The sequence below is a fragment of the Ixodes scapularis genome, unplaced genomic scaffold, assembly GCF_016920785.2.
Source record: "Ixodes scapularis isolate PalLabHiFi unplaced genomic scaffold, ASM1692078v2 PGA_scaffold9__187_contigs__length_104089568, whole genome shotgun sequence".
NCBI classification, from domain to species: domain Eukaryota; kingdom Metazoa; phylum Arthropoda; class Arachnida; order Ixodida; family Ixodidae; genus Ixodes; species Ixodes scapularis.
In genome coordinates, this window is record NW_024609884.1 from 19,529,932 (window position 1) to 19,784,938 (window position 255,007).

Consider the following 255,007-nt stretch of genomic DNA (forward strand, 5'->3'; position numbering starts at 1 on the left):
CGCCGCTGATGCTTAGCAAGTTTCTCAGTGAAACCATCTGTTTATTTTCACTAATAAAAAAAAAAAAATCATTCGTATTTTTTTTCTTAATTATTTTGCTAATTGTATGTCTTCGCAGTGCTTTACGTCTGCCAAGGCTGGTTGGTAGTTTGTTCCCGGAAAAAGTTTCTTTTTATCCCGAGCCGGCATTTTCTTAAGGATTTTTTAATGCTTTCTCAGATACGTACACGTTGTATACGCTGACTTCCATATAAGTGAGGTAAAAGAAAGTGCCTCTTTACGGTATGGCTGAAAACATCGTTTTGTTTTCGTCACGCCAGTGGAAGGTGCTCGCTCTTTATGCATAACTGCCACTCTTTCATGTTGTATCTTACCTTTTTTTTTTTTTTTGTTTCCGAGGTAAAACTTTTTTTCTTTTTTTAATTTTTTTTTTTTTTTTAATGCGGGATACGTAAACCACGTTACTGCCAAAAGCTGAGAAAGCAGGATTAAAGGGTTCTGAAAATGCGGGAACTCGAGTTTTAAAGATGTGAGTTCCCGCGTCAATGCTTTTCGCTGGCGAGACGAGTGGACGGGAGTCAGAGGGCGTTTTGTTATACTTGTTTGAGGCTGGTACCCTTTAGGGTCCTACCATCCCTTGTGAACGCATTAAAAAAAATATTAAAAAAATATTGTTACAAAGTTGTAGTGAATGGTCGAGAAAGACTCCTGGGCACAAACTCACAGAAACAACAAAAAAAAAAAGTGCGACGACCATAACAAAATTACCCGCAAGCATGCATGTTATTTGAGTTTAGTGTTGCAGAAATACAGTGCTCCAACAAAATCAGTGTTCTATTGTTTTACATAGAAATAAATATAGTTCATCCAAAAATGTCTAAAATGATAGAACTGTTTGACATCTGCCGCTGGTGATTTTCGCTTGATTTTCTTATGGAATCCCGAAAAAAAAATTATCATACATTATTTTATCTTTTATATAAATAAACAGTGTTACTTCATGACAATTTGTGTGACATCCTTTGTAACTGCAAGGGCCGAAGCCCGAACCTCGTCTAGCTCATGTTATGCATGTAAACTAGTCAATGACAGTCAGTGATATATGTAGCGATTTTAACAGCAGGCATGCTCCATCTGGAGCAAGTAAGAAGAATATATCAATCTCCATACTTCACCGAACCGTCTCATCGCATAAATATACACAAGCATATTTGATATTTCAATTGTAAGTGGAAGGCAGACAGGGCTCTTCAGGTATTATAAAATTATTACCACATCGTTAAAGACTCTTTTTGACAGCTCTTTTCAAGTAGTTATAATTGAAGGTCAAGGGCACATTGGGGGTTATAATTCTTGTATTCATGACGGTTGCGTGATCGTGATAGGAAAACCGGGTGTACCATTTTAATTCGAACAGATTTATTACAAAACATTCGTAAAAAATGCACTAATACGGTTTGTGCAGGTGAGTTATACAACCAGGGGGGACATTATGTGGGTGGCTAATCTTTGCGATAAGTCGGCTAATTAATTAAAATTCGTTAATTAACGTTTTAATTATTGAAAATAGACATATTGTTCCAACTAGAAACTGACTGAGCGCCATCAAAAACCACTTAATCAACTCTTTTTAGAACGACCTGAAGCTCGTGGGAAACTCGGGGGCGCACCAAAGTTACCCCTCGTGCAGCAGGCGCAAAGCTAGCAGTGGTGGAACGCGGATGATGAGATTATCATCGTGTTCCGCCACTGCTAGCTTTGCGCCTGCAGCACGAGTAATAACTCTGGTGCGCCCCCGAGTTTCCCACGAGCTTCAAGTCGTTCTAAAAAGAGTTGATTTTGGGGTTTTCGATGACGCTCAGTAAGTTTCTAATTAGAACAATGTGTCTATTTTCACTAATTAAAAAGTTAATTAACGAATTTTAATTAATGAGCCGACTTATAGCAAAGAGTATCCACCCACATAATGTCCGCCTGGCCGTATAACCCACCTGCACAAACCGCACTAGTGTAGCTTTCACGGTCTTTTTAAGCAAATGTGTAAGAATAAAAACACACACACACACACATATATAAATATATATATATAGATATAGATATATATATATAAAGCGGGCATGGTGGCGGGAGGTCGAAGGCGTGGGTATATAACTGAGAAGAAAAAACCCTTGGTGAAAACAGCAACGTACGATTTATTCTTCTTATATATATATATATATATATATATATATATATATATATATATATATATATATATATATATATATATATATATATATATATATATATATATATATATATATATATATATATATATATATATATATATATGTGTGTGTGTATATAATCTGTCCTTCTTTCTTTTTTAAGGTGTTGCCAGACCGCTCTGAGGCAAGAACGAAGCATGAAGATCTTGGCACTCGCCTGTTGGTATACCCTGTTGAGCGTCGTTATTTCATTTCCGACAACTTCAGAACCTCCAGCAAGCGTCACACAACCACACCCAGCAGTGCAACTTCAAGAAAGCCAGAAAGATTCTAGCACTTCCGGAGTAGTGGACGAGGTGAAAGAATTGCAAGAACATCAGTTAGTGCCGAGTACAAGGCCACCAGACGTTTCGACAGTTCGGCACGCGAGCAAGCTTCCCGTCGACGGGGTTAGCACAGCATCGCCGAATACACAAACCGGAGACGAAGCTTCTGTTAGTCATGTTAAAACATCCGTTAAACTGGTAGACTCTGATGGCACGCCTCCGTCACCAAGTGATAAAATTAAATTTGTTACAGATGTACCCTCATCCCCAGAAGTACCTTCATCCACAGAAGTGCCCTTTTCTACAGAGGTGTCCCCTTCTACAGAGGTACTCCCCTCTACAGAGGTACCCCCCTCTACAGAGGTACCACCTTCTACAAAGGCACCCCCTTCTACAGATGTACCCACTTCTACAAAGGCACCTCCCTTTACTGATGTACCCCATTCTACAAAGGCACCCCTCACTACAGAGGTACCAACGTCTATGTTTTCACCAACGGATGAAAGGCACGAAATAACGGAATTCCCTAAACCTTATGTTAAGAAAAATCAAACAAAACACACTTCGAAAAATGAAACGAAACCCGAGAGACCTGACGTAGCTCTAAGCGGAATCGTGGATGATGTAAAAGATTTTGGCGCCGTGAATGACGCAGTGGAAATAGTTAAGGACGTCACAACCCTCCTGTCCGAAAAAGAAAAAAATGATCAGAAACGCCATCCTTCCTTGACAGACGTCGAGCAGAAGGAAGTTTCCAAAACGAAACCTTGGGAGCCAAGCTCGCATGATGAAAATAAAAATGATAGTGAGAAAGCGGCGACGACCCCAAGTGTTCCAAGAGAAGAGCACAAATTAGAGAGTGTCCCTCACGCTGTCTCCGTGAACGAAACGAAACCGACAGTAAATGAAAATGTCAAAACTCAGAGGTCCATAATGACCGCAAGGTCTCAAACGAAGAATAGTCGGGGTACTACAGCTACGATGCACGCTGAATCCTTAAAACTTGACGGTAAATTACCGAAACTTCATAAAATTGATAAGAGAGAGGAGACGTCAAATGTTCAAGGGAAAGAGAAAACTGACCCAGTAGCCGTGATGAAGCCAGACGTCGCTAAACCACAGGTCGCAGGACCAGAGGTTGCACAGCCAGAGGCCACAGAACCAGAGGTCGCAGGACCAAAAGTCTCAGAGCCAGAGGAAGCAAAGCCAGAGGTCACCCAGACAGAAAACACGAAGGAAACTGTTCCAGAGGTGCTCAAGCCAGAGGTCACACAGACAGAAAACGCCATTATACTCAAGCCAGATGCCTCCAAAGATGAGCTAGTTCGGCCAAATGATGTCACAACAGAGGAAGCCAAGCCAGAAGTCCCTAAACCACAGTTTGCAAAACCAGAGGTCTCAGGACTAAAGTCCGCTAAACCTGAAGCTTCGAAAGAGGAAACGGTCGAATCAAGCTCTGAAACAGCTCAATCAGGAGTGCTGCATCCAGAAACACTTCAAACAGAAGCACCTCGGGCGGAATTCGTACCTCTAAAAACTCTTGAAGAGGATGTTGCTAAACCAGAAACTGATCAGCAAAGTGAGGTTCAAAGCGAACTACTTCCGCCTGCAGCAGGACAGCAGCAGGCCGTCCCAAAAATCACCGCAACACTAATCCCAGCAACCAACGTTGCTGTCCCCGCGAAAACTAAGGATTCTGCTTCAGAGAGCACTCAAAATGTGGTCGCAGGAAGCGCCCCCCAAGCGGTAGCTAATCAAACCTTATCGGCGGCAAGCACTGACGGGGTAACAGGAATGAAGAATGAGACTACATCCGGAGGCAGCAGTGGTTTCGACCCTTTTTCAGCCATAAGGGCCATCGCGAGGCCCGTTATCAACGCGGTCACAACCGTGAGAGATACAATTAGACCAGTGTTCGGCGCGGCCCTATCTCCTATCGTAGGGCCAAGTAGCCCCGGAAAGGGTGATGGTGAAGGAGCACAAAAATCACCGAACGCCACACAACCACCATTTCAGGGTACTGAAACTCCTAGTGACGTCCCCAGTAAGCAGCCAAACGGAAAGGGCGCGGAGAGTCCAGAAGAGACCACAATTCTGCCAGACAAGCAAAACGAGAGCCTGGCTACTACGACAAGCCCTCTGGTTCCTGATAAAGTTGCTGCGGAACCCAAAATTGATGAGAGCAATCCTTCGAGTTCTGAAACTGTTATTCCAACTGGGTATGTTTCCAAAAATGCATCACAGTCACAAAGCGGACTGCCTGGGCTACCATTTGACCCTACCACGACAATTAAAAGGCTCACCCAACCCGCGATTAGCGTTGCCACCGCTGTAAGAGATAGGGTGAAACCTGTCTTTGACGCCGCCATTGCTCCTGTTGTGGATGTTATTTCCCCTGGGAAAGAATCAGGAGTGGGTAATCAGACACTCGAAGTCCAACAACAACCAAAAGAAAACAAAGAAGGTGCGCCAAGCTTTACGGAAGCTCCCAAAGAACCAGTACATTCTACTGAAGCTAACGCAAGCTCAACCAAACCCTCCAAAGAACAAGAACAATCCGCAGAAATGTCCAAGCTACCAAAAAGCACCCATGAAGATACGTCGAACTCCACCGAAACTCCTAAAGAACAAGGGAAACGCTTGTACTCCAAGTAAGCAACACCACACGTTAATGTGTTACCTCATTAGCAGTGTCAAATCCCCAAAATATTGAAAAAAAGAGAACTGTCAAATTCGAATAATTTAGCATTGTTTTTAGACCATGTACCTACCATTTTACAAATTTTGCATTTACAGTTATAAGCTGTTTACGACGTTCGTTGGCAATGACACAGCGGCACTGGCTGCTGTTTCAGCTCTTCAGGAGATTCCAGAGGTAAGTAGGCAAAAATAAAGAAGCTTCAATCGGAACGAGTGTTCAACTGATGCAGGTGGATTTCTGGAACATACCGACGCTGAATCGCAACGTCACGTTTCTGGTTCCCCCTGGCCTTGTTGATAAAGTCACCGAAGACCTCACGAAGGCTGGCCTTAAACTTTACGTGCTGACGAACGACATTCAAAGGTATTAAATCATCTGCCAGAGTAATCATATTAGAACTGCTTAGAACATACACCGTAACTAATCAATTGCGTATTATTCAGTTTTCATTAAAAAAAATTATCGCAATGAAGTGTTTACTGTGCGCAGGACATCGTTGAATTTTAAACGTTCGTTAAAGGGGATCTAAAACGGGCCTGTATTTGAGAAAAAAAAAAACGCTTAAATCGTCTTTATTCGACCTCCAGGTCCAGGATCACGAATATCAAAATTATATTTCGGATTGGTGCGCCAAGTTACCACAACAGCACATTAAATATAGCGCTGAGGCCCCTCCTTCCGGGCGCGTTCGGCAGGAGGAGAATTACACAGAGATCTTAACATTTCCACGCATTCCGCAAGCCTTACCTGAGCAGTCAAAAATGCTGCAATCGCGATGCAGTTGAAACCAGTGGGTAAAAACTAAAAAATAACGCCAAGCAATTTTTTTTTTTACGTCTAATGGTATGTTTTGGGCCAAGTGCTTGTGATATTCAAAATCATCGGACAAAAACACACTAGAATTCGTAGCTAGCTAGGATTTTTTTTTTATAAGCTGAAATGTTTAACTTGCACAGTCCACGTAGCGCTTTTCGCGATAAAACCAAATAACCTATGCCAATCTCTCACAATTTTTTTTGGCGTAAATAATGTTGAAGGCGTATTACTGACGGAAAAAAAATGTCCATCATTTCTCCCGCCAGTTGGTTGGACAGGGAGAGGGATGAAAACAGACCAGGCGTCTTCTTTGATCAACGGGACATCAGCAACTTCGCATACGACAAGTATCATCGTGTCGAAGAGGTATCCTTATAATACTGGATACTTATAAGTTCATAAGCTGACGTAAACTTGTTATGTAGCGAAATAAAAGAAAGAATAAGGAATCGGGAATCGAATGGTGGCCAGGTGGACTACCTTTGATCAGAATCTTCCACCGCTTGTAGACTGCCAATCCTTTCTTTTATTACTGCTCACAAATACCCTTTTAGTGGCAGTCTTTTTTCTTTCTTTTTTGATAAAAGTTCTTCGTATTGCTTTTGATCAGATCACGGGCTACCTGGACTTGCTGGCTCAAAAGTACAGCAACATCGCCACTGTGCGAAGCATCGGAATGACCCAAGAAGGAAGACCAATCAAGGGAATTATCGTAAGAATTAACACACTTTTTATGGGAAAAAATAGGTGCTGAAAACAATGTTTTGGCATGCGTATACGAAAATATGGCAAATTCCATAGACCGCAGGTTTAAGAGTTGTTGCTTTTGCGCAAGTTAAAACTTCTGAAAATCGTAGTAACATTGCGAAGATGAAATACATATGTTTAGCTTCAGTATATAAGTATGTACGAAGAAAAGAAGAACGCCTGCTCTAAAGAAACCATCTTTGTCACGCAGTATCCTTGAACTCCACCTAGATCAGTAGGCTGGAAACGCTTGGCCGTGCAGACGCTCCTCCTAAAGTGCGAATTGCAGTGCGCTCCTTTTAGAAGAGCGAACTCTAATACGAGCCAACTTACATTAGGCACACGGTAGGAGAAAAGCCCGACGGGGGATATGTAAGTTTAAAATTAATACCCCGAATTCCCCAACGAAAACGCAGTGACATCGCATAACTTTCGCGTTCTCATTGGTCCATCTAACCTGTTGCTTTGGCTTCATTTTGAGATTGGGTAAAATTGAGTATATCTACAGGGTTCTCCATTTTCTGTAAAGTCAAAGTTCACTCAATATTGCACTCTGACGGTGTTTAATGAAACTCACGTTATCCAGCCAGTTTCTGCTCGAAAACAAGACCACATAGACGACTCTGGATTATTTGTAAAATATATTGAGGTGAAAAAAAGGAGCCGCGGTATAAATACGCCAAAGGATTTTGACAGGAAACGTATCAGTGCAGTCAAGAGAACCAGCCGAATCATTTCAGGTGAGAAAATATAATTTTTTGGATGTGTAAGTTGCCTTTGTAAGCAATTAGGGCGCTGTCTTGTCCTTGTAACTAAAGATATAACCCGACAATGTATTAGTCCTGAAATTGACAGGAAACAAAAAACAAAAACAAAAAAACATGGAAAGGGTCACAAGCCAAACAATGTCCTACACTCTTGCCGCGCGTTCTTGCTGTTTTGCACCGTGTTTGTTACAAACGGGCACTGTGCCTCCTCAAACGCTGTCTCCTGCCCGTGCCAAACTTGAGAACCAATAATTTAATTGCTCGGCCCACAAACACTGCATTGTATCATCGTAGTCAGTTCTTGCCCTCTGGCCCGGCGAGTTAACTCTGGGCAATGCCTGCTTGTAACATGCGCGCTCTTCCTTCCCCAGCTAAGCACGGGCGGTAACCGGCCGGTCATTTGGCTGGACGGGGGCATCCACGCCCGCGAATGGATATCGCCGGCCTCGCTGGTCTATCTCCTCGGAAAGATGACGTCCGGATACGGCTCGGACAGTACCATCACGGGACTCATGCAGGCCTTCGACTTTTACGTCTTTCCCGTGGTGAACCCGGACGGATATGCTTACACATTCCACGCTGTGAGTCAATGTCCTGATGCGCCCCAACGGTAGTTGATATGATGCCGGAGTTTAGTTACGTCATTTGACAATTGAGACAGGCGCGTGTGTATTGCACGCAGGTGTATGGAAGTTAAACAAGAAGTGTACGTTTGCATCCGAGCAAACGGATGTTCATTAGAAAACTTGTATATAAGAAAAACATCCAATGAAAAAAAAAATAACAGGCAAGGATCAATATACTATACAATGATAAAACGTAGAAATAGCAATGATGTGCTCTATTAATGCCATAAAAACATTATTTTCCTCGCGTTAAGACAATACTCTCGGCCTCGTTTCTTAAATATAAAACTTTGAGTTAGTACAGCATAGCGAAGACCTGGATTTTCGTAATTTTGAAGGTTCGCCAGCTCGCCTGTCTTTAATATTGTAGTTGTGTCTACTTTAGGCTGACTTGCAACGGGAAGTTAGCAGTGTTGAAACTCGATAAATGTATATGGGTGATGTAAATGGCTGTTGACTGGGTCTATTCAAGAAAAACAATTTGGAATATAACACGCAAAAAGGGTGTCATTCGTAATATACGATGTATCGCCTCAGGAATAGTTTCTCGATCAATTGCCCCGCGTTTACTCCAAATTAGTTTGAGTAAACAAGCCGTATGCTTTACTTCCAGGATCGTCTCTGGAGGAAAAACAGGTCGGGGGGAAAGCAAGGCTGCAGAGGCGTGGATCCTAACCGAAACTTCGCCGCTTCGTTTGGAGGCAAGGCACTCCAAATTAAGCAGCGCTCGTGTTGTCCTGTTCTTTCTGTCCTATGTTCCGCGCTGTTCCATTTAGTTACTCCAAATTAGCCTCCTCTCACAAAAGGAGATGTTTGCGTTACACATGTATTTTTATCACACCACTAGAGCCTATAGCCTCGTGCCCCTAAAATCAACTTCATCTTTACAATGACGCACTCAATTAAAATTTCATTTAATCAGCTATGAAACTAACAAGGCGTGACAATTCAAAATGCACCACAGCGATGTGCTAATTACGGCTGGAGAGGTGTAGCGTGTCCAAGACGTTTATTAATCATACACGTAACTCGGAGTCTCAACAAAGATATTCCGCCGATTGTCCTCTAAAAGGAGAGGATTCGTCCTAGTCTATTGCGGAAGCTCAGGAGCGCTGCGATACTTTTCCATGTCAAACCAACCACGTAAAACATAGGCCCCCCTAGAGGGGAAATTTTCAACTCTCTACATTTAGATACCGTTTTTATTTTTTATTTGTTTTGTTTTGTTTTGCTTTTATTTTGAGTGACCCACCAACAGCTTTGTGGTGCACTTATCAATGAGTCAATTAGTAATAACATTTTAAACAGGATAAAATCGAAATGTTAGGACAAAACAATAGTCTCAACACACTTTAGAAATTTAGGCTCTTCATCAAAAATATCAAGACTAACATTCCCACAAATCTGTTCTAAATGGTGATAGGTCACTTGTAGGCGTGCATGGGTGCAACATGGTAGAAATCGGTCGGATAAAACAAAGTCTCAAGTCCACTAGACCTTCGAGGAACGTGCAAGTAGATGTGACTGAGTAACTCTGGTGAATCAATTATACCATTTACAATCTTATACAAATATGTCAGTCCACGAACTGTTCTCCTGCCGTGCAACGAGACTAACTTCACAAGTTCACAAATTCTCTCATAACTATAGAATTAATTCGGTTGAAAATAACGATCAAACAATACACGAACAAATCTACGCTAAACACTTTCAATTACACTACACTGCTAACTATATTCAATTAGCAGTGTGGTGTAAGCAATCCTAGAAGCACCAAACAGATACTGGTGCGTAATATACGTAGTATGCTCAATTTGAAGGAATGAACAACCAGCGCTCTATTTAAGCCCGAAGAACGAAAGAAAAATTAAGAGATCCTTGCGAAAACCGATAAGGCTATTTGGTGCTTCGCTGTTCTTATGCAGGTCCAGGTACAAGCTCCCATCCATGCTCGGACATCTACCGCGGGTCAGCGGCGTTCTCGGAGACAGAAAGCCGAGCCATACGCGACGCGCTTGTAGGTCTGGGCTCCAGGACCAAGGCCTACGTCACGGTTCACTCCTACAGCCAGCTCATCATGGTTCCCTATGGCCACGGCCGCGGCACTTACACAAAGGACTACGCTGACCAGGTTTGCTAATCATGCACCTTTGAACGAGCGCGATCTTCACACACGACGTATTGTACACGCAGATTGCGGCTGCACGTGCCATCTCGCGGGCCATACAAGTCAAGTCTGGAGTCTACTACCAAGTCGGCACAATCTCAAGTCTCCTAGGTGAGGCCTGCGGCGCCAAAGTGGACGAGATGAACACGAGATGATTACGTGCACTCCACTTTTTTTATCTTTTAGGGTCGGCGGCCGGATCATCAACTGACTGGGTCTACGACTCGGCTAACATCAAGTACTCCTTGGCTGTGGAACTGCGGGACAAGGGACGCTTCGGGTTCCTGCTGCCAAATTTCCTCATCGTGCCTACATCTGACGAATTCACCGAGGGCGTCAAAGCCCTTGGCAAATTCATCGCTAGAAGAGAGTTGAACAAAACAATCCAGTGAATGTGTCGCATATACTTCGTCGCAGCCTCGTCCATACTAAGAAGCCTGCGTGTTGCTGTGAAAAACTATCCAGGTGGCGGGCTGGTGTAAGGAATGGGGAAGACGGCGATATTACTTTGCGGAAGGTGTAACCTTCGCGCAGATCTCAGTCCTTCTTGAGCTTCTGTCTTGGAACTTGAGAAATTCCATTATGTGCGTTTTTCATCTTGCTCTTGGTATCTAGGTAATTTCACTGACCTAACAACCCACTAGACAAGAAAATTAAGCACGCTTATAGTTAATAAAAAGCTCTCCAAAACGGATCTTTAAACCAGATCCGTCTTTTTTTTTTTTTTGCGATTACGCCGGTTTTTCTGACAGAGGGGGCTCTCATATAATCCAAGTCATTCAGCTCTTTCGTTTGTAACTATCACCAATCTGCATTGTCTCTGTGACCACGTCTTGGAAGTAAACTTTTCATCCATTTACTTATTTTGACCTGCAAAGTATCTGTACGTGTTCAAAGGGGGAAGGTATAGGATCGAAGCAAAAGTTATTACTGCACGGTGTACTCATCGTGATACTTCAAAGTTCACATTCCATCAGAGTTTTCTTATTAGTAACAGACGATCCTTTTATTATAAGATAAAAGCAAATAGTTCAACCAAAACCTTCAAAACAATTAGGGGGTGGCACACCAAAATCGTGTCCTTGAATAAACTTTTGCGCAATGAGGCATACATCACAAAAGTCCCGGAGGACGAATACATTGAAATGAATAGTAGCCTCCTCATGTGAATATGAGAGCACACTTGTTGGGTCAAAAAACTATGTCGGCATGGTATAAAAAAAATGGCATAGATAAATTGGCAGTGGTATTTTATGCTAGGCAACAAATAACACGGGTGGTTATGGTCTTGGATGGGGCGGCGTTTCTATCGTGAATAAAAATGTTTCTTGCTCCGCTGAACAGCAGCAAGATTTGTTAAGCTTATCTGTTGTATGAATCATTTTATACGTTTATAAAAAAAGACACACGAATGCATGGAATGAATTTAAAGATGACAAACCGAAAAAACGCACGGAAATCGGAACCTAAAATAGTAGTTCCACAACATAAAAAAAAAAGCCGCGCGGGAATTTTTGCATTACGTAAACAGCGAATATGTCTTTTTAACGAAACCATATTTGCAGTCTACGCGCAGACTGCAAATTACGAATTATATCGTTTTTCAGAAGCGTGAGGCAATTTTCGCATGTTCCGATTTCTGTCCGATTCTCCGGTGGCTTCTCGCATATGCGTTTCAGCCTTAAGTCAGTCAGCTTATCTGGATATGATTACAGATAGCAACCGCAATCTTGGACAACGTGAGCTGAAATCTGAGAACAGCGGATCGCAGGTCCCATAATCCACGGGACGTAACGGTAAAAAGCGAAATTGGGCACGAGTGTTTTGCATGTATGACTGTATACAGCTCATCAATATGATACAGGCGGTCGGGGCTCCTGAACGAAGTTCGACTATTTCAGCTCACATTTCCCCGGAGTGTGCAAGGACATAAACAACTCTGCGAGCCCCCCCCCCCCCCCCCGAAACAAGACTTTCCATTCCAAAATTTTAACATCGGCCTCACGTCCACGCCGCCAGCGTAAACAGGGCAGTGTCGACCGCGTGGTATGGACTCACACGATGACAGCCCAAGACCTAAATCTATCAGATTCGGAGTCCTCAATGTTTGGCGTACGTCATTCGGAAGAACTATGCAAATGATACAATTATGCCCGTAGTTGTCATCGGTGAACAACTGGGCGACATATGCTAGCTGCAGTGCAAAATTTCAATTACACCCGCGCAGTAATAAACCTCTCGCGAAAATTAGTGCGACCCACATTCAGAAAACTAAAGAAACCCCGGTTCGGACACCGTAACGTGTTATTAGAGAGTTTTAGTAGACCGTGTTTTGAGGCCACGCTATTTGTAGCGGGAGCTCGCGCTGCCACCTCGATGCAGGCTCTGAAGCTTGCGCCCGTATAGCGGTGGCGGGCCTTTGAAAACGATCTACTAAAACTCCCTAATACATGCCACTGCTCAACCTTGTCACTGGCTACGGTGTCTCGTGCCCTCCATTGGTAAACTGAACTAGGCTAATATGTCGGAAACCTAGTAAATCGAACCAGGAGCATTGAACGTATACCATTCCTGCAACCCCTTCCCTCCAAAAAAAAAAAATCAACCGAAAGACGACACCCACTTACGGACGCTATCAACAAACGGAAACAAGGCTAGAAAAACAATGAGGCGCATTGGGGGAAAGAAACCGAAAAACGAAAGAAAAGCATCAGGTTGGGCGTTCTGGGTGACATGAACGGCCTCAAAGTTGACAAACCGCTTCGGGAGCGTCGTGTCAGAGGCGGGTGTGCAGCGGTGCTCACGGGCAGGCGACCGGGTCAAAAACCTGTCCCCAGTTCACGTGCCTCATCTTTTTGCCCGTGCGTATTCATGAGGGCGTGCCTTCCGGGGGACTTCCCCCGTCTCACTGCTGGCGACCCGCGAGTCAGCCTCGGTCGACCGTTGAGTGCCACTGCTGCGCCACTGCCCGCACCACCTACCCACGGACGCGTCTTTGCAGGAGAACAAAAAGGTACGGCTTACATTTCAGCCTTCGGGGTATCTTGTGTACACTCGCCTAACAGTGTCCGGCTGTGCTCTGTATCCTAGAGAGACTCGTGATCGAACCTCACTTGTTATTGGAGCTGCAATGCTAACGGACAATTCTGTCTTTAGATTTGGTTTTGAGAAAATGCGAGTTTTTGTAGATCGTACGGCATACGCTAGTAATGGAGTTACTCAGATATACTTAGTACCGGTAAAATATATTTTAACTTTCTTTTTTTTTTTTTCTTTTTTTTTTTTTGGGGGGGGGGGGGGGAGGGGGATTTTGTTTTGCTTAAAACTTACACTTTATTTTGACATATGACCCGAAAATTACACAGACGCTTAATATGATTGAAATACCTTGATTATGACATGTTTTTACCAACTTGACACGGAGCTCAACAAATCATAAATTTTTAGTTCTAGCAGTGATGTGATAAACCCTGATGCAAATTATACGTTCATAATTGTTTTGATATAGTTCGATATGCCGTGACCAAATGTCGTAATATATTATTATTGCCACTTCTCAACCCATATTCCTATGTCGTGCAGGTCTTCGATTATAAACAGAAATGCGTGCACCAGTGCGTCTGGATTTCATCATCTTGCTTGCTGTGTTCCTGCCCTGCAAGTGTGAAAACAGAGTCAGCTTCGCAGGGTATGACGATGATATTAAAAACCTCACAGTATAGTTTAAGCCACTAACAGGTATATTCTGCATGTAACATTCATTCTCGCCCACTGGGCAATTAGAGTATCCCCTTACATCTTTATAAAGTCTATGCTATATTATTGATCACTTACGTGCAATATTATAACTCAGGTTCAATCAATTTAGCAATAAACTAAGCTTATAAGTGGTAAATGAGCAAACGAGTCTGACACTATTTCGTACGGTTTTCTTGTGCGTAAATAAAGTGATCGGAGGTTTATGATAGCTTTTTTTTTTTTTTTTTTCATCGTCTTAAATACTTTTTCATTCTTCCAAATGCCATATAAAACGAAGTCATCGGCTGGTCAGAGCATTTGTGGATTCAATGACGTCTGTGCAGCTGCTGCGACAGCTGCAGACAAACAACACCCAGGCAAGTGGAAAACTGTACCTTTCAATCAGGGAAAAAAAAAAAACTCTAGACACTTAGAAACAGTTATATATGTGTATGCTTCTTACGGTCCCAGTTGCGTTATAGTCGGATGTGCGACGTTTACTTGTCATGAGCACCCACTCGATCTCAATTTCGAATCGATAGTGTGTGCATCGACTCGCTATTTCATAATAAAAAGGAAAAAAAAACACGACATGTTGACGATGAGTAATGCCGAGTTACATTGTGCAAAGGAGGCACTATATATTAAATAAACTGTGTGCGTATATTGAATAAGCCCGGCGAAAATTTGAAACTATTCTCAAAATTTCGTGGCACCATATTGCGCTCTCAAATGGAACACATTCGGGAAAGGTGACAATCAGATTTTAATTACCGAAGATTGTTATAAAGTTCTCACAAAAAAAAAACTGTCCACACAGAGGCGGCTAAGGCCTTCAAAACTTTTCACGATGAGGTATAACACCTTGCTGCCGGGCTCAGTGGTACTGTGAAACATAAACAAACGTCACATAGGTAAACTGCCTTGTTTTCACTCATATTTCGTTTCAATCCCTCGTGGAAGTTGGACTTCTGGGAAGAGCCTGTGTCTCCTCATCAAAACGTCACCATCCGACTTCCGCCAGAAGAAGCGATTCCGTTCCAGAAGCAATTAGAATCTAGTGGAATCCAGTACGTGATTCTCACCGAGAATTTACAAGAGTGAGTTCTCAATCACACAAATGATATCACTCACAAGTTGCGTCCGTAATCATTGACAATAACGTTCTTTGCATTTCTTTTTTTTTTTTTTTTCGTGCGCACGAAGATGGATTGACCGAGAGAGAAGCGAAAACCACGATGATGACGATCTGGGACCTCGAGACTCCGGAAGCTTCAGGATAGACATGTACCATACTCTGGATGAAGTAGGGGCTAAACCTTTGCATTCCTTCTATCCATTCCGCAGATAACCTTTTCTTTATATTTATCTTGATCTCCATCAATGTAAATATAAAATGTTAAATGTGCTTAACGCTTAAAATTTACGTTCACTGAAATACTGTATTTGTGTTTAGATCTATGGTTATCTGGATGCTGCAGCGCAGAAATACCCCAACCTTACGAGCCGGATTACCATTGGCAAAACGGAGGATGGACTCGCTATTCGGGGACTCAAAGTGAGCCTTGTGTATTTATTTTCTGTAACGATTTCGTCTCGTGACTACAGCAGCTCTATCGAAGTATTCCACAAGTCAGGTCAACAATTATGTCTTGGAGCGTAAGAAAACACTCACGATTATAATCACGGAAGATTCTTATACCCACATACAGGTGCAACGTTCCAATGCATTCTAGAAAGTTATCTGAAGGAAAATGTCAATTTATTCGAAGGTCTTTTACAGACGCATATTCTGCCTGTGGACACCTCATATCATGTATTTCTAGGCTTCAAGTGTTACCGTATTACTCAAATATTTAAGTGTGAGATATTAAAAATGGATATGACCATCCTTGTACGTAGAAATTTCTCAGTTGACATAAAATTCGTAATAACGTTGGTTAAACAGCAAGAGGCTTGCGGTTGTGAAACATTCCGCCCGTTAATCGCGCTGCTCTGACGCAGATTAGTTCCGGAGGCAATTCGACCCGACCGGCCATATGGATCGACGGCGGCACGCACGCCAGGGAGTGGATTTCCACCGCCTCGACGCTCTTTCTCATTGACCGTTTCCTAAACAGCTACAACGACAGCAGCCAAGTCACGAAACTCATCGACACCTTTGATTGGTACATGTTCCCCGTGATCAACGCGGACGGCTACAAATACACCTGGACTACGGTAATTCAATAGTATATGATAACGACAGCTTTGTGCCATTTTAGAAGAAATGTTTAAAATGTGAAAGTTTGCCCTCTCCCAAGTGTCCCTCATTTGTGTAATGAGCTCCTCGCCGTTTAAGAAGAAACAGTGCGGATGTGGCGCCATACCGTGGCGACGTTGCGAACTTTGGTTAGTCCAAACTAGTCCAAGGTCAGCGCATGTACCAGGGCACTAATGTTAACGCATTAAAAAAAATGAATTGCGAGTTCACATGAACCAAAGGTTATATATAGTACCTATCGTCACTCACATTTTAGGAAACGCAGGGTTAATATTTTCAGACATCTTGCTTTCAGATTCATTCGTTAACGTTTTTATCAGCTATATGTCGCAATCCCGTTGGCCAAGGAGCAATAATAAAATGTTCGGAATCGCCGCACCCTTGGTTTTTTTAAGCTGTCTCTGACTATACGGCGAGCAAGTGTTTCAAAATGCATCTTTGGCGCTTCGGAACGCAAGCAGGAGCATGTGAACGTTCTGTAAATTGGACCGCCATTCCACCTATAGAAGGTATTCACTGGACGGCATATTTGAGTGCACCGTCCGCTGGACATGCTCAGGAGGAGCTCACACACATATGTCCCTAATACCGGCAATCTTGATGGTGTGTAAAACACGTTGCAAAAGGGCTGTGTAAGCTCGCCTCCAGTAGGCGCTGAGCAGCTACGCACTCAGATATGGCCGCCAGTAAATACACCCTAGTGTATTATTGTATTCTTTTATGCAGCACCGGCTATGGCGCAAGAACAGGATACGAAACGTAGGAAGCCTTTGTCGTGGAGTCGACCCCAACAGAAATTTCGACGTACACTTTGGCTGTGAGTGCTGGTCATTTACAGTGTCATGCTCATATGGCCTCTTACTCACTCAATAATAAAACAACCTTTGATATTTTCCTAGTATACGTCGGAGCATACTGAAAAAAAGTACCTGAAATGTTGGCAGTTGTCAAGCTCAGTCCCCTGCTCTAACAACTTAGATTAAACCGATGTTAACTTAAGTTGTCTTGTTAATATAAAAACAAACAAAAAAACCTCCAGCCTTTCCACTCAGGTGAAGAAGGAAGACCAGCGAAGCTTTATTTATGGTGGGAATGAAGTAATGGCCGGCCGCAAGTTGGCAAGCCAGAGTGGAAAGCTAGAAAGGTTGCCGCCATCTATGAGCGACGGTAGCTGTCCAGAGTTTTGTGTCATCATTTGTTTGCTGGCGGACACGATCCTGGGGAAACGAGCCCTTAATAGCTCCGCTGTAAAACTCGCCTGCAGTTTAAATTGCGTACATGCTGCGAGCAATAAATATGAGAGAAGCACGTCTTATTTTTTCGCGTTCTACACATGGTCAGAAGTTTCTGTTAAGGTGTTTTATTCATACTATTTTCACCCATACATGTGTTTTTGTCCTTGTAGTGTCCGGATCCAGCGCCAACCCGTGCGCCGAAAACTACGCCGGAATATTTCCGTTCTCCGAGGCCGAGAGTCGAGCGATCCGAGACGGCATCAACAACGTGAAAGACCGGCTCAGGATCTACATCAACCTGCACTCGTTCAGCCAACTGGTCATGATTCCGTACGGCTACTCCAAGGGCTACACGTCGGACTACAAGGACCAGGTATTATAACACTCGACTTCTCACGTCAAAAATAGGAGCGAGGCAAGATGTGCTCCCACCTTGGTTTCAGTACGAGGCGCTGGAAAAGCTCGTGACCTCCATTCGAAAGAAAAACAGCGCCTATTACCGCCACGGGACGGCGGGACAGGCCCTCTGTGAGTATAAAATCGCAGACTGTTGCGCTTTTCTGAGCTCAAAAATATCTCTCGAAGATTGAGGGACACTATTTGTGCAAGCGAACTGCCCATGAATTCACTGAAAAGTGAGAATAACGACTACTGCAATTGCAATTAAAAAAAAAAATCTTCGAAGAAGAACGTCAGTTATTTTTGGCATTTACACGCTGCTGTCGTGTGTGCAATTGCCTGACAGATCTATCTAATTTCTTCCGTATAATAGGCATACTAGAATGGTTTACTATTGTTTTATGTGACGACATCTTTGTATCGCATATCTGTCATGTTTTCTTGTCAGTTCATGCTCCGATCTTTATTACAGTCACGCGCCTAGCTTTCAGCTTTCCGAACGAGAGAACGAAAAAAAAAAATAGTCGGTTTTTATTTTCGAAGTTTCAGATAAAAAAGCTACGTGTCTGGCTCTCTACCTTGAATGTAATAGTTATCTTGTCCCCATTAAGGCGGTATTCAGCTAGCAAAATACGAACTCAATATCGTTCCATGGTTCCTTTAGCAGCGTGTTCGTGAATATTCAACATACTTAGCTCAGAGGAAATGTTTCTCTTTGAGATGTGACCTCAGGAGCGGCGCTGGACTGGGTCTACGACAAGGCCAAGGTCAAACACAGCTTCGTCATCGAGCTGCGTGACCGCGGCCTCTTTGGCTTCATTCTCCCGAGAGAATTCATCAATCCGACCGGCGAAGAGTTGTTCAGCGGCGTCAAGGCAGTCGCCTTTCACGTCATGAAAAAGGACCTGTAGCCCGTGCCGGTGGAGGTGTGCCCAAATTATATTGTACTCTACTCCGGAACCATCTGTGCTGATGGACTGCGCTCGGGCTGAATTTTCAATAAAAACCAACAAAAACAAGTGTCTTATTTAAAGAAAAAAAAACAAAAAAGCGAGGCGCTGTAAAAAGGGAGAAAGAGAGACTTATGCATCATTGTTAAAAAGCCGAATTGACTTTATAAAGCAGAAATTTTTATTAATGTTTTCTTGGCAGAGATTAGGAGATTCATAAAAAGAATGTTGTGAGGACTGAAGTTGAGACATGTTAAATGTCTAAAGCTGTGAGTATGGCGCACAAAAGGGACGAACACGGAAGAAAGAAGAACAAAGCGCGAGGACAAATTTCGTCCGGTTAATATTTTCACAAACGTTCACGAGCATTCTTGGTATAGATGTATTTTATATGTACAGTGCGCCTCAAACTTAACGCCGCCACGAGGTGGTTCGGTTTCTTCACTTTTTGAGCTATTCCTGAACAGCAGTCAAAATGGCTGTTGAAGATTTGCGTCCCCGATGAAAACTTAACCAGGGAAAGGTATTCCAGCAGCTGCAGCGATCATTTCATGTTTGGATAGCATGCAATAAAATTGAATGGATCAATATTTGCGAAACCAAGTGGCGGCGTTAAGTTTGAGGGGCACTTTATATGTGTTTGGGGATTTGGGAAAGGGGGGGGGGGGTAATTACACATGACAGTGGTTTAACGTCATGCACTCGCCATAGGGCATTTCAACTATGTTTTCCGCTTGAAGGCAGTTAAAGAATCAGCCAACCAGGTTCCATCGCATGCCGGGTGGAACGCGCAGAGTCGGGATAGCGAGCTGATTGGCCTCTCGCTCAAATGACGTGTAACGGCGCATCATACTCCTTGCTCACGGGCATTTCAAATCGCATTTCTCGAAATTACATTCGATGCGACTTGCGAATCAGATCTTGATTCTGTTTTCGGGTACAGGGGTCACACGAGCATCACTCAAAGGCCAAAAGCCAAGGGCATGCATCAAAAGCATGCAAATTAAAGAATCGGGGAACTACTGGTGAAAATATCTAACCGTCGCGCTACCAGAGGCTAGGTCGAGAACTAAAACCATTGGGTCAACGTCAACATGAATTATTCGTTTGTGTTTACGACGCAGCGCTCGGTTGGCGTAGCCAAAACGCTGCTTCAGGCTGTCAGCGTTCGTCGGGTTCTCGTGTTCAGTCAGTGAAGTACCAGTTGAACACAAGTCCCAACCGAACGCTTAATCTGCGCCCGGCAATCGATCGAGGAAGATGGCGCAAAAGAATTTTAATCCACAGGCCTCGGGTCGGGTAAGCACCTAGCTCTGCGGAAAAGAAACTGGACAAAGCGCCCCCTACAATTCGATCTCCTCGCCAGGTGCGTCTCTTTCGGAAGCCCGTCCCGCGCTTGTTGTCCTTCGTCGTGATTTGGCTGCGCCAGCACGCTCGAAGCTCATGGGGCGCTCAAGTATTATCGAAGGTAAGAAGCTTGTGCTGGAAGAGCGGCACAAGTGAAAGACCTCCCTCCCGTTCTCGTCCAGAAACAGGCTTCTGGCCGGTGCCATTTTCAACTTTCGTGCGTATACGGCACGTATACGCACGAACGTATACGTGCGTATACGTGCGTATACGGCACGTATACGCACGGCACGTATACGCAATCTGAATTGTGAATTTGTAAACATTTTGGAACGGTGTCAAGCGCATGCCAAGTGGTACGCGCAAAGTTCTAATCGCGATCGAATACGGTGCTTGGCTTAATGAAATTTGGCTAAATTTCATTAAATATCCCCGCGTGGCAAGGGTCTTGTGTGCGAAATATGAAATTACCGACGCCGTTCAAAGGCTGACAAACGTTCCACGACATCCTTTACCCTTTCTCTCCCTCTCTCTTTCTCTTTCTTTCTTTATGCTTAACAGAAATTATCTCATATAGGAAAGGAGAATGGGGATTGTAAAACTAATGTGAATTGCGGGCGTTATAGCTAGGGTTCGGAGTTTTCGGTTTAAACCGATAGAAACCGATAAAAGTACGCCGAATCCATTTTCAAAAATTCGGTTTTAATCGAAAAAGGTCAGTTTGTAGGTTCGCCATTTTCGACTTAAACCAATAAAAACCGATAAAAGTACGTCGAATTCATTTTCTAAAATTCAGTTTTAACCGGAAAAGGTCACTTTGACCTTCCAGTCGTACCGCAGAGCCGTGGCGAAAAAGTGGAACGACAGTGCCGACCGAAACGTGTCCGAATGTATGGGATACACGGATGCCATCACGACGTTATGGTTTAATGTGCGCATCATCGATCGGAACTTGAAGTCCGAAATTCCCCATGACTTTGCCATGTACGAGCCTGTTTTCAAACTCGTTCTAAGGAAGACTGGATGCAAGCTCTGCATGTTGTGCTGTGCTTCAAAACGTCGCACCGTGTCTCTTTTGGCGGTCACAACTGGTTGATTGGCCGATTTTCGCTCAGGCAGCGCTTCATCTCCTCAGCCCGCCAGTGTCCAGTGTAAGCGTTAAGAGGTCATTCTCGAAGCTCACGGTCATATTAACAAAAAAGAAAAAGTGCGGATCAACGAAGAAAACCTGGGAAAGTACATGTGTGTGTACTATAATAAGATCACGTAATCCCGATGTACAGAAAGTAAAGATGTGTTTTGGGCATAGGGTCCATATCTGACTTGTTTGTACTTCCGTCTTTTTTTGTTGTTTCTTTTAGAGTTGCACACATTTGCCAAATAAAGTATCGATTTCTTTTTCAATTTATCTGTGCAGTTATTCTTTGAGTGATCACAAATATCAAAGCTACAAGGACCGTCTGATCCGGTGTCCGTTAGTGTTTATTTTAATTCACCGAAAGAAGCCGATACACTTTTTTGGGCATAAATATACACCGAAAAAAAACGAAAATTTAATTTTAAAATAAACACCGAAAAAAGTACGCCGAATTTTGAAATAATAGAAACCGAAAACGCGGAACCCTAGTTATAGCCATGTCGAGTGATTTATGTATACGCCCAAAACGAAGCACCATAAGAGAAGCTCAATATGACCGGCTTAGGGTAGTGGTAATTCCTTTCGCATTCACCAGATCTCGTGACGTCATGGTATGCAAAGTAGAGTCTTTATTAATAAGTTTATTTTTTTTTTTTTTTTTTACTATCCAGAGTTCCTGCAGCTAAACAAAAAAGCGTCTTGCGCTCAAGTTTTTCCCCTGTGGGAACTTCAATTGAACTGAATAGAGCGGTTGATTTGTCTTAATTACGCCCTCCCCAACAAATGCTCTGCCATTCAACTGGACGGTAACGACTCTGAGAGCGGTTAGACGGCGGGACTGCAGGGCTGCTAAGGGCTGCAGTGCAGAGAAGCAGCACCCGGAAGGAAAGAGTTCTTCCCTTTTGAAGCGCAGTTAAAAACTTCGAAACGCATTTTTGTGTCGGCGCGTTTAAGCTTGAGGAGGGATGTAGGTAAAGACAGAATCTGCATAATACATATTTTAATAAATCCATTTTATACAGTATAGATCTTAAGTGCATTTTAGTGCATTTCATATATTTGTTATCGTCATTCATTTTTAAATTCCATTCCCATCGAATGTCGGATTTTTTTTAAGCGCTCTATCGCACGTTCTCTATGGTCGTTTTACATATCCACCCACTCGAGTACTCGACGGCCTGCAGCATCTGGCGTCACGTTTCAAGGTTGACAACCGAGCTTTGAGTTAGCGGTCGCGGCAAAGACAGCAGGTCTACATCACGCGAGCTCGAGCGAGACTCTTTAACGAAAAGCGCCAGAAGAAACAAAATTACAACATAAAAAAGCGCGGAGTCTGACTCATAGCTGTACGTCAACGCTCTTGTCCATGAGGTCTCATTTTTCTCCAGAGAGGAAGGCCCTACTTCTGGTTGCCGGCATGATCTCCAGTTTCATGTTATGAAACTTAGTAAGACTGCGTACAAGTCGTTTTGCGTCTAGTTGCTACACCATAGATAGCGTTGTCGTCTATATGGCTATAAAATATGTATATATAAAAAAAAAGGTTCCGTGGAAAGATATGCTACGATAATGTTATATGGAGTACACGGAAGTTTGACGTCTCGGTTTTCAAGGAAACGAAGCGTGCCAACTGTTGTCGACAATGTGACTCCCTACTGTTTGTCGTGGACATTAGTCATATGTAAAAAGAGAGAACGCAACTACTTCAAATTTTAAGTAATCAATAGATTGTTACGCATAGTCGTAGAGTGTCAATAAAGTTTAGTAGCTGCGTTTGAGACGTTTTGTGTTTGTCCCCTTCTTCGTCCGTCGTCTCCAGTATTTTTTTCTTTTTTTCAAAATTATGTAAAAACTTTTACACACTTCTGGGGCGCTCTTCAACGCCGCCTGTTTACTGCTTGTGAAGCCACCCACATGGGCGACATTTTAACACGAAAGCCTGTGACTGCTGACACTTTGTGAATGAATTCCTTGCAATCGAAGGATGTACAACCTTGACTGCTTTTCGATTGAAAACTTTGACGCTATTTTGAAGTACTACTCTACGACAAGCGTATCCATGCAAGGACCGGATTCAAAGCTGCTAGCTCGCACTCTCACTGTGGTTTTCACTCCAAACATGGGTTAACAACTATAAACTTAATTGATCGAGTTCAGTCACTCTTATCAAGTGCAGACTATTTCAATGCTTACCAAGCGGCGCCGCAGCAATTCATGATGCAATCGCCGAACTTGGAACGCGTGATTTTGTCGATTTGGTGAGCACTACATTCGTCACACAAACGAACAGTGAAAATGGCTCTCGCCAGAAATCAATTCGTTGAATGGTGAATGCATACTTAAACCCCAAACATGGACATATTTCACAGGTTAAGCCCAATGACTCCCATGATAATAAAAAAAAAAGTCTGGTACATACAGCATCAAATATTGAGCCAGGACTGAGTACAAAACTTCGCATAGCATGCCATGTAACTATCGGCATAAGAAATGCTGAAAGCGGAAGGTACTAGAAAAGCACCCTAAAAATTGGAATACTTACGAGGAAAAAAATGTTATTTTGTGTTTGATACCCATACAATTAAAATCGCTTAGAACAAAACGCAATATTTATTCTATATATACTTTTTTTTTTAGTAAGAAAACCAATACGCAATTTTAAACTCTTGATTTGGGGGAAAAAAACACACAAAGCTCGGAAACGCCTACATATGCCTCAAATGCGTTAAGTCAGGGCAAATAACTGCAGGGATTAGGTATATTTGTTTTCCTTACTTGTTCCAAATCAGGCAGAACAGGGAAGATGGTGTATTGGGGCTTTGACAGAACGAGAAATCTCAAAGTGCGGCTGGAAATATTGCATGTTTGATCCAAACAGGCGTCAAATAAAGACTCAACCTAAACCTATCATTGACCACAACAGATCAGGGTCCACGAGAAAAGTAAAATCTTACCTTGGTCCATTTTGTCGGTGACGTGAAATGATGTTTGCGAGACAATAACAAAAAAAAAATAATTCGGCAGTAGTCTAATTGAATAACCCGCATATTTATAACAGATCAAACGGGTAGTGGACCGAGCAGTGCTTTTCCCCTGATCGTGCTGCCTGGGTGATCCGACCTTGTCCCACTTGAGACCCTTACCATTCCCGGTCCGCTCTCTCGCGATCGTCAAGAGGGCATTTCAGACAGGGTTCACTCACGCACGCTTGCCTTTGCAGCCCTCCCTTTCTGTTTGCTTTTCTTTGCAGCCAGGCATATTTAACGCCCTGTCAAAAAGCTTCAAATGGCAACGCTGGAGCGCTGCCCAACGCGGCTCGTGGAGATGCTGAGAGACTACGGGTTGGAAAGGGAATGAGAACGATGACAAGTCAAAAAGTTCCCTTTCTTTATGCGCGTTGCTCGGCGACGCGAGCACGCGTCTTTGTCTGGAGTCCCTCTGCAAAGCCGAGCTCTCCCTCTATCTCTCTCTTTCTCTCTTCGGGAACCCTTCAAGACCAGCTTCCAGACGACAAGACGAGCGGTGGTGGTGTGAGATCTCGCATCTTGACCTGGTCGGATTAACCGCACCGTGACGTTCCGTAAGTGTTCCCGCGATAAGCACCCCCGTTTTTGTTACTGCGCGAGGCATTACTCGGCAAAATGAGAGTTGGTGACATTTTATGAGTTCAGCGAGGACTGCAGTACTTGGACTTTGGAGAGTCCAGGACACAGAGAAACGAGACGTAAGATGTTTACGCCCCCTCAGGTACGAAGATACGTGCCGAGTTCGGACCTAGACAGTTTAGGTTGGAATCCGGTTTAGGATCAAAGATTCAAACGTGCCAGGAGTGTTTGCGAGAAAATGTCGTTTAGAGAAATGGGGTCCAGGTGTGTGTTCAATGGAAGGTCTCAGGTGATCTTTCGTTGTCACCAAAGAGACACCCGGGTCTTCTTCGGATGTCGATCCTTGCGATGCTTGTCGCGCGATGTCTCCCACAGTTGCAAGTCGGCACATCCCACCGTATAAGGCTGGCATATGTCGACTTTGACAACGGGAACGATGCGCGAATCTGTAACACATTGTAAGTGTGTTGTTTGTAATCATGCATAGTTCAGCCTGCCTCTCTCGTCGCAACAATGAACACTTTGCGGAGGTAACACTAGCCACACTGTCAAGGACCAATCCCGTCGTTAAAGTGAGACTCGAGACAATTTTATACTTGTTCATTTACTTATTTCTCGATTGCAAGGAGGCTCAAAAAACCAAAACAGGACTTCGATATTTATTTTTTTTTTACACTATCGGTTATTTTTGATGCGTAAAAATGCGTGACTTAACAAATAAAGCAGGCGACAATACCCATCTTGCTCAGCTAAAGCCCGTGACAAAAACCAGGTTAAGGGTGCAAAAGTTTGATTTTCTGCTGCTATCATCGTCGAATGTAGAAGTGCCTTATGATTGCCATAGATAACGCCTAACTAGAAAAAGAAGGTTATTTTTAATGTTTTAAAAGAAACCTCGCTTTTGCACTTAACATTTCAGCAGAATTTTCAACCAACTGAAAATGCTTTACGAACTTATCACCGTAACATATCCGCACGATGCCGTTCCAAGAAACAGCTTCTGGAAGCTGTCATTCTATGCGGAGCGTAAGTTCGTCTGCTTCTTTTGCAGTAGTTGCAGTGACGTCAGAACGACGCCGACTTCTGATTGGCTTTGATTGAGAGGATAGTGGGTAGACCTCAAAGCAAGCTGACTTGAGGTCTACCCACTCTTCTTCAATCAGAGCCAATCGGAGCTCGGCGTCGTTCTGACGTCACTGCAACTACTGCAAAAGGAGCAGACGAATTTACACTCCGCATAAGTCAGTGACAGGGTGAGAAGGGCAGGGAGGTTTTTCACTTGTGTCGCCTCCGGCGCGAGCTTCCTGTCTTCGGTAAGAGTTCGGCTTTTAGTGGCCTTTGAGCTTGCATGCGCAGCCAGATCCTGATGAAAGCCAAGAAGCGCGTGCTGGAGGCTGACCATCCGAAAAGGACGCCCCGTCGTTCTCATTCTCTCAAAAGACCTCTTGCCGAATTACCCAAGACCAAAAAGAATGCTGGGAACGTGGGTATGCACGCGTTGCGCATGCTAGCGCCTTCGGTTCCAAACGTTCAAAAGCAAAAATAGAAAACAAATGGCACTTCGCACGCGCGTTCCACGGACACATTATTTTGATTATTTATTTCGAATTTTTTTTTTTATAGGGAAGGCGATTGCGTGCAGGCGGCGTGTACCTATACGTACCCAACATTCTCTTTGATGCTTGGCCGTAATTTAGCAAAATGTCTATTACTACGCGTGTTAACGTTTGGCGCGCGCTTCCCACACTTCCAAAGTGTTAAGCACGCGCAACCGGACTTCTTTATCGCACGCTTAAGCGTTTTCTTTTTTTCCTGTTTTTTTTTTTTTTTTTTTGTAAAAAGTTGATTGTTTTATGTACACGAAAACGCACGGGCTACTTTTTTTTTTAGAAGTTTTTGAGAAATTATCAACCCTTTAATTTTGTTTTACACATATGTACTTTACCAGAACCTTTGTCTTTATATCTGAACAAATCTTAATTTGTCACACTCCCCTGATCTGAACGGTCAGTAGATGAGAATGTGAAATTCCAGATTTTTTTGCTTAACCGCATATAGAGAGAAAGTAAACTTTTTTTTTCAACCCCTGCTGTAAACTAATTTTGGTTTTTATCGACTAGTCATCTATTCATTCACGTCATTGGGTAATTGCACTTATTGTTGATAGACACGAACATGTGTATTGATATCACGCTTTACTTCCAATACCAAATGAACTGAACACTGGCATCCGTGGACTTCGTTTCAATCATACCCGTAACAAAGAACAAGAGTGTTATCCTTAATCTTATATTGTAATTTATAACTATAAACACCTTCAAGTTCAGTCAACAACAGTACACTTCGAAATAGATAGTTAAAATGGTACCACAATACTGGCAAGATGCTGACCCTAAAGATTGGTCTCGGTCACAAAGAGGGAAAAACAGTAACACTATTTTCCACTTCCAGTTTTTCAAAAACATTCGTTCATCGTATTTGATCTTTCTTTATGTTATCTAATCTGAGAGGACTGGGCAAACAACGTATTCGTCACTTCGCTTTGTAAGACATCTTAAGATAGGCGGAGCTTATCCTAACGTCGTCATAAAATACGAGCCGGAAATGGGCCAGGGCTGGCGCGGATATGTGGCCAGCGCAAGTTTGTTGGCACAGACACACAAACAAGGCTAACGAAAAAAAAAGTTTGTACACACTGCTACTATAAAAAGTTCGACTAGGTAAACGTGAACTGAAATCCATACACGTCCGAGAGAAGTCACATCGCTTTCTCGAATCATCACCGTATCACTGTGTGGATCGGAATTCACCATTCTGGTGCTCGCGAGCTGTTCCGGGCCAGCGGACTTACTCCGACGCCCTAATTCACATTCCAAACTCGTCCCTTCCAGACGTGGGCGCTCTCGGTGGCCGTGCCCACCAGAAATGACGACACAGCGCGCGGTATTTGGCAGACCGAACGAGGTTTAGGAAGGGACCCCAACAACCGAAGGCAAGCCACCAGAGGAAAACTAATCGTGTCGCCAGGCACCCGACGTCGTCGACGAAAAATGACCCGACGACCGCGTACGGCAGAAAGCCAAAGTAGAACGTGCATACTATCACCAGGACCAGAAGCATCGAGTCAAGGTCCTCGTCCAGCTTCTCGCTGCTATGCTTGGAGCAGGTGGCTTGAATGAACCGTGGCGTCTCCACAGAAGCGGGTCCAGGAGACGTCGAACACGTTTCTCGGGCAGATCGGACGTGAAACAACAAACGGGTAAACGCCAACGACACGCAGACGACAGGCAGAACGACCGAGGCAAACCCGTGCACCACCGTAACAGACTGAGGTCCGCCGACCTCGCAGTAGTTCGTGAACTTGTTCAATTGAAAGCTACCCCAGCACTCGATGATAGCTGGCAACACGAGCGCCCACGAGAGCACCCAAGAGACCACACAGAACACGGGATCTGTCCACTTTCGTCTGCTGCTGTCAGGGTACAACACGACGATGCACTGGTCGGTCACCAGAAATATGAAGCTGATGGCTGTGGAAAGTACAGCGACTGTGTAAGTCGATCCCATAAGAGTACACTCCATGCGGCTAATGGACATCCCCATTAGTTGAACCGACGACGCTGCCAGCATTGAAACAGAGAGTACCAGCGCTGCTGCGGAGATGTTGGCCAGGAGTTTAGAACCATGCTTGAAGGTGTTCGGTGAGCAGAAGAAAGCCGTCGCCATCGCAGCGTTGGTCGGCGCGCCACTCGCCGTCACGCCCACGACGGCGACACTAAACGCGAAGTCAAACCATCGTCCGTAGTATGGTTCACAAGTCTCGAGTTCCGACGAGTTCACTGGCCCTGCTGTTGCATTCATGGCGTTTGTCTCAAGCCGTCTTACCTCTCGAGAACCTTTGGCATTTGTGGGATACGGGACACCACGCTTGGAAACAGCGATGCGGGAGTACAACGTCGGGATGCGGCGAACACATGTCGAAGCACACTCGACGACACGTTCGAACACCGAAGATACTCTTCCTGTTTACAGCCAGTCGCAGTGGATGGACACGTCGAAGGCGCGTAGGAGACACGTAGAAGATAGGTAAAAGACACTTAACTTGCAGTGGGCTAGCCGATCTGTTCAAAGCCAACGCGGGGAAACGAGGAACTCGTCGGTGGGAGAGGCATGAACACGCGTTCTTCCGGTAACACTCCTTGACTCAGAATGAAGAGGATATTGTGTCACTGGCTGCAATGAAACTGAGAGAATCCCGCGACAAACGCGAGTGCGGGCGAGAGCTAAACCGCGCCGGGTTTTCTTCTGTGTGTGCGTGTATTTTTCGTATGTGTGTGTGTACGTGTGTCTTCTACGCGTATACACGCTCCGTCCTCCTAATCTTATTTGCGCTCCACGCGCGAAGGCTCTGAGTCAGACACGCGATGCGCTCGTCGTTGTTGTAGAGATGCGATGTGGCGTGCGTGGGGGTCATCGCTCATGCGTCGTTATCGGCGTAGGATTGCTAAAGGCTCCGAGATATAGTGCGGCCTTTACAACCCTGACCACAAAGCGCCCTAACGGCAAACGGGTCAATTTTATGTTGGTGTAATTAGGAAAGATATTACGCTGTAAGCTTCCGCCTCACTACTCGCAGTGCCAGCTCAAAGCGGTAACTTGACCAGATTTTTTGTTCGTTTATTTATTTCTATATTTGCAGCGTTTTCCTCTCTTTTATCACAATTTTGTTAAAAACACGTGCGACCGGCGTACTTTCGTCAACTGGTGCATATTAAAATCCCCAGTGCGGCAGCTCCGCTGTACTGAAGAAATTGAAGTCCCCTTGGCTTACTCGATAAAGCATCGAAGACGGACTGGAGCATCGAAATAATGCTCCGCAAACATCCCGGCAGAATTAGTTTCAACTCGTTCGGTAGGCTTCTTTGCAATTCATTATTGCTCGGTGTGTGCGTTCTACATGTGTCCGGGTCTTCTGCAGCGCAAGTGCCTTACTGGAGATAAATTTAATCTAGAGATTCTCAATACGTGATGCCAGAGCACCATTTATGGTGATCACGCTATATTTCAAGTTTTGAGAATGACAACGTCTTGTCACGGAAATGACGGTGCTGCGGTAGTCGAATGCGGGATGTCCAATGCAGTGAGGTAACTCTGTGCCTCGCCACTGACTTAAGTGGTGATGTGTAATATACACGAATGTTGAGAGTGTTGTTTAAATATTAGAAAATGCCCCTTACCACCGTTTACAAAAAGTTACCAGTTCATGCGTATGATGAAGCAGCTTGTCACTTCGGCAAACGAGAGAAACCGGTGACAAATGCAGCAATATCTAGAATGTCGGCTGCCAGAAGCAATTTTATGGAACAGTGTACGTGGAGTATTGAAATTCCAAGCATAGCTGTGTTCATTGCACTTGAGCGCGAGCTGACGTCGAAGTTTCAGCACATTCTTTTTACACCATCCACATCGCGGAGATCTCCACAGACACCACTAACCCGCAGCTTGATGGCAATTGGTCACATAAAAAAAAAGCATATTACGAGTAACCTTTTCTGGATGCTACTCGTGCAGCCAGTGCTGGGTAAAGTATAGCTAAAAGGTATACTTGAAGTAAAGTACAAAGTAAATCAGAGGTTATGTACTTTCAGTAAAATAGGAAGTACAGGCACTTTTTAACATCATCTCTTATGATGCCCTTTCATTCTGTTATACAGTGTTACTTTTCATTATTTTTTTACCTTTTTTTTTTCTTCTCTGGTATGTAGTCTGACCCAGGAGTAATCGAGGGTGCATCAGTTATTTTCGAAAATGGCGACGAATAGTGGATAGGAGAGAGCATGGCGTCAGACCCGTAGCTTCCGAAAATAATCCTCTTACAGAGGAGTGCCCTCTCCGAATGATTTTAATCTCCTCGCTTGCGCTGACCGAACGAGAAGTAGCGAGTTCAAAATGCTGCGGGAAAAGCCGCCCCCAGCACAAACGGAGAGATGTGTCGTCTGCTCGCGTTTCTGCTGAGAGTAGAATATCCGTTCCAATATTTTGTCAGAGTTGACAAAGCATCATTTTGTGATACAAATTTAACGAGACCAAATTTAGGGAATGTATTTTAAAGTCAGGAGTTGTACTTTCCTCGGAAAGTAGCAGAAAAAAAAAATCTGGGTAAAGTACAAACCTACTTGAAGTAATACTTTAAGTACAATGTAGTTAAAGTACTTCTCAACACTGCATACAGCGTAGTCACGAACAACAAACTTTGTCATCTGCGTTGTTTTCCCCGGATACGGATATTTTACCAAACCAATGTTTGTGATGACAACCTATCAGTTGTGAGAGACAAACGGAAAAACTAGACAATCGCTTGTTCGTCTCAACCGTGTCGCGGTCTGTAAGTACTACGTTCGTTCACCGCATCCGAGGTGCTATTCCAAACAAAGAACTCGCGCTTGCAGCCTTCGCCAGGGTTGCACTTTGCACAGGTTCTGTCGGTATGGTCAACGCCACTTAGAAAATGTCCCGCTATAGGTGACCGAACGCTGCTAGATATAAAATAAAATTTAAAACAAGTGTTTACGCGTCCAGATTACCGTGGTCATTCTGAGAGAATACTTCCGGAACCTTTGGCCAATACAAAGTTGATACCTTATCTTACTCATGCATGGTATACAACCTTATGTAGATCACAGCGAAACATGCGCTCACGCCCTGTGGGAGCCAATGTCATTTTCGCGAGACCGCCACTGTTCAACTAGCTTTTCATCTATAAATTATCTCTCAATCATTTCTATTTTACCGCGCACACTTCCACGGCGGACACATGGGACGCCAATCGTTGCAGCCCATGGAAAGAACCCGGTGAATCTTGATACCTAGAGGATTTGTTGTTCCAAAAAAGATATCCTCGTTGGGTTAAGGCATGCGCGAATACAGACGCCGTTTCAAACACAGCATTGAGTCAGGCCTTGTCATTGGCACTGTTACACGAATCGCACTGAAGGGAGTTCCGCTTGATCGGAGCCCCAGCATCAACGCGGGAAGCTTTGCTCGGGGTCTAATCTATGAGTAGAATCTGGAAGTGAAGCGCCGCAGGAAGACGCAAATCCGGACGTGCGAAAACATCCGCCACGTGGATAGAAAAGAAACCAAAAAGACTCAGCATTGCTCAGCGTTCGCACGAGTTACGTCAGCGGTTAAACGTCAGTTTAAAATACGAAACGCGACACTTTCAAGGGCCCCGTCCGATGTAATGGAAAGCAAGAGAGGGACGGTTAGCCAAGCGCGCAGATTGGGGCCTATTAACTCAACTGCCTCAATAACTCAGACGGCGCGTGCATTCGCAGCCGCCGACCAGAACGAATTTCATTGAACTGCCCTCAGACCTCGGAGTCGGGCCGGTCGACTCTCGTTGAAAGGAAGCAAAGTGCTTGAAGTTCACGGCCCAATCTCGAGGATGGACGCTTGACAAAGTCAATCATTTCTCTCGATAAAGAGAGAGAAATAGAAAGAGAGAGAGAGAGGGATAGAGAGAGAAAGAAGGAAAGCACGTTCGTAGACTTGACTGTGCAAGTAATTAAAGTTGTTTTTGTTGTTGGAAACGTTTTTATTGGACTGAACGGGTACGACTAAGCCGGCAGCGGGCCTTGCTAGGAAGGGGTAAAGGAGCGGGAGGCAGGGGGAAAAAAGCGCGCCACAAACATGTGCAATTGCCGGGCAATTTCTCTGTTTACAAAGCGTCTGGTAAAACAATAAGCTTTTATTATTCTGCGCCGTTTTGCCCTGCCTTATGTCAGAATCCGCTGGTGCATTTGAAGCGATCGAAGCGCTCTACCCTCGCACTTTTAGTGCAATCGATATGAACTCTCGCATGCACACGCAGCAAAATAAGAAACAAAAGAGGATCCAAAGCAGTTTCAAATCTCTATGTAACGTATTTGCGCGAGTGGTGTTTGTTTTATTTTTAGCTTTCAATTCCCTCAGTGGTGAACTTCATTGTACGAAATTTGTTTTTGAGAAAACAAAAATTTTCTAAATTAATTTCTAATTGATTCGTTTTAATTTAGACTTTTGTGGAAACAGTTTTTGTTTATCCTAGAGTTGTGCACCGATTCGACACCCTGTTATAAAGTTTAGAAAAATGTGAGCGTACCGCTTTATACATCAATGCGCAGTCAGGTAGTACACTATTTGGCATAAACTATAGTAATATAATCTAGTTCGTCATTAAATAAGTAAATCACTTACATCAAGGCGTATGATAGGTGAAGAAATAAAATGTAACTAGCGGAATTCTCATTTTATACTAGATTTTGAGACAACTTTTACCTTTTCATTTAGAAATTTTGTGACATGAGTGAAATGATTCGAGTGGTTGTTTACGATATTTAGGAAATGGTCGCAATATGCAAAGTATCTGTGTACCGCTTGCGATCTAATTCTGCCAGGGTACCACCGCACAAATTCAAAGTAACAGTCTTTCCAAGATATAAGGTACCTATATTACTCGAAGCATCAGCCACATTATTACACACCTATATAACGCGCACAGCCAAACCCTTCAATGCTAGAGTAAGTCTGGCGCGTGGTAAGTGCGTACTAGCCTCTGACAATTCTCAGTGCGCAATATTCAAGGACTTCAACGGAGGGCCGTATTGCTTGGCGGAAAGACAGACCTTTAAAATAAAGTAAACCCGGTAAATCTGTTGTGTGTTCAAGCAGCGAGGCTTTACCGCTGTCGTCGTTGCCAAGATTTCAGCGTCAAACTACGTACCGCGATAGACTATACCGCGAGACACCCTAACCCGTACCAGCAGTAACGAAGGATTGTGCATTCTTTGGCAGGCGCTGACTATAGAACTTCAGAGCAGACCTCCCATCTCGCTAGGTACAACAAAGACAGCGATGCTCGAGACGGCACTTGAAGCATAACCACGAGCAAACACCTCGTACAGCAAACGCCGGCGACCAGACTGCGAAACGGCCGACGCCTGTGTAGCTCTCGAGACAATCGCGCGGTGGTAAGTGAAATTTGGCGCCAGTAGTCGTAGAGGCGCACGCGCGTACTGCGTCGTGAGTATACACCGTCCTGAAAATCACCGGGGGTCCTTTGCATCCCCAGGGACTGACTGACGGGCGTCCACCTGCCATGTGCAACCTCCTCTTGAAGTCAACGTGTCTCGGCTTGTCTTTGCTGGCCGTGCTGTGTCTGGCCGGAAGGGTACCTGTCTTGCAAAGTAAGTCTCATAGTTTCATCAAAATACGAGGGTGGTCGAAGCTGGTAGGAAGAACCTTGAAAAGAACCTCCTGCAAGCGTTAGAGCAGCAGCCGATGTTTCGGTAGGAGCCTTAGCTAAGGCTGAAAACTAAGGCTCTTAACAAAACGTTAGCAGTACTCTCACGTTTGCAGGAGGTTTCTTATTCGCATTGAAGGCTCGTTCACAGAGTTGTGTTTGCGTTTGCTTGCGTCGAGCTGTTGCTATGCAACCCTTACGACGAGCCAATGGGGAGGCGCTGTGCTGCACGACCTCCCCACCCCGAGAAAACATTCCTGGCTACGCCACTGCTCGTGCGGTAAACAATTATACTGCCTCGCGTGTTCGGTATTAAATATACGCCAGATGTTAAGTTACAGGCAATGAAGCATGAATCTTTGTCATTTATTATTCCATTCCTAAACCTTCCATATCACGTAGCGTTCTGCGTTTTCGGAGCTTATTTTCGATTCAAGCAAATTCGGACGGTGTTTTTCGGAGCTTTCGTTCATCGTTCACAAAGCTCCGAGTTTTTTTGGGTGTTTAGTGTCCATTGGCCTATATACGCAGAGAACAGAAGTCAGCAAATGTTTTAATGCAGACTTTTCATAGACAACACAGTAAGAGCTAACCTCCCACGACATAAATTAATCTGTCGGAAATAAGCTTACGCAGCGGCAATGAGGAGGGCGCCTTTACCATTAGTCGTGCTAACTTGCACGCAACTAAACACCGAAAACAATTATCCACTCAAATTGCGAAACGGAAACGGAAGCTACGTAAACACGGACCCGTTCCGCCCTTATCGAATTCGCTCGCGCTATTCTTAACATTCATTAGCAATATAGTGATTAACACGATCGTTTCTAGCATATGACAATTTTTCGCTGATGACCCAGTCACGAGTTGCTGAAGTAAGCTCCGAAAAACAGTTTGTAAATCTCGCTTCCAGGGCCCAAGGTGTACGGAGACAAGTTGTCCAAGCGGAGTTTAGACCCCTACTACCGCCCCGTGCGCAAGAGAATCACCCTCTACCACAACTTCTTCCGAACACGTGTGGATCCGCCGGCCAGCGACATGCTCGAAATGGTAGGAAGACCGCGCTGGGTATTTCACGCTTCCGCCTACTTTTATGTGCGCGCGCGCGAATTGTATCTAAAAAATATTTGCGGTGAGAAGTTTGCGAGCGGCGCTGCTGTTTTCCTTCCGGCAGACACACTGTAAAGCCCCTTCATGTTTTAAAAGTAGCGCAAGGTGCGTGGATGCACGGGGCACGCGCAACGTGCAGCCCTTGGAAAGATCATGGTGGCACAGCGCAACGCGCAGCACTGAGCAAAATTTCAGACGCCATGTTCTTCTCAGAAGTGGAGCGGCACGTGTCTCGAGCATTTCCACAACAATGAATAGCGCCACTTTTCCCAGGATAGAGGGGCTTCACCTCACTGTGGGCTGTGCACGTGCTACCCACGCGGTTATGTTTTAATTGTCATGGTGCACAGAAGCTTGGCGTTGCACGTGCTTGCACCAGCAGAGGAAACTGAAGTATCCTTACTCTGGGTTGGGAAAAAAATTTTACCAGGCGGCGATATCCAAACTTCTCGCCGCGAATAGTATCTATAGGAGGTATTCACTGGACGCCATATCTGTGGGCGATGTTCAGAGCGCATGCTCTGAACATCGCCCAAGACCGGCAACCTTGATGGTACTAAATGCACGCTCCAAAAGGACTGCGGAAGCTCGCCGTCAGCACGCGCTCAGCAGCAGCGCACACGGATATGGCCGCCACTCAATACTCCCTATAGACCTTTTCAAAGGAGGACTTCTGGCAGGTGCCATTTTCCGATTCACGTGCGGGCGCAAATATTACCACAAGGGGAAAAAGTCGGTACTTTGTTTTTCTGGTGGTGACTGGTAAAATTTCTGAAATAACCTTGTTTAAATAGAATTCGGGCAACGGCCACAGAACTGGCACCGTATACTAGTTCCGAGATCAACGGCAAAAACGCAGAATAATTGTTGTAAAAAAATAAAAAAAATATACGGAGTTACTTTAGATTGTATAAAAACCAAACCAAACCAACCAAACTTAGAACCGAACATCAAGCGACGGCAAAGCACTACGCAAGGTCAATAGTGTACTACAAGACTAACTTCAAAATAACGTGTTTCTGCTTTAATTAATAAATGCATCGGCTATGAATAAATAATTTGCTTGAATCAATGCAAATGAAAATTGTAGTCGCGTAATCAACTTCAACTAAAACACTAATGTTTGAACAAGAAAAAAAACTACCCACAGTCATTTGTTTTTTGACCTCAAACGACCTTCGTTACTGTTGGTTTTCAGACGTGGCACAAGGGAGCTGCGGCGGACGCTCAACGCTGGGCACAGGCATGCCAGCTACTCATTCATGATAACGCCACGGGCCGCTGGGTTGAAGGTAACGAAAACAGAGATACTCCCGGTCGAACGAACGTTCACACAAGCCATTTAGATTTGTACGTGACTAACTTAGGAACCAACGCAAAGTGCAACTAACCAGCAAACGTATGCTGAAACTGTGTATAGGGCCATGTGCTGTTTCTTCACGCATCGCCAATGCTTACATAATATTCCTTATTCCCCTGGGGAGAAACACTATTGGAAATCCGCCAACATGTTGCTCCCACCAACAGCGGGCAAAACCAACAAATATAGATTTAAAAAAAGAAAAACTTAAGAATTGCTATTTAATTGCTACACTGCTGCGAATTCCAGCTTGAACCTGGCGGGTGGGTATGCTCGCTTGCCAGAGCGACGAGATCGTGCAGCCGGGCTGTAGTGTTTCTAAACGTTGCAGTTGTCTATAAAATAAACTTAGTGAACGACGAGGACCACGCATAGATATCCGGTAAAAATGTGCGACTCTGCGCTTAGATCACCGAGCATGCATGTACGCAGTTCTGCTTGGGCTTCTATGGGCAGGATACATCAGTGGGCCGAGATCAAGCTCGCCGTTCCGTCGGTAGAACGCAACGATTGACCTTCCGCGCCTGCTCTACCCTGCAAAAAAAAAAAAATTACGCTCCGGCATAGCGCAAAGAAACGCAGGCGAGGTGGCAAATTTGTTTATCAAATTCACGTAGACGAGAACAAAAATATAATAAAAACAGTCACACGAGGTCACCACACCTACCTTATAGCTAGTTTCCCCATTTCCAGACGAGAAAAAGAAGCAACTTTATCAGTCGATGCAAACGCGCTGTCGCAAATATGTGCAACTTCCTCAGGAAAAGTATTTGTGCGTGTGTGCGGACGTGCTTGAAATAACGGCACTGATATAAAAATACGTCCTTCCAAGCAACAAAACGTTCGGAAGTTGATCTGCGATGCGTCGCAGCTCTTCGCAGTATTCCCTATTACTCATAATAAAGTAGCAGTTTCATGTTTAACCGCATTTAGTCGCTACATTTGCTCACAAAAAGAATTTTATTATAAAAGAGAAGTAGGACTAGTGTAATAAACTATGTAATCCAAACAAAGTATCCCAAGAGAGTGGTCACATATGCAAGGGGCAATCCATAACTATTGATGGGACATTCCCCGTTTCCAGTCAGCGGAGGTCTAGACGGTTCTTCGGCAGCCAAGTAACCGTTTGTGTCGCCGGCGAGCACTCGTAGTCCGGCGACCCAGTAGCGTAGTTCAATGTGCGGTTAACTGTACCCCTAACTTTGGTAACGTTTCTATCCACATTTCGTGGTGCAGTCTTCATTTTTCAATTCTTGATACGTCAATTTTTAATCTTACACCTGTTCATCTGAACCAGGTCACCAGGATGGCTCATGGGTAACTTAGCTCCGATCTCTTTCTCGTTCTATCAGATTACGGATCTTGTGGGCAGAACATCTTCGTGTCAAATGTAAAGGTACCCTGGTTTTTTGCCATCAAAATATGGTTCCTTGAACACCACAACTTCTCGTTTGGAGACAACAGCAACAACATTCCCTCCATGGTCGGCCACTACACGCAGGTACGTTCTACACACACCCAAGGAGATAAACCTACGGCTGTCGATGTTACCCTCGTTGATAACTTATTGCAAAGAGGTTAAGTGTATGGGCGTGCGTATATTTGTTCGGATCCGTGAGTGTCTGTTCTTGCGTATTTGCACTCATGTGTGTCTATATCGTAACTCGAATCTCGGGTGGGATGATGGAAAAATAAACTTATAGCAGATCACCCAATCTTCTCAATCATTCATATTGGATGACAAAATACAATATAAATATTGCAAATAAAATAAGTACAAGTGACGAAGTAATTTATATTCAGCGGTACCCTCGTAAGTCCTTCAGTTAGAAATTTTGACATTGAAATTTCTGTGTTCTGCAAACATCGGAGCTATACCACGCAACATACATACTTTCACAGCATGGCGTTCACTATATTGTGAATATTCTCAAACGAACGCACAAACGCTCCAATTGACGGAATGGCGGTAAGCCAATCAAATGAGTTTGATTATGACATAATTATAACAGAACACACAGAAATATCGAAGTTTACTACAGCTGCGCTATCATATTTCTAAGAGGCTGGTAAACCTCACTAGAGACGTCTCTGGCGCAGATGGTCTGGTACAGTTCCCACAAGGTCGGCTGCGGTTTCCATTACTGCGGCCGGAATGTAGCCAAGAAGCCCTACTACAACTACGTTTGCAACTACTGTCCCATGTACGGTGCACTATGTTTAGACGTCTTTCGTAGCTACTGTTTTGTAAGTTTCAGTTCTTAAAAAAAAACGTTTATTGTTGACTCTTTTTTTTCTGCTTGGTTTTAGAGGGAATTATCCCGAGCGGTTCGCCAAACCGTATTCTCGAGGCAAGCCTTGCAGCAAATGCCCCGGTCATTGCCGCTCGAAGAAGCTGTGCAGTTGAGTATCGTTCGCTGTTTTAGTTTTTAAGCATGATCTTTGAAGACACTCGTTTGTACTTGAAATATTTACTAGGCAGTTGAAAGGGATTTGGTGAAGTTCAACTAGAGGTGGTTCCTCAAAACATAGCTCAGATATAGATCAGAAAGTGTGGTTGTTGTTGTTGTTTTAATTAATTAAAACGAGCGTAATTTAAGAAGGCAGGCGCAACGCGTAAAGCTTGCCAAGCGAATATTTTGTATTTCCACTAGAATCCAAAGCAAAGCCGTTGAGGTTAATCCCAAACAAGAAATAATGTAAAAAGAGCGTAGTCTCTAAAGTCGCGGAACATGTGCACATAGCTAACGAATGAATATAACAAAAAAATCGATTGCAGGGAAGAGGCCGTATATATTTTCACTTCCGACCAACTGTTGCGAGTATTCCGACAAATTGCCGATACATTCTTGCGAGTACATAATATTAACCGGATCAACTTAAACACAAATGGCTTCCAGTCTCTGTGTTCTGCGTAGTGAACCACACTTGCAAAAACGTCCGTCGTATCTCTCATTCTCGTGCGCGTCGACTTTGCAGCCAACTCCTGCGATCACGCCGACTTCTGGGTGAACTGCCGCGAGATCGCCAGACACTGGCGAAGCTGGCTGTGCGGGAACTCGACTCAGGAGCAGTACAAAGCGTGCCGAGCCACATGCACCTGCCAGAAACAAATTCGATGATCTCCAACCATCAACTGGCTCTCTTCTACGGAGTCAGAACGACTGCGGATCAACGTGCAACACAACGCGCTGTTGCCAGTCCTTAGAAAATGAGCGTTATCTCCACGTTCGCGATGAACTGTGCGTCTTCGAATAGTTGCCAAAACATCGAATAATAATTATTAAAGAAAAAAAAAACATATATACATACGTGTGAATATTGTTTGCAATTTCACAAAAAAACAGGCAAGCTTAGGGGTTACTTTTTATTTCCATTTTCATGAAGTGGTCATCCGTTACAGCAGTGGCCTCAAACTCATCTGAGTGTGGGACCAGATAGCCCACACAGGAAAGGTCGAAGGGGTCAACGTAAGACGGGTGGGTGGTTCAAGATTTTAAAGAGAAGAGACCTCGTGCTCCATTTTTTTTTTTTTTTTTGTAAACTCACAATGTCGCCAGTGACATCTCTAAATTTTATTTGACAAGAATAAAAATGATACCGCTCCGCCAAAGTACTGGCATTTTTAATTGAACAAGAGTGCAAGTACACTGTCGTTCCCGTTATTCAATTCACGCAGGAATTAACCAAGCTCAACATGTCTCTAGAAAAAGTATCAGTTAATTTAACAGCTCTTGCTTTTCTGACATTCTGTATTACAACACCCTGAACAAATACGTGTCTTTTAATGGTGATATTTGTTTGAATGCGAGAATCCCGAGCTCGTAGCTTTATCTTCGGCTGTTGCTCCTGCGCCGATCGAGAATTTGAGCAGCCGAGATGTATTCTTCAGCGAACAGCACGCGCTCTCATCTTAGCAGCGGAATTGTTGTACTATACAAACAGCTGGGAAGCAAAAAATAAAGCGAAACAAAGGGCAAATGAACAAAGGTAAGTATGAACCATGGAAATAAACGTTAAAATTTCAGAGATACTTTTCGAGCGAAAATGTATCGGCGAGATGAGATCACGATGGGGCATGCCACTTCTAGTGCTGGAGACATGGGAACCGGGACTCGTAGCCGGTTGCCTGCGGGCTGCGTCTCAGCGAGTCGCGGGCCGCATGCGGCCCGCGGGTCGCGTGTTTGAAGACCCCTGCGTTATAGCCACCTTCCCAGTCATGTCACACAATCATGTGACACATGTCCCATGTGTAATGTGACACCTGTGTCACATGACACACACAATCAGCACTCCTGAAAATGGCGTATCCACACTATAGTATGTTGCAGGTTAAGAAGGTAGGGCGACGGTAAGGAAGGTTCTCCCTCGAAAGGAAGCGGACGCAACACTGGCGAGGTGAGTGGGTTTCCCCTCCCCCCGCCATCGTTGCGTTCATTTTCTCCTCTCCCATCCTCCTCTCCCTCGCCCTACCTTCTTGAGTTGTCATCGACTATATACTTACAGAGATCTTAAGAAACGCGAATCCCGTGCATCTCATTATCGTTTCCCAGCCAATCGCATTGCGGCATGAGGCTATGAGAACACCAAAAAAGCCAATCAAGAAGTCTGGTCGTTATAAGCTCCGCCCTGCTTTACTTAAGCTGTCGGTCACTATAGTGTGGTACATTACGTTGCTTATTCGTTGCTTTCTACGGTCCATGGTGTGCGCCGACTCTCTTAATTTATTGTGGTGTTTAAAAAAAAAAAAAAAAAAACACACAATCATTTGAATTTGGAGCTCGAGAAGACACTTCGTGGAGAGTTGATTCGCGGCTCACCAGATGGTGCCACGAACTCGGACTTGGAATGCGGTAGGGCAACAGCTGTTCCGTACGTTGCTCCCTTGAGCCAAGCATAGAGTTATAATAACGTACGCTAGAGGTTTAACTGGCGCTAGTGTGCTGCCGCAAATTGAAGCAGACAGCAACCAGTCGGAAATTAACTTCCGGCAATGCATTTCTATGGTAAAAAGCGAGTGCATTTTCTTTCTGCACTTGATTATAAGAGCATCACGAATAAAACTTCTGTCAAGAACAGTGGCCCTGAAGATACCGTCAAACGTTGAATGCGACCATTCAACCCCAACAGGAGAAACTTGTCGACCTAGAAGCTCGTAGTCGGAAAAACAACTTTGTAATCTTTGGTATCCCTGAGAACCAAGACGAAAAAAACGAAGACTTAAAATTGAAAGTAGTCGCAGATGTTTTCCAAAACCGCCTGGGAGCTACAGTAAAGTCGATCGTACGAGTGCACAGAATTGGACGGAAGCAACCCAACAAAATTCGGCCAGTAATCATGAACTTTGTAGACTCAATGAAAAATAGAAATATTTCGCAACTGCAAAAAATAGAAGGGATCAAGAATATCTATCGCAGACGACTTTTCAGGGACGATTATAACGAAACGAAGATGCTTTGGGAAAGTGCGAGAGCAGAGGGGGATGATGGCGCGCTGGTAAAGCTCGTGGCTGATAAGATTAAGATAAACGATGATCTTTACTCGTTGCATGACGAAGATAACTGTCGAGTCAAACCTAATAGGAAGAGATCCGATAATAATGAAGGGTGACTCGCTGAAGAAAAAAAACAAAAACCGAGGTGTTACGTGTGATAAATCTAAACGCGCCCAGTCTAGCTAACAAAGTTATTGAACTAGAGCAGGTACTAATGCTTTATAACCCTCATGTTGTCGTAGTAACAGATACATGGTTACACTCAGAAATAAGTGACGGAGACTTACTACCGCCAGGGCATAAGATGATAAGAAACGATATGAAAAGCAGAGGAGGCGACGTAGCATTGATTCTTAAAATAATATCGACTATGTAGTAATAAAAGACATTCAGAAAGTTGAATGTATATGGTGTAAAATGAACTTTTATAATGCACACTACGTCGTCTGTGCATTTTATAGGCCTCCCGATGCTCTTAATTCAGTATTGGAAGCACTACACGATTACCTTAGTACCAAAGTTAGACTCGAAACCAGACTAATTATTTCTGGAAATTTTAACTTGCCTGGAATTAATTGGGATGAGCTTGATGCAGGACATGTAGATGTAATTAATTGAGAACTTATTCTCGATATTGCATTTAACAATTGTCTGCCGCAAGTTGTTACGGGTTTCACTCGTGAAGTTGCAAACAGCTGCTCGTTGTTAGATTTAATATTTTTAAGTAGTCATTTACTCGAGTATAAAGTGCCTGTTCACGGGGGTATCTGTGATCATAAATTAGTATTTTCATGTTCTAAAACTGCTAAAATATGTAAAGAAACGAAGTGTTTTATTCAAGTGCCTAATTTTTCTAAATCGAACGATACCTCGATCTATCATTTTCTCGGTTTTCAACTTTCGATGGTACAAGTGACGTGGATTTTTTATGGGCTGAATTTAAACGCATTGTTACCTATTGCTTAGAATTTTTTTTACTCAAACGGAAACAATTAATAAAAAAATCTAATTTTTAGGTAACTCGAGAGATCGTACAACCCAAGCGTAAAATAAAAACGTAAACGTCGTAAAAGAAACGAAAACGAAGAAGTGTTTTTAGAACTTTCATGTCTTCTAAAGCAAAAGCTGAGTTCAGCGAAGGGACTTTATTTCTCTGAAACTCTGCAGAATTTTATGAACAATTCACCCGACAAATTTTGGCGTCACTTAAAACCTCGGAAAGAACGATTAGAGTATATCATTGAAAGCAATGATATTGTGACCGATAATAAAGTTTTCGCCGATAGATTTAATAACTTTTTCCATGCTGTGTTTGTTAATATAGACAGTGCTATAGAGGACTTGAGCTTCAATGCGACAAGTAGTACTATGGGTGATATAATGATCACCGAAGGGGGAGTGTTTTCATTTCTATCAAACTCAGACGTAAAGAAGTAAACAGGGCCAGAGAAAATACTAAACGAGTTTTTAAAAATATATGCAGAATGGGTTTCAAAAAATCTTACCATCATTTTTCAAACATCACTAAAATGACACCACGTACACCCCGATTCGCACAGTGCCAAAGTCGTACCAATTCTTAAAAAAGGAAGTAAGCATAATATTGAAAACTACCACCCCGTATCTTAAACGTGCATAGTATGCAAATTATTTGAGAATATTATTTCTAAATCATTATGCAAGTATTTCGAATCCTCCAATATTTTTCATTCTAACCAGCATGGGTTTCGCCAGCAGCTATTGAAGGTCACGCAACTTATAGAAACATTTTCCACCACTTCTAATGAGCAAGGACAGATTGATGCGGCACGCCTTGGGCTTTCTAATGCGTTTGATAGAGTACCACACAATGAACTACTTCATAAACTTCCTTTGCATGGTGTAAATCATAGCGTGAAATTGTGAATCAGGGCGTATTTACCTAATCGGGTGCAGTATGTAGAGGTTAAAGGTGCCTGTTCAATAGTATCCAAAGTGCCCTAGGCGTCCCCCAGGGGTCAGTACTCGGACCAATATTATTTTTAATTCATATTAATGATATCGCGGCGGAAATAAACCAAGCGGTTACTATGCGGCTATTTGCGGATGATTGTCTGATTCAAAAATCAGGGAGGAAGACGACCAGCGCAGATTAAGTGCATCCGTTAGGTCTATTCAAGATTGGTGATCAAAATGGTAGATAAAAATTAACACACAAAAAACAGCGTTTGCGCGAATAACTAACAAAACTAATAATGTTATTTCCTTTACTTACGAGCTTGGAGGGAGTCCCCTGGTTGAAATCGATAGTTTTAAATACTTGTTGGGTGTGACAATCTCGAAAGAATTAAGTTGGAGTAAGCACATAAATGAAATATGTCAGAAAGCATGTAAAAAAGCATTTGTTTTTAAGACGAAATTTGAACTGTGCTCCATTTCAAGTGAAGTTAATGGCCTGCACAACGTATATTAGGCCAACCTTGGAGTACGCTGCATCCGGTATGGGGATTCCTATATAAAAAAAATCAAATTGGTGAACTCGAAAAAGTTCAGAGGAAAGCGGTGCAGTTTGTTCTATCCAAATACAAGCGACTTGATTCTGACACAGATATGGTCACAGGCACGTCGTCAGGGGGGGGGGTGGGGGGGGGGGGGGGCATGGGGCCCGCCCCCCCCCCCCCCCCCCCCCCCCCCGAAATCGTCCATTTTGCTGAGACCTCCTCTTCCCCTCCCCCTCATACAGCATTTTGTCATGGGCGGCCCCTCCCCCCCCCCGAAACACAATCCTGGCTACGTGCCTGTATGGACAACTACCTAAATTTCCCCTTATTTGTTGTATGTGGAAAAATTGCTCGACTGAAGTTTTTCTTTGTTTTCTCATCAACTGAATAATATTGATCCAGATTCTAGACTAAGACCTCGCGCATTGAGAGAACTGAGATACGCACTAATCAGTTTGAAGTGCCCAAATGTAATATTGACGCTTAAAAGCTTTCTTTTTTCCGCTAGAACTGTAAAAGGTTAGAATAATCTTCCACACAATATTTTATCATCGGACTGTTCAGATGAAATTGAGAGCGCCCTTCTTAACATGTGTAAGATGGACTGAAAAATAGTAGGTCTAATGTTTTTGCTGAGTAGTGGATGTTGACTGCTGAGAATTAATTTTGTTCGGTGCTAGATAATATACTGAATGGTTTTTTCTGCTATTTCAGCCCCTTTATTATAAGTAGACGACGCTGAATATCTACTGTATTGTAGACCTGATGTATAGTTCCACATGTCCTTCGTTCGTTTGGCACGTATATTCCCCATGCTAAAAAGACTGTTCACTTGGGGTGAACAGTATGCACAAATAAAACAAATAAAATATTACCAATATATAAGCAGCACCGAAATGCTGGCGAACCTTGAACACGCTCTACATTCCTTTCGATTGTTATTTTGCTTAGAATCGTCTCTCGTTTTTACATACCTGCCGTGGAACAGAGATCTGTGCTTGAAATATAGCGAAGTTTTACACCGTTCAGTGGTAAAGAAAAAATGCTCTAGCTAAAGCAATTACACTTTTACAATGTTAATTAAGGTATACATACTATTCGGTACGACCTAAATAACGAAAGTTATATACGTTATTTTCCGTCGAAGAGACAAAATGCACGCGCGTTTTCCCATAGGAATGCACAAGAGCACGGCATAAGTAGACTGGTTGCTGTCTGCTTCAATTTGCCTCCCGGAAGTCGCATAGACACTAGCGCCAGTTCAACCTCTAGCGTACATTCTAATAACTCTATGGAGCCAAGGCCTTGCCCAGCGCAAGTTCGTCTGCTTTTTTTGCGGGGGTTGTGGCGTCAGAACGCCGAGTTTGATTGGCTCCGATTGGAAGAATAGTGGGTAGACCTCAAGGCAGCTAGCGTTGAGGTCTACCCACTATCCTTCAATCAGAGCCAATGAGAGCTCGGCGTCGTTCTGACGTCACCACTACTCCCGCAAAAGAAGCAGACGAACTTGCTCTCCGCATACCTTGGCTTTGCTTAACGAATTCATCTTCTCTTTTTCTGTAGTTGTTTTTTTTTCTATCGGAGAATTTTAGTTAAGTTATCTTAGGAGACATTAATTATAATAATTATGATTAATTTTTAAATTGTTTAGTCCTCGACAAAATGAGAGCGGGATGGATGTCGGTTCAGCGAGCACGCGCAGCCCAACCACGACTATGAAAGGCATCGAGTGCGTTCTGGATGGAACACGGGCGTCTGAAAGAGACGCCCCGATGTTGTCACCCTGTCGGTGTCCATACCTGTGGCCAAGAGCGCTCGAACAAAGGATAAATTAAAAACAAAAGCTAAGCCTATAAAAAAAAAACGATAATTGGAGAGAAAATAAAAAAAAAAAAAAAAGAAACGACTAGTATACACTGCGTGGCATCCTGTCTGGTTCTTGCCGTAACCGTTTCGAGGTGTGTCCGCCCGTAAGCACCGTAAAACGGTCGCCGCTAACACTAAATTTTAACTTCTCGTTTTATTTCTTTTTTTCTTTTTGTAGATTGGTAACGGAACGGTTATTTCACACTCGGCAACGCGTAAGGGATTTTGCTAAGTTACGCACACTGCAATTCTGCGAGTGACGTGTACGTCGTTGTCCATTTCTTGGTCGCACGGTATGTGCTCCACAAATAGCTATACCCGCGTACACTTCGACCGTAAAGTAATATAATATACACCATTCACACGGCATGTTTTGCAGTGGCAGCGCACTAGGGAAGCGCATGGGCAGCTCCCAAAAATCGCATTGTCTATAAAAGGTAAACGATAAAAAATAAAACTAACCTTCTAATCCCATTTAAAACTGGTAGATGCATCGACTCTTTCTGTTAGTAAAAGTTCTCGCGGTGAACGAGCGAAGTCTGTTTGTGGGCTCTCTCTCAGATTGCCGCTTCTCTACAGCGCAACTGAGTCACACACACACACACACACACACACACACACACACACACACACACACACACACACACACACACACACACACACACACACACACACACACACACACACACACACACACACACACACACACACACACACACACACACACACACACACACACACACACACACACACACACACACACACACACACACACACACACACACACACACACACACACACACACACACACACACACACACACACACACACACACACACACACACACACACACACACACACACACACACACACACACACACACACACACACACACACACACACACACACACACACACACACACACACACACACACACACACACACACACACACACACACACACACACACACACACACACACACACACACACACACACACACACACACACACACACACACACACACACACACACACACACACACACACACACACACACACACACACACACACACACACACACACACACACACACACACACACACACACACACACACACACACACACACACACACACACACACACACACACACACACACACACACACACACACACACACACACACACACACACACACACACACACACACACACACACACACACACACACACACACACACACACACACACACACACACACACACACACACACACACACACACACACACACACACACACACACACACACACACACACACACACACACACACACACACACACACACACACACACACACACACACACACACACACACACACACACACACACACACACACACACACACACACACACACACACACACACACACACACACACACACACACACACACACACACACACACACACACACACACACACACACACACACACACACACACACACACACACACACACACACACACACACACACACACACACACACACACACACACACACACACACACACACACACACACACACACACACACACACACACACACACACACACACACACACACACACACACACACACACACACACACACACACACACACACACACACACACACACACACACACACACACACACACACACACACACACACACACACACACACACACACACACACACACACACACACACACACACACACACACACACACACACACACACACACACACACACACACACACACACACACACACACACACACACACACACACACACACACACACACACACACACACACACACACACACACACACACACACACACACACACACACACACACACACACACACACACACACACACACACACACACACACACACACACACACACACACACACACACACACACACACACACACACACACACACACACACACACACACACACACACACACACACACACACACACACACACACACACACACACACACACACACACACACACACACACACACACACACACACACACACACACACATTGTTTTAACTATCGGTAATTTAAAAGTTAATTCGTGGTTCTTACATGACTTTCTTTACAATCTTTCAAAAGCATGACGTCATAGCTAAAAATCGGGGGAGCCCACAATTTGCTTAAAAAGTGCTGAGTATAAACGCGCGATTTTTGTTTTCTTCTGAGGCTGGTTATAAACAGGGGCGGTGCCAGAAGCCATTATCCTCCTCGGTTTTATCTGGCTCCTCAGCGGACAAACGTGCATGCTCCAGTTGGCATTGCCACCGCTAAGGAGCGCCAACATGCGAGACGCGTTATAGGACGTGCTGGCGAATACCTCGACTTTGCGCGATTCTTTGCCAGCTTAGTCTTACCCACGCACTCGCTGTTGACCAGATTCTCGGTTTAAACCGGCCGAAATAAGCGAAACAACCAGCACATTAAAAAGTGCAATAGAGCTAGTGGCGGCAACCGCAAGAAACAACTAAAAACTACATGCTCCAAACAAACAAAAGAAACTTCCCAATTCCAGTTGCCGAAAGCGTCAAATACCAGCGAATGCTTCCTGCTCATCGAACTATGGAGAGAAAAAAAAATTATATCGAGTTCATTGAGCTTACAAAGAAGGCCACGCGTGCTCCGCCCGAAGGCCGTTGAAATACAACGATTATAGTCTCAACAAAAATAAAGATGATTTTTTTTTTCTTCTTCTTCGTCTTTTTAACGTGACATTCCTAGTTCTTTTCGGCCACTCGAAACACTGACCGAGACAGCAGAACAAACTTAGCAAAAAGCAGCGATCAAAACAAAAAGCGAGAAGCAGGAAAAAAGAAAAGATCATGATGCATTAGCCGAGCAAAACGTAGACCCGTTTCGGGCCCGTCCGCATCGCTTTCGAAATCGAATCAGATCATCCCGCCGGCGGCGCGGTGCGTGCTCCGACCATTCTCCATTATGAGCACCATTTACGTCCACGTTTTTCTTTTCTTTTGTGCGTGTGTGGTTGTTGTTGTTCGAGAGTTGCCGATGCTCGAGGCAGCTCGGCGGAGCATGTAGCAGTGCGTGTACCGTACACGCGGATTGCGCCTGGCCTAGCAGCTGTAGAGTATAGGGACTGACCCGAATACGTGTACCCGTCGGCGCACAGCCGTGTGGCCGTGTCATGACGGAGCTCACGCTCGCGACGCGCCGCGATACACGGTAGCGTCTTGCCGCGCTCTCCGAGTCCGTCGCCGAGAGCTGAAAGGCCCTGAAATGGTCGCAAAAAACACAACGCGTTGCCCGCATTGCGTAACACCCGGAGCATGAAAACGACGCGGTGGAAACAAAAGCGGGTCGTCCTGTGTACAAGAGTCAGTCTGCTCGTCCACGCTGTTGCTCCGTCGGTCGCGCAATAAATAGAGGAAGAGGCAGCTGGATGTCAGAAACACCGTTCTTCGCGTTTTGTCAGGTGGTTAAAAGAAATAGAAAGAAAAAAATAAAAAAGGGCGGGAGAGGGGGGGAGGGGGGGGGGCCGAAAACAATTGCAGCTTACGGCGGAGAGCTCCGTTTTACGAACGGTAGCGGGCTCCGAAAGAAAATGGCAAAAATAAAGCTACTGATCAAGCACGCCACAGAACACGCGATTTCCGGTTCAGGTTTTTGTCCTGCGAGGGAATTAGCGATCAACGGCCTTCCACGCCGGTGGGCACGAACCTGCGTCTGCAAGTCCAAAAGAATGCCGCGTAGAAGCCCAAAGAATGCTGCGCGGAAGCATTCGAGTGTGCTCTCGCGAGCTTCCATCAGAAAGCACAGAAGAAACAGTACTGCTATATCGTCCTTTAAGCGAAAATTAGGGACCCTAACCAAAACTTTAGTAAACAGTAACCCGAAGTTTCGAGACCAGTTCGGTCCCTTGTTCACGAGTGAGTGACGGAAAGAACACGCGTCGCTTAGATGCACACGCGGATGGATGGGGCTTTGCTGACGTCACGCAGTCCCGAGGCGTCAGCTGCTGGGCAGGGAGTCCGAAGAACGATTCACTTTCCCCTTTGTGACTACAACCAAACAGATTCACAGCAGCGGCGTAGCGTCGGGAAACACAATTAATAGGGGCTGCAGCCTTTTGAGCTATATGAACATCATATCATGTCCCACAACTTTGAGTCGCGTGGTAGTAAATATATATATATATATATATATATATATATATATATATATGTGTGTGTGTGTGTGTGTGTGTGTGTGTGTGTGTGTGTGTGTGTGTGTGTGTGTGTGAGGCAGAGTAGTATGAGAATAATGGACCGGGAAAATGTAATAAGTCTGAGATCCATACTTGCGGAGTTGCTATGCTAGAAGTTTTAAGTTTATTGTATGTATTACGACAGTTTCGCCGAGAGGCTCGGCTTCGTCAGGAGATGGCATATCTCCTGACGAAGCCGAGCCTCTCGGCGAAACTGTCGTAAAGCATACAATAAACTCCTAGCATAGCAACTCCGCAAGTACGGGTCTCTGACTTATATATATATATATATATATGTGTGTGTGTGTGTGTGTGTGTGTGTGTGTGTGTGTGTGTGTGTGTGTGTGTGTGTGTGTGTGTGTGTGTGTGTGTGTGTGTGTGTGTGTGTGTGTGTGCGTGTGTGTGTGTGTGTGTGACCCTATTTATTATATCGCATAAATAGAGCGGTTTTATGTAGTTATGTGCGACGTACATAAAAGCGCTAACTGCAAGGACCGCCATTTTCTTTTTTTCGAATGTGTATCTTTCGTTTTAAATAAAACCGATCCCGGTTTTATTTAGAAAGATATTCAAGGTAACTTGCGCGCAATAAAAGCTGTGAAATAAAGACATCAGACATAGGTATTTAGGACCATGTGAGGAAAAAAAACGTATCAGCTGTATATTCGGCAACGAAGTATACCTATGACGTACAAGTGTAATAAAAAAAAAAAAAAAGAAACCGCAAAACTTTGCCGCGCCGTTACTTTGCTGATTACTTCCGTCTTTTCTCCTTTTCTGCAGGGTCAAGCTCTTGCACCAAACCACAATGAGAAGCAAACTAAACTTCAACGACACGCGAATCCCCCTCAAAAAGCGGCGTCGCGACGGCATCGTATAACGCCGCACTTATATCGAGCGGCCCCAGTTTTCAATTTGAGAAGCCTAGATATAATTCGACACGTGAACGCGTCGTAAACAATAACCTCGCCACGCTGTACCCCCCCCCCGAACCGATGTCATTGGCGAGACAATGGGCGCGGTGTATACCTTCGGACGCTTATCACGTCCCGGTCTCTTTCTCCGGGCGATCAGCCCACACGAGCCCGGGAAAGTGCCTTACTGGCATCACCGGCTAAAGCGAGCGGCGCAGTATGCAGGGCACGATCCCGGGAACCGCTCCTCTGTTGCTTGATCAAACGTTCCACCAAACATACTTCCATGTGGCGTGCCTCGATCGGGACCTTGAAGGTAGACGAACCGGAAAGCAACGAACTCAAATTTGGGCTCCGTAAAGTCCCAGTCGCACGACTCGTATATGCAACACACGAGAGACACGTACGTTGTTCGCTGCAGAAACGATGACAGAATCGTCTGCGATACACGCGCCTCACGCACGGTCGGCGCAGGTTCGCTTCATACATGTGTGCAGACTGTGTTTGTCTGGCCAATGTGACCGTCATACAAGGAAGACCTCAGACAGTGTGTCAGGCTGCCTTTTGTCTGATGTATTAGTCGTGTACTTGAGGCTCTGTGCCGATATAGATATAAACCGAAAGCCACACAGACACACAGAAATCAGAAAAACGCGAGGACCGCTGTATGAATTTCTTGTACACGCAGACAACCGGCATTGTCCCACTAGCACCTTTGGTCATTTGCGTTCTTTGAATAGCTTCACAGGGTCGCTGTCAGAAAGAAAGGAAAGTTAAAACTCCCGTGTGGGCTTGCGTGACCATGCTGGGCAGTGGGCACATTCTGCGGACTGTAATCAGTTCGAGCGAGTCGCGGCAAACCTGATTTTTTTCTTTTTTTTTTTCTCAACAAACGAGAAAGTTTGTTCTTTGTTGGGACTTCCATATATAGTGTCCACGGCTCTAGAAACACAGGCTATGCGAGAATAAGCGGCGCTCTTTCACTGCCATCCGAAAAATATTTCCATTGATAATGAATTCGAATATGTTTCATGTACAACCAAAACACTATACTTTCCTCCTTGGCAGAGCATATGCAGTGCACCCCTTCAGAAAAAAAACCATTGCGGACAATGCCCAGACATTGCCGAGTAAAGGATACCGCTATGTAGATGCAAAGCCACAGCTTACGCGCACGGCCGATCTCAATCTCGCAACTTTCCGAAAATAAATGCTTCGGCCGCTTGGAACTCCTCGAAGGAAGCTAAGGCGGCAGGCAGTCGGCAAAGCCGATTTCGTCGAGTGGACTGCCTCCTTGCGAACGTACGCCGCCAGGTCGGGTTTTTGGGATCCACAGCAACGCTGGGCTGCATGCACGCGGAGACCTGAAATCTCCAGCAATCGATGGTGTGCGCTCCACTCTTCTTTGAGCGCGAGCTCTTTGATCCGTAGACCACAAAAGCAGTCCAGCGAGATTGGAGCGGAGATTCAATGACATAACGACTCTGTGTCTTCGTGTGTTTATGTGTATTTGCGTGTGTTTCTGCGTGTATGTGTGTGTGTGTGTCTACGACGGTGGTCCATCCCAGTCAAGCGACCGTGGCTGTCCACCGCAAGGCTCTGACGAGCACCGGCGCTCGAAACGGTCCTGGATCATCCCGCTGGCGTCGCAGACTGAGCCGGTCTGGACAGTGACCGTTGGCGTCAAAAGGCGGCCGCTTGCAGTGTGTCTCGAGTCAACGACTAAGCGGAACCAACGGACGACGCGAGTCAGCCGGCGTGGGCGATGAATGGCACGGGCTCACTCACGCGGGTCGATGAACTTTCTCGAATGCCCGGGACGCGGGGTTTGTGGCCGGCGCACGGCCAAGGTGGACGCCGCTGTAAAGCGGAACAGAGCAGTCACGCTCTCCGGAACGGCGACGTATCCGGCCCAAGAGGGGAAAGACGGCCATCCGAAGCGCCGGTCTCAGCGGTCATTCTTTTGAGTGCCTCGGGAGAGGTTCTTCGTATAGCATATCATTCACGCTCTTCACCGAAACGCCCAAGGCCGGGTCGAATCTTGAGACTAATATCACTATGAACCATCGTTCGTGCATGGAACTCTGAACGACCTAAGAAACGGGAAGCTACGCCCAATCCAGGGGACAGCCACGGGGCAAGGTAGACATAGGTAGACACGGTTGCTTGTGAATCAGGAGAGCCGTTGTGCCAAGGAGCAAAACCCGAGCAAAGCCTGCCTCTGCCCAGCTTAATTTCTCGACACTCCGTAGTCGCAACGAGGGGGCCAACAGAACTCGTTCACATCGTCTCTGCTCCCTCATGCAAACCAGAGCGCGGTGATCCTGCGCGCGCGCGCAGAGACAGCCTTTCTCCGCAGCCCCGTTCGTTTCAACGGGGACGACAGCGAGCGTGCCGAGCCACGGGAGACTCCGGCCCGCCAGACAATGCAAGGAAAATCGCTTCCTCGGCGACATACTTCCTCGGCGAGAGGCAAATGAGACAATAGACGACCAATGAGACAATCAACGGCGTAGCTGAGAGAGAGCGCGAAAACCGTGACGAGTGGAACGAGCACGGAGTGAGCAGCGCGCAGCTGTCCCACAGCGTCGCCTCTTGGGCCTCAATGATAACCGCAATTAAAAGTAGGCAGATAGAGAAAAGAGGACTGAAAGGTCTGGCGGCCCGCGACCAGCTTCCTGTCGGCACGACCGGGCAGGCGTCTGGAGAGCCTGCCTGAATCAAGGTGCTGCAGTGACGGACGAAGGCTGCCTACCGCTCGTTCCGCGCGCAGGGAGGACGGCGATAAATGAACCCCGCTAAATGCGGGCGAAAGCCCCCGGCTGGGAACAATGGACGGCGACGAGTCTGCCACGGAGCGCGGAGGAGCGCGCGAGGCGCTACAGGCAGCCCCGTATGCGCGGATAATTGGAGCAGAGTCGGGAAGCCGACGAGTTTCGTCTGGAGGCCCCCTTCCAAGTATATACGGGCATGGACGTCTTTTGTATATACAAGCAGCGTGCACTATCACATCCGATCTGGGCCGGTTACCGGGCAGTGTGTCCTTACGCGAGGGAATAAATTTGCTCACCGGAGGTTCGAAGACGCTGTGGAGCCATCGATCATAAGACGCGGGATGTTAAAAGGCCTCGCTCAATGCCGATGAATGAGGGTGTAACGGAGACCTGAATAGAAGAATAACTTTCGAGGTCGAAATATGAACTGTATCGTCACGCTGCAACTGATCTCATCGGCTATACGAACGAATCACAATACGAAGGCGCACCTTCCGCAATGGTGGTTGTTATCGCGGACCTGCAGTTTGGAGGCTGTATAGTGGTTTAAAAACGGGCGTATGAAAACATATACTGGCTCGCGGTGAACGGTTTTGACTAGAGAGTTCTATGAAATCCAGATTCCAGGTTTCGCTAACAGACTCAGCTGGGATGTCAGCTGCCATTCGAGGCTTTTCAGAGGATTCCTTTTCTCGAAAATGCTGTCTTCCTGCCTCTGCCGTTTCCTTGTATCCTTGTTCGCATTTACACACCGGAGCAAATCTAACTTTAGATTGAGGGTGAAATGAAAACAGAAAGAACGACATTAGAGTGTCAATGTATCCCATCCCCTAAGGTATATCACTCAACCTTGCTCAGGTATATACGTTCACGTATCTCGGCCATTCACCACTTGGTTCGAATGAGTTGGATGTTTGCTCTGAGCAACGAATTTTATTGCAACGCTGAATGCCGAAAAAAGAAAAGGGGGCCACGAGGGATATCTTGTACTGCGCGGAGAACGCCATGGCTCGCAAGAATGAGATTGCGACCTCCGAATCTAAGGGCAGCTTTGATGCGCGCCACGCTGGGAACAAATGACCCGCATCCCGTGGAAATTAGATAGCTGGACCTATATATAGCACCGACTGACCCGGCCGTATCAAGGGCTGAGAGTAAGCGAGCACCACTCCTAATTGGAGCATTTATGTTGCTTCTCGCCCATATATACGGGCTGAAAGAATTGCGCCTCGTATACAAATACGAGAGAACGGTACACTCTCAACGGGAGACGCCTTAGAAAATGTCACGAGTTACGAAGGACGAGCCGTACTGTCTAACATAGGCTCTACACAAATTATATGAGCACGTGGAACGTGATGCTGCCACTTAGTGTCCCACTACAAACTTCATTCTTCGGTAGAAGTGTTTTTTTTTTTTGTATGTGTGTGTGTGTGTGTGTTTTTTTTTCTTTTTTGTCATTTACTGAGTTTTTTTGCTTTGTTTTTTCGCATATTGTCGTGATAGACTTTCCGAGTGCTCTGCGACAAAGTAGATGCCCGAGCATTAGCCTATGTTTAGAGTGACCTTTATTAGATAGTTTTAGAATAGGGGCCCCAATAATTTGGGCCCGCCCGCGAGCAGCTTGGGGCGTCGCAGTGTTCATGCGCAGTGCGATGTCCCAGGTTGGTCGAGGGACCCAAAGCGTCAGGGCCCGCTGTTCTAAAACCTTCTATCATCGCTCCCTTTACCGTATTCTTCCCTCTCCCACACACAAAAAATACACACCAGTGTATATAGAGGAAATCGAACGAAATGAAACAAAACAGCTTCACTCGATTTTTCCACGCTACACTTTCAAGTGATCCTGTAATCATGACGCCGCATGATTCTTCGCCTGCAACTTAAGCGATTAGTCCAAGTAAAAAAGGTTGCTCGATAAAAAAAAGAACAAAAAAAAAACACAACAATATTATGTTTAAAAAAACAATTAGCGGGTCCTCTCTGACAAAACGAATTTCATGTTTCAAACAGGAAACAAATTTGAGGGGAAAAGACCCTCTTGTTTCGAGCAAAAATCTCTGACAACTGCACGAAACAGCCGGCGAAATAAAAACGTTCCCTTCCGCTGCGCCCGTCGAATATGATTCCATATGAGCACAATTTCGATACTCCCGTTCTCCTCTGTTCTCAAAGGGCCAGGTTATCGAATCCACGCATCTGAATGTTTGCACAAACAAATTAATGCCTAGCGTGTGCGACCCTACACGACGGAAAGGTTCAGGAAGTGCAACAGCGCACTTTTACGGGCCAGACGCGCTCCGCTTGTTCGGAAGCCATGCCCAATGAGCAGTGGAAATGTTCGACCCGCAGATGGCATCCCCCCAGCGTCACGAACGCGCAACGGGACTTGAGCGCCAGAGTCGAACGAGAGTCGGCGAAGGCGCGCCGCGAAAGCCAGGCCCTCCGCCGCTTCTCACGCCGAGAAAGGAAAACCACCCCGACCCAAACACGGTACGCACACACGCAACAGGCACGCCTGGGCGAGAAGGGCCACGGCGCACAGGTGAAGCCGCGGCACCCCGCCCTTTTGATAGAACGCTCCGCTTTTCTTGCCGCTGTTTGCACGGTCCCGGGACCGATGGCAGAGGAGGAGGGTGAAAGCAGGAAAGCGCCCCATTGGCTGGCGAGGAGGCCTCCGCGGCAATGGCGACGGCGAGGGGAGAGAACGGTCTTTGTGCGGTGGAAGAGATCGTCCACCTTGAAGGAGGTCTCCCTCCGAGCAGCGGCAGATGGTGTTCCTGGGAGAGTTCCGCCCGACCACTCCGTCGACGCCAGGTGTTTCCGCGCACCTCCTCGCGACTCCGCTTCGCCGCCGACGCCAGAGGAAGCGACCGGAAGTGCAGCTAGCGTGACCGCGGTTGGAACCTCTCGTCATGGCCCGGCCCGAGCGTGAGCGGGATGCCTCGTCCGGCCTCGGCGCCCAAGCCGACCACGACCCGAGTCGTGACGGTGCACCACGTGCCTAGAGGGACGTCCAAGGGCCGCTCGGCGCTCCGGGGCACTCCGCCCCGCCGAACTCGAACGTCCGGCCGTCGCGTCAACCCGATCGGAGAACCAGGAGCACCATGACTGTGTCTTCGGAATCAAACGAGTCCGAGACCGGGTCCGACACCGGGTTCGAGACCGGCTCCGACCCCCCTTCGGTGAGCAACAGGGACACGCCTCGCACTTCACCTTCCCCCGACGTTGCCAAGGAGGATGTTCCTCTGACGGGTCAAGTCCTCGACCTGCGACATCGAAACCTCGAGAGCCTCGTGGTCCGAGGCGCCTTCTCGGAGACCCTGGAACGTCTCAATGTGGCCGACTGCGGCCTACAGAAACTTCCCGAGGGTCTCTGGGACGCCAGAGGTCTCGTCGTCCTCAATGCAGCCTCCAACTACCTTCAGCGACTGCCGGTGGAGGTCGAGCAGCTGCACAGGTAGGAAGACCGCGGGGCTACCCCATCATTAATTGCGATTCTTCATCAAGACGAGTGAGCGTACAGGTCGCGTTCGCGCCACTCCTGTTCGGCGGTCTTGTTCGCTTTTTGGTGCTAGTGCAGGCTCTGGCGAAACCCGATGCTCTTTGGGCCAAACGTTGCGAATCAATCTCGATGTCCGCGTACCCCTCTTGCATTTATGCTTCCCACTGAGAGTGTACACAGGTGCGGCTGGCGCACCTCTGTATCGCTCTCGGCTGTGAAGAGCCCTTCGTTAAACGTTAGGCAGCGCGGACGCGTTTTCCTCTTATAGGGTGGAGTTGCTGTAAAACAACGAGGTACACAAAGAAGTTGTCCGGGCTTTTCTTCCTCGTGACCCAGACGAGAGGGAATTATTGGGGTTTAATTGAAGCAGCATAAACATAGCTCGTGGCTTTCGGCAGCTCCTGGTAAGGGAGTCCGAAATACCTCGAGCAGTATGCGTATGAACAGGAACTCTTGTGATGAACAATAGAAAGAAAGAGAAATAGGAAACTTGACGACGAGAAACTTCTGCTTCTAACGATCATGTCGATTCAACGGTTCCAGTGTAATGTTTTTTGTTTTTTTTTATCGCAGCAGCCTGTCAGAATTTCTATGTGACAAGCTGTAAAGGGGCAGTGGTATGGATATCAAGGATGGCATCACGAGGAAGGACAAATAACCTAATATCTAGTTTTATTGTATGCATCACACTCTGAAATCGATAGTCTAATATTTTGCATCCCTGACTGGCTGGGACGAAAGATGGGACCAATTTCGCACCTTGTGTCTTGATAGTTCAGTTTCGTGTTCGTATTCTCTCTTTGTCAATTACGGTCTTAGTTTTAAAATGTCACAACCTCACCTGCGGGCTCGCCTGTGTGTTCGCCACTGCCTCGAGACGCATACAATTCGTATTGTTTTCGTTTGCCTGCTTGGTTATTGACTCCTTCACCACTAGAATATAATTCGAACTAGAAAAACATCCCCTCAAAATTCAGGATGAATTTCTCGAAGCAATTGCACTGTCGCTGAGAATGAAAGAGCAGCGCAAAAAATGATATGCAAATTTGCTAAAAGCGCCATGGCCCCATATAACGACATTCTAAGACTGGCTTTCAAACGGCGCTGCTAAGAAACTGGAAAGTGGGACAATTTTTTCAAATGCAATAGAAGATTGGAGTAGGCTCACGATCCTGCTGTATTCATTTACTTACAATGGCAACATTTTTAAATTGTAACAATTTCAGTGCGAGTTTTTACGCTTCACTCCAGCCGACAATAAAAATAAATCGTGGCGCATTCGCCTCGTAAGAACTATGTGTTTAAAGTTTTAAACGTCACATCACTTCCTGGATACGGGCAATCACAGGCCACAAATTCTCAGGGTTATCTTTCTAAACTACCGCATTACAAAGTGCAGTTAATCATACTTGGTTGAAGTCGCTTGCCCTAAACTCGAAGCAACGTAATCGACCAAGCCGCAACAGCAATCTAAATCTCAGCCGCGGCAGTTAATTAGTGCTTTCTCTGGCTACGTGAGTGTGTGTGTGTGCGTGGGCTGCAACCACCTGTGAAATGATTAGTTTCAAGGATGCCTCACTTTGAACCTAATCGTTTCAATGGTAGTTTGCCTAGGCGCACTTAAAAATAAAACAGAAACCTCTGACAATATCTTTTTTCTAACGAGCTATCAAGCAGAAAGTTTCATTGTCACAGAAATCATGCTTCTAATTAATACCCAAAAAAAATAGTTCACAATTAACTTGGGCGAAAAACACGCAATCGTGTATTAATCAAGCGACATTTTGTTTTGTTACTTTCTTCCACACTTCAGATCAACGTTAGTCGACAAACAAAATTAGACAAATTTCGGTGCCGGTAGTTTTTTTAGTTAACCCGACACACAGACAAAAAAAAGAGAAGTAGAAAAAAAAAAAAACTTAGCGAGCCTCACGTAGGCCGGTGAGAGGTCAGCGAAGAACCACTATAGCATACATGGCCAATTCCGAGCAGCAGGTATTCTAGTACAAACATACAACAAAAAACAAGGACACCGTGCGAGTTGAAGCCAAAGAAATTTAAATGTACAACGTCCTTGATGATTGCTATTCGGAAATGAAACAACGCGGAAACGAATTCAATTTGATGAATCTACACGTCCCGTATAAGTTGAAACTTATAGGATGTTGACGTTGTCCCCACTTCTATTGCCAATTAATCTAGACCCACCCCTACCGAAAAACCCAGTATACTTTTTCTCTATCTAGGTGATGAAACTGGAAATCTAACTGGAATTGTTTTTGTAAACCTGAAATTCCAATTGTAGACAAAAGAATAATTTCTGAAATTCTGAAATCCAGATAGAATCCAGATAGATTTCCAGTTCCATAATCCAGACAGCGAAAAGTTATACCGGGTTTTTCGGTATAGGGACTATAGAACAGCAAATATGCCAAATATGCTTTGCTTCCGCACGCAACCTAACGAATACAATGAGCACATTTCTCACCAACTTCGGCGCAGACGGCGACGATCGAATAGAGAGCATGAGAACATTTCTTTGTTGCACTTCCGTGCAAGAACTGACGCGCAAATGAATGACTCGCAAATATCTTACTGTTTTATTCGTAAGTCTAGATACCGTTTGTTTTATTTATAAGTCTAGATACGGTTAGCTTCTCTGTAGTTGAGCGAAGTAAAAAATCCTGTTTGGTTGTACCTCATCCAAGTCATTGGCAATCAGTTCATCGAATGATGTTTCATCGACTGATCGTTTCATCGACACGCAATGTTTCATCGACAGATCGTTTAATCGACAAATCGTCTCGTCGACAGCTCAGATTAGCATTTTTTTCTGTAATAAGCTGCATGAGATTGTCGCCGCGAAGTGGCGTGTACGGGTCGATCAGGTGGGCTAATTATTTTTGTTTTTGTTTTTTTGTAATGAGCCGTCGCAGACTGTCGCCGCGAAGCGGCGTGAACGCAGGCGGGGGGGAAGGGCCATGGGACACTGGACATTATGAAACGTCATGCCCACTGTCCCAGCGCAAACTTCATTCTTACGTCGTATATATTTTTTTCTTCGGCCTCGTCATTCACCGAGTCTTCTCCCTAGATTGGATTGATTGGCTGTGCTCGGCGGAAAAGCAGACGCCTGAGAACTTCTTTAGAGTGTAAAATTATCTATAAAGTGCGCTAGATCGACCGCAGCCATGTCAGCATTCATGCGTTTCTTACGTGCACTTGCGTTGGCAGAAGTGTCAAGTTAGGGAAAGCGTCCGTAGGGCTCTCATCTTTAGAGAACGACAAAGCAATTAGCATTAGTGAATACCTCGTCGTTTGGTTGTCTGTCCTCTAGTGTATGCACGTAGCCTTGACTTCATTCAGGTGCATGCAAGCTGGAGGTTCCCTGTCGAACATTAATATGCTCTTGGAGCACACCCAAAAGGATAGCGTTTATGAAAAGAATAAATCCCCAGGAATCAATCGGCAAGCTTGCGATACCGCTCTACGGAGCTCGAATGGCAGAAGAAGACAAGAAGCAGGTGGTGGTAGAGAAACGGCGAAAAGTCATGTTTCCAAATTCAATGCTCATCTAACCGGGTATTCACAGGCTAAAAAAAAATATTGGTAGTATTCGAGCCGGTAGGTGAGCACGACGATGTTGCGGTATGCTATCCCAGGACGTAGAAGATTGCTACTGGGGGAAAAGAAAATGCCAACAAAATTAGTCAAATGATGTGACGATCGTACCAATAATGTGATTACTGCGCTAAACTGCGCCACAATTCTTAGCCGGCTACATCCTACCTTTCACCAAAATGTAAGGAATTTGCGCCAACATTGCGCCAACCGGTAATTTCTATTCACGGAAACTAATAGCGCAGGCATCGCTACATTGGCAGATTGTTACAGTAGACTTGTGCGAAAACTCTCGATTATCACCTCGAGTAGAGTGCTATTCCATTTTTTTTTTTCGTATCTAACCGTGACGGTCCTCGGACCTCTTGCTCGTCATTGTTCGAGGTCTCTACGCGCGGGTTAGTTGGCTCCGTTGAGTGTGCTTCTCACCGTCCACCAGTGTACTGCGGAGAAGCGACACCCCCAGAGTTTTTATTGTGAGTATACGCATCTCTCTTCGCTGGAGGAAAAGGACCTCTACACAGCGTTGGGCATTTATTAAAATAAGCGTACCTAGGCGAAATTTTATGTCGCACCCTACCTTGCAGTAACCTGGCAAAAAAAAAAAAAAAAAAAAAAAAAAACGAGCCTAGTATGTATAATATTCAATATATGATATTATATGATGTATGATATTTTATATATGACATATAATATCGTATATATAATACATATTAAAACCGCGATTAGCATATATGATAAATTTTCCCAAACAAAATGGCGATATCCTGATGAGTTGCGTTCGTAGTTGTTCGTGATTTGCATTCGAATTCTAGATTTAATTAATGATATTTGGGTATAGAGAGGTTATTTACGAATAACATTTATTAGGTGCGGCTGGGCAGCGCCAGAGGTTTAATTTTTGTGTCCTTATCACCTTTATGTTGGCCTCTGACTGTTTGAGAGTAGTCAATAAAATGTAGGATAAACCTAATTAAATAGTGTTTATTAAATAAATGGAAGCTTGGAAATAACCTCAACAAATTCAGCTGATCTTTTTTTTTCTCTGAGAAGACACATTTATAGCTTACGCGCTAAGTTTGCACAATCATAAGATAACATCAAGACAATGCGTTTCTCCCTCGCTGACAACCCCAAAACAGAAGTGCCGTTAAAAATGCTACATTGGTCTGAATTTATCGATGTCGTACTCACCGTTTCAGTCTTGAATTTAGTCTTCGCATTCGCAGACTTCTTGAGAGGGTAGGTCTCACGTATTGACTACTCCAATGTGCGAGTAAGTAATTAAAAAAAAAATGTAACGTCAAGACAGCACTATACCCCGTTCCACTTTAAGTCCGACCACAGCCGACGATCCGATGTGCAAAAACGGTTCCTTAAAACTCTCTAATCAAGCAGCACCGAAAGTGCATCGTCAAGGCACTGTCACGGCGCTGCTTTACGTGCGAGTTCATGCAAATGCATACACACACACACACACGCAAAGCCCGAGCACCGAATGGATGGGCCGAAAGGCCTCTTGAAATCCTCTACAAACCGAATCACCCCTCGAGGGCGAAGTGTCGGCGGCCTGTTTCGAGAATGGATCGAGTCACGCTAGCCGCCAAAGTATAGATATCGTGTGCACGGCGAAAGAAGAAAACCGTGAAACCAACACCCACGTGAAAGAGAAGGAACCGTGGCTTTTTGTGGGATTTCCAAACAGCGACTCCCCAGGGAACCGGTCCGCTAGCGACAGCACGCGGTCCATCCGAGGTTGCCGTTATTAAAACGTGCAGCAATGAGTTTCGAACGAGATAGCATCGGTTGACGTCGAGCCATGAAACCCACTCGATAATTAATACGCACCATTTGATTCGCGCGAGGCTCTTAATATCTGGGACCACCGCTTTTGTGGGCTTTATATCCTGTTCCCGGACTAACGGCCTTTCTCTCGATGGGGCTGGCACAAAAATAGAATGATAAAACGACGTCGGCACCTCACTATATGTCGGTAAGCCGACTAAACGGGGCGGGTTTAAGGATCCCTGTCCCAACAAATGCGCTGCGATATTTTTGTTTATTGCATGATTGTCTTACTACAGTATGTGTGACTCAAGTGTGTTTGTACAAAAACCACAAAATAAAAAAAAATAAGAATTAGTAGTAGTGTTAGAAGAGGAGGAGTAGGCAATGGGAACCACCACACCAATGGACGGGACCGATTTTAAGATATTGATCTCTGTGTTGCATGGTCTTTTTGTTGTTCTAATTGTTTAATTCTAGGAAGTATGATTAGCCAGGAATGAACTAAAGTTTCTTGCGTTCTTGATGTTTCCTAAAAGACTGCCTAAAAATCTGTATTTTCGTGTTTTTTTTTTTTTTGTTTTTTTTTTTTTTTCGCAACACAAAAGTATATATCGTTTCGGATGGTCTTTGTTCCGTCCGGGGGCAGGCAGCATCACTTAGGAGGAACCTTACGGTGCGCTGTCAAGTAGAGTGCAGAGCGCTCGCTCGCACTTATTACTTCAGTCGCCGGACTGGAAACGAACGTCGAGGGTCCAGCCGAAGAGGCCCTCCCCATTTGCTCCTTCCGGGGAACACTTCCATCCGTGAAGACTCGGTGACGCACAATGCCGGCCGAGGAACAGTCACCGACGGACACGAACTCTTCCGACTTCATGAAAGCCGCTAAACGCGCGCCACTCGCGGGTACGCACGGAGTGGAATTCAAAAGACGACGGACGCTCAGGGAAAAAACAAAACAAAAAAAGGAACAACGAAGAAACAAACTTATGTGGTGGGAAGGGGAGGCTGTCCTGTTCCGTCGGGGGAAAAATAACCTTCAAGTTGCCCTCAGCAGACCCCAGCGGGTATCTGCGCACCGCGCAGTATATGTACACACACGCGTACACAACACACGTCCATAGGAGCATCGGAGAGCCGCACATCTCGGCGTACAGACGCACGGCGGCCGTGGTCACGGGGTTCAGCGGAGAGCACGGTTTTCTCAGCGTCGACGACTGCGTTACAAATGCCTTTTTTTTTTCTTATTTTTATTTCTTCCTCTACCTCCGCGCTTTTCTCGAGATGGAAAAGTCACGAAAATCCACGAGTTTCATTTTTTTTTTTTTTTTAAGGTAGGGGAGACGAGAAAAAAAAATCGTACGCCGCTCAGTTCATGGAGGTCTTGCGGCGTAAATAATCGCGCTTGTGCCCTTTCGGCGCTGCCGTGGCAAATGACAGCGCGATTTTTTTTTTCTTTTTTTTTTTGCCAGGCTTTTCCGCCGGAGTTCACATTTTCCGTCAATGCCCGGTTGTTCTGGCTGGCCCTCCCCCTCCTTCCATGGGGGAAAGATGTTCACGAGCCAACCAAAGCGGTAGATTTGAAAAAAAAAAAAAAATGAAAGGTGACTTTTTAAAGATGTTAACGAAACAAAATATTAAATAAGAATTTACGACACCGCACGGCTGAAATGGTTATACCGGCTATACCCTAGCCCGTCCGCTTTTTGAGCAGTTCTATTTAGTGCTGTTTCCCTACCGACTCGCCTTCATTTCGCCATAGCAGTGAGCAAAGCAGGAAGAAAAAAAAAAAACGCACACTGAACATTAAAGCAAACGGCCGGTCGGTGGCATCCGTCCCGCTTGTTGTTCTCTCTGTTTTGTTCCATCGACGAAACCGCAGGTGAACACCTCTCTGACAAGCGGTTTGTGCGGGAGCCTGATTGCCACGGCTACTGCGGCAAAACAGCGACTGCTAGCAGCGGCAACCTTGGCATGTACTTTGGTGCGATAAATAACGCGCTCTCTTAGTCTACCTCGTTGCGTCGAATTGCCGTCTTTTTGGCGCGCCCCCAGCAATCATGCGCACGAAAGAACGCGCCCTTCCACACGAGTCCCGCTGTGTGTTTGCCTTCGCTTTTCTTTTCTTTTTTCTCGCGCTCTTTTATATATATATTTACGTTTATAAAAATGCTTTCGAAGGTACAGTAAGCTAGGCTCTTAGCCCAAACTATATACATTGACTCTATTTTTGAGTGCGTATGGTGTTTTAATCAATCGTTCGCGGGGCTTCTATACTTTAGTGGCCGGAAATCGCTATTTGACTATGTGCCCCTGCTTCGCAACTTTGTCATACGTAGTTAATGTATGATATGACAACTGCACTCTAAAAAAAGCTCGTGCGTCTACTTTCTAAACATATGTTTAGACCAAAAAACGTAGTCTGAGTTGTGACATTAAGCAGTGCGAGCGTGACGTTTTGCATTGTTTAGCATCTTAGACTGCGTTTTTTGGTCTAAATATATGTTTCGGCATCGTCATTCGCTGAGCTGCCTCCCTAAGTTGCAGTAATTGGCTCTTTTTTTTAGAGTGGACGACGTCCGCACGTTGTGTGTGTGTGTGTGTGTGTGTGTGTGTGTGTGTGTGTGTGTGTGTGTGTGTGTGTGTGTGTGTGTGTGTGTGTGTGTGTGTGTGTGTGTGTGTGTGTGTGTGTGTGTGTGTTTTGTTTTCTTTTTTGTGAAAATTTAATTTATGTTAGAGGTATATCCATAATGGTCGTCCGCAGGCCTACCGGTTGACACGAGTGGAAGAGGTTAAAGTCATTTTATTAAGGATATTTTCAAGGACAAGTCGCAACTAGCGACGAGGCAAACCGCGATGTTTGCCTTGGGCCTGCGCTTCGCAGTATCAGTGAACCAGAAGCGAAGGTCACCGACACACCATCGGCTGAAATGACCTCCCCGGTGAATCACAATGACAGCGAATGATATTAGTTCAAACCTTTCTCGCGCCGTTGAATCGTTGTAGAGCATGTAACACACATCCCATTCATTCTTTGAGTTGGAGCAGTAAGTCATAGATTATGATGCCAAATTGTTCACTCCATCATATAAACAATTGAGCTCTCTTGAAAGCCTATAAGTCGGTTGCTCTCGGGAAGGGGGCGTGAGCGCGTCCGCAAGACGCGACCATGTAATGCTGGCTGCACCATCCACGCGATACAACCATAAAATCGGCGCTGTAACGTCCGGTTATGCGCGAGCCACGTTCGAATACACGCGTCTGTCAGCATCTGCCTATGTCCTTGGTTCACGCGGAAAAACAAAGCACCTAAAAAATGTATGCAGCTCGCGGTTTTAGCGTCCCATCAAACATTCTTTTCAGCTTTATTATTTGTAATGTTTTTCTTATTTTTCTTTTTTTTTCTTTTTATTTATAGTCTCTGTGAGCAAGATGTTTCACTTTACGTGATAGAGAAGTCGAAGGTACATGCAAAAGCATGTTCCCCTGAACGATGCTCGCACCAACCTTGCACTGTACGAGCGCGCGTGCTTGGCAGGGACATTGAAAAATACGAGCTCGCCACTGTAGCCTCTGCTAAGCTGGCACTTATAATAAAACTAAATATAAAAATAAAAAAAAAACCTGTAGCGGGGAAGCGTACTGACGCACGTTCGAAAGGCGAACCACAAATATTCCACTTTGCTCGTCTGGAGCGCTGCTCAAAACTTGAGAGCTACGGGCCTATCCTCGACGAATGTGTTGAGCCGGCATCATCAGAGGCCATGGTTGGGCCCTGTCTTACGTGGAAAGGCTATCGAAGGTCCAAGCGCTGGAAAAGCCCCGCGAATTCATTGTTCGCCCGAGCACTCGAGCTGAAGGAACTTTCTAATAACACGCGGTCGCCGCATTTAAAAGTTAAAGCCTCGTATAAACACAGAAAAAAAAAAAAAATAACTGCGATTGCTTATCCAACAACTCTGGTAGCGTGAAAAGAACGTAATAGAAACACTCGTTTACCCCTAAGAGCTGAAAGTGCGGTGGGGGGGGGGGGGGGGGGGGGGGGAGGGGGGGCGGGGGGGAGGGGGCATGATTATTTGACGAAGATGAACGCGTGTGACTGGTCTAATGAGCAGCTTCCAACACACTATCAGCTCACGGGGTGAACAGAGTAGGTATAACGTGCGCATAGCTGCAAAAAAGCGCAGCTATGGAGGCCAGTGGCAAAGGACAATGCCGTGTGCACGGTACCCAAACCAATGCGGAAAGTACCAAGCACACGTTTTCCCCAAATTTGGAGATAACCTTGAAAAACTGGGGGATGGGCGCTTGTAAGGCCGCGGTCCCACCGCTCAAACGTCGTACGAAAGACAGTCTGCAGACACTCTGTCTGAGGTCTTCCTTGTGTGACGGTCACATTGGCCAGACAAACACTGTCTGCGGACATGTATGAAGCGAACGTGCTTCTAAGATGCGTCGTGTCTGCGGCGAACAACGCGTCTCTCGCCCGATGTGCACGAGCAGCGCGACGGCGGCTTTAGGTCAAAGAGCAAAGAGGGGGCACATGATAAGGTAGGCTTTAACGCTTTGCACCGGGGCGTACGGAGAAGCGGTCTGACGAGGAGGAGGCGCACCTTGATTAGCCACGTGTTTTTTTACATTCGTGCGCGAACGAGGCAAAAGCTACAAGCACAAGCATGTTTGCCCCGACGAGCGATGCTTGTGGTGCACGAGCTGATGTGCTCGTCGGCAATGACGCCGAAAGCTTTGCTGAAAACCCGGCGCTCGCTCTTGTAGCTTCTGCTAGAAGTTTGGAGTGGGCGCTCGATATATGTCCTTTTCCTCGGTCATTTCAGACGTAGCGGGTCGGTGCTCACTTTGACACGCGGGCGCATGCTCTCTATTTTACGGCAATGAAAGCTGATGGCCAAGCAGCGTGAAGATCGCTCATCCTACTTCGTGAATGATTGACCTCTCGATATGTTTCCTTCTTGCGGCTCCCTAGGAATAAAAAATAAATAAATAAATAAAGATGTCAGTTTCAGTATGGTTTATAGCTGACAAAATTAGGATTACTCCAAGGGCAGAGATCTAGCCAAGCACTACTGTCTCACATGAATTATTCACATGCCCCTCATCTTCATAGGAAGTTTTATATACACGCATGTTTGACAACGTAGACAAATGAATTCTTTATAAAATATTTGGCATTGCCCTCAGAGTGCCTTAACCATCTTTTTAACTGCCTTTCACGTTTGTTTGTTTTTGTTGTTGTTGTTGCGGCTGTTGTTGCTTTTGTTTGTTGTCTTCCTCTCAGCCACGATCGGCATCTGCGTCCCCATCGCCGTATTTCTTATCCCGCTCGTCGCGTTCGTTCGTCAAGCTGAATCTCAAAGGACCCTCTCGGAAATAACGCCCACTTGGGAAAGTACGGGAAAGTGCACCCGTACGTTTTCTCACTTGCGCTTGTCTTTCTAGCTATTTCTAACAGCCTATACGACCGTGCGGCTTATCGACCCAAAAGATCGGTCCCTGTCAGACATTTCTTTCGCGGATGCAGATTATACATACAAAAACGGAAGCACACAGACGCGTGCCGACACAAAAATTCATCCCGAAACGAAAGGAGACGCAACCCGTTAGACAGTATCCGGCAGCGCGGATCAAACGTTTGCCAGGCGTGCGCACCGCCTCGCCTGACTCATCCTGCTCTGCCCATCTCAGAGGTGAAGGTCCCAAAGCTCGGTGTACGCCGGGCGCGCAACGCTCCGCTTGGCAGCTGCCCGCAACCCTCAATCTCACACCTCCCGCCCACACCGACGACGGCGCGCTCTGCCAGCGCCGACGCGCTAAAGACGGGGTCGCGTCTTCAAGACCGCTCCGACGCCCTATAATAAGCCACTCCGTCGCGCGCCGGCGCCAAAGTGCCTCAGACATCGGCAGAAAATAACGGACTGCGGTTGACATTCGTCCCGGGCGTCTGAGAGGTCAGACAGCGTCGCATGTGTCCGTTAAATGCGCTCTAACCTTAAATTAAACTCGCGCCGTTTATCTAAAGTGCAAACCGTGAAACTAAAGAGGGAGCTGTCTTTCTACCGTGGGGGCCATGTGACGCATGCGGCGAAAAGTATTCGTAGCTCTATAGTGCGGCAACATGGAGGATATAGTCGGAGTATTGCGTGGCACACGCTGTGATGCAACTATTTCGATACGTGGAGGAGCGGCGAACCGATCTCTAGTTTTGTTTCATGGGGTCGCCTGAAGTCTCGGTTTGGCTAAAACCTTAATTCGACTCAAGTTGTTGTATGCCTAAAGTGCTTCGGCCAGACTGCCGTGTGTCGCGTTTTGTTCGTGCCGTGTACTCGTGCTCAAAAACTCTGAGAACGTTAAATAAGCACACTCTCACCCACATTTTTTTTTTCTTTTTTTTAACGCCCCAGTCGCGTCAGCGATGCGTGACGCATGACCGACAAATATACACCGCCTCACAAATGCCTACAGTGCAGACAAAGGCACAGGCGCAAGATGCTTTGTTTGTACCGGAAGTGCATAGAAAGCATTTTTAACAGCCACGCGATGGCGTATATAGGCAAGTATACAGCGATGCGATGGAGTATAAGTATACACATCACCGGTGGCGACTCTGAAAAGAAATGTGTGGGTTGTATGTGGGAGGCCGTCAGGACCAAAGTGGTTTCTGATGCCAAAGCCACGGCCCCAGCACCCTCGTGCTCATTCTTTCTAAACCACTTTCTCCGACAATTGTTTTTTATAAGTAATACAGAGGTGGGATTTGAGCAGAGTAGGTTACAGTTGGGATAGTAATATAACACCGACACAATAAAAAAAGATGCAAACAAATTGTAGAATGGAAAAAAAAAAAGAAATATCGAACAAACACTTGTACTGAAATAGGAATGGTCATGCAAGAAAGGATGCGAATAATGACAACGATGGCTGTAAAACTAATTATTAGTTAAGGTTATTCCAGATCACTTACTGTTCTCAGGAGAAAAAAAAAAGGATACTTGAAACAGTTAATACGCCAGCGAAAATGAGTTATTGTTAGTTGCCTCTGTTTGGTGGCATATCCTGGAGGGAAATCAGTTATTTCAGAGATGTATACTTTAAAACGTCCAACAGGAATTTTAGTAAAGAATAGCGATTTTTTTTTTAACGACGTAAGTTAACTGGTTAAAAGTTCAGTTACAGAAGTACGTCCAAATTTATTGCAAATAAAGCGAGCGATCCTCTTTGTTCACCATCAAGTTAATTAACGTTTATCATAGAAAAATGGTTCAAATAATAGCAGCGTAATTTGACATTGACTGGACAATAGCTTTATATGCAAGAAGACGCCCGGAGGTGGTATTAACACCCTTCTGAGAAAGAAGAGCTTTCGAGAAGCATTAGATTTTACGCAATCAATGTGTTTTGTCCAGGTAAGGTTGTGAAACATCAACAGTTAAGGCTACTCGTATTGTGTTACTTAAGAGAGAAAGATAGTAATTGTGGAGTAAACCAATTTTAATTAATCTTGTTTTGTTTTGTAAGTAATTACCATAAAAACCGTTTTTTACGTAGCTAATTGACATTTCTAATTTCTCAACCCAAGCCGTAACTTTTTTTAAAAAGCACTGTTCAACAATAGTCGACCCGAAGCACTACCTCTTTATGAGTACATTATACAATTCTTGGTTTTCCTTTGATCTCGGATTATATATCATTAATAAACAACAGGCAAAGGAAAAGTCTCAATACAGAACCCCGTGGAACGCCAGAGTCAACGGACAGTCTGGCAGGACAATGTTCGCCAGAAACAACAGTGTTGACGGTTTGAAAGGTACAATGAAATTGCACAAAATGTGTGTTTTTACTAACCCAAAAATATGAATAGGAATATATATCAAATATAAAATATGAATATATAAAAAATATGATTTTTATGATAAATTTACCCGAAAGACTTCGTAAAGTCCACAAAACTATCAGTCTGTTTCCTATTTTCTATTGATGAGGAAAAATCGTGCGCAATTTTAATCAATTGATACAGTGCTTTATATGTTTTATTAAATGATAACTCGCTTTTACGTCATTGTGATCGGAAAAACACTGCTGATTTTTCTTCTCTCTCTCTCTCTCTCTCTCTCTCTCTCTCTCTCTCTCTCTCTCTCTCTCTCTCTCTATATATATATATATATATATATATATATATATATATATATATATATATATATATATATATATATATATATATATATATATATATATATATATATATATTAAAGAAAAGCTCTAGTTGAAAGTTCGTAATACCCTCGCTTCCTACCTCCTCGAATTAACAGAAATAATTGTATAAATTTTCTCGACCGAGTTGTTGCCTGTCGTAGTCCGCGCCATCGCTCCGCTCTCGGGAGCGAGGTCCCCCGTATGCTTAGCGATATCCTGACGAATTAAAGAGGAAGATAAGGCGCGCTGTCGGAGGCACCGTTGCCGCGGGGATTTCGTGGAGAAAAACGCAGCCACGAGCGGATGTCCGCGGGCAGAATAAAACGGCGTGTTATTGCAGCGATTGCTCGGTCCATACACTCGGAACCTTCGACCACCGCGTTGTGAACTCGATTCTCGAACGCTGTATTATTCGTGCGCGGCGAGCGTTTCTTTTTTATTATTTATTTTCCTTTTTTGCACGTTTCCTTTCTACGTAGGAAGACAAAACGAAATACGCGAGTACGGTGACGCAACATCTAAGATGGTAGAGAGAAGAGACACCTCGCTGCATTTTATTTCCGGTCTGGGCACGAATTTGAAACGCTGCGTCCCGTTTCCTGCGTGTCCCCTCCGGGCTTACGCAGGCCGTCTCGCAATTCGCTTATCATAACCAACTTCACTTCAAATGCGAGAGTAGCAGAAGTTACAAGAGCGAGCTTCCACGCGCGCTCGTGTCGTGCAGACATGGTTGAGGGCAACATGCTCGTAGAGGAGAAGATGAGACCTGAGCGAGGAGCAGGCGAAGCTTCGCTTTGATCGGAGGAAAACAGTGTGTAGACTGTAGAGCATATGGCAGCCATCCTTCGCGCCTACCCACTATCATTCCAATAGACCATTTTCTATATTACCCAAGCATCAAGGAGAATGCAGGGATTGGTGTTCCACGCGCCACACGCGCACGCCTTCCCCGTATAAAAGATTCGAAGTAAATAACCGAAATAAAGCGTTCACGAACGCACGTGCAAGATACAATTTGTTTTGGGTATTTTCTTTAGAAAGGTTACTACTGCCTGCACCAATCCCTGCATTCTCTTTGATGCTTGGGTAAAATAGCAATAAGTCTAACAACTCTACCGTGTCTAAGGTCCGTTACACACCTGCTGCCAGGCCCCTCGCGCTTACGGTATACCTACGCGAGGCGCCGACGCCAAGAACCAGACAACGCTCAAGTGTGGAGGCGAGGATCGCATGGCGTCAAAATCAGAGTATCCCCGCGGCAGGCGCTTCTGTGCGGTCAAGAAGACGGTTCTTATTTTCGCGGTGCTGGGGGCCAGGCTGACCCAGTTCAGCTGGGCCGATCGGACTCCACAGCGTACGTGCTCGCAGAGGGGCCGACGAGCGACGTCGGGCGGGAGAGAACCGGTCACGCCGCCTGGCCGCGTCCGGTCCATGAGGTGGGGGGACGCGAGGCTCGGCGGCGCGGGCGGGGGAGCGAGCCCCAAGCGCGTCGCGTTTTTTTGTGCTTGTCGGAGGGCCGTAACGGTCGGCACTGCAGACCCCCGCCGCCCCTCCACCTTCGGCGGTGGCGGCGCGCGGGTGTGCAAACATCCGCGCCCGACCTTATCAGTCGCCGAGCTGGCCGGATAGTTCCTTTCCTGCCGCCGCCAGTCAGGGCCCATTAGCGGGGAGCGGAAGGGCTGTCCAGTGTCGGACGCCCCGCACGAGCGCGTGCCCCGTGACGTCGCCGGTTCGGACCCTCGAAAGAGGACAGAATGCATGGATGGCTTCTTGTTCGATTACCTGCCGGAGAGTTTTCGGTAGACAATGGTCGTAATTAGGATGCCCCGATGCTCTTGTCCCCGTCTGCCTTTCGGCCTGGAGACGTCCATTGTAGTACTATGCCTCCGACACCGCTGCCAGAGCGTGACAAAACGAGAATTTGAGGGGAAAAAAAGAAAACAATTAGGGGACAAAAATGGCGGCAAAAACACTGGTCACCGTTCGGAGCCCGTGCTAACGGATGCCAGTGCGCGTTGTGGGGACTAAAAACAGAGGGGCACTAGAGGGGATTTCGTAGAGGTGCGATATTATCCCATTTTTGACCACGAATGGAATTGGAATAGCTTCCAATACGAATATTTGAAATTTAAATTGAATTCAGCATGATTACTTTAAGAAGCTACGAGTAGAACTATTTCCTACAAAGTGTACATACGATGAGAGCAAATTTAGTATATGAGAAGCCCTTCACATACTTGGCTGAAGAAGAAGTCCCTGATAAGGTGAAGTGGGTAAAATATAAAGTAACATGGCAAGCAAAGCGACGACTAATTTATTTGTTCGGGTATAGATTGAGGTGTTCTTGGAAATGACTTTTGAAATCTACGGTCAAAATTTAATTACAACCGATGAAGGTTGACGTACAATAGTGAGGAAACTTTCCAGGACCATCGACCCATGAGACAACCGGACCATCGACACGTCTGCCGTTTCTCCTAGAACGCCGGTACAAAGCAGTGAAACATGACGCGCGAGCGCTCATGCAAAGCTGTGATGCTTGACACCAAAGCGTCGTTGCTAAGCGGTGATTTTCGCAACTTTTGAATCTTCGACAACGTCGAACACTTCGAACGGTAAAAGTGTGCTGCGAATCGAATCGAATGCCAAGAGCAAGTCGTTCGCTTCCTTTGGAGGGGTTCGGTAACTCCTGCTGGAGAGCAGACGACTTGCTCTCCGCGTACTCAGGACTACCGACACCATCTAGAATAATGAAGGCCTCCTAACGTCCCACTGTCCCATCCCAGTCGGATGGCGTCAAGTCAGCAATTGGACCCGAGCCCGATGCCAAGCGTCCTTCGACGCGTTGATTGGACGCGAGGCACAGCCGAGCGCTGACGCAGCACTCGTATCCAATCCGCGTCTTCGCTCGATCCCACTCCGATGACGTAAAGATTCTATGCAGAGGCTTTGCTTATTTTAAGTGATGTCGACGCTACTTGCGAAAAAAAAAAAAGTTTCTGAGAAGAGTATAAAGTGTGCCATATCGCCATCACGCGCAATCCTTATTTATAAAGTGCAAGGTAATGTCGAATAAACAAATATAGGATTTTCGCCTCAGCAAGCAATACAAACCAGAAACGAGAAATAAGGCTCGTCTTTTACGACCATTTAGCTAAAGTAAGAACGCACTTTACAACATATAACACGCAAAATAATGAGCCTCGAAAAGAGACACCTGCAGAATTCCCGACGGCCAAGAAATGCTACAAAAAAAAAAAAAAACACCAAGATTATTGAAAGATTTGGCTTTTTCAGCACGCCTCGAATTTTTCTATGAGGATCAAAAGTTATTCGTCGACGCGTCGACGTCATAGTTTCTTTAGTTTCTTTAGTTTTAGTCTTCTCTATTTAGCTTCTTTTATGTCTCATAGGATATAGTTTTGTAAGTCATCGTGTGCTTTAACTTGTGTATTTTTGTTATAATACCGTGACTATCTTTGCTTTGTTTGTTTGTATGTATGTGTGTGTGTGTTTGTGTGTGCTTGCGTGCGTGTGTTTGATAGAGAGAGAGAGAGAGTCATTCATGCAAAACTGCCAGTGTGGGGGAGCCTTCGGCTTTGTCAGGCTGTCGATGTGACAGCTTTTTTTGCACGTGCATCATGTAGTACTTATTGCTAATAAACGCTATTCTTTTCTTAAGGGGGGTCTTTCATGGGGTGCAAACTCAATGTACGCGCCGTAGGCGTTCTTTCTTTGCATCGTTTATCACCCTGGCGAAAAATGCTGAGTCACTGAACTGTGGACGCATGCGCAGCGTCTGATATTAACCAATCATAACCAGAAAAGGCCCAATGACTTGCGCTTTACACGCTGCTTGATTGGTCACATTAGCTCGTAGCGTGGGCTGAGTGTGTTTTTTTCTTGTTTTTTTTTTTTTCATATTAAAAAGCTAGGATTGGACCATAGAGTTATTGACCCCGTAAGTGATGACGTCACAACATGGCGTCTGGGTCCAAACAAACCGTTGCTAGGGGCGTTGCTGTGGACTAATGCATGGAGACTCCACCTAAGGCTAGACTTTTGCTTACAAGTAAGTAAATAATTTTTTGTAAGCAACCTAACTTCTTGATATCTAATTACGAAGATGTTCGTGTCGTCTCAGTGTCGTATTGTAACGATGAAAGCCATTTCAGAAGTATTACACTCAGTTTTGCTTTGGTAGCAGACGACACGATAGGTTCGCTGGCCTCTGTTGCAGCGGGCGTCTTCATTGAATTGCGTCGGTAAACGAGCGACAAAAACAAGTGCATCGCCATGGCCGTAGAGGCATCCGCAATGTACGTTTTTTCTGTGAAGAACCCAGCTTAGTTCAGAGGGATGAAAATGCCGTAAAATCAAACCACGCCATGCAGATCAGTTACGACGACGAGCTGAAGTGCATTACCGGCGTAGTGCAGGCCGGCATGAGAAACAAATCGTACGCCGTCGAGGTAAGTAGTTTGTTATTATTATAATTGAGGTTGTCAGGTTATTAAAGAATTGCATGTCTATCGCCATTTCGCGCTATCTTTTTTTCCTTGGTGTACATCAAATAGTCTGGATGTGCTCTTTTGGTGAAGATCTCTATCGAACCCGCGATGCGAGTACAATCTGTAATAAAGTCACCTTATGTTTTTGTTTTTTTATTCAGTTCTTTTGCGATTTGGGGTCTTGCGGGACTCTGAAGGAACAGCAAGAATTTTTCTCCACGCGATGGCTACAACCAGGTACGAAGCACCCTCCCATAGCCGAGTCCGCGAACAAAGTTTGGGATCTAGACCGAACGCCTGAAGTGCTTTTCTCACGGGTGCAATGCGATATTTTAGCAGCCGATCAACTCGATCGACTCCAGGACTTTCGACAAACCACATTTTTGCATCGCACCCCACTATGAATTCTTATAAGCGTCTGAAACTCATCATATTTCAAACAGATGCAATATCAGAATATCGTCTTTCTTCAGCCGATTCAGACGCCGGCGCCGGCTTGGCCGGCGGGCGTGTGGCAGACGGCATACTTCTTGCATTCGTCGTCTGCTGCAGGCATCTTGAGGACCGGAAGTTGCAGTCGTAAATATTTCAGAAACAAGCGATTACCGGCACACTTCTGTCGAAACATATATGACATTCAAGCTTTCTATATCTGTGATTTTTAGAAGTTTAAATCCTACTCCCGATTTTTGAACGGTGGGGTTTTCGTAGTGAAACCTAGCCACATGTATTTGTCCATAATAACGACCCTAGCAACGGTTTGTTTGGACCCATGACGTCACACTTAGAGTCAATTATAATAAACGCTAGAGGCTCAGCTGGCGCTAGTGTCTACGGGACTTCCGGTTGCAAATTGAAGCAGACAGCATGCAGTCTACTTTTCCAGTCTTCCTGTGTATTCCTATGGGAAAACACGCGTGAATTTTGTCTCGTCGCCGGAAAATAGCATGAATAACGCTTGTTATTTCGGTTGTACCGGATATTATGCACCTTTATTACTATTGTGAAAGTGTAATTGCTTTAGTTACAGCATTTTTCTTTTACCACTGAACGATGTTAAACTTCGCTATATTTCAGGCCCAAACCTCTGTTCCATGGCAGGTATGTAGAAACGACCGACGATTCAAAGCAAAATAACGATCGAAAGGAATGTAGAGTGTGTTAAAAGTCCGACAGCATTCTGTTGGTGCTTATATATTGCTAATATGCCTGTCCTCTTACTATATGAAAATGACCCCGTCGTGCATCTTTACGAGTTGCTAAAAAAACGTTCGAAACGTAAAGAATAAAGTGCGTGGGCTACGAAAGGTGTGTTTTCTTATTATTTCCTATATCGAGCAGTTTTTATCGCGCACCTGTTCTCTGGCTTCCCCCTGTTTGCAAAGATTTGGAGCGTGCGGGTGATGATTTGAGCACAGACCAAGAATCTTCGCACATATTCATGAGCAGAAAGAATAAAGCAGTACTTATTTATTGCAAATCGAACTATATTACGTGACTTTCAATTAATTTATCCTCTGCAAGCACAATGAGTTACTTATCCAGTGTTACTGCGTAGTTCTTGCCGTCTCTTTTGGTTTTCCACATGTCCTTCGATCGTTTGGCACGTATATCCTTCATGTTGGAAAGTGCCGACGCCGTGTTCGCGCTAACAGTGTCCGACAATGCACATAAATACATGTACCGAACAGTTTTAGCACCGTTTTTCATGCACAATGCACATAAATACATGTACCGAACAGTTTTAGCACCGTTTTTCATGCCACGATTTTAAAATAAAAACGCCATAACTGACCAATTATTTTATCTGCATGACTGGGAAATGTTCTAATGTGCCTAGTAGGTACGAAGTGTTCGTGATATTTGCTCTTATAATCGAGCGCAGAGAGGAAATGCACTCGCTTTTTTCCATAGAAATACATTACCGGAAGTCAATTTCGGACTGCTTGCTGTCTGCTTCAATTTGCAACAGCACACTAGCGCCAGTTGAACCTCTAGCGTACATTATAATAACTCTATGGATTGGACACCTAATTGATGAATGCTTTAATCGCGATTAACGTTTTCAACCGGTTAATCGGTTAAATTTTGACTAATAAAAGGTAAACATTCAACGTTTTTACCACGCACACGTGGACGAGTAGACTTATATGAAGGCTAACATTACTTGAGATATTGACATAAAGTAAACTACAGAGGCGAAATTTGTAACTCCAAACAAGTGGAGAATGGAGAAGGTTATACGTGGCTCGGCCACTACGACGCCGTGCAAGCGTCTGTTTAACGCAGTAGAAGGCATGCGGACAGTGAAGGGAGTTCGCTATTGCCGGAGAATATCAACGATCATATTTGCTTCTGCGGCTGAACTAATAACATGTGAGTGTTGGTGTCGTTTGGCGATTCTCAACTACACTTCAAGGTTGATTTAAAATTCGAAATTGTACATTGCGACGTTCATCACAAATTTAGCAAAAGCAAAAAAAAAAAAAAGTTTTTTTAAATTAATATGCATGGCATTAAACAAAACAGATTAATCGAATAATTAATCGATTAAATGGTGGCGATGGATAGGGTTGAAATTTTTAATCGACGCCCAGCCCTAAAAAACGCAATCAAAAGTTACCACACGCCCCTTATTCTTATGTACATCTCAGAAAAGGTGAGCAACGGGATGTTTGCCAGCGCCTTTAAAGGAGCAATGCAACAATTTTTGTACTTTGCGCAAATACCACTAACAACGAATCCCTGACGTTAATGACCTATCAAACACGCCTGCGTTTTTCACCACGCGCAGTGAAAGTCGAAGAAAAAAATAAAGAAAAACGAGCAGCGTTCACTCCCTCAACTGTAGCGAGAACAAGCGGCCACGTGATCTGGAGCCGATTATATGCCGCCAATGCTGATCAGAGCCACGCGATGGTGTTGGCAAAGCACATGACACGCGCTGAGTTTCAGACATTATTAGGGGTGAACCTCCTTAGGGTCTAGCCTTGTCCGTCCATCCGTCCGTCCGGCGTCCGTGCTCACATAAAAAGAAAAAAATGTTTGCGCAGTCGACAGGATTCCAACCTGTACGGGGTGACCCCAATGGATTTCTAATCCATCGCCTTAACCACTCGGTCACGACTGCAGGACGAGTAGGGGGCTCTAAGATGGGGTAGTAGTAACTCAAGAGCTGGGATTTCTGTCATGGATGAAACGTTGCATGTAGCCACTCAACGTCTATACAGGAGAGGGCGCTGCGGTCAAAGGCGTATATAATCGCGTTAAACTTTGCATGCATTGGCTCAACGTTTATAGACGAGAGTGCGCCGCGGTCAAATGCTCAACTGCGTATATAACCACGATCCATACCACACATACTCTTTCTGACATGGACCGTTGACTTAAGCGGTGGAGATGCGTTCCCACGGCTTGTAGCGGATCCAAACTGATCCGCTAGAAAAACCACTGGCTCTGCATTTCACGACCATAGGCAGTAATAATGAAGTCGAAACGCAACCCGGAACTCAACACTACCTATGAGCAATAAAAAAAAAAAAAATCAGCACCATCAGCACTACCTATGAACAATAAAATCAGTATTATCAGCACCACCAGAGCTTCGCCTCAATCAACATCATTCACCACGTGGAGATACGGTCATTTTTTATGGTTCGGCTATTGCCGTCATTGCAGCGAGTGGACAGGGGCAACTACCCGAATGCTTGTCAGGCTATTGATTATCACGAGCCCAAATCGGGTGCTCACGCAATGCTCGGGTCCAATCTACGATTCGCATTCAAATATCGTCACCTGGGGAATACTGCGATCCCCCATCTACGTCATCAAGTTTTGCGAAGGAGAGATTGAAAGAAAACGCTCGCTTTTGTTCTTGAAATTACACCGCAACAATGCAGTTTCCTGGTCAGTGCACGTTGCACATGCGATTATACTTGGGTCCCACTACCGCCACTAAACTCGTGTGGGGTGAAAAACATTCCAAGCGAATATCGTTGCACGGCCCCCTTAACATGTAAAAAAAAGAAAAAGAAAAAAAAAAGGCCACGCGTGCTCATAAACAGAACAGCAGAGCATGTCGGTTAAACATTTTTCTTGGTTTCTTGAACGCAAAGGGGCAACAACGGCAAAAAAGAAAACACGTCTGTGTCTGTCGTGTTTTCTGTTTGTCCCTTGTTGCCTCTTTGCGTAAAATAAAAAAAAAACATGCTTGTCATTTTTCATTTCCTAAGGATACCCCCTGATTGAGGTCGCGCCGTAAAAAGACAGTATCAAAATCCACTTTAGTATGAAAGTCCCTCATCATTTATTAACTTTTTCATCATATATTGAAAACTTCCGAGTCATCTGAAGATAGACAACTCGAGTGACTATCCAAATCAGAACCGTACTCGAATGTCTTATTCGGCAAAATTGGAAGTCTGAAATTTTGCACTCGCCTAACAAGTAAATAAAATTCGACATGGCCAATGTTTAAACGCAGAAAGATCGTTTTTTTCTTTTGAGACTCCAAAAATAGCGACGTTTAGGATATCGGCGCTCTATTTCGCGGGTTTCTTGGGAGCACCGCCATTATGGTGCTTAGAGCAAAGCGGGCGCAATAGACCGTTTCAAAAGTCCGCGCCAACGCCTGTCCGCCATTGCTTGATCACGTGCTCTGGGCGTCTATTGGACACGAGGGAGACGTCAGCGTTCGGCGAGGACTCGGATCCAATCACGCACTTCGTGTCCAAGCTATGGCGGCCGCCAATGTTGCCTCATTAAAAAGGGTCTATTGGCGATCCTATAAGACTCGAAAATGCGACTTACTGGGCTGGAGATACGGTGCCAGGAAGCTCAGGAAATGGGGAGTTTTAGGAAAACGTTTTTGTACATCCGATAAGGCACGATGGGCCCTCCGGTGCGAACTGCGCATGCGCTAACGCAGAAGACACGCGCATGCGCAGTTCGTACCGGAGGGCCCATCGTGCCTTATCGGATATGCAAAAACGGTTCCCTAATACTCTCGAATATCGTTTTCCCCAGTCGCAGTCTGTTTTAATAGTCCTAAAGGAGGGAAAAACCATTTGCTGCGATTTCTCACAAAGATTCGGATAGCTGGCAACAATGATTGTGTGCACCAAGATGGCTCGAGTGTCGCAACTCTAAGAGCAGCTTATGCTCAAAACTGCTCCAAGCCAATTTTCTTTTTTTTTTTTTTTTCCTTTTGTTGAGTGGTTCTGTCTTGTGTCTCATTCGAACGCGTTCTCGTGCGAAAGACACGCCAAAGGAAACGACGCGCTCGAGCAAGTGTAGCTTTTGGCAACGCCTCTAGGAAACTCCTTGACGACGTAGCACAAAAAAAAAAAAAAAGGGGGGGGGGGGGGGGCGGCAACTTAGCCAGTGCGTTTTTTTATGTTTAAAACATTTAACTAAGAAACTTCACATGGTAATGGTGCAAAACGTAACGCACTTTCGCGAGAATCAGGCTGGTTTCCTCCCTATCGTTCTCTCGACTATCAAGTCATCGCAAAATAACAACAACAAAAAAGTGGCCATAAGTGCCAAAAAACAACACGCGTATAAGAGTGTGAGTTGCCGGATACTCGAGTCTAGAAATACCCGACGTGACTAACGTAACAGCTTTCCCTCCGCCTACTCTTCTCGGTTCAGTTATTTCCTAGCAGGAAACTAATCCAAACTTTGTCGAGATAAAAGAGACCACCGAAAAAAATAAGAAAAAAAGTTTCAATGAACGCCGGACTCGCTTCAGGTGCCCATTTGAAGTTTATAAATATCCAAACACAATGCACCGAGACAACAACAAAGAGAAGCGACCGCAACTATAAAAAAATCCAAAGACTCCAGCGACGTAAACCTCCGGACCCGCGGCACTGCCCCAACAAAAGCAGCACGATTCGGCGATCGAGCCTTTTGCGTCCAGAGTTTACGACGTCTTAAATGGCAGAATCGCCGTCCGACTGCTTTCTAGGCCGCACGTTTTGGAGACAAGAGACGGGACCTTGAAGAAAGTAAACGGCAGAAGTATATACACCGCGGCGCAAATATCAGGCCGGGGAAGGGAGCGAACGGGAGCGCACACGCGGCCGGCTCACGATGCACCGATCTCTTATCTATTGTGGCGGCAGCTCTTGCGGCCACGTTCTCTGATGCCCGGCCTCATCCTGCACTCCAGCCAGAGGACCCCGCCACAATGGCCCCACCGCCGCCGCTGCAGAAAATAGGGGGGATGTCGGCCCGTCCACGCTCTACATTCGCGCGCCGTCCGCAACATTACGGTATAGCTCCTCCGAGCCCGAAACGAAGCGTATCGTGATATAATCCCAACAGCCGGGAGTCCGTGTATATCCTACGTAACAACAGAAAGGGAGCTCGCTCAACCGGGCATGTGGTACGGGCGCTTTCGTTTCGGAGAACACAAAGCGTGTCACAGTCTTGATACGCGTGAAGAGCGTACCTCTGAGGCGATTTGTCGTATAGCCTCCGCAGAGACCCTGTCGCGTGTCTGGCGGCACTCGAGAGGGGGTGCTGACCCTTTGACAGACCACGGACGGTGTCACGTCTGGCGGCGTTCCCCGCGTATATACACCTGCTGCATGCGTACGCAACGTATTTCGTTACCGTCTCGCGTAGCTGCCGACCCCCGGGACGGGTCACGTTGTAAACCGTGCCAAGACTCTTGCGACACCTGTACGAGAGGCAATCAACGCGCGGGGCGAGAACCCCCCCCCCCCCCCCCCCCCCCAAGTAAAAACGAGGCTAGCTAAATGCCGCCTAAACAAAGGGGTCGAAAGAGCAGCGCCTAATAGGAAGGTAAAGAAGGCAAGTGGAAGAAAACCGTTCCCGGGAAGCAGGGAATTGTTCTGCGAAAGAGAGTCGGCGTTGCGCAAATCGCGAAGCGCGCTCGCGGGTCGTTGCCTTTCCGCTACCTGGACAACGCGTCCCTTTGGCGGGTCCACGCGGGACCACCGACCGGGTCAGTCTGGCACCGTGGCCGACCCGCGCATCGAGGTCAACGGCGAAATTGCGTTGGGAACCTCGACGACAGGCGACAACGCGAGTGCCGACTCGACAGCCACCGCGTGCTTTTCGCTGCTGGTGCGTCACTGAGCAGTCTTCGGAGTACCGACAACAAAACCTTGATTGGCTAAACCCGAAGAGCGATAACACGAACACGTGACGGTGCACGACGCGTAACACCTCCAGTCATTTGCCTTTCCGTGACATCGTTAAATAAAGAAAAAAAATTAAGAGAGTGCAGTTGTTTCCAGCGGGAACGTTAAGCAACTATCACGGAGGTAACGACAGTACTTTGGGCGATTTATGGCGAGAGCCACCAGAACGCGTAGTGGGTCATCTGTAGCCACTCCAGTGGTTCGTATGTCGCGGTGGCGTCACTATACGACAACACGCCCGTGGACGCCCCAGTTTAAACTAGAGATCAGATATCGACGTTAACGCTAAAGAACCCATGCCCCAGAGACCTTTTCAAAGATCTTTATCTGCAATCAGACCACCAAATTTGATTGCGATCGCGAGGACGGCTCCTCATGACAATGCGACGGTAGACGCGCTTCAGGTGGACTCGCACGTTAACGTTGTGGTGGCTTCCTCAGTGAGGATGCTCGGCATTGTGTTAAGAATTACGCGAGAGTTTAAAATAGTGTCATCTGCGCTTGTGGCGTTTAATTGCTTTGTCCACTCAAACTTGGGTTTGCTTCTATACTGCCTAGAAGTCACTTAACTCTTCAAAAGCTAAGGGTATTGAAAGAGCCCAGAGACGTTTTATTTGTTTAATATATGACCGATACCTCGGAAAGAAATATTATGACAACAACTGGCTGCTGAGTAAAATAGATATGGACCCACTTTCCGAAAGAAGAGATATTCATTATTTGTTATTTTTCACAAACTTCTAAACGGCCAAGTGTCATGCTCCAATTTATTTTCCACCGTAACCTTCATTTTGCCTTCTTGCTGTTCGAGGTCAATATGGAACTGCTTCCTGTTGGTGGGCGCTCCCAGCTTTCGCTTGTCACCCGGATGGAAGTTTTGGTATAATGGTATTTCTTCACCTTCAATTAACATGTTCATGTCTTTAAGCTATTAAAACCAAAAAAAAAAAACCAAAAAAAACTTAGCAATGTCAGAATTGTACTATTTTTTTTATTTTGTATTTTGAGTGTATGTTAGTGCGTTTGATGTGTGTACGTATGCTTCTTCGTCTGTGTTGTGATGCACCACCGGGAAGGCATGTTGGTCATGGTGGGTGTTATTAAATGAACATAAACATAAAAGTGTATCCCCTGGTAACGATGCCCAGCTATCCGGCAAAGGCCATTTTCACCTGTCGCGTGAAGTCTGCGTAATGCTCCAAATATAACTGGCGTTCTTTCTCTCTTAAACACCTTTCCGTTCAAACTCCAACTGACTCTGCGATTACGTAGGCCGTGTCAGAGTCTTCGCTTCCTACATTCTTCCCACTCCCCCGCTGTAGTCAGCCGACCGTTAAAATTTTCATGGTTCAAATGACCTCGTGAAGAGACGAGCGCTCCGCCAATTTTAATTGCGGCAATTATCGGCGCGATTGTGACCGGAAGCTCGCTGAAGCGCCGAAGCAAAAATGCCAGCGGTGTGACCCGCGACACGGCCTCGTTCGCAATGCTAAGCATTTGCTTTTCGAGTTCCGACAGTTTGACCGCGCACTAGCCAGGGTCACGCTCGTCGCCTATCGCCAGCGGAATCTGTAACTCGAGGCCTTGGAGCCTGCCAAGTGCAGTCCTTGCGACATCCGCGTACCGCCGAGGCGCGTAAATGCATGGCCATGCCGACCTTTCGAGACCCCGATGAGCTGTTTGCATCATTACACTTTGGTCTTTTCTTTGACGAGAACTGGAGAGGCGGGGATATATGTGGGCGTGGTAGTGGACAAACCCGATCTAAATCTACGCTGGTGACATAAGATGTGACGTCACTGTTTGTGTTTGCTGCGCGAAAGAATGGCACACTGTTGTTGGTTCTATACAAGCGCGAGCTAGCCCGCGCTTCTGGCTTGGAGACATGCATTTCTACCGCGAGCGTTCGTTCTGCGAAAGAACGCTTCAAAGTAGCGACATCGAGCCCCCGTGCTTGTGGCATTGCCTGCAGCCTCACAGAGCATTGGCGACGTGCGCGATCCAAAGCGTCGCTGTGGTCGGCCTTCCACCATTGGCCGAATGCTGACTATGACGTCAGCAAATGTTTGCTGATCGACAGAAATAAGAGGAATGTAAGATATTCTATTTTGACGGTGTTGGCAGTGTTGGTTTCAGAGCGCAATGTTCTCAAGCTTCCACCATGCTAATTATAAACACCGTCAACCTTATTGTTCGTAAGGTAATGACGTCACGAGAGGAAACCATAGGAGGGCGCCACCAAAACATCTCGCCGCAAATAGTTCTGTCCAGAGAAAAATTGATAACGGGAGGGGTGTGGACCTCCACTACGGGGCAAGCCGCCCGGTTATAGGATAGGGAAACCGAGAATGGTTAAAAAAATAGCGTGGAAATTGACGGGGATGGAGGGGGTCGATATATGGTTATGGTAAAAAGTATCTCTTTGTCAGTGCACCCTCGGTTTCCGTGAAAATAGTAACTGAAAAAAAACTGTGAAATCTAAGGGCGTGCACGCAATTTCGACTACTAAAGTGACTCTTTCCACTATCTATATCAGAGTCACGTGAATGTCCAAACACCTTAGTGAGCTCATTTGGAGCTACGGCATATATAACTTTACAGTAAGACATGTGCATTTATGTAAAGTACAGATTATATTGATGCAAGGAAGCAGATAAATACAAAAACTGTCGGACCCCTTGTGGATCGGCAAAGATGATGGAGGACCCCGTTCGTGGTGAGGGGAAGGGACAGGTATAGGGTAATTATGATAATAATTTAATAAATGGATATAACTAAGGGCTAGTGAGAAGTAGACTTCTCTCATTGACATACACACGAGAAAACTCACTCGAAAATTGAAACGTTTCTTCTCAATCCGAAAAAAAATATTTTTTTTATTGCCGGGCTTGACTGATGAGACAGGGCTTCCCGGACCACTAGAATGCCTTCGCGGACCCAAAAGGGTCCCCCATTTGGGAACCACTGCTCTAATGCATGAAATGCTGTGAAACACCCTGGGACCAACATCACCTAGAGTTATCTAGGAGGCTCTGCTAGGAGGGGAAAGGGGTGGGGAGAGAGACCGGAGGAGAGGGGTGGGGTGAGGGAATCGGTGTGTCAGGTGACGTATATTTTCCCACGAAATTTAGCGGGGAAACTGAATGGTTGTATAGGCCACATGACGTCAGGTCACGTGACGTCAGGTCACGTGACGTCGTTTTCCCCGCTAAATTTTGCAGGGAAACAGTATTGGTGTCTAGGTCACAAGACGTTAATTTCCCCCACTAAATTTAGCAGGTAACTGAATTGGCATATAGGTCACGTGACGTCCATTTCCCGCTAAATTCAGCGGGAGATTGTCTCAGGTAGTTTACTTCATTTGTGTCCAGTATTTCGACTCTCGACTGTAAGGCCACTTTTGAAAAGAGTCCTTTTCCGAGCGCCAAGGGTTCCGCCACCAAAGTTGGCCCTCTAACCCAGGTTGCGAGACCTTCACCTAGACTTCAACGAGCTGCAAGACCTGCCCCAAGAGCTGTCCTCGATGCGCCACCTGAGGTCCCTGAGCGTCAGCGGGAACCGCTTCACGCGTCTCCCCGACGTGCTGTCTCGGCTCACGGGACTCGAGTCTCTCCGCCTCGCCGGCAACGCCATCACCGAAACCCCACAGCTGGCCCTGCCGAACCTGCGACGGCTCGACCTACGCGGAAACCACATCAGAGGCCTCGCGGATTTCTCCAGGCTCCAGGTACACGCCCGGGTAGACACGAATGACCCGGAACGCCCGACATGGGGAAAGGTCCCCCCTTCGTGATTCCGTTCACGACATGCGCTCATCGAATCTGCCGGCAAACAAACACGCACCGACGCGAAAGACAACAATCGTAAGCGCGGTAGACGGTTCGGGTCGTCGAATAGAGCCGGCAAGGAACCGGCTTGCAATCGAGCCGCACAATCGGTTCCCAGGAAGCGAGCGCGGCAAGAAACAATAAACCCAATCGAGTCGAAAGTTAGCCACGCTGTTTCCGCTTGAACCTTTGATGTATACCTTCGGTTTCGACAACCTTTTTCTTTTTTATTAGTATTTTTCTTTCTTCGTTCTTTTACGATGGTAACTTCCGTAGTTTTCCATCGGGAGGGTATTGCTTTACGCGAGACCGCGCTCCGGGTCACGTCAACGAGCGTTTTATGGTCGGGAGCCCTACGACGATGCTCGCACGAACCCTTCATATTTTTCTCTGGCCAGAATTTGCACTCCCTGGACGTCAGCTGGAACCAGATCGAGAGTCTGGTGCTGCCGACCACCGACCGCCTCCGCCAACTGGACTGCTCGCGGAACCAGCTCCAAGACCTCTGTCTTCCCGGGAGTCGCCTTCACACGCTTTGTTCTAGTCACAACCGTAAGGCTTCGTGATGATCCTCTTTCCAAGTTTGTGTGCGGCGCAATCGAAGGCTCGGCGCAAGAGCGTAGCTCTGCGGGTTGCTTTCTTCGCACGAGCGCTTACGCAAGGCGTGCGCTTTATAAGGACGCGTGCTCGCGCTCATACCTCGTGCATAGCTGTACAAATCTATACATGACTTGCACGTAACGTTAGCGTACCATATGCTCGAGGTAATTTCAAATATCTATATATATAAAGTAAATCTCACGTGACGTCAATTTTCCCGCTTAATTTAGCGCGGAAACTTCATTGGTGTATGGTTCACATGACGTCATGTTACGTGACACTAATTTCGCTGCCAAATTTAGTGAGGGAACTGAATCGGTGTACAGGTCACGTGACATCGATTTCTCCACAACATTTACGGGGAAATTGAATGGCTGTATAGGTCACGTGACCTATACAATCAATAGCAGCACGATCGTCGAAACGCCATTAGTGCGTATACCAATAGATGCCGAATTTTCTGAGACAGAAGCGCAGTCTCCCACCACCGAGAGGACATGCAACGTCCAAGTATTGCTCAGTAAAGAGTTCCCTAAAACACCAGTCAACGTTTCCGAATGTCATTTGTACCGCCGACTAAAACGCTTTCCTTGAGTAATAAAAGAAAAAAAAGAGCTTGAAAATAAGTTTTGAGCGATCCATATCGACCTAGGGTCTGTAATTTGTCGAATTAGGTTACTGTGGGAAAGTCTGCACACAACTAGGCGTAACCAGGCTATGCATACTCTTTTAGACCTCAAATGTGCTACATAAACCTTTCGTCGTTGTTTTCAGGTCTTCGCAGTATTGAGAACGTGGCGTCTGCAAGTACCCTCAAGTACATCGATCTGTCCAAGTAAGGACTCAATTACAAATCGTTTCATTGTTAAGTGGACCGGCTGTAGCCCAGCGAGAGCAAGATTCATCTTCTCTCCTCGTCTTCCTTCCCTCTGTCTCCTTAGTAATTTACACGACACATACAGAAGTTGTTTGTTCGCTTTCTCTGTTCCTGTAGCTTAGCATTATTCCCTGATCAGCGTAGCCGGAGTATTGCTTGTTAAATGTCCAAAGCTTTCCGTACACTCATTCATCAGCCCACTCGGAGAGCTCCCTCCCCCGCTCAAACAATGCCACACGTTCCGTGCTTGCAGTAACTGGCTCGTCCAAGTCCCAGAATGGATACTCCAGGCGAGCAGCACGCACCATTTGGACCTGGGCCACAATCAGCTGACGTCGCTTCCGGCGGGGTACGACCGTGCATCGTACTTTGCTCATTGTGCGGGACTTGGCTCCGAAGTGCGGCGTAATTGGAGATGCATGGATGCTCGAAGGTCTGCGTGACCGGACGGCCAATGAACAATTACTGCGCGAGCGGCCACTGGCCGCATAACTGGGGCACGCATAAAATTTCCAAGCGGAACTATCGAAAGGCTAGAGTCGATCGGTTCAGCCTTGAGCACGCTGATTGAGCTCATCCGCACCCGGACTAACAATTCGTCGTCAACGAGCGGCGCGTTAGTGCGCACGAGACTGCAATTAAACGGCGCTGATTTTATGGGCGTTCGAGGAGGCTGGATCGTATACTGTATGGCCGCTTCGCGGACATGCAGACTATAGTCAATCAATAGGGGGGATCTGGATAGCTGGTTCGTAGCGGGCCCCTCGTAACGCAGCGGTGCCTCTTAAAGGTGATTCACACACTTGAGGCCGACTCCGACACAACGTGTTTCTACGCGTCTGGCGAGTGCCATGCGACAGGCAACGCAGCAGCAGGAATGGCGGTTGTAAGCGGCTTAAAAGCTGGTTGTGTCGGTCGCAACGCACTCGAACGCAGGTGAATGAACCATTCTTTATTCTGATATAGTTAGGCAAATCTGTCCGCGAATTCAGTGATCGTTAAAGGTTACAGGCGTTCGCGAACAACCGCAATTCGCCCTGAGAACGATTGACGAATTGGGAATGGGAGGTCCCTGAGTCGGAAATCTGCAAGGTGCCGTTGGTCGGTGCCCGCCATTTTCGCGAAGCGACGCAGTGGTTCCTTTCCCAAAACCAGCCTGAGGTCGTATAATCGTCTAAAACCAGCACTGCGATTGCCACCATACAAGCTTTGGAGTTTATCCGACTTGCACAAAATGCCATTGCCTTTAAACAATTGTCTATCGATGTACTTTCGGCAGTCGTCTGTGGTATAAAACGACACCGACCTATGTTCCGCCTTCTTCCAACAGTCTGTTCAGCGCCGCACTGCTACAACTGGACACGCTGCGCCTGAACCACAACTGCATCTCCAGTCTCCCGGAAACCAGCAGCCAAAGCCACGTCCGCCACCTGGACTTGCAGCACAACTCTCTAATCAGCTTTCCCGCCGACCTGCTCCGCAATGCGTACAGGTACACCTCGACGTTCGTTCGCATCACCAGCAAAATTAACTCGACAATCTTCCTTTCTCTAAGCACTATACTTCTCACGGTTGCTAGTAAAGTTAACAAGGATACCACAACCTTTAAGCCGCGGGCACACTGCTCATATACATCGTACAAACGACAGCCTGCAGACGCTGTACGATGTCTTCCTTGTGTTACGGTCACATTGCTCATACAAACATGTTGGGTTCGTACAAACGTGTACGAACCCAACATGCTTCGAATATGCTCGAGGCGCGCCCGCAGATAAGTCTGACATCATATCTGCAGCAACCTCCATGTTGTTTTGTTTTTGTTTTGTGTGATGTATACCAGCAGTGTAACTCTGGCTTTAGGTCGTGATCATCACTCTGAAAACAATGGTGAATTATATGCTGCCCGCCAAAGTGATGGAGGCACACTCGGGAGGTTCCAAACGTCAGGCTGCCTTCTGGCTCTCTCGTAAACGACGGTGGTGGGCCGCGAGCCATAGAGTGACGGATCACGCAGGCTGGAGTGGTTGAACGCGTCGTACAACCAGCTAGCGTCGCTACCCCAGCCCGACCAGGCGGCCAGCCTGCCCCTCCGTTGGTTGCTGCTCAGCAGGACGGGACTCACCGACGATCTCCTCTGGCCCCTGGTGCTGGCCTGTCCGCAGCTCAAAGTCCTACAGCTGGCCTACAACGAGCTGCAGACTATCCCTTCCGGGTGAGCGAAGGGGCAGGCCGCGTTCGACGATCATCAGGGCCCGGCCTCTCGTCGTCAAACGATCCATCGTTCCAGTCAGCGCACGTTAATCAAAGCGCGCACTGCGTGTCCATGCGTTACATCCCGGTTTTCCCATATGTTGCATGTCCTAAATCAAAACACTCCCAACAAAAAAAAAAAAAAAAGAGGCAACGAAAATATTTATGAACCTCGCATGTCGAAGCATCTTTCTCGGATCGTGATGAGTAGTAGTTCGCGTGAACGCGATCGTCGCATCGGACTCGGGAGTGACTCTTCGGTAGTTTATCGCGTCTCCTCCTGCAACGGACTGTCTGGCACAGCGTGAAACCGACGTTATCATCGGCATCATTGCAATCAAAGGGTAACGCCGAGGCGAGCAGAACCGTTTCACAGGAAATCTACATATCCGGGGTCGACTGATCTACGCGGTTCGAGTATATACGAGCACTTGTTTACGCATGAACCGTTTAGCACGTTCCGGCGGTAAGCTATAAAAGAAACGAGCAGTCAGGCGTATAAAAACAAAAACAAACGACGGTTACCGCACACGCAGAAGACCTCAAGAGCGATAACGCCGCCATGGTTCACTGCAGGATATCGCAGCTGATCCACCTACGAGATATCATCCTGACGGGAAATCGGTTGCACGGCCTCCCGGACTCGCTGGCGCTCCTTCCCGGACTGGAGGCGCTCCTGCTCAACTGCAACCACCTGGACGAGCTCCCCAACTTTGAAAACAACCACACACTCAAGGCAGGTCACCCATGCGTGACGACCTAGCATTCGAACGATGTCACTTCACCCGGGACGTTGCACTAACAATTCCCCGAGAGCTACAGGCCTTCGGATATCGGAATCAAAGCCACCGGATTGCAGGACAGATAAAACTCCGTAAAGGAAAATCGTAATTGCGGGTTATAAAACCGCTCAATAAAAAAAAAAAAAAAAAGGTAATCTCGAGAGAGCGAATTTATCGAATTTATCGACTACCTCAAAACCCCGAGCAAGCGTCCACTCAAAATGTGTAGATAATCGCGTAAAACGGGAAGGGGGGGGGGGGGGGGGGGGGGGCGCTCCTTAGGTCAACGATATGCAAAGATATGTACTGCGTGTATTTTCCGAATCTTACAAAATCGAGGGGTGGCGCTCAATGTGAAATGGACGAACGCTCGGTGTTTTACGTAACTCGTTCTACAGACCATCCCAATAATTGCCTTCTGCGTGCTACCGTCTTTTTCTACCGGGATGTGGAACGCGTTCTGGGCACCTGCGCAGTAGTCCTGTGGAACACCGCGCACGTGCTCAGAGCCCAGTGACTAAGCATTTTTTGACCGGGTGCGTCAAAAAAGTTGTACACATGGGTCGAAGCAATATACGAACATATCCGAACGATATCCGAACAAAGCGCAAAGGTCGTCGAAGCCGGTAGAGAGCGGCACAGTGTTTACAAACAAGCCAGCGTTCGCCCATAACCACAACAGGTGTGGGTTTTTATAGTCTCTCGGCGAAACGTCGGTTGCCTCTCTGAGGCTTCCAGGACTCTTTTTCGAGCGACTCGATATCCCCCTCACCGTTGAATGATGTTGAGACAGAATGAGGTCAGTCTCGTCGCCGAAGAGGAGCAATTTAGCCGGTGCAGTGCGACTCTTGACCCGATGTATCGAACGTGCATCATACAATCGCTGTCAAACAAGAACGCGGTGCCGAGACAACTCCCCTTATCAAAGTGAAATCGGTGCTATACATTATTCATTTTTATTTGGAGACAGCCGTTTGAAACGAGAGCTGCTCATGTCCGCAATGGATGAACGTTGAGATCGCTGGAAGACGTTCGGGCGGTAGACGAGTGAAACGTATATGCCTTCGATCGCATATTTTTTTGCTAATTTATGGTCATGAAACGAAAAGTACATCTTCCTTTAGGTTCTGGACGTATCGTGTAACCTCCTGAGCAAGGTGACCCTTTCTTCGCTGGTGTCACAAAGTCTACAACAGCTGGACATTTCGTGCAACCAAGCACTCTTCGTTGACACTCAGGAATTCCACATCCTCTGGTGAGTAAAACATTAAAACAACTGGGCTTCTTTTTCTTTAGTTATGCGCGAAAGTAATTTTGCGAGAACACGACCTTTGTGTCAAGTATATTATATTAATATATAATATACTCATTATGATGAGCTGCTTTTCCCCTTCTGGGGCACATTTGTGAACCCAATCAGTGAAAAGGGTGGTCAATATTTATCCTAGACATAAAACAAGTAGTATCCATTTTTTTTTTTTTCGGAGAATATTTGAGTGTCGGAATATGCGTCATCATATCTACTGCATCCGCCCTTGATGAGGACAATACATTCGCAACGGCGATGCTAAATAAGCAACGCCGTTGCGAATGTTCGTTCGGTTCAACGTGAAAAGCTTGCTCGTATGCCACTCACGACGTTGACGCGCACGGAGAACCTGTGATCGCATCTCGGTTATGCGGACGTCCCACAACTGTGGGAAGCCACGACCGTTTACAAGTACGAGAATGATGCAATTACAATACGCCTTGACGGTTTTCGTTTCCTATTCGCGTTCGCGCGAGACAGCGACGCCATAACAGCGCCCTAAGGTATATATATACCATGCAGTTGAGCGCGCGCCGCTCAGTCAACCTGTGACAAGTTTTCCCAGGACGAGCGAACGGTGCGACTCGTTTCCGTCCTTGGCGCTCCGTACACGACTTCCCGCTCATGATCGCGCTCACGGGGCGTCGGAACGCGGAACGCAGAAATATGCCGTAATCAACGGCAATCTTCCAGAAAAATGAACAGGTCTCGAGATGCAACGAGATAAAATAACAAAAGAAGCGAAAACTTTTTTTTTTTTTTTCCGCGCGACGCCTTTTTTTTGGCGCGCTAACGATCCCGACACATCGTGATGCTTGCTGGTGTGCAGAGTTTCCCGAGCCCCAGTGCAACAGCGTACAGCCGCGCCATTCACTTTCTGGTTGACAACTAGGGCGAAGAGGTAGCGGTCCGTTACGGTACGGGGAATATCACAGAAGAAGGAAACAGAAACCCGGAACTGCCATTTATCGCTATCCTCGTGCGCTCGACTGCAGCCAGTGCGCGCGGTTGAGCTGCAGTGTCAGACGGGCCGATACGTGATCCGCGCCAGATTTTGCAACAGTTTCTATTTCGGTCTTTCGCGCCCCGAGGAAGTCGAGACGTTGCAGAAATGTTGTTCTCCCCCGGGAACGAGTCCGAAACTGCTGGCCTTCGGTGCAAAGCTACTTCACTAACCGATCTCCACGCGCGGGAGCAGCCTTAATCCGAAATAAACGATGCACGAAAATTAAACGAAACATCGTTTTTTTTTTCTTTTCACGGGGACATAGACCTTACGAAAATGTCGTGGCCTAGCATGTCCCACAAGATTTTGGTTCCCCGTGGAGATATTGCACGAAACTGTCTTATTAAAATTATATGACGGAGCGACATTGAGGGAGAAGAGGAGACGAGAGAGTCGTGTCGACGTCAGAGCGCCAAGTTCTGACGTCGCCGCACGTTCTCATCTCCTACTCTCCTTCAGCTTGTCTCCGTATGCCTCCATTATGGATGGCGCGTGTATATGTCAAACGGTTTGGATGGTCTGGAATCAGACCCACCGGAGGACAGTTAGGCTAGAATCGGTGTTGAATTCAGTCGGACCAATTAGGGTGAGGCCACCCGGACACTGTGAGATAAATCGGTTGACGTATGCGGTTCAAAATGCTAAAATTATGTAACCAAAATGGGCTTCGCCTATAACCCCCCCCCCCCCCCCCCCCCTTTTCCAAAAAAGAATCGGTGTTGAATTCAGGACGCACCAATTAGGGTGAGGCCACCCGGACACTGTGATGAATCGGTTGACGTATGCGGTTCAAAATGCTAAAATTATGTAACCGAAATGGGCTTCGCCTATAGCACCCCCCCCCCCTTTCTCTCAAAAAAAAATTGCGTTAGTAAAGTTAGATCGTGACGCAATCGCGTATCATACCCACGTGTTCCCCTGGTTTTTTGCTTCCAGCTCCAGGAGAAACGTATCGGTAGTGGACACCAAGTTTTCCGGACGACTGGCGCCGCCTTTCAAGCCCAACGCGAGCAACCAGAACTGCCTCGATAGCCCTTTCTGGACGACGGGCTTCTCCGAGAGCCTCAAGGGACCCGCCAGGTACGGCCGCGGCGAAAGAAATCTCCCGAGAGTTCCGTTGCAGGCTTCGATAGCGCCAACCTCCGCATTAGAGCCACTATAATAAGTTACGCTTCAGAGTAACGAAGACTTCAGCCATCTTGCTGCTCAGAATTACGGTTGCCAGTTATCCGAAGCTCCATCTGAAATCGAAAGAAAAGCTTTTCCGTCCTCCAGAAATGTTGAAACCGTCCGTGACAGAGCGAAACGATGTCGCCTGAGCGTCCCCACGCCGTTCAAAAGCGCTCATAAAATCGGATTTTCGAATTGCAACGATTGCCAATGGCGGCCTCTCTGCACGAAGCACCAAAATGGCGGCGCCCGCACAAAAATAGCGGCGTCCACAAAACATGGTCCCCGATTTGCTTGAAATTTTGCTAAACTCGCCAAACAACATCGCCAAAATAGTATCCCAAATATTAGGTCAAAATAATCTTTTTTTCACGAAGTTATTGAATTTACAATTTTGGTCCTCACCGTGTTTTTCAAACTGAAAGTCTCTACTGGCAACAACGAAAAAGTGACGTCAGTGGAAGTGCAGGGGTTCACTCTTTGGACTGTAGAATTTGCTCCGAACTGATCCGAAGCAGTTTCATGGTGTCAAATGAATGCTCTGCAAGCTCGCTCCAGTCCCCGCGCTCCAGCACGGAACAAATGATTGGCATATTCTATTTTTTAGGCTGCTCGCTCGACTGGCAAGCTTGCCTTCCACTGACGTCACGGCACTGAAAAGTGCGGGTATATTTGAATGTTGGTTATTGCATCATTTTCATTTGCCGATTTCGCAATAACTATTATAAATTTCGCAATACGAAATAGCATACCGGAAAGGGTAAAGGCCGGGGAGTCAGAAAATATAGTTAGTTGAGGTAGCTCAAAAAACGCCGGAGTACCCCTTTAAGCGTAGCTCATTCAACAGAGTTTAAGTATAGATCGTTTCGATACCTCCGATACACCCAATATCGCTACGGTGCATGCGCAAAGGCGGCGACGGAGTATCGGGTATCGTTATCGAAGTTGTCAGAACGATCAACTAAAACTCTCTAGCGGCTCTACTCCGTACAAGACGTCAAAACATATGGGCGCCTAATGTTTGACCTCGGGTATCTTCGTGCCCTCAGACTCTACATCAACCAGTGCACGCAGCCAAGCGGCCAGACCGAGGTGCTCGCAGCCATCGTGGAAAGCCCTCAGCGACAGCTGCTCTCGACGGCCAAGACCGCCGTGGCCCAGCTCGTGCGCCAAGAGCGGCGCTCCGCCGAGTCGTCGTCGGTCTTCTTGCAGAACGTCCTGCTCTCCACCTACAGGTGCGTGACTGCGGATGCTTACGGGGAATCACCCTTCGTCCCGGACGAGTTTCAGACGTAGGAGTTAATCGTACGCCAGAAGAAAGAAAATGGGACTGCGTGAAGTCGAAATGAGTTCGCCAGCACGAACAAGGAGAAAGAGAACAGGTAATGAAGAACGAAAGGAAATCACCCAAATCAAGCCGACTACGGAGCAAATTTCCGGGTGTCTATGCGAGTGCAGTATAGCGGTGGATGCAACTTGGTATTCGTGGCCGTCGGAAAAATACAATGTCTCGTCGCTGTTGAATTCGGAGATGTCACGAGGTGGGCACCTATAGCTCGGACATTCGACAGGACCACCTAGCCTGAGAACGTCATTACAATAAAGGCAGTTAGATTTTTTTTTTCGGTAATGAGTAATAAAGTGTTTACGAGTCCAGCTATTTTGTAAGCGGACTGTATTTTTCGAGAAATTACTTCGTTATCTTTATTTTCAGTTTGCAAAGTGATAAGCGTTTCCAGCGCGAACTGCGACAATTATTTATATACGCAGCATCAGTCTCAACTACTTCGTGCCCCTTAATTCACCAAAGTTGGTTGTTTCCTCGGTATCTAGTGCCACTTCATGACTGTGGGGTAGTAGCAGCAAAGCAACTTCAAAGTAGTAATTATTTTAATTACTAATGTTACGAAATTATTTCAAGTTTGCGGTAATGCCTAAAGTAGTCAGTGTATGTCCATCTCCTCAGGGACCCTCTACAAAATCATTCCTTAGCAATTACGGTCCTTCGATAGTGCTAGTCGCAACACTTCTACTACACTCTAAAAAGAGAATAAAAAAATAATTTACTTTGTTTTTCTGCAGAACACAGAGAAAGCCCATTAGGGCGAACAATACAAGGATCCCAGCGAATGACGAAGCTCAGAATACAATTACATCTGAAAAATAAAACCTACACAGGGAGAATGAACATGACTGTTCAGTGTCCACACTCTCACTGTCCCTGTGCACATTGATTTTTCTTTTCTTCAGATCTAAATGTGTTCTCTGCTTTTATATTCACTGGGATCCTTGTATTATTTGCCGTGATTGGCTGCCTCCGTGATCTACAGAAAAGTGAGTTCAAGCTGGCGTTCATAGCGGAGAGTGCCCCATCGCACGACTCTGCGCAGGGCCTTGGGCAGCAGGGCCTGCTGTCATCAGCTGAACATCCTTCTCTGCCACCTGGCACCGGCCGACGCCAACATCAACGAAGACGGCCCTGCGTACGTCATGACCGTGGCCCAGTGCGGGGGAGCCACCTGCCTGCTTGCACACGGCGACAAACAGACGACGAACCTTTTCGAAACGAGCACGCAAACTACTACAAAGTGCATTGCCGAGGACTGGGACATGGCCGTTCAGGTAAGAACAAATGTTTAACGGATAGTTTAAACTGGTAAATAGACTTATGTTTTGTTTTGTTTTTTATTTTATTTTTTTTTTTTTTGGGGGGGGGGGGGTGGGGGGGGGGGCAGTGAAGACTCAAACCGAGCACCAAATAAAGTTACCAAGGTCCAATAAAGTTTCTCCCAGATAACTTTTTCAACGCTTGGATGCACTTAAAAAACACAGACGACGTCGGTTACTTTGCTTGCTGTATTCCATCTATTCATTCTATAAATAGGAGAAAGAAATCGTGATTAGTGAGAATTCACGTTGCTTTCCCTGGCATCGGTTCCGCAGGAAGGCTTCCAGACCAACATCAGCTCTTCTTGGCCGACGACCCACCGAGGGCCCCCTCCGTGCGACCTGCCTTCGCCTACCATCCGACACGTGACGCTTCGGCCAGATGACCGCCTCATCGTGCTGTCCACGTCCGCCCTGAGCGACGCCCTCGCCCCTGACGCCATCCTCGCCGAAGCCCTGGCGGGGCCCAACCCGATGGCCGCCGCCAAGCGGCTCAACCAGGCGGTGACGTCGCTCGTCAGCGACGTGGGTACCTGCGTCATCACCATCGGGCTGCAGCCGACGTCGCCCGCCGCGGGTGGCAGTCAGGGCAAGAGCGTCCATTTCCGCATCACCACCGACATCGACGACGAGCAGGCTGACGAGGCGGAAGCCTACAAGGCCTGGGAGTACATGCTCGCCCAGAACCACAAGATGCTTTTCAACCGGGAGCTCGAGACTCTGCACCGGACGTTGGTCAAAGGGAAGACGAGGCACACTGCGGGGCACGTCGCCGACCCCACAGCGCTGGCCGCCTCGGGAACAGCGAGGCTGGGCTCCAAGAAGAAGCGCTACTGCTACGGCCAGGCAGGAGAAGTGATGCCGACCAATATGTTGTAGTGGGCACGTGCCGCGTCCGCTGGAACCGTGCCGCGTGGACGCCAGAGTCCGGTGTGTCCTCGCTCCGCGACGCTGCGAAACTAACTTGTGGACGTTGTCATTTCAGTGCCACTTACCGTTCCGAATGGGAATAGTGTCGACTACGTACTGCATCTTGTGAGTGTGCCGACAAATACAGCCCTCGAAGGACACCGTTAACTCCGCAGCAAGGACGACGACAGCAATTGTTAACCGTTTCGGTACTGAGCATATCGAGAACATCCGGCACGCAACGCCACTCGTTGTTCCATCACGAGAATCCTCTTCGGCTGGAGCTCTAAAACGCGGGCTTCCTTTACGGGGTGATTGAAAAGTACTACAACCAATACAATTTGTGCATGGTTATACATGGTGAATCTACACGCTCGCTGCTCTTTCTGCGGTTGAATACGCCGATGGTTCTATATGGAGGTAGTTACGGCTTTCACGTGCATCTGTTTTAGTTGTCTGTAGGTAACTGGCCGAGATATATTCACCCATACATGGCTTGCACTGACGTTACATCGGCGGCCATTGTGGTGGTCTTGCTGCTGAGCGCGTGCCATTCTTCAGCATAGACTTCGTACCATCGAATTTTTCTCGGCAAAAACAAGTCTGAATGACCACAAGCAGATTGCGATGACGTCACCTGCAAGCCTCGTATTGGGTTCGCCGTATTAGCAGATTCTACTCGCACCATTCGACGGCGCGCCGAAACATGTTACAGCGTCACACGCTAGAGTTCTATAGCAGATCGTTCCGACACCCCCGATGACGATACCCGATACGATGCATGCGCAAAGGCGGCAGCGGAGTACCGGCCGGGTATCGTTATCGGAGTCATCGGAGCGATTTACTATAACTTTAGTATCTTCAGCAGCGAAGTCATCGTGATCTGTATTGCAGAGAAGTACGAAAATGGGCTCGGTAAAAGTCGTCCTCATTTTATCGCATGCTCGTTTGATGGTTCACTTGCCAGGTACATTAGGCGTGGATATCGATATATTTCTATTACAATCTTCGTGTGACTTTCTGATTTACCGCTGTTTTAATTCGCAAACTCTGTATGTCAAGTGTAGACTGAGCATCGAATTACCGTCAAGTGACGCAGAATACAAGTATGTTTAGGTGCTAATATTGCGTCAGTTCATTGGTAAGTCTGTCACCGGACTTGATGCGACGAAGCTTAAAGGGGCACTATAAGGTGGATTTTGGGATTTCCAAACCCAAAAATTACAATCCCGCTGGGCCGTTTTCGCCTTTAAAAACGCGACCAAACACCGCGACATGCCTCTAAAATATCCCAAAAAAAGGGGCGCGTCGCGTTGTTTAGCCACGCGTGATTGTAATACTGGGTTTTATCGGTTGCCTATGGTACGTAGATTGAGGTCGCGCCATAAAAAGATGTTCTCAAAATCCCCCTTAGCGTCCCTTTAACTATAAATGCATGCACAACGAAAGGTAAAGTACGAGGTGTCATCAGAAAGTTCCGGGACTTATTTTGTGGCGTAAAAAGAGAGGACAGCACAGTGATGCGCGCTCAGCAGTCGAAGGAAGGAACCTTCGTGTCTCGTTATACCCAAGGGCGCCGCTCTGCGAACATTTGGAGCTGCGTTTCACGAGTTTTCGTGACCACGTGCATGGGCAAAATGGCAATTTTACTATAGGCTACAAACCAGAGCGAGAGCGAACATCAATTCTGCGTCAAACTCGACAAACCTAAAGCAGAGACCTTCGATATGATTCAGCAGGCTTGTGTAAAAAAGCAGCGAATTTCGCGAAGTTTTTTAAGTGGCACTCGCGCTTCAGGAACGGCAGAACATCGCTGGAAGACGAAGAGCGGTAGGGCGACTTTATCCGACCTCTCCTTGACTTCGGTGACGTTCTGCCATTCTTGAGGCGCGAGTGCCACTCAAAAACACCTCGCACACCTCACCTTTTTTTCTTTTTTTACATAAGTTTTCTAAATTATTTTAGAGGTCTCTATTCTATGTTTGCTAAGCTTGACGTAAAATTGATGTTCGTTCTCGCCTTGGTTTGCAGTGTATGGAAAGATCGCCATCATGCACGTGCATGTGGTCAAACAAACTACGGTAGTGTAGCGCAGCTCCAAATGTTCACAGAGCGACGCCCTTTGGTATAATGAGACACGAAGGTTCTTTACTTTGACTGCTGCGCGCGCATCGGTGTACTGCCCTCACTTTCTACGCTACAAAATCAGTCCCGGAACTTTTTGATCACCCCTCGTATACATATATAATAGAAAGATGAACGCTAAAAAAGTGGTCGTTGCTGCTGCTTCCGTACACCTGCGCCAACTGATCGCTTTGATCGTGTAGAGACTGTGTTCGCGGCGTTTTGGACAGTTGCCGCTTTTCTTACGTAACAAGAGTGCGCTGTCCGGCGCATTTTTGTTGAGACACTGTTGAACATCGAAACCAAAATTTTAACGGACAAAAACTGACGGAGAGACAGCAGTGAGTGTTCCACTGATGTTCGCATCAACGCGCTGAAATTCCTCGTGAGCGTGACATGCCTCGCATTCCAATGCACATGGCAGCAAGTTTTTGTGAAACATTATGGTTGTGAATAAAACAAAAAATGCAACAATGTTTGCTGTGGAACAAGCCGTTTACTCGATAACCAAATTTTATTTTTCAGTTCTTGGAAACTTTCATTTTCACTCCCGCAGCAGCACCGCAAGTGCGCACGCTCACCTTTGAAAGAAAGACGTGCGCAGAGCGTGACACAGTTCTCTCACAGCTGGCAAGCTGCGCGGCACCAACTGAGGTGGTCAACTTGAGTATTCGACATATGAAAAAGCGTCGACGCCGTGCCCACGACTGCGTCGTGCAGTGCACCAGTATTCCAAACATCGGCATCCAGACACTCCCAGAGAAAATAAGGTTCCCAAAAATGATTGTTTGACCGTCGTCCGACGCCATTACCTCCGTCTAAACACGGAACAAGGGCGAAAATAAATCGTTCGCGCTCCAGACCACGCTGGCGACGCGGCCGTCCGAGTTAATGGACCAGAGCCGCCGGCAATTACCCAGTTGCCCTTCAAGGCCACAACAGTTAGAGAAAACCCCACGCTCCTCGTGGTCGCTTTGCGATACAAAAACGCAACCCTCTGCCAGAGTCATCAAGCCGACTTCTCCTCCCGGCGTGTCCTCCCAAGCAAAACAGCTGGGGCAACGTCCAAGATGTCTATCTGCGTCCGCGCTCAAATTAACCCTCGCCTTCTTACCCTCAATCGGGCGCTATGTTTTGTCTCCCGAAGGTGCACGCCTCCGGGCCACAGCCACCAGTGAGCTTGCTTCCAGCTCCGGTTGCGTTTGGGCCCGCCGGTTCCTCCGGTGTCAGGTTCCAAGGAGCGATTGCTGCGGGGTTTCAGCGCGGACTAATCTTAACAGTACGCACCAGCAGGGGATTCCCCAGGCCGTTGCGTAGATACGGGAAGTAAGAGTGCAAGCGGCGGTCTGGAAGCACCACACGTAAACGGACCCCGCCTCACGTCACTTCCCCGAACATTAACGCGGTGCTCCGAGTAAACGCAGACTCCATCTCGCACATCCCGTCGTAGACGGAAACACGCAACTTCCTGCTGCTAACAGGGTCACAACTCGGACCCTTATAAAGTGGCGCGGAGAACCCGGAGTCAGCGAGTCGCCTTCGATCCGAGTATTCGTGAAGTCAGCTTCCTCCAATCACGAGTACGCCCCCGACGCACTTGGGACTTTCATCTCGCCGCAGCAGAATGACGAAGAGTGTTCTTTGTGTCTTCCTGGCATTCACCTGCTTCGTGGCCATGTAAGTAATTTTTTTATATATTTATTGTTGTGGAAGCGATGCTTTATACGGCAGAAACGATCAACAAAGATGAATATCGTGTTAGATTTCTTATCCAAACACTGAATTCATTCAAGGTCGATCCTCAATCTGGGGGACAAGAAAAAAAAATAATAATTGTCCAGCGTCCTCGGTCCTCTCCGATAAGCCATTCCCAAGATTGCTTATTACCTTTGTCGGTAGCGGTAGAGCTCTGTCGGGCAACCTCAGTAAAACTAAAGTCTTTGCGGTAATTCCGGACAAGGTCAGCTGCCCGAAAGAACGCACGATGTTTAGAGAACCACCCCTTTCTTTTACCGCATAAAGAAACCCCACCTATAACGGAAGCCGTCGTTACAAAAAAAACATAAAATACCTCAGTTTTCATAACGCGCCGTCAACTCGGGTAAAGATTAGGAAAGAAAAAAAGGAACAGCCATGATTGAGTTGGACCTTCGGGCACGTCTGCAAGAATAGCTACAAACGTGCGCTACAACGAACTTCGCGAATAAAGAAAAGAACCGCCATCAATCTTTTGTAACTAGGCCACAGCCACGACTGTTTTTATTCGAAAGCCCGCCGTCCCTCACACTTAAATCCTAGCCGCTCCCCCTTACCCACCGATGGCCCTCCGTGATATGACAGACTGCGCCGTTTCAAAGCGTCGCCGACACAACGACGACGATGGGAGCAAACGCACAAAGAATGTCAAATTCAACAAGAGACAAAGCAAGAAGGTTCACGGTCCCTTCAACTCGTCCGAACCGTCCGAATGCCCCCTCCCGGGCGAACGAGGACGCTCGGTTCCGGCCACGCCAGTGTCACGCTCCCTCGAGCTCGGAGAAAGCGGCGCGCCGAGGCGTCCAGCGCTGGCCGAGGCTTCGCCGCGTTGCTTTCCTCGGTTTGCCTCAAAGGCACGCGACGTCCGGTCTGGGTGTGCGGTCTCTCACGGCGTGCTAATCGCAGGACCAAGTCGATGCCCGCCTGCCCGGAGTGCGGGGACGTGGAGTGCCCGCTGGAAGACGACTGCCCGCACGGCGTCGTCAGCGACATGTGCGGCTGTTGCGAGATCTGTGCCAGCGTAAGTATAATTGCGGCAACGGTTGATACTCGGTGCGTAGCTTGGCAAAGAACGAATGCTGCGGCACCCTCGAGACAACCAGAGCGCTGGAGCGAAGCACCTGGCAGCTCTCCGCAGGAGTGCACTCCGACGATACGCTGTCACGTGCCTCAGTCCGACGATCTGATTGGCTTGCTGGGGGGACGTAGTTTTTCGTCGTCTGTCAAGTCAGTGACAGATTCGCCCCGAGAGACCGCATGACTGACTCTTCCACTTTCCTACCTTTACATCGCTTACAAGTCCAAGACATGCTGAAACGTCCCCACCTTCTACCATCCCCTCTTTCAGCGCTCACAGAGAAAGGAAAGAATTGTAATTAGGGATGCCGGACCGAATAAGCGGATGACGGCATCGATAGGGAGTTTTAGTAGATCCGATGACTCAGATACTCTCGCCTTTGTGCATGCGTTGTATCGTTCATTTCATTTCATTTATTCAGTACCCGCGGCGCCTTTCAGCATTATAGCGGGAGAAAGGGGGGGGGGGGGGGGGGGGGGGATATACACGAAAAAGAAAACAAATTAACAGGTAATAATCTTCAGAAACATTTTTAAACCTTGCGAGATCAAAAGTATTCCGACACACCTCGCGACATCCAAAGCATCCTTCAGATTTCGCGTCACTCTACGCATTCCATCACCACTTCGAGACATTGAAAACAAATAAACGATACACGAAATTCTATACTTCTGAGTACACCAAGGTCTGCAGCACCTATATATAAAAATAATTACAATCTACGTCGTTAACTTCTGCCTGGGATTTATCGTTTATGCAATCGTATCAATCAAATGAGCCTACCGTTTCTAAAGCAGTATAAAATACATCGTTTAATAAAACTAAGGTTTGTTAAACGTAATTTGTTCCACTGGCACGCTATTTTTTTTTTTTTTTTTTAGGAAAAAAAAAACTCTTAAATGTCGCAGTTTTGCACCTATATTCACGCATTTTATAAATATAACCCACACGCGCGGATAGGTAATATGGGGGAAACAGGTAGGTTTCATGTGAGATGCCAGTCTGGGAGTGAAATATAGTGGAAAAACTTCAAACGAAGCCTTACTCTGCGACCATCCCAGTATATACTCCATTTCAACATTTGTCTTGAGGGCGTTGCACTAAGCTTTCTTTTAAAGATTTTCCTAAAACATACCTAGCCGCTAGGTTTGGAACCTTTTCTAATTTATTATTATCTAGACTAGTTGCTGGGTCCCAACACAGTGCAGGCATATTCCAATACAGGTATGACGTTTGTTTTATATGATAATTCCAACATAACCTGTGGAAAGTTGCGAGTGTTTCGGCGCAAGAAACCAAAGATTTGGAAGCTAGCTCAACGAGGATATGAGGTCGCAACCAAATACTTGTAAATTAATCTAAAACCGTTTTTAAACAAGTGTTGGTGATCGTGATATCGTAACAAGAACTGGCGGTTATCTGTTTTCTAGAAAAAGTCATGCGCACGGTTTTATCTAAGTTCAACTTCATCCGCCATTTTTCGCACCGTGTATTTATAATCTCAAAATTCCTTTGAATAACGAAATTGTCACTATAACATGCTACTTCTCTATATAATATGCAATCGTCTGCGAACATTCTGATGCATGAAATGACGGACTCAATATCATTTACACAAATTAAAAATCACAAAAGTCCTAAAACCGAGCCCTGTGGGACTCTTGACGTTACTTGTGCAATTCTTGATTTACTTCACTTTACTACAGCATATTGGCATCTTTCGTGCAAATATTCGGAAAAAACGACAACAACAACAACAACAACACAGAAGTACAAACAAGCCAGATATATGCCCCAAAAAACATGGAACTTCACCTTCTGTACATCAGGATTACGTGATCTTATTATTGTACACACACATGTGCTTTCCCAGGTTCTCCTCGTTGATCTGCACTTTCTTTCCTGTTAATATGATCCTGAGCTTCGAGAATGCCCTCTCAACGCTAACACTAGACAATGGCAGGCTGAGAAGATGAAGCGCTGCCTGAGCCAAAAATCTGCCAATCAACCAATTGTGACCGCCAAAAGAGAGACGGTGCGACGTTTTGAAGCTCAACACAACATGCAGAGCTTGCATCAAGTCAGTCTTCCTTGCAACGAGTTTGAAAACACACTCGTACATGGCGAAGTCATGGGGCATTTCGGATGTCATGCACGTCCCGATCGATGATGCGCACATTAAACTAAAACGTCGTGATGGCACCCGTGTGTCCCATACATTCGGACACGTTTCGATAGACACTGTCGTTCCACTTTTTCGCCATGGCTCTGCGGTACGACTGGAAGGTCAAAGCGACCTTTTCCGGTTAAAACTGAATTTTAGAAAATGTATTCGACGTACTTTTATAGGTTTTTATCGGTTTAAATTGAAAATGCCGAACCTAAAAACTGACCTTTTTCGGTTAAAACCGAATTTCTGAAAATGAATTCGGCGAACTTTTATCGGTTTAAACCGAAAACTCGGAACCCTAATCATAACACAATCAATTATGAGAAGTCATAGGTCTCACTCCTCAGTGTGGTGCCATCGGACCACTTTGCCACACGGTGCATCCTTCTTTCCTATGCTCTGGAACACGTGGAGGAGTATCTCACGGGTCGAGCTCTTAGATTTGACCGGTAGCACGCCGCCATTTTCCATCGGTACATGTGTTTTTGTTCTTCGTGATTATTGCTGTTGAAAATGTCTTTATTGGATGACTATGTTACTATCTGGTATTTGACGTCAAGTCATCTTCGGAAGATGACGTCAAGTATGGCATCAACGCCAATGTCCATGCCGTAATGACAATCTTTAGAGTCCTCGATGCTCTCGGCATCGAGTAGTCGAAAGACTGGCACAATGATATCCTCTCACCAAGGACACCGAGGAATCCACTGTTGTCCTGTACATGACGAGTGAATATGGGACCTGGTCAGACGATTTGAATGGGGTAGTTCGACAAAGCGTCGCTCCAGTCTCGGGAATCCTCTATCGCACGTGCTCCGTTGACGCTGGTGCCATCATCACCTTATTGTCTCGCTCGAAGACATCCCCGGGAGGAAGTGGCGTTGCGCAACTCATCCTGCTACCAATCATTGTGCCTCGGATAATTGGGCGAACCGGCCTTCCTTTCTCGATAGTTTAGCGTCAGCGATAAGGTATACACACGGCGATAAAGCGGCGGCAGGCACATCGTCGATCTTTGATCGATGGGGCGTACGTAGTATGTGCGCCCCATTGCGTTCCAGGCACAGCTGGGTTGACAGGTCACGGCTTGAGTTAGCATAATCTGTTTACGGGTGCTTTACCAATACGATATCGGCAAAACCGGGTCCGGAAGGGGATTGAGCAATTTCCGCTCGCTTCGTGCCAGTGCCGACTTCCGGACGCAACTAGAATATATGCTCCCGCTAGCGGAGCCATTTAGTTACTCTCGCAGCCAAACAAATCGCCCCTCCGAAGTTTCGATCTATCAGTACTTACAGTTCTTGGTGTTAATTAGAAAGCATGGCACAAATCTGACAAAGGAAAAGGTGCCAAGAAAACCCGGCATGAGACAACCCTTCAGCAAAGAAAGAAACACTTTAAACTTGTTTACATAAGACGCCGACGCCAGGGATCACGATTTCCTTGTATTTCCGTTTCCTTCCTGTTTGATATTCCAGTTCAACAAGTCTGAATGCAGCGTAACTTGACAAACGAGGAAAGCTATGGCTGCAGCGAGTCAATCAGTCAGAGCGAGGCGGAGAGCTGTACCGTGCTTTTACGTGCGTGTTCTGCTGCGCCCGGTCGGGATGAGTCGGGATGGGTTTGAGCTGTCGGGACCAGATAGCTTGAACGCAATCGTGCCAGATATAAAAATGTGCACTTCGGAACGCCGTTAATTATCTAGAGAATTTCGAACACACGAAAAATAGTGGGAAGGGTACTGCAAGCTATAATGTAGAAAACTGTGACGCACCTGACGCGCCGCTACGCCAGACATTGTTTGTCATGCATGTAATACAGGGTGCGGCAATACGACCTGGTCCAGTGGCGCTCAGGCCGAGGCGGCACAGAAGCCTTGTGATGGTGTTTCTCATGTATACTGCCAAATACAGAAGTGATGTATGTTCTGTGTATGGCAATACCAGCCTTATCATCACGCATTAAAATACAACTTTTTTTTTTTCTTACGGCATTGTTTAAAACTAGGAGTTGACCTTATCATAGCGAGCAAGACTTCCGACCCCGGCCTCTAAACTCGTCAAACACGAAGTTCGGGCCGAAGAGAGCGAACCGATTGCACTATCACGACGATCACTTCGCGCTTTTGTCGTCGACGTCCAATCGGCGCGCTCCGCGAACTTTTGGCTTCAACTTTGTGTTTGACGGGTTTAGGGCCCCCTAGGGTGCCTTCATGCGCGCTTTGCTTAGGGTGGAGACATTCGGCCATATTGTCCCACACTTTTATTATTCTTTTTTGTTCAGTAGCGCGTGAAAGAGCGTGTCCCTGCACGCGTTTCTGGCGCTGACTGTGCTATGGCGACATTTTGTTTTCGTCGATTTCTTTGTATTTTACCCGTGAGCGCGTGCTGTCGGCATCGGGTACTACAAAGGGTGGCATCACCCTAAACAGAAGGACATTGAGGCACCCTAGGGCCCCCCATCAAAGTTGAAGAGATGCCCCCCCGCGTCAGCCGCTTCTCCGAGCACACCAGTGCAAAGCGGTGAAGCTTGACGCGTGCGGCGCTGCGTGCATTTAATCCCCTTTCATACGCGTTTCATTTTGGCCACCAGGCCGAGGCAGTTTTCACTGCATATATGGCTAGCCGGTAGCTCCTTGCTTGTCTCCTTCACGTCTTATCGCGCCGGGAGCGAAGCCACCCAGCGGAAAAGGCCCGAACACATACTAAAGGCGCAAGTCGCCGGGCAATCACCGAGCTTGATTTGTTTAGAAGGTGCGCTTTGTGCTGTTTCTATGAATATCCCGTTTCCATTTTTTTTTTTTAATTTTTATTTTCATATTTTCGTCAGCGCGACCTACATTCGTAGTCAACCTGTATTGAACTAATTACGGTAGCTGTACGGTCTACATTCGTAGTAGATCTGTATTCAACTACATACGGTAGTCATAATCGCTATCACCCCTCCTCCTCCTCCTCCTCCTCCCCCCCCCCCCTCTCTCTCCGGTCGATAGTCTTCCATCACTACCGCCGCTCCATAAGGGGTCCCGAAACATCGCCGGTTGGGAACCACTGCCTCGGGCAATGAAACGGCGTTGCCGGTCTTCTGCAATCCTTCCGTTTCACTTCCAAGGCCTAGCTGGACACAGACGCGTGCGCATTGACAAAAAGCGTAAACTCGTGGCACGTTCTCTGCGCGCGATAGGATGAGCCGCCGATCGAGCACGCACAGAAAGCCGACTAACGCCGTGACGTCAAGCTTTCGGCACTGGTTGACTGGACCCTCGGCGCGTAACGTTGGCAGTTCTGACTTCAATATAAAATACAAGCCATCACATGAACCTTTTGCGTCTTCAATTCTGCTACAAGATCACTGTACAGCACGCATTCAGACTGGTTGAACTGCAAAAGTGGGCACCCTCTCTGTCTTTAGATGGGCCGTTCACGAGGCTGTTAAAGGCCAGCTGTTATGGTCTAATCTGTTGTCCCTTTTAGGCACGGCATCTATACCGCTACAGTGCACCTTTTCTTACAGGGCCCAGGAGAGGAATGCGGCGGCTACTGGAACCATGGTGGAATCTGCACGGAAGGACTCACCTGTCGTCCCAACTCCATGTTTTCCCAACTGCCCGGCCAGTGTGTATTTCCTACGGACTTGAGCTGATGTTCTAGTCTGTACCTTAATGGCGATCAGTCACCACCGCAAGAAAAACCGGCACCAATTTTATCAAGAAAGGAAAACGTCACATTTCTCTCAGTTACAGCGAGATCAGTTGGCCTACTCATGCAGAAGCCACGTTTGAACCAAGAGTTCTTCAGCAGTCATATTCGTTAGTCTGTTATGTGTAGAATGTATGTCCTACTACATTTTTAACTTATTACGCACACTCTCATCTCAACTGTTCATTATAATTTAACACTTATTTATATGTACATAGTATATGCTGAATATTATGCCTTTCACATTAGATTGAGACACCGTGCCTGATATGTGCAACGTGTGCTATCGCGTGAAGACTGTCTCGATCATGTGAAACCAGCAAGAAAAAATAAAATAATTATGTGCACCATTTGGAACCTATTGCGGTTACATTCATTCAACTGCATGGAACAATACTCATGTTTGCTTTCTTTCCGGGTACTACAAACAATTAAAAACACATGGTCAATACTTCTATAGCATATTTATTAGACTAAAAATAAAATATCAGTTGCAATATATTACACTCTCTAAAATATTTATATATACACACACAAAAGAGAGCACCCGATTTTCAATAGAACTTCCCCATCCTCAGTAGCGAATGCTTTGACAAAAGTAATATGCATACCGTAAAATACCGCGGAAGCACCCACTTAGTTCAAGCGTCCAATCTTTTCCCAAACTTGGGAATCCTGCAGACTATACGTTAAAGGGGCACTGACACACCAAAAATCTATCTTTTTTTTCTATTGTCTAAAACGTAGACAAATATATATATATATATATCGCAAAAAAAATATTTTCCATGCGCGCGCGCGCCTCTTTATTTTCGGCATTTTCCTTGCTTTTGATTGGTGACGTCAAAACTCATGAAATTTAGAAGCTTTGTAGGCGACATTTCTAAAACATTTAATAACGGCAATCGTAAAAGATGTTTTTCTTAACGGAATTGCAAATGCACTACGGCCCTTCTTTTTGAAATAACAAAAATCGGAGTCCGTTGTGATGTCGCCTTCTGGATTTTTATCCTCCCTCGGAAAACATGGCGGCGCTCGTCGCAAGTAGCAGATAGAGTTTCTGTATAGGCTCCCTACGGGACCGTAGGTAGCTATACAGGAACTCTAGTAGCAGAGGGTGATTGGTGAGTCGGGGAATCGGACGAAGTGGCCTTTTATAGGTGCCCGACGACCTCTCAGACTTCGAAAAGGAAATCGTCAAACGGTCAAAACAGTTGGGTTTGGTGTCTGCGTATCGTAGTTTCGGTTGTTCTTCCGCCGGGGCACCGTCGTCTGCTCGAAGCGATAGGCGGCACGGCACTCACGCTGGAAACCGGTTTCCCGGTACGGTAGTTCCCGCGACGCCGGCGCCCTTCTCTCCTCGCTTCGGGTCGCGGAGACACGTTTCGGAGCGGAGGCGCGAAAGAAACTCGACTCTCAAGAGCCCTCAAAATTTGACGTCACTCCACTGGCGCGGATCGCGCGGGAACTTCGAATTCAGCATTTGGAAATTGTTTTACTTCACAAATACTGAATTCCGAAGTTTCGAATTTTGAGGATTATGTCCAGGCATCGCTTTCGATCGTTTCAAACAATAAAAAAAATAAAAAAAGATTTTGATGTGTCAATTTACCGGACAAGTGCCCATGTCTAGATTAACCCAGTTTTCAGTGAAAGTGGGGTGGGCACTCCCCGGTAGTAGTACAAATGGGAGACCTTTGCCCATCAAATTAAGTAGGAGGCTTGTTCAAATAGAAAGCAAACTTTCTAAAAATAAAAATAACTCCTATGTTCCTCAACTAACCACACTTGTCTCTTTCAAAGTAGTAGTTCCCACTTGTACTTATGAAACTGCTCCCAATCCTTCTTCCAGTTCAAAAGGAATATACTCTGGAAATCGTCCTTTGCAATGTTCCACAGGTTTTGCAACATTTTTTTTTCTTCTTGTATCTCTTATCGCCTGGAATCAACAACCTGTCAGCATTAACATAAACTCTGGAAGCAGGAAGTCAGCAGGAGTCAACTCCAGGGAGCAAGGTGCTGTGGAACTGAAAGTTTATTTGCAACTGCATGCAATATCTTACAACACACTATATTTGCTGCGCTCAGAAATGGCAGACCCTACACAGACACCTCCACACTTCTGCCTTCAGAAAATCTGCCTTCAATAATATGGCGTGATTTAGCAACTTGGCGATTAATGCTGAATGCCGCCGCTAAACATCGCCATCATCGTCTGTCTGCTGCATCATCTACTTGCAGCCTACATAAATTCTTTGGTTTCTTTTTGAACAGGCCTCATACTAGTATATCGCATAGTGTCACTTCTAGTAGTGAGCAATACATGTGGCAAACATATTAACTTGTTTAGGGCAAGGGATTAAGCGCTACCTGTCAAAAAGCAGTTTGCAAACATCAAAGCACAGTAAACTCAAAAACATAAATCTAGACAAGGAAAAAACAGGGCAAGATAAAGGTAACCTTAAACCAATTTCTTTGTTCCCAGGAATGGTTGTTATACTCATGGTCAATAGCCACAGACATATATTCCTCTCTGGATTAAACCTTCACTAAGCTCATACATTCCAACAGCAGAAAGTCACTGGTCTAAGATATTCAGAACCCACTCCGGCTCTATTTATAGTAAACGGGGCTCCAAAGAGAAGACTGGACATTGACAATACTGTAAACAACCGAAATTTTGCGAGGACTTGTGTTTCACATATTTTTACGACTAGAAAAATACTGAAAATTTAATTTCTTGAATGTACCAGTCCGTGCTAACGGGTACATAGCACATCATTCCAAATCCCAATATTTTGTGGCCGCAAAATATTCCCAAAACCCACTCCACAAGATCTGTGAAATACCGAGCCTGTGAAAATCAAGTCGTTTACAACATACTAAAGGCAATCGATTGAATGTGAAATGGCTGGCAATCATTAGGCATGCACAGAATAAAAAAAAATAAAAAAAAATTAGTCAAGACTTTACCTTTATCATTTTTTTGTAAACATTCTAAAAAAAAAGAAAAAAAAAAACATACCCTTCTGAATTAAGAAAAAAAAATATATAATTGTTTTACACATAAAATATTACTTTCTATAACTGCATTTCAACTGCAAATTATTTTGATTTTGATGCACACATTGCAATAAAAGTTTAATTACAAGAAAACTCAAACAAATTACAGAGCAATGGCCCCAAAGTGTGTCGCATGACATGACCCACGAGAAAACAATTGAACTTAACGTTCTACTATAACATTTACTATGTCATATATCATATAAATCTGTGACATATTTGATTCACATTCAAAGTTTTAGATGTCCCTGACTGAGATTCATTAGCACCACTAGCAACTTCCAACTTGATCATCCAGAGCTACAAATACTTATGAGAAACATACACCACAACCACCAGGACCCTCAGATACTATGCAGCATCACTAAGAATTTAAAAAAAAAAAAAAAATGCTTAAGTTGATATTAGTTATGTGTTAAGAGTTGGCTACATTGTTAAGAAAGGAGTCCAATAGCAGGATAAAAATATAGACAAGAGGGCTTAGGGGCCACTATTTTAAAGTAGAACATATGTGCTTGCAAAGGCAAAGCACATACTTTAAAGGGATACTACAACGAAATTTCGGCGCTCATTTTTTGGTCTATATGTGTTCAAAAGAGCAGTATCACATGGAACATACCAATATCTTCTTAAAAAAGTCTCGAAAAAGAATTTTAAAACGAATTAAACGATTAGCAAAGAGCACCTGGTGGATGTTGCTAACGCCTCGTTTGTAATGCTCGTCTAGGAACCTTGACAGCTAGTGACGGAGGTTGTCTCGTCTCCGGCCACGACGAGAGAAGGGGGAAAGGAGGAACTCCCCTCTTCCCGAGAATCCCTTTTGTGTGTCGCAGAAGTCGCTACTGTCCCCCTAGAAGATTAACCTGTCACTCAAAATTCGTACAAAAGCAGCCGCTTCGGTGGCTGGAACGACTAGGCCATCCTCTCGACGTCAGCCTCGCCGTAGCTTTGCTCGTCTTGAGACGACCTACGTCATGATTGCGTTGGATGTCACGTGCTCTAAGCTGGGCCTTCTCTGAGCGCTTGCCAGAGTGGGCCGTTTATAAAGAAAAATACAGCCACCAGGATCAAAATACAAACGTGCGATTGTCATTTACGGATATTGTGGATCATATTCAACCTATTTTTGAACACGTCGGGAATATTTCAAATTTCGTTGAAGTATCCCTTTAATACTATATAAACATGCCCTCATAATTTCTATAAACCCAGAACCCAGTAAATATACTCATCTTTGGGAGTTTGTTTTGTAAATGGCATCTAGATTTTGCACAACCTTAAAGCTATGCCTTTGATTTCCAACCAAACCAAACCAAGGCTACATAAGTTATAGCTTGCTGAGGACATTGTCTACAAATTTTGGCAGATCAGGAAAACCACCTTCAAAAGCATGCTGGAGCACCTCTTCTATGTGGGTGACAAGATGGAATGTCAGGTCATCCTGTGTAGTAGGACAAAAAAATCAACATGTAATACCAATGTTGGAGGTTACACTCATTCAAAACACACCCACCCACCTAATTTTTTTCTTATCCCTACGCTAAGACAGTTTTCATATCCATGGAAATTAGTTCATAGCCTACTATATTCCTTCTCACTAAAACCGTGCAGTACATTCAAAGCTACAGGGGAGAGAGCATCCCAGCCTTTCTCTCCTGTTCCTCCTTTCCCTCCTCTTGAACAGGTTGGGATATGCTCTCTTCCCTGTAGCTTTGGCTGTACTGCACGGTTTTAGTGAGACGGAGTATACACTGAAACCCGTTTAGAACGAACCTACAAATAGCGAATTATTGTCAATATCGAACTTACGAAAAATTGATATAAAAATACATGTAAAAAGTACTTTCCATAACGAACAACATATTGGCTATATCTAACGTTTTTCTCCCGGGAAGGCTTCCAAAAACGCGCAAGCAATCGTCTTCTAGCCCTGTCCCTCCCTCCCCCCCCACACACACACAAAAGAAAGAAATAGGAAAGAAATAAAATTAAAAAAAGCTCAAGCCGTGAACAAAATTGACAAAGAGAAGCAATTCAGAAGGGGAAAAAGCTAAAAAAACACTCTGCACGCAGGCACAGAAAACAAAAAAAAAAATCTTCATCCCAAAGCAATTGCCCTCGAGGAGAAGTGATTCAAAAGGGAAGATAAGCTAAAAGAACAAACTCTGCACGAATGCAAAAAAAAAAACAAAAAAACAAGAACCTTTCTAGCGCAATTGCTACAAGGTGGAAGCGAAGAGATGAGAAAGAAAGAGAAGCTCTCACCTTACAACAAACACATCGTGGAAGTTCGTTGTAAATGGTTTTTGCTATATCGAACTACTTACTATATCGAACTGATAGTAGCGTTTCCTGCTGTTCGTTATAAACGGGTTTGACTGTAGTACTCAGCCTCTGACATCAGTATCACATGGTAGACTAAATAACTAACATACCAGCTTGGGACAGAGATCGTATAAATGGTACCAAATACCTCAAAGACCACAAAAGCAAACAAGCCCTGATTTAACCTTTTAGATTTTAAAACATGTCAGTTTTCATACAAAAAAAATATATATATAACACAGCTAGTAACTGATTTTCTCAATGAAACCCACAGAAAGATCAAAGTATGAGTCCTGAAAAACTAATTTTGATGTTTCATCAGTGCAAGTAAACAGCCTAGGTCAGGGGTCTCAAACTCATTTGAGTGTGGGGGCAGATAGCACCCCCCCCCTCCAACCCTGAAATGTTGAGGGCCAACATAGGGAGGGAGAGGGAGGAAGTTAATATATTTAGGACAAAAAAAAACAAAAACAAAACAGTGATGGTGTTCCATGTTCAAAAGCAGCCAAGTTTTTCAGCTACACCCAGAGATTTCCCCCCCCCCCCCCCCCCCCCAAAAAAAAAAAGGAATCTTGCACTGTTTGCTTTACATAAAATCATTGTATTGCCATAGAAGTTCCTTGCTTTGATTTGTTCATGGAACTACTTTGGGTTTGTACCTAGTGTGATTACAAGATTTAAAATACCACTATCCCGCCAACACACTGGAATGTTTCAAAAGAACTAGAAACCAAACACACAATCGTTGCTCTGTCGCTCAATTCACTCGGGAATTATCCGAGTTCAATATGGCTCGAAAAAAAATATTTTCATGCGGTAGTTTTTGCTTTCCTGACGTTTTACGGCAGAATTCTAAGGAAATGCTCGTGTCTTAAAGGTATGCAAGACGAAGCAATCCTCTATCTAAAAGAAAGCAGGTTGGTAGTGTCAAATATGTTAAAACGTCATAAGACCAGAGCTACGTTTCCAGTGGAAATGAATGGATGACAAGAGGTCGTTATTTATGCCGCATGCTGCGCTCGAGGCAGGAACGGGAGCTCGCTGCCACAGAATACCTGCGGGTTACGTCCCAGAGAGTCGCAGGCCACGTGTTTGAGATCCCTGTCTTAAGTAATCAGCCCCATGATATACTTTTGAAGTGGGAACTCAAAAGTGGAAAAGTACTTTTTAAATGCTTTACTGCAGCCTACCACAGATGACTGCCACCAAATGGACCTTTTTCGAGCAACGAGCGCCACAAGGCGGTTTGTCCGCGAACTACAAATGAAGGGCAGCCCAACAGGACTCCGCTCGTCAAAACGCGTCGACATTGTTCCTTTTTATGCCCCATGATACCGATACCCAGAAAAAGAATCGTCAAAAAAGACGAACTACGCGGAAAGATGAGCACTGACAATGTTGGTCGTGCGGGATGGTGCCCTGCGAAAATAGAGACAAATGGAAGCAAGGCCGGGGGAGAGGGTGTGCGCATGCGCAGAAGCTTACTGGAAAAAGGTCCGTTGGCATGCAAGCCAACAGCTTAGTGGCATGCTAGCCAGCAGGTTAAACAGTTGCCACCCAAGTTTTCCAAAAACTCCCGTGGTTGCAGATGTCAAGCAACACCTTCCTGTCTAGCAGCTTCAATAAACCCTTCTCAAAAACCCCTGAAGCTCATTCAAGGTGCACAAACAATGTACATTCAGCATCATTCTGTCAATCCAGCATTTTCAATGCAACACATTATACAGTCTTGCTATGGGATGATCATGAAGCGAGCTGCAAGATGTGCATTATAACAATTTTTCAGATCACCTGGGTCTTCCATAACATCAGAGTTTTAGAAACTAAGTCTTCTGTGGAATGAATCCTGTCAGACCACAAGATTCACTATTCAAGTTTCTGTCAATCTGAACAGGACATTTTTTAAACTGATCCCATATCAATATTCTTTACATAAAATGAGAAGGAAATTCCATTTGACCCTTTATAAATTACTTCTGAATGCAAATGGAAGTGAGCAGAGCCATTCAGTTCTCTTCAGAAAAAAAGCATTGTTGAAAAACAGATTTATCTCAAGATCTGATTATTTTGGGAGACCTTGCAGATTCTAGATAATTCCTAAATTTTTGAAGATGCAAAAAGATTCAATTGTTTTGAACTCTTTGTGGGACAAAACATAATTTCAGCAGTAGCATACTCAGAAGCAAGAAATATTTTACAAATTGGAAAGAAACTTTAAAGTCATGACTGGCAAATTTGTTTGATTGGATCACAGATATCCAGAGCCAGAACATGGCAGGATGCTAACTAATATGGTCTACTCTATCAAGTCAACACTGAAATTCTATAATCAAGTCAACATTGAAATTCTATAATCAAGTCAACATTGAAATTCTATAATCAAGTCAACATTGAAATCCTATGTTGCACCATTCACAAACACATACACAACCCACCTTGACAGATTGTGGAACTTCCTGCAAATCTTTCTTATTCCTCTTAGGCAGGATTACTTTGCACATGCCAGCACGGTGAGCAGCCAGCACCTTGTCTTTGATGCCCCCCACCTACAGCAAGATTGTTCAAACAAAACAGACATACTGTAATCGAAAGGACTCTGGCCCACTTGCAGTTGTAAACGACAGTCCACACTGCATACTTATGCAAAATTATAAAACATTTTGTATAACTATGCAATGTAATGGAATAAAAGAAGTTTTGCATAAAAGGACATCACTATCATGGACCTATAACAGTGACAGTCAAAGTGATCAACGAAAACCTTCCAAGTAATGCAAGTTTGAACAAAGATTTTATAAAGGCAATGTTTTGATGACAAAAAAACAGGATGCTTTCATCATTCTTTGACTTAAATAGTAGAGCAACAAGAAAATCAGTGAGCTCGACTACATTATTTACAGATTATGTCACATGATTCGTTAGGCCAGACACTGCAATAGAGCAATCATAAAATGTACTACAGTCATGTCTCGTTAATATGGACCCCGTTAATCGGGACACCCCGCAATATGGACGAAATTTTCGGCGACCGGTCTCCCGCCATGCAATTCTGTCCCGTTAATACAGAAACCCGCAGTCCGGACTATGGACGGCTATTTTGGGGACGAAACGGGAAAATACAGGCATTTTTGTCTCGTTAATATGGACACGTCTCCACGAAAAAAAATATTAGTGACCCCAGTGTGTACTACTCGGAATTCACCATTGCCTTTTTGTTCCCCGTCTGGTTACTTTGAAGGCGAGTCCACATACCCGACAGAAGAAAAGGTTAGTGAATCGTAGAGGTCACAGTTTGTACCCGGAATTCACTATTGTCCTCCGCCCTTGAGATAAGACCTGCGCGCCTGAAGGTGGTCGTTTTTTTTTTTTGTTTCTTGTCTTTCAAGCTTAAACGTATGCCATCTCCTTCCGGGTTGGCATACGTGATGAATCACATTCGCTGTGCATAAGAGGCAAGAGGCAAGGCTGGACGCTTCTCCGGTCACTTCGGAGGTGGAGACGATGACAGGTGTTAAGCGTAAACGGACAGAGCTTTCTGCTCAGCTGAAAAAGGAGATATGCAAATTCAAAATTGAAACGCCTTCAGCGTCTGTTCAGTACGTGAAAGAGTGGAGTGGAAAAAACCTTGGCGTTGATCTCGGAAAATCGACAGTCCACGCAATTCTAAAAGAATCAAAGATATTGGATGAGCGTTCCCACAGCCAGCTCCAGTTCTTGCCGGCAGCGACCCCCAAAGTTTGAGAAGGCCGTCAACATCTGGTTTGCGGAAATGCGCTCCAGAGGGGCCGCCGTCAGCGACGAGATGCTGCAAGAAAAGGCGAAGGAGTTCGGCACAACGATGGGTAAGTGAGTTCTGAGCGTATCTTTTTAAGCACTGAGTTTGAAAATGTTTTCTCAAAATGTTACGCATTCCTCCCCAAAAATGTTGTTTCTTCTAATGATTTTTCTAGTTGCTCTTCTCTCTTCAGTGGTTTTATTTTAATGTCTGCAATCTTCACGTCTTTATGCAGACATTCATGACCTGAACTACTCAAGGGGTTGGCTCAGCAGGTTTAAGAGAAGGCATGGAATTTCAAGCCACCGTATTCATGGAGAGAGTGGAAGCGTGGATACAGCCGCCGTTGCCAGTGCTCGGAAACAGCTTGCAGAATTTGTTGTTCAGTATTCTCCAGATGATATTTACAACTTCGACGAGACTGGCTTTTTTTACAAGTTGGGCCCATCTTTGACTCTGGCATCCGAACCTGTGGCTGGAAACAAGCGAAGCAAAGAGAGAATCACGGTGAGATTCTTGTGCAACGCGAGCGGCACCCACAAGTGGAAGCCCATTGTCGTGGCAAAAGCGGAGCGACCACAATGTTTTGGAAAGACATTTGACCCGAACATGCATTGCTCTTACAATTGCAACAAGAAAGCATGGATGACAGGAAAGATATTTGAAATCTTCTTGGCAAAATTCGACCGCTTCTTGAAGGCTGAGAAGAGGAGGGCTGTTTTGTTGGTTGATAACGAATCATGCCATTCTGTTCGTGCGGACTATGAAAACCTTACCTTGAAGTTCTTTCCGCCCAACATGACTGCCAAAATACAGCCCTTGGACGCAGGAATTATTCGCGCGGTTAAGGCACACTACAGAGGTGAACTTGTGCGGCACTACATCGCTTGCGCGGAAGACAACGAACCGCAAACTGCTGACTTGAGGTGGTGCCTTCAAAAGCTGAAGAGGGCGTGGGACGCGGTGAGGCCTCAAACCATTGTGAACTGCTGGCGTCACGCAGGTATTCTTGTTAACAGCTCTGCTATGGAGGTGGAGGATCCGATGGATGAACTTCGGCTCGCGGCCCTTCGTGAAGCTCTTCGACAACTCGGGAAGAAAAACCCAGATGGAGAGGCATCGGCATTCTTGGATATAGACGAAGAGACTAACAGCTGGGAGCCTATGAGCGACGAGCAGATCATGGAGCTTGTCGGTGAATCCGCTCAACAGGGCCATCAACTTGTCGAAAACTTTGCGCCGACAGAAACAGACGATGAAGAAGAGAGACGAACCGTTACTCGATGTGAAGCTCGCCGTTGCTTGGAGACAGCGATCGCCTACCTTGAGCAGGAGGGGGACGGAGAACGTGCACTTCAAGTGGCCGAAGTGTTGCGCTTTTTGGACACTAAAGTGGGATCGAAAGCGTCAGTGCAAACTCATATCTCCTCGTTCTTTGGCGAAATAAACAATGCTTTTTTTTTAACAATTATTACCTAATTGTAAACATTTTCGACGGACATCCGTCTGGTTAGGAATGATTAATAAATCTTCAACTTAGAAACTCTAACCAAGCTTTATTAAAAAGCAAAAATCCCGACGTTTCGGAACCAACACGGTCCCTTGATCACGGGTGACTGTTTTTGTCCCGCGGAACGGCCTGCCCACGAACCCGAACACCCCCGGGTGTTTTCCGGATTATCCCTCTTAAGGGGGGACATGGCCTCGGAATTCAAAATTTTCAGAAAAAAATGTTTTTTTCAAAAATAATATATTTGTGCTTATTAACTTCCAAAGAATGGTTTCAGAAACTTTCATTTATAAACATGCAGGATTTATCTCACAATGAATTATTTTCGACATGTCGGCAGCCCTCCGAGTCAGCAGGGAGCAAGTTTTTTGCATATTTATTTAGCACTGCTTTATACTCGTTTAACATAGCCAGAACATCTCACCCTCATTGGAAGCGCCATTTACTCTGGATTTAGCCCGTAGAAGCCTTTCAAGTTTAAAAGTATCAATGGCCAGGAGAACACCTTATATCCAAACAGAAAAAAATTGTGAAAATTTGGTATGAGCAATCTTATTAGTTGAGACCTGAGACGGGATTTACGATTGGTCCTGCCCGGTGATGTGATATTGTGCCATCTTCAGTAACACCCTTTCACAGTAACTTCCACTCTAGATCATATTTCTGCTCTGCTGCTCTTCCTTAGTATTATTTGCCTCTTAGTTCTTGTCATTTTATCTGTCAAGAAATGTCTGCTACGAAAGTTAGCTTGCCTACAAACGACGCAAATTGGTAGCTATAGCCAGGGGAACAATAAAGTGTCAAAGAGGAGGGTTCTAACAATGCGCCAAGTGAATTTTGCTACCTCAGACCCACAGAAAAGAAAGAAAACTAAAGTTGAAACTTCAAATGCATTTTTCTCAGTTTCACTTTTTGGCAGGAAATGTGGTATGAGGAAATGTATCATTCGACATTTTGAAAGTGTAAAGATTTCATTCAGTGTTGTCCTTGACTGAAATTTCCTGAGGATCAAGTTAAGGTACTCATAATCTGAAAAAGCTAAATTGTTCAAGAAAAAAACTGAATATTTTAAAACTCAGAAATTTGTTAAAATTGTTTGCTCTTTTTGAGCGTTATTGTTTTTCTCTAGAATTGCATTTTCTACAATTAATTTTTACCTTAACTTGCACTATGGGTATTGTACTTCACATTAAACCAAACATTTTGTGGATTGCAATTATTATTTTTCTTAAATACATTTCCTAATAAAGTAACTTTTTTCTGGAGTTTGTTAAGCATAGTATGTTGTAGAGTTGGCCGATAAGACTGAAACTTTAGATGTCATCAATCTTAATGGGGTTCATTTCACCCTGAAAGTTTGAATAAATTTGAGACATTGGTTCAAAAGTTGACCCTCCCAGGCCATGTACCCCCTTAACCCCGAAACGTAGCTGCTGGGAAGGGTCCCCGTCGACCGGTTTATGTTGCCACGTGTGCATTGAATGTGCCACGACTCCAACAGGAGGCGCCTCCGCCAGTTTTTCTCCGTTCCGAGGATGGAGCTGTTGTCAAGGTCGATGGAGTGGTTCGTCTTCTCGACGTGTTCGGCCAGCGCGCTTCCCTCCACATTTTTCTTCGCGATGTCGTAGCGGTGGCGCCGCAGGCGCTCTGGATAGTTTTTCGTTTCCCCAACGTACGACGCGGGGCAGTCACCGCAGGGAATTTTATAAACCAGTCCCTGTGCCCTCTCCCTCGGGGGGCGATCCTTTGGCAGGGGGAGAAGGCCGCCGATGGTCGAGACTGGCTTGTGTGATACCGCTATGCCGTACTGTCGCAGTACTCGGGCGAGAACCTCGCTTGTGCCCTTGATGTAGGGTACACACACGCGGGTGGAGGGAGGGGGAGGGGGGCGTGTGTGTACCCTACATCAAGGGCACAAGCGAGGTTCTCGCCCGAGTACTGCGACAGTACGGCATAGCGGTATCACACAAGCCAGTCTCGACCATCGGCGGCCTTCTCCCCCTGCCAAAGGATCGCCCCCCGAGGGAGAGGGCACAGGGACTGGTTTATAAAATTCCCTGCGGTGACTGCCCCGCGTCGTACGTTGGGGAAACGAAAAACTATCCAGAGCGCCTGCGGCGCCACCGCTACGACATCGCGAAGAAAAATGTGGAGGGAAGCGCGCTGGCCGAACACGTCGAGAAGACGAACCACTCCATCGACCTTGACAACAGCTCCATCCTCGGAACGGAGAAAAACTGGCGGAGGCGCCTCCTGTTGGAGTCGTGGCACATTCAATGCACACGTGGCAACATAAACCGGTCGACGGGGACCCTTCCCAGCAGCTACGTTTCGGGGTTAAGAGGGATAATCCGGAAAACACCCGGGGGTGTTCGGGTTCGTGGGCAGGCCGTTCCGCGGGACAAAAACAGTCACCCGTGATCAAGGGACCGAGTTGGTTCCGAAACGTCGGGATTTTTGCTTTTTAATAAAGCTTGGTTAGAGTTTCTAAGTTGAAGATTTATTATTACCTAATGTTTGTGTTTTTGACCTTGATTCGTTATTATGGACGATTCGCATTATGGACGATTTTTCTGGGGAACGGAGGCGTCCATATTAACGAGACACGACTGTAGTCCCAAAAGTAGGTGCTGTTGTAAACTACGCTACATTTTAATGCTGTTGAAGTTTGTAACTGTAGGGTAAGACTCTTTGTTGAAACGATTTCATGAACTCAGGATCAATCTGCTTTTAATATGGTACCTTTAGTGTTAAGATGCTATCTAGTTCCACAACTGCTCCACTTGATAACTCAAACATGCCATCATAGCTTAAAGGTACTCAATGCATTAAATTAGGGGTTACAAAATGTTTGGTCTTGATCAGCTCCTGGCCCTCAGAATAGCCGAGAAACCTCCTCTTTCCCATCTTGGCACTCTTGAAATCAAACATTCATTAGGTAACCAACTTTGTTAAAGATATACATACTAGAACATGCATTAGAAAGAAGGGTATGAGCATTTAGGACATATATAAAGGACCAACACACATCTCAGCTATGCTTGAACGCAAAAATCAGTCTGCTACGAGATTAAATGAACAGAGAAATTCGGGTGTTAAAAGAAAACCTGGGCATGAACCGGGGAACCTCGGGGTCCCAAGGAAACTAGCTGGTGAGTCCATGCATTAAAGGGAAGATGGGGCACTTCTACATTTGAGAAAAAACGCTTGAATTGCGTTCATTTTGCCTTTAGAATAACAGATATCAAAATTATATTTCAATGCGACGCGCCAGAGAGCCACAAGAGCAATTTCAAAATAGGGCTGAAGCCCCGCCCCCCTAGCCTTGGGCAGCCAAAAGAGCCGTCGATGACGTCACGGACAGCGACTGTCTTTCGCGTTTTTCTCGCGTTTAACAATACTTACGCAGCAAATGGTTTGGGTATTCGGGTTCACGGGGTAAAAATACACTAGAATTCACTTCTAACTCATTTTTTCCAAGAAGCTCCGTAGCTTCCCTTTAAATGATGAACAAAGGAAGAAAAAGGCTTCATGGAAGTATCATGGTCATTCCAAGTTGAACAGTCCCTCAAATCAGCACGGCACACATTGCAAACATAGATTACTTCAGCTAGACAAGTAAGAAAACATACCGGAAGCACGAGGCCCTGAAGCGTGATCTCTCCCGTCATGGCAACGTCTGGAAGCACCGTGCGTCCCGTGAAGAGAGACACCAGCACCGTAACAATGGTGACACCTGCAGAAGGTCCATCCTTGCAGACGGCTCCAGCTGGAAAGTGCACATGCACATCTGTGCCCTCCATGAGGTCAGCCCCCCGCTGGACTGGGATGCTGAACTGTGAAACCAGGAACCGAAACCAAACTTTATCTCTACGCAATGTGCCCTCCCACAGGGTCACACGCTGACAAACTGTAAAGGCAACATTTCCTGCAAAGAGCCACAGCATCGCTCACTTTGTCAGCATGGATGCGCAGCCAGTTGAGGGCCAGTTTGGCAGACTCCTTCATGACGTCCCCCAGCTGCCCCGTAAGCACCAACTGGCCATCACCTTCCATCCGCGATGCCTCAACAAACATTATTTCTCCACCGGCCACTGTCCAGGCCAGCCCCACTGCCACGCCCGGCTGAAGGAGCCGAGAGTCCATCTCCAGGTCATACAACGGGGGCTGGAATGAAGAGCATGGCTTTTTGCTTGAAAGCACATTTTCAACATTAACCGAGAGCTGACCCAAACTTTAAATGGCATATTTAAACATTAAGCGTAAAATTGAGGCATGCTCCTAAGGCAAGCACTAAGCTAAAAAAAAAACCCAAAAAAACTAGGTAGGCCTGGACAAAGAAACAAAACGCTATATTTGAGAGCATTTGGAAAAGAGAAAACATAAGCCATGTATGCAGTCACCCTTGAAAACACCATTTAATAAAACCTTTTAACACTAGCAACTAACGCTGAAATAGCTGAAGCTTTGTTGAACTATCAGAATGAAAAACTTACACCCAAGATATCCTCCACAGCCACTTCGTCAATGACGATGGGAAGAGATGGAGGGTGGGGTGCCACCGTGACGCTAGTCGAAACGTTTAAGACTGGCTCCTGACTTGCTTCCTCTGCAAGGTCAGACAGATTCTCCTTCTCCACAATCTTCACGGCCACTGCCCGACATAGCGCGCCAATCTTCCGCTCCAATGTGCGAACTCCAGCCTCCCGTGTGTACTTCACCACTAGAAAGAGAGGTTATGTGACCAACTATTATCCCACTTGTCCAGATTCAGCTTTCGCTCAAGAGGCAAAAGTAACCAGCTGCCTAGTGCAAGTCACCATTCATTTGTTAAAAGACAACTCAGGTGAAAAATCTAACCAAATTAAATGACGATGCCACTGACACAAAATATGACCACAGCCAAAATATTACATCAAATGAATGTCTAAATAAATAAATAAATAAATAAAAATAAAATAAATAAAGTGAAGCCACATACTCAGCTAAAACCGATATAAAAGATGCAACCAGCTGCTCTTTAGCAGGCAGTCAGTGCGTTAGCTGTTAGTCAAGCAACACTGGGCTATGACGTAATGTTGGTGCTTTGGTTCTTCTCCCATGCCTTTCCTTCGTAATGTAAAGTAGTAACTAGGGCTGCTTCTCGCGTTTTCCTATTTTTTTGTTTTGTCTTAGCAGTTTTCGTGAGCCTCCAGTGTATTTTTTTTTTTTTTTTTGTCTGATAGTGCTTCTGTGCGTAAACTATAGAAACAAGCTGTGCTGTTCTGAATTGTGCTACCGCACGAGCGAGCCAAATGCTAGCGTCATGAACGGCCCCAGAAAGTGGCATCTCCTGAGCAAAGAGTGAATGCTCTAGACCATGCAACATACAAAAGCAACTGTTGCAGGTTCTTTGCGTTTACATTAAGCTAGCAATATAGCTATCTGCTCCACCATGCAAACTCTTGTGCATAGTACACAAGTGCAGAAGCACCCACCTGCAAGCAAACGTACAGCGCAAGAAACTCGCGCCGATCAATCATATGATGCTACGGTATTAACTTCCTTCTTTTATGTATACTATCGACTTTCATTCCTGCAAGCAAGGTACATGAATGTAGCGATGCAGTGGTGCTGCACGTTTTGCACTGGCACCCAGTAACCGGCACCATCTTCAATTATGCAGAGTACAAAATTTGTTTTTTAGCTACTAGCTTTATGAATATGCACCGATCTTTCCTACATACACTGTATAAAATATGATGCAAAGGACTAAAAGATAAGCTGCTTACCTTACTTATTGAAATTGATAGCTTGGCTAGGTTAGCTGCGAGTCATACTGCATGTGGCAGAACCAACGTGACGTCGTCACCTTACAGCTGACGATCAGTGTTGCCATCCCTGTCTAGCAGATAGTTTTTGGTTTTGCCATTGACACCCGAAACCAAACTTTGAGCCATGACATTTAAAAAACTACACACAATATAGAAAAAAATTTGAGGCGTTTGCTAAACCAGCTATACCACTTCCAATGAAGACATACACAAACTGTTCAAGCACTTTTCTTGCGCAGAACTGCATTCTAACGGACGCTAAGTCAGATTTCTTGTTGACTAAAGAGCACCTTCAAAGGGAAGCGGAGAGCAGTAGAGTTAGCTGCCTCCCAAACACTTGCGTCACCAACTAACTTTGTATATTCACACACACTGCATGTCAACACGTTATGAGTTACCCCATACGACGCTCCCAGTCATTAGTTTGTGCCAGTGGCATAGACGGAGGGACTGTAAACTTAGGGGTGTGGCTAAACCCCGCCCCTTAGTTTCATAATTTTTAGAAATAATGACGTTTAAAACATTATACACCGTAAAGAATGCCATATCTTCATATACAGGCTCAACAATTAACAAATGTTTTTGAAGAGTCTTTTTTTTTTTTTTTTAGAGCTATCTTAGAAATGCAACCTCGTGACCTTGAATAAACTAGCCCATGAACACGAGTTAATTACTGAGGATAATTTGTTCACCTGATTCATATTTTGTGAAATATACAATTAAAAGCAAGATGTCATCTTGTTTCATGTAAAGAGCTCCATTACAAGACTTTTAGTTTGATTGGTACTGCTCTTTATGGCTCTCTGAATTTCAGCCCTTGACATATTACGAACCTTGGTTGTTTATGAAAGCCTAAAGAGTGACAGTGATGACGGTGACAGTCGTTTGTCATCATACAAATCTAGCTCAAAGTGCTGAATTTATTAAAACGTCGCTCACCCAGTTTGCTAATAGCATCGTCAGTTACTTGCATCATGTCATTAGTAATTCCGTGCTCCTTCAGTTGCCTTGGAAGAAGGTGATTCCTCGCAATGTGGTTCTTTTCCTCATGGGTGTAACCAGCCACTGCTATAACCTAGACATAAAACAAAGGTCAGCTCTATAAATACTTTTGAGGAGCCCCATGCTACTGCATCACTGCCACAGCACAGTGTTCTTAAAAGACCCACATATTGCTTAAATCCAGTATTAAAAAAAGAAAAACAAAACAAAACTGGGGGTTTTAAGTGCTATAGTTATTAAACAATCACACAACCACATGTGTACAATCGTTTTTACCATATTTGAGCATTGTTTCAATACTAATCCTTGTTTTATTGACACATGAATGTTATCAGGAAAAAAAAAAAGTCTCATTGGGGTCAATGTTTTGTACTCAGACATGTCTTCGTAGAGCATTGTACCAGTTAAAAAGTGGGGCTTTATGTGAGGCTTTTCCAGTGTACAATATTCCCATATTTGTTGTGACTCAACCCTTCATATTGCTTAGACTTGCTTCATTGATAAGTCTGTCAAAATTCAAAATACTATAAACCATCTAAATGCAACAAGAATGGGGAAAAGCGAAATTACCTCCATCCTGTCCAGCAAAGCAGCTGGGATGGTAGCTAAAGTATTTGCCGTAGCAATGAACAAAACATTAGAAAGATCATAAGGAATGTTCAAGTAGCTGGATTCATCATTTAAGGAAGACAGTAGGTAAATGAGACACTGGCGATTTTCAAATACAATAAATACAGAATGATGCTCAAGAAGGATACTGGTCAATGAAGGCACAGTTTTGCTCTGGATCCAACACCTCGAGTAAAGCTGCCGCAGGGTCTCCATGAATACCGGGGGTCTGTGAAATAAATAAAATGGGAACAGTTATTGCAAAATAAAGAGTAACATTTTAGAGGAACATCCAATTCGTCAGGCTGCTTGACTTTGCCAATCAAAAGAAATTTCTAAAAACAGCAATGAGATAAAAGGGTCTCACCATTTTGTCAATCTCGTCCAGCAGAAAAACAGGGTTCTTGACGCCCACAGTCCGCAATCCCTGGATGATTCGGCCTGGCATGGAACCGATGTAGGTCCTCCGGTGGCCCCTGACATCGGCCTGATCGCTGACGCCGCCGAGCGATATCCTGTCCAGAACGGTCACAGATCAGTGCAACATGTCGTAGCCAGACGCTCAAGCTAGAAACCGCCAGGAGACAAATTTGATGCTATCCAAGCGTGCTATTTAATCTGGTCAAACGCCAACTTGAAAATGAAGCACCTGCCTGTAAAACTCTCGGCCGAGAGAACGTGCGATGGAGCGTCCTACACTGGTTTTTCCAACGCCAGGTGGACCCACAAAGCAGAGTATGGGTCCTTTGAGTGAACTCTTGAGCTTTCGGACTGCAAGATACTCCAGTACCCGCTTCTTCAACTTTTCCATGCCATAGTGATCAGCATCCAGGTCCGACCTGGATGGCAATGTTATCCAAACAATGAAGGCAGCATAAATACCAAGAGACTCGCAACCAATGTTGTGTATTTTCTAGTCGTGTGCAAATAGTAGATTTTGAGCTTGAAGCAAATTCAGCACAAATAGTGGTTTTGGCCGAATACTTTCAAATTGAATAGTGTAAACCCCTTCATTTTTGAGGGCCCTGTTTTTCGCGAATCGGTCACAGAGGACATAATCGCAGCCACTAAATATAGCGAATTCCAGACGCCGAAAATGAAGCTCTTAAGAACTGAAATTTTTGCGTGCCCTTATATTTCTCGAATTATTCAATTCATTAAATTCGCGAAAATTAAGGGCTCACGAACATTAAGGGTTTTTGCAGTAGTTTCTCCAACCCTTTCGCTACCCTTGCAGCATGCTTCAATGAAAACCCAGCTGAACAGAAGGCGGCTGCTCCGAAGCTTACACTTGTCCATTTTTAACTTGATTTGAATCTAACTAGTATATTTATGAACTGTGGTCTCAGAAAGTCCAATGCCGACATTGTGATGGCAAAGAAACGACGGATTTGACGTAAAATTAAACCTACAAAGACGCCCAACCTACAAAGACGCCTAATCGAAGGTATTTTTCAATCTTGCTATATGCAAATATCCTTTCTTCAATCTCAAATATGAAAAAAAAGAGAATCTTAAATGATTAATGTAGATTGTCAGGGTATCTGTGCCTAATACATAATCTTGCATAATAGCCACACTTTAATTGTGAACATTTTACTGCAATGCAGGTATCAACATGGGCTTGGCACGAACGTCAAGATGTGGGTGTATAATTTGTTTGTTTTTATTATGCAGTTACTGCTTGGACTTTAGGCTCCATCAGGACCCCGGGGCACGATCTACATCTTTCCGGAACCGGGTGCAACTCATAGTCCTTCTCCACCGATCATCGCCTCCGACTGGACAAGATCACCCACTGTGCCTCTTACAAAAGACAGCGCCATCGACAGAAACTTCACTGGACTTGGCACAAACGTCAAGATCCGGGTGTTTGATGCGTTGTCTTTATTAATGCGAAAGCATTATTGGTCCCAAGGAGCGAGGCAACGTCATCAGCCGCGCCAAATGGCAGATAAATTCCCCTCTCCCAATGGAGCGAAATGAAGCCGCGATCTGAGGAATCCCAGCTTTGAAGCCGCGCAAAAAAGCCGAGCCAAACGGCAAATAAATTCAACTCTCCAAGTGAAGCCGAAATCTCATGGATAGGGCTTCCATTGGCTGGTGCACGTCATAGTTACAAGGAACGAAGCTCCCATTGGCCGAGGCGCGTCAGTTTCAAGGAGAGCCACCCCAGGGTGCTACGTGCCCGCACCAGATAAAGCCACGCCAGAGCGCGCCGGGAAAAGGAAGCGTGTGGCTGGCCGAGGCCATCATTGATCCCAACACTACTATTACTAGGAGTGGGCCATCGTTTAGTGGTTAAAAAAATATTGCAAATCAAGCCAAAAATAAGGGAAGGCTATCCTTCAAGGGTTGGGCATCTCTTGGGATTTTACAGTACTCATTTGTTGGAAATCACAACTCGTACACTGCAAGAGTAATTCGTCACCTCGCCTACATCTCGGAATATCCGACAGATCTGTGTCGTGTCACCGGAAAAGTCAACATGCCAGCCGACACACTTTCTCGTATTGACGCTGTCTCCGAATCTGCTGTAGTAAATTTTTCGGAATTTGGCGTTAGCTTAAGGAAGACTCCCAATTGCAAAATTTTTGGGTTTCTTCCACTTCTCTACAGCTGCAACCAGTCACACTGCCATATGCCAACTGCGAGGTCATCTTAACATGTCAACTGACACACCTCGACCATACATACCTCAACGCAACGCCTTGTTTCGTCCCGATACATCCGGCCCCGAATCAACTTTGACAGCCCACTGTAGTCCAAAATATGCGGCAAAAAAGCCAACGTGGCAAAGTTCTTTGACATAGGAAGACGCCGCTGCAGGCATTTCGACCACCAGATGCCAGATTCAATCATGTACATATAGACATTGTGGGCCCGTTACAACATCTAACGGATTTCGCTATATCCTGACATGCGTGGAGATTCACCTGATGGCCAGAAGCTATTTCATGCACAGACATTACAGCGCATGCCTTCATCTCCACATGGATTGCACAGTACGGTTGCCCCTCCATCGTTACAACTGACCGTGGTCGACAGTTTCAGGGTGCATTTTTCACCGCCTCCACCAAGACCTTAGGCGTACGCCACATACACACAACAACGTACCATCCTTCGGCAAAAGGAATGGTGAAGCGGCTACATCGCCAACTAAAGGCAGCAATGATGACAACAGAAGATTGCGCCCATTGGATTCGTCATCTTCCTCTTGTGCTTTTCGGAATTCGTGCTACCTTTAAGGCTGACATCACCTGCACCTCAGCCGAGCTTGCCTACGATATGACACTTCAGTTACCGGGAGAATTTCTCATCTCAGTACCATCTCCATCTACTGACATCCCGACGTACCTACAGGACTTGAGGAATTCCTTTGCCTCCCTACGACTAACTCCCGACGAGAAAACAGACTGCACTGCAGATCTCCATCAGCGATGATCTTCGAACGTGTACTCACATATTTGTGAGGAGAGACAACGTATGATCTCCCCTCACGCCACCCTATGACGGGCCATTTGAAGTTCTTTCACAAACAGAAAAGACCTGCGCGGTCAACATCAACGGATGCCACAATGTCATCACAGTGGACAGAGTGAAGCCAACCTACTTGACTTCTTTGATAGATATCGTGGACTTTTCCATCCCGCCACTACGAAAAACAACCAAAGTCACCAGCTCTCTTCAACCACAGCCACAACTCCCCACAAGACCGTTACATGGAGCCAAACTACAGAATTGTTTCCATGCAACTAGGGGGGGATACTGTAGAGCCACAGCTGAACAATGGGAGCGCACCAAAACAGACCATGATAAACAACATTTTTGAGGGATAAACTTATTCATATATTTCACAAATGTTTCATGTGTCCACTAGAATGAATGAGAAAGGTGGATCTATACTCGACCTAGTACAGTAAGCTCGCTTATGATCAGCAGGCCTATGTAGAAGAAATCATCAAATATCTGCTTTGCATGTGTAGCCATTAATATGGCAAATCATAATTTCATCTTGCATCATATTTAGACAAATTTCTGATAATTCAAAGTTGTGATAATTCAAACAAAGTTTATGGCTTCCCGGAGTTTCAATTACTGAGAGTCTACTTAAATACAGTGTATTTGTTGATGAAGGAACCTCGTATCATAAGTTAGTCTTTCCGTCTCGCTCAGTACCTTGTAATAAAAATAACATGAGGTTAACAAAGTTATCTCTAAGGATTATTTGAATAGTGAGGATGAGCCAGTGATAGATTATCTCGAGAGGTCACTCGATGAATTCGGGAAACACATGCATATCAACAAGTTGTGGAACAGTTTCAAAACAATAGCATACTGCGAGGACAACTTTATACCAATGTGGACTAAAAACATAAGGCTAAATCCGTAGATAACTCGAGAAATTATTCATACCAAACGTAAACTAAAACATAAACGGTCGATAACAAATTCAGCGTTGAAGTAATGCAGCTAGCGGAACAGAAGTAGTTAAAAGAAGCAAGAGAAAAGTATTTTTCTGAAACACTTCCCAGTCTTATGAAAAAAGAACCACAAAAGTTCTGGCATTATTTGTTGCCAGAAACAGAGAATAATACTGATTACTTTCGGAGATGTTACATCTACACATGAGGTTGATATGGCAAATGCATTTAATGCATATATTCAGTAAAATTTCAATGTGGAAAAAGATATGGTACTCTCTCATGAAATAACTTCAAACTTTGAATCAAATATGCCACAACTTAGCGAGAGTGAACAAGGTATTCTGCCCCTACTATTTAAAATCAATACTAAAAAAGCACCAGGGACAGATAAAATAAGTACCATAGTTTCCGGACTATAGTCCGCACCTGGTGCTTAGTCGACACGAAAATATTCTCTTACGCGGCACATTTTAACAAATAACCGATGTATTAGCTCACGAAGAAGCTTATAATATACATAAATCATCATTAACATACTGTTTCATTTCACAAAGTCCGTCTCATCTCGTCATAATCAATGATATTAAAAAACAAAATCCCTGTATAGTCCACACAGCCTAAAATTTCAGCTTTTAAACATGTATAGTCCACGGACTATATAGCCCAGAAAATATAATAACTCCTTTCTGGAAAAATATGCATAATGGATCGCAAAATATTTAACCATCATAGACAGCATATCTCTTCTGCACTGTTAAGTGCCAACAGACTGGCTTCGTGCCAGTCATTCCAATACCTAAAACTGGAACCAAGTCACAGTTGAACAACTATCGACCTATATTGCTTCCCTCGACGTGCTGTGAACTATTGGAACACACAATAAGTGAACACACCAGGACTTCCAAAGAAGAAAATAACCTATTTTTTTTCTAATCAACATGAATTTAGAGTTGGTGTTTCTACGATTTCACAACTAAGTGAGATAGCACACGATTTTGTGGCTGTGATTAATAACAGGCCAAACGGATGGTATTTTTTTCGATTTCTCAAAGGCATTCGATATGGTGCCTCACAGTAAGCTTATCCATAAACTTTACGCTGTCGGTGTTAATCACAAACTTGCATCCTGGATAAGGGCCTATCTGAGTGCGCGCATGCAGTTTGTAGAAATCGGTAGACAGTGTTCAAGCTCACTCGACGTATATTCTGGTGTACCACAAGGTTCAGTGCTCGGGCCCTTGTTGCTTCTCATCCATGTAAATGACATGGGCATAAATGTTCAACCATCAGTAAGGTCAGACTCTTTGAGGACGACTGCACTTTGTATTGCAATAAGACCAAGCAGAACGACCAAGAACTTTTGAATTCGTCATGAAATGCTGTATGTAACAAAATGGTGCTTAGAATGGGGAATCAATGTTAACCACTAGAAATCGGTAGCAATGACAATAACCCACAAAATAGAAGTTATTGATTTTCGGCACAAGATTTATTCCACTCCCTTAATAAAAACAGACCAAGTGAAATACCTAGGAATTCAAATAACACATGACTAAAGTGGGACGCACATCCTAATTACATATGAAATACTGCCCATTAAAAATTCGGCTTCGTGAGGAGACAGTAAAAAAAAAAAAAAATAGGACGCAAGTTAACCACGTACAAGTCATTAATTCGGCCTACATTAGAATACGTGAGCCTTGTTTGGGATCCTCACCAACGAATATACCTATCATATGAAATCAATAAAATTAAAAATTGGGGCTTATGATTGATCTCAAAATAGAGGCGCATGGAGAGCGTGACCAATTTGCTTGAACAATCAGAATTGCAAAGTCTTGGTGTTAGACGAAAGATTTCACGCTTAAAGTTCAAGCATCAACTTTATCATGGTCACCATTAAACTCTGATTATTATTTGAGAAAAAAAACAGTATAGTCGCTCTAATAGAACTAACCATACTAAGATTAAGATGATCAGACTGCGTATAAGCCATAATGACACATTCAAATATTTGTTCTTTGTTCATAGCATTGAAGATTAGAATTTATTTCCAGAATTATTCAAAATTTCTGAAGCTTGGTCATTTGTGGATGGCTTCACTAAGTACTTCCGGGAAGTTAATTAACCACGTTGTCATTGATTTGCCATGTGGGATATTCCAAAATCATTCACCTTTTGTGTCTAGTGCCTTTGCTGAATACAGTGAAAAACTGCCAGTCTTCAATTGTGAATTATGTCATTGCTGTATTTTTTTCCCTTAACACAGGCTGGATTTTTACATACATGCCATAATAACGTATTGCGTACTCCGTCATTATCTACTGATGTATTGTATCAGATATTCTTTTATACTGTGTTTTTATATTGTTGTTTCATGCTTTTATACAAACTATTGTTGCCTGTAACCTGCCAGGGCCTTAGAAAGGTTTGCAGCATTTCAAATAAATAACAACATTCACAAACTTTCCATCTATTTTTAAATACACTAAGCTCAGATGTGCACCATCCTGGTTTAAAAGTGTGCTTTTCATCTATGCACACGACTGCAATATTTGCACTTTTTGAAATGTCGACTGCAACGGGTTAGCCCTGTTGAGGGCACTTTTACACCAACACAGTGTTTACAAACAAGCCCGCTTTGCCCACAGCAGGTGCGGGCACTGTGCGTGTGCAAAAACCAAATTCGGGAGGAGTGAAGCTTTTGCGCATGCTCAGTACCGATAGCGGGACCACCGCAGTGGCATGACGTCAGTGAGTAGAGTTGGTCTATTACCGAACACCGACGCACCGCAGAAAAGCAAGCAACCCGCAGAACTCGCTTCCACGGGTTGCTTCTTCGCAGTGCACCCGTGCTCGGTAAGGCAATGGGGTCAACCCGCCGTGATCAACACTTAGAAAAATATGAATATTCCAGTTATCTCGAACGATTATCAAATAACATATTATTATAAACTACCATTTGAAATTTTAATATTCGCACAGCACTAGCATTTTCACAGAGGCACAAATAAATTTCACGCAGCATCAGATGCACGTTGTGTACCAAGACCAAAAATCAAACTCACCGAGATTTATTGAGGTCAACCACCTCAGGGGAGTACTGTGACCAAGGCAGATCAATCAGCAATTCCAAATAGTTTCTGGTCATGGCATGTTCCGGCATATGAGGAGGCATTTTTTTCAATCTCTGGCAATGCATGCAGGAAGAGTGTAAGAAAACTGGTTTACGGCAAAAGAAAGCATGGAATCTAATGTGCCAGGCCAATCAGCAAATACTTTAAACTACCGCATGAGTCAAAGGGATCATTGGCTGTTTAAACCTTTAAGCGCTGTGGACGAGCGCAAGTCGTCCACGGCATTCATTCCGCTAACGCCGAAAACAAGTGTAACTCGTCGGCTCACTCAAATGCGTGCATGGAACACAAGAGACATGGCACTCTCTTCCACTCTGTTTTCGCTTTGCGATCAGTTCTCCCGCTAGCCAGAAGGAAGATAAAAAAAACAAATTTTTTCCAATTCCAGCTTTTATTTGCAAATTTCTTTGTTCCTTCAGCAACATGGGTGTTAAACATGGCACCCTTTTTCAGAAGTGACTGTCATCATTCGTCTCGGAAGCGCGTTTCTTTGCCGAGTGTGGATTTTTCGATTTCAGATGGCGATAATTTCGCTCTAGACAATAGTGGTAAAAGTGATAACTCTACGGAGGAGTATAAAAACTCGGAGGATTCAAATGTCAGCGACCATGGTCTTTGCTTCGGCCTGGCTCTGGACAAAGGTGGACACGATAAATCCTCCACTGGCACCTTTTCGTTTTCTCTTTATAGCCACACCCGGTGTCAACATTTATCTCGATAATGATGAACCTTTCGACGTGGTAGACTACTGGAAACTTCTTTCAATTGCTGATGTGATGAATCAGATCGTCTCGAATTTCTGCATACCATTATGATGCAAATTTAGATAAATTTTGAATCTAACTTGTAAATATTGTAGCCCTGTGCCATATATATGTCTAGAAAAAAAAGAAACCTTGCTATAAAAGTGTGCACAAAAAAATAATTGCATTTCGGTGAACTTTTTTTGCATAAATTGGCTTCTTAAGGTACCACGCTATGATTTAACACAGTGGTGGAAAGTGGTGGACCACGTGTTTCAAAATTTCACTGAACGAACTTACCCGAGTAAAAAGTTAAAAATCCAGAACTTGCGTCGAGCACTTACCTAGACCTATGACCTTTTGGAGCCAGAAACAAGGCACTCTTTTTTTTGTGCCAATTGTCAATGCATGATTCTTTCATTCTTATCAATTAAACCTCAAAAATGAACTCAAAGAGGAAAAAACAAAACAAAACAGATGTAAGGTACGTTGTTGGGCTAGTTGGTTCATCTTAGTAAAACATAAAATAGTGCAACAGAAAACAAGGACAAGAAGTATACAGGCGCCTGTCCTGTATACTTCTTGTCCTTGTTTTCTGTTGCGCTATTTTGTTTTACTAAAACAAAACAAATGTGTTGTCTCTTGATGTGTTGCTGCCCAAACGGATGCCTTTTGTTAGCATACAGGCGCCGTAGGCAGGGATTTTTAGGCTCTTGACTTTTAACTTCTTACTCAGATAAGTTTGTTCAGCAAAATCTTGATACACAAGGTCCACCACCTCCAAGCACCTCCATGGTAAATCCTAGTGCGATACATTGAGAAACCAATTTATAGGGTCCCTTTCAAGTAGCTAACGATCCTCTTGACTCCCACGTAATGCTAGAACTCGTCAATACTCAACGCAAGGTATTTGAGTACCCCAAGCAAGTGCAATTACAGTCGAGAAAAATAAAGAATACACAAGTACAAATGAATTAGTTACCTGCAGTTCTTTAGTGGCAACCTTTCGTGCGTGATCTGGCATTTCTGCAGCCCTTGTAAAAGAAAACAAAAAAACAAATAAAAGATTGAGAGACATTATATTTCGCAAATGAAAATATGTTCACAAAAAAACACCTTTTGATATGCAAACCATTTTTGCAGAGCTGATTTATCACCAGACATACCCATCATCCCTGCTCTTGAACAAGCTTTTACCTACATCCTGTCAATTCAAGCCTTTCGGCACAAGTTCTTTAAGTCGCCAATACAGCTCTAAGCGCTGCCAGGTCACATGATGGACAAGGCAAGTACCGTAGATGGGTTCGCTTAAAATAGGGTCAGCGAAGACGTCAAGCCAAAACCAAAATAAATGCAGGAGCACGGACACTCCTCTAAGTTTGATGCATTCTCTTGTACCCAGATGTTTCCAAGCATGTAAAATCTAAGGTCTTGATTCTTTGGAACTAGTTTCTTCCTCTAAGATATTTGCTATAGATATTTGCTATAGCAACTCACTTTATAATGTAATGGCTAAAACAAAGGAGAGAGATACATTCACTGTGGGGGTTTTGACATGCTTTCCCGTAAGGTAACCCCATGCCATTTGTGGTTAATTGCTATTGACCCAGAGCAATCTAAATTTAACATTTGTTTAAAACCATGCTTGATGGGCTCGAACTTGAAAATACAGCCCCCCCCCCCCCCCCCCCCCCCCTCAATTTCATCAAACCATTGTGATATACCACTTGCTGAATGAAGAACATTGTGAGAATACAATTCATATCTTCTACATGGTTTAACAATGCACACTCTTACGTACCGAGTGGCAAAAAAACTTGGCATGCCAGAGTAAGCCCTAAGCAATCAGAGCCTATACCTGTTTTCACATCAAGAACCGTCGTAAAAAAAGTCCGGCTCCAGGCGGAGCATTACTAATTTCCCTCTTTAGCTTGATAATTAAGATATATGTAGGTGAATTTTAGATTACATGTATGCTATCTTACCAAGACGTAAGCGTTTCAAACGCCAAAAGCATCGCTTGTTCCTCCGATAACCAAATCTCGTAAGAACTACTTCGCGCCGCGTATGCACAATGCGCAAAACTTGCTTTTTTCTTGAAGTGAAAACGGGTATACAAAGTCACTCCAAACTCTACAATTCAATTTACAAAGAAAATGCACAAACTTAATTTTCTTCTCCAACGATCCGACCTCATCGCCTTCCTCAAAATCGTCGTCATCAATGTCCAGCTGCTGCCTTGGACGGTGTGATGAAGCCAGTTTTTCCACCTGGAAAGACCGTGATGTGCTACCATCCTTCTTTGCATGTTGCAGGAGTTGAAGACCCTTTGGATGGAACAAGGAAAGGCATTTTGCTTTCATGCTGCACTGCTGATGACTGAGGGGTGGTAGCACCAACAATACACCAGGGGTCTTTCTGTTCCAAGTTACTCAGTGCCCAGGCAATAGCAGTACACGAAGTTAGAAACCTCCACATGCGATAAATCTGCACCAAATAGTACTCCTAAATGTTAGTAGAAGTCATTATTGAAGAATGATTGCTGAATGTAGGAACGCTTCAGATTTAAAAAAATATGCTCTGCTGGGTGTTTTCAGATAAGTTCGGCCGACCATGCCCGATGACCATTTTTAAATATTACGAAAAAAATATATTTTTGTAGACTCAAAGCCCATCAGAACAAAACCGAAACTTGTTTTGCGAAAAAAATTTTTGTCTTTGCGGAAAAAAATTAGAAACCCACACTCAGTGCGAAGTGCTTCCCGCGAAGTGCACGAAGTTGGCATTTCGGGCACCTCTCCCAAAAAATGTGTCATGGCTACAGGTTCAGAAATATTTACTCACAAACTATGTATAAAGAGGATGGACTCAAAATATTTATCATTAAGTATCGACATTGCTAATTTCTAGAAACAAATCGCAAACTTGGCACATTCCGCAAAAATACTTACATTTTATTAATTTTTTTTCTCCGCATCTATTAATACCAAAGCTTTCAAACTTTGCCAGCGTGTTATCCCGTATCTTGTCAATATTGGTGCTAAATATGGTTGCCCTCGTCAGCGAAATAAATTTATGATAAACGCTTAAATTGGGTCATTTAAATTTTGAAACTCAATTTTAAAAAAAAGGCCATCTTCAATTTTTTTTAAACTCTCCCACATTAAGGCCAATCATAGGTACTAACAGAATCTGCAAAAACATGTTGCATTATTTTTGTGTATTTAAAGTTATAAAGCTAGAAATTTGACCAAATTGAGGCTGCCGCAGCACCGTGAACGGGTAACCCATAGATGACGAATTCATTAATTTTACAAAGTGTAAAAATGCTCGTGTGGTAGAAAAAAGAATTTGACGGCACAAAGGCGGAGAGTGGTTTTCAAGTGAGAATTCTTCATGCGTTTTTGTATAAGAGTCGCAGAAAATGCGCGCGGTCCGGAGCGATCGAGAGGCACTGTCATGTCGCATGCTTCGCAGGGCCTGTTTTCAATAGCCGGCGTGTAGGGTCTATGTGTACACCACGTATACGAAGGTGGCTCAGATGTTTATCTCAGCTTTTTGCCTGGCGGTAACATGATATGGCATGGTGAAAACCGGTGCTTCTTTACAGCATTGGAGCTGCCACCGTGGTGGACTGCCGTGGTGGACCACCGCGAAGAGAAGACAAACACTGGAGAAAAGCATACCGGATATTTGAAAGTGATAGCAGTGATATGGACCCCAAAGATAGCGTTCACTTTCACTTGCCTTTCTCGTGGACCATCCGGCGGACGCTTTGTGAGCATCGTCCGTGAGTATTGCACACGCATAGTGTTCCCCGCGTTTTGATGGCTGAATCGTACAGCTTAAAGCGAGTGTTCTCCACCGACTATCTCAACAGGCACAAGAAAAAAATAGAATATCAAAAGAAACTTTTGCAATGTGAAGGATTTGGACATTGCTTTATTAAGGGGGGACACTGGCTAGAGGTCAAACTTTTGAACTACTCAAGTGATCGGAATGAAATATTTAGGGGAGATTTAGCTTCAGATGTAGGTGTACTGTGAAAACTTTCAGCTCTCTAGGACAAATGTACATACCTGCATAAGATGATCTGTCACTTTTCATTAAGAAATCTATGATATGCAAATGAAGCTATTAAGCATCACTTTGACTGCTTTAATATAAAGTGGGGGATATGGGACTTTGGGCTATCTAGTTTTAATAACTTAAATGTAAATATTTCAGGAAGAGTTATTACCTCAAACTATGAGATGCATATCTGTCCTCTGTCAATTTTTGAAAACCTAATTTTTTGTCACTGAGGACTTCAACTTAAAACAAAATAAAGTAGATAGCCCGATTCCTGAGTAAATTTCAGTTCAGAAACATCTTGATTGTGGTATCGGAATACTTTCACCTTCGAACAAAAGATTCCTTCGTATGAAATTTGCAGCAAAAAGTGGAACTGAGAAAAATGCATTCGAACATTGAACTCCTTTACTTTGTTACTGCCTCACAATGTGTTGAAAACATTTTATATCAACGTAACTATTTGGCATATGGTTATCAAATTTGGTGTAAGGGTGTATAATTAGTTTCTAAAACTGAAAACCTCAAAATTAAAAAATGAATTTTTTCGAAAAAATTTAAAATTTAGGCCCATGTCCCCCCTTAAAAAAGCATATGCCAGAAGCAGCTCACACCATCCGAGATGCCGACGTGTTGTGTCAGAACTGCTTCAACCGCTTCGAGAAACTCGCCAAAGAATCTCCCAAAGCATCTGAGCCTGACGAAATTTTTCCTCCTCAGGAAGCAGCCGTCGAGGATCTCAACAAATTCATTCAGTCAACAAAAATATGACCTTTGAAAACATGGACCGAGTTGAAATCGTATTGTTGGAAGCCTTACGTAAAGCGGAAGAAGAGGGAGATCGAGAGCGTTCTCGTTAAGAAAATTTCCTCAAGCCTTACTGCAGCATATGGGGCCATGGATGAGCCTGGAGCCTGGGTACAAAGCTGCAAGATCTGTCCGGAGTTAATCAGCAACCTGAGATACGCGTTCAATTCTTCTGATTCGTACCAAGAATGATGCCGTCTCCTGACCTTGCTCCCAAAGAATCTCTCCAAGCAACAGATCCAAAAGATGATTCCTTCAGCAACTCGCCACTTGATTCATAAAGCAAGGAAGAACCAAGAGACACTCGGAGTGCGGTCAATGCCTGACCCCTACACAAGAATTAGGCTGAGCCAAGAGGACGTTCAGGCGGCACTGAATTACTACATTAAAGATGAACTCAACTGCTCCCAACAAAGCCCGAGCAAGAAGACAACAAGGACGTTATTAGCATCATTTCAAAGGGATAAAAAGAAAATGTGTCAAAACGTTTTATGACAAGGTTTATTCGTGAAACTATCCGGTTGTTTAAGACGGCTCACCCTGACACGGCCCTTGGGCTCACCAAGTTCTACTCATTGAGGCCAAGGTGGGTGCAGTATACATCTTGGCACGAAGTTTGCGTGTGTATGTATTGCTCTCACATGAAACTAAGTGTTTGTGCCTTAGATAAAGCCACTGGAATAATAAGAAGTGCTGAAGATATTCGTGAACTGACGATATGTGACATTCCATCTACAAAGTGTTTTCTCGACCAGTGCAGCTCATGCCCAACAGCTGAAACTCTTACTGCGCCTGGGCTGGGAGTTCCAGATGATGATGAAGTGTTGTACGCAGCCTGGGAGAAAGGAGAGCTGATAAGAAAAGAAGTGAGTCCTGTTACGTTTGTGGAGCCCCTTCGAGAGTGCTTGAGAAAATGGGTGCAGCATGAATACATTCGACGCGAGCAGGGCAAAACGATAAGTCAAGCAAAACAATTCCTAGAGAAAAATAATGTCCTGCTCCACTTTGATTTCGCTGAAAACTGGACAGTTCTACTGCCTGAAGAAGTTCAGTCCTATCACTGGCAAAAGACGCAAATTTCGATCTTCACATGCGTGCTGACAACTAGAGACGGAACGCGTAGCTGCGCCCTCATCAGTGATAACACCAGCCACGATTCCACCCATGCATGCTACGCCGCTGTAAAATTCACGAGTGGCTTGAGGACGTTGCTCCGCTGTACGCGCATGTGACATACGTCAGTGACGGTGCGGCAAGTCATTTTAAGAAACGGTATCAACTTCATGAGCTCACGAAAACCAAGTACCTGTCGGTCAAATGGCTATTTTCAGCTACTGGACATGGCAAGAACGCCTGCGATGGGATTGGAGGCCTTGTCAAACACCATGCAACTCTTTTAAATCTCCGAGGGCCTGCCACATCAGCTATTAAGTGTGCGTCAGATATGGTGGACCTCCTCAAGACGAAATTACCGAATGCTGCACTAATTCACCTGCCAAGGCCTGACGTGCAGGTGCTAAGGAAAATGAAAATGAGAGACTGGGATTTCGTCCGGCCCGTGCTTGGAATTCAATCCTCGCACTTCTGGCAGTGCAGACCCGTCGACCCACAGGGGCATGAATTGCTGGTATCAAGAACGGAAGCGTCAACAAAGAAGCCACTTCAGAAATAAGACTCGCTTCCACCAGCAACTGTGAGCAGTGTCGTGCAAAGCGGCTACAACAAACATCATAAAAATCTGATGACAAAGAATTATCAAAACAAATTTACACCCTGGGTACCCTTCAGCATCTTTTTCTTCGCGTTTTAAGGCCTGCGGGTACCTTTGGAGGGAAGAAACCTGATCCTCGGGCCCGGTCGGCGCGCCCTGCTGTTTACACCAACGCGCGCGGGAGAGCCAGGCGGGGTAGGGAGAGCCAGGTGGAGCGTGCTAGGATGCCTCGATGTCTGAGATAAACATGTGTTAAGCGGAGCCGCTTGGGTCATTTCCTTTATGTGGCATACACAGAAACCTTATATGCCGGCTTTTGAAAATAGGCCCTGCTAAACATGCGACATAAGAGAGCCTCTTGATCACCCCGGACAGCACGGATTTTCTGCAACTCTTATACATAAATGCACTAAGAATTTTCACTTTAAAACCACCGTCCGCCTGTGTGCCGTCGATTTGTTTCTTTTTGACCACCCTCGAGCATTATTACACTTTGTAAAATTAATGAAATCGTCATCTATGGGTATCTACATATCCCATTCAAGGTGCTGCGGTAGCCTCAATTTGGTCATATTTCTAGCTTTATAACTTCAAATACACAAAAATAATGCAACATGTTTTTGCAGATTCTGTTAGTACCTATCATTAGCCTTAATGTGGGAGAGTTAAAAAAAAATTAAGATGGCCTTTTCCTTTAAATTGAGTTTCAAAATAACTCGTAATTATTAAAATGACCCCATCTGAGCATTTCTCATAAATTTATTTTGCTGTTCAGGACAACTATATTATGCGCCAATATTAACAAGATACAGGATAACACGCTGGCAAAGTTTGAAAGTTCTGGTGTTTATAGATGCGGAGAAAAAAATTAATAAAATGTAAACATTTTTGCGGAATGTGCCATGTTTACGATTTTTTCTAGAAATTAGCAACGTCGATACTTAATGATAAACATTTTGAGTCAATCCTCCTTATACACAGTTTGTCAGTAAATATTTCTGAACCTGTAGCCATGACCCATTTTTCGGGAGAGGTGCCCAAAATGCCGACTTCGCGCAATTCGCGGGAAGCGCTTTGCTCTGATAGTGTGCTTTTAATTTTGTTCCTCGAAGACAAACATTTTTTTCGCAAAACAAGTTTCGGTTTTGTTTTGATAAGCATTGAGTCTACAAAATATATTTTTTTTGTAAAATTTAAATATGGTCACCGGACATGGTCGGCCGAACTTATCTGAAAATACCCTGCTAAGCAATTTAATAAAATATAAGCAAAATCCCATATGCTACTGCACTCAGATGTGAAAGCCTCAAAATTTTGTACTTTTCCTAGAAGTGTTCCCCATAAAGTGGTTTACATTAATTACCTCGGAATTATTGCAAACAGCAGAGGATGCCGTTGGAGGAGAAGTTAAAGCATCAAGTGCCCTAGCTCAAATCTCGGATCTCAACAACTCAAAGTCACAACACCATCCTACTTCCTTCCCATATACCTGAGAAATATAGAACTCTTGTTACAAACAAGTATAATGACTGCATGCAGAAGTTTTCTTTATTCTATGCTGCACCGATGAACTTTTACAGGAAGTTTCTGATGTCTATGCTCAACAAACGGAGTGAACCGCTAAATAATGAGGTGGAAATAGTGTGTGAACCAATGGAAATGAACAAACTCAACCCTATTAAGTTAACTGCAGCTAGATGCAATGCACTAAAAAATACCTATTTTAATTTTTACAAAGTGCACCTGATAACTATGAATGCCGATTTAAACCAAAAAGCAATGTTTGCTGCAGTGTGTAACAATTTTACACAAGCACACATAGGCATCAAATATATATACTTTTTTTATATATATATAATCCCATGTAACACATTTACATGCCCTGGAAATGCTCATTTGAAATGGCATTCATGACTTCTGTTGTGAATTTTCATTACCTACCACAAAAAAATAGGTTCTCTCAAATCAAGGCTTTGGCTTACCCCAATACAAAATGTTGACAACCCCCAACAAAATGGTCACTGTATGCTTTTCTTGTTTTCAAAACAACTTTAATACTTGGAAGAGTGGACACAGTTAATAATTATTAACCTATACAGCAATCTTCCTTACTTTTGGAAAAAAAAAAAGTAAAACAAGCATCGGAGGCAGGATATGTTAGTTTTTGTAACTCAGGCAAATAAATGATTATCTAAGCACTAAAAAAGAATGAGACAATGTGAATCCCCTCATAAAAATGTTGTGAACCACAGCTTGCAGAGGGTTCGGACACATACCTCAATCTGCCTGATCAGCAAAGGTAGTGTCTTCTTGAAGCGATCACCCAAATCAACAGCGTCGAGCACCTGAAGTCGTTCAGCGTGTGAAGCCCTAACTATTGCTGCACAGACGTCTGGCAAACTCTGGACTGGAAGTGAAACTAGGAGCCGCTGCAAATGAAAGGTCAAAGTTAGTAATCAAACTTGCTCAACTTGTCATATGAGCAGGGACCTAGCAGATGAAACGCTTAATTACCTTCAGCCTCACGATGGAGGGCACAGACAAGTCCAGCATATCAATCAACTTTGTGGCTTGTTCTCGAAATTGGTCCATGAGCTCACTTAATTCTGTGTTGGGGTCATCAATGTCGATAGCTATGTTAAAAGGAAAATATTAATTAGTGCCCACCCTCACGAGGTCACTTGCCAAAACATGCGTCCATTTTGTTATCATTAGTATTCAAGCTAAATGCGAGGGTTCATTGTTTAGAAGTTTGCTCAGAGCAGTTTACCCGAATGAGCCCTTGACTTTGGTAAATTTAGCAAAATGTGTATCACTAGAAAAATTCACTGCACAAAAGACCAATACTAGCATACAAACAGTGATAAAATAAAATAACAGACAACTTCACAAGGGTTGTCTAACCAAAGTTCAACTAGTGAACGCTTAGAGTTAGGATATGAGGTAAAAAAATGAACTCAAATAAGCAAGACATGACCGTAAGCTTGCAATCTACTCGAACAAACAGGAGATATGTATACTCCGCGACAAATTTTCTTGGCAATGCAGTGGAAGGTATGTCCCGTTTCCCCTCTCCTATTTTGAGTGCACGCAAGCTCTCCTCTCCCCGGAAATGGGGGAGGAGGAGAGCCCACGCACCTTCAAAATGGGAGAGGGGACGCGGGACGTACCTTCCACTGCATTGCCAAGAAAAGTTGTCGTGGAGTATAGAGGCCGAGTGAATATTAAAAATTGATTCGACACTTAAACCTGGTTGGTGTCATAAGCATGGAGGCTTATCCTGAAATTGAGTCAGGGCTCAGATCATGCACAACAAAATCAGCATCTGGAGGCTCAACCTGAAGGCTAAATGCTAGTCGCACAACTTGATCGGTCGAGCCAATTTTATAGGCTCCAGGGGAGAAACAGCATCAAAACTGTGAGCATGCAAGGCTCCAAGAGTGTACACGAGGCACCAACCCTGTTCCAAATATTACTCGACCGCAATAATAGTGACTGTCATTTCAACAACCCAAAAGCCTCCGAGAAAGGTCTACAGGCTAAAGGCCACGGTTTCAAGTGGAGTTTCCACCACACCTGGAAGTTTATCCAGCTGAGAGACGTTGCCCACGAGGTAGGGCGACTCCTGCATGAGGCTGTCGATGCGGAAGCGGCACAGCCCCGTAACCAGGAGCGTGTACGAGGGGCGGGGCCAGTTGGTGCCTGTCACCTGAACTACGATACCGGCTGTGCCCAAGTGATGCATGGACCATGCTTCTTCCTGCAACATAATTAGGTAGAGGAAAATGGTTTTCAAAGGCCCACAATTAGAACCTTAAAGGGGCAGTGCAATGATTTGAATGTTGAAAGAATTGGCAGCTTGCATTTTTTATATTGTTTATGCAAGACCAAGTGACCAAAAATGCTTCACCTTCCCCCAAAAAACTGCTATTCTGCTGCGCAATCGCAAAGCAAAAAACGAATTAATTACTGATCTGCAGCCGCCTGTCGCGGTTATGGGAACTAAAATGACAGCGTCTCTGGGGGATACGCGGAAGTCAACAAAACCTGTCCCCCTCCGCTGCTACACTCGCCGTCAGCCCAGTGGCGAACCGTCCTTTGTGTCGATTGCACGCCGCGACCTTCGACGATGCTAATCCTTTAAAAGTCAACAATCGCAGAGGAAGTGGTTGGGGTCTCTGAAGAGAGGACCCAAAGGGAAACCACGAGAACACCCAGAGTATGTCACTCGAAAGTCGACGTGGAGTTAAGAGGCACTTTGACCTTCGATTTGTTTCATTTTTTCGTAGATAACAACTAGCACTCGCAAGAAAATATGGTTTTCTGCTTTTCGTTCCGTAGGTGACGCAGTATTAATTTCCGCCGTTAATTGGCCTAAGTCAGAAAATTGTTGCACAGCCCCTTTAATTTTGACCTGCCCGGATATGTCCAGGCTAATAAAACACCTAAAACAGTAAAGTAAAAATGTGCTCAGGTTCACCTACCAGTTTTGAGCAAAGCACTGCTTGTGGATAAAGAGGCTTGTATCAGAAGAATGCAAACAAAACCTCTAGGTAATCTACTCTTTACCTAATCCTGCAATGCAATCCTGTGGTCACAACTGCGCAAGAGCACTTAACCAAGGTCAAAAATAACTGTTACCAAATAACCCGATGGGCTAGTTGGCTAGTGCTTGCCCTTTCAACTTCTGCTTGTCTTGTCTGTTGTGCTAGCTGTGTTTCATAAAAAAATTATCTGATTTATTTTCCCTGCACACTCTCTTTCTTCAATAAAAGTGGACAAAGTGTGATTCAACAGCATTAATGGTACCTTGTGCTTAGTAATTATCAAGTTTGCCCCACTAGGACAATCTGGAAAACTATCTGCCGTTTCTAGAGCACCGCCATATAAAATCCTCCATTTGTGTATGTCTAAAAATATTCCATCAGAACAGTGAACTTCATTATAAAAAATAATGAATCCACCATCCTATAGACCAACACACTGTTTACAAGCAAGTCAGCGTCTGCCCACAACTGGTGTGGTCACTGCGAGTGCGCAGAAACCAGATTCATGTGAACTGAAGCATCTGCGCCCCTGCCTTGCCGACAACAGCACCACCATGGTGGTGTGGCATCAGGGCAGCGTGATGGTGTATATCCCTTCTCATATTATAATAGCCATAAGATCGGCATTTTAAAACTTTAAAAAGTAATTGTTTCAGTGTTCTTTTACACCCTAAATGACAACTGATAGAAACCACCTTCCCGCTTCAATCGCTGACATTATTGATATTGTTTTGCTTTAAGAATGCTCTAATATATGCACATAGCAATTGTTTTTGTCTCTCTCCAATGTATTACCTTGAGGGTGTTTTAACTAAATAAATGTGCAATGTGCCACTTTCCTCAGCCCCATTTCGAAACAGTGATGGAACTGGCCTTTTGAAGCAGGTTTTGTAGCAGGCAAAATATTGGTTTGAAAAAGCCACTGATGCTTACGGATCAGATGCCAAAATCTGTTTGCTCATCGCTTGAAAATGAAAAATGATAGTATTGCTAAATGGAACTGACAGCCTTCCTTTTACAAATAAGGTTCAGGTCAGAATAAGTTTTGTTTACAATTAGTATTAAAAAAGATTGTTGTAAAACAAAGCATAGCGTGGCACTTCCATCAAGATAAAGCTTCTCCCTCATCCCCCTTTTACACTCAATAGCTTATTTAGCCTGTAAACATAATTCCCGTAAAATTCAAGCAAAATCCAACATAACCGCTAAGACGTCCATCAATAAATATGTCCCGTCAAGTTCTCTGAACTTGACGGGACAGAAATTTTATTATGATGCTATTCAGAGCGCTCTTCACCTTCTTCACGGTAACAATATTACGAAAACCTACAGTTGCGCTTTAAAAAGTAGTCCTGCACTTTAGCAGCGTTGGAGTCGGAGTTGAGTCAAAGTTTGCTGCCCTTTTGATTGACTGCAGCGTGGGAACTACCTTGATTGCCATATTTATCCAAATATAAACCCACATTCTTTTTTTCTTCCCCTTTTCGGCCAGCTTTTTAAAATTAGAGGTCAGCCTGCAGTCAAGAATAAAAAGGGTTGACCTGTAATACCAGTGAGCATGATTTTCGAGTCAATCGTGCCGGCCTAGGTGCTCCCTCATGTCAGCCGCTGCTCCCAGCACTCCGGTGCAAAGCGGCGAAGCTCGACATAAGCACGCTGGTGTGAGGTAGTGAAGGTCGATGTGAGCGGCACAAGCGCCACGGTACATGGTAGCCACGGCATGGAGGCATGTGGTAGACATGATAATCAAGTGATCGCATCAGGAGTAAAAGGCCCTGGTTCTTTCTCTTTACAGTAGCTGCCATCCCACTATTTTGCAGATTCTTCTCGCAACTTTTGGCTCCCGACATTATCGACACCGTCCGAAAATTCTTAAGATGACGAGGCCAGTGTGGTTGAAGAGCAGCCTCTATACCTCGTTTCATCTTAAGTCAGTGCGTAGCCGATGACACCGGCCAATGAAACCAACCAAACAGAGAAACAGAGTCAAAAGCGCGACTTCATGGCATTCGTCATCTCTCTGGGCGAGTTCTTTCATCGGCTAAACCAATCAAACGCAGTGAATTTCCCGTGACGTGAGTTTTTAGCGTGCGTTCGGGGTTGTATGCGGAGCCTTCGACTGCGCTCTTACCCAAGATGAAAGAAACTATCAGGTGAGTGGGGATATCGAGGAATAAACATTTGTACCATTTTCCTTTTCTTCTACTTTTCTCAATATTAAAATTAACCAATTAAAATTTTTTTTTTTTTTTCTTTATGCGGATTTTAGCACAGGTATGGTGCAATCTTTTTAGCAAACATGGCATTTTGGCGGAAGATGTAGCAGACTTTCGTTTAAGACACAATTTGGTGCCGCAGCATTCCATTGCTTTTGATGGGCCAGCTGAATCAAGATTACACAACACAAAAAACACCATTCACACAGCTGGACTTGCAAGTGTTTAATGCTCCCTTTTTTCTTTTTCTCTTTGCGAGTAATTAATATTTTCTTTTATTTTTATCACGCAATTACTAATTCCTTTTTCTTTAAGCTGCTTTTCAATTTTTGCTTTTTTGGGATGAGGCAGTTGCGCATTAATTTTTTGGGATGAGGCGGTTGCGCATTCTGTGTCAGTGCCCCTTCAGTTGCACTCCACCACAAGGAGGAAGCGTTCCTGCGGGGAGTCACGGTGTCCAGGCAAGGATTAAAGAAAGAAGAATGCGCAACTGCCTCATCCCAAAAAAACAAAAATTTAAAAGCAGCCCAAAGAAAAAGAAATTATGAATTGCACAATAAAAAGAAAAAGGAAATAATAATTACTCACAAAGAGAAAAAGGAAAAGAGGAGCATCAAGCAGCTCCAAGTCCAGCAGTGTGAATGGTGTTTTTTGTGTGCAGTGTATTGTTCAGCTGGCCCATCAAAAGCAAGAAACCAACTAGCTCAGCTTAAGCCCGTGACAAAGCACTTCCATCACTGGAAACATTAGGTCTGTAGTTGCTCACATCGGCAAAAAAACAAAACGGAATCAGGCATCGTGTAGTAACACAAGAATATCCGGCCATGAACCTGACAAGGCCTAACATATACTTTGATACAATTTCCATTTTTGAACAGTACTAAGGAAAGAATTAAAAAAAATATTGAATTGTTGGGTTTTTCAAAATGTCTTCTAACATGGCAGTACTAAGAAGAAAAAAATGTAATTGTTGGGTTTTTCAAAATGTGTTCTCCCATGGTCCTCATTCCTTAACGCTCATAAAAAGAAACAACCTGAAATGAACACGGATCGGAATTCCTGCAAGTTGACACATCCAAATATGCCTTTCGCAAGCGTTACAAAGGTATTCTTTCTGGCATTCCTTACCTTTCTATGTGAAAGCATAAATGGTTCGCATACAAAGATTAATGTTTCCTCATACTACAACCAAACAATAAGGGATGTCACAGCCAGAGAAAGAGAATGAGGCGAAAATTACTCTTATTAGCGAAGTTTTCAAGGAAAGCTGAAGCTTAATATACAAAAGAATGATGCCCCCACTACAAACATTGACATTAATGCAAGCTACAACACAGGCTCCCACTCTGCGAAACAAACATTTATAAAAGGATGCTCGAGAAGCAAGACAATGCCTTACTACTCCACAAGTGCAAAGAAAAGAATCTGGTAAAGCTGCTACATTCAGTTTCTCACACGAATGAGGCAGAACAATGACCTTCTAGTTTGCACTATGCACACCCTTAAAGTTGAGAAGCTAAAACAAAAATTAGTATTACATGCAACTAGATTTTCCATAACAGAAAGGTCAGTCTATTATAATAGCATAAAAAAAAAAAAAACTGGTGGTGACAGTATGGATTACATTTACATGAATTCGGGATATGCCCACCAGAGTGCCGAGTGGATTTAAAACAAAGATCTACGCATAGCCAGTGGTTTCAAAACACCCAGACATGTGCCCATTACTTGAAAATGTAATGGATTACAATAAGTTATTCAGTCTTACAAATAATAGATCACCATTACTAATTACTTGCATAAAAAAAAAGTAGTTGATTACTTTACTTGTTATGTTACAAGTTACTTTCCCATTCCTTCTCTTGGATACTTTTCCTGTAATAAATGAGGAAACATTGAATGTTTACTCAAATTGTATTGCAATACTATTTTCAATGTCTTACACTGCCACTGTATTCTAGACATTCTAAAAAAAAAAGAAAAAAAAAATGAGGACACTATATTTGATGTCATTCGTTGGTGACAGGATGAGAAAGCCAGTGGGAGCTCTACTTCCAGTCCATGTTCGTTGCTTTCCGTCGTATATTGGTTGCATGCTCACAAACTCTTAAAGAACAAAGCTCTTGCTGGAGGTTAAGCCTCTACTGCAGTATTGAAAAATGGATGGATGCAAGAACGCAGGTTTAAGCAGAGCTTTGGTTGCACTGGCACTCATAGGCCCGTAGCTGTTAAGTTTTGAGCAGCGCTCCAGGCGAGCAAAATAGAATATTTGGCTCGCGTTTCAAACGTGCGTCATTACGCTTCCCCACTACTGTTTTTTATACTCCGTTCCATTATAAATGCAAGCATAGCAGAGGCTACAAGAGCGAGCTCTGAGCTTTCAGAGTCCCTGCCAAGCATGTGCGCTCGAACAGTGCGAGCATCGTTCAGAGGAACATGCTTTTGCAAGTAGCTTCAACTTCGTTATCACTTAAAGTGAAACATATGGGCTCACGGAAGCTATAAAAAAAGCAATAAAATAATAAAGCTGAAAGGAAGTTTTTTTTGGGACACTGAGGCCGCGAGCTGCATAATTCATTTTTATTTTGGTTTTTCTTTTTTTTAGTCATTTTGTTATCGCGCGTCTACAGATGCTGACAGATGCTTGCATTCGAACGTGGCACGTGCAAAATCTAATGTTCGCGCAGCCTCGATGGTGCTGCCAGCATAATAGGGTCGCGTCTTGCGGACGCGCTCGCGCCCCCTGCCCGAGAGCAACGGGTCTATTCCCGTGCCGTTGCCCGAACTATACAGACCTTCTCTGGCAGAGCATCAACAAGAATGCACACAAGAAAACATACTCATGCCCACTTTTTTCCAAGATACACAATAAAATTCAAATCACGAGAAAGAAAGGAGGGCAAAAAGAGTGAGGTAGCTTCGCAGCATGTAATCACTTCTGTACTGCATGCTCCAATGTTAGTTATAACATGCACTGTGAATTGAGTGAGCATAGGGCGTTAATTACCGTAATATGTTCATATTTCTTGATAAAAGTAACAAGTACTTATAAAGTCGTTTGTTACAAAAGTGTCGCACTTAAATTATGTTACAAATTACTGCCGCAAAAATGTAACGTGGCAATTACAAAATTACTTCAAAAAGAAGTACTTCCCAAATCTGTAAACAGCCCATCAGGTTGAGTCCACACCCCCCTTTCCACTGACCTCCAGAATTTCCTACGCAAAGTACCAAACCTATTTGCAACTCCAACGCCCTATAGGTGGCAGGGCAGTAGTTCCACGATGGCGGAAGAGACGGGGATAGAGTCTAGCACCTGCCCGCTGACGCTGGTCAGCGCGCTAAAAATGATTTGTCTACAAATGCGAAGCGGTTAGGGCAGGATCGTATTACAGGTGACGTGAGTCTGATGCGCGTTAGAAAAATGAGCATGCTGATATTTAAAAGTTGCAGAAGCCTAAACTTGCGAAGCTTTTTGGTGGGTGAGCGCGTTTTAGGCACCGGCCACATCACTGTTTGTGGCGGAATATTTTTGAGTGCGATGAAGATATTGTGTTTCCGCTTTGACTGGCCATAAGTGCTCCAACAAGTGAGCCGCGCACGGTGACCGTCAAGCATGGGAAGAGCAGCGTTCACAGTGTTGATGTCTTCGTGTAACAGGCTCGCAACTCGCTCGTCACCGTCTTCGTTTTAGTGTATTGCAACACATGATCAAACCTCTCTGATTATTGATAGGAAGTTTGTTACCGCAGCATAACAACCGGAAGTTCGCGCTGTGCATTTAAAGCACAATTTTCAGCGCGTGCCAGGAACATTGCCGTGCTCACAGTAGCCAACGGTATGCGTTAACGCTATGCTAAAACTGCCCATTAACATAATCGGCGTGTTGAGTGGTTTTATTTATTGCTCTAACAAAAATAAATATTTTAATATACTGTACATTTTTTGTGCTATGTTATTTGCAACGTTGCCGCCCCTCTTGCCAAAACTACCCGTTCTAAGCTCTCGTCAGGAACAGCTGGCTAACATAGACGAGCTTAAAATGTTTCGAGCATTTCTTTATTTGCTTTGTAATTACCTGAAAGCAAGCATGCATATGCTGTCTTTTGAAAGTGCTTGGAATAAATGGTCATGTTCATTGTAATGCGAACCCATTCCCGATGTGTATTGCTCGACATACCGTTGCGCGGCAGTTTTCTCCTATTTACGGGAAAAAAGTATAGTACTACCAAACCGTAGACAGAGTAGACACCCTGTCTACGGTCTACGAAAAGTATAAATACTTTTCGTAGACCGTACGCTAGAGCTCTACATTATTAGCGGGAGCGTTTGCCGTCACGTTGAGCACAGATTGAGCTGGTGGCCATGCACAAGACCAAAAATTCGCAGCATATGCGATATACGAAAAGTCCCTAATGAAATTAGACATCCCAGTCCTTCGTACAACGCTGATGCAAGGCGGGGCACAAGAATTCCTATTTTAACGCACTCACTATTTTAGTTGAAACGACTTCACGCATCAAGGCTGAAAATATCAACCCCCCCCCCCCCCCCCCCAATGAAAATCTTGAACAGACCCCTGGACATAGCTAAGACTAAGTTCTAAGTTGCAATTAGGAAGGTCAAACAAAGCCAAAGTTGATGTGCTTTGACAGTTTATCCACAAAAAGCAATCATGTAAATTTAAGCTGAAAACAAAACTTACGTTATAATCTTCCCACTAAGAATGAAGAGGTACAAGGCTGGCTATAACTAAACAGAGTAGCTACAAAATGCACAAAGATGTAGACATGTACTGTCTGGGAAAAATGAAATGCGAACAGAGGAGCACGTGGCTCGCGGTACAGGCTGCGTCGCCTGGAAGTGAGCCTAGGGGCGAGGGTGTGTAGCCTACTTCGATGTGTTCACGCCCCTCGATTGGCGCTCCCCAGCTTCGGCAGTACACCTCTCAGTGCGCTGAAAGCTGTCACCGCTATCTTTGCCTGCTCGGCGAGCGCGGCGAGCTTCTTTGAACCGCACACGCTGAGCCAGTAAAGATAGTGGTGATAGCTTTCAGCGCACTAAGAGGCGCACTGCTGAAGCTTGGGGAGCGCAGAGGGAGGGGCGTGAGCACGTCCGAGTAGGCTACGCACCCTCGCTCCTAGGCTCACTTCCAGGCGGCGCAGCATGTAACCGCGAGCCACGCGCTCCTCTGTTCGCATTGCATTTTTCCCCCGATAGTACACCCGCCGGCAAATCGGAGGTGAACACCTTACCTGGTTTTTTGCCTGTTTTACGGCTCCCAAAAGCTATATTAACTCTAAACGTCTCAAATGGTACGTGGCTTGGGGGTCTAAACTTTGCGTGTTCTAGAACTCTGCTGGAATAGAGCTTGTTCCAAAACTTGCAGGAGCGTCAAAAACAAGAACAGGGCTGTTCACCTTCATATTGCTCACGGGTGTACACGGTGTCCCCCCGAAAAATTAACAGCACTTTGTTCACTGCAGAAATGAACTATGCATGATCAAGCACTCAATCTCTATCTAAATATAGCGCTAGAGGTCCGAAACAGATGCCGAAATTTCAGAGCTTGCTGTTATCCCATTCAAAACAATTTTCATAAATTTTTAATCCAAAAATGGCAGCTGATGAAGCCCACGAGTGCATGGATATGAATGGAAATCAGCTACTGGGAATGAGACCCATTTTCCCATTGAAAGTTTGAGAAAATCACATAACTCTTGAATAAGATAACAGGTGGTCCTGACATTTTGGCAGCTCATCCGGATCGCTAGTGCTACATTTCGGGTAAAATGCTCCAGTCAGATGTCGTCCTACTCAATATATTTTGTCTACATTAATTGCCCCTTATGCCTTCATTCTAAGAGTTAATTTACCGTAATATCCCAAGAGATGCACCACCCCTGAAAGATAACCCACTCCTATTTTTAGCACAATTTCCTATTTTCTTTTAAACACCGAAAGATAGCCCACTCCTAGCAATCCTAGTGTTCGTATCGATGATAACCTCGACATAAATGCGACTAGTTAGCTAGGGCAGGATATAAGCAAACATTGCCTGACTGGGAAGTACAGTCTTAAACCCAACTTTAGGTAGGCTATCTCTCGGTATATTACGGAAACAGTTTAATGGATTTATGTCATCTGGCCCATTATGGCACTTAGCTTGATCTCGTGAAAGCGCACTGACAGTGCTTATGCAGAGTTAAAACTGTATAAAACAGCAACTGCAGAATGAAGGCATGACTATAATTCATCAAGCTCATACAATGATGAGAACAAGAACTACCCCTTACCCTTTTAAGACAACAATTCATATCAAACGAGTGCGTAGATTCCTGCATTAAATTAGCATAATCCAACACAGAAACAAAATCTGTTTTTGCTAAAATGAACTATGTAGTCACTTTCACATCGTAGCAAAATCTGTAAAAGCAAAACTCACCTCATTCGAGCCACTTTCTTCTCGTGGAACAACACCAATGATTGCACTGCTCAAAGTACTGTGGCTCAGTAGATGGTGCTTCACCATGTTCATGCTAAAAGGAAAAAAAAAAAAAGATAAATCGTGAGCATCATAGCGTAGAGTTAATCATAGGCACCACAGCTTCCGGATTTCGAGATGAGAAACGCTTAACGTTAAATACAAAAGTCGCAAGAGAAACCTCGTACAAAACTTTTTCAAAGTCTCGTAGTCCGAACGAACGCAAATTAAAAAGGAAAATAATAGACTACAGAGGTTAACTGTATATTATGTTGTTTATTTGCGTCTTGACTCTTCCGAAGTTTTCCGCGTTTTCTTCGGGTGCCGTAGCTGTGGCATAAAACGCGCTGCTAAAACTTTGCTACCAAATGTCACGCGTGTCACAGCTGCGGAAGAGTTTTTTTTACATCTCTTTACTCGAACTCTAGAGATTACAGCCAAGAAATATGTAACAATTAATATTTGTAACGAGAAATATCAGCACGTTCCTCTCGTTTAAACCAAAACGCAGCGCAGCACTACTGCTACCTTCCAAACTTGTGCCAAAGACCCTCAAAACATTATTCAGATAGCAATGTATTAGCTACATCTACTTACTTTCTGTGCGATGTCACCGGTATCCGAATCGAGGCGCCAGGAAAAAGCACTCCATCGATTAAAAGTAAAGGCAGCCGTCGGGGAAGCTTTATGGTCGACGTCGCCATGTTTGCGTCTACAAAGACGTCATCGGCGATCCTAGCGCCACCATGGAGACTGCCGCAAGGTTTTGCGGGAAATTGAAGCACTCCATGCCGTGCTTCACGCATCGAACTGTAGGCGATGGTGGCACTCGCTGGGGTGGTTGTCGCCGAAGCTTTTCCGTAAAGAGGTCTTACATGCGTTGTTTTCTTAGGTGGTAGATCGCTGGTCGGTCGAAATGCAGAAACCTGGATTTTCGAACCACTTGCCGACGAGGATATCCGGTTTTCCGTTTATAGGTCGCGAAAGTGGAACTTGTCTTCCGCCAAGCAGTAAGGAGCGCAACGCAGGAGTCTGAACAGCTGAGCTGACTGAGCGGCCCACAGCGAACGGCCTCTCCCGAGGAGTGCCCGCCAGAGTCGATCCTCTGCGCTGCTGACACTGCTGACACGGCCTGCTGCATGTATACAACCGTTGCGCAAGGCACGGACGTCCCTTGGGCTTTCCGGAAGTAAACCGAAACTTGTTTGCAGACCAAGGTGAAGTCTCTGACCGGATGGGGGGAGGCAGGACACTGCACTCATCGGCCAAACTACGAAACCAAACCGGTCCCGAGAAGCGGAACAATAAAATACAAAAATTCTCCCGCGCCGAAAATTATTTCCTTCCCTCGTGTGCTACGAATCCGAACAGCGCTGGCAGAACGCGGCCGGCCCGTTACTGGCAGAACGTAGTTTACGTTTCGTGGGTGCGTTAGACTGAACCTGCTTGGGCTCGGTCCAGATAACTATACAATATAAAAACAATTTGAAAGGCCAGTTAGTACATCTCGTTTTTGTGACTTATCTTTACAAAAATTGTCTGGGCTCAGTGAAAATGGGAAATTTTAGGGATTCACAATAATTAAATATGAAGCCAGTCAAGGGATTTAAGCATAGCACACTGAAGGACGGAGAATTAAAATAGACCACGTGAGAATTTCCTCCCTCTTGCAAATACTGGTCATATCACTGTTGTATTAGTTGAAAATTATGGTAGACCTTCAACAATCGAGACTGGAATGATTAACTAAATAAAATTCATACTATCATGTGAAGCTAATGCCATCTTTTCAAAACTAGGTGAAAGAAACAATTGCCAAGGTTGGTACAATACTTACAACATTTATTCATATGGTAGCATGAGACTCAAAAGTAAATAGTACACACAGCACTAAACTTCTGGGTACCTTAGTAGCCGGCAATTTGAAGGAAATGTACTGCAAGCAATAAAGCACAGGCTGCTCACATGTACTATATTTTTTTTTAGTGGGTTGTGCTAAAATAAACAACGAATGTTTACATAACAATGTACTGCAAGGTCCTGGCAAAGGCAGCATCCAGATAGATTTATTTTCCTTTGCAATCGGTTCTCATAACTCTAGTGCATACACTCTGAATACATTCTGGGTACTTCAAGGAAATCTAAAATTTTGAGGCCCTTAAAAAAAAAAAAAGGATTAAGTAAATTTTTAGTAACAGGCAAAGACAGGGACAGATTGGACTGCAGTCAAAACAGCAATAAGCAAAGTCAATACACTTGAAGGCACAAGGTATAATCCCTAACATAACATGCAAGCACACAGTTAAAATTTTGCTAAAAAAAACAAAAAAAAAACACACATAGTTCAGAGCAAAAACGCTCAATGCAAGACACAAGAAAAACACTATTCTAAGCAATTGCAAAACATCTAGCAAGGCATGTCCCACAATTCCAAAACTCTCCACCCAAAACTCCAGACTGCTTAAAACATTTTTGTTTTTTATCAGTCCAAATTGTGATTAAACAGGTCACAATTTCTTGTCCTATCAAGTAAATATTGTTTTAAAAAAATATTGAAAACATGCAGAACCAAAAAAAGGAGGTCCCATAGAATTATACTACTATAGCAAAAATATTACCATGCAACAAAACATTAAATGCAAAAAAAAAAAGAAAAAATCTATCACCTGTTGCACAGATGAAGCTGGAATTCAACCAAATGCCACACATAGCAAACACAAACGAAAAAACATAGAACACTAAAATAATGCACACAGTTGGGACTATCAGAACTATTTTAACAGATATGTTGGGCACCTGCAAGATGTTGGTGGTCTAAACTAATTAAAACCTAGATGAAGAAACAAGCTCTAAGACAGTGTTGACTGACATACTTTATAGTGATATTATGTCCAACACTTTATGCCAAAAGTAGCAGTTGAAATGGTTTAATATGTTTGAAAAGAAGTTGCCCATATTTGTCAAATGCCAGCCAAGAATGGACCAAATGTCCCATAAAATTAGGATAGTTTAAAAAAATTGTGCACAAGCAGCTTATACATTCTGTATATATTGGTAGTATGTCTAGTTGAATTTAAAAAGGCAACGAGTTGCCTATTATCGCTAGGGTTTGGAGTTTTCGGTTTAAACCGATAAAGACCGATAAAAGTACGCCGATTTCATTTTCGAAAATTCGGTTTTAACCGAAAAAAGTCAGTTTTTAGGTTCGACATTTTCGATTTAAACGGATAAAAAGCGATAAAAGTATGTCGAATCCATTTTCTAAAATCCAGTTTTAACCAGAAAAGGTCACTCTGACCTTCCAGTCGTACCGCAGAACCGTGGCAAAAAAGTGGAACAACAGTGTCTATCGAAACGTGTCCGAATGTATGGGATACAGGGGTGCCATCACAATGTTTTAGTTTAATGTGCGCATCATCGATCGGAACTTGAAGTCCGAAATGCCCCATAACTTCGCCATGCACGAGTGCGTTTTCAAATTTGTTGTAAGGAAGACTGACTTGATGCAAGCTCTGCATGTTGTGTTGTGCTTCAAAACGTCACACCTCTCTTTCGACAGTCACAATTGGTTGATTGGCCGATTTTGGCTCAAGCAGCGCTTCATCCCTTCAGCCTGCCAGTGTCCAGTGTTAGCGTTGAGAGGGCATTCTCGAAGCTCAGGGTCATATTAACAGGAAAGAAAGACTGTGGATCAACGAGGAGAACCTGGGAAAGCACATGTGTGCGCGTACTATAATAAGATCACGTAATCCTGATGTACAGAAGGTGAAGTTCCATGTTTTTTGGGCATAGTCTTCATATCTGATTTGTTTGTACTTCTGTTTTTTTTTTTCTTTTCTTGTTTCTTTTTAAAAAAGCAGATAAAATTTTGCGGGCATAAATATACGCCGAAAGAAACCAAAAATTTAATTTTAAAATAAACACCGAAAAAAGTATGCCAAATTTTGAAGAAATAGAAACCGAAAATGCGGAACCCTAATTATAGCATACCTCAACTACAAGTTCTAAGGCTATGCTGCACCCAAAGGAAGGTTAAAACTCAAAGCACAGCTCCAAACCAACCGTCACACAGCATTTATAAAGCCCCCCAACTATCCTCCCGTTCATCCCACTTAAGTCTGGCATCTCTTGCTTTCCCGAAAGCATATGTTCATGTCGCAGCACACGTGCCTGAACATATAACTAATTGTAACTATCAGCAATAGAAAACTTGAAACAAGTAAACTTGCAAGGTTAGTATCCCTAAATAAAGGAATGGCTTGCTATACAAAAGTGACCAGAGAAACTACCATACAGTCTGTGATCAGTTAAAAGGAATTTGTAAAAGCCTTTTTACTGAAGGTGTAGGCAACTACTATTAGCCCGGGTACAGTTAAGCAATTAAGGGGAAAAAGCACCATTCAACAAACTGTATTTTGAGACCAGCCAATGGAATGTACCATTGCATACTAAAAAGAACAGCACAGGTTAGTATTGTTAAATGCTGGCCAAGATGTCTCTTCTGGAGTTTTTGTTATATACTAGTTACCCAAATAGTGATGAACAGAATAAAATAAAGGGAAACAAGAACAGACAAGCCCAATGAAGTGCAAATGCAACAAAAAAGCTCCTGCACAGAAACATAAAAAATAAGAGCAGAAATGCATATAACCTGACCTCCTACCAAACAAGCAAAACAAGAAATGAAGGCCTCTAAGGTACATCAAATTGACACCACAATTCAACAAACCAAGCTAATAATGGCAAAAAAAAAGCCATTATTAACTTTCCGCAAATGCCAATCAAAGGGTCACAATTTTCTGTATAGTTGGCATAAGTGATCAGTGCACTCTATAAGCATTGAGACTTTGTTTTACAAAGAGCAAGCAGAATTAAAAAAAAAAAAAAGAGTGATTCAAACTAAACATGCGCCCATGTGACAACCATTGTGCCTACGCTTTCTGCAAGTTGCGCGGTTACAGCCGTCATTGTCGGTAGTAGTGAACGGTGGCTCAAAAGAGCCTCAAAGGATACTTGTACTTACAAGAGCATACACAAACACATCTACAAAAGACACACTGCTCAAGTGGGGAAAAGAAAACCAGTGCTACGCAACAAGTCAAGTTAAGCTAACCAATTTTCTCAACTTGTCAAAAAAACGAAAGCTATGAAAAGAAGACTTTAAATAAAACAGTACAAAGATCCATTGAACGAAGCAGCGCATGAGCCGTGTCGTTCAGGTATCAACACTACTCGTCCCACAAACATCCTGGCGCTCCTTGATGACTGTCTGTATCTTCTTAAAGAAGCAGCGCTTGGTCGGCGGAGCGTCATCATCCGACGCATCATCCTCGTGCAGAAGGCGCTTGCTTACATTGTCACTGCCCTGCACCATTTGGTTGATTGCACGCAGATCCTGAAAAGTCAAACACAGAGCGGCACTGCAGTCCCCCGGCGACAGTGAATGCTCGCAAAGCCATTGGAACATTTCAATTGTTTGTTAATGCAGGGGTGGAACTCATGAAATGTACTTGGGAGCAGCCACCGGAGCAGCTGAAACAGCTGTTTTGGAGCAGGTTGGGAGCAGCTAAAACTAGATTTTGGAGAGGCTAGGTAGGAGCAGCTCAGACCAGTTTTCATTGCACTTCAGCTTGTGTTTTAGACAAGCACGGGAGCAATTTCAATTGTGCTTAGCAGCACAGATGCACATGAGTGGTTAGGGACCTATGTAGATGGGATAACAGTGTAACAGATGCGAAAACTTGAAACTTTGTGAGCCTTAATGAGAATCAAAAAGCAAGTACTCTATGTTTCTGAAGATAGCAACCTTTATATTTTCTGAGTGGCTTTCAGATGATCAAGATGCAAACCAGCACTGCTTATCGCACAATCCACACGTGCTCGACATAGTAATTATATCAGCGAACCACGTGGTGTGCGTAAGCAACGGACGTGCAGTTGCACGGAGGAACAGGGCAACAAATTTCGAGTTTATCCTATTGTGCAACTCGATATTGAAGCAGCAGACTACGATTAACAAAGTTATTGTATTTGAAGCGATAAGCAGGAGCAAGGTTAAAGTACGCCGAGCAGATGTACCGCTCGCGTAAGAGCTGCTGGCCGGCAAGGCTTCGGATCGGACCGCGTTTCAGTTCTATCAAATTACGATTTTTCTTGCGAGAATGCGGTTCCAACTTCTAATGATGAAGCACTAAAATCAATATTTTGCTCATTTGCTTTCAACTGGATGACGTCCGGATCACGGGCCGCAGATCCTCAGGCAATCTGACGCTTAACGACTCGACCTCACCTCGGCCGACTTGCTTAAAGGGGCACTCAAGTGGTTTTTGAGTTCGTGTTTTGATGATGACAGTTGAATTTAGACGCCCTAAGTATTCCTAAAAACCAAAAAGTATAGTCATACGGTGATTATTTCTTTAATAAAAATGTAATTGAAGGCCGCCAAACCTCGGATCCATCCGAAAACAAAACCACTTTCATTGGTCCTCGCACGCTTATCAAAAGAATCTCGGGCCAATGGCGTTGGACGACGTTCCGTCGCGCATTGATCCCGAGGTAGCCGCATCGGCCGAACCTCTTTGTCATTCGAGCTTCGATCATGGTGGAGTTCTCTACGCTCGAGGACCTGACGCCGTTGAGGTTCAAATTCATAGGCGGAAAGCCGACCAGGGGATGACTTCCTATGACGCCACTCCGACACGCGATGTGGACGATAGCAGCGCTTCGGAGTCATGTTCGGGTTCCGAGGACGACGAAATGCCAGACCTTTTCAAGCGTTCTTCGATTTGCGGTTGGGGCAAGTCGTAACCAAACCAACGTTTGACATCGCAGCATTACCTCTGGTACGTGATGTCAAACAATGTTGCCACATTGATTTTCGCCTCGGGAGGGCGGGGGGAAGGCTGGTTCAGACATGTGCAACGAGCGCGTACCTACGATTGCATCCATTGCAACAGGAGCGACCGCAACGACCGCTCTGCGCCGTGCGTACACACACCTGCAACCACTACAACAAGCGCAGCGGGTCGTCAGCACGGCGACCGCTTCTATACGCCGCCGTCAGCTGTTTTAGCCGCCCCTCTAAAAAGGGGACGCACTGCTACTCAATGCTGTAACATAATATAGACAGACAGTTTTCTATAGCCTAAAGCTTTATTAATATTTTTTCTTGATAGGCCTGCAGGGTACAGTGGATGAAAAAAAGAAAATAAAAAGATGCAGTCCGCCGTCTGGGATGATCACGACTCTAATACACGACATTGCAATAGTACAAATATCGCCACACGCCTTTTCTATGATTATAAAAGACAATGTAATCTTAGCAGCGATATAGCAACATAGAAATATGATTTCGTGGTCAGATAGACGTTTCGAGCGTTCAGGATTGCTAACCCTAATCACTTTTCTCCGGTGATGAAAACGCGTGAAAATTCGCATCCTTCGTACGGTACGCGCCAGTAATACCTTCAACTTGAGCACACGCATGAAATGCGCCAAATAAGAAATCCGGGCGATGTTCGAGGACACAAATGCTTAGAAAGCACCACTGTAGTCGAAGTAAACAAACATGACGGCACGGGCGTTTCTGCTGTCTAGAGAGTGCTGCCACGACATCGCCGCACGAGTAGGTGGATCTTCCCTTCTAGTACGTGCTGGGTTATCATAGCGACACACGACGAAAATTCACAGTCAAGGATAGCGCTTTTACGCGGAACAATGAGCTTTTACCACGCCGACGATCACCACCGACGCCATGTTTGCGGATAGAAGGCGCCGGCCGGCTCGCGACCGGCACGACCGGCCTGCAACGCGCGGAGATACGTGCGCTTCCGCGCATCCCTGGGGAACGGGAAATTCAACCCCCGCGGAGGAAAGCAAGGAGAAAACGTAGTCCCTTGTTTGTGAAACGATAATTGCAGTATCGCGTATTCTAAACTAGAAATATTTTACGTCTTGTGAAATTATCATGCACAACATATTTAAATGAAGTGAAAATTGTTTCTTTAGCGAAACTTTACGAAGACCGCCAAAATTTTCAAACATACGATAATTTCATAGGTCCTCGCAAGTACAGAATAGAGTCCGCACGTATTTTATTCCTGCGTGATTAATAGACAGTTCTGCCTTCTAAAACTGAAGATACTCATTCACTGACACTTCCTTAATGCCATCACACCAAAAAAAAGCTTCTCCAAAAACCGCTTGAGTGCCCCTTTAACCGCTTATGGTTGAAGTATAACAATCCAGTCGCAAGTGGTGCAGCGCTTAGAATCCGAGTTTTTTCGCGCGCTTCCGACTCGGGATACACAGGGGGAATAAACAGAACTAAGGATTGCAAGGCCGACCAGGCTAAACGCCCTCATTGTTGCCAATTGAGTCGATAAAAACCGAAACCAAGACAAAATAAAAAGTTTTTTGGCGCACGTTTTGCGATTTGGCGCATAATGGCGCGAGGTTTTGGCTGTGGCACAGTTTCTGCAACATGGCGCAGACACATGCGTCTGGCACAAAATGGCGCAGCCGTTCCACCCGTTAATGCCTGCTGCAGAATGTTTACCTTCCAGCAGCTTGCGATACAAGACACTAGTGCAAAATGTAATGTGCATTCACCATTTGTTGGCTCATAATGCAGAAGCAGATATTCAGCATGTGCAGAAAGAATAAACAAACGAGAGACAACATGAGCATCTCTTTCAAATAACAAAACAAAGAGGTGCTCATATCATTGAAGAAAGAGTAAGTAAACAGGCGAGCTTTTGCTTGTCCCCTTCTTCGTACATTGTCTTTTTTCAAAAATGCGTAAAAGCTTGTATCATCTCTTGTCTCAATTTCTTTATTCTTTCTAGATATTCTGAAAGCTACCAACACACTCCTCAGTTCATTATTTAGGCAGATATTGCCTTAAATTGTTTAAGCCTGAAGCCCTAAAAAATGAAATACAGTATATAGTAGTATTTACGCTATAGATAGTGATTCAGTCAGGGAACTAAGAGCAAAGTTCACCTTGGCAGGACTTTGGTTGAAGTGGTAGGTGTGATGCTTGGGCGAGACAGGGTAGGAGCCAGCTTTTAGTGGCGACACAAAGACATCCCGGTTGTAAGACACCCTCCGCCGAGGCGAGTTGAGCATGCACTTGGACCGGGGAAGTGGCGTTAGGCACATTGCCTCATTCTGCATGAACCGGGAAGAAAGGACTCAGGTGATTCCTATCCAGAGTTCAGTACCACTGTGCATCTACTTGATGAGCAATATATCACAAGTATTTTACAGTGACAGGTTATTTTTTCCTCACAAGTGAAGTTGCTAATTAAGATGCTGAGGACAACTTTGTCGAGATCATAGCACTGCCCTGACACGCTCAATTATAAACTCCGAGGGTTTTCGGAAACGTTAGGTGAACCCAGCCTGGAAATGACGGAAGCCAGCAAGAGTAAGGTTTCATAATGCCCCATGTTGAAAGCTTTCGCAAGATGGCACAGCTAATTAGGCAACGAGCAACCCAGGCAATAAGGAAAAAAACAAAAACAAAGGCACCTTGTTTGAATCTGGTGAAAACTTTGTGGCAAATGTTGTCATCCTTTTGCGATAGATCTGAAAAAGCGAGACAATGCAGGCAATTGTTGTCACCCACTTTACAAGCAGACTGGTGCACACAAGGGCTGAGCAAGGGGCTCACCTCGTTGTAGAATTTGATGATGTCGCCACGCTCATCAAACTCAAACTGAGTGGCTGTGCCAGCCAAGCGGGTAGGTGTAGGAGGCTGGCTGTTGGGAGGAAGCAACGGCAGCGTACTAGACGAGCGTGTCGAGCTCAGATGCTCCGTTCGTTTCGACTCTGCACGTGTATGAGGAAAACAAGCAGAAGCTATAAAGTCACTTTGGAAAAAACCCCTCTGCAATCCTTCATAAACATAAAAATAATATGTGGTCCTAAAAAGATACTGTTCAAGCAAAATGTGAGTGTAAAGAATCCCCAAGATTTTCCTAGCTATATCTGCCTCAAAATGCTTTGCTGAGGCATCATGGAGTCCTTTTTGACTCAGTTCTGAAAGTCAAAGGCCCGAAAATGTGAGGTTTACAAATCATAGCTTTTAATCACACGTAAAACAGGACTGAAACAAGCAAAAAGCACAAGTTAGACCCCGAGCAAAATTTTCACATCGTCATTGCACAGACAACTTCCTGCACACGACACCAAAATTGGTGGTGCTCACCCCCGTCCTCATTTTCCACTGTCACGGGAGAGCTGGAGTTCGAGCCAGTGCGGCTACTGTGGTCACTGTGACCGGCGCTCTTCCTTAGCAGGACACTGCGATAGACCTGCACAGTCCCAAAGAAGAGCACCCTGTCTCATTTGTATACATCTTCCGATGACTGCAGAGTTTGTCAGTGCTGTCCTTACATGACTCTTGTTCTGCGGCTGCTGCCGATAACACTGCAGTATCTCTTGAAAGCTCTTCTCCACTCTTGTCACCTGGAAGCCAAGCACGGACAAGCTCAAGAATTCTCCACCACTCAACCTCACAGCCAAAGGCAAAGTGGAATCCAAGGGGCTGTAGGGCTCACCTTCGTGATGACATACACCGCACAGAGAATGAGTTGGTCTAGGTGCCGGTCCTTCATGAGTTCAATGTGGTTCACAATGGAGTGCTCAAAGCAGGTCCAAATCTTGAGGCGAATGTCCTTTTGCTGGATGCCTAGCCTGTCACACAAGTCTTGAAGGCGAACCCCAGCAAGGTGATACACCTGTTATTTAAAATGGGCATTACACCAAAGAGCAGGTGCAAGGAAGGCTGGCAAATAAGAAATTATGTTTTCTCACAAAACCAGGAGAAAATATATGTCCTACAATATGCATACATCTCCATCATTTAGAAGTTTGTTTGTTTAGACACAAAAGGCCCCTTTCTATACGCTCCGTGTGGGAACTATAGGGTGCACTTTGAAAAACGCGCATAGTGCCACTAGCGGAGGAGCTGGCATTCGACAGTGAGATGCGTTCAGCAGCCTGCGGCACCTTTTCGCATACGAAGTTGTGGCGGCAGAAGCACGCACGGACAGAACTTTGGTTCCTCGAGCCGGTACGTTGAGGGTGACGTTGCATAAGTGCTGGGGAAGACCTAAGGTCATCTAGCAGCTGTTCTCGCAACTAAATTTTACATCATCAATCACACTGCATGCTGGATTCCGACGAGAAACCTTCCCGGCTTCTAGGGAGTGCAACTACTTTCACAAAATTGACGAGGCATTGATATCCTGAAATTAATCTTCCACAAATTCATTGAATTCAAGGTGGAGAAGCAATCTGGCGGGGAGGAGCTGTTTCCACAACATTTTCATATAAACTTTGAAGTTATTCTTATTTTGTTTTGCTGAAGTATTACAGCAAATAAAGCTTTCTCAATAACCGGACAAATCAAGCTTTTTTTTTTTTTGTTCTACTATGAGTTGGTTATACGAAGAAAAAAGTTTTGAATGAATCTGCACTTTGCGATATCAATAAATATTACACCGAATCTTTCTTTCATATTGTTTTCAGTGATTGGGCAGATTGAAGAATCAATTACCCGTGCTCAAAAAGACTCGTGGAAAAACAAGTTACTTTTTTTAGGTAAAGTAATTTTTATTCTCTCAGCTTTATACATCGAAAAAAAAAAAAAAGCCGTGAAAGTTACTTACGCGGTTTGTGCAGGTGAGTTTTACGGCCATGCGGACATTATGTGGGTGGCTAATCTTTGTGATTGATAAGTCGGCTAATTAATTAAAATTTATTAATTAACTTTCGAATTAGTAAAAATAGACATATGGTTCCAATTAGAAACTTATAGAGCGTCATCAATAACGACTAAATCCACTCTTTTTAGAACGACTTGAACCACGTGAGAAAGTTGAGGGTGCACTAAAGTTACCACTTGTGCAGCAGGTGCAAGGCTAGCAGTGGCGGAACGCGGATGATTAGATTATCATTGCGTCCTTTCAAAAGACCCCCCCCCCCCCAAGCCATGGAAAAGTCTCTTGAAAGAGACGTCCCAAACGTACGTAATCTTCTGGATAACGCAGGATAAGGATGCTGACGGCATGATACCTAAACAAGTGTCTGCTTTTGTGATCCTATAATTTAGCTGTCACTGCAGTTGTGATCAGTGAATTCCGTGGTTCAAGCGCACTGAACGTAATTAATTGTTTCAACGTTTGGAAAAACAAAATGGGGCTTACAAAACATATTGTTGTCTACTTCCGTAGGCTGCAGGTCCGCTAGAGGTGCAACTGCCGTCATTCGCAGCTACTTCCAGTGGCTTTCGAAGGAATTTCCAGCACTAGCCTTTGTCGTATTTGCTAATACTATGTAAGGTCTTTGAACAGGACTGCGCGAAGAGTTAGAAAAATTTATAAGTGACCAAAGCTGGTGAGTGGATAAATTTTTATTTATCCACTGGGCGCCAGCTATCAATATGTGTGGGCACCAGGGCGCACAGATGAGATTAATGAGGGGCACCCGGAGGTTCCAGAGGTGATGGTACTTTCTCTTCCAAAGAACTCGGGAGAGGAGGGGGGGGAGGGGGGGGGGGGGGCTGGGCCCCAAGCCCCCCTTTAATCATTGCCTATGCTGAAACTCACTAAAAAAATACTGTAAAAAATCAGGAGAGTGCCCACCCACTTTCACTGAAAACTGGGTTAATTTAGACATGGGCACTTCTCCTTGCAGAATTAACAAGTATGGAAAATGTTAATAGTGGGCGCTTAACGAAGTGGACGCTTCCGCGGTATTTTACAGTATGTCTTAACCTCTAAATGCATGTTTCCAACCATTTCTCCAATAAGGACACAATAAATTCAATATGCGCATCTGCATCATTGAATCTGGCTTCCTCTGCTCTCGCAATAAAAGAAGAAAACAGCTTGATCTTTAATTCTGCACTGAATTCCCTAACGTCTTAAACAATAGACACATCTTGGGCTACTAACACTTCCAGTCTTTCCTCTAAAGTCGACATCCTAGCCTCCCCCTCCCCTCCTTTGTTCCCCTGACCTTCTCAGTTCGTACCAGTCTTGACTCTTACGGCACCTTTCCCTTCTCAATCTTTGTCTCCCCGTCTTATTTATTTATCTAGAATACTACTGGCTCCACTCAAGGAGCCATAGTAAAAGTAGTTACAACACAAATTTAACAAAACACTAGTTCTTAATGACTGCATGAGTTTTCCTGAAAAAGTTGCTCTTAGGCATAGATGAGTGCCTTTTCAGGAAAACTTAAATGAGCCTCATGCCGTTAATATTTCTTTAATCAATTATCTTTTTTGGGAAAAAAGCATCATGGGGTATGCAAATCGCAATCAGGCTGTTTAAATATTTTTTTTCTTCTTTGTAGTGTTTTTTCAAGGATACATACAAAGGAAAAAAACATTTTTTTTTAACAGCCGGTTGGGAAAAGGAAGTCATAAAACGAATTTACAACGAAAAAGAAAAATTTTTAGAGCTATATTTATGGTGCGATACGAATTTGTAGTTGGCGCCCGCGGGCGTTGTGGAAAAGTGGCCGCCATTTATCACGTGACTGGCCGCTATTAGTCACGTGGTGCTTCCGCTCTTTCGGAAGCTTCCTATGGTCTCTATAAAAGTTACTTTTTCATATTCGTTTGAAGTGCAAAAAAAAACTAAGATTAATAAGTAACTTTTAGAGCCCAAAAGAAGCTCCTGAAAAAGCGCAAGCAGACATGATAGACCTGTGCACCTGTCACATGACAGAGGCGGTGCCCTAGAGCAGACAAACTTGCGTGGCGGCGTGTGCGTGGAGAAACGCGTTGAACCGGCTGCGCACCACGCTCAGCGTGCAACGGCAGCGCAGCGCGACGGTGCACGGGTCTGCCATGTGACCCGCAGCAGCTGCCACGGGCACCAACCATAAATTCGTTTTGCGCCGTAAATATACCTAGTTCTACTTTTTTTTTTTTTTCCTTCGTTGTAATTCTTTTTAACATTCTTTTTCCCTCTAGAATGTTTAAAAAAAAAATGTTTCCTTTGCCTGTGTCCTTTAAGACATACGCAAGGCAGCCTATTCACCGCACACTGATGAAAAAAGTCGTTCTGGTAAATGATTTCTTTCATAGCACTTTCTTCATAAAGGATTCTTTCTTGTTTAGCTGTCTTTGATATCAGTAAACGGGAGGGCAATCTCGTAACTATTTTATTTTCTATCCTTTCTGCACTCCCTCAAAAATTAACTTAACAATTTGCCCGTGACTTCGGGTGCGGAGAGGAGAGGGGGGGGGTCAAACAGCATGTGTATATTATAGGGTCAGCTGGATTTCAGAGGGGGGGTGTTGAATCCCCATAAGCCTCTTTCCTGGCTTTGCCACTACAGTGGGGGACATTCACTACGTCACGAGTGTATTACAACCAATATGAATAATCTGGCTTTTAGCTGAAACGTTACAAACCGGTTCAAATCCTGTACAATACATTATTTTTTCCGTTCCGAGGCTGAACCGAACCAAAGTGTCCGAACTGTAACCCGAACCGTAACTGAAGAGAGTTTTGGTTCGACACCCTGTTTCTAACTTCTGAGCCAAAGCTTTCAGAATATGCAAAAACCCATGAAAGTAGGGAATTAAAACAACATTTCTCTTCGGAGCAACCTCAGAACCCATCGGCCTTTCTACAATTTGTCTACTCGAGATTGGTCCAAAGAATAGCAAACTATAACCAACTAACCTCAACCGCTCCAACTGTCACTGCCGACACAACGAATGCACAACTTTTTTACAGCATTGCCTATAGGGGACTTTACGACACCAACCTGCATCTTCGTTAGCGGAATGCTGAGCTAACGATTATTGCTCGCCTCCATTAGCAGAGGCAAGCAAAAATGTACCTCTCCCGGTGAGTACCGAATAAAAAAACAAAAGGTTTAGAGTTACGATGAGCGCGTTGGTAACATCCAGTCTCGTCCGGCCTTTTGTTAATTCTTTCTGATGTTTTTACCAAAGTTTTTTTTTGTGTGTGAGTTGTTTTTTTTTTTTTTAAAAGGGATTTAGCTGCTTTTTGTGGAAGCTTGCTTTTGATGGGATATTGTTTGTTGGGCTTCAGTCAATAAAAATGACTAGTTCTAGATGGCAAGACGTCTTAGTAAATTCACAGAAATAGAGATACATGGGCACCGTTTTCTCTTGGGGGGTTGGGGGAGGAGGAGGGGGGAGGGGGGGGGAGCCTTGGGTCTCCACCACCTCCATAAACTTTGACCAAGGAAAATAGTTAATTGCGTGGAGATTCCAAACATTAATATTACTGCTCGTTTTAGGCGTGTCGTGCATTACACTTCGACAAAAACGTAGAATCTTTGGGTGTATGAGACATAATGACAATTATTGTTTAAAAATGACGTCCAACGGAGCCCCCCAGTTTCTGGTCCAAGGCGCAGGAAGAGGCATGTGTCACAAACTTAGATTAGATTTTTAATAACAGAATTCTACAAATGCAATTTTTTTTTTTTTTAAGGATGCTTTGAGTTCATAGATTGAGTTATCATCATAAATAGGCAATCTCAAAATTCACTTGAGTGCCCCTTTAATTCGAAGTAAGCTTATTCCGAAGTGTTTTGCCGTCCCCGTGAGCTTTGAATTATTGAGTTGACTGAAACAGCTTTCAGCCAAAGCGAAATTATGAAAGCACGAAGCTTATGCACAGCTGTTCATTTGTGATCCCAAAACAACTTCACAGCAGCTGGCAGTCAAAACACAAAGCAGGTTGGGAAAAAAGTTCTCTAAAGGTATCAATAAGACACAATCTGCAAGAAAATTTATAGGCTCTAGTGCGAAGGGAAGTTAACTTGTTTAGCAACAAATATAAACAGTTTGTATAGAAGTACAACCAGCAGTTACCTTTCTGAAGAACAGTGCAAGGGAGCCAGAACGAACTGGCTTATTGCCTTCCGCAGCCTCAGAGGCTGAAGTGACGGTGATGACGTTGGGTCGAGAGCCTTCTGCAATTTGGACAGGGGCTTTGTTTTCTCCAGCCGAGAATCCAGAGATGCAAGCACCTGGAACCGCTTAACAAAAAGTAAAAATCAACAATGACATTTCAACTCGCTGCATTACAAATGTTCAATAGATAGTTGTCTCAACTAAAAATGTAAAAACAAAATCTAAAACATCCACCATATATCAACAACCAGTGTTGGATAAAAGTACATTTAAAAGGTACTTGAAGTACAAAGTAAGTGAGTGGTTATGAACTTCAAATAAAGTAGTAAGTACACCAGGCACAATGTACTTGAAGCACTATAAATACAATGTAAAGTACAAGTACTATTTAACACAATCTTTCCTTATGCCCTTTCATTGCCCTATAGTGTTTTTTTCTTTTCAACTGGTATGCATTGGCCCAGGGGTAAGCGGGGGTGCACCAGTTATTTTCGGAAAGGACGGTAAATATTGGACAAAGTCAAGCGGCCATAGAGTAGATATTTGCGGACATGGCGCCATATTCAGAAGTTTGAAGAACTTCTGAATTTGGGTCACTTGCACTGGCTTGGCTTGACCCTAAGAGGGTTAAATGTAGTGATGGACCGAATCTGCCGAACTTCAGATTCGGCAAAAATTCGGCAAACGTGTGCGCACGCGTGAGAACGCAACGGGGCCATGGGTTGCAAATGGACGCCGTGCGGTCGTGCGGTTACCATCGCACAGTGTAGTTATACCAGCGGTTTCGGTGAGGTGCAGAGTAGGCGACATGGTAACTGTGTGTTTGTCAGCCTTTGTGATTGTGGTTCTCTTCAATATTTTCTGCCTCAAGAACAGAAGTTCGACCAGAAATAAAAGCAAAAATGACGCAGTCCACTGTGCAAAGACAAATGATGCGGCACATTCAAGATAACATAATTTTCATTTTATCTTTCCAGTGATGCAACGAGGCAGTTGCAACATTGACTGACAAGTACTTTAAATTAAAGCACTCCTCACCATTCTAAAAATCCTGTTTTCAGCTCACAAGTAGTTTGTGCCAACACAAAATAATATTGCTTTTCAATTAGCGTTATTTTGCGGTTTTCATCTATCTGCATAAAACTAAACACAAAACTATCATGGTCGACGTTGCACATCCAACATTCCTAACTCTTCCCATCTTCCTAACGTCCGGTGTATCCTGACATAAGAAACCGGCATTTTAAAGGTTAAAAACGAGACGCTGTGAATAAGGGACGCACACTTCCATGCAAAGCTAAAGTGACTCAAATCGAAAAATATGCACATTTACAATAATATTGTAATCTCTTCTGGTGAAAGCTCAACAGCCGTTGCATTCATTTTCGCGCATGAAACGGTGACTCGCAGAGGAAATATAGAACACAGTGCTATTGCCTTTTTTTTAACAATACACATATTGCACGCTTGCGCTGACGAGGCCTCAAAACCGAAACTCACGTATCGTGACTATGTTGACCGTGTCTGCTACTAACCAACCCCGTTGTCACACCAAGTCTGCAAAATTCACTTTAAAATTGCCAGTAAACACACAAAAATGACACTGGTACAATTATTGTGTAGAATATCACCTTATTTAGTAAAAACTGCGTCAATATACATTTTAAAAAAAACCTAGAAACTTTTTTCGCATGAAAAACGATACATCAACTTTTAGGTCTGGCAACGATGTATTTTTACCGAATTTTTAGAAAAGTTCGGCAAAAATTCGGCTCTGGCCAATCCTAAGATTCAGCGCCTAATTTTCGATTAGGCATAAGTTCAGCCCATCACTAGTTAAACGTACTAGGAGAGAGCATGACGTCAGCCCCGTAGCTTCTGCAAGCAATCCTTTCATGAAGGAGTGTCCTCTAGCAATATTTTTAACCTCCTCACTCGCGCTGACCGAGCAAGAAGTACGTAGAGTTTAAAATGCTGCAAAAAACGCAGCCCCCAGTACAAAGGGAGTGATGCATCCCCTGCTCGCATTTCTGGCGAGAATAGGACATCCCTCCCGGTATTTCTTCCGAGTAGACAAAGCATCATTTTGCAATACAAATTCAACAAGACCAAATTTGGGGAACATAATTTGAAGTCATGAGTTGTACTTTCCTCAGAAAGTGGCATAAAAAGAAACTAATAATTAAAGTACAAGTACAGTCAGGGGCAAAAGTCCCCAGGACGCGCGAGCTACAACTGAAACGCTTTGCTCCGCCATCTATCAGTGGGCCGCCTGGTTTCGAGGTCCCATAAAAGCGCATGTGCCTCCTACTGTGCCTGCAAGCATGCGTGTTTTCCTACTCTTCTGCGGCGCGGTGCCTAACCCAGAATCGGGCGCGTGGTGCCGCTTCAGTGACGGCGCTTGCGGCTGACGAGCATCTGCCACACATTCTGAAACTGGAGATGCCACTTGTGGCACTGCGTCGCATCTCATCGTGCAAGTGAGCCTTGCTTTATAACCAGTTGAGCTTATTGCACAGTTCAGCTGCCGTGACTTGTTGCTTTATAGATGCTATATCAGAAAGCATGTCCTAATGATTACGATACACAGAAACACATGAAATCACCGCATATTGAAAAACGGACTCACTATTGGCCAGCAATGGGCTGTTTCGGAATGCGTAGCAGACGCTCCTCCGCCACAGGCGCTATCTCCGAAGCGGCACCACGCGCCCCATTCTGGACTAGGCACCGCGCCGCACAAGATCGGGAAAACACATATGCTTGCAGGCACAGTAGGACGTGCAAGCATTTTCGTGTGATCTTGAAACCAGGCGACTCACAAGCTAGACGGCAGAGCAATGTGTTTCAGTCGCAGCTCGCGCGTTCTGGGGACTTTTGTCCACGACCTACTCAAACAATTTACTTCAAGTAAAATACAAGTTTTCTAAATCTACCTGAAGTAGTACTTTAAGTACTATGTACTGAAAGTACTTCCCAACACTGCAAACAACAAGGGGAAAGAAGACATAATGGGAAGTCAATAATAAAGTAGTATCCAGATCAAACAAAGAAACGAGAAAACTATAATAAATATAATGAGTAACTACCAAAGTTATTGTAACCTCGCTCGATCCTTTCCAAGTACTGGCACGCATCCCGATTCGCACGTACCAGCATACCTGGCACACTTTATAAGGTCAACCGCCAAAACCTTCTATGAACCCCCTTTGACGACAGAAGTGAACAGTCCGACAGTGAGAAAGAATACAAACGAAAAACATATGCTACTCACGCTGCAATGTGATGGACACTGTGCGCATCTGGCCACCAGAAGCTGCATCCGACTTGACCAGTTGCACGGAGCTGACGCCACTGTTTGTGAGACTGCTTGACGCAAACAGCCTTCGGCGAACTGTGCTTCCGGGAGACTGGAACCGCTCAGCCAGTGACACAGGTGAAAGTGGAAGGTCTGCATGATACATCATCGTGGCACATGACACGTGAAATCAAACTAAGACCGATTTTAACTCCCTTACAACTGACATAGCTCCTAATTACACTCAAATGAGTCCATGCTGAAGCACCCATAACAAATTCAGTTTTGATGAGTTGGTCAAAAAGAAAAGCTCCGAGAAGCATTTTTTTTAGACATCAGACAATGAGCCAAAGTCCTTTGTTAGCACTTTGTTGTAGCAGGCAAGACCAGGTGGTTCTTCAAGCAATACACTATATTAGGCACCAACAGGATGAGAACCGCAGGGCATATTTTTTGAATGCTCCGACTCTGGCACATCCTCGTTCCCTTCCATCATGCAATAGCTGCACATGCACGCTCGGAGCGCAATCAGAGGTACAAAGCTGGCGTAGAAGATGGGACGACTGACAGACCTAGCCAGAATTTTCAACCCATCAGAGATTATAATCACAATAATTATAGTTGACTTTATTCCCGAGGCTTCCTAGTTTGGTACACATGCAGAATTATGCAAACATCTAGAATTCTAAGTTGCATACATTCAGTGACACTAAGTTGAAACAAATCTGGTGAAAATAAGCGGCAAGCTAAGTTTGAGAGTGTTACCAACGAAGAGTGGAAAGTTAAATTATTGCAAGTACTTGTGTAAAGGCTGCACCCTCAAATGCCAAGCAAAAAGAGATAAATCTAACAGCTCTATCAACATTCAAGCCTGCAGTGCAGTGGTTCTCAACCATTGACGTTTCAAGGACCCCTTCTAGATCAGATATCAAAAAGGAATATCAGGGCAGGCTATTTTTTGGGATGTCATGGTAACTAAAAAGCAATTATGTCACATTTTCAACGAGTCTGACCATATGCAAAGAACAGAAAATAGCTGTACCCCTCCTCATCATCTGGGCACCGTCTTGGTCACCCTTCAGACCTCTTATTGATAAGTGAGCCAAGGAAGAAGCAGCAGCTGGCGCAGCATTGCCATCATTCGACTCGGGCTCTTGAAAGGTCTCAATCTGTCGCCGAAGCAGCACCTGAAAAAGTTTCAAAGAAGACATCTCTTTTTGGTCTCTGCGTCAGACAATGAAGCATTGATAACTTTTTTCTAGGAAAAAGGACAAAGTACGCCATTATATGGGTGTTCCCCTCAACTGTGACCAACCTCTTTGCATGCAGGAACTGACTGTGCAGATACAATGGCTTCCCAAAGAGGTGACTCCTCTTTCCATGCTGAGCATTCCAGGATCTGCTCTTCAATCTGAAAAATGCAAAACCGGAAAACATGCAGATCTTTGTTCCCAATCCTTACTGGAAGAAAACCTTTGATAGCTGGCATGCCTTTAAGACCCTTTAAACAGGTATGCAGGGCTCACATGATTCAGGTGCTTGACAACCTCCCGCCAAAGGCCCTCTTCAGCCCGAATGAGTGGCTCGATTATCTTGTAGAAGTTGTAGGGCACAAGACCAAAGATTTCCAGGATCCATGGGAAATCCCTATTTCATTCATTGCAAAAATACAGCATACAACAACAAATTTTCTTTTAGAAACACTTTTCAAGAAGGAAGAAGATAAAGAAAAATTGTAGCTTAGAGCGAGGGATAAGCGCCATTCACACATATGCAACCGACCAAGACTGAGAGAGACCAGACCGTCTTTTTTTTGCGATGTTTTAGGACCAGCTTCGTTGCAGCATATTCGGTCCCAAGACGTCGCAAGAGGCTTAAAAAACCGGTCTGGTCTCTCTCGGTCTTACTCGGTTGCACACGTGTGAACGAGCCCCCCCTTTAAGTGTTTTCGGATAAATCCGATAAACTCCAAAAAACACTCGCCAGTAAAATTTTCGTCAATTTAGATTTATCCAAAAAACTCAATTTCGAGGTCACGATAGTAAAATAAAATGTTAAAAAAAAATGGTATTTTAGGAATAAACTTTGTCAGAGAGCAGGGTTAGCAGTATTGAGAAAAGGCCAATTCAGTTCATTTTTTTTTTTTTTTTTTTCTTCTTTGGACTGAAGGGAGTTTTTCATTTATCACGTCAAGGTTTGTTCAGTACAATGGACCAATGTACTTGATGTATGAATTTCGAGCATGTTTTTTTGTTTTTTTTTTTAACATTATTCATTTTTATTGAAAAAAATAAGAACAGAGTAAAATTAATGAGATTCAGAGAATCGGGAATCTAGCAAACAAACTCCAATAAATCCTTAATTTCCAGCTAATAATAAACTAAAAAAAAAGCCCTCCGAATTTTACAAAAAAAATAAACTCAGAAAACACGTAGTCCTACTTATAGCTTATTTGGCGGGCCGACTCTGTCAACAAGGGCACAGATCATATAAATCCCTTTCGCTCTGGAAACTTGCTTCAAGCAATTCTCTTCTGGCATGACTTCAGCATGTTGCCACGCCTGTGGTGACTAGCCCATCGAGATGGCCTTTAACTTTCTAAATGTTTCCCAAAACAAAACGAAAGTTAAACAGAGTAGAACATTCTCACACACGCTGAATGTTGAAATACCTTTGAGAGTTGTAGCAAAACATGACAATCTCCAGACAGCAGGCAAAGAGTGACTGTTGAAACACAGTGTGGCATAGGTGGGCCTGTATGACGAAAAGCAGGCGTTAGCATCAACACCCTTCTCAATACACACACCAAGTTTTACAAGGATGGACTGGAAAATAAACGGAACTCCTTCGCAGAACATTACACCAAAACAGGTTTCAGCTGGTGAGTTAGGTTAGAGTCTACAGACAGTGGGCATGGACAAGTTGATTCGATCTATAACCAACTTTCCAAACCGGTTCCTGGTTTCAGTCCCACCAAGCCCCTAAGCAACACAGTATCTCGGCAATTCAGCTGTAAATGTTTCAAAAACAATATGTCTACAGACAATTGCATGGTCTCAGACCAGCTATTTGACGAAAGGAAACTTGGTGTGCAAGAACTGTTTGATTGTGCGTTATTGGTCAAGATTCCCTGTGAGCGGCAAGCAAGAAATGCCGACTACTCTTGGTTTCATTCATATGCTAACTAAGTATGTTCCACAAATATATCAGACCACCAATCTTAGGAGCACCTCGGGTCCAGGTTTTCAAGTGAAAATGTGTGGCACTTTTTAATATTAGTGAAACATTCTTTTTTTAATATGTATTCCTCAGGTTAGTGACATTTTGAATGCATTTTATTATAAGCAGCGACAGGTTAAGAATGCAGTAAAAGCTCCGCCTTCAGCATGCGCCCGTTGCCTTCCATCGTGCTTTGGCTGCAGATGTGCCAAAGTTTAATCAAAAATAGAAAGCTCGCGCTGGAGGTAGAGCTTCTGCTGGGTTCTTAACTTGTTGCCGACCGCAGCATCTTATATTTATGGCAAAAAGAAAAGGATTTGTCCGGATAGAAATAAGCAGAACAGATGAGAAGTAGGCAGCAAGCAACAAACAGTGTAGCGATTAATTATCGATGCAAAGGGGAATAAACATTTACCGACAGGTCGGTGTTCGGTTTCTGCTGCTTCTTTTCAATGGCAATGATGTTCTCCAGTGCCTTGAAAAACAAGGTCTCGCCTAGCTGCAGCCGTTTGCGTGCGAAGTCCATGTGGGCGCTGCCTCCCCGCTGGTCAGACACAGGCTGCAGAAAGGATGTTCATTTGAGACCCAGCTCTTTGCCAGTATTCTACTCCCCCTATCATAAAACAAAGAAAGAATGAAAGGTAGAAGCTACAGCTCACTTGGGCAAAGGCTTCGCAAAAGATGTCGCCCATCTCTTTGACCGTCTCTTGAATGCTCGTCTCCAACGTTGAATCAAATTCACTAAAACAAAATCAGATGATGAAGGATAAAGCATGTCCAGTGCAACTCGAAGGGATGAAAGTCTGAATGCTTTGTAGCAGTTTTAGGAGCGGCAAAAGCTGTTTATCAGAGTAGCATTTGAACAAACTGTCCCTGCAAAAATACTGGTTGGCATACATTTTACGTACTGCACAAAAGCTCAAACGACAGGGGAAAAAAAGGTCACTCCACCATATGTCCCGTCAGCTTTTCTAGCAGTGTCACATTTTCTTCTTTTTTTTAAAATTATCTTGAAGTCGATTAAAAGGGCCCTACCTACCTCCTTCTCTGTCTCTAATTTGTAGCTGTCAGAGCCTAACCAGACACCTGGGGTTCACCCTTATCGGCACTCTTCACAACATGCCACAACATGTCGATCTAACCAAATAGAGGCAGCAATTTAAAACTGAGAAGCAAAGCAAATAAAAAAACTACAGCGTAACTTTGAAGATTTAGTCTATGTAGAAACATGCGAAGAAGCAATAAGAAGCTTGGTGAAACAAACTAAAAAAGGAATCGCTAGATTGAGTTTGTGGTAAACAAATTGTGCCATAATAAATTATAATGTTGCATTAAAGCGAGATGAAAACTTGGCAAATTAAAATAGTAAAAAGGCACTAGTTTCCGGATGCAGATACGCCTGCAAAAACCACCCAGTGTGGCGCCCTGACCACAGTGAAGAGAATGAAAACAGTTGCTACCAAGACTCCTTGTATCAAGAGCACATCCTCACCCGAAGAGTGCCTGAAGCTCCTTGCTGGCGGCATTCTTGCAGCCTGCCAGGAGCGCCTGAAGCTTACTGGCGCACTGCGTGGCCGTCGAGACTGGACTACGATTAATTGCCTCCCTGTTGTGCAGATTGCCCCGGCCCGTGAGCGGCGTCAAAAGCGGCTGCACTTCGAGCTTCTGGAACTAAGACATACACCACACCATTCCACGACCCAAAAGTCAGCTTGGACTGAATCACCATTAAAGGGTGAAAACAGACGTACGTTGACAATGCCTGGCATCCTGGGCCTGTGCAACTCGCGTTGCACGGAGTCCGCAAAGTGCCTGGGCGTGCCAATGCGCTCGTGAGCGTCGCTGGCAAGGAAGATGCGCTCGTCCAGTTCTCCCTCTTTGAGGACATGCTCTTCGTAGGTTTTGTTCAGGTTTTTCCTGGGAAGAGTGAGGGAGAGCTCACACAGTTTCTTTCAAAGTCAGATTTGGGGATTTTATGTGCCAAACTAACGAAGGTCATCTGGCACAACCCGGCCAAAGAGTCGGGATTAACTTTGAACACCAAGGGATCTCCCGACATGCAAGTGAAAGCTCGGTTACACGGAGCATTCTCTCCAATAGGCCTTCGACACATTGCAGGCACCTCAGCCGAGATTCAAACCTGCCACCTGGGGATCCATAGGCGAGTAAGTTGCCCAGGAGCTACCAGGGCAGCTACATTTTTTATTGAAATGTATTGAAGTCAACATGCATGTTGCAATCAGCCTGACAAAAGTAGAGCCTGCCAGATTGAGGCCCTTCTCAAAAATTTGTCACGAAGCTCAAACTGCCCATGAAATCAGTCAACTGCAATAGTTTGCTTACATGCTCTTGTAAAATGCCGTTGGCTCCAAGAGTAGCGTCAGCGTCTGCAAATCTCCTTGCAAGACCTGGGAATATAAAAACCAGAGCAAATCTAGTATCATATTTTCTCGCATACCCTACGAACTGTTGCTGCCCTTCATGCTTTGAAATGAGCTGGAAGTCAGTTTTTAAACTTTTTTTTTTTATTAGTTTCATGCACATGGCTGCAAGAAGAAAAGTTTGTTTTTATATAGATACAGTCTAAGCTCGTCATAACAGACCTTGATTTTGACAAAGATTTCGATCTGTTGTACAAGGAGTATGTTGTATGCAGATATGAAGTTGAGTCAATGGTACATAGAGGAAAGCCAACCGAACTTCACAAATTGGTATGCTATATCCAAATGTCTGTTGTAACCAGGTCTGTTATGAGCTTAGACTGTAGTTTCATAAGCGACACCCTGAAGATTTTAAAACTTGTATGTGAGGTAGGAATTAAACATATACAAATTATGTTTTTATCAGTCCCATGCAACTTTACATAGCCAATTACCAAGAAAAGTCATCAATCTTGTGAAAACAGACAAGCCTTATTACTCATTGCTACTTGTAAAGAATGTCTGTCATGGAATAAATCACTGCGCTGGACTTCCCCACACCCCCTCCCGTCTCAAGATTTTGAGCACCGTAATTTTGCCGTGCAAAAAAAAAAAAAAAAAAAGAAACAATGAAACTTTTCTCTCTCTCTAAAAAATAAAAATGCATTTGATTTTGAAAATCCTTTACCAAAAAAGACTCTTTCAGTCGCCATTCTTTTTCCCGGCATACACAAATTGCAACCTCGACGCAACTTTAACACTTGCCACATCAAAGCAAAGAGGTCATATTTGAAGCTCCTGCGATGGGAGCCCTGCCTTGCCTTTTCTTCCATTAGCTTCTGGATGGGGTGCTTGAAATGGTGCGCCTTTAGGACAGAAGCATCCTCAAAGGTTCCATCATGATTGTTCACCAGCTCTCGGATAATTCCCATGTCTTGGTTATCGGCATCTCGGGCCTTCTTCTGCTGAGCTGTAGAGGCCCCGCATATTCGTATGACCAATAATAGCAGACTATTGGCAACGGAAAGAGAGAAGTGCCTGGCCATTTACAACTTCATGCAAGGCTGATCGCACTTGGCGGTAAAAAAAGGGTCATCAAAAGCAGGTAATCTAGTCGCTTCCGTAATTGTGCTGCCGTATTTCATTGCACAGCTGTTTATACATAATCTATACATAATGTTGAAGAGCTCTCCTACATGACGGGTATTGGGAGCATGCAACACATAAAGAGGCGCGCACCAGTCCGCCTTGGCGGCTACACAGACGACAGCGTTCGAGCTATGTCTGCCCGCTCAGGCCTTAACTTGCAGCGTCTTGGCCGCGTCTGTGCCTTCCCGTGGACGCAACTCTCGATCTTGATCCCAAATAAAGGTTTGGCACCATGACATCTGAGAATGTATCCATGTCCAATGTTGCTCTTTACATCTTCTGACATCATTCGACTCGCAGGAATTGATCGGAGCTCGAATTAAATTGTGTCCCCCCCCCCCCCAATCGTAAGCGGCAACGACCACAACACACCGCCATGTTTTTCGTTTACCTGCGCTAGAACATGACTCTACAAAGCATCTCCATGTTTGATGGTCCTAAAATTACTACGGGACGACATTCACTAGTGCCACAAAGTGATAAAATCTACATAAGAGGTATTTTTCACTCCCGTTAAGTCAAGATTGCTTTTCTCTCAATGGCGCAGATCAAGCAGACGCACGGGAATAGAGATGATTGCATTTGCTTTCACTATTGTACTGAGAGAATGTATTCCCAATTTCTGGGTCTTGTGTAAAGAAAAAAAAGTTTTGGCTGATTGAGGCCTTAAACATTTTGTATAGCGCTGTACTCGGGCAAGCTGACATTGATTAGAAATTAAGGTTGGCCGCTACACACAATGTCTATGTGAAAGGCTTCTGCTAGGAGCCACACTGTGACGCGACAGTCTTGTCGCACACTTCCAATAGCTTGCTGTGGGTAGGTCCAGAGCCGTATATAGAGAGAGTTTGGTCAATGGGAGGAGAGGGAAAGAGCCAGGGCATGCATGAGACGCAGATAAAGGGCTTGACGTGTTCTTTTGGCCAACCAGAAGCAGAAAATAATCTCCTAGCGGTGGTAGTGAGAAACACTTTTATTAAGTGCACAAAAATTAAATGAAGCAACTTTTCATGGTTTAAAATATAGTGCACCTGGTGTTTCAATTATGATCATGGAAAAAGATGCAAGAATCGAATGTGCCGCTCAAACTCCATTTTGCTCGGTCAGAGTATGACTGCTTAAATGGCATTTTCCCAGCCCTTGGCACCTGGCATACGGATCACGTCGATCAATCTCCTAGATTTTGATTTTGCATGACTGTGATAGAAAATTCGTGTGCACCATATTTTCAGTCACCAAGAGTTTCTTCAACGCACTTAATGATCTTGTTTCTCGCGATCAACGCCAAGGTATTATTCACGGCTTCTGGCTGGCCACATTCGAATCTGTGAAGACCCCTTGGAACACACCCAGCTCGCTCTCGGCCAATGGCACCTCCTTGTTAGCCTCCTGCACTTCTCAATGAATGGCCAAACTCTCTCTACATACGGCTCTGGGTAGGTCGTGAGTGTGTGCGACTGGCCCATAAGAAACGCCATTCCCCCCCCCCCCCCCCCCCACCCAAAAAAGAGCTTACATATCTCGATCATACCCTAGGTCGATAGGTTCTCTCATGAAAAATCACGAAAGAAAACTGTGCAAGCAAATGTAGTTTTCTGATTGATCGATAACCTATCTAAATGGAGGAAATACAAAATAACCTTCAAGATGTTTGTCACTCTGGCATACTGACATCTCTTGGAAGTTGATAAATACAGATGACCTCCTTAATTACACCCACTAACACATAACTGCATAAATTCCTAATATTTGAACAAACGTTTGAAAAGATCATGCATTTCAAGGGTAGTATTAATGCCAAAGCCGACTAGAACAAGTCACACCTCAACTGGAGGATCTACAGAGGTGCGCAGCACCCAGGACTAAATTATCCAAAATGAAAACTTAGCATGCGACAGACCCTCATAAAAGGTGGGATTCAGGAGGTCTTCAGTCCGCCTGGCAGTCACAGCAGTGCAGTAGCCGTAGTCTATGCAGCAAAGTAGCAGGTGGTAGCAGTTCACAAGGTCGCAGCAGATTTGAGAAAAGCGCCCTGAAGAAAAATAGACCTCGAGTCACGACACTAAATTTAAGTGGACGGTAAAGTATTTTTTTTTTAACCGAACATTATAATGTATTTTGCACACTGACAAAGGAAAGGAAAGCTACTTTACCATAGTCACTTTAAAGTACCTCTTGTTGACAACTAAATGTAGCAAGTTTTGTAACATTTCTCAAAATACCGAGACTTTCAAAAGCCTACCTTTAATGTAGACATAGAGTGTCCAGATGAAATTGAACATGTCATTTGACGTGCACATAGAAGGCCTGAAAGAGAAATAGATAAATTTTAACCAAGTGCTTCGAAAACCCTACAAAATTTTCAGGGAGGGGGGGGGGGGGGGGGGGGGGGGGGGTGAGTAGATTGCCTCCCAAAAGCATATCTTGACTGCAAAAGGGTTAAAATGCACTCTTGATATGCGTTCCTGACAGTGTACATTTAGGCTTAGCACTGTTTGTGGACACGTTGAAATAAAAATTATAAAAATTCATTGCAAGTTATACACAATGCTCAAGAAGGCCCACAACTCAAAGTAGTGCAGCTTTTCTCATAGTGCATGCAGAGAGTCAATCTCTGTTAGTGAAAGAAATATTTCTTGCAAGCACTGAAGCGCAGATAAGATTTCAAGCCAAAATATGGTATGTGCTGCTGAACAGTGCAAAAGTAGAACTTTATTTGTATTTTCTAATTCACCAAGCTAAATCTGCAGAGATAAGTGACTGGCTTTCCACGCATTGCATCGAGAGCTGCACAGCTGATTGAGCTGGAAACTGTGCGGTGACTGCTTAAGACTTTATGCCAAAGTTACTAAAACACGTAGTTGGGAAACTCGCCCTTGAAACCCTGACCGCCCACATCGACCGAGACCAAACTAAATATGATAACAGCGCCGCACTTTAGCGACAAGTCAGAACATCAAAGTTCATTTATATTGCTACTGTGAAATGGCACTGCGAGATGGCGCCACCGGCCCTAACATGACTCGACCTGAACCGACGCATGCAGACATGCAGTTCCCGGAGTGGTCACTGCGGGGGAAATAACGGCATTGCAATCGCCATTAGTTTGATTCTGATTATGAATCGAAACCACTTTTTCAAAGCAGACTCTATGGCAGCGTCCCAACTGAGTTGTTCTAGTAACGTAGCTTTTAGCACATCCCGACAAAAGAGAATAGGATTTTTTTTAACTTTGGGGGTGATATAGCCAAAAACAAGCCAACCAGACTTGCCTGTGCACTCTCCGTTTCGCTCCCTTGGTGAGTCGCCGCGGTGCTTCGACCTGTGGTTCCTTGAACACAGCAGCGAAGATACCGACATACTTCTCATAGATCTTTGCCGTCACACAAAAGCTTTTCTCTATGGTCTCAATCCGTCGTCGCATGCGCTCATTCAGGTTGGCCATGTCGGCCCACTTCTTCATCTTGGTAAAGAAGTCAAGCAAGCTGCAAAACCCCAAAGAACAAATTTTGCGACTAGAACCATTTAGAGTCAATGAGAAAAGTTCTCTCTCATGCTCATCCAAAGAAGGCCATCTAACAAAAAATATAACACTTTCTTCGGGTCCTAACAGTTCCATTACTCACCATGGTTTTAGTAATAGAGCTTGACAGAGTCACATCTAATTCAATTCACCAGCCTCAAGACACTTCAACGAGAGAGAGCTTTTCAAACAAGGAACGAGAGAAAGAATAAAGAGTGATTAACAAACCTAATCTTGCAGGTTGAGAGGAGTCTTGTGAGTGACACGCAGTTTCCCTCAATATGTGAGGAGTGAGCCACAGTAGGGATATTTCCATTTCGACACTCAACATACAGCGCACAGGCAATCCAGTGAAGGTTGTCACCCTGTAGAAAGACAGACATCAGTATTTCACTGTACACTGTACATCGAAGCAGGAAGGAAAAGAGACACACCAAAGCAAGATAACCAGTCAACTTTCAATCGAACAACTGCACTGTTCGTTCCAATGGGTATTGTGGTACAAACGCGAGGCACCTCCTATGTTATAGCTAGAGTTCCATGTTTGCGGCTGAGCCGTATATACAAAGAGCTCGACCATTCATTGGGAAGTATGGGAGGCAAATGAGGAGACGCCTTTGGCCGAAAGCAGGCTGGGCGTGTTCCAGGGCGTCTTCACAAATTTAAATGTGACCAACCAGAAGCCGGAAATAATACCTTTGGCGGAGGTCGCAAAAACAAAATTAATAACTGCGTCGGAGTAACTCTCAGTGACTGAAAATATGGTGTATGTGATGTTTCAATCACAGTCATCCACAATCATGGTGGAAGAGTGCGACTCGCGAATGATCGACATAATCCGTACGCCAGGCGCAGATAATCTGCCATTTGAGCGGTCACACTCTGAGCTAAACAGAGTTGGAGCAGAACATTCGTTTCTTACATCTTTTTGCATTATCATAATCGAAACATCACATGTACCCTACTTTTAACCATAAAGAGTTACTACATTTAACCTTTATGCTCTTATTAAAACTGTTTCTTGATATCACCGCTAGGGGATTTTGTTTTGGTTGGCCAAGAGAGCATGCCAAGCCCTCTATCTGTGTCTGGTGCACGCCCTGGCTCTGCTTGCTTCTCCCATTGGCTAAACTCTCTCTATACATGGCACTGGTCTTTGGCATACACCGCTAACACCGAAAAATAACTCCCGAACCGGTTTTATCAAAATCGGGAAAAACCAAAAGACCCCAAGTTTGAGCTGTCCTTGAATAAGAAGAATCCGAGCTCAAAGTTGGGGAAACCCACGCCTGTGTCCCGTTTCCTTAAACATAAGCCCCCAGTAACTACCAATATTTAGTCCAACAGCGAGAACTGACACCGAAAAACACAGCATCTGCCCCCCCCCCCCCCCCCCCCCCTCAAGAAAAAAAACCTTGAATTTGAAGAAAAATAGGCCCCAAAAACAAAGAACCCTAGTCATAACTACATGTTTTTGGTGTACACAGCTAACAATGAAAAGCAAGCATTGAGGTGGTTTTGTTGGAATCGGGGGGAACAGATTCACAGAAAACCAAAGTCAGCTAAGGTTTTTGTAAAACCTACTAATGGAATTAAAAAAAAAATTCAGGTAGTGGGAAGAAATTTTTATCCACAACTTTATTTTGTTGACCCAGAACACAGATCATACTTTGTGAGCCGCACCCGTGGTCCAGTTTCCTTCTCTGCTTATTGTGTATGTTCCACTTTCTAGAAATGCTACATGAAATGCATTCACACTGAAAACAGAAGCCCTAATAAATGCCGACATCTCCCCTGCACCGAAAATAGACACGGACAAACACCAAAATTGGGGGACGAAATACGCCCCGAAAAAATACCCTCGAATTTTAAGAAAGATACACCTCAGAAAAACGAAATTAAAGTCATAACCTTCCATTCCGTATCATGAAGCCCTGAAACTTTGAGGGTTACACAAGATGTGATCACCAATAAAAGCAAGAGGCTGCAATGTCCTTTCAGATTGGGAGAATGTTTATGTATCTACAGCATGTACACTAATGCATCGAATCCACTTTCGACAATCTGCAAAAATCGGTTTCTCAATGTGTTGCGCTGCCATTTACTACTGAGGTGCGGCTAGGTTGTGGAAGCTTGGAGTGGAACTATCAGTGGATGAACTTTCCTCAAAAGAAAGAAGAAAAACCTGTTTCGGGCAATCTACGGCAGCATTCGCAGACGACTTCATGACTCTGCTCGCCTAGTTGTATGTGCTTCAACAGATGGCACAGTCCAAGACACGAGAGTATGCAGCGCCTCGACCGATTATCTTCGCACCAAAAATGGGGAGCCATAAGAGGTTTAAATCCATGTATTCCAAATCAATCCATTTTTATTTTTAAAAAAAATTATCACACTTTCAGAATTGTACATAAGAGAGACACGTTCTGGCATAATAAAATGTTTCAAAAGATTGCCTGCTAAGCTCGGCGCCGGCACGCTCGGTGCTTCCCAGCGGCACAAATTGGGCGAGCACGGTCATCAAACTGCCTGCGAATGCTGCCATAGATTGACTGAAGCAGGTTTTTATTATATATTTTAGGAACGAGGTAAGTTAATCAGTTAATATTTTCACTCCAAGCTTCAACCTTCTAGCTGCCCAATTGCAGCTAGAAGGTTGAATATGTGCTAAATAGCAGTGCGATACGTTCAGAAACCTATTTTTTTGTACTGTCTAAAGTGGGTTTGAAACATTAAAGGGATGGTGAACCGAAATTTGAATTTCAGAAAACAATGCAGGAGCTGTAGGCGGGACGCTACAATCCCTACAACACTACTCGTAAGGAGATATCTCAAATCAACGACCGTATTTAAAAAAAAAAGGGTTGTGATTGAACAAGGTCGACGAAGCGCATGACGTCAAAATATCTCGTTTCCTCCTCTCTTTGTTTCGCCCCCTCAACGCGGCGAGGCTCCGCCATGAGGCCATTCCTTCTCCTTCTCAAAGAAGACGCAAGGCCGTTCCCTCTCCTTCTCAGAGAAACAATACGTAAACATATGTCAAATGCGCCTCCTTTTTATTTTATTATTTTTTTTTTAATACAGTCATCCGTTTGATACATCAATATATGAGTGATGTTTTGATGTTTGTAGCATCATGTTGCACGCTTTTGCCGCCGTGCTTTATGGAATCCAGATTTTGGTTCAGCATCCCTTTGCAGTCGCACTCTAACGCAACTGTGTGAAGTTGAACGAGCCTTTAGTGTACATGCTGTGGATAGCGATCCTAAAAGAGGAATAAGAACATAAGTTTTCCCTTCTGTCCCTCACAGCCACCAGTGCCAATGCAATGGAGGCAGAAATTGAACGAGAAGAGGGGACGAGAGGGATGTTAGAACACCGAGCTCTGGCTGGAGTATTAGTGGGTAGACCTACAGCTGGCTTCCTTTGTCTCTACTACATTCGTCGAACATGGAACGCCGGCGTACAGTGTTCAAATGCATTCGAACAGTGCTGTGGAGAGCAAAGCTATCTTTGTCTTCACTACACTCGTCGAACACATTAGTTAGAACACGGAACTCCGGCGTTTGGCGTTTGGCCATAGCGTTTGAACAGTGCCGTGAAGAAGGCAACTATACTCTGTTTCACCTTATGTTGTACCGCAAAAGAGGCTATAAGCGAGAGCTCCTTGTTCTGGGCAGAACTCGGCTTCACAAGCTCTCGTGCAGTAAGGGCAGCTGTCAACGCTCTGAGCTCGCGCTTCCAGCCTTCGCTGCGGTACAACATAAGGTGAAACGGAGTATAGCTTTATGTCAACCCATTTAATCATTCCAACCAGAGCTCGGTGTTCTCATGTCCCCGCGTGTTCCCGTCTCCTCCTCACCCTCAGTTTCTGCCAGCATACATTAGGAAATAGCAAAATGGCCATGAAACTCCAGATGATCAAGTTTACAGCTACTGCTTTAGTGCCAAATATCTCTTCAAGCTGAAACGATTCTGGCATTTGAGTATCCAGAAGATCCTTGCACAATGTGGCAGACTGTACAAAGCTAGAAACTGCTGCTTAATTTGAGCCCGTGCAACTTTCGCAGGACATTAACCGACGGCTTTAAGATTTGTTACGAGGCTCCATTTCCTCAAATGGGAAAGTCAGTGCTAAGTATTTCTGAAAATTCAATATGAACCTTCAGTGCATTCATATTTTACAACATTGTCCCCTCAAAACGTAGCACAATTCCAAGTTGGAGCCCCAATGTGTGTCTTCTACATATTGTGCTGTGGAAGTTTTTTCAATATAACCTTCCCACTGACTCTTCTCAATACAGGTGCCTGTGTGATCATGCAAGGAAAATACAAAACTATCTGCCACATCAATTGCAGTAGAGAAATTTATTTCCCAAATATTAATTTAGTAGAAACAAGTTTTCTTGAAATAATAAAAACACCAAAATAACCCTTATATGCTGCCATAACTAGGCTAGCTTTGCCTCTGACACGGGATTCATACAAGCGAGACGAAAATGGCAACGAAGTGTACGTTTTTCCTGAAATTCTGAAATGGTTTCCAAAATTTTCGCAATATGATAGGAAAAAAGTCAACACCATCCAGTGTTCGAAAAGCATGCATTCTCCATGACATCTATCGTTCATACCAACGATCTACGCATGAGTCAACTCTAGCAAAGATAGAGAGGCATTGCAGGGTAGAAACTTTAATTAGCCGTGAAGGTCGGCTCCACGATAGAGGCTTTCGCAAGTTTCTAGCTACACTCTTCAATCAAATTCAAAGTACAGCCGGCGACTGATTCAACACCCTCCGAACGCTTTGCAAGCTGCCTGGGTGGGCAGTACGCAGAACCTGGAAAGGAAAACAAACGAACCGGGTGCGGTGATGGAATGCCGCGTTATATCACGGTCGATCGACATTTCGACGGAAGAACGACGTTTCTCACGTTTTCTCGTTGCCTATGAAGGAGCAGATGCAAGTTTGTTGACCGATGTTGTTTTCTTTAGAACCCCACTAAACCTCCGCTCGCTCAATCAGATACTTGTGAGGCGACTGACAAAAGGCTAGCACTGCGCCGTGACTGGGAATAACGAAAAGTTCTGTTCCACGAGGTCCACGAAACCGGCTGACTGCGACTTCCACAGCTGAGGCATTCGGGATCATTCGAAGGTTGGGAAGATTTACCTCGAGTGTGTAGTTCACGCTGATGCTCTCGTATGTGTGTAAAGCCTGGTCCGATGTGTTGCGGTCCATATTCAGGCTAGAGCACACTTCTTGGAAAAGCGCTCTGATCTCCTGATCGCCTTCACTTGAGAGTCCCATCGTGAAACAGAGGTGCGCGACCCACAAACTGACCTAAACACACATACACAGCAAAGCCACAGCCACACTCACATGCAGAAAAATAGCCTGGCGATTTGGCGGGAAACGTTCCGCCGAACGACAACTTTCTTCCGCACAAGAATGAAGTACCGCGTTACGTCGCCACTAGGGAAGCCAGAAATAATTTAGAAAGAATTTTAGAACGCTCAGTCAGCATAGAGTTCATATTTCCAAACTTAAAAAATCTCGTAAAAATAAAAAATAAATGCTACGTGACTTATCTATAATAGAAAACGATCAGCTCCTCGGAGGACCCTAGAAGTGCCAAATTACTCCGCTGCCTGTTTCGGCTTGTTTCGGCGTGGTTTCGGCAGTTTCGGCACTTCGGGAGGGACCTGAGGCCTTTAGGGTAGTCTGGCAGTCTGACCAAAGACTTCGTTCCGTCTCGAGCGAGTGGTGTCGAGGAGGGCATAAAATCACTAAACTTGCTTAACACGCTCGGCCTCGTAGTATAATTTGTGAAACAATATATGAAGTGTGCAGTTTTGTTTGAGTTTTGTTTGACGTAAAATTTCCCCAGTTGCCTCCGAGACTCCGACCGGCTGAGCCGGCTGTAGCCAACTGAGCCTTCACTCAACCTTTTATGTGGCACCAAGATAACGCGACAGTCATTAGAGACTATTGGCGTCAGAGGCGTAGCACCAGGGGGAGGGGGAAGGGGGAGGTTATGGGGCTTCAGCCCCCCTCCGAAAAGAATTTCCGGCTACGCCACTGGTTGGCGTGGTTGGGCACTGATACGGGCTATGCCATTCAAAATAATCTTATTTAGCTGTATCGAAGTTGGACCAGTTGAACTTCAAAATGCTGTGTAAGCAGTGCTGGCGAGACAAACGGAACCCAACAAAAATGAAAGACGGGAACATTTTCTGCCAGGATTACCCGGTTCCAGTTTATGCGCAAAAAGAAAAAGGTGTGCAGGGTCCATGTCAAGACTCAAGAGTGGACAAGCAAAATGAAGCAAGAGCTGCTCGAGGATCAGACAACACAGCTAAAAGTTAATTTTTTTTTTTAGTTAAAAAGAAAAGGGGGGGGGGGGGGGGGGGGCTGCATTGATCATGCAACCCAAAATTGCTGAGCAACCATTTCTGAAAATAACTTAAAACAGACTTCTGCTCCTTCACTACAGTAAATATGAGAAATTACCAGAAACAACACATATCCCCCCCAAAAGTTATTCGGTTTATTTTGCTGTAACACTGCAATTAAAGGCCCTTCCAAGATAAACCAACAGCCACCTACAACCCTACAGGGTGTGCCCGAAAAAAAAAAATGTAGCCTTTTACCGCAAAAATAAACTCTGCATTACCGTATGCTCAGTCTCCACTCAAATATAGCACTAGCAGTCCGGACCAGATGCCAACGTTCCAGCAGAACTAACCGTTATCATAGTCAACAGTTGGAAGTGATTTTCTAAAAATTTCAATGGGAAAATGGCAGACGATGAAGCAGGAATACAGCCGAGTATGTCGTCAGCTACTGGTCATCAGCTTCATTTTCCCATCGAAATTTTCAGATCTATCGTTTTCAAATAAGATAAATCAGTTAGTTCTCAGGGGAAACTCCTCGCCCCTCAGGGGAAACTCCTCCCCCCTCTTTCCACTTTAGCAGGGCAGATGCCGGAGAGCAGCTAGGTGACCTCCTCTCCAGGGTTCGCTCAGCTAATCTGGAAAGAGGTGGGGAGAGCCTCCCCTGAACTCTTAACTTGACGCTGACCATTAGCGCTGCATTTGGTGGAGACTTAGCAATCGACGATAAACAACTTATTAAAAAAAAAAAAAAGCAATTTTTGTTTTTTTTTGTTTTGCAGAGCCCAGTTGCCCGTTGAGGTAGCCTCACTGGGAGACTACACCCCAACGTCTTGGGGGGACACACTGTGTTTACCCAACGAGCTTACCCATGCTTTCTTCCAAGGAGTGCGAGGGTCCACCGACACTTTGACTAATTACTACGCTATTCAAGTAATATATATATTTTTTTTGTATTTTTAAATGCATATACATACTTACTGATGTTGAATTCCTAAAAGGTGACTACTTCAAAAAAAAAAAAAAAAAGCTTACATCCACACCCTTTTTTTCCCCAAAAAATTCAGAATTGGTTTGTGTAAAGTACATAAATAAAAAAAAAAAAAAAAATCGCCCCCAAACTTTTTTTTTATAAATATAAATCTCTCGATTTTGGGTGGATATCTTCCATATTTAATAATGAGAGTTTCATTATGAAAGCTAAGACTTAAAACAATGACATAAAAAGATATGTGCAGACGACAAATAGAAAAAAAAGAAAGCATTTAACTTTCATCGAAATTCTAGAATGCCACTGACACCTACTCCTATCTGGTGACATTCAAGCATTTAATAACTACCCCATTGGCTGAGCATCATCCCCACAAAGACACTTTTTTCATGGCTTCCACTAGATTTTTCCACGAAAAAAAAAAAAAAAAATTGCAGCTTACAAGCGTCAACGTGGAGTTGTGGGCTATTAAACCCTGAATTTAGTCTGAATATGGTCCACAATAGTGGTTTTACCAATAATACAGCTGGCATATTCAATGTGGTGTAGTTTGCTATATACTAAGGTTACAGGTGCCACACATCCTAGCTCTTACTTGAAATCTCGTGCTCTCTCAGTTTGCTGCAACATTCACTAATTCGTCTGTCAGTTTCTGTTCACAGTTTTCAAACATGAGAAAACTAGTATCTATGGCAAGAAAAGTTGGGAAATTTGTCACACACAAAAATATTTTATTTATATCGACTGTCTTGTGAAACATTTACCAAGGGGACTTGAATTCTATCACCACTGTAGGAATTAGTAAACACATTTTAGAAAAAAACATGTCACATATGAATACAATTTTATTATTCTCAAGTCAAATGAAGCATTTCCCATGTCTCCAATGAAACACTCACTGCAAGAAGTAAGACACATTACCTTTTGGAATGCAGAGGAAAAAAAGGTTGAATTTTTCATGTAACACAGGCTTGGTGCAGTGCAACTGCATAGTGAACTTGAATAACTGGCCTAGAATTCCATCACCAAGGTGACAAAACTTACAAGTCCTTGTCTTCTCCTAGTAGCAAGCTACGCCATAGCAAAATGACACGAGCGACCAAGGAACTTGGAAAAGCACTTAAGTGCCCGCCATAAAGACAGATAGCACCGTTGCAAACTTGTGGGATTCTCTTCGTATGCCTACACGCCATCCTGTCTGTTTGTCTATTCCTTTGGATGTACTCAAGCAGGTAAGACTACTTGACCTAAACATCCAAGACACTGGCATTATGTATGTCGCCCTTAACTGTTGCACATGTGATAATACATTTTATTTATCTTCAAAAGCTGCTCGACTTAAAAAAAACAAAACAAAAAAAAAAAAACACCTTTAAACTCTGGCTAGCTTACAAACTCATGGGCTATTTCTCTGAAATATTTCTATATTTTAAAATGCTAGCCATCCTTGTAACATGCTCTACTTATATATCCAGTATTCAATTATCTAGAAGTATCTTGAAAGTCATGCAACTGAATAATGACTATTTTCTTACTTTATAATGTTCTGGTGTATCTTGCAGATATCCCGAGAGATGTTACCTAAGTTCGAGAAAAAAAATGAATGAAAAGAAGGAGTGGGCTAACTTTCAGTGTGCAATCAATAAAAGTTGAAAACATTATATTTTTAGATTATGTGTTTTTACCAAACTTGCTATCGCGAAGAGGGGCAATGAAGCAAAGATAACTGTACTTCCCAGTCAGCAGTGTTCGATTATATCCCATCATAGCTAACTACACATATTTACGCCACGCCCCAGACTGAGGTCATCATTGATCCGAACACTATGATTACTAGGAGTGGGCTATCTTTCGGTGTTTAAAATAAAATAGCAAATCAAGCCAACATTAGGGGTGGGTTAGCTTTTAGGAGTGGGGCACCTCTCGGGATTTTACGTTAGTCTTTTTGCGTAACGCATGCATGAGCAACGTATGAACAAAGATGAGTTAATTGCTGACAAATCCTGCAGATTGCACATCAGTGTGTAATACCACATCTGTAAACACAGCCTAAATGAATCTGCATCTTACCATGTAAACAAACTCATAAAAAAAAAAAAAATCCAGACAATAGAATTACATAATATTGGAAGGCCTCCAAAGAAGCTACCAATCATTATTACCGAGTTCTATAACACGTATGTGGGCCTCTACAGATATACCTTTATGGAAATGGCATTTACTATAAAAATCAAGGTGAAACAGTGCAAGAATGGAAGGTAACTTTATGAGGCACCTGCTGACATCTGTTGATCCAGGGCAAGGCGTGGCTGATCCAGTGAAAATCCAGGTGGACTGAGGCTGACCCACAAAGACCTATGGATTTCGATGATCTGTTTCCCCATATTGGTGAATTCGGACTATACCAGAAGTGGACGTACTTCTTACTTTGTATACCTGCAACCCTTACATCTGTCTTCACACTCTTTAACAGCATCTTCATTTCTGCCACACCAGACCACTGGTGCAGGGTACCCGAGATAGAAACCGTTGGAGATGTCTTGCCTCCAGATGTGTTGAAGGAACTCAGCATACCCAAGACAGCAGCAAATGATTTTGCAAAGTGTGAGATGTATGATGTCAACTACACGGCTATCATCTTCAGTGCCCTGGATGCTCAGGCGAACCGACAACCAAACTCTTCGTGGCCTATACGGCCTTGTACCCATGGATGGATATACAGCACTGTCGACTATGATAGCACACTAGTGACACAGGTTAGACCCTTCCACCATTTACAAAATGTAACAGTTCGATCAGTGTTCAATAATAACAGTCCAGTGATGCATGCTTGCCACTTCGGCAAGCAGGGGAAGCACGCACCAAATGCACCAACATCTAGGATAACAGCCGCTAAACGTCTTTGGTGGAACGGTGTATATACAAGCTATAGAAGGCAGTCTTATGTCATCTTACATTGCTTTGCTGCTTTACTTCAATTGCTTTTCGTAATGCGAGGCATACATGCACATAAACCCTGTTTTTTGTCCTATTTTAAAATTAGTTGAAAGAACAAAATAATCTGAACAAATTGAGCATCAGAGTGCTTCAGCTGGCAACAGTTTTAGGCTTTGTTGAAGCTCGACATACAGCCAGAGCAGGAAACACCTCCCTTCTGCAGGGATTAGCCAACACCACCTAGAAACAAGGCCGTAGTGCTGGGTTTTCAATGTCATACAGCACCGAAGGCCAGCGTGGGGCACAGATTAAACACGAGTGTTGTGTCAACGTTTGGTGGAGACTCATATTCTCATACTGAACACAAGTCCCCGCCGAACACTGACGCAACACTCATGTCCATGTCCTATAAAAAGTTTAGCACTATGGCCTTGCTATCTAGGAGGTGTTGGATGAGGCAAGGAGCAAAGAGCATGAGAAGAAATGGATAGGGGGAGACTGGTACAGGGTTTTCTGCCACGCAGAATATCATTTTGCAAGTCGACCTTTAAGCCATAGAAACATGGAAAAGCAATGTATATCCCCAACGGTGTCCAAGGTTTGCCTTACTCATATCACATTTTGGAAAAAATCTGACAAAGATAGTAATAATATGTAACAAGTAATCAGGTTAATTTTTATTGATATTATTTAGATTGAACATAAATAATCATAATGTGTAGTTTGACATTTGTGACTGAGTGAAATATGCAGAAATTGTTGTGTGTTTAGGTGGCTTCTCTTAGGTGAACACAATATTTGGTGATTATCAGCAAAAAAACAGTTGCTGAAGGACAAAAATACAGGATTAAACAAAGATAAAGAACTTTTATCTACAATTCAACTCAACATTTCCTATTTAGCATTACACCTGCGTGTGACAATAGATTCCTGTGGGAATCGGTATGCGCACCTTCAGCACACTCTGTCTGGTTTTTGTGTTCTTAGACCAATACGGTTTGCAAGGACGCATGGAAGGTGTCCACAGCGCAGTCTGCACTCTACGCTGGCAGCGTTGTAGGGACTGTGCTCCTTGGCGCTATTGGCGACAGGCAAGTGAGCAGATTTATCCCGCAAGAACACATATTCTATTCAGCACTCCTTGATAGAACTACTTACTCTATTTCAGCCAGAAAGGGTCATGGTGGATGCTATAAGCCACCTCAGTTAAATTCAGCGCTGATAGCATGCCAGATAGCTTTGAACTCTATGCATTAGTGCATCCAATGGAAGGTCACGTTGTAACGCGCACGCTGCCAAATTGGCTCGGATTGCTCTCAACTTTCGCCGTAGTTCTTGTCTGGGTGAAAAATAGTCACCTGTGACATACTGCATCACTAATTGGCGTTCACAAAGAAATAACAGTCATACTCAAGCGACTCGGAATGTATCCGTGCCACTTTGCACTTTGTACGTTCTTTTCCCCAGTCTCGGGCCTAAAAAGGTTCTACATATGTGCCTGTCTACTAGGTACGGAAGAAGGATGGCATTCTTGATCACTGTCCTACTCAGCCTCGGAGCAGGAATAGGGGCAACATTTTCGACTACCTTTGAACAGTACATTGCGTGGAGGTGCATCATAGGGCTCACTTATCCAGCCATCTTCCAGATACCATTCATAATGAGTAAGGAACCTCTTGCCACCTGTTCAGGCTATTAAGAAACAACTGTGTGGAAATAAGATACAACCGTCCTCTTCGCAGCAATGGTGTTTACCGATTCCATGCAGGCATGGAGCTGATGAGCCCAGAGAAGCGTACCTTCAGCGGCATGTTTGTGTCTACCATCTATGGTATTCCTTTTATAATGCTGGCTGGGATTGCCTACTTGCTGCGGGACTGGTTTACGGTGTCCCTTGCAACATCAATGCCCTTCATAACAGTCCTCGTCGTATGGTGGTATGTAATCCGTTGGTAATGGTTTCCCCCTGTACTTTAACAGCTAATTCAGTGCAATCTATAGATTGCAAACAGTGGTGGGAGTTTTAATATGCCTGTTCGGTGCAAGTACAAATACAAATCAGGCTACTGGCCGATGAAAGTAATGTTTTAAAAGCACACAGCATTCCAGGATTGTAGCCAGTATCAGGTCACAGTTGGGCATCACACGTCGTATAAAACACCTCTTTATCATTAGGAGAGAATAAATAAGAAACAGGGCTTGCTATTATGTCTGCACACAAACTTTGCTCCTCCCAAATTGGAATTCACTTTTAAATGATATTTTACCTCCAATTAAATTTAAAGACAACCCCACCAATAATGCAAAATTTTGTGCATATCACTCGCAAAACAACTGTGCAGGTTCATTCCCGAATCACCACGCTGGCTACTCAGTCAAAACCGGATGGCTGAAGCCGAGGATGTGGTGCAGAAGATTGCAAAATGGAATGGGAAAAAAATTCCAGCAAATTTTCTTCAAGCCTGCATGGTGAGCGAGCCCTTAGGTGTCATAACTACCACAGCCCCACAAACTAGCAACTAACATCCCTGAAATATTTTTCAAAAAGGAGCAACAGCAGAAGCTCACCGGTAATAAGTACCTCAAAGAAGAGGTGTCACTCCAAAAGCTGGCCAGCTATCCTAACCTCCTCAAGAAGGTTCTTGTGGTGACCTTCAGCTGGACAGCCAACACCATGGTGTACAATGGCCTCTCCCTTGCAACCTCCACTATGAACATCAGCGACTACCTCTCGTTCGCCATCAGTGGTGCCGTGGAGGTGCCGGGAGTGCTGCTGGCATGGGCTTTCATGGACAAGTACGGAAGACGCCCTGTAATGGTATCCAGCATGCTCATAGGTGGCCTGGCATGCATATCTAGTGTCCTTGTTCCGTCAGGCAAGTGCATGTCTTATTTAAGGTAAATGGTACAGAAAACATCCCCAGGGGTCAGAAAGGTAGCCTGTTCGAGAAATGTCAGCTGTCATTTTGGAACACGTTATAAAGATCATTTTGTGGGCACCCCGTCCAGCCCACAAAATGGCATTCCCAAATAAGGCCTACCTTTCTGCTTTATTTGGGAATGCCATGCATACTAATTAGAAAATTTCCAAAAAACCCAAGACGAGGAAACAAAACAACTAAGATAGCCAAACTAGCCTCATCTTGGGTCATTAAAGAAATAATTCACCACCTTGCACGTGTTTTTACGCTTCCTTCATAATTAGCCGAGTTTAAGAAAACCTTACAAGACCACAAGAACAGCAGAGTGGACAAGCAGCAAGTCAGAAAGCAATACCTCCTGGCTCCTAACATGGTCTAAATGTGTACATTTGGTCTTCTGGGTCCGCTAGATGGTGTCACCTAAAGCGATCCGAGATGCATGCTTACGATATCAAGCGACATGAATCGCCTTAGTATTTCCAAACAATAAAGTTGGATAAACATTTTCTCACAAGACTGCCTCATGCACACCACCTTCAAGAAGTTGCATTATAATGAGGAAAAATATTTAAAAAGTTATTCACAACATTTTTTGAAAACTTTTCATCTGCAATGGTTTGCTCTTTAAAGGCACATCCTGTCACTTCGTTTAATTCTTAAAAATTACGTTGCACTCTTTAAGCCACTTCATTTGTATGACCTCCACATGTCAGTTGATAAACTTTGCACAAGAATCTTGCATGGGAAAATTCTGCCAGCTCACTTCTGAGCAAGCCCTTTAGCTATCTAGATCATAATATTCCTAAACAAAATTAGAAATCTTATGATAAAAATGACAAACACAGACCTTTACAGTCCCATATGCTCTCAAAAAGACCCTGTAATAAAATAAAAAGTGCATATATTAAACAATTTCTGGTGCCACTTCTACAAAAGCAAAACTCAAAATCCAACATTATTAAGAAATCCTATAACTGCCTTAGCATCCAGTTTCTTTGATGTACTGAACATAATCTTTAACTGCCATGAAAAACGAACTTGGGTACTCCTAATCAGAGGTGACTCAGATTTTCATACTTCAAATCATGTATAAATCCATGCAGATCCAGTGTGGCTCAACGTGTCCCTGTGCAGCCTGGGCAAAATGAGCATCACTGCATCATTTGCAACCATCTATGTCTACAGTGCTGAACTGTTCCCCACTGTGCTTCGCACCTTTGCGATGGGTATTGTCGCAATGACGGGCAGCATCAGCCTCATCATTACTCCCCACATTCTTTTCCTGGTATGTGATGAGCCCTTTTCCAATCACTTTCCAAGCACATGATTAAGGAGTCTATTTAATTTGTGCTACCATTGAAACCATATTCCGTTACCTGTATAGACACTGCCATTATTAGTGCAGCATGGAGGTTTCCAAGCCCTATTACTTTTTAAATATAAATGGATGGATGCAGGTGATACATACATCATCCACAGATTTCAGGGATGAAAATTTCCAAAACTAGAAAGTGCAAAACAGAAGAAATTTTTGACACAGTGTCAAAATACTCAGACAAATGAACGACACGGCAGAGATGTGATTGGCCGAAGTATTTTTTGTAGCACCTTTTGAAGGAGCCGAAAGTCCATTATGGAGCAGGAAAAGGTACTTTTGGAGCACAAACATACTTCTTTTTTGTTCCTACCACTGCATAGTATACATTAAAATTTATGTGTTTTGGCCTATTCAACTAATAAAAAAACATACATACTTTGCCTTCACACTTCTGTGCAACCTTTTGTTACCATCAACTGCATGGCAGGTTTGATTCCTTCAAACACAGAATTAATTGTTTAGTTGCACACATAAGCACTAGGCATGGCAACAAGCATCTTGTAGACAAGCCTTCTTTTATTTTATCGACTACCTTGAACGGATAAAACCCATATAAAGGTGACAACTAAACAAAAGAGTTGAAATAAAAAGTAAACCGATAGAGCACTTTATGTAAACATTCTTGCGAGTACCCCAATGGTATATTCCACTGATATAATGTTAGAATAATCTTGAGCATTAATTTATGTTTTATTCAAGTTTTGAATGTTGCAAGAAAACTAAAATTCTTAATTCAGATTTAAAAAAAAAAAAGCTTGTTATTGAATTATGAACATCAATTATATTTTGTACGTAGAACTTTATGATAACAAAGATAGGCATGTGACGATAACTATGCCTTTTTAAAACTATCCAGTCAGTCGTTAAGGTTATTCCCAAGCTTCCTTCCAAGCTTCAGCCAATTCAGTTTTAATTTATCCTATTGACTGCCTCGAACGGATAAAGTGTATATAAAGGTGACAACTAAACAAAAGAGTTAAAATAAACCCAAACAGCACTTTATGTAAACTTCCTTGCGAGTACCCTTGCTAAATCTCAAATTTGAAAAAAAGATATTGCCAGAATAAAAATACTGCAGTTGATCATAGATAATTCCTAAATATAAGTAATCATAAAAAATTCAGAAATTTTTACTGCAACTAAGAGCTCACCAAGTTCCTTTTTTTTATTTTTTAATATAACCGACATCTGAGTGTTTAACGTCCCACTCTGGAAGAGTGCTTTCCGTTAGCACTTGGGTGCACTACGGCGAAGCACCCAGAAAACCCCATAGTAGTTCAACTACACTCAATATGCAAGTGGGAGAGTGGACTGAGCAATAAATAAAATGTTGCATCAATAGAAAGCGGAGCTATAGAGGCAATTTAGCCAATCGTTATGTCATTTCAGGGTCAACTGTACAGCATGGTCATCCCTGGTGCAATCTTTGGAGGGCTATCTGCTGCTGGAGGATTCGCTGTGCTGCTACTGCCAGAAACTATGAAGGTTCATCTGCCACAGACTCTCACAGAAGGAGACACTTTTGGAGGAGACATCCATTTGTGGAAATGCATGAGAAACAGGTACGGCATAATCTCAAGGAGCACATGCTGATTCAAGCAAACTTGTAATAAAAAAACAAAACAAAAAGAGCATAGAAAATGGGGAAGGTTGCCACATTTATGGCTTTTTCATATTTTTTCTCACAATGTGCAAAAGGTGTAGATTCAAATGCATAGAAAGTTTCTTGTTCCACTGAACAGGCCACATGTCTGAATACTGAAAAGAGCACCTTGCATCGAATGCTGAACTACCCCAATTTAACCAAGCCTTTCTGGATTTGCAGCAGAAAGAAGACGGCCAACAAAGTATGGACTGAGGAAGACCTCAAGCAAAACACACTATCATTTTAGGACCCTAGAGAATTATGCTGTGACCCAGTTGCTTAATTCTACCAATGTAAAAATCCTGAAAGCTGCAAGATTCCGTTTGTTCGCTCATCACCGATTCTCTATAATCCCTTTTATCAGCACCCTCTTCTGAGCCATTTTTCTTTCCTTCCACACTCCAATTCCATCTCCTCTTCTCGTATTTCTTTTTCTTATCACAGATTCTCTTTTTGTCACTTGTAGGCTAACCCAAAGTTCCCAAAACAAGATGCCGGCATCACTACACCCAGAGATTGCGTTCTCATCTTGCCCTTCTCTATAAATCAGGGACCCAGATGTGTCTATGAGGGGTCTGATCAAAGCATGCTTTCAAAAGGGACACAAGCTGCCTTTTTTGGGAAAGTGTGTTTTCGATAAATAAAGCCACATTTTATGTACAAGGCAACCTTTTAACAGAGTGGCCATTTGACAAGTAACAAGACTGGCATTACCACTCATGCAACTTGGACACCATTAATCTTATTGCAACAACATACTATTGATATTGCAGACAATGCAACAGGTACTGAAACATCTGGCAGCGTTTTAAAGATATGCGGCACATATAGATGTCAGACATATTTCGTCAATATCTGTAGAGGCATGTCGGATGTATTTGGTCAATTTCCACAAAGGCGCTAACCCCACCGGTCTGCGGTAACTGGTCCAAGCAAAGCCATGAAAATAAGACTGGTCAATTCACTTTAATATAGCGGTGCAGAATTGCTTTTCAATCAGCTCATACTTTCGAGCTAACATTCTTATGACTTGCTAGGCTGGAAAACCTCTGCTGGTCAGGTACAGCACAATCGTCCAAGTTATTGACATAGTATGATGTTTAGATAGCGCAGATGCCACCTTGCCGTTTGCATTGTGGGCACCTTGCTGTACACCACTGCCAACCAGGTTACCAACATGTTAACCACCCTGGACCGTCTTCCCCGCAATGCAGCCAAGCACAGTTGGCCACACCAGACGTGCTCCTGTGCTGATAAAAGGCCAGTGCAAAGTATGTGCCAGAGGCATTGGGCCACAGGTCCCGATGATGGCACATTAGTAAATGATTCTGTTCAGTTGAATCAGCGTATTGCGTCATCCTACTTGGTGGGTAGCAAAAAGGGAAAACCAATAGTAATGTAAAATACAGATCATTCACTCCACCCCTCACTTCTGAAAATTTGAAAAATAAGAGGACACATGAAGCACCCACTCCAGCAAACGTTTGAGCCCAGTGAGCTAACCGAGATCACCTCCTGGATCAGAGACTTCTTCAAGCACGCCAGTGCAAAGCGGTAAAGCTTGATGCAAGAGCGTGGAGGCAAAATGAATGGTAGGCAAATGGCACAATTGCTTTAAAACTTGGGGGTTCTGCCGACTCCTATACATACAGGGTGTCAGAAAAGAAAATTTACACGGTCTTTTTTACCGCAAAAATAAACTAGGCATCGCCAAACGCTCATTCTCCGCCCAAAGATAGCGCTAAAGGTCACAACCAGATGCCAAAGTTTCAGCCCGATCCGATAACTTAATCAAAAGTTATAAGTGATTTTCTAAAAATTTCAATGGGAAAATGGCGGCCGACGGAGTTTTCAAACACATGGGGCTCTATGGCACAAGAAACCGAAAATGGGCTCCATTTTCCCATTGAAATTTTCAGAAAATCACTTATAACTTTTGATTAAGTTATCGAATCGGGCTGAAACTTTGGCATCTGGTTGTGACCTCTAGCTCTGCCTTTGGGCGGAGAATGAGCGTTCGGCGATGCCTAGTTTATTTTTGCGGTAAAAAAGACCGTGTAAATTTTCTTTTGTGACACCCTGTACATCTACACCATTCCGCCTAACCAATCAAGGGCCCACCCTACCATGTGCCCCTTTTGCTTTCCTACTCTTCAAACCTGGCAAGAGCTCATTCCCCATGTTTTATGATTTCCTCTACTTTTTGGGTGGGTGCTTTTTAGTATTTCACAAAATATGCACCCAGAAACTGAGGAAGAGGAGGAGACGAGAGCATGCGGGGACATCAGAACACCGAGCTCTGGTTGAAAAAGATAAATGGTAGACCTAAAGCTAGCTGCCTGTTTTTACTGCACCCGTTGAACGCGGAATGCCGGCGTCCAACATTTGGCTTTCGCATTCGAACGCGTTCAATGAGTGCAGTGGAGACATAGCCAGTTCGCCTTAGGTCTACACAGTAACCATACCGACCAGAGGTTGGCGTTCTGACGTCCCTGCGCGCTCCCGTCTCCTCCTCTCCCTCACTTTCTAGGTGCATGATTGACTTGATTGACTGTGAAGCAGAGGCGTCAAAACTATTTAAGAGTGTGTGTGTGTGTGGGGGGGGGGGGGGGGGGGGGGGGGGGCAATCACCTCCTCCAGCTCTTTTTGTTCCGACACTAAATTAGAGGCATGGCAACTAATCTGGAGATGGGGAGGACAAGGAAGATTTTTGCCCCCCCCCCCCCCCCCCCCCCCCCCCCCGGCATTGCTTACATTAAATTTCTGTAGTATTTTTTTTTTTTTTTTTTTTTTGGGGGGGGGGGGGGGGATTTGCACCTTCTGCCATGGAAGTTCCGACTCTCCTAACAAAGACAAGAAGGCGACAATAAAATAAAACCTCTGCCCCATGCAACTTGCACAACTCTTAAAATAGTAAACGAGCTTGACCGTTTGATTAGTCCCTGCATAAATTGATAGGTTTTGCCCAATGTGCCTTAAAACATTTACTGCAAACGTCCGACACACCAGTAAATAAATTCGCTCAGCATGTCCAACATACCTGTAGACTAGGGGTCTCCGAACCCCGGACCACGGTTCTTCCAATGGAGCCCGGCCCACAGCCCGCTTGCTGCTACTGGCGCAAAAATAAGCGCGTGCATAAAGGAACGATGCTGCAACAGAAACCAACTGCGTAAACAAAGATACCAGAAAAAACAAAAGAAAACTGCCTAGGGTAAGGTGTACCCTCTTGTCATATTATTTATCGGAGATTGTAACCACCAGCATCATTATTCTTAGTCCCCCGTTTGATACCCGTGCACCTAAGCATGTTAGAATTCCTTTGTGTTCCGATGTATGTTGTGCTTGGTGTACTATGTCGTATGTATTGCACATTGTCAGCATCAGTTTTTATAATCCTCACTAGTCTTCTGCCCTGATGGAACATGTCAAAGTTCCTATGTGCTTTGATTTATGCCTGGCGAGTTTTCTGGGTCCTAATTATAGTGCATTGTCGTAATTAGCTAAATACTGTATTTATAAATAAAGTGGATGTATTAATCTACCTTATATTATTTTTTTAAATGTTTACTCGAACTTTCAATTTTGTATTTAAATGCTTATCTATAAAATTATTTGGGAATGAACATTCATGGAAGCATACGTTTCAATGGAAGATGTGAAAGATACTTTGTGTATTCAAAGCTAGATATAAAAAAAATATCAGAACAAGTCTTTTGGTAACTTATTCCGGGCACTTGTTGGATTGCCTTCAACGCTGCAGTAGTCAGCTCTTGAAACTACTGAATGACAAAAATGGTACAAAAAAAAAAACTACAAAACAATCTTCAATGAGACTTCTGCTGCATACAGGCAACCAAGAGCTACATGATCTATTGCACTACCACCCGACTACATTTACACCTACAGTCAGCACTAAAAGAGAACAGCATAAACAAACGATTGCCAGGTCGACAAATGGGCGGCACATGGCGCTGTAGTAATACAAGCACAATGGAAACAAGGTTGCTTGATGGGTGCCATCTTTGTTGCACGGGAGAGGTCAGCAGAGAGATGCCATTGTCGAGGAGCACTTAAAAAATGTCGCTACTTCGCACAGGTTTTCGCCAGTCATGCATGACTGGCACATAGGACCTCTGTTTGCTTGCTCGTTGAGAGCAGCAATATTTTCATTATTCACTGTTTTAGTCATTGGCAATTTTTCAGACGCCGAACTGGCAAAGATTATAAATAACAGTATAGATCAAGTACAAAAGAAATCACATACAAACAATAGCTGTCTGCCGAAACACCTCCAAGATTGGAAGCTGTGAATAGCACAACCTCTCATTGAATTCGCAACGAGGCGCCGCGTTCGGTGATTTCACACTCCCGGCGTCAATCACTTGTGTTAATAATACCTTTTAATGAAGAATGTACCTGGCATTTCAGCTGTTACGATCAGGTTCACACTAGCCACACAACATAAGATATACCTTAAACATGTCCTTCAATAAACTTCATAAATACATTTTTCTTTTTTAAAGTAAAGGCAGAAATAAAGAGTGCAAAAAAGAATTGTTTATTGTAATGGACATGCAGAAGTATATGCTTCAACTGAATTCACATGTACGAGACCACTTAGCATGCTGCCGGGAGAGGAAATATTAAAAGACTGAACATACAGTGGTAACAAAACTTATACAAAACAAGCAAACTGTGCCCCATCTCATGGGAGCAGAATCCTGATAGCAGTTGAACCAGAACAGCCCAAGCACGGGAGGCCATTCACTCAAGGCTGAAACTGCGGCTGTACCAAGGGGGACACCACAACATTTGTCAGCTGGGCTAACCATGCTGCTTGAGACGCCAGTTGGGCACTGCCCTCTTCCCAAGGAAGAGCATAGTGTCTCCATCTACGGTGCACTTCCATAAACATCCCGTGCCCACAATATCCTTGAAGATTATTGATTTTGTACCGCTAAGGTTTGGGTCCATATCACAAGAGCGAATGACATTTTAGCGAACGACGACATTTGAGCGAATGGTCGTTTTAGCGAATAACGGGGGCGCGCGTTAACCCATCCGTCGCGCTGCGCTTTACGCCGCTTCGCGGCGACAGTCTGCGGCAACTCATTACAAAAATATGAACTCACTTGGCCCACCAGAAAACGCTGTTTCGCGGCGTCCGACTATTCGCTAAAGTGTCATTCGATGAAACGTGGGCGTTCGCTAAAACGTCATTCGATCAAGTGAGTGCCTCCCGCTAAGGTTTAGCCTTTACATCAAGAATACTGATGAAGTCAGAAATCTAAAGTGAGTGGAACCATACTTATAAAGCATAATAAATTATTTAAGATTCTCACACGAAAAAATAGCCTGTTGCAGCGCTCCCCTCTTTAGACACTTCAACTACGACACAAGCCTTAACGTTTTGTGAAAATTAGTAAAATTTAATTAAAAAACAAAAAATCCAGGTACAGCATAAAGGCGTGGTGAGCCATCTGATCTAAATAACGCGAACAGTCGCAAAACGGGTGTCGTCGAAACATTGATGGGAATCATTAAATGTCAATCAACATGTTTAAAAAAAAAAAAAAAAAAAAAAAAAAAACACCATTGGCGGGGAAGTCGATATGAATCGTTTTCACGGTTCACCATGCTTCGGTTAGAAACGTCTCACAGCGAATAAATTAAGTAATAAAATATGAAGTTTCTGACACTCGCCTCATTTCTTGTCGAGTAATCGAGGGTCAGACATGCGTGTTGAAGAAAGTAGACATGCGCTAACTCAACTTCATTTAATGAAGCAGTTAGTACAAAACTAGAAACGGAGATCGTGGGAATGCTTAGGTTACGTTTATCACACTCTGGCGATGATTTGATGAGCTGCTCAGCACTGCAACAGGGTCTTGGCGGGGAAGTCGTCAGTCGTTTCATTCTAGCATCTCTCTCGTCCGATCTTCAGAACTCTGGAAAAGAAATGATAGGGGCGACTAAAACACCACCGCTCAGTCGAAATAAGTTAGAAATACCCACAGAGTTTGCTCAATAGATGGAAATAACGGTCAACGGAACGGGCGAACGGCACACATCAATTACAAATAATGTACAAAAAAAAAAAAAAAAAAACAGTGACAAAAGATCCGATCCAATCCGAACCAAAGCCACCAAAGCTGCCAAAGCCCCACAAAGCCTGGGTCAATTTGCTTTCTAGCCAAGCCAAGTCGTCCAATAGCCGCAAACTAGTTAAGCCGGGCCGTAGTCAAGCCAAAGCCACAAGGCAAGCCAGCAAATGGTACGCCTCTCAAACGTCTCTCCACCCGCTGCCTTCCAGCTCCTCTCTTTGCCTTCTCTCTTTTCACTCTCTCCACCCATTCCCAGGCTTTCTAACGCCTTCCCCACTTTTTCTACACCTCTTCTCTCTCACCCTCCCATCCAACTTCCGCCGACCGGGGACAACAGCAGAGCAGACGCCGGGTGGCCGTATCGGTCGGGCGGCTGCTACTTCCCGCCAAAACTGAACGAAGACTCCGTCAACGCTACGAATAGGAGTGTGGAGTTTTGTTTCGTTACCAAGTCCTTTTCTCTCTCTTTTTTTTTTCTTTGTAAAGCACGATAGTTGATTTTTGTCCGGTGACACCAGCACACATCGCAGGCAAGGTGCGTCTAGAACTTTACGTGTTTGCGCGGTTGTTTTCACTGCAGAGATGTACGTCGCCGATCTGTACAAAAATTTCTACAGCGAAGTGATTAAGACGCGAATTCTAATCATCGTGGCTGCGGACGTCGACGCGCTTGCAGCCTGTCGAATCCTTCAACAGTTGTTTCACTCCGACAACGCTCTCTACACTCTGGTGCCGGTCACGCAGAAGTCGGAGGTGGTGAAGGCGTACCGAGAGCACGGGGACGGCATCAGCAACGTCTTGCTCCTCAACTGCGGCGCGACGTGGGATGTGGTGGAGGACTGTAAGCCCAGAGACGACAACGTTGTCTTCTACATCGCCGACAGCCACCGGCCCGTTCACATCCATAATGTGTACAACACCAGTCAGGTGAGGCTCCTTATGCAAGCCAACGAGGATGAGGGCATTCCGGCGTTCGAAGAACTCTTTCGCGAGGACGACGATGCCGACGACTTGCACTTGGACGAGCTCTCTATCGAAGACGAGATCGACAAACGCCGAGAACGGCGGCAGTGGGAGGAGCAACGGAAAAAGCGCCTCTTCGATTACACTCAGTTTAGTTACTACGGCCCTGCCACGGCAGTGACAATGTTCGAGATCAGCTGGAAGATGTCCCGCGACACGAATGACATCCTCTGGTGGGCGATCCTGGGGCTATCCGAGCAGCACATCACAGGGAAGATCGATCACAATCGGTATGTACGCTTTGGCAACCTCTCCACTCGAATACTAATAGTATGAGCCGGCTGAACATGATGCCTGCACACGTTCTAGGTACATCCTGGAAGCTGGGAGCCTCCAAGCTCATGTCACGCGGCGGAACAACGCCAGTGGAGCCTTGCCTTCAACGAGCATTGCAGCAATCAACACGGTCCAGATTTCTTTCGACCAGGAACTGTGTCTACCGCTCTACTCGCATTGGTCCCTCTTGGAGAGCCTCCAGAACTCTCCGAGTGTCATGAGTGCCTTCAAGCTGTGGACACAGAGTGGCCAGCGAAAGCTCCAGGAGTTCCTGGCAGAGCTGGGGCTGCCCCTGCAGCAGTGTAAGCAGCAGTACGCTTCCATGGACATGAACCTTCGCAGCCACGTCAAGGAGTGGATGTGTGACGCGGCCGACAAGTACGGGCTGGACCAGCTCCTCTTTGCATGCTTCTCGGGGAGGTGCGGCTACCGGGATCAGTTCTTCGCCTCGGATGCCGCATATGGTCTGCTCGCCCTCGTCGAGTCGCCCGGGGAGCAGCTGTGGGAGAACTTCTTCCAGGCCCTGGACGCCCTGTCCTGGTCTCACACTGACACGCTTCGTCGGGGCATCCAGCAAGCCAAGGGCCGTCTGCTGGCCGTTGCCCAGCAAGTGCACTCCTTCATGAACCTGGGCAGCATCATTTGTGCGGGACCCTTCTTGTACGGCACCCTGCCGGATGGCAGTGCCCACCAGCGCCTCTTTGGCTGCCCCAGCGGGCTCATCCAGCTGGCCCAGTGTGCCCTGAGGGCACATGCAGCCAGCACCCGCAGCCGACGCCTCGCTACTCTCCCGCTTGTCCTAGCCGCCGAATATGCCGCTGATGCCACCTACACGCTAGTCGTGGGGGTCCCGCCGCTCTCCCAAGGGTCGCCCAAGAACTTTTTTGGCCAGGCGTTCCAACAAGCCAGCTCCATGACGCACTGCACCTTCTTGGACGATTTTTTTCACTCCCCCGCGGTCCTGGTGTATGCCCAAGACAAGGGCAAGTTCTTCGACGCTCTTATGTCGCTTCTGGTGTGAGCTCGGCCGGGCTCCGGTAACTCAGCCCTGATATGGTCCCATAGGGACAAAGCGCACAATTCATAGATTATGAGTTTTACCCGAGGCAGCAACCGAGGGATCGTCTGGAAACATGTAGCTGGATGCCTGGGTGATTGTTTTCTTTTTGGCAGTTAATGAGTGTGCGAGATTAAATGGTTAAAATTCAGCGACACATTTTGCCATAATGTTTCTGCCGAAAAGGTAACACTCGGGACACAAGCTTGCTCAAACATAATCCTGAATTGCAAACAGTCTGCAAAGTACAGTGCTCAGCAAAACGAAACGGACCAGCAGAGCATGTGGCCTCACATACCTGCTGCAGCATCTGCCAGAAGAAGCCACGCGATTGGGTGTCACATGTTGCACATGCTTGTAGCTGAGCCAAGCAGCCAGCGGTTGTTCGCGCTCGAGGCGCAAACCTCCATAGGTGATTACCGCAAAGCCAAAAAGAAAGGCACTTTATTTTAGTTTGTCTGAAAAAAGAACACATGCCATGGCATCACATTTATTTTGTATAAACTGACAGTTCGCTGCGAGTGGTGGTCACATTTTCCCCAACTTGTTTAGAAAAAGATAAATCTGCATGATACTGCAAAAAAAAAAAAAAAACATGTTGCAAGCTCATGGCCAGCATTGATCAGTCATCGGGGGCTGTGCACCGAACAAGAGCAACCACCGAGTGCTTGGCTCAGGTGTGCGACGACACCAGATAGCATGACTTCTCCTGGCAGATGGCGTCGTAGGTATGCAAGGCCATGCACTTCGCCGGGTTGTTTAGTTTTGTTGAGCACTGTTTATAATCCCTTATTGACAACCTGATTAGGAAAGTCTTCATTTTACAATCTCATTGGATAATTCATTTTATTACATGGGTTTCGATACATGTTGTTTTTTCTCTCTTGGGGTGCATCATTTTGTAAGTTTTCTCTTTGCAATTTTTGTGGGTGATGTTGACCAGCCTGAAATTGTTGCTATTCCAAATCTCCCAAACTTTTATGCTAGCTACAATCCCTCACTCCAACTGCAATCCTAGTTTAGGCATGTAGAAATACTTGTTAAAGTAAAAATTGTATGTTCTACATCAGTCACGCTTGACATCTAATGGTCCCAAGCTTTTTTCTATCGGGAAAATATTCCAGTTTCACTTGGTTGGAAGTCTATCTCTGCATCTGTTTCTATTCAAGCTGAAATGATATATGAAGCCCAAACTCGTTCTCTAAATCCGTGACTTGCATGAAACCCCAAGAGGGGCATTAACCCTGTGCATAATATGGAATATTTCGTACAGAGGAAGTTATAAACTTTACTCTGCTGTTTGAACACACTGTTTAGCTTACTAGCATTCATTTGTGATCGTCTCACAACGGTGCTCACATTTAGTGAGCAGATTTCTAGGACGACCCATTGTGCTTACGTTTAGGGCATCTAAACTGATTGGTACGTCATTTGTTTACTGTACACCTTCAGTTCTCTCACTCAAAAAGTTAATTGTGCAGGCTCTTGCCCTACTAGATTTATCGTTTTGTAATTAATGCAACAATCAGTTTGGCTTTTAGATGCATTTGAATGTTATTTATTAAACTGTTATATTTACCAGCGATTACTGTTTGGTGGTACAAGTTCCTTCTACTGAATTCATTATTTTCTTCCAGGCACATCTCATACTTACTGCAGCAATGGTGAAACTATAAAATTACCTATTAGTGCCCATATCGTGAACCACTTGTTTGAGTGAGAAAAGTTGTTTTCATGAAGTTCAAGCATTCTGAATTTTGCCGAGGTTTGAATGTGCAATTTTCGAAGCTTTGGAGGGTCTGAGTTTGACCTTTTCAAACTTTTGGGAGCTTCAAAATGATGTTTGAAAGTATGTTCTAAAACTCTACTACCCAGGCAAAAAAAAAAAAAATAATTAATCAAATAAGTTAGGTTTATTTGATTTAAAGGGATACTGAACCGAAATTTCGAGCTCACTAAACAAGGCCGGGCGGAGAGGCGGGAAGCTGCAAAACCAAAAAATATCACTTGTACGGCAATATATCTAACGAATCGCCGTATTTTTGGAAAAGAAACCCGGCCGACGAGACAAGGCACGTCATGATTCCCATTCTCTCTCCTCCTCGCTACATCCTGTCAAGCTGGTGAACCGAAGCAAGGCCGCTTCTCCTCATTCTCAAATTCTCCCGGAGGACAGTTACGTCAAAGAACTCGCTTGATCGCGCCCTTCTTTTCCAAAAGTACGGCCACTCGTTTGAGATATCGATGTACGAGTGATATTTTAGTGTTCACAGCGTCCCGTTCAACACTTCTGCAGCCTTACTTTGCGAAATCCACATTTCGGTTCAGTCAGAGCCGTATATGTACAGAGTTTGGTCAATGCGAGGTGTGGGCAGGTCTAGGGCGTGCGGCAGACTCGGAAAGAGGGCTTGGCATGCTCTCTTGACCAACCAGAAGCCGGAAAGAATCCCCTAGCGGTGGTAGCGAGAAACAGTTCTGATCAAAGGTCTATGTTCGTATATGGTTTTAATAAGCACGTAAGAGTGAAGTAGAGTAACTCTTCGTGGTTGAAAATAGGGTGCACGTGTTGTTTTGATCATGATCATGCAGAAAGATGTAAGAAACGAATGCGCCGCTCAACTCTGTTTTGCGCGGACAGAGTGTGACCGCTCGGACGGCAGATTCCCGGCGCTTGGCGTACGGATTATGTCAATCGTTCCGCTAGTCGCACCCTTCCACCATCATTTCGGATAAGCGTGATTAAAACATCACGTGCACCATATTTTCAGCCACCGAGAGTTACTCCAATGCTGTTATCAGGTTTGTTTCTTGCGACCACCGCCAGGGTATTATTTCCAGCTTCTGGTTGGTCACATTCGAATTTCTGAAGACGCCCTGGAACATGCCCAGCCCTCTTTCGGTCAATGGCGCCTCCTCATTTGTCTCCTATACTTCCCAACGAATGGCCAAACTCTCTACATATACGGCTCTGGGCTCAGTATCCCTTTAAATCACTGTAGCTAGAAAGTGACTATTTATCACTGCATTTATTTTTAAACACGTCAGGCTGATTTATCAATCCGTCCAATCACTGATAACTGCGTTAAAAGAATTATTGTAAATTTAAACTGCAGTTTAATTCATAACTTTTTTATTGATGTAACCCCTGCCATACTCGCATAAAAACAGCTTACTGTTTTAGTTAGCTGAAGAGCTTTATTTGCTTTTTCTTTCGTGTTCTGATTGGCTTGCAATGGACATATGTTACGTAACTGACGAACAAAGTGGAAGGTACATAAAAAAAAAGCTCGGTGCTCAGATTTCCTCAGAAAAGCTCTGCTTTCTGCTCGTGTTTAGATTAATATAAGTCTTTCTTGCTTGACAATTCTTTGGTTTCTGTACAAAACAAAAGCACATAGAAAAGATCAAATGGTAGACAAACTGTAAATAAGTAAGCAGTGATAGAGTGCAGGCGAGCTGGTAATTAATCGACATCTTGTAAGTCTGTTTTTTTATCGTTCCCCATCTCGGGGTTTGCTAGATGTAAATGAGAACTATTTTCGTGGTAATTTTCGCAGGAACGGTTTGATTTAAAGGGGTACTCCAGCATTTTCTTCCTTAGTAACAAACATTGCTGAAATAGTAACTTAAATATACTTATTTGGGTTACTATTTCCAACGAAACAAGTTTGGTCCTCACCGTGTTTTTGAAAGTGAGTCTCTACTGGCAACAATGAAAAAGTGACGTCAGCGGAAGGCAGGGGTTCACTCTTTGGACTGTAGACTTTGTTCCCAACTGATTACAAGGAGTTTCATGGTGTCAAATGAATGCTTTGGAAGATCGCTCCAGCACCTGTGGCGCGCAAAACAAATGCTCGGCATAGTCCATCTTTAGACTGCCCGCTGGACCTCCAAGCCTGCCTTCCCCTGACGTCACGGCACTGAAAAGCACGGGTATATTTAAACGTTGGTTTTGGCATCATCTTCACTTTGCGATTTCACAGTAACTACTAGTATTCTGAATTTCGCAATACTAAATAGCATGCCGGAAAGGGTAAAGGCTGGTGATTCCAAAAATATGGCTAGTTGGGGTAGCTAAAAAAATTGCCAGTGATTTATGATCATGATTTAAATCATCTTGATTTTTACACTTTGGCTACTACTCATAAAGAAAGCAAGTGAAACATGCATTGAGCACCACTTCTAGTCCGGGGATCCTGACTAAAATTGAGGTTCCCTGATGCTAGAAAAAAAATCGTAAGGGTGCAGGTGAGCTGGTGAATATTAACCATGTTGAATTAACCCGTGACTGGGGTAGAGAAGAAACATCAAAACGTAGAAGGGACAGAAAATAGACAGGATGACGTCTCAAACGTCGTCGTTCTGTCTATTTTCTGTCCCTTCTACGCTTTGATGTTTCTTCTCTACTCCAGTCTCAGGTTAATTCAACATGGTTCCCTGATGCCTTCACGAGTACAGCTCACCAAACGAAGGGAGGTGCAGAAACATCCGAATTCTAGACATTACCTTATTTGTCATGCATTGACCATTGAACAAATAATGCGGAGGCCAAAAGAGTTCAGGTACTAAATCAGTGTGCATTCATTTCATCACATCAATGGCCAAAGCATCCAAATAGTCTTAGAATCCAGGATGTCTTCCAAAGTTCATTGAATGTTTGCAAAAAGGAGATTTAAAATTCATTAAATTAATTGATAAAAAAATGTTGAAGAGTGTAGAGTATGACCCAGTTCTAATTAACCTGAGAACAGCAAAGAATGCAAAGGAATTTACATGTTACACTGTTAGCTAAGTTCTTTTTTTTTTTTTTTTTTTTTTTCTTACAAGTGCTATCCAATGTTTTCCAGTTTTTTAAACTATCATTTTCAACCGCGTGTTGGCGGCTACGGGTCAGAAATTTCTCTGTGGCTCCTGCAGGAACTGCAGAGTGCAAGTTATTAAAACAACTTGTTTAAGCTGTATTTTTTTTTTTTTTCTGATTTGAGCTTTTCTTTAAATCTGCTCAGACTGTCAGTTAACATACTCGTACTGCCCAGCTGTTTTTTTATGGTTGATTTAATGCGATGTTAGGGAAACTGCAACCATTTTTCCACAGCCTTCATTCCTGATTTTTGTCTGCAGTTGGCCTTCGTCAGAATCTGTGTTCAACCCTGAATCAGCATAAACCCTGATGAAATAATATATGAAATACAGCAAAATTCTACTTATTTTATGTGGGCTCACAGATGGAAGGCTCAGTCACACAGGGGGGTGTTAGCAGTAACTCTGCAGCGGCAGTAGATCACCGACTTTTCCGTGCCTAATCATATTTTTATTGCCACCTTCGTTGTCGATTAGATCGCGACTGCAAATGTGCTGGCCTTGATTACTTACACCAGCTTCGCAAATTATCGAGCAATCACGGAGTCTAATCGCCTCAGAAATGTTGTCTTCTTTCTCAAGTATCACCTCTGCGAGAAACTGCCCGTCCTATTTTTACGTCAGGGTCCTTCGAGCCGTTCCGGTGCGCGCCCATTTACTTGAGTATCACGAGTCTTCCGTCGCACTCCGCGGCGGGCCGTTTAGTGCGCTTTCCCTCAATGCACGCCGCGCGTAGGGGCGCGCGCGATGTGGAAGCTTTCGAACGGTTTACGTAAAGCTTCTTCTTTGAGCAACACACTTCGCACTTGGAATCTCTGGAAACGATCCACCTACTTTCACAGAGTACTTAGTTACGTGCGGAGAGTCCGGTTACAACTTTCTGAGACGGCAAAACTATGCACGTCTTTGGAGCGAAGAGCAAAAGCTCGGAAAGAACGAAGTCCCCAACACACGGTAGTAACAGCACATTCTATGATACGCTTCCCTGATGATATCACTGAACGCGACCGGTGGATTGCTGAATTCACGCATACGGAGTGACACCGAGTCCGCCATCGAAGCCCACATGCCATCCACCTCCCTGTTTCTCATTCCCCCCCCCCCCCCCCCCCCCCCCCCCCGCGCTTTCTTTTTTTTTTTTTTTTTTTTTTTACGGCGGTAAGCAAGGCATGTCGCAGTTCTACGGCTATTGATAGAAACACGTGCATAAGGAAGGTACGGTACATTGCAATGTCAATAAAAAAAAAAAAAAAAAAAAAAAAAAGAAATCCGGATTTGTGAGCCTTTTGAAGACCGCGCCACGAACCTACGTGCGCCACGAACCTACGTGGGCAACTGACGCGGCAGATTCAAAACACGTCCTTAGCTGCTTCAGCACAAAGCTTTCCGATTCCCTGTCAGTGCCCCCGAGAGTGACAGAATAGCTTCCAGTAAAACAGTCCCAGGTAGCAAAGAAAAAAAAAAAAAAAATGCTGTTTAGTTTTGCCCACCTAGTTCGTGCCAACTCCGCATGCAGACAGTCCGTGCGACTTCACTTACTCCAGCCACCCTGAGTGGGCTGCGGCGACGTGGGCGATGAGCCTCCCGAGCGTGGCTGGTGGACACCCGGGTGGTACTCTTGGAAGCCTGCAAACGGCACTCGTTTTCTCATTCTTTCTCGAAACACTCGGGGCTCTTCGGGCGTAGATGGTCCCGCCCATGACCGGACGCACGCGTGAAAGTAAAATACTTACCAGCATTCCTCCGCTCGGCGGACGGGGGAAAAGGAATCGCTTTCACCTGAAACAACGTCGGATACGTGCAGTGAGTCCCCAGCTCCTTCAAAAAACGTCAAAAGAAAACTTTTTTTTTTTGTGTGTGTGTGTGTGTGGGGGGGGGGGGGGGGGTGGGACGTGACGTGATGCAGCAAGGCGGCAATAGTCATCTCGTACGACAACAGACACAACCAATTGTTTATTTTTCTAATTTGAGGTTTCTGACAATAAGCAGAGCCCCGCATGTCCGGGGATATCTGCGGGTATCCGCAATGAAACCGCGGTGGATGCGGGTACGCGGTTTCCTGCCGCTTGCCGGCCCAAGTCGGATGCGACCTCCAAATATGTTGATAAAATGGGGATATGAAACGCTTTAGATTTGCAAGGCGGTTCCAGTCGAGACTATCTTGTAGTTAAATTAATTTTTGTTGCAATAAGCTCTGGGGTTTTCCGGTAAAAGAGACTGTATTGGTCAAAGAATGCGGACTTCCGATGGTCCTGTTCCTCCCTCGTGGACGAAAAACCCCTGTTCAATTACTAAGCGTTTTCATTCAGACGTTAATTTGCCTTATACCAGTGGTTCTCTAATGGGGGTCCGCGAAGCCCTGCCTCATCAGCCAAACCCGGCAATAAAAGTTGTCTTTTTTGAAATTGAGAAGAAAGGTTCCAATTTTCGGGTGAGTTTTCTCGTGCGTATGTCAATGAGAAAAGTCTACTTCACACAGCCCTTAGTTATATCCATTTATTAAATCATCATAATTAACCTATACCTGCCCCTTCCCCTCACCACGAACGGGGTCCTCCATCATCTCCGCCGATCTACAAGGGGTCCGCGAAAGCTTTCGGCAGCACATTATGAGTCGAAGCTTGACATCATTGTTTTAGCACAACGCTGTGAGAGGCGCGAGATGCTATTGTGTTGGAAAGGTTTAGTTCACACAAACCCACGCGCACCAAAAAGCGCCATCAAAACCTAAAATGCAAGGGAGAAAAAAAAAAAAAAAAAAAAAAAAAGATATTGCGGGTTTGGATGCGGACGCGGGGTTTGATCGTTCGGATCGAGCGTTAGCCCGTATCATCTGGAGTGCTCTCCAGAAAAGCGCGCGTACACTGTTTTTGAAAACGATTTAGGCCGCACGGTCTCCGTGTCAAGGTCTACATCTTATTCATCTCCCGAACCGTTAGTGTCATGATAATTAAAGCCGGCCACCATGTGTGATCGTCAATCACCAGAACCGCGAGCTCGGAAAGGTGAAGGATTGCACTTACTTCCGTGTTGCGGCTATCCTTGTAGCTTCCGGCGCTGCTTTTGTCGGGCATTGTGATGTCCCTCGTGCACTGGAAGGACAAACTCGACTCACTCTTATACAAAATAGCTTTTCTCAAGCCTGCACTACACAGAAGATCGTAACGACAACGTGCTGTACTATCGACCGCAGCAACACGTTCGCAAACAAGATAACTTTTTGTTTTTCAAGGGCAAACAGTCTATATATACATACATATTCCAGGATTCTGGCCGTGACTAAACTTATCAGCTGGAAATGTTGCGTGAATGTCATCCCAACAGTTATCTCGCTTGGAGTAGCGTTCTTTGTTATCGCCTGCATCGAGATACGTTGTTTGAACCAGTACCTGATTAGAAATATCTGGAGCACCCTAGTCCTGCCATGGGCACGAATACTATGCACCGTGAACTCGGGCGCTTAAAAGACCACAAAGCGTAACTGACGGTTCTTTTGTATCGTATGAGCATGGTTCAATAACCTCTTGCACAGATGCGTGTACAGATGTAGTACCGTGTCCGTGTGGTACTTAATTGGTCGTATCCGTATACGTACTACGATGCCCTAAGGTTCAACCGCTTCAGAAGACGGCGTGAGTATGTTTAAATATTCCGTCCCGAAATAAAATGACAAAACTGGGCGCGATCTGAAGGTAAACGACTTCAAGTTGAACGTGCGGCAAGCAGTCCCGCATTATCCATGACGACGGCCAACTAAACGACATCCACAAGTCTACGATGCCAGAAAAGCCCGAAAGCGAACACAAGCAGGAGCTTTCTTTCCTAACTTACACGTACCAGAGTTCGTTCCCCGATCTTAGTCAGCGATCACTAAATCGCGACCAAAAACTAACGGCGCTACAGAATACAAGCGAACCCGCGCTCTCGCAAACTAACGGACCACCACCATCCGGAAGCACTAATCCACTCGGAAACACTCGTGAGGCCGTTTTCTGTCTCGATTTCATTTATCCTCCTCGCAGCTCGCAGGCAGGCGAGCGCCACATATCCTTATCGCTCTGTCTGGGGGCTCCTTTGTTCGTTGCGGAGATTTCGTGCGAAAGGCGCTGCTCCAAGTTGCGTGAGCCTCTAAACTACACCCGAAGCAGCACGTGCTGCATGCAGATGCTGATGCCCCGGTGGCGGCACGCAGGCGCAGCGGGCACACGGCCAGCACAAAGGATGCCCCAACCGCTTACCTCGGTGTGAAGCGGCGGTTGCTCTCCCTCTCCGGTGGCCGTTGATGCGACTGGTTTTTACTCCGGACGGCTTCCCTAGACTCGATCTCCCAGGGAGTAGGACGGCGGAACCGCCACGAGCAAGGGCTTGCGCGCGGAGACGTCAGGCGCCTCGCGAAGTCGAGGGCCTTTTCTCAGCCAAGGTCGGTACGGATTCGGGGTGAACGGCCCGTGGCCAAAGGGAGGTTTCGCTCTTTGGACCCAGCAAACCGGAACGCCCACTGCCGGTTGGCCCCAAATCGTCGGCGGTCCGCAGTTCGGAGTAAAACGAGCGACCAGCTCACGTCGGGCGTCCCGCCGCCACGGCGAAGAATCACCCCTTCTAATTACGTCTGGAGCCCCACTCCGTTGGGTGATCATCGCTTTCAGGTGGTTTTTACGCGCTAATGCTGGAGGCACCGTTACGATACTCGGTGGGAAACGTTGCAATGGAGAGAGCAACTTTTTTTTTTCTTTTCTTTCTTCTTTGGGATAAGTGAAATAAAAAGAACACGAATTGGTAGAAAACATTTGCATCGAAAAAAAAAATATATATATAGGTAATCGGTTTTATATGCCAGTCAGGGTCGCACTGCTTCTTGAGAAAATGTAGTTTGTGGTCCACACTTGCATGAGCACTGTCGTTTGCTCATTCAGAGGTCTTGAGTTTTGGTGAGAAATTAAAGGGATGGGAGTGATCTCTTCAACGCAGTGAAACAGGAATATAAAGCTAAGGTAGAGACAGCACAACTTTTTACATCCTACGATAGAACAGCACTGCTGTACAGCCTTTGTCGGTTCTATAAAATGTCTCTGAAGCCGACGTCGTGCGGTAAAGCTCAATTTGAGTGAAGGTTTGTTGTCGTTTTTTTTTTTTGTTTTTTCTTGAGGGGGGGGGGGGGGGTAATTTGTTACTCAATGTTTTGACCGTTTTTACATCACAAGTTAGTTCAGGACACTGCAAACGGTAAAGTTAAAACAAACAAAAAAATGTTTTTATTATGCAGAAGCGCGGCTGATTTTTCTAAATGTGGCAAGATTGCTCGTATATATATATATATATATATATGTGTGTGTTTTCTATTCTTGCAGATTTGTTTTAGAAAAAGCCATGAAAGCTACACTTATGCGGTTTGTGCGAGTGAATTATACGCCCAGCGGGCATTATGTGGGTGGCTAATCTTTGCGATAAGTCGGCTAATTAATTAAAATTCACTAATTAACTTTTTAATTAGTGAAAATAGACATATGGTTCCAGTTAGAAACTTGCTGAGCGTCGTCCAAAACCCCTAAATCAGTCATTTTCAGAAAGACTTTCGGCGCGTGATAAGCGTAGCAGTGCACTAAAGTTACCACTCGTAAAGCCTTTCTAAAAGTCTTTCTAAAAAAAAAAAAAAAAAAAAAAATTGATTAGGGGTTTTGGACGACGCTCAGCAAGTTTCAAATTTGAACCATATGTCTATTTTCACTAATTAAAAAGTTAATTAGTGAATTTTAATTAGCCGACTTATCGGAAAGATTAGAGACCCACACAATGTCTCCCTGGGCGTATAAGTCACTCGCACAAACCGCATAAGTGTAGCTTTCACGGCTTTTTTTAAAACAAATCTGTAAAAAAAAACAAAAAAAAACGATCTATATATATGTTACAAGCAATTTTGCCACATTTAGAAAAATCAACTGCGTTTCTGCACTTTCTTTCTCATAAAATAAAGTTAACTCATATATTTGTTTTATATATATATATCCGTAAGATGCACGTAAACATGCTAATTTTGATACATTTTGCGCCATTTTATATAAATTAGTTTGTTGGTAAATAATTTGTAAATGTCTGTCTAAAACGTAATTCCTTGTTTCGTAGCTTTTTCTTCGTTTTTAATACTACGGTACATGTTGTAAAGCTGATAAATAAAGTAGGAAAAAGTATTACTACTACGTGCATGCCTTGGTGCGAAATTGACGGCTCTGCAAAATACCCTATAGAAACCTCAACAACGTCCACATCTCGAGCTTTGAAATTTCATATCTCAAATTAGCTATACAACGTTCAGATGTAGCTGAATGCCCCTCCGAAGAACGTGGCTTTCACACATATTTTTACGTAAATTACCAGTGATGGAAGTGCCCTTTGGCCTTTTGGAGCAGGCCTTGCAGCAGGCAAAATGTTGTTTTGGAGCAGGTAGTGGCCCTTTTGGGAGCAGGGTCCGGCATATGTTGGCATATTACTCGAAAATGAAATAATGCTGCATTGCTATATAAAGCCCATCTCGATTATTGGAACACAGCGCCTGTCGCCTTTTTAAGACAGGATATATAAAATTCAACAAAGTAAACACAAAAAAAGACTTTTAAAAGAATAAAGTTCATCTGCTCGTCACATAAAAAAATACAATTAAATATGTAACACTGAGTTCTGATGGTACAGGATATTTAGTTTTATGAGCCTGCACTTCTCTGCAGCAGCATCTAACGACTCTCACTGTTGTGGAATGTTTTAGTTCAGATTAGATTTTTTTTTTTTTGGGGGGGGGGGGGGGGGGGGGGGCAGCAGCTTCCAATATTGTGGTATCTGATATTCGCTTCAAAAATTCCGATTCATTTTCGATGTGCTGGCGAAGTCACGATCGGATCAGGGCGAGTTAACCCGTTGAGTGCGCACCTTGGCATGCACCGACGCACTGCAGAGAAGCGACACCCGCGGAGCAGACACCGCAGTCGCGCGAGTCGCGCAGTGCTTTGTGCTCCGAAAAGGACGGTGAGGCTTTACCAGCACTACATCCAGAGTTTGGTGCAACTCAACTATACTTCGTTTCAGTTTCGGTGCGAGCGCAGCCGAAGCTACAAACGCGCGCATGGAGCCCGTAACGGTGCCCACACTGCACGAGCCCACGCGCGAGTCAGGAATGCACAGAGCATTGGGCTCGCGCTAGCTTGGACTTAGCTGGTAGCTAGCGCACCGGAACGGGGCGGGCCAACATCAAAAACAACCACAAGCTCGGCCTCTTTTTTTTTAATAGGCTGCTCAGTGGGATGGCTTTTCGCTTAGCCTTTGCGGCTTTGGTCTCAGATGTTGCTAACGTTGTTCCTTTCAATTATTATGATAAGGCGCCCCCGCACTTTCGGTTTGCGTAACAGTTACGGCGCGGAAAATACCGCGGTACCGCCACGCGCTCTGGTAAGACTTCAATTTTTATTTTTTATTGCTACATCTCATCTCGGCGCAGGCATGGCGCAATTCTTCGGTAAAATGACAATTTGGCGCTACATGTTGCAGGATTGCGTCCTTGGCGCAATTTGGCGCAGCACTTCCATCACTGCGTAAACATAAAACGTATGACCCGGGCCATCATCGTACACTCAACCTTTATCGTTCTCAAAATTTTTTTAGCGTAGGATATAGCTTTACATCCCAGCATACATGAGGTTGAGAATATCTTTTAGTGTCAACAGTGCTTTCTGTTTTAAATGCTGAACATGTCTCGTTTTCTGCTTGTTTACTCCAGAAAAGCTAACAGAAAAAGCTTTTACTGAATTAATGTGAGCCCTGGCATCACATGAAGAAAAAAAAAAAGAACAATCTCAGCAGAGTATGTAAAAGCAATCGATCTATCCTATTTTAATCACTTAGACTTTTCAGTTTTTTAACTTATACCTGTAGTTCGACTTTGCTGCAGAACTAAAAAACATAAAAAGAAACGTAATAATTTTTTTTTGCTAGAACATTATTTAAAATTTAATCACTATTTTTTTTTTAAGAAATTGGCAATTATCGGTATTATAACCTGGACGTTTGACATGGAAAACGCAGATATATAGAACTGTCAGTACTGACTATTTAGGAAGCTTGGTACGTTTTCACTTGCAACAGCAATGGCTTGATCACAATTGAACACACCCTCGAAATCGCAGCAAAAGCTCTGCTCAGGGGCGGATCCAGAACTCCGTTTTTATTTGGTGGGAGGGGGGGGGGGGGGGGGGGGGCCGACGGGGCGTCCCTTCCCCCCCCCCCCTCCCCCTGGATCCGCCATTGGCTCTGCTACAGTAGCTCTGCTTCATTCCCGCGGCCCAGGCATTAAAAATCCGCACAGCTGTATTCCTGCCTCCCTTAACTATGCTGCGTAAATTGAACACTAGGCACTTCCTGTTAGTTATAGTAAATTATGTCGTAATATTGAAGAGCATTTTAACTCAAAATCAAAAAGGAAGAGTTTTTCTTCTTTTACTGTTACTTAAACGTGTTTTGGGCCACACTAAAGAGGCAGTCACAAGAATATCTAAAAGTACAAAATGCAACAAAAGAAATTTAGATTTTTTTTTTTTTTTTGTTGCAAAAATAAATTAAGTATCGCCGATTGCTCATTCCCCCCCAAAGGTAGTTCTAAAAATCACAACCCGATGTCAAAGTTTCAGCCCGATCCGATACCTTAATCAAAAGTTATGATTTTCTGAAAATTTCAGAAACCAAAAAAAGGCAAAAATGGGCTCCATTTTCCCATTGAAATTTTTAGAAAATCACATAACTTTTGATGAAGGTATCGGATCGGGCTGAAACTTTAAGATCTGGCTGTGACCTCTAGCGCTACCTTTGGGCGGAGAATGAGCGTTCGGCAATGCCTAGTTTATTTTTGCAATAAAAAAAAAAATCTGTAATTTTTTTTGACACTTTGTGTTTCCAAATGCCGGTGCAAATGCGCTTTCAGTGCATTTAATCAGAATAATGGCATAATCCAAAAAGGACCCTTAGGAATATGCATCATGCCTTTCCCAAAGCAACTTGCCAGCATTTTGTTGATACTTTCACACTAAATGGCTTAGTTGCGAAATGTCTTTCTGCGTACAATAAAAGCACGCACGCACGCTTGCCTGGAGCGTGTAAAACACACAGTAAATATGCGCATGACCGGGTATTTATTCACTTCATTGGAAGCTATCCAACTGGAGGTGCAACACAGTAAGATGTATGAACATATTAAAATGATAATATCTTTTATTTAGGGAAAGATTTTAAACCAATAACTTTTGTTGGCCGGTGTGTTGTCAGTTTCGTTTTGCATGATGAGAGGAAAGCATCCCTACTGCTGTTAGAGTGACCACCCGTCCCGCGACTCGCGGGACTGTCCCGCTTTGGAGGGCGCGTGTCCCGCGTCCCGCGAGGAATACCAAAATCTTCGAAATGTCCCGCATTTCACACTGTCGTATAATTCACCACGCAACTCATGACGCTGCCGAACAACGGGGCACGGGGTAGCGCGGAGGTCACTGGTAATCGCGCGAATTGCGATGGTACGCCATTTTCGATCCAAGCATTGCGGGAAGCGACCGTCGTTCTTGCAAGAAAACCGACGCGCATGCGTTGTTGTGCCTCTCCCTTGGGTGGCAAAACAAAATGTTGCAAGAAAAAACTGCTCGCCAAAAGTTAAAATCTAAATTATTGTAATTTTCAAATCATGCTGTGTCAAGGCAAAAGTAGCTGTACTCTTTTTTTTTTTTTTTGCGAGGACAGTCACACAGGCAAAAAATCTGCAACTCACAACAGTCGAAAAAAAAAAAAAGGTTAAAAATTTGTGTAGGAGCGTGTTAGTAAAATAAGCAACCACAGGGAAAGAAAGCCGAAAAATATTTACTGTTTCTTGTTTCTTTTTGATGCATGGAAAAAAACGGACAGATCAAAATCGTTTTTTTTTTTTTTTAATTATCCACAACGATTGAAAACGATGCCTGGACATTACCCTCAAAATTCAGAGCTTAGAAACTCAATAATTGTAAAATTAAAAAAAAAAAAAAAAAAAAAAAAGTTTCCGCGCCAGTGCAGTGACGTCAAAAAATTGAGTCGTCCTGTAACTCCAGTTTCTCTCCCGACTCGCCGAACCGCCGAAGGAAGTGTCGTGTTCGCGTGCCGTTTATCGCTGTGAGTAGGCGACGCTTAACTTCCGAGTTTGTGAAGTTCTTTTAGGGCCCTTTTAGCGATCTCAAATTTTTTGAAACGGTGTACGATTGAAGAGGACGCGCAGCGGACATTTTTTGAGCGACCATGTCGCGTGGGTGCTGCGTGAAAGGCTGCCCTGGCAGACTCGCAACCGAAACTACGGTGCGCAGGCACCACACCCAGTTGTTTTGACCGTTTGACGATTTCCCTTTCGATGTCTGAGACACCCTAGTCTGAGAGGTCGTCCGATTCCCCGACTCCCCAATCATCCTCAGTGCTACATGTGCTGAGCGCCGCCATGCTTTCTGAGCAGGGGTTTCCCAGGAATTGAAATTAGGGGGGGGGGGGGGGGGCATGAGAATAGAGGAGTCATTGCGACTTAAGGGGGTGCCTTCAGAAAAAGGGGGAAGGGGTGTATCCCCCCCCCCCCCCTTGTTCTAGATATACCCCTCCCTAGAGGGTATATCTAAAATATACCCCCCCCCTAGGTGGTGTGGAGGGAAATCACCGTTTCCGAGGGAGGATATAAAGCCGGGAGGCGACATCTTTTCCGGACTCCCATTTTCGATATTTCAAAAGGTGCGTAGTGCAGTCTCAATTGTGTTAAAAAACATGCTCAGCGAATGCAGTTATTAAATATTATAAAAGTGTTGCTTACAAAGCTTCTAAATTTCATAATCGATTATGTCACAAATAAAAAGCGAGGAGGCGAGAGGAGGGAAGAAGGACAGCAAAAATAAAAAAGGCGCGAGCATGCATATAATTTCTTGTTCACATTTTTTTTTTTCAATGTTTATGACTAGAATTTGCATTGTTTTAGACCAGTGGTTCTCAAGTAGGGGTCCGCGGACCCTCTGGGATCCGCGAAGGCATTCTAGGGGTCCGCGAAGCATCGCCTCATCAGTCAAGCTCGGCAGTAAAAGTCGTACTCTTTTCAGATTGAGAAGATATATTCCAATTTTCGGGTTAGTTTTCTGGTGTGTATGTCAATGAGAGAAGTCTAGTTCAAACTAGCCCCTAGTTATATTTATTTATTAAATATTTATCGACATTTACGTGTACATTTTCCCTCCTCTCATCAGGGACGGGGTCCCCCATCATCTCCGCCGATCCACAAGGGGTCCGCGAAACATCAATGGTTGAGAACCACTGTTTTAGACAATAAAAATAAATACGACCTTTGGGGTGTCGGTGCCCCTTTGAGTTCTGCTGCAGTCAATTAAAAATATGCATCACTGGGAGTGAAACCATAATACAATTTCGGACAGCACTGGATAGTATGTGTTAGCAGAACCATTTTGTGGTGTGCGTGTTGATCGATTTCCACCATTTTTTTTTCACTTGTTGGAGTTGTAATAGTACCCTACCCTACCCTACCCTCCCCCCCCCCCCCCCCCCCAAAAAAAAAAAAAGAAAAAAAAAAGGTCACCCTAATTTCAGGTAAATGGCACCTTTCTACATTTGATGTTTAATTATTAGCGCTAGTATTTAAATGCCCAAATACAGTTGGCTGGCCCCAATGGTGTGCTTATAAGAAGGCTGCCTATTCCAAATGGCAATAGCACTAGCAAAGAATAAAAAAATAAAAGTCTAAAAAGTGTTTCCAGACAATACATTCAATGGAACGAGGATTTAATGACTGGAATTATGGCACACTTCCCAGGTCACGTTAAACTGTTTTTCTGTCTATAATAATGCTTCACAGGATCATATCCTTACTAAACAAAGGATAATTAGTGAGTCGGGTTAGAAATTGGTTTTCAATACAAATATACATGACATCAACTGCCCATTAATGATTTTGCAGTTTAGGAGCATTGTTTTTCTGACAATTCACTCGTTAAAACAAAAGCAATGGTAGAAACAGTTAGGTAATTACATTTCCCCAGTGCTGATAAACGCATATATAAAAAAAAAAAATAAGTCCAGTAATATTAGTGCATCGTAACTAGGGGTGTCGCGAACCTGCCCAGGTTTGAGTTCGACCAAGTTTGCTTTTTCTAACTTCCAACGTGATGTTTGACTAATTTTCCATTAAAGTTAAACTTTTTTGCCCATGCGCGAAAATGTCAGAACGAGTTGCCACCACCTGGCAGAGGAAAAGTGCAACATTTGTTGGGTGTATCGCATCACCGGTTCACATTACTACTAACAAAAACATTAAAAGTACTTATTTTTGCTTTTATATTGTGTAAACATTGGTAATCAGTTTATAAAATATAATATACACCACTTTCTAAATTATTTGTTCCCCAAAATTCGAAACCTTGCTTTGGGAGCCGGGCAACACTGTACCAAGTTGAACTTCGTCGAACTTTGCAAAAAGTTTGAAGGTTCGCCGCACCAGTTTGAACATCAGGGTCAACAAAAGTTTGCGACACCCCTATCGTAAATGCAGTTCAAGTTTTGTTTTCAGATTTTACGAAATTTAGGAGGTACACGTCAAGCCTATTTTTCATACCAAAATTTGGGAAACAACCGAGTTTTCTTACCAACATCAATTTCTGAATTAGGGAGTTTTTGGATTGTATTTCTTGAAGTATATAAAAAGCTGCACATAATTGCCCGTAGAGATGAGTCGCATGACGAATCATTGCTATTAATTAAGAGCATAACACTCTTTCAGCTGATGTTCCACACTGAAATAAGGCAGCTATTTTCAAGATTGACTACTACTATACGAGGCTTGTTCAAAAATAAAAATATTTCACATGTTTACCAACCAGTCAAACTTGTGTCCTTCAAAAAAGTGCCCTTCTTTACTTATGCGCTGCTCCTAATGCTTCTTCCAGTTTGGGAACACACCCTGGAAATCATCCCTTATAATGCTGCATAGGTCCTGCAACAAATGTTCTCATATCTATTTTCTGTATTCTGAAATCGATGACCTCACTGCTTCGATTTCAACTTCGGGAACAGGAAAAGTCAGCAAGGGCTAAATGGTGGCAGCAAGGGACCAAAAGGCGGCTGTGGAAATAAGAATTTTTTTTTTATTTTTTCTTTTAAATTTTTATTCTGAAGTTGTACACACACGCATTGTTCAACAAGATCCTTCATATTCACCGAGCACAAGAAAATGGCAGAACTTACACCTTTAACATGATGGGAATAGCATTACATTAAATGTGCCTGTCGCAAGTTCTGGCATTTTTGTGCTCGGTGAATATGAAGGATGATGGGAATAACATCATGTTGTTCAATTATTACGAACTCGCCCAGTTCAACACTTTGACATAACAGACACCTTCACTCTTCTATCTCGAGAAAGTTTACCTGCAGAGTGGTGTGATCCTGGAACTGCGCAATGTTGCATGTCACAGCTAAACGTTGCCACCATTGTGTCATCTGCTAGTAGCCCTACATAAAACATTTGATTTCTTTTTGAATAAGCCTCATATATTAGTACTACTGCCCATTATTCTGCCACAAATTGTAGATACAAAAATGAGCGCAGAACCCATTCCTCATTTTTCAAAACGAAGAAACCAAATCAAATCTAAAAACATGCTTTGTAGCCTATGAGTCATGCAGTGACCAAAGAGGGTGCAATTAACAACTTTGCCTTCTTCTGCACAGCAGATTTAGAAAAAAAAAATCCCTTTGGTGTCAATCAACATGCCACAAGGTCGACTTCACATGTGAAATTGTTCACTTCACATGTGAAATGAAGATCCTGCGAGTTTAAGACAGCTCACGTCACGTGACAACCAAAGAGCTTTACGCAATTATGGCCTTCCATACATTGGTGTTCATGTGCTTGAACAACCGCGCGAGCATCGATAAAATATAAAAATAACTATATACTTTTTCTTTGTCTTTCCTTGTATAAGAATAGAGCGCAGAACTCTAGCCACATTTTCGATGGAACACCTGGCAAACGAAAGTGGTTTAAAGCAGTCAACATGTTTTAACAAGCTTTCTGTGGCAACGCATTCCCCCCAAAAAAATGTTTGCGTCTGCAGCGACGGAAGACACTCTGGCTGTGCAAACACACGCCAGGTTAGGGCTTCCAAAGATACGCACGCACACATGATCAAGCCCTTCAACGCAAAAAGTCCACATCTTTCATACTTTCCACCGGGCCGCCAGACAGCTTTCTCAGGGCATAACAAAACCCTGCTTAGGAAATTATGAAACCCCCCCAAAAAAAGAAAAAAAAAAAAAAAAAAGTGAAGCCAAGCAAAACAACAAAACCACAATTTCCATAAAAAAAACATGACAACTTTTAGTTTCTGTGATGCACGATACTGGATGAGGATATATCCGAGGTGGCATTATGAGGAGGAAAGTTTGACAGCATAGAGTGCATTGGAACTGAGCACAAAGAGGCAGCGCCGGCTGGCTACCATGCCCAGAATGGCGTCGCACTGGTCAAGGCTGACGACGTGCTGCTTGGCGATGCTCGACACCTCCTTGCCCGTCTTTCGGTTTCGCACCTCTTGACTGGAGCTCAATGTCTCAGGTTGCCGGTACAGGTAGACGTGCCGAGCCGCGTCGCAGAGTGCAGCAAAGCTGAAGTCTGGGGACGCCGTCTGCAGGGAGCATGCGGCAGCAAGGGTTAGGACCACAGAAGATGCACCTGCCACATTTTCCTGAGCATAGGCAATGGCTCACTAGTAGGGATTCCCTTCTAACCTTTGAGCTTAGACTTTCTTGCAGACCGGCTCCAGGACAAAGCCTAGTGAAAGGCCAGCCTGGAAATCTTTGTACTAGAGCAGTGTTTCTCAAATGAAGGTCTGCAGACCCTTTAGGGTCCCTGAAGGCCTTTTTAGGTTTGCCGAAGCCCTCGACTCTCAGTCAAGCAGAGCAATAAAACCATTTCATTTCATTGATGCCACAAAAATAAATAGACCAATCCATGTGCACTAAGTGAGAAGGGTTGATTATCTGTTTCAGAGCTTCATAAGTTGGTTTAACCCCCCCCCACTTTAAACTGATTGGGGTCCCCTATCATTTTTAACTGAGGAATGACAGAATTCTTAGAAATTAAGAGATTCACGAGGAACTATGCTGCTGATATCAACCATTTGCACATGTAATTCATTTTTGAAACTATTTCCCGTGAATTCAGCATTCAGCACAGCAAAAGCTAATGCCAATCAAAGCACTAACATTCTCTGGGCTTCTAGAGGGTACTGAAGCAGCTAATATGTATAAGATAATTAAAAGGTAAGTCACAAAGTAAGGAGGCTGGCATTGTTGCCCTTTCTGTCTTTTAAGTCATTATAACACTACTTTAGTAGCCCTCAAGATCATTAGTTTATGTCTATGTCTCCCAATTCTAAACATTAGGTTGCATAGCTGTGTTGGAAAAGAGCAAACACCACTCATCTCCTTGTGCCATCCTGGGGATGCCATTTTCTATTCACAACAAAAACCCCATTAGCACAAATGAATGGATCTAATAGTTTACTCGGGTAGCATTGGGGCCAATTTCTGCTTTTCATAATCACCGTCTGATTAGGTGAAGTCTCAACTTTTTATGTGAAGCATCCTGTAAATTCTGCCTCCTCACGCCTAGCACATCTGTGGGTAGGAGTTTGTGTTTTTGAATAAATCCGATGAACTCCGAAAAACACTTGCCGGTAAAATTTTGGACAATTCGGATTTATCTGGAAAACTCTGAATTTCAAGGTCATGATGGCAAAATAAGAAGTCCAAAAAACTATATTTTATGAATATAGTTTGTCAGAGCACAAGGCCAGTGGTCCTAAAAGACCAATTCAGTATTTTTTTTTTTTTTTATCTTGGATTATTGACAAAAGGAAGTTTCCCAAAGCACGTTTATTTTCACACGATATTCCCATTATCGCCGCTGGCGGTCTCGTGGCCGCTGCAACGGGATGAATATTTTCGGCTGATGCCAGCGCTTTGGAGGGGATGGGTGCTTAACATGTAATTTGCAGAATTTCCGAATAGTGGCCGCTTCCACTGTTTTTTATGGTAGTACTGCTAATCGCAAAGGTGCTAGTGCCCAATGCAGCTGCAGAAATATCTTTCGATAGCGGTGATTCTTTAATAAATTTGGTGTATGTTTTTGTCCAAACATTTATTTTGATTCTGAAAAAAAAAAAATTAAGAACAGGGTAAAATTGAACTCTGAATTTCCGAGAATCGGGAATCTAACAAACTAACTCCCGATAAACCCTGTTTCAGGCGAAAAATAAACTCTGAAAAACACCCTCCAAATTTCACAAAAAAATAAACTAAAAAAACACGGAATCATATCTATAGCAAGCCTATGCTGGTTCACGGTGCTGAAAAAGTTGACTAAAAGGCCAGTCTTTAGACATATGTGCTGCCGCATTTTGGCCGACGACGTCAATCAGCCGCATCCAGTCGCTTTAAACGGTTCTAGAGCTCCCGTCAAGCAGCTGAAGTCACGTATGAGCCGTTTTCAGTGTCCAGTGCAAATTTTCCCAAACTCGTGCGGACATTAGGAAAAATACGAAAATGACCGGATGTGGCCGAACAACATAGCTTTTGTGTGCCAGAAATGCGAGCAAGAAAACAGTGCCATGTGTGTCTGTGTGGACAGCTTTCAGATCGGCCTCAGCAATGCTTCAAAGCAACACACCTCAAACTTGCGGTCCTGCTTCGATGCCTGAACGTAGCCGAATGCGTGGAAGGTGGCCACATGCTCCATGCGGAAAGAGTCCACATCGCCCTCGCCAGCCACGCTCCGGGGCTGCCACACCAGGCCATCCACGTCGTGACGCAAGCACAGGGCCGGCATCAGGCTGGGGGACGGCCGCAGGCTGAACAGCCACTGGTGGCCGCTCAGATTGATCTGTGGCACAGCCGGGCAGACACGTTGGGAAATGCACAATTCCACCTATACAGCACTATCAAGCTGCACAAATATTCACACAATATTCCTGCCACACATCAAAATTTAATGGAATTTTGATCAAAGGACATGGGTTGAAGAGCCAAGGTCGAGATTGCGTTTAGTGCACTCACAAGAGTACAAAAAGTGTAAGCTGCGAAAGAATGGAAAGTTGGGCTAATTGGTAGCTGTCTGTGACGAAAATGGTGCCACTAAAATGAAGACGAAGGAAGAGAAGACACAAGACCACATTCTTTGTTTGGAAGAATAGTTAAGCAGACATTGCTGCAAGCAGGGATGGCGATTTTCTTGCACAATGTTCATAAAAACAAACATTGGCTATCTCAATCTATTCAGATAGATAAGTCTCCATCCTAACCTGTCTACCAAGTTCTGCACCTTCCCTTGACTAAGTGTTATCAGTCTTTTATTCAGTGTTCGGTAAAAAGCAATTGAAGTAAAGTATGAAGTAAATTAAGGGTTATGTACTTCAATAAAGTAGTAAGTAAAGTGGGTGCAATGTACTTCAAGTAAAGTAGCAAGTACACCGGGCACAATGTACTTAAAGTGCTATAATTACAATTAGGGTGACCACTCGTCCCGTGACTCGCAGGACTGTCCCGAATTGAGGGCTCGTGTCCCGCGAGAAATTTCTAAATCTTCAAAATGTCCTGCATTTAACAATGCCGTGAAATTCACTCTGCAACTCATGGTGCTGCCGAACAACAGGGCACGGGGAAGCGCGAAGGTACGTCATTTGCTATACAAGCATTGCGGGAAGTTACCGTCGTTCTTGCAAGAAAACCGACGCGCATGCGTTGTTGTGCCTCTCCCTTTGGTGGCAAAATCTTGCAAGAAAAAACTGCTCGCCAAAAGTAAAATATAAAATATTGAAACTATTTTCAAATTGCTGTGTCAATGCGAAAGGGTTGCTGTGGATTGTTTTTTTAGTGAAGACAGCCACCCAAGGCAAACAGTCTGCAACTTACAACGGTCGAAAAGCAACATAGTCTAAAAAGTTTGTGTAGGACCCTGTTGATAAAAGTAAGCGTTGACGTGAAACAATAGCCCGAAAAATATTTAGTTTCTTATTTCCATTTGATGCATTGAGTTCTGCTACAGTCTATTTTTATGTTTTCAACTTCAACACATTTAAAAACATATTTGGCATAAAACAATACTGTAAAACCCTTAATGTTTGCGAGCAATTACTTTTCGCAAATATCGCGAACTGAAAAATTCGCGAAATTTAAGGGCACGTGAAAATTTCGGTCCTTAAGAGTTTCAATGCGGGCGTCTGGAATACGCAAAATTTAGTGGTCGCGAATATGTTCTCTGTGGCTGAATCGCGAAAAATAGGGGCCGTAAAAATGAAGGGTTTTACAGTATATCACTGGGAGTGAAAATTATTTGAGCTTAGTTGCTGCAATACAATTAGCAGGCGTATTAACAGCACAGGATTATAAATGTATTAACAGAGCCTCGGTTTGTGGTGTGCATGTTAAAAAATTTCCAAGTTTCCTCTACCCACCCCCCCATGCCCTACATTTTGGTAGCAGGAAGGTGGTCACCCTAATTACAATGTGCTTTCAAAGTAGAGTACAAGTAATTTTTAACATAACCTTTCATGATGCCCTTTCATTCCCCTGTACAGTGTTTTTTCCACTGGTATGCATTGCCCCAGGGCAGTGGCATCACTAGGGTCAGCGGCAGCCAAGGCGTTGGCTCGCTGCGCCGCGACACCCTCCCTGCACAATGCCAGGTGCAACCCCCCCCCCCACCTTCACTGCCTAGTTGCACCCCTCCGATTGCTGCACCCAGGGCGGCCCCCTCCAACCCCCACCCCTGCCCCAGGGGTAAACGAGGGTGTATCACTTATTTTCGGAAATGGTGGTGAATATTGGATAAAGTGAAGTGGCCACAGAGTAGTTTTTTTACTCTAGCTGAGAAACTATTTAAGACAATCAACCTATAAGGCACTTATTTGTATTAGTAAGTAGCCTTACAGCCGCCATTACTTCTCCCAGAGAAATGACCAGATGACTTCTCGAAAAACGATAGTGTGTTTTTGCACGATACACCATTTTGTGTTAGAGGTTGGTGAACTCTTACACTCAACCTCAGAAGTTCTGTATAGTACTGGGAAAGCCAAAGACGCAAGCGTGTGGTCTTTGAAAAAGCTTAATTTCACCGAGACCAAATTTGGGAAATGTATCTTGAAATCGGTAGCTCTACTTTTTTTGAGAAAAAATACTTCAAATAAAGTACAAGATTTCTAAACCTTACTTCAAATAGTACTTTAAATACAATGTACTTAAAGTATTTCATAACACTGCTTTAAGGGCAGAGGATCTAAACCTTTTGGGCCTTCAGAAGACTCTAGCTTTCTTCAAAGAGGGCTAAAGAACCCACACCTCACATATTGGCATTCTTGCAATCAAGCAGTTAGCAAGGTTTCATACTATGTTGTTCACAATGCTCCACACACTAGGCAGAAAGACAGGAAGGAGTTTTTGGTGAAGCATCATAGCATGGGCTGATTATGCTTAAACTGTGTCCACACTGGAAAATCAGGTTTCTTAGAGATAGGGACGATTGAAAGATGTGGGTACTCGAGAGAACCAGTTTGAAACCCCACGCTTTAGTTAGGGGAGCCAATCCACTCAGCATTATAGTTCCGGTGGCAGAAGCGCCTTAAAAGGGCCCACCTGATGCGTCGTCCGGTGGGAGTCACCACAGAGCCTCGTAAATGAGAAGTACTCGGTGGTGTTGTCGCACTCATCAAGTTCCTGGTAGTTGAACGATTTTTTTTCTGAGCCTGTGACCTGTCAAAAACAAAAAAGCCATTGGATGTCCCGGATGATCGGAACAAAGCGTTCACCCAAGTTGGCAGCGCATCGCAAGGAGCACACTTACCTCCGTGTCCGAGGTGAGATGTGCCAGGCGTGCATGAATTTCCTCCACAAAAGCCGGGTCGAAAACCTCCTCTCCCCTCATGTCTCCTTTGACCACCTCGTGCCAGACCACGGCGTGCTCTGCTTTGACCAAGTGCACCTCTAGCCTGTGTCGAAGCACGAGGACGTCTCTTTACAGAATTAGAGCTAGTGACACTGGCAACCACTACTGAACTACAACATGCAACTTTATCTGAAGGCAGTGTTAGAGGGGAGTTCCAGCGAAATATTGATGGACATTGATGTTTATAAAATTTTCACGATGTAGTAAATATCCACCCGTGAGTATGTCTACGAAATATTCAATCAAAATATGATTTTTCTTTCGAGCAAATGCATTTCGGAAGTTCAGGCGTATACGTCCGCATCGCTTGCTGCCGCTCTACTCGCAACAATAAGGAACAGCCCCCGTGACGTCAAATGTTGTATCCAAGATCAGATGACGTTCCCCACTCCACGCCGTTGTGCGTTGTAGTGATAGTGAGCGTCTGTGGTTTTGCAAATTGCATCTGGTTTAAGCTGTTCGTGGCATGCGATGGAGGGTGGGGGATTGGTGATTGGTTGTGGGGTGCAATAACACCATGAAGAAATGTAGCAGAGTGACATCTTATTGGTTTCCAAACGAGATGTCTCTGCGACACAAGTGGGTCCAAGCAGTCTGTCGCTAACGCTGGCTCCTGGCGTTTGCGTCATGCTAGAAAACAGTTCAGGCTTTGCTAGCAAATAAAACCCTCCATGCCCTTGTGCTTCGAAGCGGCATCTGGGTCCACATGTCGGTGGATTGCAACTGCAGCCCCCACGGGAGGTCCCTTCCAGAGGCGACGCCGGTGGATTGAATGCGAATGGTAAATCATCTGAAGTCTAATGCTGAAAATCTTAAAACATTTGCTGGTCATTGCTTGACTCAGACTTGATGAATCATAGCCCACTATTTCCCATGGACGATCGCGACGGCCTTTTGAATGCTACGGACGCTGGGCAAAACAGGCTCAAGCTGCCAATGTACTAATGTTTATACAACATCCGACGTCACAACAAGATGATGGACCGGTAAAGTTCCAGGTTAGTTTCGGTTTTAATTACAGTGTATCTTCAAAATTAAAAATCATTTAAAAAATTTCTGGAGATATATACTTGTTGCTCTAGGCTCAGTTTCTCCTGTTCTTTCAGAAATATGCTTAGTTGAAAACATCCTTATTAATGCCAAAGCTCCCCTTTAAGAAAATGGAAGGTTACACTCAATTCCAGCAATTCTGTTAATGTAAATGCACCGAGACATTATCTCTAAAACAAAGTTATTTGAGAGGAGAGGAAGAGGGCTTACTTTTGGTCAAGGATGGTCCAGGTGCTGCAGTCTTTAGTAATAGCATAAGGGAAATCGCCCTTTAGAACAGCTTTGTCCTCAATGCAGATCTCAATCCCTTTCACCTCAAGGTTCACTTTAACATCCTCCTTGGTGAGTGTTTCGGGAAGCCTGAACACCACTGTGATTTCTTCGGCAGTCTGGATGAAGGAGTAGAGGGGTGGTTCCTGGGCCTGAGCTATTAGACCGACAATGGAAAAACGTGTCAGTAGCAGAGACACAGGTTGACACAAATCTAATGTATTGGTTAGAAATGACACTTATGTCACTCATGTTGTAATGCAGACTTTGCTGATTTTTTTTATTAACTTTTTGAGGATCAGTGCAGTACATGTACAGCGGTGCGGAAGCGTCGCACAAGGTCACAGCTGTACATGTAAGACCACGATTTCACATTTGAAAGTTCCCGCCTAAACACAGCACCCCACGCACTCCGGAAGGTGCTGCCACCTGTTGTATCTTTGGATAACTATTTTATTTGCACCATGTTTCCCCTCCGTGGGCTATTTATAGTTCTGAAATTAGATGCACCGCGTGCACGTTGCATGCCTCTGGGTCAGCTCTCTCGTGGTAGTGCACCAGGGCAGATCGGAGCAATGGCTCTTTCGATACAGAGATTCACACTTCCAATGTGCCTCGAAATTCAATGCAGAGGACAAGAGCTCATCGCCCGACAGACCGGATCCGTGAAGTATCGCCAGTTTAGAGTCTGAGACTGCCAGTTTCACGCGGAAGTGGATGCAGCAAAATGAAACCGTATGCCCTTTTCCACTTTGTGCAGTACATGCAGATTCCAAAAGAATTAAGCAGAAGTCAGTACTCTGGAATTATCATCGCAAAATGAAGGTAGTCTGGCATCAACAAGCTTAGCTCAACACAGAAAAAGTGCGGCCATTACACTTGCCTCCAGTCTCCTCTTCGACTTCGTGGCCCACCTCTGCCTTGCACGAGTCGTATACAAAGCTGAAGTCTTTCTCGGATGCCAAACAAAGAGCATTTCCGGGAGTATCAAATGCAAAGTAGACTGGAACAGAGGCCCCCACCAGGCGACGTTGCCGCTTCAGGCTCCACTGACCACAGTCGGAACTGGCCACTGCAAAAATGTTCCAAGAGAACGGCAAGAAATCAAGATTTCATGGGTTCAAATCTTCTAATATAACACCACATCGTCCAAATGCCGCAAACCATGCACTGAAAACCGGGCAGTGAGGATGGCCTTTTGTGAGCGAGGGTGTCAAAACTGCAGCCCCCGCGCTCAATTTGAAAACTTTGGGCATTACGCATCATTTACGGTCGGAATGTGACTCTACAATGGGCTGCAGAAATTATTTTGCGAATGGCCTCACCGCAACTGAAGGCGAGCCACTCGAGCACGCAGACGAAATGCACTGTGGTCTCGGCAATGGTGACACTGCCCTTGACATCCTGAGGCTTGCAGATGTAGGCCAACAAGCAGTCCATCTGGTGACTGCTGGGGAAACTGCTGTAGGCACTCGTCAATAGCATGGTGCCAGGCTGGCTCCATTCCAGGCAGTGGGTGTGACACAGCTGCAAAATGCAACAGAGGTTCAGCGATTGTCCCAGCTCGCCTTACATTCTCAATTCCTCTCAAAATTAACTATTGTGGCAAAGGGAAACACCTCACACCACTTGAAAGAACTTCTGCACGGAAAGTAAGCGATTAATCAGCTTGGTCAGATGAGATGCCATTGCTAAAATTTGAGTTGTTCTCAGCTCCTGCACTGGTAGCCTCACAATGGCTGAGGGAACTGCTACTAGACTTCGTTCACCCCAAAGTTGGCAGGGTGGTGGAAGCTATGAGCATGTTGGACCAGTGGATCTTTCGCCAAACCACACTGTGCAGAGTGGGGTCAGGTGATGAAAGGGAGGCAACTGATTGGTCCGGCAAGTGCATCGCCCCCACCGCCCTGTCAGCTTAGGGGTGAGCGAAGTACAGGCCTGAAACGAAAACACTTTTGATTCCCATATTTCTGCTAGTCTTCTTTCGATAAGCACGCAACGAAAACAAATTAAAGTATCGGAAACAGAGAGTCAATGATCCGGAGCATGACCCTTGATACCGGGAGATAGCCAAAAACATGCTCGGCAATTTAACTGCCGTCGGGATAGTCGAGCATTCCAGCGGCGAAATTAAGGTTGGAGCGCACTGTACTTCCGAAGTGCCATCATACAAAATGCTTAAAGCCACAACACAGCTTACACTTTTTTTGCACAAAACCAAAAAACAGAGAAAAGTGATGGCAAACACTGGACTCTTTCAGAGAGCTCACACACCTGCCAGGGCTCTCCCTGTGGCCTGCTAGGAGAGCTGAGAATGTAGACCGTGCCCAGGCCGTCCGAGATGACGCACCAGTCGGGGTGGGGCAGGTCCAGGGTGCACACACGGGGCTGCATCAGCCCACTGGAGTCGGGGAGTTGCCAGACAACACGTGGTTCCGACAGATGGGTTTCCTGCGAGCCCGGGTACAGTCACGATCAGCTCGAGAACTGCACAAGAAAACCTCTAGCTGCCAGACAAAGTGCTACAAGAGTTCTCTTTGAAGTTGCATGAAAGAGGCTGCAACTTCGTTTATCTGGAGCACCACATTGTTAAGAACAGGAAGTAATTATTTTATTACAAAGCACACGTTTCAAGAAGCGAAATTCATTTTATTTTACGTAGCGTCTAGAGTACTGTCCGACGGCTCTCTTGCAGAGCATTCAAGTGCCGTACGGCGGTACTCCACTCTTGCGTTCAAGTGCTATCCGAAAGTCTCGTATAAAATGAGTTCTCAAAACGAGTTTTTTGAAGCGGAGTGTAGCTTAGTGGTAAGATGTCTGGCTCATAAGCAAGCGATCCCGAGTTCGATTGCTATTGCGGGCTTACTTTTTTGTTTTTGTTTTCTGAAACATTTTTATTTGCCGACGCATTTGGCAATATTTACATCTATTTTTTTTTTTTACAGTTAACACAGAAAAAAAACGAATGTTGTCACCAAAATTTCGCTGAACGAAATGGTATGGGACTTTGTGTTCGGAGGTGCATGGGTACAGCGGGGCTTGGTTTGTACGACGGGGCCAAATGGGTCAATAGTTTTGTAATTAGCAGCCGCATGCCGTCGCCGCAAAGCGGCGTGAACGCAGGCAGGGGGTTGGCTTAGCAGGCCCCCCAGTGATACACGCGCTGTCCGACTCTCTTTTTTGGACGGCACTTGTAGGTGCGATTGGAGTGCCGTGAGACTGCACTGTAGACACAGCCTTTATTTTATGGTGGGCTCTTAAAACACTACTTGATGCAGTGGCTGAACTTTGTGGTCTTTTTTTCCTTCTTGAAACGCAAACAATTCTAGCCAGGCTGATTAGGGCGGAACAACAAACTCGGCCCCATTTGTCAGGTGCTTTGAAACATAACATGTTTCAGGCTAACAGGGGAGGAGATTTAGTATACAGTTGCAATGTCTTTAGCAATCAAACTGCCGTTACATCTTGATGCTGCACAGGGTGGCTGGGTCAGGCACATCAGTTATTCTGAAAAAAATCAAGTGAAAAATATCCACCATCGAGTGAACCTGTGGCAACAGTAAAATGAGAACTTATCTCGTAGAGCAAGTGTAATCTCATAACCTTGCGGAGCGAAACACACCCGTCACAGAAAATGTGTTCCTCACAAACGACTGGCTTCCCTTTGCCACTTACCTGCGACAAATGCACCCATGTGACGTGGTGGGTGTCCGATATGTAGAAAAGTGTGTTGTGGTCCCATGGATCTTGCACAAGCGCGTTTATAAGCCCCGCCATCTGAACGTGAAGGTAGCCGTACTGGTCATCTTCGAGGTGGACCTTCTGTACGCCTGCGAGTGAAAGAAATGTTGAGCAAAATAAGGCAACACATTATGCGAGTGTCCGCGCGAGCGACGCCGAGTGCAACCAGTGGGAGAAACACTAATATTTTGTATGAAGCAAGGCTCACCCCCTTTTAGTGTTTGCTTCAGGATGGGTACTGGTTCGAGCGTTAACCGATAACACTCAAACTTGGCGTCCAAAAGACTACGATTTGGCGAAAGGTCGATTTTAGCTGCCATGTTCATAAACGGCAACAAGCGACGGCTATTTTGCAGTCTTCCCCGGTCTCCCGTCCAAATAGCCGGATGTGTTGTCACTTCCGGAACGTGAAAGTGCTAGTTTCGTTTTCGGCTTTTTGAATCCCTCGCCGTAGTAGAAGTTTCGTTTCTGGCTGGGCACGTCAAAATAGTCTCCGTGCTAGTTGCATATTTTGGCGAGCGATTTTTCTTCGTACCGAAGTACTAGTTCCGGCGTGCACTCACGAATTCCATGATCAAAATTGTCTCAGCGGTAAGCATTAGTGTGATAGATGTATGGGGTGTCTGAAATAACCAGGCTCGATCTAAAATGGGCCGTAAAAATCGGCGCCTGCACGCAGCAACCTAAGCGTTTCGCCCAAGGTGTGTTTCACAGGCCGGTTTTATCATGAAAAATACAAAGCGTAGCCTCCTTTCTGCGCCGTGCGGCAAACGCGCCTCGCAACTTGAGTCGGTCGTCTGCGTCGCCGTCCGCCGTTGACCCTGGCCTCAGGGGAAGGGTCTCATTCTCCCATAGAAAGTTTCAAAAAATCATAACTTCTGAAAAATTCACAGGGTTTCTTATGTTATCCATGAGACGACTTGAAGGCGAAAGCCCAAGCGCCGATCCCGGTGATAGCGAACCTCCGAAAACAGCGCGCTCTCTGACGACGCACTTTTGGTGCCACGCCCCTGCTCGAGCGAGTGTCCTCCCCTCCCGCTGGGTTTGCGCCGCGCGCGCGCCTCCGCCGATTCTGGCACAAGTAACGCCATCTCGTGGTTCAGTGGCGAACCGTGGGTTTTTGTACCTTGCGTGTCGCCGACGTGTTTTCGCTCAAGGACTGAACGATGAGACATATAAGGCTTGATAACGGTTTAGTTCTGAAACTTTGGCATATCTGGTCAGTACAGCCGACGCTACGAGTTGATGGGATCAACCAGACAGCGTCAAAACCACACCCTCATGGTGTTCGTCATGTTTCTGCATGTGTTGTATCATCGCTGAGCCAATAGGTCCAGTGACTTGTGCTTTTGACGCTGTTTGAGTGGTCCCATTAGCTCGTAGCGTCAGCTGCGGCGGAGACTGCTCGAGCGTTCCGCGATGCGAAGTTTATTTTTGCGGAGAAAAAGGGCACTGCATTTTTTTTTTCTTCGGGGATACTTTGTAGATCACGAAGACAACCAAACATATATTAGATGTAACCTAACAGCATATGCTGAAAGCTATAAACCTCCAGACTGTTCAAATGTCAAACTTGCGCTGTAGCGAACTTTTCGCAGTGTTAATGTTCTTCCTCCAAGAGTTTATTTCTTTCTTTCGTTGTTTTTTCTTTCACTCAGACATCTATCGACTACCGCGAAAGCTGTGAGCGCAAACCATTCCGTACAAGGTGTTTTGCAGTTCCATACAATTTTTTTTTTTTTTTTTTATAGACCCTTTCCGAAATTCAGTGCCATCAGGTGGCTATAATGGCAGTTTAACTTTTGCCGTACTAATGGCGGCAATGAAAATGGAGTCTGCCGGATTTTATCGGGCGCCGTCACTTTGGCAAGTCAACGGCAAACGACAGTGTGCGCCTCTCTGTACATTTCCTTCTCAATCTCTTTCATTCACGACAGAAGCAAAGGTGCAACCAGTCAGAACGAAGCGTCAACCCACGTACACGGCTTGATGAAGTTCTACAAATCAAGGGGCTTAGAAGCACCTTGATGCTACCAACAGATTGGCTGGGCCCGAGCTAGATATGAACGCTTACGCAGATCTTGCTTTCAATTCCTGCTTCGCATCGTGCTAACGTCACGAATGTATAAGCCTCGAATTATCTGCTAAGGAGCATCTTCAACTTCTTCCTTCATCAGTAAACAGAAGGCCGCCATTAGTACGGAACATATGCCATTTTTTCGATGATGATGGTGATCAAAGTGGCTAGACTGTATTTCGGGAAGGGTCTGAGCGCGAGCAACGCAGACAGTTTTGAAATCCAGGTGCTCGTGTTGTTGTCCTCTCCCTCCAAAACCAGCTAGGTTCACCCTAAATATGCCAGGGATGGTTTTGAGGATAGACCAACTCATTCGGGTATTGACACATGTTCCTCTCGTTCGGTCAGAGTCGTTACTCCAAACTCAGTTTCGCCACTACGATTATATCGGCGTCTTCGGAGCAGTGGCCTTTCTGTAAATACCACCCAAACTTATTCCTTTGAATTTATAAGCTATGAAACATGCGTTAGTTCTTTCCTCCACGCAATGGCGGTCGCAGAAACAAATCCGACAGAAACGAACAGCTCCCCTCAACTCGCAGCCAGATCAGGCGGCCACGTGATCTAGAGCCCGTTATATGCCATGGCCAAATTTGGGGGGGGATTGGGGGGATTTTTAAGCTGGCAAAGTTCAACTTAAAGAAAAAAAAAAAAAAAAAAACATACACCAGCTTTTTTTAGGAAGTAATGTTTTGTTTTTGTTGACATGGCAAATATTACGGTCCCGTCCACTGCATGAGCCGCATTTAAATATCGTCACCGCGGGGAACCGCAAAAAATCCGGGGATCGCAACGTCGACAACGCCAGCCATGAAATCCCAACAACTTCGACATCACGTACGTTTTGCGAAGGAGAGACTGGAAGAAAATATCAATTTTTATTCTTGACATTACGCGGCGACAAAGCAGCTTCTTGGTCAGTGGTGTAGCGCAGACCCCATTCACACGAGCATAAAGGCACCTTTAGCTAAGGTATCCTGTACGGATGGCGGCGAATCAGTTCGCGATCGTCTGCGCGTGTCATATGCTCGCGACACAAGAGTGCGGGCTGATTCGCCGGTTGCAAAAATACCTATGATAAGGGTGGCTTTATGCTGGCCGTGTGAATGGAGTGTATACTTTATTGTCAGGCTGGTCATGGGGGACATGGTCCAGCTTATTTAAAGGGAAGCTGAAACGGTTCTGTATTTGAGAAAAAAAAAAAAAAAACACCTCAACACATTTGGCCTCCAGGATCACGCATATAGAGATTATTATTATTTTTTTTTTTTTTCAATTTGGTGCGCGGAGGGCGCAGAAAATCCTTTTCTAAGTATCGCCTTCCTGTAGCGTGACGTACTATCCAGAGTTTTCGAAATATTCGCTCTCGCACATCTTCAGCGCCTATCAAAGCACGCGCACAAAAAAATCTCGTGCGTCTACTTTCCTGCGCAACACTCGGAGAGCTAATCACCGCAACTTACGGAGGCAGCTCAGCGAATGACAATGCGGAAACATATGTTTAGACCAAAAAACGCAGTCTGAGTTGTGACCCTAAGCAATGGAAGCGTGACGCAAAACTCAGACTGCGTTTTTTGGTCTAAACATATGTTTCGGCATCGTCATTCGCTGAGCTGCCTCCGTAAGTTTCCGTGATTGGCTCTCCGAGTGCTGTGCGTGAAAGTATACGCACATACTTTTTTTAGAGTGTAGACGCACGGGCTTTTTTTAGACTTGCATTTTCAAGAAGATCAGAAAAATACGTCACTACTGGTGTCCGTCCGAGGGAATATACACAATTCCAATATTTTCAAGTCCTCAGAGGGGATCGGTGGCCGAGTGGCTAGCGCACACCAGCTCGGAGCACGTGGAGCGAGAGCTCGCGCTGAAGAACCCAGCATCCTGGGTTCACTCTCCACCCCTGTAGCCATTTCAATCTGGATGAGCATCGTACCGGTGTACGGTCGTGTATCACTACTGCGTGGTGCACGTTAAAGGCCCCAGGCTAGCGGTTGTACTGCACTGGCTAAATTGCTCATCTACTGCTGGGAGACTCGTCGCCCCTGTGAGGCAGACCAAGTTCTAGGCTGTATAAACATACCGTACTCACAACCCATTTTTTTTTTGTTTTTTTGTTTTTAAGTCCTCAGCCCAGCGTGCGATCTCCTCAGCCGAGCACGCGCATGTTTGTCGATCGGAAGGCGAGCAAATCACGCGCCATACGCACGAACACTGAAAATGGAACCGGCCGTGGGAGCCCTTTTTTGGAAAGGTTTAGGGAGTATTCACTGGCGGCCATACCTGTGTGCGCGACTGCTGAGCGCGTGCTCACGGCGAGCTTCTGCAGTTCTTCTCGAACGTGCATTCCGCACCATCAAGATTGCCGGTCTTAGCAGCCTATTAATGTGAGCTCGTTCTGAGCATGCGCTCTAAACAGCACCCACAAATATGGCGTCCAGTGAATATTCCCTATTCGCGGCGAAAAGTTTGGGTGTCGTCGCCTGGTGTCATGTTTTCACAACCAAGAGTGAGGATACTTCAACTTCCTCTGCTTGTGTAAGCACGCGCAATGTCAAGCCTCTCTGCACTAGGAAAATTAAAACGGAACCGCGTGGGTATACGGTAAACAGAAGCGCCCCTAGCGAGCTTCTCACCGCGATCATGGGCTCCTAGCGTTCGCCGCGCTCCTACGTTTGCTATTTTGTGGAACGACTTGCACATTCCACGATGTCTGTTGTTCCGCCATTGTGCAGTGGTTTCGACCTTCTAATAATCGGCACGTGACTTTCGAAAGGCGTCCTATTGCACGCGCTGCCCACACGAGCGACACGCGCTTGGCGGCCCAAAAATCTGGGTATGAAGTCACGACTGGTCGGATGTTTTTCGTGCTTCCTCGCGTTAGTTACATCTTTGGGAAAAATGAATGTGACATTTAGATTCACGGAATAAAAATACTCTAGAATCCAGCTATAGCTATTTGTTTCTGATATTCAATTAGAATTATTTTCACTTTACACGAGTTTACTGGCACTAGTGGTACCCAAGTACACTCTCATGCAACGCCATTGACCAAGAAACCTCTTTGTTGCGATGTAATTTCAAGAAAAGCGAGCGTTTTCTTTCAATCTCTCCTTCGCAAAACTTGATGACGTAGCGTAGAGGTCACAGCATAGGTCGCATAATCCCCCAGTGAAGGTATTTGAATGCGGCTCATAGATTGGGCTCGAGCATGGTGTGATCACTCAATTGGGGCTCGTGATAATCAATAGCTCGAAAAGCATTCGGGTAGTGGCTCGTGTCCAATCGCTAAATTTAGCGGGAAAATTCACGTCCTGTGACCTAGACACCAATACAGTTCCCGGCTAAATTTAGCGGGGGAAATCGACGTCAAGTGACCTGACGTCACATGACCTATACAACCATTCAGTTTCCCCGCTAAATTTAGCGGGAAATTATACGTCACGTGACATATAACACGCATTAAAGAACTTCGAAAATAAAAATCGGGGCCCATTCTTTTTTTTTTTATCTTTTTTTTTTTTGTGATTGTGTTTGTGTGCCGCACGGGGCAACAATTAAGAAAACCCGGAGAATGCTTCCAAACGTTAGAGGCCCCAAATCCATTTGCAGCGCTCCTCCGCGTCCCGTGCACCTTGAAAACGTTCGCAACTAACGGCCGTCGAAATATTTAATTCGCGCACATCGCATCAATTCCCGGGAAACAGGGCGAAGCGGCCCTGAACCGATTTGAATATCATTTCCGCTTCGAGAGAGACACGGACAGAGCGTTCTAATTATCCGCGGGGAATTGTGGAACGAGTCGACGTTTGAGACACACCATTCATTAGTGAAATCTGCATGCGCCGCAAAGTTTATAAATAGAGAACACGGCGAGGGGTTCGGACTATTAAGAACGGCTCGAGTTTGGAGTAACAAACTCTCTCGGAGAGAGATCGACTGCGATGCGGAATTCCGTCGTTGGCGCAACGCTTCTGCTCTGCTTCCTCGCACTAGTGCGCGAAGGCCATCCAGAAATCTCTCCATGCGGTACTGTATGCGTAAAAACGAAACGAAAAAAAAAAACATGTATACAATCGTGTCTCGTTAATGTAGACCCCCCCCCCCCCCCCCTCTTTTCCCACCCCCCTAAAAAAAAGAAAAAGTATTTCATAATAACGGGACAAAAATGCACGTATTTTCCCAGTTCGTCCCCGAATATTTTGTAACGGGGTGTTCATATTAACGGGGCCCGTAGTAACGAGACACAATTGCACATGTTTATATTATATATCCATTCCATTTGTCGAGACGAGCACCAGGAATGATTTGGAGGGGGGGAGGGGGGGGATGTCAAAATGTTAAACGAGAGAAAAAAAAAATTAAGTTTTAATATCGCGAAAGATTTTGAGCTATTCGTAATCTTCCGCGGGTGGGTTTCTTTACTTTTGCGACGATAAGTTCTCGGACGAAACTTTCTCCGCGCAAAAGAGCGCTGAAAGGAATAGACGAATCTTTTGAAACCACTTTCTATTCCGCTTTTGGAGCGGAAGAGTCATGATCACCGCATGCGCGTAATTATTGCTCGCTAATGCCCAGCGATTGTTCGTTGCTCCACGGTAAAAAGGGAAAAGCGTTAACTTGGCCACGTTGCGAACGCCGCGCGGATATTGCGGTGTGATAGCGCGGCGTGAAAGCACCTTCTTTCTTCCATTGTGTCGGCGTATACGGTTCTTTACATGGCTGCTACGCGATTAAAAAAGCAGTAACATGATGAGTTTTTTTTTTTTTTTTTTTTTAAACGGTGTGTTTTGAATTTTATTTAGGCATCATATTAGTCGAGCCTTAATGAGTCGATTACGCTCTCCCTACCATGGAATTCTACCAGTCTCTATAACTGCGTGGTGTCCTCTTTTTATTTTGTCATCTTCGTAGACTACACGGAAATGCAGCTAAAGGCCGTGATCACCTGCCACTGCACAGTGTTCCCCGCTGAGGTAGGTTGCGTTCGTGACCCCATTGTTTTATAGTTCATTTTGGACTGAATTAATGGGATGAATACGCAGATCTCAAATTCCTGATGTTGGACTTGGAAGAGGAGAGAGAGAGAGAGAAAAAAAATAGAGCCGATAATAACAAGCTCGTAAATGTAAAAATAGACGGTAAAGCGAACGGTCTGTAGGAAACGAGCGCGCTTATTATTATGCGGTCACTGTGGCAAAAGTACCAATCCACTTGCACCAAATCACCAAATCGATTTCATACTACGATTCAAACTCTGAATCATGCACACCTCCATTCATTCATAAACGGCCAACTCTGCCACAAATTTTCACAGGCCGATTTGGGTTAAGCGTCAACCATTACGACCGCACGCCGAATGTCGCGTCGAAGCGACGTCTCATCGAGTATGAATATCGTTGTTATAAAGTCTCTCATTCGGAGGCGGGGTGTTTTTGGCGGGCACTGCTCGGCGAACGCTGAATGATGACCGGTGAGCTAGAGTGACTGAGTCAGAAATGGCAAAATTACTTTAAAAAGTAATAAAATTACATTACTGATTACTTTCCTGAAAAATACAAAAATGTAATTAAATTACGTTACAAATTACCGCAGACTGGAGGTAATGACATTACATTACAATTACTTTTAAAATATAATTAAATTACTTTCGAATTACTTTGACATTACTTTTGAATACCTTGACGCAGTAATTCGCACTCATCTTATTTACCGTATACACCAACGCAGTGTTTACAGAACAAGCCCTCGTTTGCCACCACAGCGCGTTTGCAGGAACCAGAGTCGGGAGAAGCGAGGCGCTGCGCATGCGCAGTGGCGACAGCAGTGCCACAGCAGAGATGTCACGTCAAAGAGCTGAGTTGGTCTATATGTATGAAAACTCAGATCTTCCTCTTTACACCGCGACAACCTTATGTGCCTCAAAGCGAACCATACTGAACAGTGGTTTTGCTTGCGCACACGACATAAGTGTTAAACATGATGAATAGCTTCTTTAGATGTGACTCAGAAAGAAAGTCGACTCACCGGTTTCACTGTTCATTCAACGGTGAAGTTTCTTACTAAAAGGGTGATATGTTTCTGTTTTCTGATCTAGAAGTTGCAGTCCACGTTAGTTTGTTAAGTCGGGCAATGGCAGCTCGTTCTTAGAAGGAGTCGTCACGTGAAACGTTTCCCTCCACCTCCGGACGCAATCTAATTCTATTCTCCCAAGAGCATTATGGCGATAACTTTTCTTGGCAATGCAGTGGAGAGAAGGAGAGCCCGCGCACAGCCTTTTTCAGCGCTCCAAATGGGAGAGGGAACGCGTGCCTGTACCCTTCACTGCATTGCCAAGAAACGTTGTCGCCGAGTATAGTTGACCTCTTCTCGGTGATTCCTTTCAAGGAGCTAATTTCCGAAACACCCGAAGAGTCCAAGCTTTTGCTCATTGTCACACAAAGGGCCCGGATAACTGCTAAGCAGAAGCGTCGCCAGCTGAGGAATGGCACGAGCTTCCTAAATTGTGTACTTTCCCCACAAACGGGGGGCGATATAACGCCTCGCAAGTGGGCTCATTTTCGTCTTCTGCGCATGAGAAAGGAAGTAGCGGTGACGTCAGAACGCCAAGCCCTCATTGGCTGGTCGCGACCCCCTATCTGAGCGTCGTCTGCTCCTTTGCAACGTCGTCTGCTCGCAACATCGTCTGCGTCTGTCTTACCTTTCCTCCGAATTTCGGAAGTGCAGGTCTTTACGAGCGAGCTCGACTTCGCCTTTCAGAGCGGGCAGACGAAATAACTCGAGCAGTACGTTGTTTTTGTCTAACAACTAGCCGACGCGCATCAAGGAGAGAAGTCAAAGGACTCACTGGCGAAGTGTCCCGAGGCGCCGAGGTTTGTTTGCTAAGAACCGAGAGTGAGCGTGTTAGTGTCCGCAAGTTCCCTTCCAAATACTTTTTCCCTCCTTTCCTGTGCGGCGAGACCCCTCATTCTTTAACGGCGTCGGCGGGTTGGCGCGGTTAACGTCGTCTGTTTTACGTCTGCTAGTCAAAGCGATGGGTGCTTTACCTTTCCTGCGTCTGTCAGAGATTCACCGCTTTTTCACCGGCGAGAGTCACCGTTGCCTCGGGAAACGAGGAGATTAAAAGAGGAAGAAATTGACCTCTTAATCTAAAATTGAGGTAGGCGATCAAGGTATAATACGGGAAGGGTTCACAAGGGTCGCGCTGGCATATTCCATTCAGCACGCCAGCCGGTCGTGGGCAGACGGTCGCCGAGTCGCGGAGTGCCTGCTAGGCCTAACTGCAAGGCTCGCTTGGTCGCGTTCGGTGGAATCGTGGACGTTGGAGCTTTTCCCCGGTGTTTATGGATCCAGCGTTCTTGTTCGTCGTGGTCTGTTTCAAGTACTTTTTACTTTTTTCTTGCTGCTTGAAGTCGGGACGTGTGAGAAGCGCACGTAGAAAAATAAAAGTCCGTGGGTCGTCGCGACCGCGACGCTGTCGGCCATGCTGATTTGTTCGTAAGAAGTGCGTAAGACAGCTTCGGAGCTGTCGTAGGATTTCGTCGTAACCTGCGCAAAACTTACGAAAATTTTGTTTCGTGAATGCGAATTAGTTCTTAAGTTTTGTCTTACGCACATTTTTGGCGTAAGATCGTTTCGTGAATCTAGCCTCTACACTTCCGAAAGTCGCAGGAAAGGTCAGACAGACGCAGACGACGTTGCGAGCAGACGTCGTTGCAAAGGAGCAGACGACGCTCAGATAGGGGGGTGCGATCAGCCAATCAGCGCTCGGCGTTCTGACGTCACCGCTACCCCTGCGCAAGAAGCAGACGAACTTGCCCCCCGCATAGGCTTATTCCCGTTTAAACTTCCCAAAGGAAGGCGGTGAGGCATACTGCGGAGCGACACCTGCTTTGCTCGAGGACGCACGAAACGGTCTGGGGCTTTGACAAGGCATTTGGAATTGACTATTTATTCCGGTCGTTCGTTGTTCACAGTGGTCAAAGCTTACGGTTTGACCTCGCTTGACGAAAGTACAAGACTGGGGATCTGTTTGTCCTGTCCTCTCAGGTTTGAAATTATGTTTAACTCACTGGTGATGTGCCCGTCGCCTTGTAGCCTATGAGCCGTTCACCCATTAGCTGACGCACTGTCAGCTTAGGGATGAACGGTAGAAGCTACGTGTTTGTTGGAGCAGTCACATGTCTATCGTTCGCCACGAAACCACGCTCTCGTTCATACTCACGCGCACAGAAAGGGACGGGACACGTGATTAAAAGAAGGTGTTTAATTGGTTCCGGCTAGCTTGCAGCTCCCACAGCACTGTCAGCTTATGAATGAACGAAGTATAGTATCGTCGTGATGACGGGATGCCGTGAATCTGTCGTGCCTGGAGTTCGTAAACCGTTGCCTTCCAGCGATGTCTGCACGCAGCTTTTCTCTTTCGACTTTCCAGCCCACCTTTGTGCGTTTGTCAAACACTTTGTACAAGGCGTTGCGCTCAGGTGACCGTAGATTATTTCCTCTGATGCGCTCTGACAACATTTCACCATCCGAAATATTTTTTTTTCTTATTTCTTAAGGCCTGCAAAAGAATGTTCTAATTTAGGACAAAAGTAATTTAAAAGTAACGATTAATTTTTTCGAAATTACTGCCTGAAAGTAATTAATGACATTACTAAATTACTTGAATAGAGAAGTAATTAATTACATTATTCATTACTCCCAAAAGTAATTTAATTACTGTAATTCCATTACAGTAATGTCATTACTGCCATCTCTGGACTGAGTGCGCATGCAAGCGCAGCTCCCCGCGCGGTGGACGCGTGCAAGGAGGCGTGCCTCATCGACTCATTTTTATTTTCTGCAAACGAGCACATGCACCCGCGGGAGCTATTGCTATTTGGAAAAAGGGGGGGGGGGGGGGGATCGGTGGGCGATTGCGTTATCGCTGCAGGACCCCTTGGCGAGAAAGTCGGCGAGTTCGGCGACCTTCTCGTCAAGTGTCCAGATTGGGGACCGGCGAGAAATCCGGCGGCTACGATTGGCCGGCGCCAAGGTCAAGTGCGGCGTCGGCCAATCACGGCCGCCGGATTTCTCGCCGACTTTTTCGCCAAGTGTCCAGATTAGGGCCCCAGATCGGAGCACGCAAAGAGAAAACCTCGAACTGCAGAACCGAGGGATCCTGAGTTCAATCTTCAACCCTCCCCGTTTCGATCTGAATGGGCATGTATATCAGCGTGCGGTTGTGTATCACTGCACTGGCTGAAGTTCTCATCTACAACGCACACACCAGACGCCCACTGGGGATGACTAGCTTCCTAATGGGACACTGTATACACTTTAGACAGTGTCGCAGTGGGAACTCTAAACGAACGCGTAGCACAATTATTCTTATTCTTATTATTATTTGTTTTACCACGGGAGCTGTAGGCATTGCACATGTGCAGAAACTCAATTTTTGAAGAGAGGACGACCTGCGCACGTGGTTTTGTCCGGCGCCACATGCGGCTTGGCATGACGTAAAAAGAACACGAGTCGGTGCACTGAGAAAGCAAATTTACTGCTATAAATGTGGCTCCTGGTGTTCCTACATCGAACAGCTGATATTCGTGTGCTTTATGTCCCATTTGCCTCGTTCTCCTGGTCACATTTTTCTAATGATTGTCCTTGTAGGACATCGAGTTGATGGTCAAGGCCCGACGCAAAATGTTCGGTGATATATCGACTTTCCAACTGGTTAGTCGCTACTGCAAGACTGCACCTGCTTTGCTCAGAAACTTTGTAAGTTGTTTTTCGCCTGTTGTCTAAACAGCACACTGGAGAGAATTTGTATATATACAAAAGAACATCATCTACCGGGCACGAGCAGGGCAATTTTAACCCACACCCTTCGTCCACGGCAATTTTACTGAACACTGGTGGGTGTCTCATTAAGAAAAAAAATATTCAAAATTTTACTTTTATTATAGTATCCTCTTGGCAGTACACCGTATACTATTGGGAGGAACATCCATATTACAATCTTTTGACAGAGTTGCGAACACTTGCAGCCAAAAAGCACTAATTCTGGACACATTTTTGTTTTTATTCTTTTGTCTCGCAGAAAAAAATCTTAACGAACCTTGCAAGGGTAAGTACAACGCGGCTTTAATTTCTCATCTGGATTTACCTAAATCGACGCACTCAGCTCAAAAGTACAACAAAGAAAGATGATATATATTTTTAAACTTTTCCCGAGCTACGCGTTCACATGACGTTGATTAATCGACTAAAAATGCCCGAGGTCACGTGAAACGTGTCACGTGACTCCGATCAGGGCAAATGACACGTCACTGGCGCTTGAGTGGACAGAGTTACGGAGAAAATAACATTACGCCAACATAACAGCTTCATTGGATCAACCGAAAAGGCGGCACGGGCTTGGACGTATTGTTTTTCTAAAATTAGGTGGGCAGCTCAAGCAGCGTGCGATGGCACGATCAAGAAGATCACGAGAGGGAGACGCTTAACTGCCTTTCCGTGGTTTCCTTCGGACAGAAAGAAAACGCCGAGCTGATCGGTAACATGATGACCATCTGCTCCAACGCGACCCTCTACTACCTGCCGCTGACGCCGAATTCGTGAACGGCATGCAACGGCATGCAGACGAGAGAAGGTATCCGAGGTGAATGTTTCGCTCGCACGTATAAATACGAAGGCATGTAGATGGTATCGAAATGCTGACAAGAGTACATCTCTGAGAAGGAATTCATATCGTTACACATCTCGAGGATAACCCCGTAGGAGTGTAGCGAAAAAGGGCTGATCAGCTGAAGGGTTTATGTTTGTCAGTACGATATCCAAGTATATGCTTTTTGCTCTCACACCTGGTGATGTTTCTGTTTTGTGCTTTTGATTTCCCGTGTTGATTTGGGTGCCTGTCCGAAAGTGATGTGCTCTAAGCAGCTTCTTTGGCTGAAAACTAGTTAAGTCCTTCGTTTCGTCACGAGTCCGAGCGCGTTTGGAATCACCGGACGTGTACAACCACAGACACACATAAAAGCGCGGCCTTCACTACGCCTGATTGCTTTAGCTCGTGATAGAACATGTATAGAAACGCCATGAACACCTTGACGTTGTGCTTTTGACGCTGTTTGATCAGTGACATTGGCTCGAGTAGCATCGGCTGCTGCTCGGATTTGAGGTAAAACCAAGTATGAAATTACCTCCATCAAGCGGCCGTGTCAAAACAATTATTTTTGTCATCAGCCAATATCGTCTAAAAAAAAAATGCTTTTATTGATTGGAAAACGTACGTGAATAAAGAAGTTGGAAATTGTTGTTAAATTCGCTTTTAAGCTGAATGTTATTCGCGCGGTTCACCGGGCTCTCTTCCTTTTGTGGATGGGTCTTCCTGAATTAAGTTTATGGTATTACGAATCAGTACGGCCGTATCTTTTCTGATTTTAAATCTAGCAACACCCTATACTTATTTTATTACGGACACTCACATAATTACCTGTGCTGGTGTACTTTAACTGAATAGACGAGTTTCGGTGATGGTGCGTTGTGAAAACTTATCTGCCTAACGTTGTCGAGGCATGCGTCTACTTAACCCTTAACACCCCCCCCCCCCCCCCCCCCCCCCTCGAAATATGCAGCAAGACCTACTTCACGCTAAAAAAAGCCCGTGCGTCAACTTTCCCGCACAACACTCGGAGAGCCAATCACCGCAACTTACGGAGGCAGCTCAGCGAATGACGATGCCGAAACATATGTTTAGACCAAAAAACGCAGTCTGAGTTGTGACATAAAGCAATGCAAAACGTCACGCTTGCATTGCTTAATGTCACAACTCAGACTGCGTTTTTTGGTCTAAACATATGTTTCCGCGTCGTCATTCGCTGAGCTGCCTCCGTAAGCTGCGGTGATTGGCTCTCCGAGTGTTGTGCGGGAAAGTTGACGCACGGGCTTTTTTTTTAGAGTGTTGGTTACCACGGAGCTACAGCTCCGCGCTGCTGCACGAGCACGTGGCTTCGTCTTCCGTCTCCTTCATTCTCGCTCTTGCGCGAAGGAGACTCCAAATGTGGCCACGCGTTCGGGAAAGTAATTTTGTCAACTAAGCGGAAACTGTACGCTATAGCCTTGACAACTCACAGGAAAAGGTTGACGCCGAGTAGATATGGTACATTCCGAAGATAACACCTGTTACCATGGAAAGAATATAAGTGGACCTTTAACTATAACTAAACTTCGCACCCCCCACCTCCCCCCCTCCCCCAACAAAAGAAAAAGAATCATAAAAAAAAAAAAACGTTAGCGATGAGAATAACATTTATTAATCATAGTATAATTTTCATCGTACCTTGGGGTGTCCTTCACTATCAAAAATGCCTGCACGTCTACTTACCCGCAAAACACACAAAGAGCCAATCTGTGCGAGCTACGAAATCAGCCTCAGCGAATGATAAGGCGGAACATCCGTTTACAGCTAAAAATGAAGTCTGCGTTGTGGCATTACCCAATGCAAGCATGACGCTTTGCATATTCGCTTTCACCGAGGCAATAGGCGAGATCGTGGTCACGGTGAACGAATAAAATCGCGCCGAACGTCTCTCGTCAGGCCGTGCTTACTCCAATAATTCGCTTTCACCGAGGCAATAGGCGAGATCGTGGTCACGGTGAACGAATAAAACGGCGCCAAACGTCTCTCGTCAGGCCGTGCTCTCTCCAATAATTCGCTTTCACCGAGGCAATAGGCGAGATCGTGGTCACGGTGAACGAATAAAACCGCGCCGAACGTCTCTCGTCAGGCCGTGCTCTCTCCAATAATTCGCTTTCACCGAGGCAATAGGCGAGATCGTGGTCACGGTGAACGAATAAAACGGCGCCAAACGTCTCTCTCG

The 255,007-nt window shown here is 44.7% G+C and overlaps 11 protein-coding genes and 1 long non-coding RNA gene across 18 annotated transcripts; 8 read left to right on the forward strand and 4 right to left on the reverse strand.

Annotated features, from left to right (window-relative positions):
* Positions 1-3,502: 3,502 nt before the first annotated feature.
* On the forward strand, positions 3,503-11,713 carry LOC8043157. Its single transcript, XM_029993237.3, has 10 exons — positions 3,503-5,184; positions 5,330-5,408; positions 5,464-5,597; positions 6,317-6,416; positions 6,661-6,762; positions 7,936-8,145; positions 8,804-8,891; positions 10,116-10,321; positions 10,384-10,468; positions 10,544-11,713. The coding sequence occupies exons 1-10, from the start codon at positions 3,515-3,517 to the stop codon at positions 10,747-10,749; spliced, it is 2,880 nt and encodes a 959-aa protein (XP_029849097.2). The 5' UTR covers positions 3,503-3,514; the 3' UTR covers positions 10,750-11,713.
* A 3,667-nt stretch (positions 11,714-15,380) lies between these two features.
* Positions 15,381-18,844, forward strand: LOC120848866 (carboxypeptidase A1-like). The gene is made up of 6 exons (XM_042287246.1): positions 15,381-15,401; positions 15,552-15,653; positions 16,100-16,315; positions 17,085-17,175; positions 17,764-17,966; positions 18,713-18,844. Exons 1-6 carry the CDS (start codon positions 15,381-15,383, stop codon positions 18,716-18,718), a joined length of 639 nt encoding a protein of 212 aa, XP_042143180.1. The 3' UTR covers positions 18,719-18,844.
* Positions 18,845-24,887: 6,043 nt separating this feature from the next.
* On the forward strand, positions 24,888-40,088 carry LOC115331153 (cysteine-rich secretory protein 2). 2 transcript variants are annotated; one of them, XM_029993216.3, is made up of 9 exons: positions 24,888-25,007; positions 33,868-34,043; positions 34,145-34,259; positions 35,229-35,365; positions 36,624-36,717; positions 38,138-38,286; positions 38,886-38,989; positions 39,096-39,187; positions 39,765-40,088. In XM_029993216.3, exons 3-9 carry the CDS (start codon positions 34,172-34,174, stop codon positions 39,905-39,907), a joined length of 807 nt encoding a protein of 268 aa, XP_029849076.1. In that variant the 5' UTR covers positions 24,888-25,007; positions 33,868-34,043; positions 34,145-34,171; the 3' UTR covers positions 39,908-40,088. The 2 variants fall into 2 exon arrangements, with proteins under 2 accessions (XP_029849076.1, XP_042143283.1); XM_042287349.1 differs by lacking the exon at positions 38,886-38,989 and having other exon boundaries at positions 24,958-25,007.
* Positions 40,089-57,698: 17,610 nt separating this feature from the next.
* Positions 57,699-98,763, forward strand: LOC8030870 (PH domain leucine-rich repeat-containing protein phosphatase 1). Its single transcript, XM_029993236.3, has 13 exons — positions 57,699-58,051; positions 86,859-87,123; positions 87,622-87,775; positions 88,598-88,658; positions 88,954-89,049; positions 90,031-90,192; positions 90,715-90,912; positions 91,527-91,686; positions 92,857-92,987; positions 94,984-95,127; positions 96,267-96,452; positions 97,608-97,839; positions 98,161-98,763. The coding sequence occupies exons 1-13, from the start codon at positions 57,699-57,701 to the stop codon at positions 98,761-98,763; spliced, it is 2,745 nt and encodes a 914-aa protein (XP_029849096.2).
* A 3,580-nt stretch (positions 98,764-102,343) lies between these two features.
* On the forward strand, positions 102,344-109,968 carry LOC115331152 (venom protein 59.1). Its single transcript, XM_029993215.4, has 3 exons — positions 102,344-102,594; positions 103,579-103,693; positions 109,434-109,968. The coding sequence occupies exons 1-3, from the start codon at positions 102,542-102,544 to the stop codon at positions 109,560-109,562; spliced, it is 297 nt and encodes a 98-aa protein (XP_029849075.1). The 5' UTR covers positions 102,344-102,541; the 3' UTR covers positions 109,563-109,968.
* A 95-nt stretch (positions 109,969-110,063) lies between these two features.
* LOC8030871 (lon protease homolog 2, peroxisomal) lies at positions 110,064-156,589 on the reverse strand. Of its 2 annotated transcripts, none has more exons than XM_029993213.3 (18): positions 156,456-156,589; positions 155,820-155,913; positions 146,188-146,371; positions 145,126-145,244; positions 144,888-145,040; positions 138,189-138,349; positions 137,005-137,056; positions 135,211-135,332; positions 128,369-128,554; positions 128,083-128,230; positions 127,865-127,944; positions 127,677-127,773; positions 127,044-127,179; positions 124,788-125,014; positions 124,246-124,458; positions 123,924-124,127; positions 117,442-117,552; positions 110,064-114,122 (listed from the first exon to the last, which is right to left on the reverse strand). In XM_029993213.3, the coding sequence occupies exons 1-18, from the start codon at positions 156,560-156,562 to the stop codon at positions 114,009-114,011; spliced, it is 2,508 nt and encodes an 835-aa protein (XP_029849073.2). In that variant the 5' UTR covers positions 156,563-156,589; the 3' UTR covers positions 110,064-114,008. The 2 variants fall into 2 exon arrangements, with proteins under 2 accessions (XP_029849073.2, XP_029849074.2); XM_029993214.4 differs by having other exon boundaries at positions 138,189-138,292; positions 156,456-156,566.
* A 1,090-nt stretch (positions 156,590-157,679) lies between these two features.
* Positions 157,680-190,831, reverse strand: LOC8030867 (retinoblastoma-like protein 1). Of its 4 annotated transcripts, none has more exons than XM_029993210.4 (24): positions 190,557-190,831; positions 185,615-185,751; positions 185,136-185,348; positions 184,106-184,170; positions 183,764-183,895; positions 181,536-181,684; positions 180,638-180,702; positions 180,046-180,211; positions 179,787-179,965; positions 178,954-179,035; positions 178,710-178,853; positions 177,747-177,829; positions 176,602-176,722; positions 176,391-176,486; positions 176,118-176,262; positions 175,052-175,228; positions 171,736-171,902; positions 166,424-166,603; positions 166,260-166,331; positions 166,072-166,177; positions 165,535-165,692; positions 165,393-165,449; positions 164,862-165,029; positions 157,680-161,253 (listed from the first exon to the last, which is right to left on the reverse strand). In XM_029993210.4, exons 1-24 carry the CDS (start codon positions 190,692-190,694, stop codon positions 161,074-161,076), a joined length of 3,180 nt encoding a protein of 1,059 aa, XP_029849070.1. In that variant the 5' UTR covers positions 190,695-190,831; the 3' UTR covers positions 157,680-161,073. The 4 variants fall into 4 exon arrangements, with proteins under 4 accessions (XP_029849070.1, XP_040360689.1, XP_029849071.1 ...); XM_040504755.2 differs by having other exon boundaries at positions 171,736-171,893; positions 179,787-179,959; positions 190,557-190,818; XM_029993211.4 differs by having other exon boundaries at positions 179,787-179,959; positions 190,557-190,818.
* A 4,263-nt stretch (positions 190,832-195,094) lies between these two features.
* Positions 195,095-202,311, forward strand: LOC8030868 (carcinine transporter). The gene is made up of 9 exons (XM_029993209.2): positions 195,095-195,526; positions 196,695-196,798; positions 197,217-197,392; positions 197,476-197,644; positions 198,050-198,176; positions 198,256-198,583; positions 199,732-199,913; positions 201,396-201,568; positions 201,832-202,311. The coding sequence occupies exons 1-9, from the start codon at positions 195,128-195,130 to the stop codon at positions 201,896-201,898; spliced, it is 1,725 nt and encodes a 574-aa protein (XP_029849069.2). The 5' UTR covers positions 195,095-195,127; the 3' UTR covers positions 201,899-202,311.
* Positions 202,312-207,417: 5,106 nt separating this feature from the next.
* On the reverse strand, positions 207,418-219,554 carry LOC115331159. 2 transcript variants are annotated; one of them, XR_005717783.2, is made up of 5 exons: positions 219,213-219,554; positions 217,998-218,066; positions 216,708-216,753; positions 216,514-216,600; positions 207,418-207,602 (listed from the first exon to the last, which is right to left on the reverse strand). It is a non-coding gene; the product is annotated as an uncharacterized LOC115331159 (long non-coding RNA). The 2 variants fall into 2 exon arrangements; XR_005717784.3 differs by lacking the exon at positions 219,213-219,554 and adding an exon at positions 218,812-218,959.
* LOC8030869 (cell division control protein 45 homolog) lies at positions 207,959-211,699 on the forward strand. The gene is made up of 2 exons (XM_002403191.5): positions 207,959-209,011; positions 209,091-211,699. Exons 1-2 carry the CDS (start codon positions 208,341-208,343, stop codon positions 210,076-210,078), a joined length of 1,659 nt encoding a protein of 552 aa, XP_002403235.2. The 5' UTR covers positions 207,959-208,340; the 3' UTR covers positions 210,079-211,699.
* Positions 219,555-228,132: 8,578 nt separating the features above from the next.
* Positions 228,133-240,449, reverse strand: LOC8035873 (nudC domain-containing protein 1). The gene is made up of 10 exons (XM_040220909.2): positions 240,276-240,449; positions 240,002-240,156; positions 238,601-238,777; positions 237,652-237,853; positions 237,210-237,398; positions 236,267-236,483; positions 234,905-235,049; positions 234,697-234,813; positions 231,737-231,949; positions 228,133-229,691 (listed from the first exon to the last, which is right to left on the reverse strand). The coding sequence occupies exons 1-10, from the start codon at positions 240,391-240,393 to the stop codon at positions 229,434-229,436; spliced, it is 1,791 nt and encodes a 596-aa protein (XP_040076843.1). The 5' UTR covers positions 240,394-240,449; the 3' UTR covers positions 228,133-229,433.
* Positions 240,450-246,711: 6,262 nt separating this feature from the next.
* On the forward strand, positions 246,712-252,746 carry LOC121048432. The gene is made up of 4 exons (XM_042287247.1): positions 246,712-246,739; positions 247,056-247,117; positions 251,796-251,903; positions 252,660-252,746. The coding sequence occupies exons 1-4, from the start codon at positions 246,712-246,714 to the stop codon at positions 252,744-252,746; spliced, it is 285 nt and encodes a 94-aa protein (XP_042143181.1).
* Positions 252,747-255,007: the final 2,261 nt, after the last annotated feature.

What these genes read in the sequence shown, in the direction of transcription:
- LOC115331152 (XM_029993215.4), top strand. Translation starts at nt 102,542, where the DNA reads ATGACGAAGAGTGTTCTTTGTGTCTTCCTGGCATTCACCTGCTTCGTG. An exon ending in TTCACCTGCTTCGTGGCCAT is followed by an intron (nt 102,595 to 103,578) that starts GTAAGTAATTTT and finishes TGCTAATCGCAG; the next exon opens with GACCAAGTCGATGCCCGCCT. An exon ending in GTTGCGAGATCTGTGCCAGC is followed by an intron (nt 103,694 to 109,433) that starts GTAAGTATAATT and finishes CTTTTCTTACAG; the next exon opens with GGCCCAGGAGAGGAATGCGG.
- LOC8030871 (XM_029993213.3), bottom strand. Translation starts at nt 156,562, where the DNA reads ATGGCGACGTCGACCATAAAGCTTCCCCGACGGCTGCCTTTACTTTTA. An exon ending in CCTCCATCGTGAGGCTGAAG is followed by an intron (nt 145,041 to 145,125) that starts GTAATTAAGCGT and finishes TTTCATTTGCAG; the next exon opens with CGGCTCCTAGTTTCACTTCC. An exon ending in CTTTGCTGGACAGGATGGAG is followed by an intron (nt 127,180 to 127,676) that starts GTAATTTCGCTT and finishes TTTTATGTCTAG; the next exon opens with GTTATAGCAGTGGCTGGTTA.
- LOC120848866 (XM_042287246.1), top strand. Translation starts at nt 15,381, where the DNA reads ATGTACCATACTCTGGATGAA. An exon ending in TGTACCATACTCTGGATGAA is followed by an intron (nt 15,402 to 15,551) that starts GTAGGGGCTAAA and finishes ATTTGTGTTTAG; the next exon opens with ATCTATGGTTATCTGGATGC. An exon ending in TCGCTATTCGGGGACTCAAA is followed by an intron (nt 15,654 to 16,099) that starts GTGAGCCTTGTG and finishes GCTCTGACGCAG; the next exon opens with ATTAGTTCCGGAGGCAATTC.
- LOC8043157 (XM_029993237.3), top strand. Translation starts at nt 3,515, where the DNA reads ATGCACGCTGAATCCTTAAAACTTGACGGTAAATTACCGAAACTTCAT. An exon ending in CAAAGGACTACGCTGACCAG is followed by an intron (nt 10,322 to 10,383) that starts GTTTGCTAATCA and finishes TTGTACACGCAG; the next exon opens with ATTGCGGCTGCACGTGCCAT. An exon ending in CACAATCTCAAGTCTCCTAG is followed by an intron (nt 10,469 to 10,543) that starts GTGAGGCCTGCG and finishes TTTATCTTTTAG; the next exon opens with GGTCGGCGGCCGGATCATCA.
- LOC121048432 (XM_042287247.1), top strand. Translation starts at nt 246,712, where the DNA reads ATGCCCAGCGATTGTTCGTTGCTCCACG. An exon ending in CGATTGTTCGTTGCTCCACG is followed by an intron (nt 246,740 to 247,055) that starts GTAAAAAGGGAA and finishes TCATCTTCGTAG; the next exon opens with ACTACACGGAAATGCAGCTA. An exon ending in CTGCTTTGCTCAGAAACTTT is followed by an intron (nt 251,904 to 252,659) that starts GTAAGTTGTTTT and finishes TCCTTCGGACAG; the next exon opens with AAAGAAAACGCCGAGCTGAT.
- LOC8030869 (XM_002403191.5), top strand. Translation starts at nt 208,341, where the DNA reads ATGTACGTCGCCGATCTGTACAAAAATTTCTACAGCGAAGTGATTAAG. An exon ending in GGGAAGATCGATCACAATCG is followed by an intron (nt 209,012 to 209,090) that starts GTATGTACGCTT and finishes CACACGTTCTAG; the next exon opens with GTACATCCTGGAAGCTGGGA.
- LOC115331153 (XM_029993216.3), top strand. Translation starts at nt 34,172, where the DNA reads ATGTGCAACCTCCTCTTGAAGTCAACGTGTCTCGGCTTGTCTTTGCTG. An exon ending in TGGTCGGCCACTACACGCAG is followed by an intron (nt 38,287 to 38,885) that starts GTACGTTCTACA and finishes TCTCTGGCGCAG; the next exon opens with ATGGTCTGGTACAGTTCCCA. An exon ending in GTTTGCAACTACTGTCCCAT is followed by an intron (nt 38,990 to 39,095) that starts GTACGGTGCACT and finishes GCTTGGTTTTAG; the next exon opens with AGGGAATTATCCCGAGCGGT.
- LOC8035873 (XM_040220909.2), bottom strand. Translation starts at nt 240,393, where the DNA reads ATGAACATGGCAGCTAAAATCGACCTTTCGCCAAATCGTAGTCTTTTG. An exon ending in CACAGGGAGAGCCCTGGCAG is followed by an intron (nt 237,854 to 238,600) that starts GTGTGTGAGCTC and finishes TGCATTTTGCAG; the next exon opens with CTGTGTCACACCCACTGCCT. An exon ending in AGCAGGACCGCAAGTTTGAG is followed by an intron (nt 229,692 to 231,736) that starts GTGTGTTGCTTT and finishes TGCTCCCTGCAG; the next exon opens with ACGGCGTCCCCAGACTTCAG.
- LOC8030870 (XM_029993236.3), top strand. Translation starts at nt 57,699, where the DNA reads ATGACTGTGTCTTCGGAATCAAACGAGTCCGAGACCGGGTCCGACACC. An exon ending in AGCCTCAAGGGACCCGCCAG is followed by an intron (nt 95,128 to 96,266) that starts GTACGGCCGCGG and finishes TCGTGCCCTCAG; the next exon opens with ACTCTACATCAACCAGTGCA. An exon ending in ACTGGGACATGGCCGTTCAG is followed by an intron (nt 97,840 to 98,160) that starts GTAAGAACAAAT and finishes TCGGTTCCGCAG; the next exon opens with GAAGGCTTCCAGACCAACAT.
- LOC8030867 (XM_029993210.4), bottom strand. Translation starts at nt 190,694, where the DNA reads ATGGGACTCTCAAGTGAAGGCGATCAGGAGATCAGAGCGCTTTTCCAA. An exon ending in TTGTCAAGCACCTGAATCAT is followed by an intron (nt 176,487 to 176,601) that starts GTGAGCCCTGCA and finishes TGCATTTTTCAG; the next exon opens with ATTGAAGAGCAGATCCTGGA. An exon ending in CAGTTCCTGCATGCAAAGAG is followed by an intron (nt 176,263 to 176,390) that starts GTTGGTCACAGT and finishes AAACTTTTTCAG; the next exon opens with GTGCTGCTTCGGCGACAGAT.
- LOC8030868 (XM_029993209.2), top strand. Translation starts at nt 195,128, where the DNA reads ATGGATTTCGATGATCTGTTTCCCCATATTGGTGAATTCGGACTATAC. An exon ending in TAAGGAACCTCTTGCCACCT is followed by an intron (nt 197,393 to 197,475) that starts GTTCAGGCTATT and finishes GATTCCATGCAG; the next exon opens with GCATGGAGCTGATGAGCCCA. An exon ending in TAGTGTCCTTGTTCCGTCAG is followed by an intron (nt 198,584 to 199,731) that starts GCAAGTGCATGT and finishes AAATCCATGCAG; the next exon opens with ATCCAGTGTGGCTCAACGTG.